The 288358-nt window shown below is 45.2% G+C and overlaps 6 protein-coding genes, 3 long non-coding RNA genes and 1 pseudogene across 23 annotated transcripts; 4 read left to right on the top strand and 6 right to left on the bottom strand.

Annotated features, from left to right (window-relative positions):
- Positions 1–22027: 22027 nt before the first annotated feature.
- On the bottom strand, positions 22028–36925 carry TDP2 (tyrosyl-DNA phosphodiesterase 2). Its single transcript, XM_030314722.1, is given in 8 exon segments — positions 22028–23150; positions 28474–28644; positions 30346–30377; positions 30380–30463; positions 32156–32247; positions 32916–33089; positions 36557–36642; positions 36722–36925. Coding segments are annotated over 8 exon segments (1086 nt in total). The 5' UTR covers positions 36887–36925; the 3' UTR covers positions 22028–22868.
- Positions 36926–37071: 146 nt separating this feature from the next.
- On the top strand, positions 37072–52780 carry ACOT13 (acyl-CoA thioesterase 13). The gene is made up of 3 exons (XM_030314726.1): positions 37072–37327; positions 49818–50002; positions 52482–52780. Exons 1-3 carry the CDS (start codon positions 37247–37249, stop codon positions 52642–52644), a joined length of 429 nt encoding a protein of 142 aa, XP_030170586.1. The 5' UTR covers positions 37072–37246; the 3' UTR covers positions 52645–52780.
- A 3347-nt stretch (positions 52781–56127) lies between these two features.
- CB2H6orf62 (chromosome B2 C6orf62 homolog) lies at positions 56128–72154 on the bottom strand. Of its 3 annotated transcripts, XM_030314724.1 has the most exons (6): positions 69735–71085; positions 67276–67452; positions 66340–66462; positions 62136–62270; positions 60191–60324; positions 57457–57545 (listed from the first exon to the last, which is right to left on the bottom strand). In XM_030314724.1, exons 1-5 carry the CDS (start codon positions 69861–69863, stop codon positions 60217–60219), a joined length of 672 nt encoding a protein of 223 aa, XP_030170584.1. In that variant the 5' UTR covers positions 69864–71085; the 3' UTR covers positions 57457–57545; positions 60191–60216. The 3 variants fall into 3 exon arrangements, with proteins under 3 accessions (XP_030170585.1, XP_030170583.1, XP_030170584.1); XM_030314725.1 differs by lacking the exons at positions 60191–60324; positions 69735–71085 and adding an exon at positions 71092–72154 and having other exon boundaries at positions 56128–57545; XM_030314723.2 differs by lacking the exon at positions 60191–60324 and having other exon boundaries at positions 56128–57545; positions 69735–72153.
- Positions 72155–74374: 2220 nt separating this feature from the next.
- LOC115513515 lies at positions 74375–76728 on the bottom strand (annotated as a pseudogene).
- A 1207-nt stretch (positions 76729–77935) lies between these two features.
- Positions 77936–79422, bottom strand: LOC115513519. The gene is made up of 2 exons (XR_003968724.1): positions 79182–79422; positions 77936–78393 (listed from the first exon to the last, which is right to left on the bottom strand). It is a non-coding gene; the product is annotated as an uncharacterized LOC115513519 (long non-coding RNA).
- A 45498-nt stretch (positions 79423–124920) lies between these two features.
- Positions 124921–134795, top strand: GMNN (geminin DNA replication inhibitor). The gene is made up of 7 exons (XM_030314721.1): positions 124921–125011; positions 126847–126904; positions 130887–130964; positions 131517–131664; positions 132186–132268; positions 132577–132687; positions 134384–134795. The coding sequence occupies exons 2-7, from the start codon at positions 126854–126856 to the stop codon at positions 134543–134545; spliced, it is 633 nt and encodes a 210-aa protein (XP_030170581.1). The 5' UTR covers positions 124921–125011; positions 126847–126853; the 3' UTR covers positions 134546–134795.
- Positions 134796–144422: 9627 nt separating this feature from the next.
- Positions 144423–150301, bottom strand: ARMH2 (armadillo like helical domain containing 2). 2 transcript variants are annotated; one of them, XM_030314719.1, is made up of 3 exons: positions 149531–150301; positions 147399–148098; positions 144423–145085 (listed from the first exon to the last, which is right to left on the bottom strand). In XM_030314719.1, the coding sequence occupies exons 2-3, from the start codon at positions 147661–147663 to the stop codon at positions 144658–144660; spliced, it is 693 nt and encodes a 230-aa protein (XP_030170579.1). In that variant the 5' UTR covers positions 147664–148098; positions 149531–150301; the 3' UTR covers positions 144423–144657. The 2 variants fall into 2 exon arrangements, with proteins under 2 accessions (XP_030170579.1, XP_030170578.1); XM_030314718.1 differs by lacking the exon at positions 149531–150301 and having other exon boundaries at positions 147399–147756; positions 147861–148351.
- A 2429-nt stretch (positions 150302–152730) lies between these two features.
- RIPOR2 (RHO family interacting cell polarization regulator 2) lies at positions 152731–269986 on the bottom strand. Of its 11 annotated transcripts, XM_030314706.1 has the most exons (21): positions 214801–214927; positions 212653–212808; positions 211758–211836; positions 208798–208821; positions 207651–207704; positions 204101–204250; positions 200333–200396; positions 192022–192065; positions 190138–190263; positions 189745–189893; positions 188101–188230; positions 182900–183577; positions 179464–179645; positions 176581–176752; positions 173773–173908; positions 171583–171744; positions 170410–170568; positions 167937–168139; positions 162628–162711; positions 158318–158408; positions 152731–153844 (listed from the first exon to the last, which is right to left on the bottom strand). In XM_030314706.1, exons 1-21 carry the CDS (start codon positions 214899–214901, stop codon positions 153744–153746), a joined length of 3045 nt encoding a protein of 1014 aa, XP_030170566.1. In that variant the 5' UTR covers positions 214902–214927; the 3' UTR covers positions 152731–153743. The 11 variants fall into 11 exon arrangements, with proteins under 11 accessions (XP_030170566.1, XP_030170567.1, XP_030170569.1 ...); XM_030314707.1 differs by lacking the exon at positions 158318–158408; XM_030314709.1 differs by lacking the exon at positions 162628–162711.
- On the top strand, positions 177193–203439 carry LOC115513509. 2 transcript variants are annotated; one of them, XR_003968721.1, is made up of 3 exons: positions 177193–177822; positions 195609–195613; positions 203428–203439. It is a non-coding gene; the product is annotated as an uncharacterized LOC115513509 (long non-coding RNA). The 2 variants fall into 2 exon arrangements; XR_003968720.1 differs by lacking the exon at positions 203428–203439 and adding an exon at positions 197072–197082.
- Positions 244505–248852, top strand: LOC115513511. The gene is made up of 3 exons (XR_003968722.1): positions 244505–244591; positions 248153–248157; positions 248842–248852. It is a non-coding gene; the product is annotated as an uncharacterized LOC115513511 (long non-coding RNA).
- Positions 269987–288358: the final 18372 nt, after the last annotated feature.

The following is a 288358-nucleotide window of genomic DNA, read 5'->3' as shown; positions in this document are numbered from 1 at the left end:
TTGAATCTTAGCTACTTAGATTCCAAATATGACGGCCTGTTGAGTTTGACCCTGAAGGAAAGGCTGACAATGCAGAATGGTGTTTTGCTTTTCCTATCCTCAACCTATCCCTGCGGAACTCCCAGCCTTACGCCTGTCCATGCAAAGGACTCACTTCCCACTGCCACCTCTCTCTGGTATTTTATCTCACAGCAAGAGACAGACACAATATGACACCAGCCAGATCTCACACATGATCTTGAGAAGAATAGAGTTATGCTTCTCTCTCCCACAGGGGCTCTCACTAGGGTCCTCCTCAGCCCCTCCAGCAATTCCTTTGGGTTTCTCTAAATCCAAGCTTCTAGGAAAGGTGTTGGCTATGATTACTGTTGTTGTTTTAATTGTTTTTTAATGTTTTTATTTATTTTTGAGACAAAGAGAGACAGAGCATGAGCAGGGGAGGGGCAGAGAGAGAGGGAGACACAGAATCCGAAACAGGCTCCAGGCTCCGAGCTGTCAGCATAGAACCTGACACGGGGCTCAAACTCATGGACTGTGAGATCATGACCTGAGCCGAAGTCAAACGCTTAACCGACAGAGCCACACAGGCGCCCCATGTGATTACTGTTTAAGCCTTATGGCCTTGTTTCTGGGGATGCTAGGTTCCTTTGAGGAAAATTGGCTTTCCAGAGAAATGATGAATCTCATACCATATGCAAAATAAATTTTAGATGAGTTAAAGACCTAACTGTGAAACACAAAGTTTTAAGATTATTAAAAGAAATTCTAACAGAAATATCTTTATAATTTCTAGTTGCGAATAGTTTTATTAACAAGACCCAAAAAGTAAAAAAGTGTAAAGAATATATAAATGACTATAGAAAAATGTATTCATCCTCAAATATTTATTGATTCCTCAACCTGATAAACAGAATCTGTGAGGACTCATCACTAACACCATATTCAATGGTGAAAGACTGAAGGTCAGAAACAAGATAAGGATGTCTGCTCTCCCTACTTCTATTCAACACTGTACTGGAGGTTCCAGGTGGGACATTAGTGAGAAAGTAAAATAAAAGCACCCAGATTGGAAAGAAAGAAGTAACACTGTCTCTACTTGCAGATAACACAATCTGGTATATAGAAAATCCTAAGGCATCTACTGGAGAACTACTATTAAAGTTCACCAAGGTTGCAAGATAGAAGATCAATATATGAAAGTCAATTATGTTTCTATAGCAATGAACAAGCAAAAATAAAATTAAGAAAACAATTCTATTTCCAATAGCATTATAATGAATACTTAGTAAGAAATTTAGCAAGGTATAAAATCTGTACAGTGAAAACTACAAAATATTTGAAAGAAATTAAAGAAGATCTGAGTGAATGGAAAGATATGCTCTTTTATAAATCAGAGTACTGAATATGATTAAGATAGCAATATTCCCCAAATAGGTCTACAGATTCAACACAATTCCTGTCAAAATCATGACTTTTCCCCCCCCCCAGAAATTGATTCTAACATTCATACAGAAATGCAAGGTACCCAGAAGACCAAAAAAATCTGGCAAAAAAAGGAACAAAGTTGAAGGATTCACATATCCCAAATTCAAAACTTACTACAAAGCTATAGTAATCAGGACAGTGTGGCCCTGTCATAAAGACAGACAGATAGATCAACGGGATAGAACTGAGAATCTAGAAATAAACCCTTAGATTTATGACCAACTAATGTTCAACAAAGGTGCCAGAACAATTCAATAGGGAAAGAACAGCTTTTTCAAGAAAGGGTTCTGGGAACTCTGGATATTCACACATAAAAGAATGAAGTTGGACCCCTACCTCACACCATATACAAAAATTAACATGAAATGAGTCAAAGACCAAAATAGAAAAACTAAACTTATAAAACTCTTGGAAGAAAACATATATGTGTGTGTGTGTGTGTGTGTGTGTGTGTGTGTGTGTGTGTGTGTGACCTTGAATTAAGCAACGGTTTCTCAGGTATGGGACCAAGAGCAAATGTAACAAAAGGAAAACCAGATAAAATAGACATCACCAAAATGTTAAATACTCATGTTTCAAACCATAGTATTGAGAACATGAAAACGCAAATGACAAATGGGAGGAAATATTTACAGACCATATATCTGATAAAGGACTTCTACCCAGAATTACAACTCAACAATAAAAAGACAAATAGCTAAGTTAAAAAAAATGGGCACAGGATTTGAAGAAACATTCCTCCAAAGATATACAACTGACCAATGAGCCTATGAAAAGATGCTCAGCGTTATTAGTCATTAGAAAAATGCAAACCCATCGCTTCTCGGCCTTTTGGCTAAGATCAGGTGAAAAATGTAAACCCAGCTACAATGAGATACCATTTCACACCCGCCCAGATGGCTATCATCAGACATCTAAAATAAAAAAGGCACTATAACAAGTGTGTAAGATGAGAAGAGATTGGAACCCTTGCACATTGCTAGTGAGGATGTAAAATGGTACAGGCACTTTGGAAGACAGTTTGGGCCATTTCTCAAATGGTCAAGCATAGTTACTAATTCCATTCCTAGATATATACAACTGGAAATATGTATCCACACACAAACCTGTTCACAAATGCTCATAGTAGCATTCCCAGTAGCCAGAAAGTAGAAATAACCCAAATGTACACAACATAAGAACAGATAAACATGTGGTATATCCATATAATGGAATGTTACTCGGCAATAGAGAAGAAATATGTTACCTGCTATGAGACATGGATGAATCTTAACAACACTGTGTCAAGTGAAAAAAAAGCCAATCACAAAAGGCCTCATACATATTGTATGATCCCATTTATACGAAGTGTCAGAATAGGCAAATCCATAAAAATAGACAGTAAATTAGTGGTGCCAGGAACCAACAGGAAGGACTGCTTTGTGGGTAGTGAGCATGAGGTTTTCTTTAATGAGGTGATGAAGATTTCTGAAATTAGGGTGATGTGTGTATATCTGTGAATATACCAAAAACCACTGAATTCGTGGTATATAAGTTATATTTCAATATGGCTGTTATTTAAAAGAAAGTATATTGAGCACCTCCATATGCTATAGCAAGGAACAAAAAGATCCCTTGAGGAGCTTATATTCCAGTGGAAGGTCCAGATAAAGTGTGTCCCAAGATACACAAAGAATTTACAGGTTTGACTGTGCAATCAATCTTGGTAAATTATGCAGAATTATATAGAAAAAGAGAGTTTCTAGGAGGAAAACAGGAGGTTCTTGGAGGCTTCTAACATAAAACTTCTGATTTTCAGGAAGGCAATGAAGGGAATTTCTGGAAATTGCAGATTGAGATCCAGATGCCAAACTCTAGCAACACTGTCCAGTGAGACACTGAACGAATAATTCATGACCACTTCAAAAAGGAGGCAATGACAAACTCGTAAGTGTGGTCTTTTTTTTTATGTTTATTTATTTATTTTGAGAGAGAGAACCCCAAGCAAGTTCTGCGCTGTCAGCACAGAGCCCCACGTGGAGATTGATCCCACAACTGTGAGAACATGACCTGAGCCGAAATCAAGAGTCAGGGGCTTAAAATGACTGAGCCACCCGGGCACCCCCTTTATCTTCTTTTTACTTGGCTATTGTTAAGATGCTGTTAGATCAAAAGAATGCTATAAGCACGATAGGATGACAGGCTATAACAAGATACCCCACGTACGCAATGGAGAAATGCACCATGGGTGAGGTAACAGTGAGAGACAGCTGTCAACTGGAGGTGGTGATTTCCTGTCCAAACTTTCTGCTGATGACTTAGAGCTCAGTCCTGGCCACGGAGGGAACCACAGTGAGAATAAACTGGGAGGGAGGGTGGTTAGGTCTGGGTGAAGCTACGTCTGTCCTTCCGTCTGTCTGTCCTTCTTCCTTCCTTCCTTCCATGAGACATGATCACTGTCTGAGAACAGATCAGGATGAAGGAATAAATGATGCAGTGAGGGAACCACAGCAAAGGGCCTACCTAAGTCATGAGGTGTGGCCCTGGCAGAATTAAGTAATCAACAGGATATATGGCCTAAAAACTGGGGTTTACATCCAGGACCATGGTAATTCTGGTGACTCAGTAACTGGAAAAAGAGGCCACGACTCCAGCAATCTATCTGCTAGTTCCAGTTCAGGGACAAACATCATGGTCTTAAAACTACATATAATTATCTGACAAACCACTGGTTAATTCCCATAGATGATCTGGAAGAGCAACGTTTAATTGTGTAGGTCATGTATATTGACTATTCAAAAATATTAAAGACCACAGATAACAGCATCAAAGTTCACCAGAAGTAATGAAAAAAAAAAAAAACACCCTTATCTAAGAGCGTTCCAAATACAGCTCATACTACATGAACTGAGTAATTGTCTTATCTAAAAGTGAGATGTTCACCACTGTTTCCAGGTTTTGTACCAATTCTAGCACAGGTAGCTGGAAGGCATTAATAACAACTGTAGAAATAAGCAATGAAAACATCACACGGTGGCATCCAGCTTCCTCCTAAAAAGCAATTATTTGTAAAAATCTAAACTTCCTATGTAAATAAATTAGTGAATTTTTGCTTTTACAAAGTCTAACTTGTTTTAGAGTAAGTACTGGTCGCAAATGTCTGCATTTTAATTTTCACTTTTTATTTTTTTGCTTTCAATGCAGTAATTTTTCTAAGTAACCCTGTTTTCCTGTTTCCTAGCCTCAAAGTTCTCTTCTTTAAATTGCTTTAATTTAAGGGGCGCCTGGGTGGCTCAGTTGGTTAGGCGTCTGACCAGCTCAGGTCATCATCTCACGGTTTGTGAGTTCGAGCCCCATATCGAGCTCTGTGCTGATGGCTCAGAGCCTGGAGCCTGCTTCCGATTCTGTGTCTCCCTCTCTCTCTGCCCCTCCCATGCTCATGCTCTGTCTCTTTCTGTCTCTCAATAATAAATAAACGTAAATAAATAAATAAATTGCTTTAATTTTTTTACTTTTTTTGTTTTTAATTTTAGTTTGGAGACAGAGCATGAGCAGGGGAGATGGGCAGAGGGGCAGGTGGGAGGGGAGAGAGAGAGGGAGAGAGAGAGAGAGAGGGAGAGAGAGAGAGAGAGAGAGGGAGGGAGAGAGGGAGAGAATCCCAAGCAGGCTCCGTGTCTGACGCAGGGCCTGACCCCATGACCTGGGGATCATGACCTGAACCAAAATCAAAGGTCAGACGCTCAACTGACTGAGCCACCCAGGCGTCCTTAATATGCTTTCATTTTAATACATCATATTTGATTCATATAAAAAATATGAAACAAAAGGGGCGCCTGGGTGGCGCAGTCGGTTAAGCGTCCGACTTCAGCTAGGTCACGATCTCGCGGTCCGTGAGTTCGAGCCCCACGACGGGCTCTGGGCTGATGGCTCAGAGCCTGGAGCCTGTTTCTGATTCTGTGTCTGTGTCTCCCTCTCTCTCTGCCCCTCGCCCGTTCACGCTCTGTCTCTCTCTGTCCCAAAAATAAATAAACGTTGAAAAAAAAAATTAAAAAAAAATATATGAAACAAAAGCATTCTGCAGGTTCTTGAAAGACTGGCCAGGTCCAGAATGTCTATTTCTACATCCCCATCAGGTACTCATCAAAGTACTTATTCACTTAATACAATCCTTGCATTTTACCACCTGTTTCCTGCGGCTGCTGTAACAAAGTATAACCAACTGGGGGTCTTAAGACAGGAGAAATCCATCCTGTCAGAGTTCTGGAGACCAGGAGTCCGAAATCAAGGTGACAGCAGGGCTGTGCTCCCTCGGAGATGGGGCAGAACCCTCCCCTGTCCCTTCCCAGCTCCCGGTGCTGGCTGGCAAAGTCCCTCCCACCCCTAGACTTACAGCTAGGACACTCCCATCTCTGCCTCTGATGTCACATGGCATTCTGCCTGGGGGCCTCGAGTCCAAATTTCCCTCGTTTATGAGGACATCGGTCACACTGGATTAAGGGCCCATCCTCCTGACCGCATCTTAACTTGATTCCATCTGCAAGGATCCTATTTCCAAATAAGGTCACATTCCACTGGTAGACAGGTAACCACCACATCTTTCTGGGAAGACACCGGTCCAACCTGTAACACCATGCTTTGTATTTTTCAAAAGATGGGCTTTCTAAAACTTGCCACCGTGTCCCGTTACTAACCCCTGGAGTCCCTACAGCAGAGAGCATTTTCTAAGTGTAAAGGTGAAAAAACCCAAATATCTAACGGGGGGAAGAAAGAATACTGGGGGTTTTCTTTCATCTCCTCAGGCCAAGTCAGACCAAGGTGGATCGACAACAAAGGACCTGAGCACGTGAGACATCCATTCCAGAACACGGTCCTTTGTCGCCAGAGGCCGTAGGTGTTGAACGGCGATGCTTTAGCATGGCTGCGACCAGTTCTGAAATACACAGCTGAGATAAGCTATGAAAGGCACGCTTGGCATTGAAACTTGGCTGTCTGTGGCTGCTGCATCATATCTGAGCTAACATTTTTGATCAAGGGAGTAAGTATGACTTTTAAAAATGATATTGCAAAACCCTGAGGAGGAATACGCTAGAAACACTGTCTTGTACGGGTTGTATGTGTGTCCCTGAGCTCCAGCATAATGCCTGGATGGAGGTTGAATGGGCGGAATAAATAATTCTTTAAACATCGTAACAAAAATGTACACCAAAAAAATTATAATCGAATCACAGTGACGCACGACCATTTTTTCTTTCAGGTTCTCCTTCAATGTATTCAATGTGTATACACCTACTTTAGCAGAGTGAAATTAATCTTAACATAGTTCTTATTTTCACTTAACATTCGATCTCCGCGTAATTATTCTCGTTATTTTGCAATATTCCATCAGGTGATTTATTATAATTTACTTCACCATTTCCTTATTGCTAAACAATTAAGACTGTTTCTGATTTTTGACTTCTATCAATAAGGCCGGAGTGAGACGCTTCTGCAGGCTCGGTTGCAGTGTTTCCGTCTGAGGGAAAAGAAAACTGCCCAAAGGGGTCAAATGCATTTCTGGGCAGCATTTTCCTACAGGTGGTACCCACAGGCCGGCCCTTCTGTGGTTTACGGGCTAACAAAATGGAGTCGGCAAACTCCTGCTTTCTGACCCCGTGAGCTCAAGCCAAGTCCCAGCAGTTTCTGTTTCGCCTGAGGCTGCCAGCGGAGGTGGTGGCTTCTTTGTTTCGGTCCTCTCCCTTACCCTCCAGTCAGTCACGGTGACAAAACCCGTCTCTGCCGAGGCGGCCTGCCTTCAACCCCAGGGAGGACTGCAGTTCCAGGGGTGTGCCTTGAGCCACCTGCATTCAAGGAACACGGTGATTTCCTGCTCACGCTGGGGGTGACTGGATGAAACAGATAAATGAACAATTCAAGGACATGTAGAAACATTCAGTGACAGGGGATAAGATGGGAGGAAGAAAAGGTAATATTTATTTATGCATATTTAAGGTATATTTACTTATGTACCTACTGGCCAAATGCTAGAGTAAATATTTTCCCATCTTTTCTAAACTGCTGCAAAATTAAGACACTGCCTCACAGCCTCTACACTGCAAATAACCTCCGTTTTCTCCTCCTGGAGACAGTCTTTCTACATTAAGAAGAAAAATTCCATCAGGTAAAGCCTTGAGTATGTATCATGGGGCTTTAAATCATCTCCCTAATTATGGGAATAGCTTAGTTCTCAACTGACTCAGCATTCTATTTCTCTCTGAATTCAATTTCTTCCTAACGGGGTCACCACTGCTACCTAAGTGCTTTGTCCTGTGCTGTAACGATTAAATTAGCACCTTTAGAACACCCGGCAAGGGCAGGCCAGTGACTGTACAGGGAAGCCTCATCAGTGCTAGGTGACAGCCAGGTCCAGCGGCTCAGTGCTTGGCGTGTCGATGAAAGCGAATCTGCGTCGTGCCAAATTCTGAACACAGCTGGTGATGACTGTCGTCCGAGGGCAAGCTGCCCCAAAATGTGCCACTTATTTTTTTATTTTTGAATTTTTAAAAAAATTCTATTCTGTTCTGCTCTATTCTATTCTAGAGATTGAGAGAGAGGGCACGAGCAGGGGCAAGGGGCAGAGGGAAAGAGAGAATCTCAAGCAGGCTCCACACTGGAGATCATGACCTGAGCCGGTACCAAGAGTCAGACGTTCAGCTGACTGAGCCACCCAGGTGACCTGGCCATTTATTTTCAGTGTAAGTTACTCAAGAGACAGCCTACACAACCAAGACCGTCAGACCTTTCTCCATCCACCCGAAAGCAGGAAATAAATGTCCCACGTGAAAGGTCCCCTCTCTGGACCAGGAGGGAGAGAGACAGCCTTATCACCAGAGACGGGGAATTTAGAACCCAGAAGCCTGTATAAACACTCCTTGTTACTTTCTACTCATTTATTACCCCAGCCCAAATTCTGTTTAGGATTCCTTATAATCAAAGCTCCCAGAGTTCAATTTTCTTTGTCCCATCAATTTCTCAAAGATTTACTGTCTCGTTGTCTAAAACGCATAAAACCCGTCTACTTTGGTCATTTCTTTAGGGCTCAATTTCATTATTGGGCCTCCATGTACACATGTAATAAAACTTGGATTTTTTTCACCTGTTAATCTGACTCTTGTCAGTTTAATTCTTAGTCCAGCTGGAAGACCTTGAAGGGTAGAGAATTTTTTCCTTCCCTTCGTTACCGAACTTCTGAATCTGGCAAACCATTCATCAATTCTGAGATTGCCCAATCTTTAAATTCTACTTGTCAGCACGCCTATGATCAGTTAGACAAAAAGTTTTCCTTTAGAACTTAACTTTCTGGGGGAGACTGGCTAGCTCAGTTGGTGGAGGATGAGACAGATCTCAAGGCTGTAAGTTTGAGCCCCATGTTGGGTGTAGAGATTACTTTTTTTTTAATGTTTATTTTTGAGAGAGAGTGAGAGAGAGAGAGAGGGAAGGAGGGGCAGAGAGAGAGGGGGACAAAGGATCTCTGCGCCGACAGCAGAGAGCCTGATGTGGGGCTCGAACTCATGAACCCTGAGATCATGACCTGAGCCAAAGTCTGACGCTTAGCCGACTGAGGCAACCGGGCACTCTGGATGTAGAGATTACTTAAAAAATAAAATACTAAAAAGAAAAAAAGAATTTAACTTTCTGGCATTAAGTAAATAATAGTTCACTTATTTCCCTATGGAAAAGGGAAGAAAGTAGAATATTGTCAGCTATTAATCTATCCTGCTAACAACAAGGAAATAAATGATTTGTAAAATTTATCATCACCATCATCAATATAATAGCCACTTATAATAGTCCTTTTATTCACAGGGCAATTGTATGTATTTCATATTATCTGAGCCTCCCAATAATAATCCAAGGGGCAAGACAGAGACGTATCCCCAACAAGTGCACAGAATATTCTGGCTGAAGTTCTGTAGCTCACCAGTCAGAGGTTAGTTTCCAGTTTCTCCAAAACAAGCCTCCACGTTTCAATGGGTAGAGAATATTGCCCTGATCTTTCTCAATTCCAGCACTCTCTCTTGACAAAGCAGGTGGTGACCTGTTCGGGACCCTCACCCCTCCACCATTGACCTGCCCAAGCCTGGAGAGAGGTGTCGAGAAAAAACAGCTCAGAGAGCACCTTCAGGAGAAGCCAGCCACTGCTCCTGCATCTACAAGGGGCTCTCGGGCACACAGATCCTCACCAGCAAACAAAGGAGACAGTGGGAAATGCAGACAATACATTCAACTAGGGGCCAAGTTTTAAAGAATTTTAAAGAATTTTAAAGAATTTTAAAGAATTTTATAGAATTTTAAAGAATTTTAAAGAATTTTAAAACTTAGCAGTTTTTCAGTACTGTATTCTGTGCTCTCACTTTCTCCACTGGAAGCTGATAAAGTAAAATAAGTTAGAGAAAACCTGTGCCAATAAACACAGAGGATTATCCAGGAATTTACTGCCAACAGACAGAATGCTTCATAATTACAGTATAAAATGACTCCCTATTAGGAGATCAAGAAGAATTAAGGGAAACACAATACTGCGTTGGTTTTTAAACACAGGGAGAGCATCAGTGTGGAATGGGGAGTAGCAGATTCTGTGGGGCTCCGAAGGGCAGATCAGGGAAGAAGTGGAAGAAAATACAGGCAGAGAAAAAGGGACAAACCCCTCCTTTATCAGCTTTCTAGGAATCATACTGGTGAAACAGTGGAAGAGGAGCACAAGAGTTTTCCTCGTCATTAAATCCACCACACCAAGAAGAGAGACACAGACATTAGGGTTAGTACAGCCAGGCTGGAGAAGATTAGCAAACTTCCTAGAAGCAGCAGCATCTCTGAACATGGCAGACAGATACACAGACTGAAAGGCACGAAGGAGAGAGGTCCTGTCCCCAGGGGTCGCCAGAAGCATTACAAAGATGTGACAGAGAATAAATCTTTTTTTTATTTTAAGAGTTTATGGATTTAGTTTGAAAGAGGGAGAGAGAGAGAGAGCATGCACATGAGCAGGAGAGGGGCAGAGAGAGAGGGAGAGAGAGAGAATCTCAAGCAGGCTCCGCGTTGTCAGCACAGAGCCTGACGCAGGGCTGGATCTCACCGACAGTGAGATCGTGACCTGAGCTGAAATCAAGAGTCAGATGCTTAAGTGACTGAGCCACCCAGGTGCCCCCCTCAATATCTTTTTAAACATGATTATGAAGACTGTACAGAGAGAGATGATGGAAGAAATGAGTAAATGGGGGGTGAACTGTGGTTTAACCTGGAAGGGTAACACGTCAAAGATGACAACGTGTTACGTTCACAAAGAAATGGAGTATGAATTAAAACTCAGCAGAATGCTTTAAAGTACTTAATAAGATTCATTTGTACTAAATAAACAAGCAAAAATATCTAAGGATGTTTGGGGAATGAAAAGAAAAAGCAAAGGTAGATTCTAATACTCATTATAAAAAAACATCTAAAATATAAAATTAAAATGACTTTTTCTTATGGCTTACTCAATAACAAAGTAGGAGTGAAAAGCCAAATGGGATGGGATTTACGACTTAATACATGCTACCATGACAACTGTATGTTACTAGTCAGGAGGAAGATTTACCTGAATGTCCCAAAGAACAACAAATTAATTAATATGAATAGTTAAAAAAAAAAAAGGAAAGAAAACAATTTGGTTTCCATGTTTATTTATAACAGACAGAGAGAGAGAGACAGATACAGAGTGTGAGCGGGGGAAGGGCAGAGAGAAAGGGAGACACAGAATCCGAAGCGGGCTCCAGGCTCCGAGCTGTCAGCCCAGAGCCCGATGCGGGGCTCGAACCCACAAATAATGAGATTGTGACCTGAGCTGGAGTTGGACGCTTAACCGGACCGAGCCACCCAGGCACCTCACCACGGTCTCTGGTGAAAGACAAGCATCCTCCTCTCCAGGACGTACCAGAAGTTCTGAGCAGGTAAAATGAACCTATTCCGATACTCACTGAAACAAAACTGCACGACACCAAAGACAAACAGTAAATCTTACAAAGAACCAGCAATAAGAGACAGAGTATTTCCCCAGGAACAAGAATTAGAAAGGCAGCATGTTCCATGGGCAACACCATAGATGCTGGAAGATAAGACAGTCAAAGTACTGAGGACAAAAACTGCTAGCCTAGAACTCAGAACTCACCCAACCAGCATTCAAGAGTAACATTCAAGAGTGTCGATTCCCCAGCACATAGGATACCAAGAAGAGTAGCCTGGCCCATGTGCACAAGGATGATATGCAAATTCACGAAGTATCCCATGTTTTTTGTACTATATTGCACGTTATCGCTTTGAAAAAATGTTAATGACCTCAAATAAAAATTGCAAAACAGACTAACAATGAAACAAAGATTTTTTAGCTAAACACGGAGTATACCACCCATATATCCCCACTAACACAGGTAGGAAAGGGATACTGAACAGAGGGGATGGAAAAAGAATCGGTATGCGAGAAACTGACTAACATGAGTCATAAAAAAAATATCCCAACAAAAATGTTCAATGATAATAAAGTGGGAGATGAGGGAGGGGGAAACAGAAATTTTAAATGTATTAAGGTCTTACAATTCTTTTGAAGAAGAATGGAAATATTTATTAACTTGAGATTTTTCTAAAAGCAAACATGCATGTTAAAAATAAAACGAGGTGCCTGGGTGGTTCAGTCGGTTGGGCATCCGACTTCGGCTCAGGTCATAATTTCACAGTTCATGGGTTTGAACCCCATGTTGGGCTCTGTGCTGACAGCTCGGAGCCTGGAGCCTGCTTCCGATTCTGTGTCTCCCTTTCTCTTTGTCCCTCCCCCGCTCACACTCTGTCTCTCTCTCTCTGTCTCAAAAATAAACATTAAAAAAAATTGTTTTTAAATAAAATAAAACTGGTCCCAGGGCACCTGGGAGACTCAGTAGGTTAAGTGTCTGACTTCAGCTCAGGTCATGATCTCGTGGTTCATGAGTTCAAGCCCCGCGCTGGGCTCTCTTCTGTCAGCTCGGAGCCTGCTTCCAGTCCTCTGCCCCCTTCTCTCTCTCTGCCCCTCCCCTGCTCGAGTTCTCTCTGCACTCTCTCTCTAAAAAAATGAACAATAAAGAAAATTTAAAAAAAATACAACTAGTCCCTGCTCTATAAAAACCCATACCATATGGGAACAGGATGAGGGACACATTGGAAGCACACCCACAGAGCTTGATGCCAGGGGCCGAGGGTAGTAGGAAAGCCTTCAGAAGTGTCACACTTAAGCTCCATCCTGAGATGACCCGCTGCGCGCTGAAGGAAGGAAAGCATTCCAGGACGTGGGGATGGCCCGAACACCGAAGCAGGAAACCTCGCAGGAGCTGGTGTGTCCGGCCTGGGTCCGTGTGTCTGGAATGTGGGATGCGTACGGGAAATGAGAGGGAGGGTGAAAACACAGACCAAGAAGACCCAGGGAAGGACCACAGGCTACACGGAGGTCCGTACTTGGTTGGGCAGGCAGTGGAGACACACTAATCTTCTCTTTATTGTGGTGAAATACGTATCACAGAACATTTTCCACCTTAAACGTTTTTGGAATATACGGTTTGACGGCATTAAATACGCTCACACTGTTGAGCACCCGTCATCACTGCCTTCAGAAGTTTTCCTTCACTCCAAACTGAAACTGTACCCACAAATGATGTCTCCCCTCCCCCCCCAGTTCTGGGAATCACTGTTCCACTGTCTCCATGAATTTGACTATTCCAGACATTTCAGGCAAACGGATCCACAAAGTTTGTCCTTTTGCCTCGGGCTCATTTCGCTCAGCATCACGTCCTCAAGACTCATCCGTGTCGCGGCACGAGGCAGATTCTCCCTCTTGCGGGAGGCTGAGCAGTATTCTACAGTGTGTGTCTCCTACATTTTGTGCATCCATTCATCCACCGATGGACTTGACACTTCCAAGCGGGGGAGCGACGTGCCCTAAGGTAACCCAGGAAGGAGACTGAAGGACGCTCTCATGAACCAGAAGAGGAACTTGTTTCAAGAAAGTGAGAGTGGTCACCCGAGCGGGAGAAGGCTAGTAAAACAAGGTCAGCAAAAGTCTCTCCAGATTTGGGGACAGTAGGTCCAACACCGCAGGGGCCAGAGAAGCCCAAGCCCGTGGAGTCAGCAGAGATTCCTAAACACGCACGCGCACGGGGAGAAGTCCTTCGCTTCAACAAAACGTGAAGCGTGTGGCACCTAGAATTTGGATGATTCGTAGCTTTTTAAAGTGTATTTATTTGAGAGAGAGACAGTGCAAGTGGGGGAGGGGAGAGAGAGAGAGGGAGAGAGGGAGGGAGGGAGGGAGGGAGGGAGGGAGGGAGGGAAGGAATCCCAAGCGGCTCTGCACTGCCAGCACTCAGCCCGAAGCCCTGAGGTCATGTGACCCGAGCCGACCCAAGAACCTAGAGTTCCACGCTTAACCGACTGAGCCACCCAGGCGCCGCAGGAGGTTTTGCTGAATTAACCAAATATTTCGACTTCCTGATAAGTACAAATATACGGAGAGAGATGGTAAAGATAATGGTTCTTTTAAAGGTAAGAGACCTTCAGAGGTTATTTTGAAGAAATCTGGAAGGCAGGCAACTGTGTTGCATTGACCAGAGGGCAGTGCAGCCAGACGTCCTGTACTTCATTGTAAAGACAAAAGCAAAAAAAAAAAAAAGAAAAAAGGTAAGCTACTCTGACAGTCACAACCCCAGAACAATAGGATCATCATCCCAGAAAGCAGCAATCCTTACTTCCTCATCACATGAAAAAACACATTGCGAAATGGAATACCTAAAACGTGTGGGTGGCAACACTGAGGTTAATGTCCCCCCCCATACTCATCATTCTGGTGCTTTCAATTATAGCATGGAATGACCCCACCTTCAAAAATTCACTTGGAGGTCTGAGTTATCCCCTTACTCTAGCAACACTGCTTAAACAGACGTGTATTAGAATCCCTTGACTTTTTGGAACTTTGGGAAAAGAATGGGCAGCAGGCTGGACGTACGAAAACTCTCCAACAGGTAACGTAATTCTACCAACGTCATTTGAAAGGGAACAGAGCTAAACCCCCGGCACTTTCTTTATCTACCCGCGTATTATTTTCAAGAAGCTTTACTCTGAAACTCAAACACCTGTGGTCAAAAGACTGAAAAACGATGCAAAAATAGATGTTATTTTGGCCCAACCCTTTTTACCACTTACTAGACATACAGATAAGATAATTTCTCACTATTGAATTCACATGAATAGTGTCTAAAAATAAAGATTAAAAAACAAAAAATGGAACAAGAACCTACTAATTACTCCAGGGCCGCGGAAGCAAAACTTCGTCCTTGCATCATTCAACATAGTGACCTGGAAGGACACGCCTTTAAGACTGTGTTATCTGATGAGGGCTTGTAAGACAGGCTGACAGGTGGCAAACACCGCCCCCAACCCAGTGGGACATGTGTGACATTCCTCGGGCTCCCCTGGCTGCCCGAGAACAAAGGAAAGGGGAGAAACAAATGGTAACTGACTGAGATCACAGTGCTGCAGGACCCAGTCTCCATCTAGTTACAAATATCTCCGTAAATCACAAGTAAGAGGCACTCTTATCAACAGCCTAATCTCTATCGACTCCTTTTCCTGGAGCCCCAACATCACCCCTCCATGGCGAAGTAAGAAACAAAGGCAGAAGGAAATGGCAGGCGGAACTAAATTTCCTTATAACCTGCAGCCCATTGGCAACTACTTGAGGCTGGCAGAGTAAAATGCTTCTCCAGGACTCCCCACGGTCTTAATGCTAATGCTTTGCTAGAGGGAAAAACCACCTTAGCTGGACAATAGCTAGGCCTCCACTATCCTGGGAGTCTTCTTTACCATATGAAAACCTCACTGGAAACTTCCCCCGGACTTTACCTCCCCAAGCCCCATAGTATATAACCAGTCTCTCCTCGTGGTCCCAGGGCCACGCTTCCTGCCCACGATCCTGTCCCCATGCTTCAATAAAATCACCTTTTTGCACCAAAGATGACTTCGAGAATTCTTTCTTGGTCGTCGGATCCAGACCCTGCGAACCCTACTGCCCCCCCTCCAAAAAAACCCTCATCAATATTTATTATCGCTGTTTTGTTGTTATAATGATGCTGCAAATAAAAATTATGAATTTTATGATGGTTTGACATTATACATCACAACAAGCTTCTGTCACATCAAAATAATTGTGTTTAGTGCCAAGTTGTTTTTCCTAAGATTTTATTTTTAAGTAATCTCTACACCCAACGTGGGGCTCGAACTCAAAACCCCTAGATCCAGAGTCGCATGCTTCACCGACTGAGCCAGCCAGGCACCCCAGTGCCAAGTTATTTTGAACACCCAGAAAATATTTCCTGAAAGGAAAACTTATTTTAACAGTACTAATAAGTTTTATTGAAGGGTTACTGCATGCCAGGCAGTGACCAAAGTACTCTTACATGTATTACTTTATTTAATTCTTATAGGAATTCCACCAAAGAGGTCCTATTATTACCCCTATTTTACAGACAAAAACCCGAGGGTTAGGGGGGTTAGGGAATTTGCCAAATGTGACACAGCCACTAAGTGGCAGAGCCATGACCAAAACCAGGCCACCTGACCTGGCAATCACATCAAATGCCCCCAGAAAGAGTGATGCCTAGTTCTACAGATTTATTTACAGAGAATGCTTCTTCTCTGCTCGCCTAGAAAAAAATTAAGTCGAGAAAATTTAACAGCAAATCCATTCTTTCACATTAATAAGTTACTGAAGCTCCCTCTGACTATTTGTTTTAATATTTATTTGGGGGGAGAGTGCAAGCGGGGGCGGAGCAGACCGAGGGGGACCGAGGACCCGAAGCAGGCTCTGGGCTGACAGGCAAAGCAGGGAACCCCACGTGGGGCTGGAACTCGCCAACTGTGAGATCATGACCTGAGCCAGCAGTGGAGCCTCAACCAACTGAGCCACCCAGGTGCCCCTTGACTATTTTTAATAAGATTCTGGCTGAATTATTGTTTATTTCTGAACGAAAATTAAGTCCCTGCACTGGCACTGTATACGGCAAGGTGTGATGAGACTACTGTGGTGCTAAAAAGTGTTGATATACGCTTACCCTTCCCTTTCGAATTACAGCGGAATTCAGCTTTCTCCATGATTCAGTCGGTGGCTGAATCGCTATTTCCAGCATTCCTCGTTTATGTGAAAAGTGATGTAAAATAGTAAATACAAAATAAAATACTATATTTGCCGTAATGTCAGTAGTGTCCATGGCCGTGGTCTTCTTATAATAAACATTTTGAGTGTTCGGACAGTGAGCATGCATTTCAGGAATAAAGCAATAAATACGAACGTTCACTTCAAAAATTCTTGTTTTCTTGAGAGAGGGCGTGGTCTACAATTTGGGCTTTTTTATTACCAAAAACATCATCTAACTTCTCTACTTAAGCACTGCTTACAACACTAACATTTAACCCACAAACAAAAATGATTAAACACACTAGCAATAAAAATGGACATGAGTATGCATATAATATCCTTTTCTCTCTCCATAAAAGTAAGAGAATGATGGAAAGAATGGTGACTCTCCTAAGCCTTATGCTCTTGATGAATAATAATATCTTGATTCCGTGGAGCGAGTTCAACGGGAAGGAGAGAAAAGCCATTCGGGGGTTTTCAGCCTCAGATTACGGTAAGGTCCAGAGACAAAATGAATTTAGCAAATGACAGCAAATCTCTCATAAATATCACCGAACGGAGTTTAAAGGACACGACTCTACAGGGCGAAGAGGTGCAACTGGCGAGGTTGGGAGGCGAGGTCAACGTCCTCGACCCCGCCCTGCCCAGAAACACCCCTGGCGCGCAGCAATCGGGTAACGCCTCTCCCCGCGGTCCGGGAGAGCCCGAAGGCACTCACCTCCCCAACTCGGGGCGCCCGTCCCCCCCCCCGCCTCCTCGCCGCCCCCCCTCCCGTCCCTCGGTCCGCGCGCGGTCCGGCACCGCGCAGGCGGTGCGACGGGCTAGCGGGGAGGTGCCCCTGCCGTCCCACCTGCTCCCCGCCGTCAAGTGCCGGCCTCGCCCACTCACTCACACGCGGTGCCCGACCCCCGACGGCAGCCCCGCTCCCGCCTTCTCTCCCCGGGACAGAGCGCCAGAGGAGCGACCCCGGTCAGGACCCGGGACGGGTGAGGCGGCCGCGACGCGCTTACCTCCAGCCGCGCACGCGAGCCCGGCCGCCGCTCCGGCGCCCCGCCCCGCGCAGCCGGGTCCGCGGGGTGGGCAGCAGCGGTCCGACGGGGACGCCCGCCCCGGGACCCCCGCCCGACGCCCGCAGCAGCTTCCGCAGCAGCAGCCGGGGCAGCGCGCGCCCGTGATTCCGCGCCTTTCCGCCGCGCGGTTACCACGGCGACACGCGCGCGCGCACGCGCCCCTAGGGAGGGGCGGGCCGCGGGCCCTGCGCAGCTGGCGGCGCCCGGCTCACCTTCTAAAAGGTGGGTTCCCGGGTGGCCCACTCCCAGCAGAAGGCTTTCGGGGTCGAGGGCGACCCGTGTGCCCACCTACTTTCGTTCGCCAACCTTCTCTGTCGCCATGGCCCTCAACGGTGTAGGGACGAGCCCCCCCTCCCTTCCAAATGCGGGGACCAGGCAGGTTCGAGGCATCCGTGAGCGCACTACCTGGGTTAAAGACCCTTTGCGAATGTGTCCCCCGAAGGAAGTCACCCCACATGCACGGGACCCACTCCTCCAGCGGAAGTTTCTTTGGGCCCAAGACGTCCTGAGCACCTGCTACTTTCTGAGGTTTGCCCAGTCTGGGAGGGGCCCCATCACCTCCAAGCTTTCGAAGTGAATGGGGTGCCATTCACCTCAGTATTTACACTCCATTTCGTCTAGGGGATGGTGATGATCTGAACCACAGAAAACTCACGAGGAAGACTCTTGAATTTACTCTGTTTTCTTACAAGATGCCCACGCATCTAGGTACGGTAACATAGAGCAGAAAAGGAAGCCAGGGCCTTCTGTGAGCATCCCTCGCACATTCCCAGGACTATGAAACACAGCGCGGTACCCGGGAAAGAGTCACCCAGACCCGACGAGCAAGCCCCTACGAGGCTTCTCACTGGCTATGGACAGGCCTTGTAGGAGTTGCATAATCCTGCCAAACCTCAGTTTCTTCATGTACAGGGTGGAGATAATAGCACTCTTAAAAGGATGACTGTGGGGATTAAATAAGATAATAAACACTGAAAGAAAATCCCATCCAGGACTGAAAGAGTATGTGGGGAAATAGTTTCCACTTACATAAATGGGTCAGAAAAATGCTTAGGGCCGAAAACTGCCACCACTGGGCATTTTTGCCTGAGGTGAGCTAGCGAGATATTGTAATGGGATCACCAGTAACTTGTTAGATCACCTGCAGGAAGTTACTTTCCATCTGGTGCCAAGGTACCTTGATCACAAACTCCACTTGCCCCCCCCCAAACCCTTTGCTTCTTACACACACAAGTTAACGATTATTGTCTGATTGTTTTCTCCACATTCACATGTGTTCACTTGTTTTCTTCACATTCATCACGTGGGTAATATCTTGTGAGCTCAATAAATACAGATGAAACCCCTGTTTGGGGCTCTTGTCTCCTCCCGAACATTAGCCTCTCTTGTATTCAATTCTGCATCCACTCTCTTGCTGGACAAGAGAGAACTTGACTCATAGTCTGTGACAAGAATGGAAATCAGGTTGGACCACAGAGAAAAAAAGTGACCTTGCCATTGATGAGGCTGGGAAGACACAGATAAAGCCAGAAGCAAAGTTCACGGGAAATAATGTTTCTCCCAAAGTCATGCAATTGGGATGACTTCCCCAGATGTCCAGAAGAACCTGCAGAAACGCACCTCCTAGGGGCACCCATGGGGCTCAGTCTGTTAAGCTTCCCACTCTTGACTTCCACTCAGGTCAGGATCTCAGTTAATTCCAGCCCCACATCCAGCTCTGTGCTGGCCGACAGCCTGAGCCTGCTTGGGATTCTCTTTCTCCCTCTCTCTGCCCCTCTCCCACTCACTCATGGTCTCTCTTTCCCTCAAAATAAATAAACTTAAAACAAAAAAAAAAAACCAAAAACCCTCCCCTCCCAAGCTCAGGCCATAAAACAACAGAACAATCCCCTTTGTGAACAACTATTACTTTCTCACCACAGAGGCCCCCTTTGCTTTGCTATTCCCACTCCTAACTGGTGGGGCCCAATTGCTAAACTCTCCTCTACTCATGATAGAATCCAATCTTGAGTCAGCCCCTTTCTTTTCCTAGTCTACCTCTGAAACCGTAAGGTACAGGAACCAATCTCCGAATCCAAGACCTCCCCAGAATCCTTCAGCGGGAACCTAAACCTCACAAAAGGCATTGCCCTTTGTCCTCTCACTTGGCCTTCCACAACACCCTGAGTGCCCTCTCACTGCACCAACAAATCCAATTTAGACCATAGGCTTGTTCCCAGAGATCTTTAATATACATGGGCTTAGCCCAGAAGGTTAGAGTTTAATCTTCTAACTCAAGTGCCACTACAATGAATGCCTATTTTGATATATATATATATTCATACACACATTATATATATATTATATATTTATTATTATAATATAATGAATTTAGTATCTATTTTGGCACTACATGAAAAAGTCTGCCTCCCTAGGACATTAATGTTAGGCCACTGTCTCTCACTTCTCTTCGGGATTTAATGGGCATTTATTGAGCTCCTGCATGTATACATGCCAGAGACTACAAGAACTATTAAGGGTAAAATTAGGTATCCTTAGTATAGCTTTTCTGGCTTCATTTGCTCTTGTTACATGCTGTTGGCTGAGACATTTGTCTTAGCACAAACTGTACAGGAAAGGCAGAATTATCCTGTTTTGAAGGTGGGAGAAACTGAGGTCTAGCAAGCTTCAAGTACATTCCACATCAGTGGCAAAGATGGTATTTAGTCTACTGAAATAAATACAAGATTCTGAGTTGGAATTTCCCCCAAGGAAAATAAGGTACTCAGATATACCATGCTGGGAAATTTGAAATCCAAAGTAAAAAAAAAAAAAAAAAAAAAAAATCCAAGATATCGCAGATTAGTAGTTCCTTTTTCTTTTTCTTAAAATTTTTTAACATTTTATTTATTTTTGAGAGAGACAGTGACAGAGTGTGAGCCACGGAGGGGCAGAGAGAGAGAGGGAGTCACAGAATCTGAAGCAGGCTCCAGGCTCCAAGCTGTCAGCACAGAGCCCGATGCGGGGCTTGAACTCATGAACCGTGAGATCATGACCTAAGCCGAAGTCGGATGCTTAACCAATGGAGCCACCCAGGTGCTCCATCTTTTCCTTTTTTTTCTTAATGAGCAGGCCATTCTTGGCAGTTTTATTTACTTTTATAGTTTTATTTTTTTAATTTACACCCAAGTTAGTTAGCATACAGTGCAATAATGATTTCAGTAAATTAGTAGGGTCCTAATTCTTGGGAAAGCTGACTAAAATTGGTCTAATTGTTCCTATTCCCATCACATAAAACTTCTTAGATTCTGTCACTATGAACAGCAAATGGGAAGGTATTTCACTTGAATGCTCAGTCATGTAAAGGGATTGGAGTTCCTTTCAAGGTTTTCAAACAATAACTCCTTATTTATTTTGAGAGAGAGGGTGTGTAGGTGATGGGCAGAGAGAGAAAGAATCCCAAGCAGGCTCTGCACTGTCATCACAGAACCCGACGTGGGGCTCGATTTCACAAACCACGAGATCATGACCTGAGCCGAAATCAAGAGTAGGATGCTTAACTGACTGAGCCACCTAGGAACCCCAGTGAATAAGCATTTTATGCCCCAAACATCCTTTTCCTATAAAAATGAACTACTGCCTCCATAATGTATGCTACAATATTAGCATTTTCATTCTAAATGACTAAATAAGTAACATATAAAACTCCTTTCCATCGTCACTACAAAGAGAATATCATGCATAAATTCAGTTTGTCTTTTATCAGGTGGTTTGGTTGCTAATTTTGATACCCCTGCTGAAAATGAGGCTCTGTGACTTCTCATTCTAATCATTCCCACTGGCTTTCCTTTTTTTATACTGAGGACATCAACGTGTGCTTGGTAGTTCTTGGTGGGAGAAGCTTCACAGAAGCTGTTTTCTTTCTCAGAGAGGTGAGTAGCAGCAGTCAGAAACAGGAAGAGTCAAAAATAGGAAGCAGGTAAAAACTTCAATCCCATCGTGGACACAAAAGCATACGAAAACTATAAACAAGTATAATTCTTTATTTAAAGTACACTTCTCTTGGGGCGCCTGGGTGGCGCAGTCGGTTGGGCGTCCGACTTCAGCCAGGTCACGATCTCGCGGTCCGTGAGTTCGAGCCCCGCGTCAGGCTCTGGGCTGATGGCTCGGAGCCTGGAGCCTGTTTCCGATTCTGTGTCTCCCTCTCTCTCTGCCCCTCCCCCGTTCATGCTCTGTCTCTCTCTGTCCCAAAAATAAATAAACGTTGAAAAAAAAAAATACTTAAAAAAAAAAATAAAGTACACTTCTCTTAAAAGTGTTTTTTAAAGCACAGTTAAAAGTGCTCCTTATCCCTCTCCTGTAAAATAATTCAATTTTATAAGTAAAACTAAAAACCGATTTCTCTTTACACATTCATTTTTCTCTTAGAAAAGATATCCGATGCAGCTATAAAATTGACTTTAATCATTATCAGGTCTAACCTTGCCTCTGTTGGCAACACAAATGGCGACGTTGACAAACATGAATTTTAAAAAGTTGAGAAATTTCAAGTCCTAAGGTTTCACTTAGAGCTTAGCAAATATGTACTGTTAGCTGACGAAAACAAAGTCTATGGTGGGATACCTATCATCTACTTAAACGTACATAATCATGGCTTTTTCATTTACAATTACCTGAATTTCTAAAACATAATGAAAAGATCTAATCCCCCAAACTCAATAACCTCTTATTTTTATTTTTAAAGATCTACTTAAAATATAAACTCTCTGGTGCCTGATCTTAAAAATCAACAAATTACAAAGGCTAGCCCAGATAGAGACGTGGCCCTGCTTGAGAACCAGCTGGTAACTCTGAGCACTATGAAAAGCTCCAACGGTCCTGGTGGCCTTTTATGAAGAAGTCTCATATTCTGAACACCAGGTAAGCTTTAATGTAAATAAACATCAATATTTACTTCTGAAATATGAGGACACAGTCCACAAAATAAAATCACAGTAGTGTTTTCTTCTGTTACAGTGATCTAGTACATTAATTCCTCCCTATTAAGCCTACCTTTCCAGACAGATAAAATTACATTTGGAAAAACCCAGAATGAAATTACTCATAAGATGCAAAACTCTTATTTGAAAGGCATTTCACAATATCACATCTAAGTTGCACAGAAGACCCCAGTGATCACTAGGAAATCTACCACAATCCAGTTTTTCCAACCCAAGGAGGTCCAAACTTTGGGGAACAATATGACCACTTTCTGCTGCTGTTCTGAAAAATATTCGATCAAAACGAAGCTTGCAAGTTGCAGATATTCCAAGATTAGAGTTCATCTGTGTGTCCCACGTATACTGGCAATGCTTAGGTTTGCCCAAAAACTCCCAGACATCCAAAATGTTGCCGGGTAAACCACCACATTTGGTAACCTGAAAAGAAAAAGACAATTCTTTAAGATTCAGTCCTTCTTCTCCTAAATTAAAAAGGTTTTTTTCTATGTCTAAGACCAACATTTCAAATCAGAGTGTCATAAATTAATGCAATGCAAGACTAGATATAAATATATTCTAAAGAATATTTGCTGTACAGTAATAAGTAGGTAATATAAAAATAATCAAGATAGCCTGAGAGATCTGAAATTTGCCCCTTCTCTTCTGTCATAGACTCCTAACTTCGGATATCAGACAAAACTTAGAAGGTTGCTAGCCCATAGCCTCGGTTATTGCTATTTATTTTTTAAAAAATGAACACAAGTAAAAAGTAGGCAAAACTGTTACTCTAGTGTATAAATTTAGTCATATCCCATTTATATGATCCAATAATGTGAGCTGCCTTCACAGTGTCATTTGAAATTTACTATCAATTCTTCCTTCTATTCACACTCCAGGACTTAAAGATTTTGCATTGTGGTAAATAAAATAAGTCATAATTCCTCTTATTGCACTCCACCTTACTGCACTTCACAGATACTGTTTTACAAACAGCAGGTGTGTGTGGCCACTTCGCAGGCAGCGAGTCTATCAGCGCCATGTTCCCCAACAGCATTTGCTTACAGTGCGTCTCCGTGTCAGGTTTGGTGATCTTTACATCTCAAACTTTGTTATTATACATCGGCTATGGTGATGTGTGATCGGGATCTTTGCTGTTACCGTTAATTGTTTGGGGACGCCATGAACCATGCCCATAGAAGACAGTGAACTTGGGGCGCCTGGGTGGCTCAGTCGGTTAAGCATCCGACTTCAGCTCAGGTCATGATCTCGCGGTCCGTGAGTTCGAGCCCCGCATCGGGCTCTGTGCTGACAGCTCAGAGCCTGGAGCCTGTTTCAGATTCTGTCTCCCTCTCTCTCTGACCCTCCCCCGTTCATGCTCTGTCTCAGAAATAAATAAACATTAAAAAAAAATTTTTTTAAAGAAGATGGTGAACTTAATATTTTTTGTGTGTGTTCTCCCTGCTCCACATAACCTCTTCTCTCCCCTCAGGTCTCCCTTTCCCCTGAGACACAATACTGAAATGAGGCTGTTTGATCAACCTACAATGGTCGCTAAGTGTCCAAGTGAAAAGAAGAGTCATTTGTCTCTCACTGTAAATCAGAAGCTAGAAATGATTAAGCTCAGTGAGGAAGGCATATGTAAAGCTGAGACAGACCAAATACTAGGCCCCTTAGCCAAATTGTGAATACAAGGGAAAAGTGCTCGGAAGAAGATAAAAGCCCTACTCCAGATAACACAGGAATAACAAGTAAAACAGCCTTATTGCTGACGTGGAGAAAGCTTGAGTGGTCTGGATAGATCAGTCACAATATTCCCTTAAGCCAAAGCCTCATCCAGAGCAAGGCCCTGACCCTCAATTCCATGAAGGCCGAGTGAGGTAAGGAAGCTGCAAAAGTTTAAAGCTAGCAGAGGTTGGCTCGTAAAGGTTAAGGAAAGACACGGTATCCATAAAAGTGCCAGGGGAGGCAGCAAGTGCCGAGGCAGAAGCCGCAGCGAGTTCTCCAGAAGATCCAGCTAGGAGAATTAATAAAGGTGGCTACGATAAACAACAGATCTTCAACATATACAAAACAGCCTTCTACTGGAAGATGCCATCTAAGACTTCTACAGCTAGAGAGAAGTCAGGGCCTGGCTTCAGAGCTTCAAAGGACAGGCTGACTTTCTTGTTGGGGGCCAATGCAGCGGCTGACTTGAAGTTGAAGTCAATGCTTATTTATCATTCCAAAAATCCTAGGGCCCTTAAGAATTAGGCCGAATCTGTATGAAATTGTTGAGACACTATAATGTACACCTGACACTATATAACACTGTATGTTAACTATACTGGAATTAAAAACTTAATAAAAAAAGGATGAGGCTAAATCTACTCTTCCTGTGTCCTACAAATGGAACAAAGCCTGGATGACAGCACATCTGTTTACAACATGGTTTACTCATTGCTGAAACCTACTGCTCAGGAAACAAATCCTTTCAAAATGTTACTGCTCATTGACAATGCACCTGGTCACCCAAGAGCTGGTGGAGATTGACAGGAAGATAAATGTTTTCACGCCTGCTGACACAACCTCCATTCTGCAACCCACAGGTTAAGGAGTCATTTCCACTTTTGTCTTATTATTTAAGAAGTACGTTTCATAAGACTATAGCAGCCATATACAGTGATTCCTCTGATGATCTGGGCAAAATCAATTGAAAACTTTCTGGAAGATTTTCCTATGATTCACGGGAAAAAGTCAAAATGTCAACATGAACAGGAAGGACTTTGGAACAGTTGATTCCAACCCTCACGGGTGACTCGGAATTGAGGTTTTCAAGACTTCTGTGGAGAAATTAAGGCAGATGCGGTGCAAACAGCAGAACTAGGGTTAGAGTGGAGCCTGAATAAGGGATGGTAGTGCCGCAGTCTCAGGACCAAACTTTAACGGATGAGGAGGTGCTTCTTACGGAGGAGCAAAGTGGTTTCTTGAGATGGAATCTACTCTCGGTGAAAACTGTTGAGATGACAACCAAGTACTCAGGATATTATGTAAATTTAGTTGATAAAGCAGTGGCCGGCTTTAAGAGGAATGACTCCAATTTTGAAAGGTCTATTGTGGGTAAAATGCTATCAAAAGGCACAGCAATGGTACAGAGAAACTGTGAAAGGAAGAGCCCGTCAAGGCAGCAAACTTCATTGTCTTATTTGAAGAAATAGCTACAGCCATCCCAACCTTAAGCAACCACCACCCCGATCAGCCAGCAGCCACCGACATCAGAGCAAGACCCTCCACCAGCACAAAGATTATGACTGGTTGAAAATTCAGGTGATGGTTAGCATCTTTTACCAATAAAATAATTTTAATTAAGGTATGTACATTGCTTTTGAATGTACATACCTTTTTAACAAGTACATTTCTTTTTAATAAATAGACTACAGCAGTATAAACATAATTTTTGTACACACAGTGGGAAACTAAAATTCATTTGACTTGCTTTGTTACGACATCCAGCTTAATGTGGGGGTCTGGATCTGAACCTGCACCTCCGAGGTAGGCCTGCATACGTGCAATTTCCCATTTTAATGTGTACAGTTCCATGGCACTAAGTACATCGCCAGAATTGTGCAACCATCACCACCATCCAGCTCCAGAACCTTTTCATTTTCCCAAACTGAAACTCCACACCCATTAAATCCTAACTACCCATTCCATCCTCCCCCAGTCCCTGGCAACCACCATCCTACTTTCTGTATGAATTTGACTACTTTAGGAAATTCATAGGAGAAAACATAAAACGTGTCCTCTTTGTAACTGGCTTACTTCACCTAGCATAATGTCCAGGACTCATCCATCCCACAGCATGCGTGTCTCCTTCCCTTTTACGGCTTAACGATGTTCTGCTGTAGGCACGTACATTTTGTTTACCCACTCATCTGTCAATGGTCACTTAGGTGCTAGCTACAGTGAATGATGCTGCAATAGGGGTGCCTGGGTGGCTCGGCTGGTTAGACAGCTGACTTGATTTCAGCTCACGTCATGATCTCATGCTTCGTGAGTTCCAGCCCCATGTCAGGCACTGCGCTGACAGCACGGAGCCTGCTTGGGATTTTCTCTCTCCCTCTCTCTGCCCCTTCCCAGCTCGTGCTTGCTCTCTCAAAATAAATAAATAAACTTAAAAAAAAAAAGTAATGCTACTATCAACACAGGTGTACAAATATCCCTTCGAGACCCTGCTTTTACTTGTTTGGGTATATACCCAGAAATGGGATTGTTGGACCACATGAAAAGGGTTTTAATTTTTGGAGGAATTAACACACCACTTTCCATGGCAGCTCTACCATTTTATCCCCATCGCAAGGGTTCCAATCCAAACCCTCGCCAATATGTTATTCTCTGGTTTTCTGATAATACTCGTATCAGCAGACATCAAGTAATACCTCGTGATGGCTTTGATTCACATTTCTCCAATGATCAGTGACGCTGAGCATCTTCTCTTGTGCTCACTGGCCATTTGTAGGTTTTCTTTGAAAAAATGTCTATTTAGGTCTTTTGCTCATTTTTAAACCAGGTTGTTTCTTTATTGCAGAAATTCTTTATATAATATCAATATTAATTACGTTGATATTACTCACTTGCCGGACACATGATTTGCAAAACATTTTTCCCATTCCATGGGCTGCCTTTTCAATCTGTGTGTCCTTTGATGCAGAAAAGTTTTTAATTTTGATGAAGGCCATCTTTTTTTTTGTTGTCTATGCTTTTGGTGTCACATCCAAGAGGTCGTTGCCAAATCTAGTATCACAAGGCTTTTCCCCTTTGTTTTCTTCTAAAGGTTTTATAGTTTTAGCTCTTGTAGGTCACTGATCCATTTTGAACACATTTTGTATAGGGTATAAAGTAAGGATCCAAGTGGTTTTTTTTGCATGTGGATTTCCAGTTTTCCCAACACTTGTTGAAAAGCAGGATTTTTCTTTTACCCCCGATCAACCAGGTATCACAAAACAGCTACCATGAAGTCACTGATTTGCAAATAGTCCAATAGACCATCTGATTTTCTTTAATAATCTGTGTACAAGGACACAAAATCACAAAGAGAAGTAGAGCACCACCTTCTTTATCTAGGGTATTGCCCTCACTTTGGAAGTAAGTCCTGACATGGTTTCATTGCTCGTTTCACTTCCTCCACTCCTGGAGCGTTCAGCAGTGAAATGAACACTTCTAATCTGATGTGCGTTTAGCCAGAGTTGGGGGAAAAGGCAAGGCCGGCTTACCATTTAATATGATCTAAGTCTACAGAGGCCCTGAAAAATCCCAATGTGTCTCAACTGAACTAAAGGAAAGGACAGCATTTCAGACCTAGGCATGGTCGCACCAGGAAAAGGGAGTAAAAAAAAAAAAAAGTTGAAAAAAGAAAACCGGAAGAGAAGTAGGGACAACTGTGATGGTCAAATCTTTCTGTGCTTCTCATCTTGCAGCTAGAGACACAGCAGATAAACTGGATCTTTTCTAAACTTTGATTTATTATTTTCTCTATACCCCTCTTTTTAATCAACATGTATTGCTTTGTGTTGTCTGTTTCAAGTGCAGTATTTGTGCTTTTCCCAATAATCTAAGGGCTCCTCCTGCTTCTGCAACGCTAGGCTCACAGCACAGGCTAAGTGAATATTTACTGAATTGCACCTAGAAGACCGCTTACACATTTTAACAGCTTTGGTCAGAAGAAACCCAAATTAGTCTCCACAGCAGCAGCGCCCAGAAGCACAGAACATACTTTGTCACTCACTTCGTGATCCCTTAAATTTGTATCTCCTGCAAATATAACTGTAGCTGACGCTGGAACTTCTTGCATTTTCTTTAAAACCATTTTTAACTGATTCATTCGTTCCTTAGCATGCCCTCTGGTGCTCTCCAAGTGAGAAGTCATAAGGCAAAGTTCGTTTCCTGACACACTTGCCTGCAACAGGATAAATATAGTTGTTAAAATTACTCACCAACCACTAATGCAGAAATTTGATAACAGAATCAGCCAAGTACTCGGCTCATTAGTATGTATTTGCTAAAGCAAAACTATATAATCAGCACTGCGCTCATCTTTCTAGGTCAAGGTATAAAGTGCTAATCCTGCTCCCGAAGAAGACTACTTAGCAAACAGCCACTAGTACTTCCAGACCTACCTCAAATGTCACCTCCCCTGTGATCCTTCCTCAGCATCCCCAGACAGTGGCTCCCTCCTCTATACTCCTATAGCATACTCGAAAGACTGTTTTTAAAGTTCCCTAGGCTGAATTACAGCACAGTGATTTCTCTCCTACAAAGTCATGAGTCATCTGAGAGCAAAGATGGTTCTTTTATTTTCTGCTATTATCAACAGCCTGGCACATAGGCACTCGAAAAAGATCAGTTAAATGAATGAATGAAATCATTTACTACTTAGATACCGACAATGCAGGATCTGTCATTATTCACACCAAGTGCCCGCAGAATCAAGTCCAAATTCTTTCATACTGGGTATTCATGACCTTCTGTAATCTGGATCCAACCCACTTTACCAATCTCTTGTCACACGACCCCTTTTCATGCTGTCTACACCCAACTGAATACAATGCTTATGTATACTCCTGTATGTTCTTTCTCATATAGATCTACGTCCAACTGAATACAAGGCTCATCTTCGCTCCTGTATGTTCTTTCTCACATAGACCTATGTACGCACACACATCCTGCAATGTGCAATTTGCAAAAGTTTGCTCACGGTGGTTCTGCCACCTGGACTGTTCTTAACGCCTACCTCTGACATATTTTTCAGGGCCCAATTCAAATACAACTTCCTTCATGAAAATTTCACTGAACAACCTAGCTGATCTCATCACACACACACAAAAATGTTGTCACTATATATGGGGACAGCTGTTAGCTGGATTTACTACGGTGACCATTTATACAAATATCGAATCGTTATGTCGTACACCTGGAAGTGTATACTGTTGCGTCAATTATATCTCAATGAAAAAACAAAAAACGATCTAGCTTAAGGTTATCTCTAAACTCCCATGGTCAGCATTATATTTACTCCAGTGGCATTTATGCTTTTCCTTTATTTTAGTTACTATACAACACAATCTCTCTCTTGCTAATCTGTAAGTGCTACAAGAGCAAGATCTTTGGATTCATTCTTGTAAGGCTTACAGAGTACGGTACACTATCATGTAGAATGCATTTAGGAAAAAAAGACCACTTTAGGAAGCAAATGTGGAATGTTAGTAAATTCTTTTTTTTAAATATTTATACTATGTTTATTCCATTTTTCTTTTCTTTTTTTTTTTTTAACATAGGCTCCCCGCCTAACACGGGGCTCAAACTTAAACCCCAAGATCAAGAGTTGCGTGCTCTACCTGGCTCTACCCAGACAAGCAGCCCTAAATTCTTAAATATTCTTTGGAAAACATCCAATGGATCAGGGTTTTATATTCACAAATTTGCATTTGTAATTTATGTAAAAACTTAGTTACATGGTTAAGGCTATTTAAAAGAATTTAGAAAAGAAAATTTTCTATAAAGGCAGATTTTTTTTTTTAAAAAAAGATACCACAGTGGAACTGTAAGAAACCACTCAGTTTAAAAAAAAAAAAAAAGTCAATTTTTAAAAATTACTTACATACACACACAAAAGGTTTCTCATCATTTTGTATTTGGAAAAGGGATAATCTCTTGGCTTTTAAATTTCACCTCTCGATTTCTTCACATTATAGCTGTGAAATATCCTTCTTCATGACCTTCAAATGTTTGTGGAAAGAATTTAGGCTGAGAAGTCAAGAATATCCCAAGTTTTATCCCAAGTTCTCCTGCTGAAGATTTTATAACAAGTAAGTACAGATATTTAAATGGGTATGAATCTTCAAAGTAAACTATTATTTCAACACAGCTGAAGATGGCCAATCGAGACCCTATGTTTACCGGCCCCTTCCCAAAGTAGCTTGATGTATGGAAGAAATATAAAAATAAAAATGAATTCACGTAAGTGCCCAAAATAGTCAACGATGCTGCGGGCACCTGGGTGGCTCAGTTGGTTAAGCCTCTGACTTCGGCTCAGGACATGATCTTGTGGTTCATGAGTTCAAGCCCCGCGTCGGGCTCTGTGCTGACAGCTCAGACCCTGGAGCCTGCTTCGGATTCTGGGTCTCCCTCTCTCTCGGCCCCTCCCCTCCTTGCACAAGTGCTCTCTCTCTCTCTCTCTCTCTCTCAAAATTAAATAAACATTAAAAAGAAATTTTAAAAATAGTTAATGATGCCAGTATCAAATAAAAAATTGAGCAATTTCTGAAAAAGTAGATGAAACTTACACTGAGGCAAACTGACATGCATTACTTCTTACTCTGGAAGCACCAGAAAAATGATAATGAATAAGAAATTTAGAAAGGTATAAGTTGTGAGAAGAGAAGTGAAGTAGAGGGGCAGTGAATAAAAGCTTCCAACTGTTTTTCAGAAAACAAAGTAGCTGAAGAAGCGAGAAGTGGTTTATATCTAAACAGGGAAAAACCAGGAAAAGTGGAAAGGGAGAGAGGGAGGAAGAAAAGGAGGAGAAGGTCAACAACAGCCACATGGACCAGAAACCTGCAAGCAGGGGGCAAAAGCTGGTAGGGGAAAGGGAGGGGGAGAGGGAAGAGAAAAAGGGTCAGAGTAGGAAGGAAGAAGAGGAAGAGGAAAAGAATTTACCAGAACTGAATGTCACAATCCTCCGGTTTGAAAGTTCCTACCACGTGTTCAGGCACAATAAATCAAAAACAGACTAATAAAACGAGGAAGAAAAACCAAGAAGGAGGAAAGCATGGGATTCAGAAACAAGAAATCCAAACAGAAGAAAGTCAAAAGAATCCCGAAGAGAATGCAGGAAAGTTGTCCCACGAAGACAGAGAGAAAGACAAACACAGAGACTGAGAGAGAACCCTCTGCTTAGCAACTGCGATTTAGTATAAATCAAAATTACAATTACCTACTATGTAAAAACGAAAGTCAAAGAAAACACACGATTTAGCCAAATATCATGGAATGTAGCCGGTTGGTATATTAATGTAACTCATTAGAACAAAATAGAAATGGAAAATCAAAAACTATTCAGGGCAAAAGCTAGGAAAAAACCCAAAATCAATTAAAAGGAATAGAGTTTTTGAAAAGCAATTATCACACTTCAATTTAATAAATTATTTTACCAAAAAACTACTCAAGGTCTCAAATTTTTGCAATTTATATTTTCCTGAAAAAAACCATCCATTGCAACCACCACTTTTCACATATATTAAGATGTATAACATATCCTCCTACAGTTTTCCTAGTACCCTGCATCTGGCTTACTTTTCCTCAAACTTACTTTTGCTTTTTCCTGTGTGTGCTCCTATGGCTAAACTTTTGATTTACCTCTTTCACTGACTGTTTTCCAGAGACAAAGACAGTAAGACATAAAGTGTTACCTGTAATAATCTCATAACTACTTGCTCTCTTCTTTAGGTAGCTACAATACGGGGGGATGACTTCCTGGAGAAATATCACATCCGGGCTATACCTAATTCAAAACAGCAATTTATGATAAATACCAGGTAAACTATTTCATGTGCTGCCGCTTAGATTAGCAAAATATTCTGCCCCCTAGGAGATCTAATATTCAATCTTTACACTGACCTTTGAGAACTATAAAATCAGAAAGATCTGTGCCATTTAACAAACACTGTAAACATCAAATTAAAAAAGAAAAACATACATAACACTTTAAATTGAAAAGAAGTGGAATCACAGATAATAGAAATCAGTGTACTGAGAGCCTAATAATGGCCCATGCGATGTTTAAAAGTTATTAATCCTCACCAGTTATTATCCACGATGAAGGAAACTGAACTGCAGAGAAGTTCAGCAGCTCACAAGTGATTATGTAAGGTCACAGAGCCAGTGTGTAGCAGATACAGTTCACCTTGGTAATTTTATTTTCACAGCAATAATTACATACAGGTTTAGAAAGGAAAACAGTACTAGAAGGCTGCTAACAAAAATCAGCATTCCCTCCCCTGCCCACCCACACCGAGAGGCAATCACTCTCCGCTCTTTCACATGTGTCTTCGGAGAGTTGGATTTTGAACTCAGATCTGATGCCAACGCCCACAACCTTGACCTTTACCCTTTTTGTAGACGGTAAAACACATGATCATGCTACCATTAAATCTAAGTAATAATACTTACAAAGTTAAATAGGAACACACTCCTCGAGCCCTCTCTTGCAGATTGTTTAGATCTAATCCATCAACATTCCAGGTAATGAAAGAGAACGTGCTGCCATCCTCTTGCTGAATACCTTCAGATGTGCTGGTTTTAGAACTAATGGAATCTGTTGTTTCTTCATTTGTTAGATCAACACTGGCAAGATCACAATGAAACACAACTTTGCAAATCATCTATATAAACTGATTAATTTGAAATTATTTTCTAACTATTTGTAGCCCTCATTTTACAGATAAATACAATTTAAGAGCCCTAAAAGTATCTGTCTATATAAGAGAAGAAGCCATACAACTGCGGAAAAAAGATTCTTATTGTTATCTAAAATATTGTTCACTTATATAATTATAGCCAACTCAATATCCCTCAATGTCACCAAAATGACTTAAAAAAAATTTTTTTTAATGTTTATTATTTTTGAGAGAGCAAGAGACAGAGCGTGAGCAGGGGAGGGGCAAAGACAGAGGGAGACCCAGAATCCAAAACAGGCTCCAGGCTCTGAGCTGTCAGCACAGAGCCCAACGCGGGGCTCTAACTCATGGATGGCGAGATCATGACCTGAGCTGAAGTCAGATGCTTAACTGACTGAGCCAGTCAGGCACTCCTAAAATGATTTTTTAAACTATGACCTGAAGTCAGACTGAGCAATATAAGATTTCCAAATGTGGGTTTATTTTACATTGTAAATGACACAGAGGAAACCTATGAAGTAAGATCTCTTTGTGAATAGCAGCTGCAAACGTGTTGTTACCCCCTCATTGAAAGGGGAGGTCCAACAGCTCTCTCCCTGAATCTTTGCCTTAGTGATTTGCTTGACCAACAGAATAGGATGGAAAGGATGTCCTGGGACTTCAGAGCCTTGGTCATAAGAAACTTTGCAGCTTTCACTCGAGCCTTTTGGAACGCTCTCTCGCAAGATACCACATGAGAAGTCTGAGACTGCATGCTGGAGAGGCCCAACATATAAGCTCCAGTCCGCAGTCCTGAGAAACCATTTCACACCACCTCCACCAAGGCCCAGATATTTGAGGCACAAACCATTATTAAAAGTTGATTGCTAAGCAGTTACATGCCATACATAAATTTCAGAAATAGGTTTTCATATTTATAACTTCAATAAATTTAATGCCAATATTTTAACTTTTTAATTAAAACTTTTTAGTGAGATATAATTGACATATAACATGATACTAATTGTTGCACAACATAATGATTCAGTATTTGTAACCACTGTAAAGTAACCACAATAAATCAAGTTAACATTACTTTAACGTATTTTTAAATAATTTCAGACTTTCAGTAAAACATTAGAAAGGGTAAAAATTCTTTTCACCATTCACCCACACAAACATTACCATTCACTTACTTAACATTTACTTGCTTTGCTTTTTATTGTGAAATGTTTGCATAAATACTTTTGTGTGTATTTCCCAGAAACAAGGACAGGCTTACATATATACCCAAGCATTACTAAAGGTCAGAAAATTATCATTGATACATTATTATGTAATTTTAAGACCTATTCAAATTTCGCCAATTGTGCTACCAAAATCCCAATTTATAATTCTGAGAGGGACTCCAAATGCCCTTCCGTTCCACCATTACTCAGCTGGATTTCACATTTTTGAGGGACTATTTTAGGGAATCCACTTCCTCTGTTCTGCTTTCAAGATTTATTTTTTTAATGTTTATTTATTTTATTTATTTTTAATATTTATTTTTGAGAGAGAGAGAAAGTGCACATGCAGGGGAGGGGCAGAGAAAGAGAATTCCAAGTAGAGCCCAACGTGGAGTTCAATCCCACTGGCCTCGAGATCATGACCTGAGCTGAAACTAGAGTCTGACACTTAACCAACTCAGCCACCCAGGAGCCCCTAAGATTTTATTTTTAAGTAATCTCTACACCCAACATGGGGGCTTGAACTTACAACCGCAAGATCAAGAATTGCGTGCTCTAGGGGTGCCGGGGTGGCAGAGTTAAGTGTCGAACTCTTGATTTTGACTCAGGTCATGAGCTCATGGTTTGTGAGTTCAAGCCCCACATGCGGCTCTGTGCTGACCACAGGGATCCTGCTAGGGGTTCTCTCTCTCCCTTTCTCTGCCCCCCCCTCCTTTCTCTCTCCCAGCATGGGGCTTGAACTCACCACCCTGAGATCAAGTGCCTCTGTTCCAATTTCTTTATTGGTTACAGTTTAGATTCTAAATGGCATAAATTAACTCAGGCTGGTTTGAGCAAACTAGAGGAATTTAGAAGGAAACAGAAACAAGCCACAGAGCCAGGTTCTGGAATGCAGCTGTCTCTAAGGAAGTTCAATCAAGGCTTTCTCTCCATCTGACTCAACTTCCCTCAGCCTCATTCTGCCTCTTGCAAACCAGCCTTCTCCTCTTTCCCGCACAAGTTCGAAGTTAGCACGTTATGGTTCCAGCTCCACAGGAAGATTTAGACTGAACTCTCTTTAGCCTAATCTTGAAATCCCAGGAGAGAAGATCTGGCTGGCCAGCTTGGGCTAGGTGAATACTACAACACGGGAGGCACAGCTCTGTCACTGTGGATGGGTGGACAATTCCCCCAGTAAGAAGCTAGGCAGATAGAGGAGCCTAATGAAATTATCACATCTGGAAACTGGTGCAGCCGAAAAGATTATCGGGAGAAATGTGTCTTCACTATGAAGTTAACTCTACCAGCTGCTCACATACCGGGGAGAACTTTATACATGTTTATGGAGAGCTTATTACATGCCAAATATTGTATTAGACTTGGGAGATTAAATACGTATAAAACAGATATGGGCTTCACTAAGCCCATGGGTAGCCTAGTGGGAGATATAAAATATTAAGTAGCAATTAGAATGTGAACTTAGTTACTATGACCAGGATCCTGCAGGATGCTGTAGATTACCGAAGAGGAAAAGTTTCTTGGAGGTAAGTCATGTCTAAGACGGGACTTACGGTAAATACTACTTAGCAAGAAAAGAGTCCAAGAAAAGGTTCAGGGCAGAGGTCATAAATGTCTTTACAAAGGTTGAAAACAGAAAACGGCCCACTGGAGAAAACGAAAGTCTGATATGCCTGTTAAGTTTTTGTGGGGTCAGAAAGAGAGGGTGAGAGGAGACAAAACTGGAAGGATAGGCAGCGGTCAACCTGGAGGGATGCGTAAGGCATCTGGACGTGAAGGGCAACAGGGCTGGAATTGGGGAGGCAAGCAGTGGAATTACAAGGCGGGTGTGCATTCAAAAAAACAACTACGTAGATAAACCGCACCGGAAGCCAGGAGACTTCCAAGTTACCGTTCTTCAACAGAGGATTTTGCCTCATTCATTTATTTCGAACCTCTCACACAGTTCCCAGATCTCGAATCAAAAAGGAAGCTTCGAAGTTTTCCTTCCCGGACTACATTACGTCGGGGTGACGCGTTCGCCCCGCGGCGGGGGCGCCATCTGCACCCCAACCACCTGCATGAGCCCCTCCGAGTGACCAGCCAGCCCCGCGCACACTCACCAGGACCCGGGCGCCGCCGGGGCGCATCTCCGCCCGCAGGCAGCTGCTCGAGCTCCCCCGGAGCGCCCGCCCACCGCCTCGGAGGGACCCGCCCGGCGCTCACTCACCAGGACCCGGGCCCTGCCGGGGTCTCAGGGCGGCTTTCCAAGGCGCTGTTCTCCACTGGCGGCTCGAAGTACGAGTTCAGCGCTCTCTGAAAAACAGATACAGCGGTGGGACCTGGGCGCTTCCCGGGCCGAGATACAGAGAGGGGAGAGAGGAGCGAAGCCTACTTCCATCTCCCAGTCGTTCTCGGCCAGGTAGCACTGAGCCACGGCGGAGTCGCACGTCGCGACCGAGGCAAACTCCACACAGAGAAGCCGCCGCTTCTTCGCCTCGGGCTCGCCCTCTTCCCGGTCCGCCTCCAGCGTGACCTCCGAGCCGCTCGGCCCCTCCATCCGTTCGCCGCGGGCCGACGCCCGGCACTGCGCAGGCGCCTGCCGCCCCGGCGCACTCGCGTCACCCGCCCGGCGGGAAACGTGCTCTGTCCTCCGAGGGCGACGGGCGTGGCCACGCGGGGGGAGGGCGGGCGGTGGCAGGGGCGGGAGCGGATATAACGGCGCTTGCGCGCGCGGTCACAAGCGGGGGTCGGAACCTCAGAGCGCGAGCCCCTGACGCCGGGCCCGGAGCGCACAGTGGGCGGGGAAGACGGAGATTTCTTCGCCCTGCTCGCCCTTGGTGTTTTGCGAACACATCGGGGCTCCCGGCTCTTGCAGGGTTCATTCTTGTGCGGTGCCCAGAAGCAGGAACGGTCCACGATGAACCGCTTGACACAGCACCTGCTGGAGCTGTTGAAGACGATGGGCAGTGGTCGCGATTTTGATAGAGTTTTGGAAAAGGTATTGGAGTCAAAGCCTTGGCTTCTAACGGAAGTACGATGCTTGGGGCGGGTTGCGCCGAAAATTAGTAGCTCTCGCTAGATTCTGTTGGACGCCCCGGTTAATTCAGCAATGATGATTACTACTGTTATGGAGAGCCATTATGTGCTAGGTCAAGTGCATAGTTTATTTCATCTAAATGTACATAAATACAGGTCTTCATTGATTTCCGATTGGGCTACGTCCAGATAAATCCATTGTAAATTGAAAATATGGCACGTCCAAAGTGCATTCAGTATACCTAGCCTACATGGCTTACTTAGCCTAGCCTATTTTAAATTTGCTCAGATCACTTCTTAGCCTGCAGTTGGGCAAAACCGTCTAACACACAGCCTGTTTTGTGAGAAGTGTTGAATATCTTATGTAGTTTATTGAGCGCTGTACTGAAAGTGAAAAACGGAATGGTTGTATAGGTACAGAGTAATTTTAAGTATAGTTGCTTACCGTCCTGATGGAGGGCCTGACTGGGAGCTTCCTGCCACTGCCTAGCGTCAGGAGAGCATGGTCCTGCATGCATGTAGCTAGCCTGGGAAAAGATCGAAACTCGAAATTCGAAGTCGTCTCTATTGAGTGTGTATCGCTTTCACGCCATCGTAAAATTGAAAAATCCTAAGTCAAACCATCGTAAGTCGGGGACTGTTTGAAGGATTATCACTTGTTCTGGAGACACAGTTGCTCGGTTTCAGAGCTAGAAAGGACTTTAAAGTTCAACCCTTGAACAAACAAATGCCTGTAGTGCTCTGGGGGGGAAAGTAATCTATATTTACCATGCACTTGCAGCCTAGAGCGTTTGAAAGTAAAAACTTGCAGTCAGGGAGGAAGGACAAGTTCTGGTGGAGTGGCCCTACAGAGTTAGGCTAGCCCCTGTCCCCTTTGCCACATGAACAGACTAGCCCAGATTCCTAGTTCTCGAGGTCTGTGTAGAAATCCTGTTCCACAGGAGTCATTTATAAATAAGCATGAATAACAGAAGCCCTTGGTTATGTCAGATTTGCAAGACATTTAACAACCTAAGAACTTTTAGGTTTTTTTCTGAATATTTTAAAGCACGCATGCCTGTTTTCCTTCTGATTAGCAAAGAGTTTGGGGACATTTGGAAATAGGTCACTTAAAAGTGGAGTTTAAACACAGACCAACTGCATTCATTGGAAGAATGTGGTGCATTAGACCAAGGTCTTCCTCCTGGAAACAACACCTGGGCTGTATGTTCAACATGTAAATAACTTTCCCTAATTATCTGTAAGGGCTTTTGTGAAAAACATAGGAAATAATACTTAGGCAAATGTATTTAATGTTTTCAAATAGCAAACACGATAAAATAACAAACACAATACACGACTTTACAATTAACCCTTTGAGAGATCTCTTATGCAAAGAAAAAAGTATTGGACTCGGGGGGAAGTTTGAATTCCTTAAAAATTCTGGAGCCATTTTCATTGTTAACCTTTTGGATGTGTGTCCTCTCATGATAATCTTGTCATGGGTTGGATTTGCCTTTGAGTGTCTGGTTAAAATTCTCTTAAACTTCGTGTGTGCCTGCCTGAGTCGGCACTGGTGGTAACTTGCCTTCCAAGAAGATATGCCTGTTCAACCAGATGTATAGAGTTTCTCAGATGTTGCAGTTTAAAGTTGGGTAGTGATACCAATTATTCTAGACCCAGCACTGTCCAACAGAGATACAGTGCAAGATACAAGTGCAAGCCACATGCATAATTTTATATGTATAAAATTATAAAACAAAAAGAAATAAGTAACATTAATTTTAGTAATATATTTTAAGCAACTCATTATATCCAAGATAGTGTTTTAGTATGTTATCAATACAAAAGAGTATTGTTTTGGGGGGACTTCATCTTTGAAGTCCGGTGTGAATTTTACACTCAGAGCACATCTCAATTCATACTGATGATGTCTCAAGTGCTCAATATGGAGTTGTGGATAGTGACTGTGATACTAACTGCACAGGTCAATACCATTGTAGGTGCTCTGTATTAATTTGATCTAAAATAGGATTTGTGGTTGTTTGTTTTGTGTGGGCAGAGTTGCTAGGGCTAAAATATATATTTATGCAGGGGGCGCCTGGGTGGCTCAGTAGGTTAAGCGTCAGGCTTCTCACGGTTTGTGAGTTGGAGCCCCGTGTTGGGCTCTGTGCTGACAGCTCAGAGCCTGGAGCCTGTTTTGGATTCTGGGTCTCCCTCTCTCTCTGCCCTTCCCCTGCTCATGCTCCGTCTCTCTCTCTCTCTCTCTCTCTCTCTCCCCCTCAAATAATTAACATTAAAAAAAAAATCCCCCAGTCCAAATGTCAATAGTGCTGATGTCGAAAAACCTTTTTAATCACTCACTTTGTGCTGGGTTAAAACTAGATAAATTGCTACTCTCTCGTTCCAAGTTTGCACTGAACTTTGAACCAGTTGTTCAGATCAGACTTCCACATGTCTTGGTATGAGACAGAATGTGGTCTGTCTCTAAGTCTCTACTAACAATTATTTATATTCTCTTTGTTAAAATAACCAGTGTGTTTTCTGTTGCGTCCCTGGACCTTGGCTGACAAAAGTATTTTATGTCAAATAGTTGTCCCTTTGGTTAAATATGACACCAGAGATTTTTCAAGGCAAGGATGCTCATTCTAAGCATTTAATGCAAACGCCTTGTTAAAACTAAATTGGAGTAAGGATGCATATGATCTTTCAGACACACCTGTGTGCTTACTTCACTGCTTTTGCAAAGATGAAGAGGGATGATGTTTCTTAATATTAACAAGCGTGAGAAGCAGTGGTGCAGTATCAGTGCTCTCCGTCTGCCCCTTGCCCCGTTCCCACAGTGGCCCCACAGGTGTTCCATAGGAATCATTTATAAATAAGCATGAAAAACAGAAGCCCTGGGTTCTACCAGATTAGCTAACCACCCCAAGAAAGAGAAACACCTCATCCAAAGAGAGTTGCGTTTTTTTTTTTCTTGATTATATGGTAAGAAAATTCTGTCCTAACCTTTGATTCTTTTAATGATTTTTTAAAAAGCCAATGAATTAAATAGAAGAACACTTGAAAATTTGGCTGATAATATGCCAAGGGGAGTTTTGGTTTTTGGACAGATATTGTACCCCAGCATATAGAATCTGCTAAAGGATGGTGACTTTCTGTTCTTCCCAAAATGACCTATTGAAGAAGGCACCTTCCTATCAGTCCTGGTACAGATGTCAACCTTGTGCACGAGATCTTACATTGGAGCTTCTTTATTTTAGCCTGTTCTAAAAACAAAAAAACCCACCTCTGGTTTATTGATGTTTATAGATACCCACAAAACCTATCTTTTGTAAAATACTGATAGAGAAGAACCAACACTGAAAGTCCTGCTCTTGCTATAAGATCACTTTAAAATCAGTCGACAAACCGAGTACTGTGAGATGATGAAGAAATACCAACCACAGTTCCTTGCCTTCTAGGAGTTTATCATCCAGGAGAGGAGAAAAGTGGGATCTAGGGAAGTACCAGTCCCATCAACCGTTCCCTGAGAAAAAAGAGTCCCGTGAATAAAAAAGTTCAGGAAACATTGATGGTGGATCCCCCCACTTTTTTCATTGTATTTATTTTAATGTTTATTTTTGACAAGAGAGCACAAGCAGGGGAGGGGCAGAGAGTGAGGAGGACCAAGGATCTGAAGTGGGCTCTATGCTTGACAGGGATGAGCCTGGTCGGGGCTTGAACTCACCAACCACGAGATCATGACCCCAGCTGAAGTCGATGCTCAACCGACTGAGCCACCCAGGTGCCCCATATCCTCCCCTTTTTAAAAAAAAATTGCAGCAAAATATACATGATGTAAAATTTGTCATCTTAGCCACTTTAAAGTGTACAATTCAGTATTGCATTCATATTGTTGTGCAACCATTAACCATCATCGACCTAAATGTCTAACCATAGGGGAACTGGTGAAAGAAATCCCTTATAGCTCTATGTAAAAAAGGCACATTTTAAAAAATGACTTCTTATCATAGGAGCATGTCATTAAATGATGCGTATGACTTTATAAAATTAGAAATTGTTATATTTATTTACAATAATAGCATTTACTATGTGTCTGGCACTGTGCATTTCACTAATTTAAACTCTTTATGGCAAGAGATACAATAAATGTCGAAATCCAGGGCACCTGAGTGGCTAGCTCAGTTGGTTAAGCATCTGACTCTTGATCTCGGTGTCATGGGTTCAAACCTGATGTTGGGTTCCTGGCTGGGTGTAGAACCTCCTTTAAAAAAAAAAGAGCATTAAGGAATCTACTCCTGAAGTCATTGTTGCACTATATGGTAACTCACTTGGATGTAAATTTAAAAAAAGAATAAATAAATAAGTCAAAATACAACTATCTGGAAAAGAATTAAGAAAAGTAGTCAGCGAGTAAGCATGAAGGATTGTTCAGCAGCACCCATAACCTAGCTAATGGCAAACTTAAACCATGAGACACTGTGTTATTTTGCCCATCATATTGTAAAAAGAGCAATTACGAGGAATAATATGCATTCCTGAGGATGAATTCGGGAATGAGGCACTCTTACTCAGTGGTTTTGAAAAGTGATCTGGCAGATTGGTTAAAAATTTACATAACCTTTTTACCCAGCTACCTAATTCTGGTAATCTATCTTCCGCAAATAAAAGCATCTTTGTTTGTAATGGTAAAAAATATTCAAAGAACATATATCAAGCAATACTTTAATAAATCTAATATAGTCAAATACTAGGGAATCCCACAAAGCAATTAAAGAAGATTTCTGTGATATGAGCTACAAGCATGACTATCCTACCAGGAAGAGAAAAATGAAAGTTGCAAAGTAATGCGTATCATGTGATCCCGCCTTTGTAATTTTATATAAAGAAAGGAAAAAAGCCTTCTATGTGCATATATGTTTGAAAAAGTCTAGAGAATGATATTGCAGGATACATGGCACTGAAGGGGTGGGAGGTAGGAAAATGCATCTCTACACTGTTTATTCGTATGAAATGATCGTTGCAGTTAAAAATCTAATAAAGAGGAGGAACGTGGCAATTTAGATGGCTCAGAGATAGAATTTAAGGAGTCAAGATACAATTAGTGAAATCATGGGCTCAAGTCAAGAGTTACTGATACCATAGGGAAAAGGGATTTGGCATCAGTTCAGAGCAACTCTACATATTTTGTGAAATTAAGAACTGTAGCAGTGGTGGGTGAATGGAGGACCAATTCAAGGGAAATGATTATACACGTCTGTGCGTGGAAGACAGTCAAGGTTTAGTGGCTCCACATACACCTGGAAATGAGATGCTGCTGAAATGTTCTACCACTTGTCCAAGTAGTCCTTTTATTCAAGTCCTCCAGTTCCTGAAGACCTCAGAAAGGTATCTGAGAGCTTTGATAAAAACTAAATATATGCATTTTTGAAATGCAGCACAGAACACTTAAAAAAAAAAAAGTAGCCTAATTTTTATTCAACCACCCTGAGAATTGCAGGAATTTCTGGAATACAGAATACAGAGGGAACAGAGATGACTTAAACTTCTTTATTGCTGTTTGATTTGTGGTGCTGTCCTAGGACAAGTCCACTGTTGGCTGGGCCTGGCTCACCATATTTCCATTCCTGCAGGGCTTCCTACCTGTCCTCAGGTACTAGATTCTAAAGTAGATCACCTGCAAAAATTCTACACAAGTCTGTGTTTTTCCCCTTGAGAGGAGATCTGAAGACATGTATAGACCCTGCCGCAGTCCTCAATGTGTCGAGGTCCTTCTCTATTACCCCCTCTTTTCCAGATTCAAGGCAGCAGAGAACCTGTATATGAGAGAAATCTTACCAATGTGATTAATATACCATAGAGGCTTCACAGAATCCACCTTTATAGGTATTCTAGAAGAATTCAATAAAGCCTGCCATTTACCAGCCATTGAGAAACAATAGTGATGGTTTATGTTTCTTCACAAGCATGTCTGTCACCATTGTCACCACTCCAATGAACAAGAGTAGAATGTCACTTCATCTGGTCAACTCTTACGCGAATATTTTGTTAAATTCCTCTTAGCTGTTCCCTTGGGCTTTGTTTGCCTCCCATGGCACTCACTTGCTAACTTTTGTATTTTTGGCCCTCTCTTACATCCTCTACTAGTTATCTCTCCAAGGACTAGGACAACATCTTATTTTTGGATCCTCTGCCCTTGAGCCAGTCGGCCCCCCATTTCTACTCTTCAAAGTCTTTTTCAAGTGGCAACCACCTCTGTCCTTGAAAAGCTTTCCTTGGCATCCCCAACTGTCTTTGTCTGACCCTGCTGAATACCTTGGCTAACTGTTATTATCAGACTTACTGTATATTAGTGAAAATACCTATTTTTCTGTCTTGCCTCCCCACGTCAAGAGCACTCTTTGGGAGCAAACCCCTAGTAGATGCTTAATAAGCATTTGTCAGTGCCTAGTGGAAGGTGACCGCCTGGCACACGGAAGATATTCCCGATAGTCTGTTCAGTCGGTTGCTGTGCCAGTAAATGTTGGGCATACTGTTAGAGAATGCTCCTGTAGTTGGCCTTCAGATTCTAATGTATTCACTCACTCAACAAACACTTGCATGCCTACTACGTGCCAGGCACCATTCAAGTCACCAGGAATATAGAGATGAAGAAAACTGATGAAAATATCCTCCCACGTATGGAACATACATTTTAGTGTGGTCAATTCAACACTAAACAGAATAAGTCAGTCAAATATATAGTATGTTAGATGGTGGTAAGTGCTATAAAAAAATATAAAGCAGGGACCAATGATAAAGAGTATTGGGACAGGAAGGCTTAAATATTTTTTCCCTACAACGTGTATTCCTGTGGGGTTCTGTTATGGAGAGTTCAGTTTTAACTCCTCTCATCTGGGAAGATGTCGCCGAAATAGCGGCACTTTAGTAAAGACCTGAGCAGGTTATGGACACTCAAAGGGGAAGAGTGTTCCCGGCAGAAAAGCAAACGTAAAAGCTCAGAGACTTAAAACACTGTGTTTGCGGTATTTCGGGAGGAATCCCAAGCGGACAAGGTGGAGAGGAGATATCGGATGGCTTAGTAGGTGGCTGTCACCTTGAAGGGCTTGAACGAAAGAGGGACAGAATTTTGAAAAGAGCGTTCTTGTTGGTAGTGAGAGAGCAGACATAAGGCAGGCAAGGGCAGAGGCAGGAAGGTGAGCCTGGGGACAGCTGTAAGAACTGGGCAGAGGTGGTGGCTTGGACCAGAGCAGAGGGTGAGGAGTGGTGAATTCTGGCCCCTCTGAAGGTCGAGCAGACAGGACTTGTGGGCTCAAGTCAAGAGTTACTGATACGGTAGGGGAAAAGGATTTGGCATCAATGGGTAGTTTGGATTTTGCTGATGGATAGTGAGACAGGAGAGAGAGAGGAGAGAGGACTCTGGGGCTGGGGGCAGCTGCACACAGTAGGCTGTTTGCCCTGCAAAGACTTTATCCAGCTGAGATTGCCCATGGCGGAGGGCGGGTACTTCTACAGATACGTACACAGGATCTGCTCAGGAAGGAGCCCAACTGCAGCATATAAGACACGGGATCTCACGGGATCATATTCACCTTCAGAAAGGCACCTGGTATTCAGTTTGTTCAAGCCCCTGAAATGAAGCAGAGTTTAAGTCCTAACTGCAGGAAGAAAAGCAGCAGGCCGGAGTCCTCTTCAGTAATATAACAGGCGTTTTGAGTACTCTGAGCCTGACTGGTTTACCTACAAATTTTATTTGATCCTCCTGGCAATGCTGTGACTGTCATCCCCATTTTATACATGAGAAAGTCGAAGCTTACCTTTTCTAAGCCCTTACGGCTAGTAATTGGGATCTTAACCCACGTATCTGCCCCAAAGCCCATGCCATTAACTCTATTAGTGCCTAACTTTAGAGAACCTGTCCTCTAACCTTCTGAGGGAACCTGAAAGCCAGTGTGGCCTTTGGTGGTCTCATGAGGCCGGATGATAAGATGACCCTAAGACTCGGGTGGGCGGTGCAGAGTAAGAGCCAGCAAAGGGACTGTGGCACTCCACAGAGGAGGAGGAGGAAACCCAGGAGAAGGTGGATGTGGGAGTTCAGGAAAGGCCAGGAAAAGGTTTGGATGTCTCGACATGCTGAGTGGTCAGGTAAACAAAGGCCTGAAAAATATCCACTGAATTTAGTCATGAGGTCATTCAGTGAATGAGTTTAGTAATTGGAAAATTCTAAGTTCCAATCGGGCGATTTTAAGAAAAATCCATGTGAAACTATACAAACCAACTTGGGGTTTCACAATTGTGTTCGGGTCCCAACTTTACCAAGGATGAGAACTGAAATGTCTCGATCCCCCATGACATGCAGGGCCGTGTTCCAATTGCTTAATTTGAATGTTACCCTGCTCTTGACCACAGTTAAGGATCTTGCCTCAGCCTGGCTCCAGAGCTGATGCTCTTGCCTATTGATCTAAAGCCACCCGTGCGATTAAACCGCTAAGACACACATTATAAAACCCAAGTGCTGGGCGGCTACAGCACGTGGTTGAGCCACAGTACTTCTGTAGCATATGCCCTCTTAGGGGCCCTTACCGGAACTGGCCTGTTTGCCGCTGTGCCTCCCGCCTTCTTGCTCTTCCCTCCTTTCCTGCTTTTATGAAGGTCCATTTATACGTTGTCCTCAGACACTTCCTTCTGGTATCTGCACTGCGTCACATACGAAATCAGCAATGTCTGTCATCAGGACAACTTGCTTGAAGACAACCTCTTTCACAAATACATAAACTTCTCATTCACTGACCTCCTCGGTTCTCGGTGCTTTTGTGTGTTAAGCGCGGTCTTTCGTATTCGGCGTCCTTCCGTGGCTGACTCGCGTGGTTACATACACGGCTTTTCTCAGGCCACGTGCCACGCTCCTTTAGGCCCGTGGCAGACACCCTCACTGAGCCAGAGAACACACACGTCTTCATTCATTAGCAGAGGCAGGGTGGTGAGCGGCACAGCGATCACCAGCAGTCACAGTGATGACTGTGGACCGGGACCAGGACCAGGATGACCGGAAACGTCAAGGCCTAAGGAGAACTCTGGGGTCCGCACGGAGCTTCCTGTTGGGGGCCATCTCCTTCGTGCTGATTATCAGGCATTCCTTCTCACTGTCTTTCCTGGAAAGGTAAGGGAGGAACGGGGAGACGGTTATCGGCGATGGACTCGGAGCCTGGGTGTGCGGGGTGAGGAAGGAGGGTGCCGTGGCGGCAGGAGCCATGGGAACTCGTGTGAACACGTGAGGAACCAAGGAGAGGCAGTCCGCTGCAGGCCGTGCAGAAAAGGGACAGGTGATCGTATGTGTGCACACATACGTAATTTTTCCTATAAACCGAGGAGCCCACGTGTTGGACTGGGCTGAGCCATAAAGGTTCTTGCCATCGTACCGCGGTGGCCCAGAGAATGGAATGTATCTGGGTGCTTCTCAGCATTGTTGGTTTCGGCCCCGCTGCATCGTAACAGGCGTGGCAGCTATCCTTCCGCGTGACACCCGACGCATCAGGACCCGGTTGCCCGCAGCAGTCCAGGTGAGCCGTGAAGGGAGGTGATTCTGCAGAGGAGTTAAACCTGAGATGTGGGAGGCCGATGAAAACAACAGGACCCACTTCAGAGATCTGGGTGCGGGTGGAAACAATGCGTGCAGCGTCGCGGAGTGTGGTCTCGAACCCAAAGTTAGCCGTAGTTAATAACCAAACAAACAAGCGTGTCCCCTATAGCCCGTATCTTGACTGAGACCAAGATCATTTATGCTCTCTTTTTTTAACAGGATTCTCCTCATACCCCCCTTCCTCATCAGAGAGAGGTTAGCTCTCCGTGGGCCTCGTCCCCAACAAGACTATTGATTAGCTTTGGGGGCTGGCTCCGACACCACATCGATGCCTTTGTTAGCTTCCAGTGGCTTAATTCCTTTATTTTACCCAGGGAGACGACAGAGGGCGACACATAAAAGCATTTCTTTTGCAGGATCAGGCTGACGGGAACAAAATTCTCTCTACTCCAATGTGTATTTTAAACCACTCGTGTGTACCACTGTGTCCTTTGGCCTTTCAAGTTGGGGGAAAGAAAAACAGTCAAAAACTGTATTCTGCAGTAGAAAGTCAAGCTGACATTTGCATGGCCTCCTGTCACCCCCGCCGAAGTCAGATAATCTCTAACTGATTTCTACTCAACACGGCACCCAACTGCCTTCAGTTCTCTTCCCTGAACTGTCTGGCTTGTTCCCCATCTTCACTTGGCTCACTCCTCCCTGTCCCTCAGGAGGCCTTTCCTAATGTCTGTTCTCTAAAAACATACTCCATTAAAGTTAGGTGCCCTTCAAGCAACCAGTACTCTCTTCTCCAGGAACCCTCCCACTGCAGTGGTCTGCGTACGGGTCTCTTCCTTTAGGTTGCGAACCCCTTACGAGGAGGGATTTGATTTCATTTGTCTTTACGTTGTCAGTGCTGAACATACTCGTGTAAATGCCCGAATGAGGGCAGTTTACACGTTGGTCCTGTTCCATGTGTAGTTTACGAGGACATCTTGTGGCTACATCATTTATCGTGTGGATAGACTTGATCCTGTCTAACATTATTTGCCATTGACTTACCTGTTATGCAAAACATGACATGATATTGTTTAGGATGGTTTATATTGTGTGGCTGTGTTTGTTTTACCTCAGGGCCTAGTTCTCCAGGGGAAAAACAACAGCAAAATCACTAAAGTTGTGGTTTGTGAAACTCCAAAGCGTCTTCCTGGCGGGAGCTGTTAAAGGCCACTGCAAATCCAGAGACATTATAGTGTCTAGGGAGACTTGAAGATAGACAGACCTAGATCTAAATTTCAGGTCTGTCCCATCACGGGTGACCCCAACAACAAACCACCATGAACTTCAGTTACCTACTTAAAGGAGCAGTGGAAACTACCCCTTCCTTATTACATAGTATTTAAGTGTTTGCCACAGAGCCTAGCATAGGAAAATGCTCAGTTAAGATAGCGGTTATCTAGAACCTAATCGTTTAATGCTCGAGACACCCCACACCCCCAAATACAACAGATACACCAAATACTCATCTGTATTCTGCCTGAACACCTCTAGCAACAGCAAAAATGACCATTGCTAAATGTAGCACATCCCATTCACAGCTCAGTTCCAATTTCTCAATCTTACGCTATGACGTTTTTCCTAGTAATTTAAGTAGGATATAAAAAACATATTTCTATTATTTTTCCGAAAGCCTTTTTTTTTTTTTTAATTTTTTGAGAGCATGCACGTGAGTGTGGGGGGGGAGCAGTGGGCAGAGAGTGGGCAGTGGGCAGAGTGGGAGGGGAGGGCAGGGGACAGAGGATCCAAAGCAGGCTCTGTGCTGACAGTAGAGAGCCCCATATGGGGCTTAACTCACAAACCATGAGATCATGACCTGGGCTGAAGCCAGATGCTCAACCAACTGAGCCACCCCAGGGTCCCCAAAACTTTCCTTTTTAAAGATTTTGATATAAAAATTGTAATTTATTATTTCCCTTTTTATCTTTTATGTACTTATTTTTCTTTATAATACCATAAATGGGGCAGGATCTTAAAAGCAGTTTAACTTCTGGATTCTGTGAAACTTTGTATATTAAAATGGGTTTATGGTATAAGTTTGTGAATTCTAGACACTCACTGAATTACTAAATTTCTTCCAGTCTATTCAAATTATTTTAAACTATTCATTACAAAGTCATTATAAAAATTACTCTCTGCAAAAACTAGGGAACGTCCAAATGAAACCTATCATGGGTTAACAGATCACAGGGACCAGCTAGCTTTCTTGGTCTAAAATTCTATGGAGACATTGAGATGTCAGGTTGTAATACATAAGGCTGGAAAGCTTAGAATATTTGATTTCTGCAGTGAAGATTAACAAAAACTGTCTTTTCCCTAAATATTCCTTTTTCTTTAAAAATAATTTATATATGACGGGCACCTGGGTGGCCCAGTCAGTTAAGCGTCTCTGATTTCAGCTCAGGTCATCTTATGTTTTGTGGATTCGAGCCCCACGTCGGGCTTTGTGCTGACAGCTCAGAGCCTGGAGCCTGCTTCAGGTTCTGTCTGTGTCTCCCTCTCTTTCTCTGCCTCTCCCCTGCTCATGCTCTGCCTCTCTCTCTCTCTCTCTCAAAAATAAGCAAACGTTAAAATTTATATTTGGGGTAATTTCTATCAGAGAGAGATTGGCAACTTATTTGAATTTCTGCCCAACTGTTTTGGGGTGACTTAGTTTAAGATTTTAAGTAATCTCTACACCCAGTGTGGGGCTCAAACTTACAACCCCGAGATCAAGAGTCGCACGTTCCACCGACTGAGCCAGTCACGAGGCCCTGGGGTGACTCAGTTTAATCGGACGATAATTCTTGATGGGCTGTTTGGGCTTTCCTAATACCAAAGCATGTTCAAACTTCTTTTTTTCTTTTACACTTAGATGACTCTGGTCTCTGCTACCCCTGGGAAACTGATTTGTGAAATGAGAGTAGAAGACGACCATACCAATAAGTACGGCACTCTGCATGGTGGCATGATAGCCACCTTAGTGGATAACGTATCAACATTGGCTCTGGTAGCCACAGAAAGGGGAGCACCAGGAGTCAGTGTCGATATGAACATAACGTATGTATCCAAACTGTACTACAAATACCTTTTTATAATGTGAAAACTCATTTCAAACAATGAGACTACGTACAATTGTAACATGAATAAAACTAGAGGTGCCCCGAGCTGATCATGCTTAAGGGCAAGTATAGATGTGCCCAGAATATCCCAGAGCCTTAGAATCTAGAATTGGAGCAACTGATTTCCAAATGCAGTATGTATGTATCCGGAGGAAAGGGGTAATGACCTAAACATTCAAAGAAGCAAACATTTGGCTTCTGTTATGTATACTGGTTGGGAAAAAAACTCCCGGCTTGTAACCATTGCACAAAGTCCTGAAAAGTGCCACCTGTACAAAGGTCTTAGGAGGGTTGTATTGAGTGCATATAGAGAAAAGCCTGAATAAAAGTCAGAGTTGGATAAACCTTCATAAAGCATCCATCGCCATTGCCTTATAACAGAGTGAACACAAAATGGCCAGTTTTGCAATCCTGTATCTCTCCCTGCAGCTGCCACCAGGCTCCATGGGTATAAACTCTGTGGTCAGGAAGCAGCACCCCAGATGTCAGGCTGTCACTCACTCTGGTGAAAATGCCTGCAGGGGTCAGATGTTTCCAAATGTAAAAGATCTAGTTCCAGTTTTAACCAGTACTGGTGCCAGTCCGGTCACTAGAATGCAGGGCGTGGTGGGGTTTGTTTCAGTATGACTGCTTTTTCCACCTACACAACGGAAGAATGATTTTTACTGGGGGCACCCGAAAGCCAATGTTATGCAACATGAGGGCAGTGGAAATAACGTTATCAGATTTGTAGACAATCTAAATCTTTTAATAGGCTCACTTCAGAAAATTCAGCCCGCATCTACTGTGGAAATAAATGGAGGGTGCCATTCACAGGTCACAGGACAAGGGCAAACGATCTTGAAATTAAGATCCACGGAAAGAACAGTTTCCGTTCATTGTACTGCCGAGCAGACTGGGCGGTCCTTACCTTACTCTGTGAGTGGGGGTGGGACCCGCTGATGATGCTACTTGGCCTTGGGTGCCTCTGCCCAGAGCACGGATGCCCAAACCTGGCACCTCGGGATCTTGTGAGATCCTACTGCTGCTATCGTCAGCCTAAAGAGTCTTTAGTAAGTCAGACAGCTTCCATCAAGAACTGCCGGAGCTTCAAAAACTGACCCACCTGAGCAGAAAGAGTCTCGAAGGTTTACTGTCGATTTTTCATAAACAACAACTTATGAATGTATACGGCTCATCACCAGCATTCTAAGGAGCTCGCATTAATTAATTCCTTATAGTTCTCACCTTAGATCGTTTCAAGTGCCGTAAAGTGCAGAATTTACTCAAGTGCAGTTGAGTGAATTCTGAATATTGATAGAAGATAGAGTAGACCCCTCTTACCCATGGGGATATGTTCCAAGACCCCCAGTGGGTGCCTGAATCCACAGGTGGTACCGAACCCTATACATACATACGTGTGATAAAATTTACTTATAAACTACGCACAGTAAGATTAACAAGGATAACAATAATATAGAACAAGCGTGATATATTATGTGAACGTGGTCTCTCAAACTACCTTCTTGTACTGTACTCACCATTCTAGTGAGGATGGGAGAGGATGAGACACCCAGAGCAGCAGACGCAGTGAGGGAAAGACGTAGGCAGGGACGCAGCGTTAGGCCACTGTTGACCTTCTGACAGATCAGGAGGATCATCGAATGCTTTATGGACCACAGGTCACCCAAGCTATGGAAAGTCAAACTGCAGGTAAGGGGGAACCTACTGTGTAGACAGACACCAGGAACACTTCACCCAGGATGTTCCCAAATAAAGATGAAAGAGGAAACTTGAAGAAAGGGGGGGGGGGCGCTTCTCATATTTATGGGAAAAGAAACTTGTGGGGATATGAAATGGGGAAGATGAACTTGGTCAAGACCAACCATTCAAATCTGATAGGACAGAAAGCTTACGGATACCATTCTTAAACTCTTGTAGAAAGAAAATAAGCAACATCTAAGGGACGCACACAACTTCCCGTTTTAAAAAATGTTCAGGTGCGCCTGAGTGGCTCAGTTGGTTGAGCTTCCAGCTTCAGCTCAGGTCACGATCTCAGTCTGTGAGTTCTGCTGTCAGAGCAGAGCCCACCTCGGATCCTCCGCGCCCCTCTCTGCCCCTCCCCTGCTCATGTGCCTGCGTTTGCTCTTTCAAAAATACAGAATTTTTTATTAAAAAAAATTTTGTTTTAACATTTATTTTTGAGACAGAGCATGAACAGGGGAGGGTCAGAGAAAGAGGGAGACACAGAATCTGAAACAGGCTCCAGGCTCAGCTGTCAGCACAGAGCCTGACGCGGGGCTCGAACCCACGGACCGCAAGATCACTACCTGAGCCGAAGTCAGATGCTTAACCCACTGAGCCACCCAGGCGCCCCAATAAATACAGAATTTTAATAAAAAATTATTTGCTGTTAACTATATTTGTTTCCCTTCAAGGTACATGGCACCGGCTAAAATAGGAGAAGATATAGTGATAACAGCCCATGTTCTGAAGGAAGGAAAAACACTTGCATTTACCTCCGTGGATGTGACGAAGAAGGCCACGGGAAAATTAATAGCACAAGGCAGACACACAAAACACCTGGGAAACCAGAACTAAAGAAATCCAACAGCGAACACCAAGTGTAAATTTGACTTGAACAGATGTAATTTTCAAAATAAATTAGCACAACCAGAAGTGGTGAAGAAATCTTTTCTTTGGAGAAAATGACACTGAGTGAGATGCTTTTTATCTTTTTTTAAATTTTTTTTTTTTTCAACGTTTTATTTTTATTTTTGGGACAGAGAGAGACAGAGCATGAACGGGGGAGGGGCAGAGAGAGAGGGAGACACAGAATCGGAAACAGGCTCCAGGCTCTGAGCCATCAGCCCAGAGCCTGACGCGGGGCTCGAACTCACGGACCGCGAGATCGTGACCTGGCTGAAGTCGGACGCTTAACCGACTGCGCCACCCAGGCGCCCCAAGATGCTTTTCATCTTAAACCTCTTCAGTCTGTAATCTATGTATGATAATTGGGTGAAAACATTCTTAGCTGAAAGGGTCTCTGAAAACTTAGGTAAAGCAAAGAAGCTAGCAAGGACATTTTGAAATGAGATTACTTTTTTTTTTTAATGTTTATTCATTTTTGAGAGAGACAGAGCATGAGTGGGGGAGGGGCAGAGAGAGAGGGAGACACAGAATCCAAAGCAGGCTCCAGGCTCTGAGCTGTTAGCACAAAGCCTGGCACGGGGCTTGAACTCACAGACTGCGACATCGTGACCTGAGCTGAAGTTGGACACTCAACTGACTGAGCCACCCAGGCATCCCGAAATGAGATTACTTTTAAACTAAAGTCCAATACTAAGCTATTTTAAGCACTTAGGGAAATATAAATGCTTAATCTGTGAATTTATGTCCTTCTCAGCTCTTAAAACAACTGCTACATTTTTTTAAAACCCAATTTCAAGATTATGGAACTTCAAAATTAATGAAACATAGCTCATATTGGAAAATAAAATAGATTGAGCCGTATAGCCTAAAATAGTCCTCAATGAAGTCTGAGGCAAAGCACATTAGTGACATAGGAAATAGTCCGATGGATGTGCTATTTTTCTCTGATGGAGAATTTATTGAGGTGCCTGGGTGACTCAGTCGAGCGTCCAACTCTTGATTTCGGCTCAGGTCAGGATCTCGTGGTTCTTGAGTTTGAGCCCTGCTTTGGGCTTTAAACTGATGGTGCAGAGCCTGCTTGGGATTCTCTGCCCCTGTCTCCCCCCACTCCCCCCCACCTCTACCCTTCCCCCGACTCTCTCAAAATAAACTTTAAAAAAAAAGGAAAAGGGGGGCGCCTGGGTGGCGCAGTCGGTTAAGCGTCCGACTTCAGCCAGGTCACGATCTCGCCGTCGGTGAGTTCGAGCCCCGCGTCGGGCTCTGGGCTGACGGCTCAGAGCCTGGAGCCTGTTTCCGATTCTGTGTCTCCCTCTCTCTCTGCCCCTCCCCTGTTCATGCTCTGTCTCTCTCTGTCCCAAAAATAAATAAAAAACGTTGAAAAAAAATTAAAAAAAAAAAAAAAAAGCTTCTCAACTTTAAAAAATAAAAAAATAAAAAAAAAGGAAAAGAATTTATCATAGGACTGGCATATTTTGTACTAAGGGCGGGGAGAAAAACATACTATTACCCCTTTTCTAGCACCTAGAATAAAACCATGCAGATCACAAAACGGGATCAGAAAGATTAAATCACAAATCACTTAGTCCATTTCTCAAGTTCTGTTGAACGTGGCATTCTTAGTATTTCATTTTTGCATCATGGGGTCTTCTGAACATTTCATTAACTAAACATCAAAAAGAAAGGAAGCAACTTTAAATAAATTTGGAAACACTATCAGCAGTTAAAGGCTGAGTATTCTTTGCTTGTTTAGGAATACGTGCTTGATCTGTGCTCAACAGAGCAGACTTCCCCGGAGCAGTAAGCACACAGGGCACCCAGTTCTCGATTTCCGAGATTTCCCTCTAAAAGGAACCTGGGCTCCTTGGAGAAAATAGTGGATTCCGGGGCTACGGGGCTGAGATAGGGAAATTGACATGAACATTTCTTGTGCTTGAAAGTAAGCAAGTGTTCAAGTTCAAATAGTAAGAGGCATGCAAACTATGCAGTTTTGGGAAAGAGGAATCCACACCATGTAGGTAGATAATCCATGGCAGAGCTGGGAGGGCTCTTCCTTACAATAAAATGCTGATATATGTGGAAGGAGGAGTAAATAATGGAAAATTACCAATTTGTAGCTATCCTAGTGAAAGACTGGTTACAGCAAAAATCAGAACTCCTCAGTAGAGCACCTGATGAAAAGCAGGGTACTTCCACGTTGCTCTCCAGATTGCTTCTTGGTTTCAAGGGGGGAAAACAGTAACTTTACAATGCAGAAACAGGCCTTGATCAATCAAAATTAACATTAACAAAGAGCAACTTGACAGTGCACTTCTGGATTGGGTGCTGGCCAGAATAATCCCAAATTTAACTGTGGAAAAAGAAACAGCATTCAAATGCAAAATGAGGAACACCTTATATTTTTTTAAAAAATTAGCCTACTCTTCAAAAATGTCAAGGTTATTAAACAAAGGCTAATGACCTGTTCCAGATTAGAGACTAGAGATGTGACAGCTACATTCAACGGTTTAAAAAAGACATGAGGATATTAGGACAATTAAAACTGGAATATGGACAGGTGAAGGTGTATCAACACTGCATTTCCTGGATCTGGTTACTTCCCTGTGGTTATACAAGAATATCCCTGTACTTGGGACCTAGGCTGAAGCACTAGAAGTAAGGAATAAAGATGTACCCATGACATATGTACCAAATGCTCAGATCGTTCAGAAAAGACATATATATATATGGGAATATATATATATATATATATATATATATATATATATGGGAAGAAATGTGGCTAAGACACGGGTAAAGGTTATACAGGAGTTTTGTGTTTTACACCTTTTCTAAATTGACTCTAAAATAAAATTAAAAACTGACTTACTGAATACATCCAGTATAATTCAACATAGTACAACAATGAAGAGTTTGGATCCTACAGAGACAGCTGGCCTGGTTTTAAATCTTCCCTGCTCCGCATGTGAGCTTGGGCAAGTTACTGAACCTCTGCAGCTCTTTCCACTCAGGCTTGTGAGACCAGAGCTTCAAACAGGACCTGGCCATGATAAACATTCAAAGCCATGATTTCAAGTAGATTCTAAATTTTCAATTGATGAGAAAACGTGGAAGCATTTTGAAATTAGTACTTCTTGGGGCGCCTGGCTGGGTCAGTTGGTGGAGCATGCAACTCGTGATCCCAGGGATGTTGAGTCCAAGCCCCCGGTCGGTGTGAAGCCTACTTTAAAAAATATTTTTCTTTTCCATGAAGCAAGGAACAAGGCCAACCTGATACCTGTTAAAGCTTACAAAATGTCTTTGATTCCTATTCTTGAAACTGCAAACGCAAACGGTTTTTGTCCTGAGTTTACTGTGTGCTATGGACTGTAACATAACCCCCAAGGTCATCAGTAACACCACCCAGCGACTTGGAAAAAAAAGTTACCACTTCAGTTTTGTGTATTCACCTGAATAGTCAGGGAACTTTCACCTATTTTATTTAGGTTTTCATTTTTTTCAAATTCCAACCAGAAGCTAAATACATTTGGAAACCAGTAAGCACTAAGTTTTACTCCAAAGGAGTAGGATCGTTCAGATTTACTCCATAAAAGTATGCAACCCTTAAGCAAAGCTTTTCTTCATTAAAAAGAAAAAACAAAAAACAAAAAACTATACAGTAGTCTTTCCTTATGTTCATTGCACAAAATGAGTTCTGCTTTTAGAGCTTTGACACTCAGTGTTTTGTTTTTTTTTTTTTTTAACAATTTAAGATGCCAACTTTAGTAACTTTTTTCTATTCCAAGAAACCCTCCTAAAGTTTTCTTTTAGGATGGTGTAGAAACCAGTATTTCTGCACAATTCACTGCATTTTCTTTGTAATAAAAACCTCTTCTCTTTAAAACCAAAAAACAAAAACCAAAAAAGGAAAGTCCTCTCCCTATCATGATTTCTGCAGCTATGCATGGATTTCTCAGTTTTACAGCTGCGTTAGCTACTTCAGACTCCAGATCTGCTTTAATGTGTAGAACTGTATCCACATTCAGCAGAATATTCTTTTATAACAACAACTTGGGGAAAGAGATCTGGAAATAAAATACATACATTTACTTATGAGTACCAGGAAACAAACATGGCCCAGTAAAACATGAGGCAAGAATGCCTACAATGAGATGCTTTTTTTTTCTTAAAAGATTTCTTCCCCGTGGTTGTATTTTTTTTTTTTTTTTTTTTTAAACAACCACTTGTGGTCATTAGAATGAATCTGACAGTGCTCTGGAACGACGGTGATTACGGCAAAGCTATTCCGTTTGTTTCAATGTTATGTATACCTTTTACATTCCCTTCTCACCCTCTAAATACTGATGACAGATGTCAGAGAGGCAAAAACCAGCATAAATGGAAAGACCATCAAAAAAGAGTATCACCTTGTGCTTTCAGATACATTTAAGCATTTCAGTGTACAACTGTCCTTTCACTTCACATTTTTAGCAGAATGCTGATGCAGTGCAGCAAATATGCAAAGCATCTTCTTTCACACAGTCCGTGCAGAAGACACCTAATTTTTTTTAAGTTCTGAGACACAAATAATTAAAAAAAAAAAAATCCAGGATGAACACGTTTCAAAATGCATAGTGTTCTGTGCATGAGTCCATTTTCTTTAAACTCTGAAAGAATAAAGTGTAAGAAAACAAGGAAACAAAATGCTGCTGCGCTCCCTGATCCTTTCCGCTCTGCTGGTCAGGCCCCTACTCCGGCATGTAAGGACGGAGGTGGTCCTCTATGGTGCCAACCGCCCAGTGCGTAAGCTGTTCCTGCGGCAGGTAGAGGCAGATGCTGCATAACTTGAAGATTGTAGCTTTGTTTTTCGGAGTCTGCAAGGGGAATCGTTTTAATCTTAATAAAGAAGACCTTTACGTAACCCATCAAGTGTCACATGAAGTCAATCTCCCATAATTCTATCAAGCACTTACACACAGCAATAAAGCACACAGATCAAGGGAACAGATTACAGTCTGTACCCACAGGGACCACAGTCTAGTTAGGAAGACACAACCTTGCCATATAAAATACAGAAAGAATAAGCATGATTATAAACTAAACAAACATTTAGAGAGTTTATTCAAACAAAAAACTGAAGTCAGAAAAGTCAACTTGGACAACTTGCTAAAGGAAAATAAGGTTAAAGGCCATAGAGACCCATCTTAACAGAAGTTTGAAGTCATGTCTGTATATGCAAGGACAACAAAAGTGTCATAGAAGTGAGGGCAAAGATATGAAATAGAAAAAAGAAAGACTGAAGCATAACCGGGGGTAAAGGACTGGAAGAAAGCAAAAGTATTACCAGAAAAATAAAACTGTAAGTATTATTTTTAAAAAGTAGTTACTTGGGGACACCTGGGTGGCTCAGTCAGTTTAGTGTCCAACTCTCGATTTCAGTTCAGGTCATGATCTCTCCGGTTTGTGAGTTCAAAACCTGCATCGGGCTCTGTGCTGACCATGCAGATCCTGCTTGGGATCCTCTCCCCCCCCCCACCCCCCCACCCCCCGCCAACATCTCTGACCCTCCCCAGCTCTCTCTCTCTCAAAAAACAAAACATTAAAAAAAAAAAAAAAAAGTCACCATTTAACATCTAGCTTATGGCAAGTGTGCTAGGTGCTTTCACAGATCACCACTGCCAGTAAACGGAAGACGGAATCTAAAACCCTTGAACCGCCCGCCTTCAAAGTTCTTTTCACTTCAGCACCTTTAAAAAAAAGCAGTCTCTATATATAAATAAACCACATAATGCACATATATTTTTTTACTTTAAAGAAATTTCTTAAGGTTATTTATTTTGAGAGAGAGAGAGCATGAGTTAGGAGGGGCAGAGAGAGAGAGGGAGAGAGAGAGAATCCCAAGCAGGCTTCACACTGCCAGCACAGTGCCGGACGTGGGGATCGAACTCAGGAAACCACGAGATCATGACCTGAGCCAAAACCAACAGACACTTAACCAACTGAGCCACCTAGGTGCTATTTTTTCACTTTAAATGCTACAACAACCTTATGAATATCGTTTATTCAATTTAACAAAAAAACACACTCACAGAAGTTACCTGTCCAAGATTTCATAGCCAGTCAGTGGCTGCATGTGGATTAGAACCCAGACTCCAGGCACGTGCCTCTCTACCACAGTCCCCTCCAAAATTATCATTTGCTCTAGCTCTTTCCATACATCTTGCATTATGAAGGACATACGATCTCTGCTAGACGACTGTGATCCAGTTCTTTCGTTTCCTGATTTCCTCGCCTCTAAAATGGGAGTAAGAAGACCTACGCCTCCCAGGACTGTGGGGAGGATGATGTGAGCTCATGCCCGTACGGCTCCTTGAGGCCGGTAAGTAACGCACCCTGCGTTGGCCACCCTGTTGGGTCCCTCGATCCTCTTGACAGGGCAGGTATGGCAACGCATCTCCGGGTTAGGAAGACCAGTAATGACCGGAGTGAAAGATGCACCTAAGAGCGCTGGAGACCAGATGCATCTACAGTCAGGGTTGACGCCAGCCATCGCACTGCCCACAATTAAGGTTCCTAGGACTTGGGACTTTCAATGCAAAAATCAGGGCATTCCAGACAGACAGACTGCTGGTCACCCTACCTACAACACGAACTTAGCTGACAAGCTTACAACTTTCTTTTCATTAAAAGGATTCAAGCTATTTGCTTCATAAAGCATAAACATCTGACTTTGATATAAAAGAGAAGACGATTTCCTACTTATTTAGCAATGTTAATCCTTCAAGCCACTAGCCATTTCTATATAGTATTATTGATCTGTACATTTGCGTGATAATCAGGGTGTCTGGGTGGCTCAGTCAGTTGAGTGACTGACTTTTGATTTCGGCTCAGGCCATGATCCCAGGGTTGTGACACTGAGCCCTGCATAGGGTTCTGAGCTGAATGTGAAACCTGCTTAAGATTCTCTCTCTCTCCCTCTGGCCCTCTCCCCAGCTTACACTCTCTCAATCTCTATTGTGGATTCCATAATAGAAGTCAACAGCCTGCTATCCAGTATTATCTAAGTAAGTTACTCAAATGAAAGTACACTACAAGTAATTAAAAAGGAAAACTAAGGCAACTTCAAAATATCCACCATAGGAGAGCTAAGGTAAAGATGAAGCAGAAAAGAAAACCCCCAAAACCCACCCACGTCATATGTTTTTTATTAGTTTTATGAAATGCCTCCACTGAAATTAACTTTCTTCCCATAGTTCTTACTTGTACCTATAATACCATATGTGTTTTAAAATGTTCTTACAACATACAAAGTCAACATATAATCTTCCTAAGGAGTCTTCAGTTCCTTGAAGGTAGCAGTATGATTCACCTGCATGTTTTTACTGTCATACTCTCTAGTAAAAATAAACAATGTTCTACAATGCATAACTAGTATCATAAATACTCTTCTAAATCACCTGCCCGGTGAGGCCTTCTCTGGTGACACCATTTAAGAATTCTGACCCAATGGCTTACATACCCCGCACCATCTTCTCTTAGCACTCATCATGTGAGTTGCATACTGTACTTCTCTGCTGCTGGGCCTCCCCTACCATGCAGTGGGAGTCCCTGATGACAGAATTTCTGTCTAATGGGTTCACTGTTGCACAGCACCTGGCACACAGTAGTAGGCATTCATTTGTTGAATGAATGGTAATTAAAGCGATGCTATTTTTAAAGGTTAATAACAAAACATGTTATAAATTCTAAGTGATGATACTCAGGTTTAGGTTGATGAGATAAAGAACGTTCTACAGAATAAAAAAGAATCTGGAATACCTGCATCACTTAAATTGAAAGTGCTTATTTAAAACACATTTGGATCTTTTAAATACAGATGTATTTTACCCTTCAGATTTTTAAAAAAATAATCTTTTTAATTAAGTTTATTTATTTTTGAGACAGAGCGTGAGCAAGGGAAAGGCAGAGAGAGAGGGAGACACAGAATCCCAAGCAGGCTCCATGCTCAGAGCTGTCAGTACAGAGCCCGATGTGGGGCTCCAACTCGCAAACTGTGAGATCATGACCTGAGCCGAAGTCGGACGTTTAACCGACTGAGCCACCAAGAAGCCTCCAGATTTTTATTTATAAGATCTAAGGCTACAGCGTCTCAAAACATAATCTGTGTTACTAACCACCTGAAGATTTTGTTCAAAACATAGATTCTGATTGAGTAGGATTGGGGTAGGGCCTGAGAGTCCACATATTTAAGAATCTGCTATGATCTGTTGACCGTACTTTACTTAGAAAAGCTCTACCACAGGGTTTCTTAAAACACTGTTTTGGGGTGCCCAGGTGGCTCAGTCGGTTGAGCTTCCGACTTCAGCTCAGGTCATGGTCTCGCAGTTTGTGAGTTCAAGCCCCGCGTTGGGCTCTGTGCTAACAAAACAGCTCAGAGCCTGGAGCTTGCTTCGGACTCTGTCTCTCTCTCTCTCTCTCTCTCTCTCTCTGTCTCCCCCTCCCCCACTCATGCTCTGTCTCTATCCCTCGAAAATAAATAAATGTTAAAATTTAAAAACAAACAAAAAAACCACGCTGTTTTAAGTTCACTGGAGTTTACTAGAATCATGACTTTTAAAAGCTCTCAGGCAGTTCTAATATGCAGCAAAGTTTGGGAACCACTATTCTAGGGTGAGGCCCAGGGTATCTTTTGATTTTTAAGTAACTTCAAAAATAATGCAGTTTTTAAGTGGCAAAACAGAATTAATTAACGCATATGGAAAAATAATTTGCTGGGTGCCTGGGTGGCTCAGTTGGATCTCCCCGTTTGTGAGTTCGAGCCCCACATCAGGCTCTCTGCTATCAGTGCAGAGACTTCTTTGGATCCTCTGTCCCCCTCTCCTTCTGTCCCTACCCCGCTTGCACTCATTCTCAAAAATAAACATTTTTAAAAAATCTTTTGCTAACCAGTTTTTTTTTTTTTTTTTTAGTTTATTTATTTTGAGAGAGAGAGCATGATTGGGGAAAGGGCAGAGAGAGAGGGAGACAGAGAATCCCAAGCAGGCTCCACATGGCTCAAACTCACAAAACTGTGAGATCATGACCTGAGCCAAAACCAAGAGTTGGACACTTAACCAAATGAGCCACCCAGGCACCCCTAACGAATAAGCTTTTTATTTTTTTTTTTAATTTTTTTTTCAACGTTTATTTATTTTTGGGACAGAGAAAGACAAAGCATGAACGGGGGAGGGGCAGAGAGAGAGGGAGACACAGAATCGGAAACAGGCTCCAGGCTCTGAGCCATCAGCCCAGAGCCTGACGCGGGGCTCGAACTCACGGACCGCGAGATCGTGACCTGGCTGAAGTCAGACGCTTAACCGACTGCGCCACCCAGGCGCCCCACGAATAAGCTTTCTAAATGAGGAGTTAAGTGGAAGGAAGGCAGGCAGGCAGGGAAAAAAAAATTAAAATTAAAAAATGCTTACCTGCAAGTGCTGTCTGTCAATGAAGAGAAACACTGACTGGTTAGGATTGTTGACAACAATTCCAGTCTTGTCCTTGCGGCTCAGTACATGCAGAAACTGTTTTTCATAGTCACCGTGATGAAACTCAAATTTGGCCTAATTAAGAAACACATTTACATGTAAGTACAAAGACGTTACCCTACTTGAAACATCTACCGCATCCACAGGCATCGAGTTGTGCCATCCAATGCGGTAGCCAACTGTGCCTACTCAAGTTTAACATATTAAATGCATTTTAAAATTCAGTCCTTCGCTAACACTAGCCACATCTCAAATACTCAATAATCACATGTGGCCAGTGGCCACCATTCTGAACAGTCTGTTGAGATACATAGCATTGCCTTTATCACAGAAAGTTCTAGTGAACAGCACTCCATTACAGAATTCGACCTTCAAGAAAAACACTGCATCAGGGTGACTAGATCCTCATTCTCAATGATTTTAGGCCAAATTCTAGAAAACTAGATTTTCAAACCTACATGGCTCAAGACTTCCAACATATTTGGTGTCCCCCAATGTAATGCTTAAATAAGCCGAATGACACCTCCCTCCTTTTTATTATAAAGAACACACTACAGACAGCTTTTACGAAGAGATGTATTCCAATCTCAGCAGTACATGTCACTACTTACGTGACCTTGTACATATCCCCTAACTTTTCTGAACTTCAGTTTCATCTCAGGTTCTAACCCATCAGGACAGTTAAGGGGATTAAATGATACATAAAGCCCACACCTGAAAGGTATCCAGTCCTAACATAGATGGACTTGAGGATGTTATGAACCTCTCAAAATTTTAAACATGTTTTCATGTGGGGTTTTTTCAGATTAAAAAAAACTTTAAGTTAGGAAGAAGTATTCTCAAATCAGAACATCCTTTTACTCTAACATGAGGAAAATTAACTCCATCCTCCCACAAAACGTCTGTGGAGACACTAAGTGCTGGGTGAAACAACCAGGCTAATGGAGAATTCAAAAAGCAGAGAAACCTTAACATCTCTTTATTTATATAGTGTTCAATTATTTTAAGAAAGACTTAGTCCATTTGACTCAACTTTTATCTTCTTATGTCAAGACAGCAAGAAACACTGACAAGGAAAAACCAGTTCCTGCGATCTAGAATTTGACTGCCTAGCTTCTCTTATAAGCCATAACATAAAATGATATGCTACCCCCACACTGTTGCATGGAAAAAGGATATTCGACTGTTATCTCTGCACAAATTCAAATATTTATGAATATGAAAATAAGGCTACTAAGGCTCTGACAACGGCTCAAAAGGACACGCACATGCAAATATAAAACCTAACTTGCTTCAAATCTTTCCTAGAATAAGCTGAGGTTATCTGTAAAACCCTAAACTGAGTTCCTATCTTCAGAGTGCTACGTGAAGAAGGGAGAAATAATTAACATAGCGGGCGCTGTAGGCAGTATTAGCAAATGATTGTGGATTGGGCCTTGAAAGAGGACAGTAATTTTCCCCAGGAAAGCGCTAAGAAAAGGTAATTTGGAAAATGCCATTCCAGGAAACAGGGCCAACATTAAGCACAAATGTGTCAAAATTAAAATACTATTCAAGCAAGTGGGGCACCCGGCTGGCTCAGTCAGTTGTGCATCCAACTTGGGCTCAGGTCATGATCTCACGGCTCGTGACTTTGAGCTCCGCATCGGGCTCTGTGCTGACAGCTCAGAGCCTGGAGGCTGCTTCGGATTCTGTGTCTCCCTCTCTCTTTCTGCCCTCCCTGCTTGCACTCTGCCTCTCTCTCTCAAAAATAAACAATTATTAAAAAACTTAAAAAAAACCAAAAAACTGTTCAAGTAAGAAAGCTTCAAGTATTCCAGTATGGCAAATACCAGGGAGAGACTAGAAGAGGCCAGTAGAACATCACACTGAAGAGATTTCAGTGAGACTGAAAAGGGCTTCTATGTTTCTGTGGCATTTCAATTCTATCCTATTGAATACATAAAGATTTGGGAAGGAAGGAATAGTCCCCACCAAAAAGAAAACCCTAATAAGCAGCATGAAAGCAATGCCGAGAAGTAACAAAATATTTGAACAGTGTGATGAAGAACTAACGCAGCAAGAGCATTTAGGGATAAAGAGGAAAGAACAGAGATTTTAACGTGTACCTCCTAGTACTTTGAATATAGTAGGAACTTGTTATTGAAAAACAACCTTTACTCTGGTTCCTACTAAATCTCATTACTATTCAAACTTTAAAGTGCTTCAAGGGGCGCCTGGGTGGCTCAGTCAGTTGGGTGTCTAACTTCGGCTCAGGTTAGGTCATGATCTCGCAGTCCGTGAGTTTGAGCCCTGCATCTGGCTCTGCTGACAGCTCGGAGCCTGGAGCCTGCTTCAGAATCTGTAACTCCCTCGCTCTCTGCCCCTCCCCCACTGACGCCTGGTCTCTCTCAAAAAAAAAAAAAAAAATGTTAAAAAAAAAAAGTTAAAGTGCTTCAAGAGTCAAAGAATCAAAAAAAACAAAAGAAAGTTTTCAAATTGAAGTTTACCTTTCCTTCTTTCATTTACCTCAAGAACGAAATTATTTATATTTATGACCTCTCATTCAGGATACTAATTATTTTAAATTACAAGGGAAGTAAGTTCATCTTTACACTATTAACTTGTTTCCTGAAGCTGAACTCTAAACTTACCTCTGTCCTATATAGTGCTTATACTCAGTCCACCTCTACCCTATATAGTGCTTACACTCAGTCCATAATATTAGGTTTTTATAATACAGGGCACTTCCCACAGTACAGAGTAGCAAATTCTGAGCATAAGCTTTACAGGAATTACGTCTTGATTGCCACTTAACTGCATGACCTCGGGCTGTTTAGCTAATCTGCAACTGCCTCAGCGTCTTCCTTGGCAAAAGGAGGCTCCTGTCTGCATCGTTATTGTAAGGATGAAGATTAAATGTATATATTCAGGAGACAGCCTAGCACAACTCTCAAACACCATTATTTGAAAAAGTAGTGCTTGACTTGAGACAAGACTATTTTAACACAACTATCCCAAATAAGGTCTCAGAGGGAAAGAGAAGAGAATTGGAAATTTTTAAAAATACAGGGAGAAGTGAACCAGTTTCCCAGTGAAAAATTCTGAATGAAAAAAAAAAAATCCTTCCAGTGCTTCTGGACAGCAGTTACAGCTGATGCATAAGACATGCTCTGATAACTACAAACACGCCCCATCATTCCTGGTCTTCCTGCTTGCCACATTAAACTTCTATTCTCCAGCACATTCATGTGAGTTAGTATCATCCATTAAAGGAAAACATGAATACGCAATACTTTTACCCACATTTAGGGCTATATGTTAACTTTAGAACTTATTTCTGTCAAATGAACCTTAGAAAAAGAACGATAATTTGAGCTGTTGTGAAAGCATTACCATGGGGACAGGGGGAGTATACCAATTTGTTCATACACAAAAGCACCATAAAAATACTTCATAGTAATGGATAGATGCAAAATTTTTTCAATCATAATTTTTGCTATTTTCATTATAGATATAAGTATGATTGATGTATTTATGACATTTACATATATGTAGAATAAAACTTGGCCATACCTGACCTAGAAGTAACCATGTTGGTATTTCAGGGGAGATTACTTTACTTTCTCCTATGCATATAAAGCAACCATACATAAAATTAGGATCACTGCCTCAAGGGCAAATGCTCTTCAACACTAGAAACTAGTACATCAAATGACAAGTCAGAAGTTGGCAGAGATGTCCGGGAAGATTACTTCACCACCACTACCAGATTTACTCCTCTCTTGTATAGTTTTATACACAAATCTACTTTTAGAAAAGGATTTCTTATATCAGACTCCTTTGAGAACCAGATAGTTAGGTATACTATTTTGGGAGTACAATTTCAGAGGAGAGATCACCTGAGTTCATTCATGGGCCCCTCTGTAAATCTATCCTCAAAGATTTTCTCTAGCCGTTATTTCAAAGACACACTGGAGTAGTTAGGACCACCTCTCATTCTCAAGAGATTCTGTCACCCAAATGCTTTCTCCTCTTGCATCACAATATCCAAACAGACGAGAGCAACTCATGAGTTAAAACTGATTAGAACGCATATTCTCAAAAAATTTAAGTTAGGCCCTATTTACTCACTTAAGTGCACACCACACTTAGAATAAAATACCTGAACAGGCCTAAAAGGCTCATCAGATTCCTTCCACCTAGAAAACAGGAGACAGACAATTTTTTCAATATCATTCCGAGGCCAAAGAATGAAATCCATCTCCTGAGTACAGCCAATTACATCCTATAAAATGACCAAAAAAAAAAAAATTACTTTCAAAGAAACAAAGTTATAACAAGCAATGAATGTCACCAATTACAGGTTTGATTACAGAAACATTTCACAAGTACAGAAGGTGCGTGAAGCATTTTATGTATTAAGAGGTAAGAGAAATAGAACAGTACCCAATCTGACTAGCCCATGGCCTACTTCTAATCTTTATCTTGTAGAGTCCAAATACTCAGTCCAATGTTGCTCATATCAAGACCTAGATTAATCAGCACATGGTGAAAACTCCAACTCAGGCTGATTTTTCTGGTTAAGTCCCAGTATTTTTTATTTCCATTCTTCAAAAGCAGACCCTAGTTAATATATAAGCAAAGCTGTCTTGGTATTTTTATTATATACTTACACAAAACTATTTTCTCCATTCTTGTTCCTTATTATCATAGTCCATAATTTTCAAAGGCCAGTAAACCTTTCAGACCAGTACATGGTTCTTTCTAACCTTCCCCCACGCCACTAATTGTGGGGATCTCCTGTTCAAATATGTTCATACTAACTTCCAAAGAGTTGCAGAAATTTAGAAGATTGACAGCAGTAATTCCTTCTACTTTAACTTATAAGGAGCACGTCAGTTCTCTCCCCAAAAAAGAAAATCCAATAAACAGTAACATAAAACATTATTCACAGCAATAATACACACCGCTATCAGCATAACACCACACGCAAAATGTCATCCATGTTTTATTTGAAGTCAACTTCATTCTTAGGGGGAAAAAATGTAAGTTTAACTTGTAAAAACTTACCAAATCAGGACTGACAAACAGAACTTACCCTTCTCATAGACTGGTATCGAGGAGCATGGAGCTGTACCACATCCTTCTGTAAAAGCTCTATGGAACTTTCCAAGGAATAGCTAGAATCTCGCACACCTTTCAGGATATTTTCTTCGTAATTATTTGTCATAACTGGTATAACCTCAGACACTTCAAAAAGTGCTGATTTTTTCTTCTAAAAGGAAAAAAACAAAGTGTATTAACCCACCAATAGTAGCACATTGTCTTTTAACACCCAGTTCATGTTACAATGTCATGTATCCTTATTCTAGTATTAACTGAAGTGATTTTTTATAATGAAATGCCAGATTTTCAAATAGGTGGATCCTTCTGTTCTTCCTCCAACCCCCATCACTCCCGTTACCCCTACCACACACAAACAGGCTATAGTAAGAATGTTTTACTGCACGCTCTTACAGTATCCAGAACAGGTAACTTATTTTAAACAGTAATATTTCTTAAACATGGTGAGAGATAAACACTAGACACACCTAATGCTAAAAAAAAAAAAAAAAAAAGTGATTTACTCTTGATGTACTTTCATTTAACTGATTCTACACAGTTAAATTAAAATCTCAACAGTTTAAAAACAAAGCTGTACAAACTACCGTTTTTTAACTCCTTGAAAGAGTCAAGTATCATTACCACTTTTACGTATTACATAAAAGTGTCAATATACGAAACAAGAAAAAAAATTAAAAGATGACCAAACTGAGTTTCAAATTTACTTGTAACCAAGCACTCATCAATTTAGGTTATAAAATTCATGAACTACTCAGGACAATTGCCTGGGCACTGTCCATTCAGAGTAAAAACGGGTTTTCATGGTGTTAAAGAACTAGATGGTACAACTCAGGGCATCTTCTATATTAAAAGAACTAACCTCACCAAGTATGTCTTGGATTTAGTTCTACTGAACTTATAATACCTTCAATTAAAATCTGATCTTCTCAACTCTGCAGTCAACACATCAACAAAAAGACAAAATGGAAAAGTCAATCCCTGGTACTACCCAATCTTGGGATAATCACTTCAAAACCACCACTCTGAAATCACTTTGCAATGCTATATACTCCAGCAGCCAAAAGCATCCTTAAATACAGGCATACCTTGGAGATATCGTGGGTTCAGTTCCTGACCACAGCTATAAAACTAATACCACAATAAAGCACGTCAAATTAATTTTTTGGTTTCCCAGGGCGTATAAAAATTATGTTTACACTACACTGTAGTCTATTAAGTGTGCAAGAAGCATTATGTCTTAAAAAAAATAATGTACATACCTCAATTGAAAAATATTGCTAAAAAATGTTAACGATCCTCCGAGCTTTCAGCAAGTAGTAATAACTGATTGTAGATCACCATAACAAATACATTGATTAAAAGAAAGCCTAAAATATTTCTAGAATTACCCAAATGTGACACAGAGGCATGAAGTGCACAGACGCTGTTGGAAAATGGCGCTGACAGACTTACTCAATCCAGGGTTGCCGCAAACCATCAATTTATAAAAACCAAAATACCCACGAAGCACAGTAAAGTGAAGAGCAATAAAACCACGGTATGCCTGTACAAATACTCTTCAAGAGTTAAGAGTGGGGTAAATACCCAGGAAACTTCCAAACATTAAATAGATGCCACACTAAGAATCTATTTCTGGTCTGAAGTTAGCTCACAACTTCGGTGCAACAATTAAAGCAGTAGTTCCTTATACTCATAACCTAATCTCACGTCAAACAGATCATTGAAGAAACTGGCCATTTTAAGTTGCAAAAAAATAAATACTGCTTTTATAATGTTCTCTTTGACTACTCACAACTCAGCTGTTTGCTATTTAACCGTGTAGTTAATTCTGATTCCGTTCACCACCCCCCCCCTCGAAATTTCAATGTCTTTAGGTCCTTTTGAATTTTAATAAATTGCACTTCTAAACACAAATTAACCATTAACAGTATTTAGTTGTTCCTAAAAATTAAAGTGTATTGTAATCCATTAAATGTACCAAGAGAAAAGGTATCTTTAGCAAGAAGTTGAACAGACTAGTTTCAGCACATAAACATCTTGATTCTAATTTACCACTTTCAAACGTCCTGCTTTATAGACAATCCTTCAATTAATAATGTTCTCCATGTAACTCTACATAAATGTAATTTATTGTAAAACAGAAATGCGAGTTTTACAACGTTGCCCCCCCCCCCCCAGGTTAACTAAAAATAGACCCTACTAAGCTTTAGAGTATTTCCAAACCAACAAGTCCTCCAGCCTTCCACGGGGAGTTACCCGGCACGGCACCAGCTCGCGAAGAGAATTCCCCATAAGGGTCGAAGTGAAAGCACATACGTAGACTTCCGTCAACCACTCTTTAACCTAACACGCAGGTATTTAAGGGTAACAAATAACTTAATATACACTTACAAAAATCACTTGTGCTAATTCACATTAAGAATTTTAAATTACCTTCTCCTTGAATACAAAGGCAATATACATCTTGAAGTCAAACTGGTCAGCTAGAGATTCTTTTTTCTTTCTAAGCTGAGCACGTAGTCTGTTCAGAGCTTGTTTCTTCCGGGAGTTTGGGTCCCCCATTTTGAAATACAGGTGGTACTAAAGCCTTTGGAAATTGTCACTAAACTATGGGCACTTTTTCTTAAGACTCAAGTACAACAGAAACAAGTCATTTTTTTTCCTGCTAATATGATTGAATAGCTAAAATCACGACTGTAACCCAAAAACTGCACCTTCTGGCAATATTAGCAGACTGTCATATTACAGGGTCAAGAAACAAAAGCTGCTGTCCAGTCATGTTTGGACAATAACGTTTGGGGTTATGGGGAAAGAGGAAGGGGAGGAAGGAAAGACAGAGAGGAGAAAATACTTGGAACTAACTTTTTGGAAAACGCATTTGGCTTAAATGCCAAAATAAAGGCTTTGGGGGGAAATGAAAAGCCTATTATCAGGATTTAGGTGTGCAATAAAACACAGCTGACACCAGTCCAATCCTTCAAATCCATCCGGATTTTTCCCCCTCTTTAGAGAAGGGATTATGATAAGGAACGGGGGGGGGGAGTGTAATGATCCCTGCTTTCCAAATACCAAAACAAAAAAATTATAAAGGGGGGGGAAGAAAAACCCAACCCCCCCCCAAACACCAAAACAGGGTAGGTGAAGGAAACCGAAATATCCAATTGGGTTTTACCCAGCCAGATCCATGGCTGCAGTACCTAATCAATTCTTAAGTTATTCCAGATTTCACTATTGCTATGTATTGCCAGTGCTTGTTATTGATTACACTTGGTGGTGAGCAAAGAGAAAAGTGCAAAATCGGTAGAGAAGGAAGGGGAGAGGTACAGGATTTCCCTGCAATCAACTACAGTGTATACCGGGGGCGGACAGGTGTTGCCCAAAGGAGCCATGAGAAGAAACAGCGGAGTCATTACCAACTTCCCCATCACCCACATTTTCACCCTCAGGCGACTGCTAATGCTGCTGCCATGGAAAATCATGATGGCAGAGAGAAAGGGGGTATATAACACGATAGAACAGTTATTCCGGCTCTGTGGCTGGACCTGATTAATGCCCGGGATCCCAACACCCCCAGCCCTGCGATGAGTCCTACATTCCCCAAGGGAGCCTTCCCTAGGAATCTGGCCCCGTTCAAGATCGTGGGGAGTGCGACTTATCTTCTTGCGAGCATTGCTGAGGCAAAGGCGGTGGGCTCTTCTCCCAGACAGATCCCAGGCAGCGCCCAGGGACCACCTGCCTTCCACCCCCCAGGTCCCACCCCCACCCTTTGCCTTCAGCGGCAGCGACTCACTCGCACCACGGGAGACACAGGATCACTCGGGTTTTCACTCATTTCATCGTGGAAACAATTCCCGCCCGGGTAGAGGAGGCGGGAGAGGGAAAATGGGATGGATCAGTGGGAAAAAAAGAAAATAGTTGTGTTAATATGAATTACTTTTTAAAGTACGCCCAGCCCCCCCCCCCCCCGGAAGAAAAAAAAAAAAAAAAGGCCCTGAAGTTCCCGGATTCCGGATTAAGCTCGCTCGCTCTCTCTCACGTTGAACAGACCATGTTTCCCGAGTTTGGCTAGTTTAGGGTGGGGTCATTAGTTGGTTTCCCGAGGGGGCAGAGGGGTGGAACCGAGGCAGCTGGGACGGGGGCGGGTGACGGGGAAATGCCCTCCCTGTCCCCGCGCAGACCGGGACTCACTGACCGACGCTCGGGCGGGGTTCGGGCCCTCTAGCCGCAGCCTGCGGGCGGAGCGGTGGCGGCGGCAGAAGAGGAGGCGGCGGCGGGGGCGCTGCTCGCAGCACGGGCAGGAGCCATGTCAAGAGAAAACCACCAGCCAACTGAGCCCCTCCATCCCCGCTGCAGTGCGCACTGTGACCGGGCCGCCCGCGCTGCTGCCGCCGCTCAGCCCCCACCTGGGACCCATAGTCTGGCTCGGCGCCCCGGGCGGCGGCGGACGGAAGGACGCGGAGGCGGCGGCGGCGAGAGAGAGAAAGAGAGAGAGAGGAGAGAGAGAGAGACCGAGAGAAAGGAGGAGAAGTAACGAGGAGAAAGAGGGGTGGGATTGGTACTGGCGGCGGAGGGGGAGGGGAGGAAGGGGAGGGGAGCCCTGCGCTACGGGGTCTGTCAGCGAAGCAAACCCCCCAAAATAAAGTTATTTCAGTTCAAGCATCTGCTCTCGAGTCTTTCTTCCCCCACGGTCGGGTTCCGGCTCTCAGGAAGGAAGGTCGAGGAGACCCGGAGGGGGCAAAGCCGAAGCGGAGGGTGAGAGTCCGCGGTGGCACAGCCTCGTTTCCCCCCCAACCGCAGGCTGCGGAAACGGCGGCGGCCTCGGGCGCCTCCCGGGTCCGGGGCAGAATCGCGTTTGAGGAGGGGAGCGAGAACAAACAACTTAAAATGGCAGCGACGGCCGCTGCGTCACACGCCCCTCGCCGGCACCGCCCAGAACTCTCTGCGGCTGCGCACCGCGCGGGCCGCCACCATCTGCACAGAGCGAGGGGGGGGAGGGAAGGCTGGAGGCGGAGAGTGTCCCGTGGTTATCAAGCAGAGAGGAAAGAAGGGCAGCAGGAGAGAGTATGAAGAAGCTTTCCAAAGGATGAGTCTTTGAAATTAAACTTCTTAGTTGACATTCCCGCCTCCAAGGAGAGTTTGAGAATAGAGACTCCCCTCCCGAGCAGCATGGAGCTTCCATGGGGCGTGGCAAGTTGCAACCCATACTCCCGCCGCCCCCTCCGTCTGGCTGTCCCAGCTCCTGAGTTGGCTCCTCGCCCCACCCGCTCACGGTCGTCATAAAGCCACGCCCTTCCCTCGCCCGCACAAAGCACCCGGATGGAGTCCCTCTTCCGGGGTCTCGGTCGGCCCCCGCGTTAGGTCTGGCGGCGAGTCTGAGCTGAGCCAGCGGGCTGAGAGTTGGCGGAGGCGGGGGCGGAATGAGGGAGGGAAAGGGAAGTGTGATGGGAGGTCGGGGACGATCCCCGTTTCACCTCACTGTGCTTCACTTCTAACTACAGGGTCTGCGCGCAGGGTCTTGCAGCGAGAAGCTGACAACTCCTTTCCAGCGCCTGGAATGTCAGCCGCGCGCTGCGGAGAGTGTCTTTCACGGGTCCCACGTGGCTCCGTCCCCACCTCGCCACGTGCGCGGGCAGGGAGGGCGGTCCTCAGGCTCTGAGGAAGGTCACCGTTGGACGCCTTTGGAACGTGGCTGCTGTGACTTGGGAGAACGACAGTTGCACCTGTGGATCGTCCCCCGTTTCAGAATACAGTTTCTACTGGGATCCCCCAGGACCTGAGAGACCTAGTGCCCTATGTAGTTCACGGTCTTAGGAAAATTGGAAGAGGGTACTGTGGGACGTTTGCCGATGAATCAAGGGCGTTGAGGCCCATTTTTCAGAGCTCTGATGTGCTGATAACGCAGTTATAAGTCGGTAATCAGCAAAAGTTAATGCTCGACAGAAGTAAAGCTACACTCCTTTATGAACTCTACTCAGTATGATGAAATTTAGAAGTCCCTCGGATTACTGCCCTTCACTTGGGAAAATCAAAATAGAGTACCTGCCATACCCTTTTTTTCCACCCATGACCCAAAAGAATTATTTGTGAGCTACCATTCCATATAAATTCTTGTCCAGAACTGAAAGATGAAATTCCTGCTACTGCTTCCCTGATTGATTTTCACAATCACATACTGATAATTGTAAATCATCACTATTGAAGATTTAGGGTAGTTTATGACATTTAGTTACCAAAAAAAGATATTAAAAAAATTAACACTGGTTCATGTCTTTTTTTTCCCTACGAAGAACATTTTTTGTTAAAGCAGATTGTAAGTTAAGCTTTTTAAAATAATTTTTTTTAGTTTATTTATTTTGAGAGAGCGAGCAGAGACAGAATCCCAAGCAGGCTCCGTGCTGTCAATGTGGAGCCCAGCTTGCCGCTCAAACTCACAAACTGGGAGATCAGGACCTGAGTTGAAATCGAGAGTCAGAGGCTTAACCAACTGAGCCACCCAGCCGCCCCAGCAGATTATAAATCCTTATCAGTACAAATACATACAGCTCACGTTTGATTGTAAAGCCAACATTCAAAAGTAAAAATGAGATGGGATCTCATGTTGTTACCAAAGGTCAAGTGGCTGCAACTGGCAACAGGATGCTCTGCTCTCCTCAAGTGAGCGGACAGACTCCCACACAGCTAATAAAACCAGATTCTCCACCCCCACAAATCTAAGAGACAAAACAAAACCCACCAAGACCCGCGTGACAAACCAACACGGTAACCTGTGCTCCCATGGATGGATATGATGATGTCACTGTCACCCTCGTGTTCAAACATAGAGGATTGACATAAAGAAACTGCAGCAGTCCATCTGCGCCAATACATATTCAAAGTGTATTTAGATTGATTCCATTAAAATAATGACATTAGGGGCACCTGGGTGGCTCAGTCAGTGGAGCGTCTGACATGGGCTCAGGTGATTATCTCCCGGTTTGTGGGTTCAAGCCCCGTGTCGGGCTCCCCACTAACAGTACGGAGCCTGCTTGGAATTCTCTCTCTGCCCCTCCCCTGCCCACTTTCTCTTTCTCTCTTTCTCAAAAATAAATAAACTTTGTAAAAATAATAAAAAACAAAACAAAATAACGACATTAGAATTTCACCCCAGGTTGAAACCCAGGACAACACTGCTCTTTCTTTTCTTTACAACCAGCACCTAGTGACTGTATTTGTCACTCGCATGCGTTGCTGCAATGTGCTACTTACCACGAATGATACCAAATAAGCCAGAGATCTCATCTGCGACTCCCAACCTTCCCTCTCCCCACTTTGACAGGCATCACTGATAAATCAGTCAGATGTACAGCTTCTTACAGGTAACCCTTTTACCTTTGGCAAGATCACTTACATTCATACAACTTTTTAATATTGACAACTATTTAAAATATGTAAATGCATGAAAATAAGGATTTGGGCTTTTTTGATACAGATTTATGTTTATTCTTACTCAAAGTGGAAGCTCAACTTTACACCTACAATATACCTAAAGATACACCTAAAATCTGCTGGACAACTGCTGATGTGACCTCCTGGGAATCCTGGCAGCATAGCCCGCCTATCTCTTGTCCCCAGCCCAAGCGCAGGCCACCACGTTCTTGGGCTCTAAGACAGGCCAGCACTGAAGGGCGGCAGGCAAATGGCATGAAAAACAAAGGGAGATGGTTTTGCTTCCCCTACTGTTTTATACTCCAGTAAATGTGCTTTGAATACAGACTCCTGTCCGTATACTTCTGCCTCTCTGCTGTCCGAGATCTGTGAGGGACTGCAGGAGTAGGAGGTGGACAGAGGGCAACATTTCCTTGACTTCTTTAGCCTAACTGCAAGACAACTTTTCTCTAGAAATGTTCCTGCCCCTTTCTTTTCAAAAGCACCTTTCATAGAACCCTGTGCCTGGACATGCTCCTTGGGACCCTTGGGATCAGTGGAAAGTAAACTGACAGGGAAGGCAAAGTTCCCTTTGCTCCTTTGACCTCTGCCCCTGCCCTTGCCTAGGTACACACAACATACATAAGCCATACAGACTGCTTAAAGTTCAATTTCAAACATCTTCTGTAAGTCACTGGAGGAAGGGTTGGTGGGTGAGGGGTTAGTACGCTGCCCGGACTTGCTTCCTAATGCAGCCCACCGGGTTTCGGAAGGATGCACTGGACAGGTGCCTGCAGGAACCTCCGTGTGCTCATCTCCTGAGGCCAACCTGCCATCATCTACACCGCTGAAAGCTACAGAACCGTTGGGGTGCCGAGCAGGAGGCTTAATGAAAGACTGGCAGTCTTGTAGGGAAGTAGGCTTGCCCCCTACTAAGGGAATGTCTGGGGCTTGACCGGGCTGGGAGGCTGATGGGGGTGGGCAGCCTGAGGGTGGCCCACAGTGTCATGCACATTGGCTGCCATCGGAAGGGAGTGATGCCCATCACAGACACATGAGGTGCCAGATAGGGCATCCCATTGGCCACAGGATAGGACTGGGCAGGGACAAAGGCTGGCTGCAGGGGTGGGACCAGACCACTGGCACAGGCTGGGAGGTGAGGAATGAGTTCCCTTGGAAAGGCGGTGTGGCTGGGTGATGTCAGTGGGTGCGGGAGGCTGGAGAACTGACCGCGGAAGGGCAGCTGAGCCCGGACACTCTTGAACCCCTCTTCTAACCAGCAGTCCGCCGCAGGGGGAGTGTGTCTGTGAGCAGCCTGGACGAGACCTGGAGAGGCAGCACCGGAAGACTGACCGCCTCCGGCCCCGAGTGCGTGGCTGCAATTCCCCCGTGAACAGCATCAGGGCCCAGGGCTCCAAGGCTGGCTTCATTGCTGTGGCCGCGAGGGCGGTGCGGGCTGGCTGAGCCGCAAGCCCACGGGAGGCCGAGTCAGGGCCACTTGCTTGAAAGGCAGGAGATGGTGATGCTACCGCCGTCACCGGCGTGGTCACTGGGGCAGATGAGAAGGGACCCTCGCAGGGCATGCTCCATGAGCACAGGGAGCTGATGCTGTCTGCTTCCCACCACTCCGGCCCTTTCTGGACACCTTGGGTCTGTTTCATGATTGCTCTCATTCTGCGTGCTCGGTGGCTGTCGTGACACGGAATGACCCTTCTGTTGTACAAGTGGTCCGACTAGCATCAAAAGTAGCAGTCACCCCCCATTCCTTCTCCAGCTTCTGCTTCCTCTCCTTCATGCTCAATCTTGCACCCATGACCTTGACAGCCATGGAGCAATGACAGATCAGCGCCAAGCAGTGCCATCACGACATATGTCAGAGAAGCCTCTATCAAGTTCCTACCTGGGACACAGGAAGTAACTTTTTCTATTGTCTGGTCAACTATGAGGTCCTTAGTATTTTCTTTTCTTTTTTTTTTTAATTTTTAAAGTTTATTTATTTTGAGAGAGACAGAGACAGTGTGTGGGGGGGCGAGAGAGAGAGAGAGAGAGAGAGAGAGAGAGAGAGACAGAGAATCTCAAGCAGACTCTGCAGTGTCAGCACAGAGCCTGATGCGGGGCTCGATCTCACAAACCATGAGATCACGACTGGAGTCGAAATCAAGAGTGGGTCGCTTAACCGACTGAGCCACCCAGGCACCCCTTAGTATTTTCATCCACAACTGGGGGTCCACCTGGTGAAACCCACAGGACCGCCTTCCAAAGAAGCCTTTGAAGAACTTCCTTTCAGCTTTCAATCTTTTAACAGCATCTTCACAGCTGTGCCTTCCTCTGGTCTCCTTAACTTCTATATGGCCAAGGTACTCAACCGGGAAGCTGCATTTTCCAGTACAAACCCCTTCTTCATCTGCCTGCCCCTGATGTGGACGACTGGCTTGTGGATCACAAACATCTTTCTTTCCCCTAAAACTTTGCTGTAGACTGTTTGTTTTAATTTTGACAACCCACTCTAGTCTTGGCTGTGTCCTTTACAAACTGTGTGACTTTGAACAAGTTTTGTAACTTTCCCAGGCCTCAGTTTCCTCATCTGTCTTCCAGAGGCGTCTGAAGATGGCCGGTACACCAATACTCCAATCGAGGGACGAGAAGGAAGATCTTGGGTCTCAACAGCAGCTGTGCTGGACGTCCGCCCTGGAAGAAGCTGCGGAAGCCCCAAATCTGCCGCTGCCCCCAACCAAGTCCAGTGTCACTGCCTCTTCCTTGGCCACCGGTAGCCACCAAGTGCCACCACCTCCCCCATGACAACAGGCCCCTGTCTTCTTGATCTGCCCCTGATTTGTACCCTTGATCACTTCCATAAATGAGTTTTTTAAATAACAGCTACAAGTATGATTGACGTAGCATAAATTCACCTATTTAGAGTGTGCAATTCGATGGTTTTTAGTATTTTCACAGAGTTATCTAATCACAATTTTAGGACGTTTTCGTCACCCAAATAAGAAACCCTGTGTCCATTAGCAGGTACTCCCCCTTATCATCTTCCTCAGTCTCAGGCAACCACTAATCTATCTTCTGTCTCTCCAGAGTTGCCTTCTCTTATGGTTCATATCAATGGAATCACACAATATGTGTCCTTTTGTGACTGGCTTCTAAGTGTAATGGTTCATTCATGTTCTGTTGTATTATATCTCAGTACTTAGTTCCTTTTTAGTGCTGAATAATAGTTCACTGCGTATTTCATATTTTTTATTGATGTAAAATTGGTATACGGCATTATGTAAGGTTCAGGTGTACAACATTATAACTCGATATTTGTATACGCTACAAAGAGTCTAGTTACTGCCCTTCACCATACAGCTGAGCTCTTTACCCATTTCGTCCAACCCCCCAACCCCTTTCCCTTCTGGCAACCACCACTCCATCCTCTATATCTGTGAATTTGTTTTCGTTTTGTTGGTTCGTTCGTTTGGTTTTTTAGATTCCACCTATAAGTGAAACCACACAGAATTTGTCCTCTTCCATCTGACTTACTTCACTTACCATAATACCCTCAAGGTCCATTCATGTCGTTGCCAATGGCTAGATTTCATCCTTTCTTATGGCTGAGTAACATTCCATCGTACGTATCTCCACATCTTCTGTATCCACTCGTCTACGGACGGACACTTGGGCTACTTCCACATCTTGGCTCCTGTAAACAATGCTGCAGTGAACATAGGAATACAGAGATCTTTTCAAATTAGTGTTTCATATTCTTCAGATAAATCATCTTTTGTTTATCCACTCACCAGTTGATGGATATTTAAGGTTTTTTCCTGCTCTTTGGCTATGAATACTATTGCTATGAATATGAATATTTTGGCTATGAATAATATTGCTATGAGCATTTGTATACAAGCTTTTGTGCAGACATGTGTTTCCAATTCTCTTTGGTGAGAAATGAATTCACCTGGCAGTGACATTACTGGGGGGCAGATGTTAACTCTATCTTTAACCATCTGAGAAATTGCCAGACTATTTTCCAAAGTGCTGGCACCACTTGACATTCCCACCAGCAGTGTCTGGGGACTCCTTCTCCACATCCTTGTTGTTATCTCTCCTTCTGATTATAGTTACCCTGGTGCATGTGAAGGGGTATTTCATGAGGGTTTTGATTTACCATTCCCTGATGATTAAGGGTGCTAAGCGTCCTTTCATGTGCTTTTGGTCATCTTTCTATTTTCTTTGTTGAAATTTCTACTCAGAGATTTTGCCCATTTTTCAGTTGGGTTGCATTTTTATTACTGAGGTGTATTAGATACATGATTTGCAAATATTTTCTCCCATCCTGTGAGCTGTCTTTTCTCTTTCTTGGTGCTGTTCCTTGAAACACAAACGTTTTAAAGTTTGATGCAGTTCACTTTATGTATTTTTTCTTTTGTTGTTGCTTGTGCTTTTGGTATCTTATCTAAGAAACCACTGAAAAGTTTTTACGCTTACCCCAATCATCAATCCTGAAAAACTAGGATGGAGGAGATGTCAAGGTAAAAAATGCAGTTTTCCATTTCAGCTACTATGCCATAGAACTGGAGATTCTTGGTCACAGCTGAACAAATCCTATGACCCTGTGTGCAGGGGGTCCATGTCTGGTCTCAGTGAGATGAGCCAAGAAATATCAGCAGTGTGCTCTGGGGGAAGAAAACACTTCTAGCTCAATCTTCTCTGCAATTTGGAAGGGCTGTAAAATGGGAAGGATAATCAAAGGAAAGAAATCTTTAAAATGCCATGACCATAATGTTCTGATGAAATTCAGATAAAAGTCAGATAGGACTCAGTTAAAATTTAGCTTTAACTATGGGAAAACCACTCAATCACGTTAGAATTGGCTTCTTTGAGTTAGGCTGCTTCAAACAATGGGATTTGTGGAATGATGATGGTGGGCACCTTGATTAAAAATATCTGCTTCAGTGGGGCGCCTGGGTGGCTCAATGGGTTGAGGGTCCGACTCTTGGCATCAGTTCAGGTCGTGATCTCAGCAGGGTCGTGAGATAGAGCCCTGCGCTGGTCTCTGCACTAAGCCTGAGATTCTCTCTCTCTCCTCTGCCCCTCTCTCCTGCTCACTCTCTAAAAATAAATTTAAGAAGAAATTTTTTAATCTGCCTAATTTCCCCTTGGAGGGTTTAAATTGCATTAGAGGGTTAAATTTACATTAGATACATTGTATAACATTTTCTTAGTTGAAAAGTAGGTGCCATCCCAGTTTACATTTTTTTTTTAATTTTTTTTTTCAACGTTTATTTATTTTTGGGACAGAGAGAGACAGAGCATGAACGGGGGAGGGGCAGAGAGAGAGGGAGACACAGAATCGGAAACAGGCTCCAGGCTCTGAGCCATCAGCCCAGAGCCCGACGCGGGGCTCGAACTCACGGACCGCGAGATCGTGACCTGGCTGAAGTCGGACGCTTAACCGACTGCGCCACCCAGGCGCCCCCCAGTTTACATTTTTAATAAAATGACACTTTTTGAAGATTCTGTGCCAGCCTCCTCCCCGAAGAAACAGAATCCAGGGGGCTCCAAGGCTAACCTCCTCCAAGCCAACTCCTGCACGTTCAGTCCAAGTTAGGAAATGATTACTCAAGTGAATGCTTACATTGCCTAAATATATGACAACAAGAAAGCCAATAAAGTATTTAACAATTGTTTACTATTCTAAAAAGAACCAAAGAATGTCCCTTTAAGATATACATTGTCTACACACACATTCTTTTCTCTTAGAAAAATCTGGTTTTCTCAACAGCTCTCCTCATATTTATGGTCAGCAAGCATGCTAGATTTTTCAGGAATTCTCAAATATTTTATTCCTTCATAGTGCTATTTAGTTTATCAGATATGGTCTTGACTGTTGGTCATATTTATTATATAAAAATTAATCAGCACAATAAACATCTACACAGGACAAGTTTATGCTTAGACAATCCAGGCCTGGAGAATTAGCTCTATAGTTTGATCGTATATGCAACAGCACCGGGAACCTGGTCTCCTAAATTCAACCATACAGGCTTATCATTTAAGGTATGTATGATAACATGGGATTTAATAATAAAATCTCACAGTCCAACAGGGATTATTCAAGGCACATACAGCCCTTCCATCCACAATAGAGTCATACGGTCACTAAACAAACATGATATAAATTTTTTTTTTAACTTTTTAATTTATTTTTGCGACACAGAGAGAGAGCATGAATGGGGTAAGAGCAGAGAGAGAGGGAGACACAGAATCTGAAGGAGGCTCCAGGCTCTGACCTGTCAGCACAGAGCCGGACGTGGGGCTTGAACCCACAACTGTGAGGTCATGACCTGGGCCGAAGTCAGATGCTTAACCGACTGAGCCACCCAGGCGCCCCTAAACAAACATGATTGTAAAAAGGAGAAAGAAACTATGTTTTGAGGTCTTCGCTGGGGTAGCAGTAAGTTGATGAATTTCTCCTCTAGTCCTGGCCTCATTTCATGGGGGCCCAAGCTGTGGAAGCCAGTACTCATTTGCTGACTGATAGTGACTATTTATTTCCTGAAGGCCCAAGGGAAGCCATAGGCTTAGAAAATGAGATTTGGCCAGATAACTGCATTGTCCCCAATTTGGAACATGGTTAAGAATCCAAGGAATATGCATGTGAATACTCACATGGCTCATGTTTTCTTCATTTTTAGCCTTTTTTCATTCCCACTCTCTTTCTTTCTAACTTTCCTTTTTATTTTCTATTTCTCAGGCTTTATGCCTACCATTACTATCCAAAAATCCGTTTGTTTATATTTGGGTTAATTTATTTGTTTATATTTTGGGTTAAATACATACAAATGCTATGCAAACTAATCTGCTGATACCATTTGAGAAGGAATTTTTTACCACTTTTTCTTTGCCTGTTGGTCTCAATATGCAAAAGAAAAAGCAAATGCCATCAGGAAACACTTTTATTCAGTTTTCCTTGAAGCCTGCTTCCTATGGACTTTTGCCTCTTGACTATTCCTTAATTTCATTTCAAAGGTCTTTCTTGATTCCGTATGTCACTCTTACAATTCCAAATGTTATTACTAACTGTTCCATTTAATGTATGTATAAAGGTTATAGTAGTTAATTGGAAAAACCTGGCTTCTGACACTTTGCATCATCACTTAGAAATAAAATAGTTAAGTACTATGAGGAGTTTGCTCCATTCATTCTACCCTAATCCTGCATACAAAGAACTTAGGGTAAACATGAGCAGTTACCCTATCAAGAAATACTGAAATATTAGGAGTTTCTTTTCCTTCCTTCTCAGAACACATTTCACCGTATTCCACAAAGATTCAGTGTTAAAAAGGAAATGGGAGAGATCTATACATGTATAATAATTTCTTCCACAGGTAAGATAACCTTATCTATATTCACACAAGTATACTATAATTATGGAAGTCCACAAATTCTTTGTCCAGTAATAAAATAGTAAAATAATGTGCACGTGTCTGTAAAATCCCACAAGCAAATACATAGATGTGTAAGTGTACAGAGTACGAGGATATTTTTTCATTTGAATATTGCATTAATTATCTACTTCTGAATAGCAAATTACTCCCAAATTTAGTGTTAAAACAACAAATGTGGGGCGACTGGTGACTCAGTCAGTTAAGCATCAGACTCTTGATCTCGGCTCAGGTCATGATCTCACGGTTCGAGTTGGAGCCCCACATTGGGCTCTGAGCTGACAGCGTGGAGCCTGCTTGGGACTCACTCACACTCTCTCTCTCTCTCTCTCTCTCTCTCTCTCTTTCTCTCTGCCCCTCCCTCTCTCTCTCAAAATAAATAAACATTTAAAAAACTAAATAAAAAAACAAATGTTTATTATCTTATAATTTCTTCTAAGTCAGGTCTTCAGGAGTAGCTTACCTGGGGTGATTTGGGCTCAGAGCACTCATGTAGTCAACACCTTGGCTGAGGCTGCAATCATCTGAGGGCTTGACCCACATAACTGTTGTCAGGAGGCCTCGTTTTCTCACCATGTGGCTTCTCCCTAAGGCTTCAAGTGCCCTTGGAACATGGTAGTGGCTTCTCCCAGAGTGAGTGGTCTCAGAGAGAGGCAGATGGGAGTCACACGATCTTAATGACCCAAACGTGGAAGTCACACCCCATTACTTCCACATTGGTTACACAAGTCAGCCCTGCTCAGTGTGGGAAGGAAGTGCACAGAGATGTGAATAGCCTGTGTTCAGGGTTGGGGATCACCGCTGCCATCTTGGAAGCTAGCTAGCTAGCTACTATATCTTTTGTGTTGTGTACAAAACAGGAAGTAGCCATAAAAAGGACACTTATCAAAGACTTTCAGTTCTATCATAGTTAGGATAGCCTAGGTCAGAGATCAACAAGCTTTTCTTGAAGAGTGATAGTAAATATTTTCAGCTGGCAGGCCACATGGTCTCTGTTGTAATTAGTCAATTCAGTTGTAGCATGAACGCAGACACAGACAACACAGAAACAAATGTCTTCCCTATGTTCCAGTAAAATTTTATCAAAACAGGCAACTGGCCCACAGGTGGTGGTTTGATGAGCCTGAACAGCAATCATTTATACTCAGTGGCTTAAACAACAAAGGTCTGTCTCTCACTCACACTCTTTCCATCACAGATCTGCACACAGACTGTTCACTACGTACTTTCAGGAATTCAGAATTATGGAGTATCACATGTTTCCATGATCACTCAGGCAGAAATCAGGAATATGGCAAATCCCTCACTGGCTTTTAAAGTTTCCACCTGAAAGTGACACCACATTCACTCTCATTTCTTTGGCCAAAGCAAGTCACATGGCTACCCCTAACTTCACTGGATCAAGGCAGGACAAAACTACCATGTGCCCAGAAGGGTAGGGAAGCAGATATACTTAGTGAACAGTGGTAATTACTACCAGAAGCACATTATTTCTTATTATTTGTTCTTTTTCTACCACTAGACAACTTTCCTTTTTAATTGAAGATGACATTGTTAGCAGTGTTACAGGAATTTAAATCTATAAATAATCTATTTTAATTTATTTTTAACTTGTTTATTATTTTTATTTTAGACAGAGAGAGCAAGCAGGGGAAAGAGGCAAAAGGAGGAGGGGGGAGAGAGAGAGAGAGAGAGAGAGCAAGAGAACGAGAATCCCAAACAGCCTTCACGCTCAGCATGGAGCCCAATGAAGGGTTTGATCCCACAAGGCTGGGACCATGACCTGAGCTAAAATGAAGTCAGATGCTTAGCCCACTAAGCCACCCAGGTGCCCCTAAAGTCTATTTTTAAATCACCTTTTGCTATTTTGCTTTTCCCAAACCCCTCCGACCTCAATTGCTTCAATTTTGGTGGATCTGTCTATTGCCATGACTTTGAGCAGACATTTATGCTATGTAACTTAATATAGTTATATATTAACTTAGTGCAGAAAAATCAGCATTTCTTCTGCCTGAAACAGAACATCCCCAATTCAGCTTTCAATTAAAAGACTCATGTCTTACTGTTTCCAGAAGAAAGAAATATAAGCTATTATCTATCTTCTTTCTTGCAAATAGTAGGGAAGCTGATCAATTACAATACTTATTAAAATGGCATACTGTGCTGCGTGTTTTGAAGGACAGAGAAAACTAAATGCTCGTCCCGAAGACTTTTTAATAGTTACCAACATAATAATAAACATTTGAAATGAGAGTGACCGATACTACACTGTATAATTAAGAGCTGAATTGTGAACAAGAGGCATTGAGTTGAGTAACAGTAAGATAAAAGGAAGGCCAATCAAAGGTACTTTAAATAGATGGGATTCATGGAGGAAGGACATTCAAATTAGCTTCAAGAGTTGGGAAGAATTTCACTAGGTTAAGGTGGGAGAAAAGAGGGATGAGAAGAAGAAAGTTTCTGGAAAAAGGAACACAATAACTGAGGGCATGAAAGTGGATGCTAGTCTGGCATAGCCACGAGAAAGTAAGATGTGGACCCAAATCCAATGAAAGATGCCATTCAGAAAGAGCAGGAGGGGCACCTGGGTGGCTCAGTCGGTTAAGCGTCTGACTTCGGCTCAGGTCATGATCTTGCGGTTTGTGAGTTCAAGCCCCGCGTCAGGCTCTGTGCCTGGAGCCTGCTTCAGATTCTGTGTCTGCCCTTCCCCTACTCATGTTCTGTCTCTCTCTGTCTCTCAATAATAAATAAACATTAAAAAATAATTTAAAAAAAAGAAAGAGCAGGAAATAAATAATTTGAAAGATAGAATGAAGCTTTAGTTTTATTATTTTTTTTTAAATTTTTTAATGTTTATTTATTTTAAGGAAAGAGAGACAGAGCGTGAACAGGGGAGGGGCAGAGAGAGAGGGAGACACAGAATCCAACAGGCCCCAGGTTCCGAGCTGTCAGCGCAGATCCCAACATGGGGCTCAAACTCAGAAACCATGAGATCATGACCTGAGCTGTAGTCGGTCGCTTAACTGACTGAGCCACCTAGGCGCCCCGAAGCTTTAGTTTTAAACGTTTATTTATTTTGGGACAGAGAGAGACAGAGCATGAATGGGGGAGGGACAGAGAGAGAGGGAGACACAGAATCGGAAACAGGCTCCAGGCTCTGAGCCACCAGCCCAGAGCCTGACGCGGGGCTCGAACTCACGGAATGCGAGATCGTGACCTGGCTGAAGTCGGACGCTTAACCGACTGCGCCACCCAGGCGCCCCCGGAAGCTTTAGTTTTAAATGGCAGCCTGAGCACAACCATTTGTCTCCCCTCCCTTACAACACACGATTAAAAATAACCATATATATATATATTTTTTTTTTCTTTTTTTTTAATGAAGAAATCCAGGGGCACCTGGGTGGCTCAGTTGGTTAAGGTTATGGCCCTTGGTTTCAGCTCAGGCCATTATTTCAGGGTTCATGAGACAGAGCCCACATCAGGCTCTACACTGACAGTGCAGAGCCTGCTTGGGATTCTCTCTCTCTCTCTCTCTTTCTCTGCCCCTCCCTCCTTGCCTCTTTCTCTCTCTCTCTCAAAATAAGTAAATAAACTTTAAAAAACATAAATAAATAGATAGATAAATTTCTCATCTCATGAGAAATGAGAAAAGGACAATCAGCAGACAATAGCTTTTATACAATACTGATGAACCAATACTAGGGGGGTGAGTGGTAGCCGCCCAGCAAAGCCCTCCTCTCTCTGGCTCTCCATTTTTTCATTGTAACAGGAAGTCTTCCTGTGTAGCAAGCTCTGCTCATGAACACAGAACTTCCTGTCAGCCTCTTCTGGTTTCTGAGTAATTAGCTAGCAGGAAAACCACCCTATATGCAATAGTAGAGGAAACACATCTACAAAAAAATCAGCTTATTTTGTTTTTTTTTAAAACTATAAAAAAGCACCCCCCACATCACTGGGCACAGGGAGGGAAATCAGCTACTAAGAAAGAAAGAAAAAAAAAAACCAGAAGAAGCAAAAATAAATCTGACCTCACAAGAACCAATTTAAGTAACAGAAAAATAAATTTTCAAGCCTCTAATTAATATTTTTGGAGATATTCTAGATATAATAAATACCTAAAGTAAAAACAAGATGTTATAAAGAAGGAACAATTAGAGAACAAGAAAAAGTACTTGGAAATTAAAAATATGCTTGCCACACTTCAATTGTTTCTAGAAAGGTAGAAATATGACATGAGAAAAATGAGAAAGACAAAAAATAAAGAGAAAATATAAAAGACCTGGAGGTCTAATCCAGGTCCACAATACAACCAAAATGTGTTCTAGAAAGAGAGCCCAGAGAAAATGCAAGGGTAGAAGTTATGATAGAAATCACTGAAGAAAATCTACCAAAGCTAAGATCGCTATGAATCTTCAGATTGAAAGAAGATACTGAGAGGTTGGCAGGATAATATTAGATGTACTAAGGAAAAAAGAAGATCCAAAAAGCACTTAGAGAGGGAGGAAATCAGTCACCTTCAAGGGAATAAAAATCAGACTTGCAGCAGGCAATCTGCAATTATTAGATATCAGAAAACATTAGAATTTTTGTTAATGTCTTAAAACAACTGGATATCCATAGGGGAAAAAGAAGAATCCTGATCCCTACCTCAAACCATACACATAACCGAGATGAATTCTTGACTAAACATAATAACTAAAACAAAAAGATGGAAGAGGGGTGCCTGGGTGGCTCAGTTGTTGAGCGTTTTGACTTTGGCTCAGGTCATGATCTCATGGTTCATGAGTTTGAGCCCCGCATCAGGCTCTGTTCTGACAGCTCAGAGCCTGGAGCCTGCTTTGGATTCTGTGTCTCCCCCTCTCTCTGTCTCTCCCCTGCGCATACCCTCTCTGTCTTTCAAAAATAAATAAAAACATTTAAAAAAAATATGGAAGAAAACACAGAAGAATATCTTCATGACTTGGGGTAGGAAGGACGCTGAAAGCAAAAAACATAAAAGGAAGAAATGATAAATTCACAAGTTTTAAATAGTTCTGTTTCTTATAAATACATTTATAAGACAATGTATTGTTTGGAAAAAATACTTAAAAAACATACTCGAGAAAGCTCAAAATCCAGAATATATAAAGAACCCTGCCAACAACAAAAAAAGAGCTGTACAGTTCAAAAAAGATAATCTGATGCAGCTCTCTCTAGAGCTCGGCTGGTCTCCTATTTTGAGAGTGCACTTTTTGCTTTAATAAACTTTCCCACTTGTGTTTAAAAAAAAAGATAATTCATGTTTTTAAATGACTGAAAGATTTAGTCAAATACTACCTAAAGGAAAATACACAAATTGCACATGAAAAACTGCTCAAAATCATTAGAAATCAGGAATTAAAAACTAAAATCAAAATGAAATACTACTATATGACCAATATGACTGAAATTGGAAGACTGACAACAAATGTTGGCAAGGGCTGTGGAGCAACCAGAACTCTCATGCTTTATTGGAAGGCTGTAAAATAAGATGATCATTCTGGCAGAAGATAGGACAAGGTCCTCAAAAAATGAAACCTACAGCTACTCTATGACTTCACATCTCCACTCCTAGCACTTTGTCCAAGAAAAATGGAAACTGTGCCTACAAAAAGATGTGTGCAGGGGCGTCTGGGGGGCTCAGTCGGTTGAGTATCTGACTCTTGGTTTCAGCTCAGGTCAAGATCCCAGGGTCACAGGACTGAGCCCTGCGGTGGGCTCTGTGCCAAGCATGGAGCCTGCTTGAGATTCTCTCTCTTCCTCTGCCCCTCTCTCCTCCACTTGCACGTGCTCTCTCTCTAAAACAAAAAACCAAAACAAACAAAACAAAACACAAAAGATGTGTGCAAGAATGTGTGTAGCAGCTGTATTCACAATAGCTGAAAACTAGAAACAGTCCCCATGTATTTATCAGTAGAAAAATGGATAAATAAACGGTGGTATAGCTATACAATGAAAGGGATGCAGACAACAACATGGATAAGTGTGAAAACATTATGCTGAGTGAAAGAATCCTTACACAAAAGAGCGACTGCTGTATGAGTCCATCTACAGGAAGTCCTAAACAGGCATGAGAAAAACAAAACTCAGAACAGCGGTTACCTCTGCAAGGGGGCAGGTGCAGGGATTTCCTGGGAAGGGACACGAGGGAAGACGCAATGTTCTATATCTTGATATGGGTTTGGGTTTCAGTGTCAAAACTCACTGAATGGTACACTTCAAATTTCTGCATTTTGTTGTATAAAAATTTTAGCTCAAGGGGCGCCTGGGTGGCGCAGTCGGTTAAGCGTCCGACTTCAGCCAGGTCACGATCTCGCGGTCCGTGAGTTCGAGCCCCGCGTCGGGCTCTGGGCTGATGGCTCGGAGCCTGGAGCCTGTTTCCGATTCTGTGTCTCCCTCTCTCTCTGCCCCTCCCCCGTTCATGCTCTGTCTCTCTCTGTCCCAAAAATAAATAAACGTTGAAAAAAAATTAAAAAAAAAATTTTAGCTCAAATGAAAAAAAATTGTAAACAAATATCAAACCGAATTGAGTATCGGTAATGATCTGCACGCTGAAGTGTCTGAGAGTAAAGGGCAGCGATGTTTGTGACTTACTTTGAAATGCCTAGAAAATAAGATGGATGGATAGATGAGCAGAGGGATGGATACGTGGAAAGGTATTTAATAAAGGAAATATAATGTTAATTGTAGAATCTTAAGTGACAGATCTATGAGCGTTCAGTATAAAACTCTTCCAATTTTTCTGTACTTTCAATTTCTTTTCATAATGTTGGGATAAAAGAAAATAATGAGATATTACTGTCAATATTTTGGAAGAAAATTATAAACCTAGAATTTTACGTACAGCTGCCAATCAAGCTATTGATAAAGCTATTTTCAGTTTTGCAAGGGATAATGTGATTTTTTGCCTACTTAGAATCTCTTAGGACACCATCCCTTCCTCATCCCTGGGGTAGGGTCATCCGACCTCCCAACATTCAGGGCGGGCATGCGACTCAAATTTGGCCAAATAAGCGTACTTCATGCCCTGGGCCACAGTGATTGTTCAGAGATGAGCCAAGCAAAGTCCTTCAGAGGTATTTGACTGGAACCATCAGTAAAGTAGTTTTCATTTTTGCTAGGATCACAATCTGTGAAGAAGACTTGAGCCTGGAGAGATGTTGGAAACTACTTTGTCAGCACATGAGGTAAGCTTGCAGGAGAATGAAGCTGACACAGAAGGAAACAAAGGCAGAGCACGGAGAGAAAGAAACAAGGCAGTGATGACAATGTTTGAGTTCCTGGATTCATTTTGGACCATAACTTCCTCTCACCATAGATCGTGGTGGAGAAAATATATATATATATATTTTGATAGGCTCCATGCCCAGCATGGAGCCCAACATGGAGCTTGAACTCATGACCCCTGAGATCAAGATCTGACCTGAGATCAAGAGTCCAACATTTAACTGACTGAGTCACCAGGTGCCCCACAGTAGAGAAAATATTAATAATATAGTGAGAAAATCATGTTTTCCCCTTGTACTGTGTTGAATAGTAGCCCCCTAAAATTCATGCCCACGTGGAATCTCAAAATGTGACATTATTTGGGCATGGGGTCTTTGCAGACATAATTAGTGAAGGTTCTGGAGATGAAAGCAGCCTGCATTTAGCGGGGCCCTTATAGGAAGAGGAGAGGACACACACAGAGTCACAGGGAAGGAGAGAGAGGCAGCGATTGGAGTATTGAGGCTGCAAGGCAAGAAATGCCAGGATTACTGGAGCCACCAGAAGCCAGAAAGAAGGAAGGCTCTTCCCTAGGGCCCAGAGAGAGCATGATCCGGCCGACGTGGACTTCCAGCCTCCAGAATGGTAGGACAGGAGCCCTAGGAAACTAACATACTTCTCAATAAGGAAAAAATAAATTACAAACTCTAAGAGCAAAATGTCCAAATGTGAAGGAAACTAAAATGTGGCAAGATTTTTGAGCAACAGGTAGAATGAAAGAAAAGAGGATGTATTTGTACAATTGTTCAGAGCATATTATTTTGAACAGTCCAGGGATGGTTAACAATGGATGTTACAGGCAAAATTTCCTCTGGCACAATATTTACATAGTCATAATAACGTAAGCCCTGTGTATTGACATCACACTTTTAGAATAAACCTATACGCATATAGCTCTTGGATACTGTCATGCACAGATTATAAATGCAATCACCCTTAACAATGTGAGATTAAAGATCTACCTGACAGAAGCCGTTGGTAGAGTGTGCGACTCTTGATCTCGGGGTTGTGAGTTCGAGCCCCACAATGGGTTTAGAGTTTACATAAAAATAACAAAAAGTAATAATAGAATTATCCTCAATAAAAAATTCTTAAAAAAGAAGTTGAAAAGTGAAAAGAGAGGGAGAAATGGAAGAGCAAGGGCACTAGTAACCTCATTTTACTTTGTGAGGAATTAAGAAATACTCTCAAATGTTGATGGCAAGAAAAAAGTTCAGGACCAAAAATAATTTATAACTATCAAAAATTGGGCGGTGGGATGAGGCAAGGTGGTATGGGGTAGTGCCTCTGAGCCTAATTCTTATCCTTCATAAACAGTAGCATGTCTAGGGGCACCTGGACAGTTCAGTCAGTTGAGCATCTGACTTTGGCTCAGGTCATGATCTCACAGTTGATGGGTTGGAGCCCCGCATCAGGCTCTGTGCTGACAGCTCGGAGCCCGGGGCCTGCTTTGGATTGTGTGTCTCCTCTCTCTACCCCTCCTCCACTCACACTCTGTTTTTCTCAAAAATTAATAAAAACGTAGAAAACATTGTTTAAAAAAGGTAGAATGTCTAAACTGGTAGATACAATTCAATATTGCACAATATTATTATTGCATAATATTAAATAATATTGTATAATATTATTATTTAGGATTATGGAATACCAGCATGGCAAGAAAAAAGAGATATGGTGGAAAGTAATTTTCTCAAGCATATTCTAGATCAAAGAAACTACATGAAGCCTACATCTGGGCATTGGGCCTGTGTTTAGGGCTGAGGGCTGTTTGTTTTTTTTTTTTAATATTATCATTTCTATTTTTTTATGTACGATTGGCTTTGGTAAAAATGCCAACAGATGAGGTGGATCAGATTATAGAGGGCCTTATAAAGATGAGGCAGGAAAATTTTTTACTAGATTAAGGCCTGACAACGGCACTTGGGAATGGTGGTAAAGAGATCGATTTAGTATTTAATAGGAAAAGTCCAGAAGACTAAATGTCTGGGTAGAAGATAGAAGTCAGTCAAGAAGACAGTAAAGTTTTTGGCCTGGGTGACAGTAATGGATTGAATTACCTCCTCCCCATTTTTATGTGAAAGCCCTAACTCCAGTACTTCAGAAGGTGTCTGCGTTTGGAGATCAGGCCCTCAGAGGCACAACTGAGGTTAAATGAGGTCATTGGGGTGGGCTCTAATCCAGTATGACTGGTGTCCCTCTAAGAGGAGAGAGAGGACATCAGGGATGCATGTGGACAGAAAAGGCCATGTGAGGGAGGACACAGCAAGAAGGTGGCCATCTGCAAGCCAACTGGAGGCCTCAGGAGAAACCGGACCTGCCAGCACCTTAATCTTGGACTTCTAGTTTCTTCCAGAACTGTAAGAAAGTAAATTTCTGTTGTTTAAGACACCTTAAATGTCGTTTCTGTGGGTTCTTTTTTTTTTATTGTTGCTGTTTTTGTTGTGGTTATGACAGTCCTACTAATGAGGTTTAGGGGTCATGGTGGGGTTCATGGGGTTCAGAGCTGATGGCCAAGAAAGAATTGTTGAAGACGTCTTTGGTACAAAAAGGTGATTTTATTGAAGCATGGGGACAGGACCCATGGGCAGGAAGAGCTGCACTGTAAATGTGGGGGTGACCAGTTTATGGAATTGGAGGAGACAAAGTCAAGAAAGAGTTTCCAAAGACATGTTGACATTCTAAAGACTTACTGGAGGCCCAGCTATGGTCAAGCTAAGGTTGTTTTTTCCTCTAGCAAAGCATTAACATAAGACAGTAGGGAATTCAGGCTGTTGATGGGATCACCTTTTTCTAGTAAACTGGTGGAGACACTTATCAGTTTAACCGTTTGTTTTTTTGTGCTTTCCTGTTTTGGGGTAGCTGGGAGTGTCCAAGGAGTAACATACATGTCCCACCTTGGTGGGGGGGGGTGCCGTGAGCCTGCACTTTGCCCTCAGCTAGCCCCACGCTCCTTCATCGCTATCAAACTAACACAGGGACAAAATGACCATGCCATGACCAAAGGCAGGGCAATGGGGAGGAGGAGCCAGTTTGGGAAAGGAGATAGGTCCAAATTACAGTAGCAGTGAAATACCAAGAGTAGATGAACAGTGAACACTGAGGGGCTAACGTGTAAGTGAGAAAGCAGCACAGGCCTTTCTGGCACCGATGGAATAGCTGTAGGAAAGATGCTGTGTGTTAGAGTGAAAGAGGAAAGACCGCCTAGAGTGCCAAGGGTTGAAAAAGGGAGTACCCAGTAAAGGGGTGGCAAGAGGGATAGAAGTAATAAAGACAGGAGGAATTGCTAGCAAACAGAACGAAAGCCAAGGAAGAGAGAGAGCATTTGAGGTAGGAGAAATCATTCGTGTGTGTGTATGTGTGCGTGTACGTGTGTGTGTGTGTTTAACGTACCAGAGAGGTCAAGAAATTGAGAAACCAGAAAAGAATAATGGATTAGCTAAAAAGAGGTCATTGTTGACCTTATAAGAGAACAGCGTCAGTGTAGCTGTGGGGAAGGAAACCGACTGCCAAATATGCAGCAGGAGAGACTATGGACAGAGGGAGGCTCAGGAGATGCGGGAAGAAACAGCACTGTGGGGGGTGGGTGTGTGGGGTGACTACCCAGAGCCCCGCTGCAGTAAACAGGGAAGAAAGTGGTGAGGTGGCTCCCAGAAAAGCTGGGAGCACGAAGAATGAATCTGTTTTAGAAAGGAGGGACAGAGAGCCAGTCGGGAAGAGGCCCTGGAGATCTTTGGAACTAGGAGTTAAGACAGTCGTAGAAGCTTGAGCCTGATTAGAAGTCAATGAATGCGAGGGAAAGCGAGGGAGGAGGGGCCTCGGGGGAAGGGAAGAAAGTCTACTGGAGAGATTGTGGGTTTGACAGAAGTCACTAAAAAAATCAAGAGGTGGGGGCGCCTGGGTGGCTCAGTCAGTTAAGCGGCCGACTTCGGCTCAGGTCATGATCTCAGGGTTCATGGGTTCAAGCCCCGCATCGGGCTCTGTGCTGACAGCGTGGAGCCTGGAGGCCTGTTCGGATTCTGTGTCTCCCTCTCTCTCTCTGCCCCTCCCCCATTCGCGCTCGCTCTCAAAAATAAATAAATATTAAAAAAAAAAAAAGAAATCATTGAGAGATACCAAGCGGGAGGAACACTCAATGTGTTCCTATAGGAGCTTAAAGCATTCATACAAGCAAGGAATTAAGGGCTGTCTGGAGCAGTTTACACCCTCAGTGTGACCTCAAGAAGCTCCTCCCTGAATCACCTTCTGTTATTGCACGGCTATTTCCAGTGTTCCGGGATTCCATCCCACAAGCCCAAGGCCATTTATATATACTCCAGGGCCAGGAAGATTCTCTGCTGGGAAGATTTTTTAGTACAAAATCAACTATTCTCTGCTCCAAGTGAAATACCTAAGCGGTCTACGAAGACAACTGGCCAAAAGCTTCTAAGGAATGTTTTGCTAAGCAAGATGAACTGAGACCTCTTTCCATGCTAGGCCTGAAGAAATGAACGATGGAGGTAAAGATAGGAATCACTCTGCAACTTTGGTGGTTGGCGTTCGTTCAACAGCTCAATAGTGCCCTCAGTTCACAGGCTCCCTCCTTCTGCTGGGACACTCCTTATTCTTGTTGACTCAGGAACTCAAACTGGCTCCTGGGTTCCCAACCTCTCAGGTGCATTCAAAGGCAGAAGAGAGGGTAAAAGCCTTTGTCTTCCTGGGGCTACTCTTAACAGGGGAAAAGATTTATTTTCCAGTAGCCCTACAGATGTCCCCTCAAATCTCATTGGCCATGCAAACGGATCATATGCCTGGCTACTCTTAGGTGTCAGGGAGGCTGACAGGAGGCCTGACCGATAGTGAGTCATGCCAAGGGGCTGGGTATATCTCCCAAACAACAGCAAGGGGAGAGCTGTAGCGTAGGCAACAGTGCCTGTCACAGCGAATCCAACCCACATATGTAAACATTTGGTCTTAAATATGCATCACATTGTGTATAATGTTTTCTGGGTTTTTGTTTTGTTTTTCTAACATTTTAAATCTTTCACTACATGGACTATTTTCTTGTATGGATGTGACTATAGTGTCTCTGGGTGTTTTTCCTAATAAGTTATAAGAAAATATCTATTTGTATTTTAACTTTATAAATATAAGTTTCTATATTACACCTTAATCCTGTTTCTTTAGGTAAGACTGACTGCTTACTCTGAGTACTTGTGAAACTAGTATATTCACACTTCCTCCCTCTTTCTGCTCTATTTAGTATTTATTTTTATATCTTAAAATATACTTCTTCTATACTTGATTTATTAGTTGTGGTTTTTTTGAACTTTTTTTAAATGCTTATTTATCTGTGAAAGAGACAGAGTATGAGTGGGGGAGGAGCAGAGAGAGAGGAAGACACAGAATCCAAAGCAGGCTCCAGGCTCTGAGCTGTCAGCACAGAGCCTGACGTGGGATTCAAATTCATGAACCATGAGATCATGACCTGAGCTGAAGTCTGACGTTTAACTAACTGAGTGACCCAAGTGCCTCTATCAGTTGTGGTTTCTTTTTTATTAAAAAAAAAAAAATTATTTTTAGAGAGCAAGAGTGAGCAGGGTAGAAAGAGACAGAGAGACAGAGACAGAGAGAGAGACAGAGGGGGCTGGTGGGAGAATCTCAAGCAGGTGCCATGTTCAGCACAGAGCCCAACATGGGGCTCGATCCCACAACCCTGGGATCATGACCTGAGCTGATGTCGAGTTGGACACTCAGACAACCGAGCCACCCAGGTGCCCGGATTTACCAGTTTTAAGGAATCTATTTTATCACTGACTATTAAGAATGAGCACAACTTAAATGACTTCCCTCTTTCTGTCACTTTTCTTCTGCCAACTGTTGTTCACTATGGACTTTGTCCAAATGGGAATTGAGATATAGGCACTTGAGACTTCCAGTGATGTACAAGGAGATTTTCTTGCTGGGGAGATTGGTAAGAAGATGGCTTTTCACTGTGATATGGAACCAGATATAGGGCCCAGTCACGAAGGAGGGACCAGCTTCCGGGCCAAGGTTATCCTGCTGAGATATACAAGTAATAATGGCATCTTGTAATCAAGATGTGTGTAGAACTAGACATTAAGGAAAGTCTAGTAGCAGAGTCATTAGCTTTTCTTCGGCAACCTTCAGAGGCGTTAATCTGTGAGAATGTGCAGTTCCCCTCAGGTCTGCATTTTTATTTAAAACAAATTTTTTTTTTTTTTTAACATTTATTTAGTTTTTAGAGGCAGAGACAAAGCACAAGTGGAGGAGGGGCAGAGAGAGAGGGAGACAGAATCTGAAGTAGGCTTCAGACTCTGGGCTGTCAGCACAGAGCCTGACGCAGGGCTCTAACTCATGAACCGTGAGATCATGACCTGAGCCGAAGTCGGATGCTTAACTGAGCCACCCAGGCGCCTCAGGTCTGTGTTTTTAAACTTGGACTTTCTTCCGGACGGCGCTGGTAGTTTTGGACCTAAGGCTATCCAACCGAGAGAGCAGTGTTAAAATGGGGCAATCCCCTTCGCCCCAAGATTAGATCTTGGGTTGGGTATCACCTTGTTTTTCATGCAGCCCCTGCTGCAAACTTTGACCTTCTAGACTCTGCCTAGACCACTCGTACCTCAAGTCTCCCGTTCCTCAGCTGACTTCTTAAGATGCGACCTCCTTTCTGTTAGATCACCAGGACCTGCCTGGCCTCTTCAGCCATATATTAGCTCCTCTGGTACTTGACATCTTACCTTCCTGAGTGTTAGTGTCTGCCAGATCTCTCCTAGTTAGCTACGCTTTTAGTCCTTTCCTCATGACACCAGCCCTGCCCACGGCTGCTTAAATCCCACAGCGGCACTTGGTTGGAAAGCCAAGAAACGAGAACACTGTTCTGAAAACAAACAGGGAGTGTGTGTATGGGGGAAGTTGTCTACAATAGATCGACAAACTTTTTCTCGAAAGGCTCAGATAGTAAACATTTTTAGACTTTGCAAGCCATACAGTCTCTGTCACAACTACTCAGCTCTGCCTTTGTAGGAGGAAAGCAACCACAATTTTATGGTGTATTCCAGTAAGACTTTAATTACAGATGCTGAAGTCTGAATTTAATTTCACGTGCCACAAAAGATTCTCCTTTTGGTATTTTTTACTTCAATTATTTAAAAATGTATGGGGCGCCTGGGTGGTGCAGTCGGTTAAGCGTCCGACTTCAGCCAGGTCACGATCTCGCGGTCCGTGAGTTCGAGCCCCGCGTCAGGCTCTGGGCAGATGGCTCAGGGCCTGGAGCCTGTTTCCGATTCTGTGTCTCCCTCTCTCTCTGCCCCTCCCCCGTTCATGCTCTGTCTCTCTCTGTCCCAAAAATAAATAAAAACGTGGGAAAAAAAAATTTAAAAATGTAAAAACCAGGGCGCGTGGGTGGCGCAGTTGGTTAAGCGTCCAACTCTTGATTTCGGCTCAGGTCACGATCTCACGGTTCGTGAGTTGGAGCCCTGCGTTGGGCTCTGCGCTGATAGCTATGAGCCTGCTTGGTATTCTCTCTCTCTCCTCACTCTGCTCCTCCTATGCTCTCTCTCAAAATAAATAAATAAACTTAAAATAAAATTGAAAAACCATTCTTAATTCATGGGCTATTAAAAAAACAAAAAAGACAACAGGCCAAATGTGGCCCATGAACTATTGTTTGCACTTGTCTGGTCTATAAGACTGAATGTCAAACACTGAGGTGGGACCGACGAGAAGCCTAACGGACACAGGGTCTTTCTTTCTGTTTATTTAATGAGAAGGCATGTGATATCCTTAATGAAGTCTGCACAATTATTTATTGAAAGAACGCTATACCTCAGTGGGATCTTACCATTGCTGTAACTTCAGGAATATACAAATACCAGAAAACGGAGAAAGAAGGAACACACAGACATCTGATCCCCGCAGTTCTTTGTTTTTCTTTCCAAATGAACCAGAAATGCAGGAGAAACTGGCAGATAACAGCTTTCTTTTGTTCAAATGGCCTCATCTAATTTATTTTAGCCTCAAGAAAGATTATTTCTAGGTGTCCTAAGTACCCAACACATTAAAGAACTGTTCTTAGTCTGATTGTGCTTTATTGATTGTTAATTTAGAATTGGTAACCTGAGCTGAATATTTTCACATGGAACTTTCTTGAAAAATGTCACATTTTTAATTTACAAGATTTATTCATGTGTAATTTTCATGATATAGTCGTCATTGGGGTAATACTGAGCAGATCGTTATCCATACTATACTCCATCCATTGCTATACTCAACATCGTATGTTAGGCTTTGTTTTTTCTTCATAAACTTATTTTAGAATACTTTTATATTTACAAAATGTAACAAAGATAATACAGAGAGTTCCCACATAATTGTCATCCAGGTTCCCCAGCGTTAACATCGCACATTACTGTGGTATGGCTGCCAAACTAAGGAACCGACGTTGGTACGATACATCAGCTAAACTCTAGGCTTCTTTCAGACTGCGCCCGTGCTAGACTTTTGATAATGAAATCAGAGTAAATTATTACAACTCCGCTACCATTTTATAATAAGAGATTAATAATTCTTTCGTTAAAATAAAAGTATGTTATATAATCACAGGATATATATCTTTTTAACTATTCTTTCCTCTTAATCATTTTAATTCATAAGAAGCCCCGTCAATACTATTTTCTTATTAAAGAGTTCCACATGGGATCCTTTAGCTAGATATTTGACACTGTTCCATATGTAACATGGAATAGAAAATAAAAAGGGCAACCGTTTTGTTTTAAAAAGCCAACCAAGACCAAAACCAATCTGTGACTTCTATTAACATCAGCTGTTTTACTTCTATTAAATCAGTAGCCGCCACAGGGCAACCATATTTGGGAAATAACAAAATTAAAAAGGAAACTATCTTGCTTTAAGCTAGTTCCTTTTCTTTAAACTTATCTTTTCCAATAATAAACACATACTGCTTATTTTTTTTAAAAAAATTTTTTTTTTCAACGTTTATTTATTTTTGGGACAGAGAGAGACAGAGCATGAACGGGGGAGGGGCAGAGAGAGAGGCAGACACAGAATCGGAAACAGGCTCCAGGCTCCGAGCCATCAGCCCAGAGCCTGACGCGGGGCTCGAACTCCCGGACCGCGAGATCGTGACCTGGCTGAAGTCGGACGCTTAACCGACTGCGCCACCCAGGCGCCCCTACACATACTGCTTATTAAGGATCCTCTTATATGCTAGTTAATTTTCTGCATTGTGTTGATTTAAGCAATAAAAAAGCCCCACCACGCACTCAAGGACTCCGGGAGCTTCCTTCCCTGTTCCTTATCCGACCCGTCAGCACCAGATACTGCTCTTTTTCTCTCCCAGTCTCAAGGTCCACTTCACCTCAGCTCCGGCTTCCTTCTCAGCATAACTGAGACTGTACCTCAACAGCAAGGAACTTCTGAAGGCAACACTCACCTCTCATTCAAGCAATACAGGCAGTTAGAGTTAGTTGAACAAACTTTTCCCTTTGCCCTTTCGACACGAAAAGGGTTAGATGCAGTCTTTTCCAGGCTCTGTGAAGACTTGAGACCAGAAATCAATGTGTACTGTGTGTATTTAACCTGTTAATGGGGTGTGTAATCGTCAACTTTTAAATTATCTGTGGGGATGGGGGAGGGGGGGATAGTGACATCCCACAATTTTATAACTGAGAAAGATGACATATTTTTTAAATGTTTATTTATGTTTGAGAGATAAGAGCGCAAGCAGGGGAGGGGCAGAGAGAGGGGAACAGAGGATCCGAACCTGGCTCAGCGCTGTCAGCGCAAAGCCCAATGAGGGGCTTGAACTCACTATCTGAGCCAAAGCCGGATGGTCAGCCGACTGAGCCACCCAGGCGCCCCAGAAAGACGATATTTAGTCTGCGTTAATCTCCACCAAATCTGTCCCCTGCATGCCTTCCTGGGAATAGCTTCAGGGTATAGTTTACAGTAAACATGCAAAGGCCAGAAGATCTGCAACTGGGAAGATCAAAAGGAAGGAGCAGGAAGTAGTTCAGGAAGCAGACATTCTCATGGGCTCTCCTACACCAAGCAATTTCTCTCCATCTTCTGATGACTGACAGGCCTTTAACGAGGGACACAACGTTCTAGTTCTTAATTCAAGATAAAGGACAGAGCTGGAGCCGTTTTAGAACAACCACATTCAAGGGCCAAGCAGAAAGGGGAGCTGTTGGGGGGTTCTGAGCAGGGACACTGAAAAACTCAGGAGGAGGAGGCAGCAACAGAAGGAGCAAAAGGGTCATGAATACTTTCAACTTGTTGAATCTAGATAGTGGGCACACAGACTTTCATAGTATTGTTCTGTCGATCTGCACAGATATACGAAATTTTTCAAAATAAAAAGGATGTGAGAAATCTGCATGTATGTTTGAAGTTTTTCTTTTAAAAATATTGGGGGTGGGGCGCCTGGGTGGCTCAGTGGATTAAGCTTCCGACTTCGGCTCAGGTCATGATCTTGCGGTTTGTGAGTTCGAGCCCCACATTGGGCTCTGTGCTGACAACTTGGAGCCTGGATCCTGCTTCAGATTCTGTGTCTCCCTCTCTCTCTGTGTCCCTCCCCTGCTTGTGCTCTGTCTCTCAAAAAATGAATAAATGTAAAAAAATATATATATATCGGGGGATATCCAAATATGATGTGAACATAAAATCACAATGGAAAAGTTATGGTTAAGAGCACCTGCCTGGCTCAGTGAGTGTGTGACTCTTGATCTTGGGGTCGTGAGTTCAAGCCCTACACTGGGTGCAGAGCCTACTTAAATAAATAAATGAAATTGAAAAGTTATGCTTAAATGTTCGTTGTCATACCTAAGGGAATATAGATCATAGAGAGGTACGGCCCAACTGAAACTGTTCCACTTGAATTTTTTTCCCCCCAGTTACTTTGGTGCTTATTTAAGCCAAGAGAAAAAGGTCATACTGTTTTCATGAAACATATACTTGGTTCTTTAAATAACAACCATGACAAATAGTAGAAGGAATTAGAGAATGCTGTGCTTGTAATCCATTCAAAACACCAACATTTGGGTTGTACGTAATTAAAGAATATGTAAGATGCTTTTTGAATACCGTAGCAGCCGGTATGTAGAGACAGGCCTTCAGCGGACGCAGGAATGCAGATTAGGAAAGACAAAAAAAATCACGCAGGAACTTGTCAATGTTTACAACTTCTAGACAGTACTTTGACTTAAATCCAAGACTCTCCCCTATTTGTGGTGAGCAACTGCATGTAACATTAAATGCCGTTTCCCCCTGGATTTTACCCGGGAAGAGCCCAATTTTTTTTTTTAGCCTTGCGAATCATTTACCGAAAAGAAGGCAGCTTTGCCACTTTTACATGTATGCTATCAATGTCAGTATTTCTTGGGATTGCAGGAAGATTCACGTTCTTTACAGCTGATACAGCACAGGTTGGAGCTCCAGTGAAGCCCGCCTCGTCAGGGTTGTCTTCGCGTGTTTTTGTGCATCAACGAAGGGAACAATCTCATTCATGTTGGTCTCCAATACCGTTCCCCGCATCCCTGTTTCTGCAAGCATACCATCGACCTTGTCTACAGGGAGAATGAAATCCGGTTCAGACGCTTTCAAAAATACTTGTTTAATGTCTCCAAGAATACCAAATTACATTTCAAATGCCAACTTCACTCTCTGAAGAATCCACATGGAAGACAAAACAGAAGGCTGTGTGTCACGTCCATACATCAGTTTGTAATGATCCTCCTTCTAGGAAACTGCAAACATTTTCATCTTCCTTGCGTGGCAACCAGAAAATCTCCCTGATGGTTTGCTGTTGTGGGTCTTCACCGCAGGGCAGGCAGAGCGTGCACAGCCACTGCTTCCTGTGCTTGAGGACGAGGAGCGCCTGCTCGTGGCTGGGCTGGGCAGGAGTGACCTGGCGGGTGCTGGGGGCCAGGCTGGGGCTGGCGAGAGGGCCTCGCCGGTGCATCTTGCTAGTCACCCTCTCCCTACTTGTATTTTTTAGTTGTCTTTTTGTTCGTTGTTGCCATTGTTTTTTTTTTTTTTTTTATCTTGAACTTTTCAAGTAAACACAACAGTGGAGGTAATGAACGGGCATAGAAAAGAATACGTGTGTGGTGAAATACCACCTACTCATCATCCACTTTCAATAATTACCAACATCTCCCAGGCTTGTTCCATGTATACCCCTCACTCTGTTTTTTCTTCTTCTGAAGTATTTCATTTTATTTTATGTTTATTTTTTATTTTTGAGAGAGAGAGCCCGCATGCACACACAAGTGGGTAAGGGCAGACAGAGAAGGAGACAGAGGATCCGAAGCGGGCTCTGTGCTGATAGGAGAGAACATTCTTCCGGAACATTTTAAAGTAAATCTAGAGAGACATTTTTGTAACGTGCCAACAGTCATCATCACACCTAACAAAATTTATGGTGGTTCCTTAATAGCCTGTATTTTGGAGTATGAAGTTTCCAATAATTCTTAATATAATTTTGGTTGAATTTTCTTATTTTATTTATTTTTGAGGGAAAATGCACATGCTCGTGGGGGAGGGGCAGTGAGAGAGAGTCCCAAGCAGGCTTATGTGGGGCTTGATCCCATAAACCGTGAGATCATGACCTGAGCCAAAATTAAGAGTTGGATGCTTGGGGCGCCTGGGTGGCTCAGTCAGTTAAGCTTCTGACTTTGGCTCAGGTCATGATCTCACAGCTCATGGGCTAGAGCCCCATGTCGGGCTCTGTGCTGACAGCTCAGAGCCTGGAGCCTGCTTTGGATTCTGTCTCCCTCTCTCTCTGCCACTCCACTGCTTGCTCACTCTCTCTCTCTCTAAAATATAAATAAACGTTAAAAAAAATTTTTTTTTAACGTTTAATTTTTGAGACAGAGAGAGACAGAGCATGAACGGGGGAGGGTCAGAGAGAGAGGGAGACACAGAATCTGAAACAGGCTCCAGGCTCTGAGCTGTCAGCACAGAGCCTGACGTGGGGCTCAAACTCACGGACCGCGAGATCATGACCTAAGCCGAAGTTGGACGCTTAACCGACTGAGCCACCCAGGCGCCCCAACATTAAAAAAAATTTTATTAAAAAAAAAAAGAGTCGGATGCTGCACCGACTGAGCCATCCAGGTGCCCCTAAATTTTTTTTTAATTTTTTAACATTTATTCATTTTTGAGAGTGAGAGAGACAGAGCATGAGCAAGGGAGGGGCAGAGAGAGAGGGAGACACAGAATTGGAAACAGGCTCCAGGCTCTGAGCTGTCTGCACAGAGCCGGACTCGGGGCTCGAACTCCTGGAGTGTGAGATCATGACCTGAGCCGAAGTCGGACGCTCAATCGACTGAGCCACCTAGGCGCCCCTCCCCTAAATTTTTTTATACTCTTAATTGGCCTTGTAAAGATTGAACTAATACAATACTGAAGAAATAAATATCTACATTTGCTATGGGCTGAATGTTTGCATCCCACCCCCCCCCCATTCATATGTTGACACATACTCCCAAAGTGATGTTATGTGGAGGTGAGACCTTTGGGAGGTGACTAGGTTATGAGGTAGAGCCCTTATGAATGGCATTAGCGCCCTTATAAAAAAAAGGACCCCAGACAGCCTGGCTGGCTCAGCTGGTAGAGCATGTGACTCTCAGGGTCATGAGTTGGAGCCCTGCATTGGGCGTAGAACTTACTTTTGAAAAATATATGTGTACTTTTTTTGGTAAAGTTTATTTAAGTAATCTCTACACCCAACATGGGACCTGAACTCATGACCCTGAGATCAAGAGTCACATGATCTTCTGACTGAGCCAACCAGGCACCCCAGCTTATTGAAAAACAAAACAAAACAAAAAACCACAGGTGGTTCAGTCCGTTAAGCATCAGACTCTTGATCTCGGCTCAGGTCATCTTGAGGTTTGTGAGTTCAAGCCACACTGGGCTCTGTGTGCATGACAGTGTGGAGCCTGCTTGGGATTCTCTCTCCCTTCTCTCTCTCTCTCTCTCTGCCTCTATCCCACTCGTGCTGTCAAAATAAGTGAATAAACTTGAAAAAAAAAAAAAAAGCCACAAAGGGCCCCAGAGAGCTCCCTTGCCCCTTCCAATCATGAGAGGACGCGCATGAATTAAGAAGCAGATTCTCACCAGAGGCCGACTCTGCCTGCCCCTCGATCTTGGGCTTCCCACACAGCAGTCTCTGAGAAATCCATTTCTACTCTTTATAAGCTGCCCACCCTATTTTTGCTACAGCAGTCTGAAGTATAGTAAGACAACACTTATGCAAAGGCCTTTAAGAAATGAAATTCAGGGGTGCCTGGCTGCTCGGTGGTGGAGCGTGTGACTCCTGATCTCAGGTCCTGAGTTCAAGCCCCACGTTGGGTGTAGACATTACTTAAAAAAACAAAATCTTAAAAAAAAAAAGAAAGAAAGAAAGAAAAGAAAAGAAAGAAGGGCACTTGCGTGGCTCCGTCAGTTAAGCATCTGACTTCGGCTCAGGTCATGATCTCAGGGTTCATGAGTTCAAGCCCTGTGTCGGGCTCTGTGCTGACAGCTCAGAGCCTGGAGCCTGCTTCGGATTCTGTGTCTCCCTCTCTCTCTCTGCCCCTCCCCTGCTCATGCTCTGTCTCTGTCTCTCAAAAATGAATAAATGTTAAAAAAAATTTAAAAAAAAAGAAAGAAATTGAAGTTCAACAGTAAACATTGTCTGTAATAAAAGATGAATGACAGCACTGGTGCTCAGAAAAAATAAACAAGTTAGGGGACAATTTTAGGGATAATCCCAAAAAATATTTGACACGAGAGTATTGCCAAAACAAGTATTGTCAAACAAGTATTCTCCTAGCTTATCGGCAGGCATGTAAATTGGTTGGTGTGCCAGCCAGATGGCATGCTAACAGGGTTTACTGAAGGAAGTCTGATAAGAGGATTATTTATAGACGTGCCCAGGGCTGAGGAGGCCTACAAGGGTTGGTGAAGCGCCCAGGGACAAGCCGCCACAGGAAGTGGCAACCACCAGGCACAGCCAGCAGGGGGAGGGGGCTCTCACTGAACCGTGGAGGGAGTGGATACGGAGGAGGGTGGAGCCACCCAAGTGGCTTCTGGAAAAGGGGTGTAGCCACAGCCACCCAGAGGCCCAGGGCTCCTACCTCCCACCCCGTCTTGCTGCCTGTATTTCTCACAGGGAAGCTGACTGGGAGTTGGTGGGTAGAGATGTGATCTGATACGGTTTTACAGAGGCCAGCCCCCAAGGGCACAAGGGTGCAGGAAGGTAGCGTCTGGTCACCCAGGGGGCAAACATGACTACCCGATGCGGAGACAAGTTAACACTGGCTACCCGCTTTAGATGTACACCTTAGGATCTCGCAATCTGACCCCTAAGAATTCACCCTACAGAAAAACTCAAATGTAAATAAAGTTGGAAAATAAAAAATACGAGTATTTTGTATTTGTTGAGAGCTTACTTGTTAGGTATGAGGGACCAAGCAAGGCATTTTACATTTAATCCTCACAAGAACCCCTCTGAGTTCTGCACGATTAGTACTGACATTTTACACTTAAGGAAATTAAAGTGGAGTAATGCTAAGCCGGGACCACAGAGTTAGCAAGTGACAATACTGGGGCCCAAACGCAGTCACTTTGACTCCAGTGTTGGAGTTCTAAGGAAATCCATGGCAGCATCGTCCGTAAAAACAAAAGACCAAATACAACCTAAATGACAGACAAGGCAAATACATTATGGTACGTCTAGACAATGAAATACTACACAGCTTAAAAAAGAAATGGAGTAGGGCGCCTGGGTGGCTCAGTGGGTAAGCGTCCGACTTCAGCGCAGGTCATGATCTTATGGTTTGTGAGTTCGAGCCCCCACATCGGGCTCTGCACTGACAGTGCAGAGCCTGCCTTGGGATTCTCTAATTGCCTCTCTCTCTCTGTCCCTCCCCCAACCAGTCAAAAATAAATAATATTTTTTAAAAATGTGTTTCTTACTAAAAAAAATTTTTTTTAATGTTTTTATTATTTATTTTTGAGACAGAGAGAGACAGAGCATGAGCAGGGAAGGGGCAGAGTGAGAGGGAGACACAGAATCTGAAGCAGGCTCCAGGCTCTGAGCTGTCAGCACAGAGCCCGACGCGGGGCTTGAACTCACGGACTGTGAGATCATGACCTGACTGAAGTTGCACGCTTAACCAACTGAGCCACCCAGGTGCCCCAAAAATGTGTTTCTTTAAAAAAACAAAACAAAACAAAACAAAAAACGAAGAATGGAGTAGATCTACATGTGCTTATATGGAAAGATCTCCAAGATACACAGTCTGTGGCGGGGAAAAAACCAAAGTACAGAACATTGTGCCCATTTGTACAGAAAAATGAAAGGTCCTGTTTTAATATTTTAATACATGTATACTTTTCAATAAACATATGTGATAAAAAGTCATACATATACATATGCCAACATACACAAAATGCCCAGAACTGAACAAGAACAGGTAACATTTATAGAGCACTGATCTAAATGTTTTATAAGTACGATCTCTGAATGTTCAAAAGAACTCTATTAAGTGAGTAGTACTAACACTCTCATTTTTTAATATAATTCTTTTTTAAGATCTTATTTTTAAGTAATCTTTGGATCCAATGTGGAACTTGAAATCACAATCCTGAGCTCAAGAGTCGCGTGCACCACTGAGTCAGCCAGCCAAGCGCCCCAACAAAAATCCTTTTTTTTTTTAACTTATTGAGAGCATGTGAGCATGGGGGGGGGGGGGGGGGGGCGGTGCAGAGGGAGAGAGAGGGACAGAATCCCAAGCAGGCTCCATGCTCAGTACCGAACCCGACGGGGGGCTTGATCTTGTGACCCGGGATCACGACCTAAGCCAAAATCAAGGCTAATGCTTAACCAACTGAGCCACCCAGGCCCCCCCAAAAATCTTGGTTTTTTTTTTTTGTTTTTTTTTTAAAGCTAAAAATTCTCTTCACGTGTATTCTAGTTAAAAATGTCAACCTGCCGGTTTGGAATTGAGATTCCAGCCTACATAGACATGAACCTGTAGCGAAGGCACTATGTCTCCCTTCTAGTTTTCGGATAATCTTTAAACCTGGTAAGTACACCTTCTTTGCCAACCTGTAGGTTACTGACAAAGCTCCTCAACGGGGCAGCGACGGACAGACCCTATGAGGACACCCCCTGGACAAGCGGACTCTGACACATTAATTCATCCGCACGGCATGTACGGTTTAGGCTGTGGATTCACCTGTCACCATTTCTTCCTCTTGTCCCCAAGGACAACACGCTAGGTCTTGTTCATCATCTTGCTGGAATTACTGCTTTTATTCCATTGATTTACTATTATAACTGTACTCCCATCCCCACCCCCTTTTGTTAAGAGAGTCTGGATTGAAAGGACTTGTTTATTAAAAAAAAAAAAAAATTTTTTTTTAACATTTATTTATTTTTGAGACAGAGAGAGACAGAGCATGAACGGGGGAGGGCCAGAGAGAGAGGGAAACACCGAATCCGAAGCAGGCTCCAGGCTCCGAGCTGTCAGCACAGAGCCCGATGCGGGGCTCGAACTCACCGACCACAAGATCACGACCTGAGCCGAAGTTGGATGCTTAACCGACTGAGCCACCCAGGCGCCCCTGAAAGGACTTGTTTAGACAACACATGTGGGCTTCTATTGCTATCTCATTCTTACACTCGACTCTCTAGTGCTGTTTGCTCACAATTTTACCAACAATTTAAATTTCAAATTTACTAGTCCCGATTTTGAGGATTAAACTTTCTTTTTATTTTTTCCCCCCAAAATTTGATTTTTTTTTCTTTGCCCAGTTGTTTGGTTTCTCCTGTGTCCTATGATTACTCAAAGACTAATTACAAAGACTCAGAGCACATGTGCAATTTCCTACATTATCCTATTTTGTACAGTTCTAGACACTTGGATTCATTTTAAACACCTGCATTATTACCTGACTCTCTTAGACACTCTTCTTCCCTTTGTTAAAACTTCTCGGATGACCATAACCATCGCTTTACGAAGGAGGTGAAGAAAAATAATCGGCTGTTTTCCTTGCTTTTTGGGATCTCTTGGCATTTATGCCATCAAATTCCATCAAAGCAGCAGAGAATACTGCTCTCCTGTTTCTTTTTAAATCCAAATATACTTTTAAAAGCCCCTTTCCTCTCATCGGTGAGGGGTGCCGGGGGAGCTGGAGAAAGTCTGCCTTTAGTCCCCTCCATCCAGTTGCCTTCTTAGAAGAACATCTGGGACAGGGACTGGGGTGTCTGCTTGTGGGAGAGGTCACTACAGGGCACTCTTCTACTTCTCCTGGCTTATCTGCTGCCCTCTAGGCAGGCCAGACATTTGCTGTTTTTCTCTTCTCCATTCACACTTTAAACCCTCCGGCATTCTCAGTTCCTGCTTGGCAGAAAGATCTGGGTGCTGGGCCTCAGTTGTGTCCTACAGCCCAGTGCACCAGAGAGCCACAAAGGAACCCACCGCAAAACGAAGGGGAACCTGCTAGCGCGTCCCATACACTGTATTTGACGTCTCCCTTTGAGAACCTTAAAGGAAGCAGGTTAGACAGGGAGGGTTCAACAGTCCTGCGTCCTCCGGCAAGAACTGTCTCATGAGTGTGCACCTACCTGAATGGTTTGCTCAGAGCAGCCCTGAGCTTGGTTTTTATCCTGCTCTTAGCATCTTGAAATTATTAGCAACTTTTGTCGTTATTGTTGTTTTTAGCACCGAGACTCTCACATTTCATCCTGCACTGGAGCCCCCAAGTTACGCAGCCAGTGCTGACCCAGCCCTGATAGTTGAGTGCACCCAATCCCAGCGCCTCTTCTCACCAAGCCTTCGGCTTCTACGGGGGAGGATGTAACTCTGCTTGTTCTAGGTTTCCGAACACCGTGTGTCGGTTTTGGCTGATATTGCGTTCGTTCCGAGGGAGGTACTCCCCCTTTTATCTTTTGTATCTACCTTTTAAAGTCCTGAGCTCCTGAGAATGTCCCCTTCCCTTTCCCACTATCACAGATATGGACAGTTTTGTCTGGAGCTGGGTTTTCCCGTTTTCTTACACACTTTGGAGACTTACATCCAAAATAAACATAGCTGGGGATAGACTGTGCTTCTTTTCATTGAAGTCCTTTTTCAGTCCATTTCCCACGAATCTATTTCATATCTACCCCATAAATCCCCCACATGGAAAAAAGTTGCATTAGCAAATCTGTAACTCGGGGGAGACCCTGTAACTTCCCCTACTTCTGCTTTCTGCTGAGGGCAGTGGCCACCCATCAGTCGTACCCTAGCTCTCTCACCACAACACTCTTCTCTTTTCACTCCAGTAGGAACAAAGTGACTCTTACATGCACCCAGTTCCAAATTATTTATCAAGTCTTTTGCAAGAAAGTCTCCTTTCTTGGGATGGTAGAGTCACTTCGCTCTATCTCTGATAGACTGGCTCCCTGTGATTTCTCTTCAGTTTAAGAATGGGTCAACTATCTAGAGTAAAGTCAGCAAAACATGGTCTTCAGGCCAAATCCGGCCCATGGCCAGTTTTTCTCCTGCTTGAGAACTGAGAATGGTTTGCATTGTTTGTTTATTTATTTTTTAATGTTTTTATTTTTGAGACCATGTGAGAGACACAGTGCAAGCAGCGGAGGGGCAGACAGAGGGAGAAACAGAGTCTGAAGCGGGTTCCAGGCTCTGAGCTGTCAGCCCAGAGCCTGACGTGGGGCTTGAACTCACAAACCTTGAGATCATGACCTGAGCCGAAGTTGGATGCTTAACCAGCTGAGCCACTCAGGCGCCCCATGGTTTGCATTGTTTTAAGAGGGGGGGGTAAAAACAGTATGCAGTAAAGAAAGACTAAAATACTTATTACCTGGCCCCTTCCAGAAGAAAGTTTCCCAGCCCTGGATATAGACAACAGTTAACAATCTGCCTTCCTGCCCCCACTGAAGTCAACAGAAGTTACTCTAAGCTTCGGTCAAAGTGGTCTCCAGCCACCAGTGGGTCCTGAGTCCTCTGTTTCCTTTCTGTTCTTTCCGCACAGCAGCTGTTTCTTCTGTTTCTACTGAGCCGAAGAGCATTCCACTGGGCGATTAGATCTTGGCCCACAGGACCTTCTGAGGAGAGTAATCCCCAATAGAAGCTTTCTATGTAAAACATTTGGGGTTTGTGCTATCTGCCAGACACCAACCCTGCTACCTGGGGAATGGCTGCAAGGCGGCCAGGGCAGGGGAGAGCCTCCCCTCAAAGAGGAGGGTACGGTGGCTCTCTTCCCAGTGGGGATGCCTGTTCTGGGGAAGACAGGCAGACCCACCCATCAGGCACTGTCTTCCAGTGCCTGCAAATGCTTGGGTGTGCTCAGAAGAACCTCAAAAACTCAGGTTGTTGGGGACGCCTGGCTGTTTCAGTCAGGGGGACATGTGACTCTTGATCTCAGGGTTGTGAGTTCGAGCCCCACGTTGGCGGGTAGAGAGAACTTAAAATAAAAACTCACGTTCTGCACTCAGTTCTCAGAGGCCTGTTGCCTATTAATACATTACTTGCCTCCTTTTTTGCACCAGAGTGACTGGTCAGCCGCGGGGGGGGGCTCCTACACCATTCCCGGGCCCGCACCTCCCTGCAATGTAATTCCATGTGTGTCTTTCTTGCAACGTATGGGAGCCTTAATAAATGCACCGCCCACCACAGCTGCGGCCCTGCCTCGGTTTGCCTACCTCTAAGGGGGTCTTGCCCCTACCACCCCTGCCTCAGCAGCAAACCTGCCCTTGCTAAGCTTCATTTTGGCCTTTCCTTCTGCCACCGGGAAGCACATCTTTGCGGCTGACCTAGGGGGACACGGTGGGGCGGTCAACCCAGGCACAGGCACCAGGGCTGTGTGCGTAGTGATTTAAAAACAAACTGTGTAGGCGCACCTGGGTGGATCAGTTGGGTGAGCCTCTGACTCTAGATTTCAACTCAGGTCGTGACTGCAGGGTGGTGACATTGAGATCTGGCTCTGTGCTGGGCGTGGAGACTACTCGGGATGCTTTCTCTCTCTCTCTCTCACCCCTCTTCCCTGCTCTCTCTCTCTCTAAAATAAAAAACAGTAATAACAAACAAAAAATAAATGAAAACAAACTGCATTGCTGCTCTTCTAACCATCACCATGGGCTGAAAATGCCAAACAATGTCAGATAAAATACACCTTCCTGAAAACAATCTTTTGCTGGCCAGTTCTAAACAACTTAGCAGTTATCGTTGGGCTCTCTTAACATATGTGTAAACTTGAAATGCGCACTTTGTATTGTTCCTTTAATAAACATTGTGCTCTACATGCAGGTGGTTCAGAGACCTCCCAGGTGTAGGGCTGGCATCCAGCAAACACAGCCTCAGCCACACACAGTGGCTTGGAGAGTACGGATCCCATGGAATCACTATAGTTCATTTTGGATACGACTCCTGTCTCCAGTTCCTGGGGGTACTATATCTTTGCTTTTAAACACTAGATTGAGGGGTGCCTGCGTGGCTTAGTTGGTTGGCTGAACATCCAACTTCAGCTCAGGTCACGATCTCCCGCTTCTTGAGTTACAGCCCCGCGTTCGGCTCTGTGCTGACAACTCAGAGCCTGGAGCCTGCTTCAGATCCTGTGTGTGTGTGTCTCTCTCTCTCTGCCCCTCCCCTACTCGTTCTCTCTCTCTCTCTCAAAATAAACAAACATTAAAACTAGATTGAAAAAAAAATGACAGCACAGTGATTATAGATGGAGAAATAGAACTCGAGTTACTTCCATTCTGTCATTGTATTTTGTGACCCACCCCTCATCCCTGGAATGTTTATGTGTTTAAAGTTCAAAACTGTCAAACACAGCAAATGGAGAAGTGGGATATGTTTGTGGAACAAACCTCAGTCAGTTAAGCATCAGCTCTTGATTTCGGCTCAGGTCATGATCTCACCCCTCTGGGTGTTTAATGAGCTCAGAACACCCCTGGGTACCCCTCCTCCAGATCACTGCGTTAGTCCCCAGGCTCTCCAGCCTTCCCAGCAGCCACACTGGCTTCGAAGGCTGTTTTTCCCGAGCCCCCTCCTGGCTCCTTCTAGCAGCATTTGAATGTGCTCAAGCACTTTCCCACCTTGTCTTCCATCCCCTGCCAGATCCCTTTAGTTTCCTGTACTTGCTGGTGTGACGGGTTCACCTGCTAGACTCTATCATCAACCCACAGCGGTGTGACCACTGCACCCACCTGGTCACAGAACCTTCTCTTACCCAGTCTACAAGCAACTTATCAATCAATTAATGCTCACTTTTGAGTATTTATTATTTAAAAAAAATTTTGTTTGAATTATTTTTGAGAGACAGACAGAGCATGAGTGGGGGAGGGGCAGACAGAGGGAGATAGAGAATCTGAAGCAGACTCCAGGCCCTGAGCTGTCAGCACAGAGCCCGACGTGGGGCTCGAACTCATGAACCGTGAGATCGTGACCTCAGCCGAAGTCGGACACTTATCCGACTGAGCCACCAGGCGCCCCTCTTATTATTTTTTAAATATTTTATTTCACTTATTTTTTTTAAGTAGTATCTACACCCAAAGTGGGCCTCGAACCCACAACCCTGAGATCAAGAGTTGCACACTCCACAGACTGAGCCAGCCAGGTGCCCCAGCTGTTTCTTAAATCACTTGACTTTTGACAATTAATCAATGCTTAGCTCTTAAACTGCTCGCCTCCAAGATGCCACGCTCGCCTGGTCCCTTCTGCTGCTTGGGCTGCTGCTTCCCAGCCTTCCTTGCTAACTCTCTTTTCTCTGCCTGTCTCTTTCCTATCAGAGGTCCTCAGCCTTAGATCCTGAGCCCTCTTATCTCCAGCTCCACAGTGTCCCCGAGTGATCTCACTCACCGTCAGAGTGAGGACACCTAGATCAAAGAAGTGGAGAAGTCTAAGGTCACACTGTTTGACAGCATTTAGAGTGAGGGTGGTGTTTAATCTAAGTCGACTATGAGCTAGACACTGTGTTGGGGATACAGGTGAGAATAAGATGCTATTTCTCCCCCTCCAACTTTTGAACCTACATAGTCTTTCCCTTCTCCCTGCCCTGCCTGTCTAGCTTCAACTCATCTTTAGGTCTTAGTTTAAAATGCCACTTCACCTGGGACGTCTTCCCTGACTACTCTTTTTTTTTTTTTTTAATTTTTTTTTATGTTTATTTATTTTTGAGACAGAGAGAGACAGAGCATGAACGGGGGAGGGGCAGAGAGAGAGGGAGACACAGAATCGGAAGCAGGCTCCAGGCTCCGAGCCATCAGCCCAGAGCCCGACGCGGGGCTCGAACTCACGGACCGCGAGATCGTGACCTGGGCTGAAGTCGGACGCTCAACCGACTGAGCCACCCAGGCGCCCCATTCCCTGACTACTCTTAAGACTGGCTGGGCTCGTGCTGTCCTGTGTGCCTCACAGCACCCTCCACCTACTCCTAACGATTACTTGTCTATTCTTCGTCACTGGTGCCTCCCTTTCTTTCGGTTGTAAGATCTTTCCTCTGCTTGAGCTGCGAAGACCAGAACCAGGAGCCTGCCAACTCTCCCATCTTGCCAGGGAAATAGACACTAAGCTCATCGAGAGCAGCGGGGCTGTGCCTGCATGCACCGTCACATCCACAACACCCAGTGCAATGCCTGGTGGATGGTAATTGCCCAGAAACTGTTTGCTCTTCGAAGAATGAATGGAAAAATGAATGAATGAACCACTTGACTTTATGCTAATCGTTGGAACAGAACTTTGAGAAATGTCCTATTTCTTGGGCAGAGGAAAGATGATAGAGTAGGAGGGCTATTCTGGAGGTCCCTACCAATCCAGTGATTCTGAATTTGGAAATAGGATCTATTTTTCCTTGTCACTAAAATTCTGAAGAACACTACTTCGCAGAGATATTACTGAAAGTACAGTTTGCTCAAAAGGTGACAAAACCAATATAGTATACAGCTTGTCAGATGCAGGAGTCTTTCAAATTCAAGTTCTGCTTTTAGTTAGAATAGTATTGCCACCTAGTGGATAATAAAACATTCTTCCTGGAACTGTATGCCATGAATACTTGCTAAATTATTGTGAATAATTATTATTAACATTCTGAAACTGAATCTAAACAGGAGTTTAGATTATTAACATTCTGAAACTGAATCTAAACAGGCTATTTGAGGAAGAATTCTGTTGGCCTGGTATTTATTGTAACCTAGGGGATTTGACTGACTGCTTATCATGAAGTTAATGGAAATTTCTAATAAGGAAAGGTTTTCAAGATTTCTTTGAAGCTTTTTGTCCTTAAAATACCTTCCACTAAGAGTGTACAAGATACTCTGTTCAAAATGTATTTGACTTAGTTCTTTTCTCTGTGTGGTTACATTACCAACTTAATACACAGGATTGCTTTAGGGTTTGCTTTTGTTCATGTATTTTCATTTAATTTTTTCCAACGTTATCATAAAATTTTCAAACAGTTAAGGCTGAAAAAGTTTTACAGTGAACATCTATACACCCACTACCTGGATTCTACCATTAGCCTTTTATTATATTTGCTTTACCACATCCATCTAAATATCCCCATATCCATGCATGTATTTTGTTTTTGAAGCATTTCAGAATAAACTCTAAATACTTCAAAATCTGTATCATCAATACAGTTTTTCTTTACTGCATTTGTGAAACATTCACATAGTTCAAAAGTAAAAAAGTATTCACTCAAAAGCCTCACTCCTATCCCATTCCCCACTCCCATGAAGTAACCATTTTCCATTTTCAGTACTTTCTGTTTCAGCCTGTTTCTTTTTTATGAAAATATAGGTACAGACATAGATTCTCATTGCTTTCTTCACTAAAGACAGAATGCTATATATACTCTCTCATTCTACTCTTTGAATTTAATGATATATCCTGGGAATTCTCTATTTCAAATCTTCTTTTTTTTAAAGTTTTTAAATTTGTTTTGAGAGAGAGAGAGAGAGAGAGAGAACACAAGCAGGGGAGGGCAGTGAGAGGGACGGGAGAGACAAGAATCCTAAGTAGGCTCTACGCTGTCAGCACAGAGCCTGATGTGGGGCTCGAACTCATTAACCGTGACATCATGACCTGAGCCGAAACCAAGAGTTGGATGCTTAACTGATTGAGCCATCCAGGCACCCAGGCACCCTGGAATTCTCCATTTCAGAGATCTCCCTAATTCTTTCTGGGCTTCATAGTACTACACTGTATATAGATAAACCATAATTTATTCTACCTACCTCCTATGGATATGCAATTTAGCTTGTTTCTGACACCTTGGCATTATAAATAATGATGTAGTAAAAAAGGGCTAAACACAAGCTATTTTAAATTTATAGTGGCATACCTTCAGAGTAAATCCCCAAAAGTAGAATTACTAGGTCCAAAGTCAGCATGCATATAGACACTGTAGAAATAAATGCACCGGCACGTAGAGCAAACTTCCACAGGGCTTTGACCTTCTGCACTCGCATTAGCCATGTATGAGAGAGCTTGTTTCTTCCAGTCTCACCTAGAATGTTCTATTAGTATTGTGTCGTCATGCTCGTAATAGCTTAAGATCAAACACATTCATCGTCTCATAGTTTCTGTGTGTCAGCAGTCTGCGAGCTGGGCCCTGTGCCCAGGGTCTGTTTACAAGGCTGTAAATGAGGTGTTGGTCAGGCTGTGCTCTCATCTGGAGGCTCCACTGGGGAAGACTCTTACTATGAGCCCATTCAGGTTGTTGGCAGAATTCACTTCTCTGGGGCTGTAAAACTCATGGTGGCTCACTTCTTCAAGGCCAGGAGGAGAAGGTCTCTGCTGTCAGGAAGGTCTAAGTCCTCTGTTGAAGGGCACCCTACTGGTAAGTCAGGGCCACCAGGATAATATCCCCTTTGATTAATTTAAAACCAACTCACTGGGACCTTAATTACATTCATAAAATCCAACTGCCTTTTTTTCATTTACTATAACTTATTCCAGGGAATAACTCCAGAGATCAGATATTAGTGGGGGGAGTGTTTTAGAATTCTGCTTACCAGAAGTACACTTGTCAAGCTTTTGGATATTTGCTAATCTGCAAGGTAAGAACAGTTTCTCAGTGCTCTAATTTGCCTATCTCTGATTATAAGTGAAGTTGAGTGTTGTTTCATACATAGAAGAACCATTTGTATATCTTCTTCCTTGAGCTCTCTGTTCCTGTCTTTTGCCCATTTTCCCATTGAGCTGGTGGCTTTTTCCCCTTCAATGTTTTTACAGCTCTTTATAAAATAGGGAAATGAGGCCTTTATCTGTGAAATACACTGCATACATTTTCTCTTAGCTTGTCATTTGTCCTCTGTCTCTGCTTATGGAAATCATCTGATTTTTAAGATGTTGACAATAAATTCAGTTTTTTAAGACAATGTGTAGACCACTACTATGTAGGCTAAACAAAACATGCCTAAAGGCCCCCATACAGCCCACAGGCCACCATCCATATCATCCTCTGTCTTTTGATTCTGCACCAAGAGTGGACCTAGGCAGCTAACTATATAGAAGCATATATATTATACTTATAATTTTTAACATCACCGGAGTAATAAATTGTGGACCTCCATTGGTAATATATTTCACTAGCTCACATCTCTTAGCTGTGCTTACACTTTTACTACATAGAATGGTTTGTCAAAAAATGGTGTAAAAGTTCGTGGTTGCCAAGGTTTTTATGGCCAAATATTTTCCAATATTTCCACCTCCTCACTCCTCATTTAATCACTTTTAAGTTACTATTTTTAAAAAATTTATTATTTAAAGTTTCAAACACATATAAAAACGGAGGGGACTAGGGCTCCTAGGCGGTTCAGTCAGTTAAGCATCTGACTTCAGCTCAGGTCATGATCTTGCAGCTCATGAGTTCAAGCTCCACACTGGGCTCTGTGCTAACAAGCTCAGAGCCTGGAGCCTGCTTCGGATTCTGTGTCTCCCTCTCTCCGCCTCTTCCCCACTCACACTGTCTCTGTCTCTCAAAATATGAATAAATTAAAAAAAAAAAAAACCAGAGGTGACAGAAGAATAAATTCTCATGTATTCATATATGCTAACCTTGGCAGTTACCAACACAAGGCCAATATTGTTTTATTTATACCAATGGCTCTCAACTATGGGTGATTTTCCCCAGAGGGATATTTGTCAATGTCTGCATTTTTTTTGTAAGATTTTTTAAGTAATCTCTGCACCCATTGTGGGGCTTGAACTCACAACCGCAAGACTAAGAGTCACATGCTCCACCCACCGAGCCAGCGAGGTGCCCCTCAATGTCTGCACTTTTGTTCCTCACAACTGAGGAGAGCTCCTGGCGGCTAGAGGGTAGAGACCAGAGATGCTACACAGGACAGCCCCCACGACAAAGAGTTATCTGGCCCCAAATGTCAGTAGCATCCATGTGAAGAAAGCCTGATTTAAGGGGCACCTGGGTTGCTCAGCAGGTTAAGCGTGTGACTTCGGCTCAGCTCATGGTCTTGCAGTTCTTGCATTTGAGCCCCGCATGGGGCTCTGTGCTGACAGCTCAGAGCCTGGAGCCTGCTTAAGGTTCTCTGTCTCCTTTGCTCCACCCTTCCCCTGCTCGTGCTCTGTCTCTCTCTCTCAGAAATAAATGTAAAAAAAAAAAAAAAAAAAAAAAGCCTGATTTATATCTTTACCTCTCCTTCCTACATTGATTATGTCAAAGCAAATATCAGACATACCATTAATCTATAAATACCATTTACAAATAAAAACCATTATGATAAAAACCACAATACTATTATACCTAATATCTTAACATTAGGTATATCTTATATATATTAAGGTATACCTTAATATCTTAACATCGTAAAATATATAGTGTTCAGATTTCTTAGTTCTTAAAAAGTTTTTTTAAGTTTATTTATTTATATGAGGGAGAGAGAGAGTGAGCACACACACACACAAGCTGGGGAGGAACAGACAGAAGGAGAGACAGAATCCCAAGCAGGCTCCGCACCATCAGCGCAGGGCTAGAACTCATGAACTGTGAGACCATGACCTGAGCTGAGATCAAGAGTTGGACACTTAACCGACAGCCCCCCAGGAGCCCCAGGATAAGGACCTCTAACTTCCTGGCAGCCTCTGAGCAACTGGTCTCTTGGGTATGAAAATACTGTGATAAACTCCACTCTAGGGACACTGGAAGCACAATCTGATTTAAAACAAGTTATTCGGGGGCACCTGGGCAGCTCAGTTGGTTGAGCATCCCGCTTCAGCTCAGGTCATGATCTCGAAGTTCTCGCGTCTGAGCCCCACATCGGGCTGAAGTGAAGACACAACGTTTTATAAAATATTTTATAGACACAAATATTAAGATAGGATTAAAATTATATGCCTTTAAAAATAACATAAGAAAATAAAATAAAATAAAATAAAATAAAATGGCTTTAAGGATGCCTTTCATTCGCTTCAAGAGCTCTGATGCTATCTTTGTTGACTTTTCTCAGGCTCTGGGCCACCTGAGGTTTTCCTTAGCTAAGCTCTGTTTCCTCTGGTTTGTCGCTTGCTGTAGCACAGACATAGGGTGGCTAACAAGGGGCTCTAACCTTCTAGGAAGGAGGGGGTTCTATCTGTAATCTCAGCACCCCGGCGGTCTCTCCTGGGGTCCTGCCTGTATTACCTTAGTTTTTTTTTTCTAGCTTTATTGCAATATAATTTACATTCAGAATTCACCTATTTTAAGTGTACAGTTTATGAGTTTTGGTTAATTATATACAGTCTTGTAACCACCATCACAGTCAAGAACATTTTCTTGACCCTTGAAAAGCCTCCTTGGCCTCAACTACTCTTTAGAGCTTGCGTTTTCCAATACTCTGGAATCACTCAATACTCTGTCTCATTTTCTGTGCTGGTCACCTAGTCTCATTTTCCTGAGAAGCATCTCTGTTTTCATCCTACTTCGCAGACAAGAAGTAACGGACAGGCTTAGTGCTCAGTGACTAAAGAACATTTCCCTGGCTCAATTAGAAGGTCCATTCTAAGCACTTTTGTGGCCATTTCACCTCCAACCTTTAAGTGTGGTGATCTTTAGTGATCTTGTTATATTTGTGAATACCGGAAGGAGCCCTCACAGGGACACAGAGACAGTCACTGAAGCTGCATCACATGAATAGCAGGATCCTGGAGAGACAGTCTCCCCAGAGTTGTCCCCATGGTTTCTTCCCTTCCCATCCCAGGGACATCCCCCTTTTTCCTAAGCTAACCACTTTTATGAGATATATAACCTGAGATATTCTGCTAAACTGAAACTTATAATAAGAGATATAATTTCTCCCAAGAGGTGGATTAGAATTGTTCTCTTACTGGCTGCTGGAAACCTATTCCCAAGACTACTGAGACCGGAAAATGTAACATGGTTAATTGACCAAGCTTCCTCCTGGACTGGGAAGCCATGTACACAGAAGGCCTCCTTCCCTTTCCTGAACCCAAGTCTGACCACTTTCCTTTCAGCTAATCTTTTTTATTTTTTAATTAATTAATTAATTTTTAGAGAGAGGAGAAAGCACACGCATGTAGCTGAGAGAGTGGGAGAAAGAGAACCCAGGATCCACGCCCAGCACAGAGCCAACGCGGGGGGTGATCCCACAATCCTGGGATCATGACCTGAGCAGAATCAGAAGTCAGACACTCAACCAACTGAGCCACCCAGGCACCCCCCTTTCAGCTAGTCTTAAACTTTTCCTCTATCTCAAGATTTTTATTGTTTTTTTTTATATATGCTAATATTTTCATTCATCTTTCATGATCCTCCCGCTGTTTCCTAATGTCCACGAATACAATCCTGTATCTCCTGTATTATTTCTACATTTACCAAAAATTTTCTAACGAATTTGTTACTGGAACACATGTTGTGTGTTCATAAACATATTACCATAGAGGACAGAACTTCCTGAGATTGGTGATGTATAATATCAAAATCTTAAATTCTGGGCTTCATATATCAGAAATCACTCAAAAATTGTTCTTTTTGGGGCCCCTGACTGGCTCAGTTGGAAGGGCATGGGACTTGTGATCTCAGGATCATGAGTTTGAGCTCCACATTGGGTACAGAGATCGTTAAAAAATAAACTTAAAAATGTATTATTTTCATTAGGAACAAGATGAACAGATTTTCTTTTTTTTTTCTTTTTTTTAAGATGAACAGATTTCCAAAGAAAAGGTTTTTTCCTGGGAATGCAAGCTTGTGCAGCCACTCTGGAAAGCAGCATGGAGGTTCCTCAAAAAACTAAAAACAGAACTACTCTACAACCCAGCAATTGCACTACTAGGCATTTATTCAAGGGATACAGGTGTGCTGTTTGGAAGGGACACATGCACCCCCATGTTTATAGCAGCACTAGCAACAATAGCCAAAGTATGGAAAGAGCCCAAATGTCCATCGATGGATGAATGGATAAAGATGTGGTATATATACATACACGTGTATGTATATACACAATGGAGTCTTACTCGGCAATCAAAAAGAATGAAATCTTGCCATTTGCAACTAGGTGGATGGAACTGGAGGGTATTATGCTAAGTGAAATTAGAGAAAGACAAAAAATCATATGACTTCACTCATATGAGGACTTTAAGAAACAAAACAGATGAACATAAGGGAAGGGAAACAAAAATAATATAAAAACTGGGAGGGGGACAAAACAGAAGAGACTCATAAATATGGAGAATAAACTGAGGGTTACTGGAGGGGTTTTGGGAGGGGGGATGGGCTAAATGGGTCAGGGGCACTAAGGAATCTACTCCTGAAATCATTGTTGCACTATAAACTAACGAATTTGGATGTAAATTAAAAAAAAATTAAAAATAAAACAAGTTAAAAAAGAAAAAAATAAAGTAGGAAAAAAAAAAGGTTTTTCTCCTTGAGTGCCCTTTTAAACTTTTTTTTTTTTTTTTTTTTTAAGTAATTCTATTCCCAACATGGGGCTCAAACTCAGGATCCTGAGATCAAGAGTCACACGGGGGCCCTTTTAAAATGCAGGAACTGCCTAGCTCTGCTCTTAATACAAAAAAGTTGAAATGAAAGGTCACACAAATGGCAGGATGGCTTAGGTACCTGTCTGATCAGCCCAGGAGGGTGTGCCGGCTGCTCCCACTCTGAGGTGAGGTGCAAGCAGCTGAGGGGGACAGAACGGGAAAGCTGAAAAGCTTTGAGTTATGCTTTGAATTGTGTCCCCTTCCTTCCTCCCCAAATCCACAGGCTGAAGTCCTAACTCCCCGTACCTCACAATGTGACCTTATTTAAAGACAGGGTCTTTACAGAGGTAATCAAGTTAAAATGAGAGGGTGGGGGCACCCGGGTGGCTCAGTGGGTTGGGTGTCCAACTTCGGCTCAGGTCATGATCTCGTGGTCTGTGGGTTCAAGACGCACGTCAGGCTCTGTGCTGACAGCTCGGAGCCTGGAGCCTGCTTTGGATTCTGTGTCTCCCTCTCTCTCTGCCCCTCCCCTGCTCACACTCTGTCTGTCTCTCTCAAATAAATAAACATTAAAAAAAAATTGTAAACATTTCTTTAAAATACAAATACACTGGGGCGCCTGGCTGGCTCAGTAGGAACAGATTCAACCCTTGATCTCAGGGTCTGTGTTTGAGCCTCGCACTGGGTGCAGCGATTACTGAAATAAAATGAACTTTATAAAATACACTTTAAGAAAAATAAATAAAAAAGTAAAAATAAATAAAATACAAATACAATGAAAACAAAAAATTACATATAATGGCTTAACTACAAGGTTTATGGATTGTATTCACTATGTGTTTTATTTTTCATTTACTTGGTACCTTCTAACCACCTGTTTACTGCCTTTTACCTTAAAGCTGATGTATCATCATTAACATTAGTATATGTCTCATATCATCGATTATTAAAATGTTACCTTAAAAATAAAAACCCCAGGGCGCATGGCTGGCTCAGTTGGTAGAACGTGCTACTCTTGATCTCAAGGTCAGGAATTCAAGCCCCACACTGGGCGTAGAGCCTATTTAGAAAAATAAAAAATAATAAAACCCCTAATTCTGATACATTGTTTGAATCTGGACTTTTTTCCTGCTTTGTTTTTCACCTTTGTGCATGTCTCAGGTAACCTAAAATGTAAATTCAACTACTATTTGAATATGATTCAGCGCTTTTTGAAGAGAATGCAATGAATTGCTATTTGTTACCCCAGGGCAGTTTTCAGAAAAATAAAAATTATCATATAGTAGACAACGTCTGAACTCTGGCTAAAAACCTTGGGTGCCCGGGTGGCTTAGTCCGTAAAGCATGTGACTCTTGGTTTCCGCTAGAGTTGTGATCTCACTAGTCGTGAGTTCCAGCCCGGCATCAGGCTCTGCGGGCTCTACAGGTTCTGGGCTGGCAGCATGGAGCCTGCTTGGGATGCTGTGTCTCTCCTCTCTCTCTCTCCCCCTCCACCACTTGTGCTATCTCTGTCCCTCTCAAAACAAAAGTAAACGTTAAAAAAAACAACTTGGGAATTTAGCTTAGCCTTAATAAATGATAAATTGTAAAAAGGTACATGCCATCTCAGTTGGTCCTCTTGATTTTCATTAGCATTTTAGTATATGTGCTGCCGAAGCGAGCACTTCATTAGCATTTTAATCTGTCATTATTCCATGTTAAATGACTTGGTTTTGTTTTTCTATTACAGTACATTACTGTGTTTCTTTCTTTCTTCTCTTTTCACAATCTGATTATAAATGTTCTTGGGCAAGATAGAAACAAACAGCTCTATAATGCACAGCAATGGAGTTTGTGCTTAGCTAGAAGTGGCTAAGGAAAGACCACAGAAAAATATCCATGATTTTGTTTAAAGTTGTATAATGTAACACTGCAATAAACTGAAGGATTTTACAGGAGCCATTATTACTGCATAAAATTAATCCTATCAATACCCAAGGTTTCCTTACTGCAGATAAAACTACAGTATATTTGGATGCCTATACAAAAATTCTGATTAAACTGCAACCACTTGTAACTTTTTTCCAGATCTCTACAAATTCGTCTTCTCTGAGTGCGTCCTCAGAAACAGTACGAAAGCATACATTTTGCAGACATTCTCAGTAGCTTAGGGGCTGGAGGATCTTCTGTCTCTGGAGAGAGGAGTATTTTCAGAACCTCTCTTTCTACATGTGGACTTTCAGTCAGAAGGTCTGAAGTCTCAGTCTGTCACTGCCTACAGGTCTGAGAGGTTGGCATGTAACTTAGCCTCTCCGTCTTGTGAAGAAGGGAGTGGAAAGCATCTATGTGACAGGGCTACTAAGAGGATTCAGCGGGATGGCATATGTTATTTTAGAGCAGCCACATCTCACTGAAATATAACGTGAGCCACATCCGTAATTACATTGTTTTCAGGTAGCCATATTCTAATACGTGAAAAAGGGGGGTGCCAGGAGGCTCAGTCGATTCAGTGTCCGACTTCGGCTCAGGTCATGATCTCACGGTTCATGAGTTCGAGCCCCACACTGGGCTCTCTGCTGTCAGTGCAGAGCCCGCTCTGGATCCTCTGTTCCCACCTCACCCCCACCCCCCCTCTGCATATGGGCATGCTCTTTTTTTTCTCTTCCTCTCTCAAGAAGAAACATTTTTTTTAATTTAAAAAGTAAAAAAGAAACCAGTGAAATGAATTTTAACAATATATGCATTTAACTTAATATGTCCAAAGTATCATTTCCACAGGTAATCAATACAAAAAAATATGGAAATGGCTTACATTCTTTAGTACTAAATCTTTGGCATCCAGCATATATTTTACATTATAACATTTCGATGAAGACTAGATAAATTTCAAGTGTATGACTAGTGGCCACCCAACTGGATAGCACAGGTACAGATGTGAGTTAGTCACATAAACTAGTTTTCATTTAGCAGGCAAAGCAGAAAGGATCTAATCTAAGCTGGTAAAATGGTTGCTTCAGATTCTGGGAACTTCACGATTTTTTCCTAAAATAGGCATCATCTCCTTTGGTATGTTGAATTAAAAAAAAGCAATACTGAACGTATACAGTAAAAGTCTCCCTACACCATTTCAAAACTAAACAATACTATTAGCAACTACAGATTACATTTGGGGAAGTGAGCTTCATGATACTATTGGAAAATCACCAATTCTCTTACTGCTCCCTAGGTTTTTAACTTTGGTGACCTCTAGATTCTGCCTCTCTGGTTTGCTTACCATTTTCATGTGGAAGAGATTTCTTTTCCAGCGTTTTAAGTCTGTTAAGGAACAGCACGAACTTTGCTTTACACCCTACGTAATACAGGCTACCTGAACATTACTTTTTATATACTTTTGAATATATACTTACCCATTTTGGGTCTTTCCAGTGATCCCTTTTCATCACGTGGCTGAGTCAAGAAACTGGTAGCCAGAACTACTATTTTGACTGGCTGGTGTTTCAGTCAAATGATGCCATGCTGGCTCGCCTGGGTGGCTCAGTCGGTTGAGCATCTATCTGCCTCTTGATTTCAGCTCAGGTCATAGTTTCATGGTTTGTGGGTTCGAGTCCTGCATCAGGCTCTGGAAGCCTGGTTGGGATTCTCTTTCTCTCTACATAAGTAAACAAAAAAATGACACCATGCTCGTACTTGGCACTGGTCATCAGAATTCTCACTTTGGAAACCCAGTCTGTTTTCCAATCAATGGACCGTTTCCTTTATGAATTTAGCCTTATTTCTAACCAACAAAGCCAGGACCACATAACTGCTTTGTACCTTGTGAGCTCGGTCAAAAAGACATTGGTGAGATAGGCAGGGGGGCACGTGGGCACGCAGGTGAGAAAGCGCTTCCCGAAGGCGGCGCTGTGCGTGGCTGGTGATATTCCCTGAGGATGCTAATCCCCTGGAAAATTAAATGGGAAAACAGACTCGCAGTACCCTAGACGTAAACAAAAGACAGAACTTGGCGAACCCAAATGTGTCCACAAGCAGGCTGAGAGTTTTGCAGAGTAATGAGAAAACAAAGCTAGAGGTGTTGCTAAGGTGTCCCTGCCCCTTAAAACTGCAGTGACGTGTTCCCCCGCCTGGACCGACCCCGGGAGGGTGAGGGGCTGCAGGTCCGCGGCCCCCACCGCACCACAACACGGGAGCCCTCCACACCATTAGGAGTGCAGGAACCAGGGCTGTGCCGACAGGTGAGTCGTGCACTACCTATAGGAGAGCTTGTTCTCCCGGTGTTTTCCGTCTACCGGAGAGAGCTTCTTCCTCCCGCGCACAGGGCACAAAGAAGACCGCATTCCACGCCCAAGGGCCTTCCGAGCGGAGGTCGGAAGGCAGCGACCTCGCGGGAGCAAAGACCTCCGAGTGTCCCCACCCCACGCCGCGCTACTCCCACCGCGCAGGCGCGGGAAGGGGTGGGGCCGCCCGGGCGGAGGCGGGAGGCGATTCGCTGGATTCGTCTCGCGTCAACGGGTCACGTGACCATCGCGCCAGCCGAGCGGAGGTCGCAAGCTTTGCCGGGGGCGGGCGCCAGCCACTCCAGCGGCTGGGAGCTCTGTGCGAGGTGTTCCTGCCACGGCCTCCCGCGTCCGCCACGGGGATTGGGCGCTCCCATCCGGTAAGTGTGAGGGAAGTGGGTACGCGGGGGCCGCTCCCCGACGGCTGCCGGGCGGCGGCTGGGGGTCAGGGTGGCTGCGACCGGGGCGTTGCGGGGGCCTTGGCGGGGGAGGCAGGGCCGGCGGGCGAAGGGCTGCCCCATTGGCTGGGTCGGTTTTGGCGCGCTCCGCCGTCCGCGCTCCCTATTGGTTGGCGGGCGCGTCCCGGACGCGTGCGCCGCGGCGGGAGCTCCGGGTCAGGCCGCCGAGTTGCGGGTCCCCGGCTTCCAGTAGGGCTCCTGGTTGCGGCGCCGTTGGGCAGCCGGTGCCTTAAGAGATCCGACTTGCGCGTGCCCGGCTGTCGGGACAGGCGGAACCCCCACCCTCTGCGGCTTCCTGGCCGGGATCCGAGGGGTCCGCAGCCTGGGCTCCCGGGGGGAGGCCTCTGGACCCTGCGATCCCGGTTTGGTAACCCTGGTGTCGGGTCGGTCAGCGTTTCCCACGCCGAAGAGGTAAGGGTGCAGGGTGCTGACCACAGTTTGATAAACACGCGAAAGATTGCACTTGGTCAATGACCCTCACCTGTTTTAACCCTGACTGTTACTGAAGCACATTTTACATCGCAGTTTAGGAGCCAAACAAGGACATTAGACGTTTCACGAGGCAGTACTTAGGACCTTACACGCTGTGCACTCTGATACCTTCTCGTCTCTTCTGTCCTGTTCTAAACAATGTTCATGACCTAGTGAATGATTCAGGGATCCCAGGCTGCGACCCGCACTTTGAAAATAAACGTTGCTCAGGGTAGTGGGTCCCCGCCCGCATTGGCTCAACCTGAAATAGGATAGAAAATAGCATCATACAGTTGGGGACTGTGTGTGTGCTGGGGCACAGGTGGTGTGTCATAGTCAAAGTTTGAAAGCCACTGCACTGAGTAAAGGCATACAGCACAGAAGTCAGGGAGATCTATTTGGCTGGTATAGACATGTATCGGGGAGATTTGGCAGGTATAGACCTATCCAGGACCTTCGAAGGTTGGATTTGGAGTGAGTTCTGGCCCTGTGGTCTGGTTAACCACATTGCGTAATCCCTTTATCTTCTCCGTCTTTCTTCCCTCAATGTCTCACTCAGTTCACGGTGGTGGTTAAACATTCCCTACAGATGTAATTATATAATCTCATTTGATTGGATATTAAATCACTACTAACTGCTGGTTACCAGAGCCAATTTTATTACAGCTTAAAGCTGCCTTTGAAACAGCAAAGTTAGAATGCTATTCTTTTTTTTTTTTTTTAAAGTTTATTTCTTTTGAGAGAGACCCGAGACAGAGCGAGTTACGGGAGGGGGAGAGAGAGAATCCCAAACAGGCTCTGCGGTGGTGGCACAAAACCATAAGATCCTGACCTGAGCCAAAACCAAGAGTTTGGATGCTTAACCCACTGAGCCCCCCGGGGGCCCCTAGAATGCTCTTCTTAAGGATGGACCTGAGCATACCCAAGTACCTGGTGACCGTATTTGCTTCTCTTGGTGACCATTTCTCAGATCTTTTCTGTATTTAATCCAGGACAGAATAGTGTTTTGTAAAACTGTTTAGAATACATAATTTTCCTTTTGTAACAAGATGTTTCCAACCAGAATTATTTGTGTGTATAATACAGATACTAAGAGTCACTAACTTTAGACACTTTTGTCATCGATAGGGCTGAGTTTGGGTACCGTGAGATGAGATCGTTCCACCATACAGTGGTAGGATTTCTATGGTCGTTAAGTATTTTCAACAACAACAAAAATCTGCACTCCACCTTCAGGTGCAAACCATTTTCTGCTTATGAATTACTAATCTTTTTTGCTTCACCAGGTGTATCATGAATCCCAATATGAAGCAGAAACATGAAGAAATCAAAGAGAACATAAAGGTATGTGATAGGATCACTTTTGTTTTAGAAAGCATGTGGTTAGAAGTAGTTTGACATAAGTTTAAAAAAATTTTTTTAAGTTTGTTTATCTTGAGAGAGAGAGCACCAGCAGGGGAGGGGCAGAGACAGAGAGAGAGAATCCCAAGCACAGTCAGTGCAGAGCCTGACATGTGACTCGGACTCAAAAACCATGAGATCATGACCGAGCCAAAATCAAAAGTTGGGGACGCTTAACAGGCACCACCCAGGCACTCCTAGTTTGACATAATTTAACAAAATTTAACCTGGCTCTAATTTCTATAAACTTTGAAGTATCGAACTTTTAGCCAGAGGGCAGGTAACAACAGAGAACCTTGAAAAAATTAATTATGGTGAAAAGTAAGTTTTATGATCCATGAATGTGCTATGTTTTTTCCATTTATTGAGGTTATCTTTAAATTTCTTTCAATACTGTTTTGTAATTTTCAGAGTATTGAGTTTTATGCTCCTTTTGTTTAATTTTTTGCCTAAGTATTTTATTAATGCTATTGTAGATAGAATTGTTTCTTGCATTAAATTTTCTGTGTGCTCATTGTTAGTGTATAGAAAACAGGTGATTTTTATATTTTGAATTTGATGTGTCCTGCAGCCTTGCTGAAATTGTTTATTAGATTTAATAGTTTTTTAGTAGCTTCTTTAGGATTTTCCGTAAGATTGTGTTGCTTTCTTTCCACTCCTACGTTTTCTGAAATGATTTTTATTAAAATCCTTTGTATCTTTGGAATTCGTGTCTTTGAGCACAGAGACACATCTTGCATTATATCGTACGTGTTTTCAGAGTACATTATACTCCTTACCATCTAACCTGCTTGTTTTGCTACACTTTTTGAATCCCCATATAATAGTGTCACTGGAAATCTTATCCCAAATATTTATTCTTACAACAATAAGAACAGAGTTTAATTTTGAATTTGTAATTTTGACTGACTTTGCTTTTAAGGTTCAAAATGAATTTACAACTTCACTAGGTTCTGCTGCACAACTTAGCTGCTGAGGATTCCTGAGAATGAGACATCTTCGGGAAATCTATCAGTTTGCAGATTCAAATTAAATAGAGTAAATAAAAGCGTTTCATAAGGGATAGCAGATGCTTGCTAATAGGTGGTTGATTTTGCCTTAGTGTCCTTACATTATTTTTCTTAATACCGTGCATTGATAATTTGTATAAAAATTTTTAAATACTCAGAGTCAATAGTATAATACTCTCAATTAACAGTTACCAGGATATTGCCAGTCTTGTTTCATCTACATCCTCATTCACTCCTTGAGTCACCTAATTATTTTGAGGCAAATCCCAGATTTCAGCAGATCCTTTTATTTAAAGAGGAATCTAATGTTTACTAGCTAGAGTAAAACTATCTCGGATATAAAAGGATTAGAGTTCTGGTTGGTTCTGATTCAGCCTCCAAAACTGTGACCTTGGATGAATTATTATTTTTATTTATTTAGTTAGTTTTTTAATGTTTATTTTTGAGACAGTGCGAGAGACAGAGTGCAAGCGGCGGAGGGGCAGACAGAGGGAGACGCAATCTGAAACGGGCTCCAGGCTCTGAGCTGTCAGCACAGAGCTCGACTTGGGGCTCGAACTCATGAACCATGAGATCATGACCTGAGCGGAAGTCGTTTGCTTAACCGACTGAGCCACTCAGGCACCCCTTGGGTAAATTATTTAGCATTGCAGCCTCTGTTTACATCTATGTAAAACAAGAAAATTGGACTAAAACTAGATCTGTAAGGGGCACCAGGGTGGCTCAGTGGTTGAGCGTCCGACTTTGGCTTAGGTCATGACCTCATGAGTTTGGGGTTTGAGCCCCTCATGACCTCATGAGTTTGGGGTTCATGGGTTTGAGCCCCACATCTGGCTCTGTGCTGAAAGCTCAGAGCCTGGAGCCTGCTTTGGATTCTGTGTCTCCCTCTCTCTCTGTTCCTCCTCTGCTCACGCCCTGTCCCTGTCTCTTAAAAAAAATAAAATGTTAAAAAAGAATTTTTTTAAATAAAAATAGATCTGTAAGGGTGAATTATGGTTGCTCATGGCTTTCTTATCAATTGTATGCAAAATTCCCTGTGAGTAGTGCTTTTGTGTGTGTTTTTTTTTCTTTTTGAGGGAGAGAGAGAGAAGGGTTCACAGAGTCTTAAATTGTTTTATAAAAACATTATGGCCCATTAATGTAGAAGAACATTTTGGCTCTAAAGAATCTGTTATTCCAGTGTATAATCTGTATAAAGAAAATGACAATAGCAATATTACATCTTTGGGGCTGGATGCTTAAAGCTTACATGTATAAAAGTTAATCTTGAAAACTCGTTTTTTTTCTGATTTATCTGGCTTCTTTGGCCATTATAAGTAGCAAGCATTTAAATAAATTAACACCTCCCATTCTTAAGGATCCCAAGTTAGGTTTTCTTCTGTTTGTCTGGGGGCTGGTGACTAATCTATAAAATGACATCTGCAATGTTGGTGTAATATTTGTTCTCAGAGTGGTTGGCATTTGTTCTTCGGTTAAACAGTGAGATAATGATCAGCGGTAGAAAGTTTACCGTGGGAAAGGCAAGCTCTTGCCATGTGAACTGCAGTATGGAATCGGTAACTTTCTCACGCTGCTTTGGTGTCATGTTCTTGCAGCCCTTGTTCGAGTGTGCACCTTTGTTTGCTAACCCATGGTGGCAGTATAACTAATGATTTTTTGCAAAAACAGGGCTTTCAGGTCAGGAAATCTATGGGAATCTGTTTCCATATTTTAAGGAAGGGTATATTTTTTTCAAAACTGGAGCATGGGCGTTTTACAGTACCCTGGCGCCTCCAGCACTGCCATTTTGGCCGTCTCTGGATGAACAGGCTTGAAGCAAAACTGCTTCTGCAGTCAGGTCCTCTTACGGGTGTATTTGGTTTTGTGTAAAGTACGTTCTTGAAAATTATATTCCTGGGGTGCGTGGGTGGCTCAGTCGGTTGAGCCTCTGACTTTGGCTCAGGTCGTGATCTCATGGTGCGGGAGTTTCAGTTTCAGCCCGCTCCCCATCCTGTGTCTCCCTGGCTCTCTGCCCCTCCCCCCCCCCACTCTTTCAAAAAAATGAACATTTAAAAAAAAATTAAATTCCTTTGGTAAATACATACAAGTGTGTTAGGAAATGTTCACTATTTAACGGAAGTCTGAGATGAATCCTTTTGTTTAGGGAAAGAAGTATTTTGCGGTGTAAATAATTAATCTTTTTCCTCAATTTCCCTCTTCTGTGGGTTTCTACCATAAATGCTAAGACGTCTGTGTGGCAGATCTTTTTAAGAGGGAATACAAGTACTCCTGTTCTGGAATTCATCACATATGGTTTGAAGCATTAGAGCTTAGAAATTTTGTTACATTTTTGTTCTAACTAGATGTGATTAGTTGACAAAATGACTGTAATAACAGCATATATTGAAATGGAAGGAGGAAGGCTACGCATGTAGCAATAGCAAACTCCTCGTGTAGCAAACTCGTGTTTGGGTAATATGAGCCATTCTTAGGATTTTTTCAAACTTTATTATAATTTTCGGGAGATAACACGTTTGCTAGTTGAATAAACCAATGTGTTGCTCATATGCAACATTATAAAATTATATAGAAGAACAGGGGTGCCTGGGTGACTCAGTCGGTTAAGCATCTGACTTCACTTCAGCTCAGGTCATGATCTCACTGTTGGTGAGTTCGAGCCCCGCGTCGGGCTCTGTGCTGACAGCTCAGAGCCTGGAGCCTGCTTTGGGTTCTGTGTCTCTGCCCCTCCCCCTGCTCACACTCTGTCTTTCTCTCAAAAATAAATAAGCATTAGAAAGAAAAAACAGTAAAATTATATAGCAGAACAAATACTAGTGTTCTTAGTGTTTCTTTTTTCCTGAATCATAGCAGGAATAAAAGAGCAACAACCCATATAGCAACTCAGTAACCAGATAATAAATTATGTTGACTTCTAGAATAGTCCTGTCCCAAGAAGGACTCTGAAGATGATTCAGCCTTCTGCAGCTGGAGCTCTCGTTGGAAGAGAAAATGAGGTATGTGTTACTGGGCTGGAATGGGGTTCTGATGAGCCTGCCTTTACAGAGATGTCTAAATCATTGAAACCAGAGTAACAATTGCATGTTTCTCACAGCAGTGGTTTGTGTAGTGATGGTTGAGTTTAGGAAGTTCAGAATTGGTATGAATAATTAGTAGGACTGGGATGGTGTAGTAAGTTCTGAGTAGCCAACAGGAGTAATGTTTGATGTTTTGGGAATAAAATGTTAGATTTTATCTATCAGGATAGAATCACTGATGAGGGCTTCTAGACTTTTGCAAGGTTGAAAATAACCTTTCTGTGGCACTCCGTTATTTAAACAATAAACATGATTTCAGCTAAGCCTTAGACCCAAGCCTAATCTAGTTGCTGCAAATAAGGTTTCTAAAATAACTATACATTTTCGTAGAATTTTAAAATGTGATTTTTTAAAAGATCCAAAGATATAAAAAAGACGAGCACTCTATTTTTAATACATACTGACAAAACCGCCCAACTTTCATTCATTAAATCAAAATAAATGAGATTGATGTATGTATTTTCATTATAGTTGGTTAAAGACTTGTCCAAAAGGAAACATTGGAACGACCAGTTAACATCTAAGAATTCCAGCGCTGGAGTTGTCATTGTCCCAGAACATAGTGAAAATAAAGATTTTAGTGGAGTTACTCAGGAAGCATTTGATCTTATGATTGCAGGTATGAAAATATGTATAACTTTTATCTTAAATTTCTTAATAAAGGTAAATATTTGTTGTACAGTTATGAATTCTGCACACAACCTCTTAACCTGGAGACACAATTAGATATTTTACTCAAATGTTTTGGTAATTTAAAATTTCTTATGGTTGTAAATACACATACACTGTAAGTTTGGGCCGGCCTTACTGTTTGGTAAGATCCAGATGGGAATGGTAGTGATTAATTAAGGGTTATAAAACTTGGAAATCGTCTTTTCAGAAGAAAAGTGTGTAGAGAATGGATTTGAAGAAAGGGATTTGAGTATGTCAGAAAATGAGGGTAGCCAGCAGAAACACGGCGAAGAGAAGGAGCCGGTTGGATCTACTAATTGTTGAATGGCAGTGGAGATCAAAAGGAACCGAGCGATGCTTTATAAATCTTGTGGAAGGATTTGTTTAGTAGAAAAAAGTAGTGTTTTTTTTATAGCAGCATGTAACCTTGTCTTCAAGGTCTATATGTAAAACATTCATTTATTTTAGAAAACCCATCCTCTCAATATTGGAAAGAAGTGGCAGAGAAACGGAGGAAGGCTCTCTATGAAGCACTTAAGGAAAATGAGAAAGTATGTACCAAATAGAATTTGTGGCAGTTTTTAACATTCCAGGAGGATTTTCCTTCTATTGCTTCACATGTTTGGTTAGAGCGATATAAATTAGCTTTGATGTTGGCCTAAGAAAGGTTTAATTAGAAAGGATTTATGCGTCAGAATTGTGATACAAAAGCAGCTTCCTGTACCGAGAGCTGAAGGCGGTGGTGGTGTTAGCAGCCTTCATGCTGCGTGTGTCTATCGGCTATATACTTGGAGGCGTATGGTCTGGGTTTGTAGGATGGCAGGTGTATGCAATACTGAACTCTACTTATATCGTATAGCTTCATAAAGAGATTGAAGAGAAGGACAATGAAATTGCCCGCCTGAAAAAGGAAAATAAAGAATTGGCGGAAGTAGCAGAACACGTACAGTATATGGCAGAGGTAATAGAGGTAGGTATTTCAATGTTCTCCTGATGAAGAATCATCTGTTACAGTGGGAGGCAGTAGTGTAATCAGTAAGGGTTTGGGCTCTGGAACCCGATTTCCTGGATGTGAGTCTTAGCTCCCTGCCTCGCACAATAAAGTTTGTTAAATCAGGTAAGTTATTTATCTTGTCAGGCCTTCATTTTCCTCATTTGTAAAATGGGACAATAGTGGGTGCTATATGCTTGGTATGAAAATAATGAGTTAACAATGATGAAAGTTCAGAGAAGTCCTTGCCCGTAATAAGAGCCCAGTGATTGCAGATAATTCTCATGAAGCAACAGAATGGCTATTTTCTTGTAGAAATAAAAAGATTTATTTACATGTGAAAAATTTATGGAAAATTTTTCTATTTTACAGTTCAAAGTTTTAAACTGGTTTTAATTTAACTTTAATGCCAGTGTGACATTACAGTCACATATAAAACTGTTAGTTGGTGCGCTAAATGAGTTTGGTGGTCGTATCTGACTTTTCAGTTTGGAAGAAACTAATGTGTTTATAAGAATTAGCCTGCAGGGCACCTGACTGGCTGTCGGTAGAGCATACATGACTCTTGATCTTGGGGTCATAAGTTCAAGCCCTACATTGGGTGTAGAGGTTACTTAAAAAAAAAAAAAAAGACTTAGGTTGATAATTGTTATTTTACAGTCTTGAGCTAAAAAAAGGTCTTGGGGAGCCTGGGTGGCTCAGTCGGTTAAGCATTCGACTTTGGCTCAGGTCACGATCTCACGGCTTGTGGGCTGACGCCCTGCATCAGGCTCTGTGCTGACAGCTCAGAGCCGGGAGCCTGTTTCTGATTCTGTGTCTCCCTCTCTCTGCCCCTCCCCTGCTCATGCTCGCTCGTGCTCCCTCGCTTGCTCTAGCGCTCTCTCTCCCTCGCTCTCTCTCTCTCTCTCTCAAAAATAAACGTTAAAAAAAAAAAATAGGTCTCAAACTTGTGTTTGCAAAAAATCATCTTGCTGGTAGGAAGAAAGTTTTTGAAATAAAAGCTTTTCTTGTACCGAATTGCTTACATTTTAAAGCCATGACAGAATTAATGTTTTAAGTTTTCATTTGGAAGTACTGAAATAGCTCACTCTTTTTTTGTAATAGCTTTCTTAACTGCCATTGGTTCACAGCAGACTGGAAATTTAAAAACCTGGTCCTTCACCATAAGTAGCTTGAGAAGTGATTGGAGTTACACTGTGAAAGCATGCCAGTGCTTTAAAAAAAAAAAAAACAAATGGGCCAATTCGGGGCACCTGGGGTGGCTCAGTCAAACATCTGACTTGATTTTGGCTCAGGTCATGATCTTCTGGTTTGTGAATTTGAACCCCTTGTTGGGCTCTGTGCTGACAGTGTGGAGCCTGCTTGGGCTTCTCTCTCCCTGTCTCTCTGCCTCTACTTGCTCGCTCACTCACGCGCTCTCTCTCTCTCTCTCTCTCTCAAAAAAAATAAACTTGAAAAAAAATGAGCAAATGTTAAGTGCTGCGACTTTACTGAAATATGGTTTAGCATAGTAGAGGTTTTGATACAACATTCGATTGATTGTAGGTGACTTTAATGGGGAAGCATTATGAAAAGGACCTCATTAGAACATTGAGGGTAAATTATATCAGCATACTGCTAGTGGACTTGGGCTTTTAAGTATTTACAATAAGTTGTTCGTTTATCCTTTTAAAAGAGACTGCATGATGGACCTCTGGATAACTTCGAATCACCAAATAGTCAGGAATTTGATTCTGAAGAGGAAACTGGTGAGGACTCTGAAGTGGAAGATTCAGAAATCGGTACATGTGCTGAAGAAGTTGTATCTTCCTCTACAGATGCAAAACCACATGTGTGAAATTCTCTAATATTTGACTCTCGAGAAATATACTGCCAAAGTTTGCCTCCACTATAGTTCTTTGTAGCAGAACCGACAAATGTATAATGCAAAGTTGGAATCAAAGTTCCTTGTTTGAATCCTGGGACCCTGTTGTATTAAAATACAAATACTATGTATTTTTAATCTACGATGTTTTATGTAAATAGCATTTTCTCAGATGTCAGACACCACTTGTGTATATGATAAATAAACTTCAGTCTCGTGTTGAGTGTCGTGTGTACCTTGGAAGAATGAAGTATAAGCCGTCTGTATAGAAAATGTGTCCATTTCTGTGGTGTTTTTCTGTTCCTCTGCTATCTTGGAGGAAACAAGGAGAAAATGAATTTGTCCCTCTTAATACTGAGATAGTTGAAGTTTTTACTCCCAAATTTGGTTGTACCTCAAGCTCATTGTAGGGACTATTGGTTTCCAGATATTCTTACTGGGTACTTTAGATCATTGAGTAGGAGACTTTAGTATCAAAAGCTCCCCACATAGATCAGATCAGCCAGGTAAAGGCTCAACTGCCTGGTATAATCAGACTCTTCTCAGAAGCTTAAAATGGTGATGATCGTGACCATCTTTTGGGGGTTGGAAGGCAGGTGAAATTGCACTTAAGAGATGCAGGGGGACAAAAGGTAAAAGTTCTGAAACTTTCTCTTCACACATTTCACATACGGGATAGTGTGGAGTATATATTGAGGAATAAGAGAGTAAGAGATTAAGTTAGAAATTTCCCATAGGTGTTTTGAATGAAGAAAAGGACAAAGGAAATTGTTTATAAAGTATATAGCACTGGGATAGAATGTGTTCTGTGAGAAGCATACACATACCTTCGTGTAGACTGGCAATAAAGAGCACGGTCAAGCCTTAAAGGACTATTTGCGGTAAGTTATTTATCCATATAAAACGGTTTTTTTTTAATTTTTAATGTTTATTTTTGAGAGAGAAACAGCATGAGCAGGGGAGGGGCAGAGAGAGAGGGAGACACAGAATCTGAAGCAGGTTCCAGGCTCTGAGCCGTCAGCACAGGGCCTGATGCGGGGCTCGATCTCACAAACTGACATCACCACCTGAGCCAAAGTTGGACGCTCAACTGACAGCCACCCAGGCTCACCTAATGTTCTTATCTCTATGTTGAGATAAGTCTGCCTCAGTGTTATTTGAGGATTAAAACCTTTACTACAGTGTCTGAACTAAATGCTTTAAGAATGGAAGTGATTATTGGGGCTCCTGGGTGGCTCAGTTGGTTCAGCATCCGACTTTGGCTCAGGTTATGATCTCCCGGTTTGTGAGTTTGAGCCCCGCATCTGGCTCTGTGCTGTCAACTCAGAGCCTGGAGCCCGCTTCAGATTCTATGCCTCTCTCTCTCTCTGCCCCTTCCCTGTTTGCACCCTATTTTTGAGAGTGATAAACTTAAAAAAAAAAAAAAAAAAAAAAGTGATTATTAATCTACAGCAACACTGTCCAGGAAACTTTCTGAGATGCTAGAAATATCTTTGCTGTCCAGTGTGATGACCAGTTAGCCATCTGTGGCTGTTGGGGACTTGAGATGGGGCTAGTGGGAGTGAGGAACTGCATTTGTTTTTAAATGGCTGCATGAGGCCGATGGCTACTGTGTTAGTGCAGCTCTGTTTTAGGGATGGGCCACTAGCCCAAAGATGGAATTAAAGGCTAGAGGGGTGCCTGGGTGGTTCACTCAGTTAAGCATCCGACTCTTGATTTTCAGCGCAGGTCATGATCTCAGTTTGTGGGTTTGAGCCCCACATAGGGCTTCACGCTGACAGTGTGGAGCCTGCTTGGGATTCTCCTCTCTGCCCCTCCCCAACTCATGCAATCATGCTTTGTCTCAAAACAAAAAGTCACAGTAGGCATAAACAACATGGACAGATCTCCATGACGTCGAGTGAAAGGAACAAGGTAAGAGTACCTGCTGTATGCTTCCATTTAAATACAACCAGAATCTTGATAGAAAGCAAATCAGTTGCCTAAGGACCTTGAGGTGGTTTTGAGGATGGATTTCAAGAGGAAACTTGGGGTGATAGATTTTTAAGCCTAGCAGTTGGGAACTAGTTGACAGAGAATTTGGAAGAATTACCTTTAGATGATGAGTCTGATTTTCCTTTTCTTTTTTTCTTAATGTTTATTTTTGAGAGCGAGAGAGAGTGTGAGTGGGGGAGGGACAGAGAGAGAGAGAGAGAGGGAGACACAGGATCTGAAGCAGGCTCCAGGCTGTCAGCACAGCACGGGGCTTGAACTCACAAACTGAGATCATGATCTGAGCTGAAGTTGGACACTTAACTGAGCCACTCAGGCGCCCCAGGTCTGATTTTCAATTAGGTATCTAAAGTCAGAACACCTCAGTGAAATGGCTTGAAGATAGAGTCAGAGGTCCATCACATCTGGCAAGTTAGAGTAACTTCTTTGACGTTGGCTAAAAAAAATTCAGGAGAGCTTCTGTAAGGATATCAATAGGTTAAGAATCTGTTGGAAAACCGTTAACGTGGGAAGCCTGGATTAGACTGAACTAATTTGTCAATATATTCTATACAGTTAGTATTACATACGAAAACTAACCAGGATGGCCCATAAAGGGTTGGAGGGGGAATACAGATGGAAAAATCCTAAATAAAATGGTAAAGCTAATCCAGTTGTATCCTGGAAGATAAAACATGACCAACTTGGGGTTTATCCCAGGAATGCAAGACTGTTCTAGTTTTAGTGCACGCTTGAAATTCTGAACTTGAAGGGGGGGGGGAAGCCCATAATCCTAATAAATAACAGCATGGATACGATTAAGCTTGGGAAAGAAGAAATTGCAACTTGATAAAACTATCTTCCTATGCCTAGCATCACATGGTGAATGGTTAAAGGCAAAGCTTTAGAAACTTATAAGGTCATGAACCAGAGAAGAATGGACCACAATTATTACAAATTCTTTTCGCGGTCTCAGTCTGGTGCAATCAAACCAAATAAAGCTAATTATGGGAAGGAAAAAGAACTCATTTACATAAGAAAATCCCAAGAGCAACCAGAAACAAATTAAGTGGCCAGGGATATTTTAAAATATCCCTACATTAATTGCTTTTCTATACACTGCTACAAGTTTAAAAACTGGGTATGGTCGCGGGGGTGGCGTGGTGAGAAGGTCTGTGAAGAAAGTGAAATGTTACTAAGATGTATGTAGAAAAACTATTCTAAAAAAGTTCTTGAACGCGTCTCTTCTTGCCTTTCTTAGAGTTCTTTGTAAAACAGAGAAACTAATCGTGTCTGCCATGAACAAAAATGGGATTCATCAGAAGACTACAATGGTCCTGAGGAAGCAGAAGTGAGAGTGGCACTGGGGACCCCGCAGCAGGTGCTAATCGACGTTGTCTGAGTGCTGTTTGATTTTCTCCCCTTTCCTGAGATGGCAAGATTGGCATAGCCCGGCTTATGTCACTGCTCCTCGGAAGGGCAAGATGGCTGGGTTGGCAGTCTCTTAAGACTACACCGTGGACGAGATATCCCCTCAAAAGAAATTGAAATGTCATCAGAAGAAAAATTGATTCTAATGAGCCAGAGCACCACACATGTCACTACGCAGCCTTAGGGCCCTTGAGACTTTGTTTAGAAAAACCACCCTGTGCCCACCCTGCCTCTTCCAAGATACCTCAGTCGAATTTTAGGTTTTAGCTAATGAGGTCATTATCTTTCGCCCAAGAAGGATAGGAGATGGTGTGTCTGAGCTCCTGGGGCCTCTGGGCAGGATAACTGAGGTGTGTGCTGTGTATTTACTAGAGCAGTCCCTCAGTAGGATCACAAGTTCCCTTTTACCCAGATAGTAACTTCTTGATAACACACCTTCTATCGGCTTTCTCCCCCACCCTGTTCTTAGTTCCTTAGGTCAATCTTGCAAATACGGTCCCTGCATTCAAATTCTTAACTGGAGTTCGCTTCTAGGAGAACTCAAATGTTGGGGAGAGATGCAGTTGTAAGGAGCAACCAAGGAAAGTAAAGTAACTGAGTGTTAACACTTTGGTAAACCAGTTTTAAATTCCAAGCTTAGCATACGAATGTCTCAAGGCCCACTTCAGCCTTTTATTTTACCACCTTCAACTTCCACTTGTGCTAGAGTCCAAAGAGGAATCTGAATACAACAACGGAGCTAGGCTGCCTCATAAGCTACATTTCCATAGATAAAATGTTAACCAAAAGTTCTCTAAGCATTGTCAGAAGAGGGGCCTTAGCAGTTTCCGGTTAAGCATGTGAGTCAAACCCAGCCATTTAGCTACTCTGTCTCCCTAGACCCCATTAAAAATGACAGTAATCTAGGGGCGCCTGGGTGGCGCAGTCGGTTAAGCGTCCGACTTCAGCCAGGTCACGATCTCGCGGCCTGTGAGTTCAAGCCCTGCGTCGGGCTCTGGGCTGATGGCTTGGAACCTGGAGCCTGTTTCCGATTCTGTGTCTCCTTCTCTCTCTGCCCCTCCCCCGTTCATGCTCTGTCTCTCTCTGTCCCAAAAATAAATAAAAACGTTGAAAAAAAATTTTTTTTAAATGACAGTAATCTATAAAAGACATAATCTCACACTGATGAGTCAGTTAATAGCCAGGGAGGATGAAGGAAAAGTGACAAAACAGGGCACAGAAGGAAACTTAAACAAAAATATGAGTATTGCTAAGCAATCCCATTTCTAGAAATCTATTCCACAGATATGTTCCCACACGTGTGAAATGATCTATATTTAAGATCATTTAATGATCTCTTTATTCTATTTATTCTATTCTATCTTATCTATTTAATAGATCTACTGAATGATCTATTCTTTAAGGTATAGAACCTAGACCAAGATAAAGTATTGGTAGATACAACACCATCTTTCACAGAACTAGAACTAATAATCCTAAAATTTGTATGGAAGCACAAAAGACCACGTATCGCCAAAACTATCTTGAGAAAGAAGAACAAAACTGGAAGTATCACCATCCCAGATTACAAGATACACAACAAAGGTGTAGTAATCAAGACAGTATGCTACTGGCACAAAGATGGACATGTAGGCGAGTAGAACAGGATAGAGAGCTCAGAAATAAACCCACGCTTTTATGGTCAATTTATGATGAAGCAAGAACGTACAAGGGGAAAATACCATCTCTTCTATAAATGGTGCTGGGAACAGTGGACAGCAGCATGGAAAAGAATGAAACGGAACCACTTTCTTCCACCATACACAAAAATAAACTCAAAATGGATTATAGACTTAAATGTGAGACCTGAAGCCATAAAACTTGTCAAAGAAATTGCTGGCTATGTGTTCTTCTACATCAGCCATAAAAACACTTCTCTAGATAGGTCTCCTGAGGTAAAGGAAACAAAAACAAAATTACTTTGTTGGGACTAAACCAAACTAAAAAGCTTCTGCACAGTGAGGGAAACCAGCAAAACAAAAAGGCAACCTACTGAATGGGAGAAGATGTTTGCAAACGACATATCCAATAAAGGGTTAATATTTAAAATATATAAAGAACTTCTATAACTCAACACACACACACATAATCCAACTAAAAAATGGGCAGGGGACCTGAATAGACATTTATCCAAAGAAGACCTACAAATGACCAACAGACACATGAAAAGATGCTCAACATCACTCATCACCAGAGAAATGCAAATTAAAACCACAATGAGACATCACTTTACACTTGTCAGAATGACTTAAATAAAAAAACACAAGAAATAACAAGTGTTGGCAAGGATGTGGAGAAAAAGGAACATTTGTGCACTGTCGGTAGAAATGTAAATTGGTACAGATACCATGGGAAACCAGTATGGAGGCTCCTCAAAAAGTTAAAAATTGAAATTAACCCTATGATGCAGTAATTCCATGGCTAGATAATTACCCAAAGGAAATGAAAACACTAAGTTGAAAAGATAAATACACCCTCTCTTTATTGCAGCATTATTTACAATAGCCAAGATACGGAAGCAGCCCAAGTGTCCATAGATAGATGAATGGATAAAGAAAGTGTGGGATAGATGTATATAGATTATAGATATACAGAACAGATGAGTGGATAAAGACGTGAGATACAGATGATATAGGTATATAGACAATGGAATATTACTCAGCCATACAAAAGCAGGAACTCTTGACATGGGCAACAAATAGCATGGATGGACCTAGAGGGTATTACGCTAAGTGAAATAAGTCAGAGAAGGACAAATACCAGATGATTTCACTCATGTGGAATTCAAGAAACAAAAAAAAGAGACAAACTCAAAACAGACTCTGAAATACAGAGAACAAGCTGGTGGTTGCCAGAGGAAAGATGGCGTGTGGGGGGTGATAAGTGAAATAGATAAAGGGGATTAAGAGTACACTTATCATGGGACACTGGGGTGGCTCAGTTGGTTAAGTGTCTGACTCCTGATTTCAGCTCAGGTCATGATCTCATGGTTAGTGATTTGAGCCCCGCATCAGGCTCTGTGCTGACAGTGTGGAGCCTGCTTGGGATTCTTTCTTTCCCTCTCTCTCTGCCCCTCCCCCGCTCATGCTCATTCACACTCTGTCTCAAAATAAACAAAAAAGAATACACTTGTCGCAATGAGCACTGAGTAATGTATAGAATTGTTGAATCATTACATTGTACACCTGAAGTTAATATAATATTGTATGTTAATTACACTTCAATTTTTAAAAAGGTGAATACCAGAAAAAAATTGCTGCAAATAAAATGCTACTATATGTTAAAACAAGACTAAGAAAAGGGATGTATGTACATTTCCTTGTATACAGATAGAATACCTCTGGAAAGTATTCTTTCCAGCAGGGAACCTGCTACTTTTCTAAATCTGGTGTTTTCGGGGCGCCCGCGTGGCTCAGTCAGTTAAACGTCCAACTTGAGCTCAGGGCCTGATTTTGTGGTTTGTGAGTTCGAGCCCCGCGTCGGGCTCTGGGCTGATGGCTCAGAGCCTGGAGCCTGCTTCAGATTCTGTGTCTCCCTCTCTCTCTGCCCCTCCCCTGCTTGTACTCAGTCTCTCAAAAAGTGAATAAACATTAAAAAGAAAATCTAAATCTGAGGTTTTCTTCCAGGAGTGGGAAACTCCAGTCCTGTAACACTCCTGGTTTCAGCAGAGGTGAGTGACCTCACTGACTGTAGGCTTTGGGAAAAACAGAGCCTGGCTCTTCTCTTCTGAGGAGTGAGGACTTTGACGTCCTCTGCTGCTCCTCCAGGGTCAGAGGCTGGCTGAAGTCAGATGATCCCTCCAGAAAAATAAATGTATCGCCGGAAATGGCAGATCTCCAAAAACTAACCTCCTCTTCATTCTTTCTGAGGAAACTAGTGGAAAACTCGCTCCAAATTCAGATGTGGGAGTGAACCAGAAAAAGGAAAGCAAAAGTATGTGGGATCCCTCAATAGTATGTGGGATCCCCCAACATGGGAGGGATAGAGGGGATCCCTGGTGGTGAAGGGAAATCCTAAAATCTTTGCTAGCCAGGTGGGAGGCCCAAATGGGAACAATAGCACGGTGGCATCCAGGATGGGGGTGGGGGTCTGTCTTCAAGAGGAAACAATTACTCAGCGTGTAAGTATTGGGTGACTGAACAGTTATGGAGAATGGAAATCCGTGAATGAAACTCAGCAACACAACAAAGGAACCAGACTCCAGGCAAAACAGAGTTGTATGAGGAAGGAAATGATACTACACATACTACTTAGCCATGAAAAACGCTGAAGTACTCCTCTTGTTTTAATGGACAATTGTGGCACAATTATATTGAGAGACGAAGGGGAAACCCCAGCAAGGAACAGGGTTAGAACCTTAAGACCTTGTCGGTCATAGTAAGAAGTAAAAAGAAAATTACCTAAAATTGGGGGGAAAAAAAGAATTAGCAATGTATGTGAACTACTTATTTTTTAATGTTTATTTATTTTTGAGACAGAGAGAGACAGAGCATGAACAGGGGAGGGTCAGAGAGAGAGGGAGACACAGAATCTGAAACAGGCTCCAGGCTCTGAGCTGTCAGCACAGAGCCCGATGCGGGGCTTGAACCCACGGACCGCGAGATCATGACCTGGGCCGAAGTTGGACGCTCAACCGACTAAGCCACCCAGGTGCCCTTAAGTGAACTATTTAGAACTAGGATACTCATAATAATAAAACAATAATAATAAAAAAAACCCAGAAGAAACAGCCAAAAAGCCTCAAATGGTCGTCTCTGGGAGTGCGAATCAGGAAGGGGTTAAGGGAATGCTATTTCTCAGTCTGAGTCATTGTATTATTTGACTTAAATTTTTTTTTTAAATGTTTATATTTGAGAGAGAGCGCACAAGCTGAGGAGGGGCAGAGAGAGAGGGAGACACAGAATCCTAAGCAAACTCCAGGCTCTTAGCTGTCAGCACAGAGCCGGATGCAGGGCTCGAACTCATGAACCGTGAGATCATGACCTGAGCCAAAGTCAGGCACTCAACTGAGTGAGCCACCCAGGCACCCCGCATTATTTGACTTTTTAAATTATGTTTGTGTATTACTTGGACATTACTATTAAAATTTAATTTAAAGAGCATTAGGGGCACCTGGGTAGCTCAGTCAGTTAAGCGTCCGACTTCAGCTCAGGTCACGATCTCACAGTTTGGGAGTTTGAGCCCCGTGCTGTCAGCACAGAGCCCACTTCGGATCCTCTGTCTCCCTTTTTGCCCCTTCCCTGCTGGTTCTCTTTCTCGCTCTCTTAAAATAAACTTCAAAAAAATAATAAAATAAAATAAAAAGCATTAACAAAAAGTAATTTCTGACCATGACCCAGTCTCTAAATGGGACTTCCAATTTTCAACCCTTAATCTACCACCATAAACGGGATTCTGGTTTGAGAAAGTCTGCATTCACAAAATTCACAGAGGATGAGAATACACAGTTGCTCAGCAGAACACAGCTTTCTCTGGTTTAACCCCTGAGAACACTTGTGCCAAGATCCCTATGAATCCGCGTGTGACCAGCCCTCCTATGAGAAATACAAGCAGGGATCACAGAACTGCATTACCATTTTACCGTCACATTGAAGCACAGCTCAGTCAAAGCCAGTTTGTGAAAAAGGTGAAAAATTCAACATCCACTGGCTGCAACTTAAGGCAACTGTCAGTGTGCCTTTAGGCACTTGCGATAAATACTACTTTTTGCACTAAAGCTTTTAATGAGACTGGGTAGCACAGAAGTCAGGTGCAGGCTTTCTGCTACTTATTCCCTAACCGATAATACAGGGATTGTGCACATCGTTGTAGGAAAACCCAAGAGCCTACCTTCAGGCTGCCTCTAGACGTCTGAACACGCGGCACCCCGTCTCCATCCAGAGTTCTGCCGGTGGAGTTGAGTTGAGGTTTTATTGAGTGTTAATTGCCCTGAACTTTCAGCTGGCCTCACGCGCGAAGGGATCATGCTTTGGTGGCCAGAAAACCCTCTCAGATAAAGTCGTGGCAGCTGGATGATGAGAAGATCAGCACTGAGATAGGGCTAAAAGGGCGCAGGTGGGGTGGTGTCCATTACAAGAGGTGGCTGTGGGCGAGGTTAGGGTTTGGCATTTCTAGGTGCCTTGGCTTAATGTCATCTGATGACCCCCCCCCCCCAACACACCATTGCTCTTAACAGTTGTATAAGTGATGCATCGTTCACTGAATCCCCACTTTATGAACCTACATTTTACAAGGTCATTTTATTTTTATTTTATTTAATTTTTTTAAGTTTATTTATTTTGAGAGAGACAGAGATAGCACAAGTGGGGGAGGGACAGAGAGACAGGGAGAGAGAGAGAATCCCAAGCAGGCTCTGTGCTGTCAGCTTAGAGCTCGATGTGCGGCTCAAACTCACGAAATGTGAGATGGTGACCTGAGCTGAAACCAAGAGTGGGACACTCAACTGACTGAGCCAACCAGGTGTCCCTTTATGAGGTCATTTTAAACAGCGGTGCTTTTCATACGTTTGATTATTTCGGTCACCGTGATGGTTGATAGAGAATTTTTCAACTGCCTAAAAGAAAACACTTTAGAGTACTATCTCGACTTGTTATTGTTTATTTCAGTTTTCCGGGTTAATGCAACAGTAGCTGCCCTTAGAGAAATTAATTCCTGTGGAAACCGATGAGGAAATATAGCACCTCTGCAAAATTCTCAGGCCACCCAGACCAATTCTCAGCCGCCAGTATTTGCAAATGATATTTCAGATTACCTAAGTCTCTAAGCTCCTTTATGCAGGACACATTATTGCAGGTCATGACAGAGAGAACGTAGCAAGCCCAAAATTTAACAAGGAGGTGTTTGTTGATTTCAGTTTTGATGACAGAATCGACTCTGTAGTCAAAAATCCTCACGAGGATAGGGATAAACTTGAAATTCTTGGCTTTCCTCTGGCTGGTAGGATTTAAGTAACACCAGCAGGCTATACTTTGGAGCAGCAGAATCTTTACTTTTGGCGCCAGCTGGTGATTTTGTAACAAACTGGCCACTTCTTTTATGTGCTCAGTGGCGTATTTCCCAGCGGTGGGTCCTCCTGGAAAATAAGTATTTGCATTTCAGAAGTATTTGGTGTATCTAGGAGCTGGTGACATTTGAGTGCTGATGTGTCCATATTCCTTTTGCTGTATACTGACACTTTGGATGCTCTGAATTTTCCTTTTCCTTCCCCCCCACCCCCTCCTGGTGTGCTGCTGTGAACAGGAAAAAGTATGTTGATAAGCACAAAACACGAAAGGGACTGGAAGTTCCCTGCCTGTCAAAGTCTCCTCCCTGGCTCCTTTATTCAAGCACCTACTTGAGTAGGTGTCAGGAGTCAGTACTTCAAGATGAACAGAGCAAACAAAATGGAAAACCAAAACACTGCCCTGCAAAGCCAGGGTGTAACTCGTAAGAGAGGTTTTTCATGAGCCGTCCCTTGCTGTCCTGTTCTCTCTGATGTCTCATTTCTCAGCCCGACTCTTGCAGATCTGGAACCAACGTGACCTTATAAGATTGCTCTTGCTTGGGAACCCAACCTGGCTCCCAGACTGACCCCACCTGAACCCAGGCTCTACTTTCCTCGTATACTGGAACCCTAGATTGCCCGAGTTCAAATCTCAAACCCTAAGAAGGTACTGGCCAAGAAAACACTGGACGAAGACTACTCAGGCGGTGAGGAGTAGCTGGCATACTTGGCCAGATTCTAGCCACTGGGGTTTTGACCTGGCTTGGATTTCTCTTAGTGGCACTACCACAGTCCCGTGGACCCAAGGATGTTCTAGCCAATGTTAAAGCTTTAGCTGAAGCCTGGGCACAGGCTCTTTCCCTGCCTTCTAGAAGTATAACTAAGACTGAGGTTACATACCATCAAGTTAAAGAATTCTGACTCTTTTATAACCAGCCAGCTCTTCCCCCAAATGGTGAACAGAGCTCTACAGGGAACTTTCTCAAGTGGTGGGCGCCATTTACCCTTCCTTCACATGGGAATCCTCCAGCTTCTTTCTAGCTCTGTGCCACTGGTTCTCACCCATCCTGGCACCTAGGACCCCTTGGTTCTTGAAAACAGTAAATGTTTTCTCTCACAGACGCCATTCTTTGAAAAATTTGGTCTATCAAATTACATCTAGGCAACCCATTAAAAAAGAGATCAGTCATCTATGATACTTATAGCTACCAGGGCTTCTAATCAAGAGACGTGTTGTTGAAGATTATGTATAAAATTTCACTGCATATCCTGAAATTTATTGGAACAAAAAAAGTGGAGTGAGTTTAAACCTGATAATCATTAGAGTGGTGTATGTTTGAGCAGTTTACCATGTAATTTTCTGGCCAAATATACATTCACGGTTGCTTTTCACTGATGCCCCAAGTGCCTTCCTGATAGGTGTTTTAACAACCCTATTAGGCTTTTAATGATTTTTCTAAGGTAGTTTCTGTGTAATGCATTTTTGCAAGATAAAAAATAGGGGCGCCTGGGTGGCTCAGTCGGTTAAGCGTCCGACTTCGGCTCAGGTCGTGATCTCACAGTTTGTGGGTTCGAGCCCTATGTCAGCTCTGTGCTGACAGCTCAGAGCCTGGAGCCTGCTTCGGATTCTGTGTCTCCGCCCCCCCCACCCCCCAACCTCTCTCCTGCTTTCTCTCTCTAATACAAATAAACACTAATAAAATAAAAATAAAATATCAACTGGTATTACTCTGTGTTGGAATTATATCACTAAGTTGGAATTATACCAAGTCGGTTTAGATATTTTATTTTTTAAATCATAATGAGAACTTTGGTAGGCAATTTCAGTACAGTTGTTTTTAGTAAAAGCGGGAAAGTTCTTACTGAGTAATTTATTTGATGGACATTCTTTTTTAAGTTAAAATTAAAATTAATTACTTTTTAAATTTATATCTAAGTTAGCATATAGTGCAATAATGATTTCAGGAGTAGAATCTAGTGGATGGACACATTATTTTAAAACATGAGATCCTTGAGGAGAAAATGATTAGTAAGTATCTTTGGTGGTACAAAGACAAAAAACTAAAAATTTAGGCAAAGGGAATGTTATTGGAATTTTAAGATCAGAGCTATGAAAATCCCTAACTTATAGCATTATAACAAGCAGAAGATTTTGAAAGACCTACATTAGCACAGCTGGTTAAATCAGTACCAGCATGGGGCTCCTGGGTGGCTCAGTGCCTCAGGTCATGATCTCGAGGCTCGTGAGTTCGAGCCCCTTGTGCTGACGGCTCAGAGCCTGGAGCCTGCTTCAGATTCTGTGTCTCCCTCTCTCTCTGCCCCTCCCCTGCTCACGCTCTGTCTCTCTCTCAAAAATGAATACACATTAAAAATAAGTAAAATAAATAAAAATTAAGTCCGTACCTGTGAAGGCCAACAGTCCGATTCTATATGCAGCCTGAGCCCTCTTCTCAATGGCTAGAGATTGATTCTTCAATACACGGCCAAGCACCACGAATTTTTCTTTGTGAAAAATACTCTCAACCGAAGGGATATCTTCTTCCTTCTTCTTAACGAAAAAGCGCCTAACAGTGACATTCCAGAACTTCTGGAGGCGCTGATACAGCCCCACAAAATACTGGTAGATCTGAGCTGAAAATTGCACATAGTAAGTATGTGCCTTAGACATCGTATGAAAAGGGCCAGTGGTGCTTCAGTTACCCGTGTGCTGTGGCAGCTGAAGTCAACAGTCTAGAACTCTGGAATGCATCTCTTAGCGACACTGGAGAATGGAATACACACATCAGGGGCAAGCAATGGAGGCCTAAATTCTTCAGGCCGCCATCGAAGGCCTTCTACGATTTCAGTCAAATCAAGTTCACTTACACGCCTCTGGTGCACGGAATCTCAGCGTCGACCACACTGGCTTCTCCTCACATACGCCAGGAGTGTTCCCGCCCTTGTCCCTTTGCTGGCACAGGATCTACAGGAACTTGCCTGTTCTACTTGGCTTATTCCAACACATCCTGAATTTCCTTTCATAGCATTGTGGCTATTCTGTTTATTTGTCACGGAATCAGAGTTTTCCTCCACATCATGGATTTCCGATGTTGGTCCTATTTTGCTGAGAAAATAGAAGCAGTCAGTGGAAGGCATGGTTGCCTTCATTGCGTCCACCTATCTCCATCCGTGCACATATACTCCAACTGTCCTGTCGTTATGGACCCCTCTCCATTCCTGCAGTACATTTCGTGACTTGTCCCACTCAAGGAGATTGCCCTACAGTTCTTCTCTTGCCTTAACTAAGTTTTCCATGTTGACTGGATCCTTTTCACATCAACAAGCAGGCTGTACTTGTTCTCATTAAAAAAATAAAACACTCTAGGGGCGCCTGGGTGGCGCAGTCGGTTAAGCGTCCGACTTCAGCCAGGTCACGATCTCGAGGTGCGTGAGTTCGAGCCCCGCGTCGGGCTCTGGGCTGATGGCTCAGAGCCTGGAACCTGTTTCCGATTCTGTGTCTCCCTCTCTCTCTGCCCCTCCCCCATTCATGCTCTGTCTCTCTCTGTCCCAAAAATAAATAAACGTTGAAAAAAAAATTAAAAAAAAAAAAATAAAACACTCTCTTGACCTCATAGAACCCCTCCGCCAAGTTATTGCTCTGTTCCTGTTTATACAAAAACTTTTCTTTTTTAAATGTTTATTTTTGAGAGAGAGACAGAGCGTGACCAGGGGAGGGACAGAGAGAGAGAGGGAGACACAGAATCTGAAGCAGGCTCCAGGCTCTGAGCCATCAGCACAGGGCCTGACACAGGGCTCGAACCCATGAACTGTGAGATCATGACCTGAGCTGAAGTCAGATGCTCAACCGACTGAGCCACCCAGGCGCCAAAAACTTTTCAAAGAGTTGCCATTCTTAGTGTTTCAAATATTCTTCCACTGTCTCTTGGATGTACTCCAAAGGTGGATTTCAAACCCATGAATCTTCAGGCTCACTGATGACCTTCATTCTGCTGAGTCCAATTCTCAGTCCTCAGCATTGGATACTCCTTTTTCCTTGAAACACTCAATTCACCTAGCGAATAGCTTCTAACATGTCACACTTGATTTTTCTCTTGCTTGCCACCCTCCATTTTCCTTTGCTGGTTCCTCTTCTCTCTATGACCTCCAAATACTGGGGTGTTCCAAGACTGTTCCGTCACACACACACAAATATATTTTAATATTTTATTTAAAAAATTTTTATTTATTTATTTTGAGAGAGAGAGAGAGAGAGAGAGAATGAATAGGGTAGGGGCAGTGAGAGAGGGAGAGTGAATTCCAAGCAGGCTCAAATTCATGAACATTAGATCATGACCTAAGCCGAGATTGAGAGTCAGATGCTCAACCGACTGAGTCACCCAGGCGTCTCATATTTAACATTTTATTTTTTGAGTAATCTCTACACCCAACATGGGGCTTGAACTCACAGCCCTGAGATTAAGAGTCACACGCTCCCACCAACTGAGGCAGCCAGGTGCCCCCCTCCCCAGTTTTGTATTCTTAACTAGATTTCTCACCTGGACTCCAAACACATTCAGTCACCAACTTGACAGCCATCCATTTGGATGTCTACGTGGCTTCTCAAATATAACATGTCCAAATCAGAATTCGTGCATTTCCTCTCTAAGCCAGCTGCTGCTCAGGTTCTCTGTCTCGGAAGAGGGCACCCCGATCCTTCCAGCAGTTCAGGTTGAAATTTTTGGATTTATCCTTGGCTTTTATTGGTCTCGCATCTCATTTCCAACTTATCGACAACGCTCTACTGTCAACGTAGAAATTTGGACGGCGGGTCCCTCTCCATTCCTACAGTACATTTCATGACTTGTCCCACTCAAGGAGACTGCCCTACAGTTCTTCTCTTGCCTTCTACAAAGTGTACCTGCCTGTACTCTTCAAATATGTCAAGATACGGAAGCTCAAGGAAAGGGGGAGTGGCTACTGTTGTAAGTGAGAAGAGCCTTAAAGAGACATGACAACTAAACATGTAATCCATGGTTGGAACCCTGTATCCATACGCGTGTGCATGCATGTGAGCACCTGTGCATGTGGGTATGCGAGCACGTGCATATGCATGTGAAGGCTATAAAGGATTATTAGCAGGACAACTGGGAATCACGGACATGTGTTGGCCAGCACGGCAGCCACATGTAGCTTTGGAGCACGTGAATGTGACTAATCTGAATTGAGCTGTGCCGTAAGTATAAACTACATACTGGATTTCGAAGATTTAGTATGAGAAAAAAAAAAAAAAAAGAATGAAGGTGCCTGGGTGGCTCAGTCAGTTAAGTGTCCAACTCTTGATTTTGGCTCAGGTCATGATGTCATAGGGGAAGGGGCAGAGAGAAAGGGAGAGAGAGAGAGAATCTCAAGCAGACTGCATCATCGGTGTGGAGCCCAGTGCAGGGGCTCAAACTCACCAACCGTAAGATCCTGACCTGAGCCGAAATCAAGAGTTGGTTGCTTAACCAACGGAGTCACCTAGACGCCCCCCAAAATGTATTATTAAAGTTAACTTCCCCTATTATTTTTACTTTTTAAAATCTATTAGAAAAAAAATTAAAAATAAACTGTGCCTGCTAGTAAAATCTAAAACCCCAAGCATGGCTCCTCTTCAAGGCCATTGTACTTATTGTTACCTCTTCTTCCCGGGGATATTCACGTGGTTCACCCCTCAGTTCCTCAGGTCGTTGCTCAAATGTAATTTTCTATTAGGCCTTCTTCGAACACCCTCTTCAAACTTGTGACCTTTGCCATTCACTTCTCCCTTCCCCAACCTTGTGCAATTATGATCGCCTTCCCTGTCTTTCCCTCACCAGAATATGAGCCCTGTGAGGGCAGAGATTTTTGTTGTTGTTTTCTCTTCACTGCTGTATCTGCAGTGTCAAGAACAGTCCCCAGGGGGCGCCTGGGTGGCTCAGTCGGTTAAATGGCTGAGTTCGGCTCAGGTCATGGTCTCACCATTCACGGGTTCAAGCCCCGCGTTGGGCTCTGTGCTGACAGGTCAGAGCCTGGACCCTGATTCAAATTCTGTGTCTCCCTCTCTCTCTACCCCTCCCCGACTCGTGCTCTGTCTCTCTCTCTCTCTTGCTCAAAAATAAATAAACATTAAAACAATTAAAAAAAAAAAAAGAACAGTCCCCAGTATATACCTTATTCATAGTAAGTATGCAAATAAACAAACAAAACTTGTTGAATAAATGAGAAGTTAGAGATCAGGTTTGTAGCAAACAATTTTTTTCTCACACAAAGCATACTTAGAATTTCTCAAAATCAAGAGAATATTAAGAGATATTATCTCCAGGAAAATTTCAGGGATAAAAATATTTCTCTATTTGACTAATTTGCTTTTCGAATACAGTAAGGAGGGCTGGTGTTTTCTGCCGAGTTGGGGTTTACGGTTTTCCTTTACCATCTTGTAAAGTTAAGGAAGACAATTCAGTTAAACAGTATAGCAATAAACCTTCCTTGTAGGAGAAAATTTTTCCTGCTGACTCAGTTAAAGGAATCACTGGTATTTAATAGCGTCAGTGGGTGAATACTCTCCCAGCTGAATGCCGGGGGCTCCTCTGTGATGACACGGGTGGGGTGTGGGCTGGGAACACACAAATGAAGGCTCTTAGCATCCTCAAGGGGCTCGTGGTCTCTGCTCACGGATACCACAATTCTGAAACACAGCTCTTTTCCTCCAATTAGCTTTACAACAAATTGAGAGGTAAACATTATCTTCATTTACAAGTGAAGGAATTTCAAGATGAGAAATTCAAGTTGCGAAATGAGGCACCCTGTGCTGTAGAAACGCTGGCTTAAGAAGGGCATGTGAAAAACAGAGCAGACTCTGTGCATAAGAGTAATAATTCAAAAATAATTTTTATTTTAACTTACATGATTGAAAGAGTGATGGATACAAATGCCACGAGACTAAAGGCACCCCCTCTGAGTGAAAATAAAATGCAGAAATGAATACAAAAGTACATAGTTAATTACTCATGCAATATTCAAAAAATTAGAAAATGAAAACAAAACTAACAAAAAACTCGGTAACATTTGTGATTTGACTTTCTACAAAAAGAATCAACCATCTAACAGAGACCATAGGCTACAGACTATACATGCTAACCTACAGACTGTACAATGTACCTTTAAAATGAAGGATATATGCATATATATAATATTTATAAATATACAAATATATATACACATTATAACTTCACAGTTGAAAGAACTATTCACCAGGAAGTCTGGCAAACAATTCTTACTTTAAAATGGATTAAGAGTTGTTCTTAAAGGTCTTGCTAAAATGTAAATATTTAAAACGACACCTAAATATTTGATATGAACACATCCAGAATACAGTTGATATTCCACGGTTGAAATCACACTCACACATTTTATTTTGATATCTTGGAATATCCCACCGTGTATACTCTTTTTTTTTTTTTTTTTCAACGTTTATTTATTTTTGGGACAGAGAGAGACAGAGCATGAACGGGGGAGGGGCAGAGAGAGAGGGAGACACAGAATCGGAAACAGGCTCCAGGCTCTGAGCCATCAGCCCAGAGCCCGACGCGGGGCTCGAACTCCCGGACCGCGAGATCGTGACCTGGCTGAAGTCGGACGCTTAACCGACTGCGCCACCCAGGCGCCCCCCGTGTATACTCTTAAGAGGAAGGAAAGTTAGTACGAGCTATCTAGTGGTCTTGTACTTTATTTAGTGGAATTGCTCCCCTGATACAGAAACAGTGAGGGGAGCTGTTGTTTTAACTATTTGGCCAAGAGATCCCACCCAGTGACGAGTGATTTCTCTGGGGCAGTAACTGTCCCTCGTCCCTTGTCCCTCGGGACATTCTTCCTCCTAATCTCATGGTAATTCCTGTAGAAGCAAGGACCACTTGTGAATCTCCTTCTGCTCCCGCCCCATTAAGATTCCTCCAAGTGCCCAGTTCTACGACCCCAAAGAGCATCACAGCTTTCTGATTCCATGAGTTTTTGTTTTGATTTGTCTTAGCAGCAAAATACCTCTGTTGTAAAAGTATCATAAAAAAAAAAAAATGGCTCGTGTTCAAAAAAGCTTCAACTTCGAATGTCTTTTTTTAAGGAGTATGGGTATCATCTTAGACATCAACCTGTCTTTTATCCATCACGGAAACATGCTTTGGGAATGGTCAGGATGGAGAAAAGAAATAAAAGAAGTAATGGAGGCTTGAAAAAAATGAAGTTAAAAAAAATTTTAAACTCTTACAATATGTCATTTTACCGAGTTCCGCGGGCAGACTGTTATTCGAAGAAATTCTTTTTTGTGCTTTGCATTTAAGGTAAAATTAGGTAGCTGGTGGGGCCCCTCAACCCTCAGGACACGACGGGGAGACACCGCAAGGCGTGTGATAGTCATCAAAGTATCATGTGACGATTTTAGGCTTAGAGAAGAACTTCCAAAAAAGTACAAAGATGGCTGTTTTAAAATTCCATACATACGAGATAAGATGGACGCTTCTACCAGGAATCGTCAGACGCAATCGACACCGTCATCTACGGAGTCATATTGGCCCTATTCTATCGGCCAAAGGAAAAGTAGATAGGTACTATGATGCTCGACTTTGACTTCTATCTATGACGTGTTAAATTTCCAGACAACCTCAGCAGAACTCTTCCAGGTTTAAACACGCCCGCTAAATCCCAGCACCATCTTGATGAACAGGGCCATTTATTAAGATGGCTGTTGGGCAGAGCTCATTAAAAGGCCGTGGCAACTTCAGCCCCATGACGCCCTCCGGCGTTAACACGGTCTCGAGGAAATTTGTCCAGCTGTTCGTACGCCAGCCGCCCATCTTCTCCTGCGCGCAGAACATCAAAAATAAACACCAGTTTAACCTTCTTATTCATCACTCAGGATAACGAATTGAAACCAGTTGTTTGGGAATGGATTGCTATATCTGCTAATGTTAACTTTAGTAAGGAAAGTCATCTTCTGTAATTCTTAACTATGTTGTTTCCTGGTACTGTTTAGAAGAGCCAAGAACTTTTTTTTTATACTCAAAAAAAAAAAAAAAAAAAAAATTCCAGGGGCGCCTGGGTGGCTCAGTGGGTCGGGCGTCCCACTTCGGCTCAGGTCATGTTCGTAGGTTCGAGCCCCGCGTCGGGCTCTGTGCTGACAGCTCGGAGCCTGGAGCCTGCTTCGGATTCTGTGTCTCCCTCTCTCTGCCCCTTCCCCGCTCGTGCTCTGTCACTCTCTCAAAAATAAATAAAGATTAAAGAAAAGAATTCCAGTGTAGTGAACATACAGTGTTATATGTTTCGGTTTCGGGTGTACAATACAATGATCCAACAATTCTATACATTACCCAGTGCTCATCAAGATAAGTGTGCTCTTAATCTCCCTCACCTATTTCACCCATCCCCCATCCACCTCCCCTCTGGTAACCATCAGTGTGTTCTCTGTAGTTAAGAGTTGGCTTTTTGGTTTGTCTCTTTTTTCCTTTGTAGAACAACCAAGTACTTTTGAGTTAATGCCAGAGACTAAAATAACGTCAGGGTGTGGAACAGTTGAACTCCTAGGGGCATTTAATGGCAATAATTTCACACATAGATTTCTTCCTGAGAAACCATATGGATTATAAGCGTGTTAGAGATTTCAGAATGACTTCAAGGCATTGAACTTTGATATAGCTTTTACTTTTTTACATTATATATTGACATATCTAAAGGGTCTTTTATAAAAGTCAAATTTAGCTACACTTTAGCTAATACAAGAGAGACAAAGCTGGGAATAATGAGTTGTGCTCAATCAGAAGTTCATTAAGAGGGACACCTGGGTGGCTCAGTCGGTTAAGCTTCCCACTTGGGCTCAGGTCATGATCTCACAGTTCATGGGTTCGAGCCCCGTGTCGGGCTCTGTGTTGACAGCTCAGAGCCTGGAGCCTGCTTTAGATTCTGTGTCTCCCTCTCTCTGCCCCTCCCCAGCTCACATTCTGTCTCTCTCTCAAAAATAATAAACATTAAAAATAAAAAAGAAGCTCATTAACAAAACAAGTAAAAAAAAGATTCATGAAACGCTAGAAATACATTGATGTCAGTGAGTTTTTGAAAAGCAGTGTAATGGTGGATTTTATAATATATCGTAGTCTCTGGAAACAGAAGCCTCTCAATCAACTAAAGTTTGTCTTTTAGAGGGGTATATTTAATTTTTTCGGTAATACATCACATATCAAAGGAGGGAGTCACCTGCACTTATAAGAACTTAGCGAACTCCTCTAGACAAAGGCCCCCAAATTTTAGAGATTTCTGCAGATTGTTTTGTCATGCCTTGTTGACTTTTCTGAGGCAAATGCTATTTTTTTCCCCTAATTCAGTAATTTTTGCTTTTTTATTGGAGTGGAATCCTTTTTTGAGACAAAATATTTGCACAAAACCCTGACATATAAAACATTAAACACAGCACCTTTCCAGGTGATGACAGCGGGGGGGGGTGGGGGGGGCGGTTAGAGAGAGACAGAGTTAGGCACATTCATACCATGGCACACCTAAATGGCTTGGGTAACTAACGCTATTTAGAACCCAGTGAATACCCAGCCCGTTCCTAGCGTGTGCATGGCTATATCCCAATTTAGAGGTGTGCATTCCTTCCCCAGAGTCCCGCAGAGTGTAGGTGGGTCAGGATTCCATCGCGGTGCCCTACCGGGTCTGGGTGCCCATAAGTGAGTTATGCCTCAATGGGCCCTTCTGCAAAATGGGACTAACTGCCCTTCTCCCTCGTGCAGTCCTTCGGAAGATTAAATGCGCTAACTCATGCAGGTCCCTCAAAACAGTGCCCGGCACAGAGCGAATCCTCTACAGGTGTAACCCCGCATCACTGCAGAGACACAACCAGAGCTGGGATGCCAGGGCCTCTTACTCTAACGTTGTTTTCCGTGGGCGTTGATCTGCGTTGGCCCCTCCTCTGGTCTGTCAACAGCCCCGGGGAAGCAGGCAGGTGTTGGAGGAGAAAGGGCCTGAGCTTTGGCACATGGGGCAGTGTGCTTTCAACTGGTCTGAGGCCCAGCCGGACGGATAGGTGGCCACAGCTACGCAGACGGCAGTGGGGCAGCGGCCTCAGGTAGCGATTTACATGTGAACGGTAACGACTCAAAATTAAATACAGTTAACCTTCAGTTCCTCACTTACAGAAGCCACTAATTCCACAGCAGCTGTCTAGGACAAAGAGACCGGCCCCCAAATCACAGGGGGACCTACCAGACACAATTACCAACTCGGTCATCTGGGTGAGTTAAAAACACACCAGTGTTTGTGTATTAAGGTCAAAGGAGATTCATAACATCGGGTTCAAGCATCGGTTACATCTTAGAATCACCTGGGGACTTTGAACCGTCCCAGCACCCAGGCACACCCCAGCCCACTGAAATCAGAACCTTCGGGAGTAGAACCCCGGGCATGAGTGTATTTGAGAGCCTCCTTAGTGATTCCAATGTGCAACTAGTGTTGGGAACATGAGCTGGTGGTGTGAGGGGGCCATGGGGACCGGGGGGAGCCCCGCAGGTGAAGCAGGTGTGACCATCGCTCCTGGAGATGCTGTTTGTGCTGCTGAAGTGACTCCTGGGGCACATCTGGCGGGGACAGGCTTCTCTGGGTCACACTGGATAAGGAAGCGTTGCTGAGCTGTGCAAACACTTGGCTTGCCTCAGTGTTAGCCCAGAACACGATGGGATAAAAGAGGCTCAAACTAATAATACCCTGGGCATGTGTTTAGGGAATTAAAGTTGTATGCCTAAAGCAGCCGTAAGGAATCACTGTTTTTTTAATTTTTTTTTTATGTTTTTAATTTTATTTTTGAGAGAGAGAAAAGAGGAGGGGAGGGGCAGAGAGAGAGAGGGAGACACAGAATCCGAAGCAGGCTCCAGGCTCTGAGCTGTCAGCACTGAGCCTGATGTGGGGCTCAAACCCACGAACCACGAGATCATGACCTGAGCCAAAGTCGGACGCTCAGCCAGCTGAGGCGCCCTCAGCACCCAGGCGCCCCTCACCCAAATTTGTTTAAAAATTTTTTTAACGTTTATTATTGAGAGACAGAGAGAGATAGAGCATGAGCAGGGGAGGGGCAGAGAGAGGAGGAGACACAGACTCCGAAGCAGGCTCCGGGCTCTGAGCTGTCAGCACAGAGCCCCACGTGGGGCTCGAACTCAAGAACCTGAGATCATGACCTGAGCTGAAGTGGGATGCTTAACTGACTGAGCCACCCAGGTGACTCAAGGAATAACTGTTTTATCCTTTAAACAAACATGTGCTGGCTTGGATTTCTGTGGATCAAATGATGTATTCATTAGCAGAAGGAAATGTCATTAAACCAGTAACTGTAAGAAAGAACACCTACAACGAATGTGATTTGCACGGTGATTATAAATGCCACGAGGTTCTGCCTTACGTTATTAAGCGACTATAGCCAAACCAGGGTGGCCTCTTTCCAACTAGTATTATTAGCCGGATTATATTTGAGGACTTTTAGAAGCATAGTTTTTGCACATTAAGAGCGGTGGCAGTAGTAAAATACCAACTGTCTCTATCTTTTATGCAGGTCAGAACAGCCTCTCTCTGCCCCCTGCACTCCCCCGAAAGAACAAAGGCGTGAAACCTGGTAGGCAGGTGCCTTTACAAGGTGAAGTGGGGAGGAGGGTTTATCTGGCTCTTCCAGCATTCAAGAACCACACTTCTTTTCTCCGGTGTCAGGACTCAGCTGGGCACAGGTCAGCGGGGCAACCAGAGGCTAACCTGCGCGGCAGGGTGAGGAGGGGACTAGTGTGCCCGCCGTGCCTGCCGCCTCAGCCAACCGCGGCCCCCGGAGTCCCAGCCCAAGCTCGCCAGCCCCCCGGATCCCTGACTACTGCCTCTGCTTTAGGTTCGAGTCTACGTCCTGGCCTCCAAACAGCGCAGGCTGATCGGCCTGGCGGGGCTCCCGAGAGCGGCCCTCCCCCAGCTCCAGGCGGTGAGACCCGGGCCTTGGAGGGAGGTGGGAAGCCACCAGTTCCTCATAGTGTGTGTGTGTGATTGTGACCTACCTTGTGTGTGTGTAACGTGCCCTGTGCAAGTGTGCGATGTACCTTGTGTGAGTGTGACCTCCCCTGTGTAAGTGTGAGTGACGTATGCCATGTGAGCACGCGTGTGACGTCCCCTGTGCGAGTGTGATGTCCCATGTGTGTGACATCCCATGTGTGAGCAGCGCCCCCGGGGGGAAGGTGCTCCCGCGGCGCCCACGAACCGTCTGGGCCGAGCTCCCTTGGAGAGCACCAGAAGGAAACAACCGTGTAAGCGAAACTCACCGAGAGACAAGAGGGTCTCCGAGGCCACGTTTCTGATTTCCTCGGTGTCGCACTGACACAAAGTCACCAGCATCTTAATGCTTTCGGTGGCCTGCGAGGAGAGAGCCGTTAGTGCCGCGACACCCACGGCGGGGCCACAGGGGCGGTACTGTCTTGCGCAGGGTTCCCCGGGCCCGCTGAGCGTCCGGCTCCTGAGGGGCTCTTTTAAAGGAACACATTCCGCGCGGTCCCTCCAAGATGCACCCGATTCGTCTCCCCGGATGGCGCCTGGGCCGCGCACCTGCAGGAGCTCCAACAACGCGCGTTTGAAAGCGGAGTGGCCAGCCTGTCCTTCCAGAACAGGATCCCCTTCTCCGAGCTCTTTCCCACGCGCCTCACTGGTTCCAACCCAGTGCTCAGCTAAGGACTCTGTGTTTGGCTTGTGTGCCCAACGGGAGGACAGCCAGAGCAGGTGGTCGGAACCCTCGTGTCTGTCCATCCCACACGTATCAGCGCCCCAGGGACCGGGCAGTCGGCCAGGCAGCTAGCGGGGCTCGGTCCTGACCCCCCAGGGTTTCCGGTCCAGTGGAAAGACAGACGCTGGGACAATGACAGGCGAGGACACGGTGCTCGGGCAGAACAGAGCTGGGAAACGTCATCTGGTCTGACCTGGAGAGTCTTCACAGAGGAAGCGGTGTCTTAGGGCAATCAGCCACATTCGGGCAAGTGGTAGGTGTGTGTGTGTGTGTGTGTGTGTGTGTGCGCGCACGTGTGCACGTGTTGGGCGGTGTGGGGCAGGAAATACATTCCAGGCGAGGGGAGCACCTCCTACCAGGACCCCAATCAAGGAGGGGCCTTACCAGCCACATTAAGTGCTTTGAACTTCATCCTTAGCATCGTGGAGAGCCACATAAGAGCTTTAGAAGCGGGATTTGTGGGGTGTTTTGTTTTGCTTTTATTTATTGATTTTGAGAGAGCTAGAGAGCGAGCAGGGGAGGGGCAGAGAGAGAGGGAGAGAGCGAGAATCCCAAGCGGGCTCCGCGCCGTCAGCGCGGAGCCCCATGTGGGGCTTGAACTCACGAACCGTGAGATCACGACCGGAGCTGAGATCACGAGTCTCACCCTTGACCCACGGAGCTACCCGGGGCCCGGGACTCGTGCCGTAGTGAGAGCAGCCTCACCGCAGCAGAAAGCGCGCACGGAAGGCGTGGACTCCGCGGGGGCAGAGGCGGGCGGGAAGGCGGCTCCAATCGGGGTGGGCAGAGCGGGCTGCCGGGCGGTGGGGTCCGCGGGGCGGGGCCGTCGGGGGTGAGGATGAGGTGGGGGAGGGGCACGGACGAGCTGCACCCCCCACTGAGGTGGGCGAGCTGGGTGCCGGTCGGTCGGAGGTGACTTCCCGGCAGGGACGCCCCGCACCCAGCGGGGCACGCGCCAGCGAGGGAGGACCCGGCCTGGAAACCGCGGCCGGGGGCGTCATTGGCCTGGGGAGGATGACAGACACCCCCGGGAGAGGACGCGTGCAGGCAGAGGAGGGCCTAGCACCGCGTTTCCACGGACACCACCGCGTGGGGCACGCCTGCGGCCAGACCCAAATGCTTCCGCTGAGGTTCTGACGAGCTGAGGGACCAGATTGCGAGATGGCGATTCTCCTTCTGGAAGGAAGCCGGGCGCAGGGAGCCCTGGTGCCGGTGACAGAGGTGTCAATGGCAGTGAGCAGCACGGGCAGACCACAGGCTCTTAGCCCAGAGAAACAGATGAGGGGCCCGAACTTCGAGGGCCTCTTGGTTTGAGGATCTCGATCTCTCATTTGGGTCCAGTTTGGTAACAGAAAAATGTGGCTGTCTGCTTGCTAGCATTAACTAAGTACTACTAATAATAGTAACGATAAAAATAAAATAATGATAATAATGATGATGATGATGATGATGATGATGATGATGATGATGTTTTCCCTGACAGGTTAGCTAGAGTTGATTGGTTTGGGTGGATGAAACCCCCGTGTCTACACTGTTTTTCACACCATGCTGCCCAGAGCCCCTTTCAGGAGCTGGGAGGCTGGGGATGGTTTAAAAAGAGGTGTTTTGTCCAGCACCAAGGATCGTATTTTCTGGAAGAAAAGAGAACAGTGGAGGCATCGGGGCTCTCAGACTTGAGATCTGCTAGAGTTAAAACTGTTGCTTTTACTGTCACGTTCACACTGTGCAAATCCACAGACGCGGACACAGTTCACTGTACCCTGGTGACTTTGTTTCCATTAGCTCCGTGTCACAGCCATCGTCTCTGAGATGTCATGGGCACCAGGAGGCCACTCAAATAAACAGCATTCACTGTGGGCTCTCTTGGCCACACAAGGTATTTTTCAGCACGTGACAAGGAAGGCTATATTTCCCAGAGCTGTTTTTCTGCACAGGTCATGAGATCTCTTTTGAGAGTATTAACCCCTCTCTTCATGCCCATCCGGCTATAGGTCCCGCCCCTTGTCCCATGCGTCCATCCAAGATTTTAGCAAGTTTGAAGGTGTGACTTTATCTTTTTCTCAAAAGTGGTCTTATTTTTGATGATTTAAGGTAGGTTGAACATTAAATCTTTCCTACTGAAAGGCAAACTTTCTTTCCTTTCTTTCTTTCTTTCTTTCTTCCTCTCTTCCCCTTCTTCTCTTCTCTTCCTCCTTCCTTCCTTCCTTCCTTCCTTCCTTCCTTCCTTCCTTCCTTCCTTCCTTCTTCCTTCCTTCCTTCCTTCCCTTCCTTCCTTCCTTCCTTCCTTCCTTCCTTCCTTCCTTCCTTCCTTCTAATTTCCTTAAGTAATCTCTACGGTCAACCTGGGGCTCAAACTCACGACTCCAAGTTGCACACCCTGCTGACTGAGCCAGCTGGGCACCCTGAAAGGCAAAGTCTCTAATGTTGGGAATTCTCAGCCTTTGTTTCATTTACATTTTAGCCCTGTCACTGCTCGGTGACATGTCCCCCTGACACACTTAAGATGGGTGAGCTGGGGCACCTGGGTGGCTCAGTCAGTTGGGCGGCCGACTTCGGCTCAGGTCACGATCTCACACTCCGTGAGTTCGAGCCCCGCGTCGGGCTCTGTGCTGACCGCTCAGAGCCTGGAGCCTGTTTCCGATTCTGTGTCTCCCTCTCTCTCTGACCCTCCCCCGTTCATGCTCTGTCTCTCTCTGTCTCAAAAATAAATAAACGTTAAAAAAAAAAAATTTAAATAAAAAAAAAAAGATGGGTGAGCTGCTGGGGTGCCTGGGTGGCTCAGTCAGTTGGATGTCCAACTTCAGCTTGGGTTGTGGTCTTGGGGTTTGTGGGTTCGAGATCCCCATTGGGCTCTCCACTCTTAACGAGGAGCCTGCTTCAGATCCTCTGTGTCTCTCTCTGCCCCTCCCCCATTTGCTCTCTGTCTCTCAAAAATGAATAAACATTAAAAAAATTAAAAAAAAAAGGAAGGGTGAGCTGCTTGTTAAAGCAGATCATGGGGAAGCATCTGGGAATTTATCGGCACATTGAATTTCAGTATTTCCTTACAAATTTTATTTGTCCCTGTTCTTTCTTGTACACAAGAAAAATTGGTGAAATCATCCTATCAACTCTTTTTTTGGGATAAGCTATCCATTTCTGGGCTGCGGGCTGCTGAAACACATAATTATTTCATTTGGAAAATTATCAACTCTAACAAAACAAAGTCACATTTAGCTACTATTTAAAGAAAAGACCCCAGAGCGCTTGGGTGGCTCAGTCGATTAAGCATCTGACCTTGGCTCAGGTCATGATCTCGTGGTTGGTTCAGTTCGTAGGTTCGAGCCCCGCATCAGGCTCTGTGGTGACAGCTCAGAGCCTGGAGCCTGCTTCGGATTCTGTCTCTCCCTCTCTCTCTCTCTCTCTCTGCCCCTCCCCCACTTACTGTTTCTTTCTCAGAAATAAATAAACATTAAAATAAAGTTTTAGGGGCGCTTGGGTGGCTCAGTCGGTTAAGCGGCCGACTTCGGCTCAGGTCATGATCTCGCGGTCCGTGAGTTCAAGCCCCGCGTCGGGCTCTGTGCTGACCGCTCAGAGCCTGGAGCCTGTTTCAGATTCTGTGTCTCCCTCTCTCTGACCCTCCCCCATTCATGCTCTCTCTCTGTCTCAAAAATAAATAAACGTTAAAAAAAATATAAAAATGAAATAAAATAAAATAAAATAAAGTTTTAAGAAAAGACCCCCAAATGAATACACAGTTCCCACCGTGAAAGAGGTAAGACAGGTGTCCCCAAGTAGGGGAAGAAAGCTGTTGGGTGCACTTGGCCTAGACTTGCTCAGAGCTGAATTGCTGGGGCCTCGGAGACTGGATCTTACCTGCAAGCTTTTCAGGGCCAGGCAGGCTGCCCTCTGGAGCTGGGGGTTTGCCTTTGTCAGTGCCTCACAGTAATACAGCAAGGCCTGGAAGAGAGGGAGGGACCCCGTGAGGACATTTTGATGTGTTTGCAGTTTTAGAGGCATCACTTTTACTCCCGGACCTAAACTATAGATAAAACGAGACATTTCATATGACCTTCAGAGCACAAAAAAAAAGAAAAAAAATCCATAACAATTCATGTTTACTAAAAGAACTGTCTCTGAATTCAATCCATTACTCTATCAGGTCACAGACTCTGTGGACTATGAAGCTGGAAGGTCCAAAGTTACGTTTCCAGCATTCAAGAGCCCCTGAGGTCTAGCGCAAGTGCTAAGATTGCAGAAGGGTCTGTAGGGAAGGAATGTGTCTCCACAGAAGCTGCGAGACGCTAAGTGAATTGCGTGGAAGAAAGCCACCTTCCAAAGTGCCAGGACACGGTGCACGAAAATGATACTCGACCTGCACCGGGAAGGACGGGTTAGATTTCAGCCAAAATTAGGAGTTGGACGCTTATCAGACTGAGCCACCCAGGCGCTGCCCCCCCGCCCAATTATCTTTTAAGCTGGTTTAAGACCCAGGCCCTGTGTCACCAACCACTATGTGACCGGCTCTCTGCTGTCTTTCTGATTTCCTATGACTTACGTTGACCTAATTATCATTACGTATGTACACATATGTACACCTGTGTTTATATCTATTTCTACTCTCTCAACTTGCTCACGCGTGCTTCTGGCATTTTACTTAACTTCCTGTGCCTTAGTCTGTCAATGTGCAAAGTGAGTAGAATCAAAAGGCACTCACAGGCCTTTCTGATTCTTCCACATGGTGACACATGTCAAGGACTGAAATCCGGTCTTAGCACGAAGTAAGGCCTCGATAAATAGAGCTGTAGTGTTACTGTTATTCTCATATACATCTGCGTATTCATGTATTTGTTTATAGGAGATACAACAGTGACTCCATGTCTGTTGAAGCTCCCTAAAAGATGAAGATCTTAGATTTTTTGTTTTTTAATCTTATTTGGTTCCTTACAGCACCTAGAATGATACCCTGCGCTTAGTGAGCACCCATCAACTCTGGTGCCACCATCGTGCCTGGATGAAAGAGCTTGAAAGTGTAACCAAACACCTGCTGGTGTGTTTGCTCATGGGATGGCACCTAGCACTGTGGTGGTCCCTCCCAGTTGTGATGAGACACAGCCTAGTTTCTCAGTGCTGGACAACAGCCCCACCCTTAAATTCTTTTTAACGTTTATTTATTTTTGAGACAGAGAGAGACAGAGCATGAACAGGGGAGGGTCAGAGAGAGAGAGGGAGACACAGAATCTGAAACAGGCTCCAGGCTCTGAGCCGTCAGCACAGAGCCCGATGCGGGGCTTGAACTCATGGACCGCGAGATCACGACCTGAGCCGAAGTTGGACGCTTAACCGACTGAGTCACCCAGGCACCCCAAGAACAGCCCCACCCTTAAAAAAATATGGAGATATAATTCACATACCATAATATTCACCCTTGAAAGTGTATGGCCCAGTGGTTTTTCATACACTCACAAAACATCACCACTACCTAATTCCAGATCATTTTCTTTTTCCTTTTTTTTTTTTTTAGTAATAAAGTTTATTTTTAGTTGGTACTAAGAGAAAGGGACCAGATCATTTCCATGACTCTAAAAAGAAATCCTGTACCCTTGGGCAGTCATTCCCCTGGTCTCCTCCCTCTAGTTCCTGGCAACCACTGATCCCTCTCTCTCTCTGCATTTCCCTAGTCTGGACATTTTGCGGGAACGGAATCACATAACATGTGGCCTTTTACGTCTTGCACTTTCACTAGCCAGATGTGTTCAAGGTTCCTCCAGCACGAGTCAGAATTCCTTGTGTGTTGCATCATATTCCTCTGTAGGGACAGATCACATTTGGTGCACTCGTCAGCCGATGGACATTTGGACTGTTTCCACTTTTTGGCTGTTGTGAGTAATAATCATATTAAATGTCCCATTTCACTTAGGCTTTTGCATAGTTATCATCAATTGGTTTTTGACCTCCAGGGCCAGCCCTTGTGAAAATTGTAAGGTGGATGAACTTTAGCACATGATGCTCCTCCATTTTCCCCGTCCATTTCCCTCCTGTACCCCTCCTAAGAGCTTCCAAGCTTTAACCACCTAACCAAAGTTTAACCCGTTGTGCAAAGCATACATTCCAAGGCTTAACTGGCCAAAAACAACTTAAATGGTTCTTCCTCTCAGGCATGTTTGCATGACACTGATTCAAGAGGGATGAAGTGCTGCATATGGGCCCGGTCAGTCCACCGCTGGTAATGGGATCTTTATTTTGTTTTGTTTTAAATTTTTTTTCAATGTTTACTTGTTTTTGAGAGAGTGAGAGAGTGAGAGAGAGAGAGAGAGAGAGAGAGCACAAGCCACGAGCAGAGGAAGGGCAGAGAGGGAGACACAGAATCTGAAGCAGGCTCCAGGCTCTGAGCTGTCAGCACAGAGCCTGACGCGGGGCTTGAACCCACAAACCGTGAGATCATGACCTGAGCGCAAGCCAAGAGTCGAATGCTTAACCAGCTGAGCCACCCGGGTGCCCCAGGAACAGGATCTGTAGATGGGACTTCTGGACCACACTGTCCCTGTGAGCACGAAGCCCATAACTCTGCTGGCTTGAGTGGGAACTGGGCGCTGTTCCCTGGCCTGAGAAAGCATGTGGCACTTCTCTGTGCCTTGCAGAGATATACCATCTCACAGGACACGTAAGCAGCATCTTGCTCACTTGGGTTTGAGCAGTGGCCCAAGAAGAGGTGGCTGCCGTGACATTTGGATCGATAAGAGTTACTTTTTTAATGTTTATTTATTCTTGAGAGAGAGAGAGAGAAAGAGAGAGAAAGAGCACAAGCAGGGGAGGGGCAGAGAGAAAGGGAGACACAGAATCCAAAGCAGGCTCGAGGCTCCGAGCCGTCAGCGCAGAGCCCGATGCGGGGCTCGAACCCACGAACCGTGAGATCGTGACCAGAACTGAAGTCGGACGTTTAACCGACTGAGCCACCCAGGTGCCCCACAATTGGTAGGGGTTCTAAGAAGCCAAGAGAAGGTGTGCTGTTAAGCAGGAAGTCCCTGACACTGAACAGGACAGCGAGCATCTCCTCTGGCAAGTCCCAGATGATTGGAGAAACAACATCCCAACACAACGGTACAACTGGAAAGGATGGACATCTTCTACTTGTTTGGGGTGGGGGAGCAAAAGTGAACCAACCTACAACTTTTAGTTTCAGTAGCTACGGGTTTTCAAAGGTTCAAGATTTATAGAAACACCAGCTCTCACCTAGGTATTTTTATATTTGCTTTAGCCCTTCACATGTGAGTACAGAATTAATGTGCCAACGTTTGCTATTTCATACAAGAAAAAATGGAAAGAACTCAAGGTTTGGGCACGGTGGGTCCAACGTTTCTAGGTGGTACCTAAGTTTCTAGCTTCTTAACTAGTGTGTCGTCTAAGCCATCTACAAGGGGACACTCTTCCGTGGAAAACGAATCCAAGGGCATGACAATGAGAGCTGAATTGGAATAAAGAGAGAGCATGTGGCCAGTGGCATGTGCCCTAAAAGTAGAAGGCGCATACAGAAGAGCCAAAGAAGGGCTGTGTTGTAACTGCTGTGGTTGCTACTGTTTTCTGTGTTGTTTTTTAATTTTTGATGTTTATCTATTTATTGTAAAACTGAGAGAGCGAGTGGGGGAGGGGCAGAGAGAGGAGGAGAGAATCCCACACAGGGTCCACGCCGTTAGCACAGAGTCTGATGGGGGGCTCCATCCTATGGACCGTGAGATCATGACCTGAGCCGAAATCAAGAGTTGGATGCCCAACCGACTGAGACGCCCAGGTGCCCCAGGCTGCCTTTATCTAAGAAGACGCTAGACCATGGGTCCTTGTCATGACCAAAGGGCACTTGTCATCACCAAAGGGCACCATGATCCCACTCACAGAAGACTGTGTCTGTATAGGCTGCTACCAGCAGCGGTCACACGCCTTTAATTTTCCTCCTCTCTCTTCAGTAGAGTGAGGATGATTGGCCCATAGAACAGCCTGTTGAGCAAATCCCAGTAAAAGACTGGAGCTTTGTAGGAAAGAAGAACATGAAGTCCCTGCTCTTGGGCCCAGATGACCTTAGAATGGAAGGTCTTGTGGAGACACAAACATCCCACCATTCCCCAGCTTAGCTGACACCTCAGAGAAGTTAAGCTCTTCTCAGCTGTCAACATTTGACCTTTCCAAGGACAAGAAGGGGCCAACTTTGATTTTACTGAGCTGATCTGAGGGTGGGCATGAGCTGATTTTTAGAACAACTGTTCAGATTATAAAGGGGACCGAGCCGCTGTCTGTACGGGGCCCCTGCGTGCTTGAATTGCCAATGCCTGTTACACCCGGCTGGTACTGAATTAAAGCCACGGAGGGGTCAACCTCCTCTCCCCTGGCAAAAAGGAGTGATGGCTTTCGAAATTAAAAATATTCTTGTTCTTTGACTCAATGGTTTGATGACCGATGCCAAGTCACAAACGGTGTGTGCCTGTATGCTCATCACGATATTTTTCAGAGTTGGGATCTCCACAAAGGCCCATCAGTATGGAACAAGAAAATAAATTATAGAGTATCCATACCCTGAGATGCACATTAACCCCTCAAATAGAATGAAGTAGATCAACATGTTCTAACAAGGAAAATAACCATGATCTATTACATTTAAAAACTCAGTTATGCAACAGAACAGTGTGATCTCATTTAAGAAAAAAAAATAATTATAGGGGCGCCTGGGTGGCTCAGTCGGTTAAGCGTCCCACTTCGGCTGAGGTCATGATCTTGCACTCCGTGAGTTCGAGCCCCGTGTTGGGCTCTGTGCTGACAGCTCGGAGCCTGGAGCCTGCTTCGGATTCTGTGTCTCCCTCTCTCTCTGCCCCTCCCCTGCTCGCACTCTGTCTCTCTCTCAAAAATAAATAAATATCAACAAAAAAGAAAAAAATAATTATAGACGTTAGCATATGCATAGAAGAACATTAGAAGGAATGTACACCAAATCCCTAACAGTTTTCTCTGGGGGCTGGACTTATGGGCACTAAAATATTCACAGTATATTTTGTAGTTTAAATTGTGTTACAGGGTATGTATTATTAATAGGCAGAAGAAAATTATTTTTTTATAAGAAACATTTGGCAAAATATTAATAGTAAATGATAGAAAATTAAAGAAGCTTCTGGCTTGATGTCCGTGGTTTGGGGCTTTACCTTTTCCCTGAAGTGCTCGTTTCTGGAGGCTGCGGTCAAGTACAGCATCACAGCCTCACGGGCTTCCTGGTCATCGCCAGTCAGCAGCACAGCCAGGGTCCCGAGTACTTCCTGCTGGGCCGAGAGGCTGCCCGGTGCAAGGTCACTCATGGTCTGGAGCAGTTTCTCGTCTCTCAGCGACTGCAGGGTCTGAATCAAGGAAACTAGCGAGTGAAAAGAAAGCAGAGTTCACTTTCTGATCGTAAGGTAACACACTCACTAAAAATATACGACTCAAGTATACATGTAATAACAGACGCAAGTACGCAAAGTCAGCATACGACGAAGGTGATGTTTTCAGTTAGTGAGAAAAGGGCATGATTCTAGTAACTCTATTATGGCAAATGGCAAACCTTAATAGGGAGTAGCAAAGGCAGATCTCCATCTTGTACGGCCGCTAAAATAACTTCTAGACGAATTAAATAGTCAAATGTAAAAATATACAGCGAAGGAACTACAAGTAAACTTGTAGTTTACTACAAGTAAAATCTTCCCGATGAGAGCCAACTCTGTTGCCGATCTTTTAGCCATACCCGTCTGGCAATCCCCTCGCCCTGAGTGACCCCAGCTTGATGTTCTCTCTGTCTGCACTCGGGCACCTGGGCCCGGATGGAGAAATCCAGCTGGTTGGCTGGAATATGGAGATGATATGATAAAAAATAAAATTCTGAGTCCCATTGGGACAAACTGACGATGTTCCATGACCAAGGACTATATTCTGATCCCTCATAAAGTACCCGGTGCAGGCATCTATTAGTCACCGAAACATTAGGATAAGAGTGTATCTGGTCAGTACAGATGGGAAACGATAACCTAAAATTCACGATCCATCAGTAGACAGCATCCACTATTCAATGGACACGTTAGTGAATTTTTGAGATTTTTTTTTTTTGGCTTTAATTTCCTATTTCTGCTGCTGGGGATGTTGTGGTCATTTCACTGCTTTTTAAATAAATGCCACAGCATAAGGTCTCGAGACAGTATTATGTATAAAAATGGAACAAACAAATCATGGAAAACAACCTAACTGTTCAACAATAATCAACTATATTCGCATGCACCCAAATGTAGGGATACTACAAAACTAAAAAAACTTTCAAAGGATAACATGGGATATAGTATCAAATAAAAGTAGGACTGAATGCTTTATAATAGGTCATCACAGCTTTGAAATGTCAAATCCATGCATATCCAACTAAAAATACATTAAATTTTAAAAGTAAGATAGTAGGTGATTTGAATATTTTTAGGTGTACTTTTTTTGTTTTCTAGTCTTTTTTTTTTTTTTAATAATGAGGGCCTTTTTCTTATTTAAAGGAAGAAGAAAACAAAAAAGACATGTACAGGGTTAGGGTTTCTCCACGGTCCTCCTCCACTCCTACTGGTAAGTAGGTACGCCTTCCCCGGGACCGTCGGGGGGAGGCTCAGGGATGTCAGCTGCTACTGATGTCATTTGAACAGTAGAGAAATTTACTCAGAAAACTGCTTTAGAGACAGTGACAAACTTAGAGAAGATAGGAAGACTATCCTCAAGTGAGATCCTGTGGTCTCCCGCCTCAGTTCTCCTTCTAGAACTCTGGACCAGCATTTACTCATCATGAGGGCTACACAGACTCTCCTGTGTTCGGGCTGGCTTAGGCACCGGGTCGGGGGGAGAAGGCGCGTCTTCTCACTGGGATGTGAGCTCTGTGACGGACCTGTCAGTGCAGGGTTCGGCGCTCTGGAGGGAAGGGCTAAGTCTGGTGCTGAGCCAACCCGTCTACTCCTAAAGAACACACTGCAATCCCACCCCCTTTCACCGGCAGTGGTGAAGTCTGGGTGGATTTACAGAGCACAGACTGGGGAGCCAGAACCCAGCCCCTCGCTGCCTGGCTCTGCCCCCAAAGAGGTTTCCTCTCATCGCAGCTGCTTATTTTATTTTCAGCACGTGACACCGCGCGAGAAGCAAGGCAATCATGAACTTCAGGCCCCCCCGCGGTGCTGGTGCCCGTTCTGCAACCTCCCCGGAGACACAGCCCGAGACGTGGTTTTCCATCTCCTTTCCTGACCGACATGTCGCCCCATCTGCCTTCTCGTGAATCCCATTGCGGACTGTTATGAAAGTGCCTCCAAAAAGGGCAACGTAACACGGTACTGCCTGTAGGCTCGATCCCACAAGCGGCAAATACATTCGTGCAGAAATATCATCATTAAATCAGCTTCCGGTCAATGTCGTATCCTTGCTGGGTGATCAGTATGCTCTCGGTACACCCCTGGTTCATTGACAAGAGGCTCACTACTGTTAGGGGTCCAGAAGTCGTTGAAAAGGCTGATCTCATCCCAGCTGTTGACTTGGGGGAAGAAATGGTTACCAGCCCTAAAAACTATGACTGAAAAGACCAGAGCTCACTCCAAATGGAGCCACCACACGGTGCAACGAAAGAACACGTCCCACCTTGCTTGGCCAGCTGGCTCAAGTAGCTCTCTAGGTCGCTCACACCGTGGCTGGTGAAGTAACCGTAATATTGGAAAACGGTGATGACCTCCGAAGAGAGGCTGGAGGGGAGCAGAGGCTCAGCCTGGTCCAGGATTTGGGACACCAGGGTTCGAAACACTGTTTGGAAGGAGAAACACAAAGAGGCTTTGAAGTGCCACGAGCACTCATTCGTTCACCTGTCTGTCTTTGTACCGTGGGGTACGGCAGAGCACAGTACGTGAGACGAGCTAGTCCTCAGTGAATAGCCGGATGATTTCTGGACGTACGTATACATACCTGTGTAACTGCGTTGGGTCAAGAACAGAACACTGCTGGCACCCCACCTGGTTGACTCATGCCCCCATCTCAGTCCCCCCCTCAGATCCCCCCCACCCCCACCACAGGTAACTAATAATCTGACTTCTGTCACTAGGACTCAGCTTTACCTGTCGTTGAACATCATATAAATGGGATTATACGGTATATACTGTTTGTATCTGGTTCCTTTTACTCAATAAAATATTTGTGGGATTCACCTACATTGTTGCTTACAGTTTATTCTTCTTAAAAATTGCTGTGTAATAGCCTATTGTAGGACTGATGCTATAAATACACAATATATACATATATACAATATTATATACATACGCATTATACACACACGCATACACAACACGTTTATTTTCTTGTTGGTGGGCATTTGAGTTGTTTCTGATTTTCAGTTCTTGTGAAGAAAGTGCTATGAACCTTTTTTGAGAGTCTAAGCATCTATCTCCCTTGACATATTTAGGAGCGGAATGGCTGGATCATAGGGTAGGTGTATTTAGCTTTAGTAGAAATCGCCCAACTGTTTCCCAAGTGGTTCCACCATGGGACACGCTCCTGTGGGTAACATTTTAAGGAAAAACATATACCGCCACCTAAACAGCAACACGGACGCACAGTGCCTTTAAAAGTCACCGCTGAGATTCTGAGTTGGAACGCGTTCGTGCTCTTTCTTTTCTTAGAGTAGATGATGGACAGACGACGTCTTCTCCGGAGAGTCAGCCTTTTCTCCAGGGCTAGCTGCTGGGGAAGTGGTGAGGGGCAGCCCGCCAGTGCTCGCTCTCAAGCCAAACGGCGGACCCCTTCCTCCCTGCCCCTGCCCTGTACCTGGGTCTGCGAGTCCTGGATATTCTCTGTTGACGGTTCTGGCAAAGCTGGCTTCCAGCTGCTTCATCACTCTGTCGGCCGAGCTGTGGTAGACGCCCACCGGGCTGCAGCACCTCGTCCAGAAGGACAGCAAAGACAGCTTTTTGTGAAATTCTGGGATGGCTGGAAAAGAAGAGCAGGCCCCACCCCCAACACACGGTTGGAACGAAGCAGATGAAGAGAATGCGCCTGTGTGGGGGTGGGGCAGGCATCACTGCCCCCCCCTTTTAAAGACGGTGGTTTTTAAAAGTTTTTTTAATTTTTTTTTTTTTTTTAAATTTGAGAGAAAGAGAGAGAGAGCGGCGGAGGGGCAGAGAGAGAGGTGGGGACAGAGGATCCAAAGCAGACTGTGTGTTGACAACAGAGAGCCTGACGCGGGGCTCGAACCCATGAACTGTGAGATCATGACCTGAGCCGAAGTCAGATGCTTAACCAACTGAGCCACCCAGGCGCCCCAAGACTATGGTTTTTACATAAAAAAATGTTTACTGATTTTGAGAGACAGTGGGGGGGAAGGGGCAGAGAGAGAGAGGATCCCAAGCGGGCTCTGCACTGTCAGCACAGAGCCTGACATGGGGCTCAGTCCCATGAACTGTGAGATCAAGAGTTGGATGGTTAACGGACTGAGCCACCCAGGCGCCTCTAAATTTTTTTTAAGTAGGTTCCACACCCAACGTGGGGCTTGAACTCATGACCCGGAGAACCACAGTCTCCTTGTTCTACCGAACGAGCCAGCCAGGCATCCCCTAAAGACTGTGGTTTAAAATTATTTTTTTAATGTTTATTTATTTTTGAGAAAGAGAGAGAGACAGAGCATGAGTGGGGGAGGGTCAGAGAGAGGGAGGGAGACACAGAATCCGAAGCAGGCTCCAGGCTCCGAGCTGTCAGCCCGGAGCCCGACGCGGGGCTCGAACCCACGAACTGTGAGATCGTGACTTGAGCTGAAGTCGGCTGCTCGAGCAACTGCGCCACCCAGGCGCCCCTAAAGACTGTTTTTTAACTGGAACTACGAGATTCCTCTGTAGTTGGCAGATTTTCTAAAGGGCAAGGAACTTATGACCGGGAGCTCATCTAGCCCGGGCGGCAAAGAAAACACAGCAAAGGCAAAGCTGTTTGCTTTCGGTGAGAGAAAACCCAGGAGCCCTCCTCTCGGAAGATGCTCTCACCATCTCCCCCCCGCTGTAACTTTCCTGCAAACCCGGCTACAGGATCAGAGAATCACCCCTCAGGAGATGTTTCTGAAGGGGCCGTAACACATCAGGAGGTGGGCTGGGGGAGTGTGACACCTGCCTGGGGGGGCCTCTCTGGCTGAAATGGCGAAGAGCACCGTGTAGGCAGCACACGGTCAGTGACCGTGAGGTCGTGACCTCATGCGGTTGGGACCATGAGGAGGTGCCTGGGAGCCGGGAGGACGCGAGTCACTGGCGTCCTCGGCTTCCTGTCCCCTTTTACGCCTCTCAGACACCTGCCGAGGTCACCGGTTCCCAGGAGGACTGGATGCCGGAGGCACAAATCTAAAACGGGAACCCACAGGGAGGTCTCTTCTAGGCTGGATCTGAGCGACCCAGAGAAGAGTCTGGCGCCCCACTACCTCCACGGGATGTGTGCTGTGAACAAAGACGAAAACTCCCGTCTTTATAAAGAGCTCCGTGGCCAGACCACTCGAGTTCAAAGGCAGCTTCCCCACGTCAAGTTCTCCACCTAACCCGCTTGGAACCGGGGACTTTCCTGAGAGCCTGCCAGCGTATTTCTACCTTTTCCAAGGCCAGCTGGGGAGTGTCCTGCCTTTGCCAGTCAGCTGCTGTGGGAGCTGTGTCTTCACCAGCAACACGGCACAAGCACAGTCCCGGTCGCCTGCCCCCCCAGTGGAACCGCGCTGGCAGAAAAAGTCCGTGAGACCGCCTGCGAGGCGCACGCTGGTTCTGCTTAGACACGGGTGTCTGACTTCTGGAGGTGGGGGGCTGGCCCCAGGGACAAAACCGTGTTCTGCTGGTTTGACTCCGAAGGCTGAGGCGCAGTGTCAACGAGATGGCACCAGTCCACGCTGCTGGGCACTGGCCACTGGCCACTGGCCGTTCCTCCACTGTCATGCCTTCCTGCCGGCCCCACGGAGCAAGGGAGAGGCTGGGGGTGTGGCACACACGTGCTTACCTTCAATGACAGAACTGATGTTCCCTATGTTCTCATCGCTGACGGCTGACAGCTTCTCCATCACCTGGACTTGCCGAGAAAGCTTCTCCAAGAGGTTGCTCGCCACAAATGGGGTTTTGCTTGAGAAAACAATTTGCTGACAAAACAAACGAAGCCGCCGTGTCAATCACGCCCACTGTCGTCAGCGGAGGTTTCCCGACCCAACCCCGTCCTTCCTCCCACGGCCGTCACGCTAAATACGCCTGCACGGTGTTCTGTTCCGGCGGGAGAACGTTCCTCGTTCTGTGCCAGTTACAACACCCGACGAAATCACACGTGTTTTTGTTGCCTCTCAACTTTTTCCGTGCCTGTATGGATTCTGGGATTTTTTCACTAATAGAGCCACAAGGTTATTATCAAGTTGAGGCTCTGTAAATCCTCTTTGAAACTTCGAAGGCATATTCAGGCTGCTTATCTGTGTGCTAACACAGATTAAAAAAAGATTGCCTTCCCAAGTAGTCATTTTTCCCAGCACGGATTTCTTCCTTGTTTTCAAGCTGGAAATGAAGAATGTGTGGTATAATAATCATGATTATAATCAAGGCTTTCTCATTCTAATTAACGAGTGCTGATTATGTACCAGGCACTGGTCTGAGCCCATGTATTAGCTCATGCCATTGCTCACCACCACCCTAGGAGGTGGGTACTGTTGATGTTCCATTTTACTGCTGGGGAAACTGAGGCACAGAGCGGCCCAGTAGCATGCCCAAGGCCACATAAATAGTAACTGATTTCATTTGAGTGCAGGTCACAAGAGTAAAGGGCATGAGAGAGGACAGAAGTCACTTGTTGCCTGAAGGTTCTAGACCTTTCTGTGTGCCTCAGAGACCTGTCCAGTAACCTGGTGGGTATGGATACAGGGAGCTGACCTGTACTGCCATCCTCCCCTGTCTAAACCATGTAGATTCTATGCACATATGATTTCCAATCTCCGAGCCTAGTGTAGCAATTATGTGCTGATGCCTTTCACATATGTAGATACAGCAGAAGTGAACTGACTTCAGGCATAACATATGGTCCACATGGAATGCCTGTTTTTTTCTCTTTGCAATTACATTCCTAATGAAGGTATAAACTCACCGATGCAGCACTGGGTATGAGTTAGAAATTACGTTTCTAATCCTTAATCCTTTACATCTCTGTACGTGTGCCTCTTCTGTTTTTTTGATGCTGATTTTCCCCACAGTGGGGCTGACTTGTTATGACCATGGTCTGGTCTGAGTATCGGGAAGAACACTGCACTGAATATTTAAAATTTTTTTTTAGTTTATTTATTTTTTGAGAGACAGTGCACAGGGGAGGGGCAGAGAGAGAGAGAGAGAGAGAGAGAGAGAGAGAGAATCCCAAACAGGATCCGTGCACTGTCAGCACAGAGCCTGATGTAGGGCTCGAACTCATGAACTGCACTGCACTGAATATTGCTTGTCAATTAGTCTTTGAGAGAAAACATTCATTCCTTCATGGAGGAGAATTCTCTTATGTCTCACAAGATAATGACTTTACCTCTACAGTGCCAACAGGTAGTGTGCTCAGCACAGAATCAGGCTCAGCAAGGACGAAGAGTTGTGAAAATCATCTTATTCAAGTGGTTGGATAGAGAATAGTTATAAGCAAACAACAACCCTTTCCCATTTTGGTCAGAAAAAAACCACTGCGCCTTCTGCCAGATTGGTTGTCAGTAAATGGCTGGCAAATTCAACAGTCAACAGAAGAGATCAACTGGGATGTTGGCCAACCTAGCGGTAAGAGTCGTAATTGCCAACCAGTTTCCCACAGTGTCTGAGGTGACTCTGGGGTTGTTTGTTCACGGAGGAAAAGTATATTCTCCATCTCATCACAAGTGCATTATGGAAAAAGCACACTAACCCACTTCTGGCCTCTCTGGGACCCCCCTCCTCCTTACCCTGCCTCTTGTCTGCCACTTGGTCCCATGCTCTTAGAAGCATGATTGATTGATTGACTGACTATTTATTTATTTATTTATTTAAGTTTTGCACCCTTCCTGTCTGGCCAATCCCCCTGAAGACCATTACCCATTTGCTTTCACATTCTCATCCTGTTCCCCACACATGCAAACAGGCTGGAGAAGACAAGCAACCAGGCGAGGAGTAAGTATTTAAGGAGATGCTTGGGGCAGGAGGTGGGGAGCACTTTGTTCAAGGGAGCTAACGCACTTCCTGCAACCAAAGAATTTCAAAATATCCGCTTCACTGTTGCAAAATCTTAACAGGTAAGTAGCCTGAAATGAGAAGACAAACAAGTCCCATGGCGTCCCAGAATGAGCGCCTACCTGGCCAGATAATGGCCTCTGGAACTATTCTTTCTCGCTGCTAATATGTACTTATTCAAGATCTGGGAAACCGTGCTTATATCCTGCACCATTTCGCCTTTAGCCGTCCAGGTGGAGTGACAATATTCACACTACCGTGTGCCCTGTAACACTGGCTTTCGAAGTCCACCCGTTTGTAGATGGCACAATGCAATTTTTTTTCCCTTAGTCACGTTACTCTTCTCTTTTGGCAAATGATTTGAAATCAAGAGCTAACCTACTGCATGTTTGAGTGCGGAGAGCTAGGTTTAAAGATAGAAAACCCAGGGTTCAGGGAGGATGGCCAGGGCCATCAGAACTTTTGAGTCGGCCCAAAGCGAAGCAGGCTTGTTCTCATATTCCTGAATGTTCATTTCTCTGGCAAAACTGAAAAAAGGCAGCACACATTCTTGGTGCATAAAGAGCCTGGGGTCTAAAACAAACACAGTCGCCGAGCCCACCTGAACGAGTTGGGTGCAATACTGAAGGTGCCTGACAATGGTGATGTCCAGGCTCTCATTTCCTGTGGTCAGGGGGAGGGGGCTTCCGGCCACACTGGTCCCGACTCCTGTGTCTTCTGTCAGCGCCTCGCTCAGGTGCCCCCTGGCCTCTGGGTGTACCGACCTGTAAGGGCTGAAGCAGGAAGGTGAGCGCAACGTTAGCGGTTTCTTTCAGCGGGGAAACCCCAGGTCAACCCTACGAACCTCCCAGAAGGCCCCAAGTAGCACCTACCGCAAAGAGGCTGTCTCTAGCCTACCTTGGAAAACCGAGAGACCTTTCAAAAGCTACTTCTTGATTCAGCCCAGTCACCAATGTGCCGTATTAAAAGATCACACAAACAAACTGCTTCCAGAATTTGCTTCTCAAGCACGGTGAATCAGTGTTTAAAAAATTTTAATGTGTATTTATTTTTGAGAGAGAGAGAGCGAGAGTGAGAGTGAGAGAGAGCACAAGTGGGGAAGGGCCAGAGAGAGAAGGAGACACAGAATCCGAAGCAGGCTCCGGGCTCCGAGCTGTCAGCACAGAGCCTGACGTGGGTCTTGAACCCACGAACTGTGAGATCATGACCTGTGCTGAAGTCGGACGCTTAACAGACTGAGCCACCCAGCTGCCCCCAGCAGTGAACCATTTGTAAAGCAGGCTCACCAAGGAATCTGCTCTCATGGTGCACCTGTTACACTTTCTTGCTCTGGGGATGGGGCGCTTTGCCAAATATCCTGGGATTAAATTGTCCTCTATAGTTGTGATTTCCCAAGAGCAATTCATTAAGAAATAATGTCAAGGTTTTTTTTTTTTTTTTGGCCTCAGATCAATTGCTACTAGAAGAGAAGGAAAAAGGAAAACTGCCAACAGGAGGCATGATGTTCTACCTCAGACAAAGGCTAAAAGGCTTTTATTGGACTCTTCCAAGGCAAAGCTTGGTTCTGCCTCTCACACCTTGTTTACTCCCCGCTGGTGAACTGTCTAAACCTGGGATCGTGACGGGCACTTACGTTTACAAATAAATATGTTGCCTCTATGATCCAATTTTGTTCTTAAAATTAATCTGTGTGGGAAAGAGGGAAGAGCTGTCTCATTTCACACTGGGAGGACTGATGGGCAGAGGGGTTCCCCGTGGGGTCCTGTTCACACGGCTAGACAGCGACAGGGCAGCTGCTGGCTTCTGGGCTCCTGGCCTCCAGCCTCCATGATTTAAAGAGATCGTGAACCTGAGCTAAGAGGCACTGGACGCTTTACTCCACTGCACACCTGCCTCCAGGGGAAAGCACTGTGCCTGCATCCTGGCCATCAACACATATTTAATACTCACACATGGGGGTGCCTGGGGGGCTCAGTTGGTTAAGCGTCCGACTCTTGGTTTTGGCTCAGGTCATGATCTCAGTTTCTTGAGTTCAAGCCCCGCATGGGGCTCTGTGCTGGCAACACGGAACCTGCTTGGGATTCTCTCTCTCTCTCTCTCTCTCTCTCTGCCCTTCCCCAACTTGTGCTATCTCTGTCTCTCTCAAAATAAATAAACTCAAAAAAATAACATAAAAAAACCCCACAATTTTCACAATTTTCCCTAATACCACTGAGGACATATACTAAAGTTGATCGATTCAGTCAATTTAATATCAATGTTCTATAAAACGTACAAAATCTACGAGGTTTTTGTTGTTAAAATGCTTCTGAGAGCCAGAAGAACGAAGCTTAGACTGATGTCTGACTCTGACATATTATGTAATGAGGAGACAGATTTTTGGTTTTGCAGCATTTCACAAATTCGATCAAGTTGGAGAAATCTCAGCATAGAATGCAGGGGCATCGCTTAAACATTGCGTTCGTTTAGTAACTTTTGTTTGCCGTGTCCTCAGTTTGCTCAAAGCATAAATTCTAGTTCTCACTTTTCCTCTTCCTGGTTTTGGAAGAAGAAAGCCTCCAGGAACAAGAAAACCCCAAAACACTGACACAACATCACCCACAGAGAGGTTCGTGACGGCGTAACTTGAAAACCTGTTTACATAACACGGCAAAAGTAAAGAAGGTGGAAATCTGCCCTTTCCTTTGGGAAAGTGTGTGAGTGTGTGTGTGTAGTGAAGGTGAGCAAATTCCACCATGCTTGGTTTGCTTCGTTCAAGTTACAAAACGGACCCCAGACGCTAGTGCCAAAGACAAGGTGTGGCCGCACACGGGAGGCTGATGGAGAAGGTGACGGCAATCCCCCTTCCCCTTCCCTTCTCTTCCCTCCCCAGAGAAGGCCTCGTTCTCCACCTGCTGGGCTGCAGAAGCAGAAGAAATTGTTACCAGTCGTTGGTCATCCCTGTTACATTCTGGGGCAATTACGTGCCCTGGACTTAAACCTGGCATTGACGCGTGCACGGATGAGGTTAACGTATAGCAACTTTGCCAAAGGGAGCAAGAGATACAGGGGTGGAAAAGGCAGAGCGCAACAAAATGAAGAGACGAGAAATAAGACACGCAAAGAGAGGAGAACCAGGTGCAGGTGGATCATACGGTAAGAGGTCTCCAGACACACAGCACGCTTCGTTAACTTGGAATTCATCGCACCGGGGGCAAGTTGTCGACCCCCGGAGCCTCCAAGATATCGGTGTGCACAAAACACAGGCCCATGCAAAAGTTTCCCCTTTATTTACAGCGAAGAAAGGTGATTCATTTTCCCTCCGACAACACAAGAGAGGTGAACAACATTTAAAAATGGCCCTTGCCAATAAGAGGGAATCGAAAGCCGTTGGTCATTCGTGCAGGGAGTTTTCTCTTCCTGGAGATGTGCACGGGTCCCGTCTGAGAGTAACAAAGAACCACTGTTCAGAAGAGAGGTAAGCGGACGCTGACTTCACACTTACCTATTTTTCTCCGTCTCAGTGTCTGAAAATACCGAGTCCGTGCCTCCTCCAACAGTACAAACCTCATCACCATCCTCCTCCTCGTCAAAATCAGAGGTGTTCAGGAAATCAAAGCTTTCTAAAGCACTTTCGACTGTAAGACTTAAACTGGAAGACCGGCTGCGGTTTCCGGCTGGCTTACACTGCAAAGGCAGAAGGCATCGGGGAGAAGGTCAACACATCCAGAAGCAGAAACAGAACAGGCAACACTCGATCTGAGATGCGACACTTTCTTTTTTTCCAAGCTTTTATTTTTTGTTGTTGTTGGCATTTAAAAAAAAATGCATTTAAAATCTTCGCATTAAAAAAAAAAAAACAAACTACAACGATGGATTAAATGACACAGGATCTGGGATTCGTTCCAAAATGATCTGGAGGGAAATAAGCGGGGAGGAGAACAGACGGAACAAGACTGGCCGTGAGCTGACATCGTGGAAGCTGGGGGATGGGCGCACTGGGAGCCGTTACAGGATTCTCTCTACTTCTGCTTGAAAGTTTTTTAAAAAGTTTTTTATTTAAAAATTTTTTTTAATGTTTTTATTTATTTTTGAGACAGAGAGAGACAGAGCATGAGCAGGGAAGGGGCAGAGAGAGAGGGAGACCCAGAATCTGAAGCAGGCTCCAGGCTCTGAGCCGTCAGGACAGAGCCCAACGCGGGGCTCGAACTCACAGACCGCGAGATCATGACCTGAGCTGAAGTCGGACGCTCAACCGACTGAGCCACCCAGGCACCCCTACTTCTGCTTGAAAGTTTAGAATAAAAAGTTGAGAGAACATTACAGCCCGGAAAGCCTTGGGAAACGGAACTGCCATACCCCTCTGCCTAGAGCTCAACTCCAAAGAAAATACAACCAGCAGACAAATCTAGAGAGTCACGGAGTCCGTGCCAAATAGTAACCAATCTGTAACGTGTGCAGTGTCCCGAGACAGGAGCTGACTGCCCAAGGAACCTGTTCTAAAGGATTAAAAAAAAAAAAACCAACCCCAGGAAGAGAAAACTACTCAAACTCAGACTTAACTCATACTCCCTAGGCAAGTGGACTTCAATATTAATTTTACATTCACGGCATATCATTTTCTTTGAGCGCTGAGGAGAAAAGGAAGGGTACAGGCCCAGCAAGAAGGGTCCCTGCTTCCTCTCCGGAACAAATCCCGTCACTTCCGTGACTGGGCCCTGGGATACTGTGGGCAAACCCATCCTAGGGCCTGGGGAATTCTGTATTGCTAGACACAGACAGAAGCAAGACAAACAGCGTAACGCCAGTTGCTACGGGCACAGAGATGGAAAGAAGTCCTTCCAAATATTCAAGAGGACGGACGCTGGGGCGGACTGAACGGGACAAGTCTTGTGAGTCAGAAGAACTACATGTCCACCCTCTCAGGCTCTCCTCGCTGACTTCGCAACACAAGGCAGGCAGCGCCTCGCAGAGAGCTGTCTCTGATACTCAAGATGGCACAAAAGCACGGGGGGAACCGTCTTTCGGTCTTTTAAATCAGAGTTGTTTCCTTCACCCTCAGTGATCTCCGTCCCAGGGGCAGCATCATTTAGTTTCTGATCCTCAAGAGGCTTTAGCATCCTAGGAATGTGAAGGGGGGGAGAAAAGAGAAAGCTTTGTCCAGCTGATGCTTTAATTCTGGCTGGATCTAAAGCCATTTGCCCCAGCCCTCAACTCGAATGCTGTTTTCAGTCTCAGACAGATAGAAGCAGCCGGTCCAGACTCAACCCACCTCTAGGGTCTTCGTTCTTAAGTAGCTATCTGCTGAACTTGACCTGGCACGGTATGGATGCGTTTACATATCGATCATAACGAAGGGAGGGACAGTAAAGGATTTTAGAGGCAGGACCGTTCTGGAACAACAGCAGGTTGAAATAACACTCTGGAAAGAAATCTGTGACCCCCAGGTTTTTATAAGACTAACAGATGGGGTGCTTAGTGTTTCCTGGTGGGCCGAGATACTTCTCAGCAATCCAGATGTCCGGAAATGGGAACTGGTATCTCCACTTGCTTTCTCGAAGGCATCTGCGAGAGGTAGGGTCAGTTGTCTTTAAATTGAACACCTTTCGCCCACTAAGCAAAGCTGGTCACCTGTGCAGATGAGAGCTTGTTGGGGGCTTAGAAGATGTTTTCACTGGAGTACTAGGGCAAGCAGCATGAACACACGGGTCCTGAACTGGCACTTTTATGTTTTACAGAAGGCAGATTCAGAGCGTCCTCTCAGAGGCTATACCAACAACTGAATTAGTCCGTCATGGGCACTAGAGGATCTGCGGAGTTGGGATTGAAGTCTCATCTGCCCTGGGGACAAATCCCCCTCCAAGCTAGGGGAGCATGACCGAGAAGGCTAAGAGAGTCAGAGAAGCCTTGGAAATGTGTGGAAATGTATTTCCCACGGGCCACTGAGAAGACCACGTCTGAAAAACAGTCATTCCAAGGGACACAACAGCCTTCTGTGGGGGGATCTCGGCTTGCCACTGGCACCTCATTTTCAAGCCTATTTTATAGCACAGGTCACCAAAGAATTGCTGTTTCCTGGAAAAGGACCAGATTTCTTTCCTGTGTGGCAACCTTAGAGTAGCAAAGGACACAGAAGTGGCGTGGGATTCGGGACAAAATCAGGTCCTGTCTTCTTGTGCCGTGTTTTCAAAAGTTTAATCTGTATGCCTGGTAGAAACATACATTCCGGTGTAGCAACAATGATCCCATCGTTGGGAACCCCCGCCTGTGCGGAGATCATCCCTCTTGCTCTCTGCTCCCACCACGTCCACACTGAGCTGTCTGATCAGGAACAGGGTGGAGAAGGACATCTCTGGTGGACTTGGGGGTCCCTGGCTTCTAGAACACAGCAGATGACGATTGGTGCTGGATCTATCTCAGATTCCGACTCACTGGTTGGGACAAGTCTGGAGAAGGGACTCTTTGGAGGCAGTGCCCGGGGCTGGCGGGGAGGCCTGTGGGGGGGGGAGTGCGGAGGGGAGAGACCCATGGCTCCACCCATGCCTAAGTCTTGATCAGTCAGGAAGGGATCCTATCCAATAGCATCTCAGTGACATTATGATCATCAAAATGCCTCCGTTTCACTTCACATCACATCACATCACATCACATCACATCACATCACATCACATCACATCACATCACATGGGTTTACAGTGACTAACTCTGGGACCGAAGGGGCTCAGCCACTCCTCAGAGCTGTTTAGTTTAACTCCTGATCGTCTTAGGTACGTCGATCTGTTGTGAGGAAAAACGAAACTTAACACGTGCTACCGGGGTGGAAAAGTCAGCGCCAGAGGATGGTTATCGGTCAGGGAAAGATAGATACGCAACTTTGCACAGAAGCTGGCCTCAGACGCCTCTCTCCAAACCTAGTCTGGTTTCCCTGAAACGGTACTTACTTTTAGAATATCATCCAAATGCTTGACTTCTTGGTTCAGATCCTGAAACTCCTTATACTGCTCCTTGTGGGGCTCCAGCGCAAGGAAAAGCCCGCTGAAGGCGTCCTCCAAGCTTCCGTCCAGGAAGGATCGACAGCCTTCGGATTCTCCGCTGACCGAGCCCTCGGAGAGCAGCCTGTCCGCGGCCGCGGGCGCCTCGGCCGAGGTCAGCCTCTTCACCAGCTGCTTCGTGAGGTTTCCTTCAAAAGTGTCCAGTTCGACCGGCTTGAGCTCGGACGCCTCGTCGGACTCCCGCAGGAGCGCCTCGGCCACCTCCTTCTCCAGGAACAGGCGCTCCGGCCCGGCACCTGCCGCCGCTCGGCGCTCCGGGGGGCTCCTGGGCCCGGCTGGGGGCTCCTCCGGGGGCGGCTTGGCCTCCTGGCCCTCTCGCGAGGAGTTTCTGGAAGATGCCGAGCCGGAGCCTTCCGTGTCCTTGTTGTGGGAGGACGGGCTGCTGGGGCTCAGCTCTGCGGGGGTGATGGTGATTTCGGGGTTTGCCGCACCTGCGCTGGAGAGAGAGCCCGCTGGGTCTGGGGTGAGGGCGCAGTCCTCGTTGGGCAGGTCACCGAAGCTGAGAGACAGTGGTGTTTTCTCCTCAGCGGCCTTGCCATTTTCAAAGACGTCATCGGGTAGATTAGACTGTGGATAAAAGGCGTCTCGTTATTATTTTAAAAATTTTTAATGTTTATTTATTTTTGAGAGAAAGAGTCAGGGAGTGAGCAGGGGAGGGGCAGAGAGAGAGGGAGACAGAATCCGAAGCAGGCTCCAGGCTCTGAGCTGTCGGCACAGAGCCCCACGCGGGGCTTGAACTCGTGAACCGTGTGTGAGATCATGACCTGAGCCGAAGTCAGACGCTGAACCGACTGAGCCACCCGGGAGCCCTGACACCATTATTTTTAAATACAAATTATACGCTTGGTGTGGTTTGTGTGCAGACAAGATACGAGATCATTAAAATAAACAACCGGCACTTTCATGATATTAACGTTTCATTTGTTGATTGTGTGTATGTGTGTGTGTGTGTGTGTGTGTGGTTATATGTGTGGTTGTGTGTGGTTGTGCGTGTGTGTGTGTTGTGTGTGTGGTAGTATGTGTGTATGTTTGTGGTTTGTGTTGTGTGTGGTTATGTGTGGTTGTATGTGTATGTGAATGTGTGTATGGTTGTGTGTATGTGTGTGGTTGTGTATTTGTGTGTGGTTGTGTGTGTGTGTGCGGCTGTGTGTGTGCGGCTGTGTATTTGTGTATGGTTGTATGTGTGTGGTTGTAGCGTGTGTGGTTGTAGCGTGTGTGGTTGTGTGTATGTGTGACTTGTGTGTGGTTGTATGTGTGTGTGGTTGTGCGTGTGGTTGTGCGTGTGTGTGGTTGTGTGTGTGGTTGTGCGTGTGTGTGTTGTGTGTGTGGTAGTATGTGTGTATGTTTGTGGTTTGTGTGTGTGTGGTTATGTGTGGTTGTATGTGTATGTGTGTGTGTGTGGTAGTGTGTGTATGTGTGTGTGGTTGTGTGTATGTGTGTGGTTGTGTGTGCATGTGATTGTATATGTGTAGTTGTGTGTGTGTGGTTGTGTATGTGTGTGTAGTTGTATGTGTGTGTGGTTGTGTGGTTTGTGTGTGTGTGGTTGTGTATTTGTATGTGTGTGTGGTTGTATGTGTGATTTGTGTGTAGTTGTGTGTGTGTGTGGTTGTGTGTATGTGTGACTTGCGTGTGGTTGTATGTGTGTGTGGTTGTGTGTGTGTGTGACTTGTGTGTGGTCGTATGTGTGTGTGTTTGTGTATGTGTGGTTGTGTGTGTGTGTGTGGTTGTGTTGTGTGGCAAGAGAAAACAAAGCTCTTAGAAAGTACTTCCGGTGTTGAATCTAGGTGAAAGTTCATTAGACTATTCTTGGGTTTAACATTTTCAAAAGAAAAGGGTGGGGGAGGGGAGGCAAGTGAGCCTGTTTCCTAAAACGCAGGATCTCACAATATTTGGCAGCTGTATTTATGAATAATGCTACCAATTTTGGGGGGGAGGCATTTATCTTAAAAGACTTTACAACATTCATGCTATTTCACTCAAAAGACGGATGCTTTGTTCTGCTTCAATTCTCATAGATTACTTTAAAAGAATCTCTACCCACAAATCCAAGCCCTTGAAAATGTTCTATTAATTTGGTAACCATGCCACAAATAACTGAGGCCAGAAATACACTGGCATAACTTCTGTAAAAACGGGAGACTAATAAACTTGAACATCTCCCGCGATTGCACAGCCAGAGCTGTGTCTAGAAACAGCGAGTCCTCTTGTCGAGCCCACCCGGGCTGGGTCAAGTACACTCTGTGATCCATGAAGCAGAGCTCAGAAGGGGGAGAGGTTCCAAATATCCAGGTAACCAAGATAATTACTTTATGCGGGCATTAAAATGATTTCTAAGTCAGTTTTCCCTACGTTGCGGTCCGTGCAGGGTCTCGGTACCAAATGCTGCTCCGTGGAAAAAGTTTTCTGGGTATTTGAGACCAGCTCTTTCAAAATGGATAATTTCTCCTGGGTTCTGGATTTGATATTCTAGGTAAATGGTAAGTACCACGCTCATGCCTAATTACATATAAAGCAAGGAATTACCATCATAGTTCTGGGAAACAAAACGTTCCAGCCAGTGAAATGGGAGCGGACGGAAAGGGATCCCCTGTCCTCCCCAGCCGTGTCTCTGGTCCCCTTGCTGCTGGGCTGGGGCCACCAGATCCCAGCACGTGCAGTCAGTTCAACCCAAACTTTCTATTCTCATCTGGTTAACCACAGGGTGAGCTGTGTCACTGGGGCACTCCAGGAACCTCTGCAACTCAGTTTTGCCTCTAAAGAACGTTTTCTTCCGTGAATGGTCCCCGAGCGTGCTGCTCAGGGTCCTGGGGGTGCAGGGGCGGGAGTGGGTGGAGTTCTGGGAACCCCCCCAGGAGCCGCGAAGCAGCAGGTGGGCCCCGTGGGCTCTGGGGCTTGTCTCCTTCGGTGTCCTCTGCCCTCTGTCTGCCCCCCTGCACCTTACCCCTCTAGGAGAGACAAAGGGGGAGCTTCTGGTAGGATTGGAAAAGGGCTACCCCCCGGACTTCCTCCGAGGGGATCCCTCAGGCATCTCACAGAACCCCCGGGGCCCTGGCCGCACTGGGGGACGAGGGAGGCACTGGCTGAGGCAGGGGGTTGCTCCATCAAGATTCTTGCGGAAATTCCGAAGTCCTCACCAGCCGTTTCTCTCGGGCCTCATGTTCCCAAACCCAACGCGCACCTACACGAGTGGCCAAGGTTGAGTTAGACGAAGCCGAGGTGCTCTGCTCAAGGGGACTCCCGGTGTGCCAAGGGGAGCCTATAAACGGGCACACGACAGTACGAGCGCGTGTGCGATAACTGAGGCGTGACACAACAAGGCAGGACCCCCGCACGGGGATGGCTGCCGCCTGGGGAACAGGGGGTCCCAGAGCTCAGCCCTGCAGGATGGGGAGGCGGAGGCGAGGAGGAGGGAGTGCATTCGAGAAGGAACGTTGTGTGAGCAAAGATGGCAGCTCGCGGAGGGTGTGGTGGGGTTGGAGAGCGGTGGGGAGGTCAAGGGGCTCAGGCAGAGGACGAAGAGTGGTCAATGGCAGGCGTGGAAAGCCGGGCCGAGGAAGAGCCGCTCTGAGGCGTCTGCCTTTATCCAAAAGGCTATAAGAAGCCGTCAAACTCTTGTTTAAATTATGCTATTAAGATCTCTACCAACTCCCTCCACAACTTAAAGCAGGCGAACATGGATATACACGCGATATCCGTGGTTACGTATACAATTGTATCTGCTATATCGTTTTTGGGTCCATGTGTTCAGGCACATTTTCCTCACACGATCTTTCCGTTTCCCTCGGAAACTCCACTACTTTAGTCTGGTCTTTGTCACCTGGGATTTGTAATTCAACGAATTAGATGCAATTATTATGATCATTAACCAGAAAACTTTTTAGTCCTTTCCTTTCTGGACATTCAAAGATGACTCCCCCTGGCTCCCAAAGATGACTTCTATATGTTCGTAAAGAACAGAATATTCCACGTACACACGTACGTGTGTGTGTACGTGTGTCCTCTCTTGTGACCTAACGTCATACAATGTAGGTCACCTGTTGCATTCCTGGCTACAAATGAAAGAGTTTCTTTTGCTAAGGCAGCAAAAATTAACAAACACTACGATAAACTAAGGCTAAGAACCTCTTTAAATAAAAAAGGCTCTCGTAAAATTGGTGTGCATCCTTTTGACCTCCTCGAATGACCCTTTTTGAGGTTACTCAAATGCTAAGTGCATCTGAATGCCGAAAGGCCTAAAGACTGTTACCGGTGATAAACTAGTTGGACTCGGGAAGGAACATCTTTGACCGCAAGTGTAATTGTATTTTTAAAAGATGAAGATCTTGTTACCATGGATATCTTTGCCCCAGCGGAGAAAAACCACAGCACAAAAGCGGGGCTCGCCCAAGACAGGGACAACCACCTGGCGGACAGAGGCGCATGCGTGACCCAATTTCCCGCCCCAGGGACAGGACGGCTGTAACCGTCGCCCCGTGAGCACGACAGAGAAGCGGGAAAAACGGACAGACCACAGCACACGTGCCACCAGCCCCCACGGCAAGCACTTCCCAGCGGGCAGGCCACCCGCACTCACATAAAACTCTAGCCCGGCCTTGGGTCTCAGCCGGAGGGAGGGCAGGTCACTGAGGGAGCGGCTGCAGTGCAGCTTGGCCAAGAAAGTGTCCTGCAAGGCACTCAAGACAGACAGCCGCCGCGGCTTGTCTGCCGGAGGGCGCAGCCACCGCTTGGGAAGTCAAAGCAAGACGCGCAGTTAGCGGAAAGCATTGGTTACCGTGTCTCGTTAGCTTTCGAGCCCGCGTTTCTGATTAGAACTAGGAGGCCGCTGTGGACCCCCTCACTCTAAAGGGCTGAGCTCAGAGAGTCTTCAGAAAAGTCTGCGTGCTATCAGTGCGATCAGTAAAGGGGGGTGAGGGGAGAGGAAAGACGGCAGGGGGCGGTCTACCACCGCCCTGTGCAGACGGCCAAGGGCATCTTGGAGCATTATCAGGAGTTACCTAGAACCCCTAATGCCGTGTCAAGCGTTTCAAATACTGGGTGCAAGCCCCACCTCGGGTTCAACGCGCCTCCTCCCCAGATCACCGTGAACTTACGAAAAAGGAGTGGTCCTTCAGGGTGGGCGTCTCCGGGGTCCCCTGGCTGTACATGGACATTCTCCTCTGCAGGGCTGCGGCCTTGCTCCCGGCGCCCGAGGACGGGGCCATGTCCTCCACATCAAAGGGGCTGCAACACAACAGGTCCCCGTGAACGCACGTTTGTTAGGTCGCCTCTAACCCCTGGACCGCAGGCCGAGAAGACACCTCATTATACTAAACTCAAAAAAGTGGGAACTGGGCTGGCCGGGTGGGCGATAAACCAAGATAAAACAAAGTGTAGCAGAAGACTGAGTCCAGACCCCTCCAGGGGCCAAGGTTATCATCATGGCATTAAGTGCAATTCACCTATATACCCAGCCATTAGATAAATCTGTTTCTTGGTTAATGTTAGACATGGAAACATATTAATGCTTGTCCAGTACAAGATGTCAGTCTGTAAAGATTCTTTGAGCTTTATGTTGGCAGTACAGGAGAGTAACGTGATTGTTCTAAAGAACATGAACGTAGACTCCTGTTCGTTTCTGTCAACACAGAGCCTGTTGCGTGCGGGACAGTCTGTCCACCATCACCCTGTTTATCATCATGCCATCTGGTTCGTCCGGCAAGACAAACGGTCTTGCCTTTGCCACACCGATGACTACAGCTGACGTGGAGGGAGGCCGGGCAAAAGGTGTCCACAGGGGTTCATGGACAAGACAACGGGGTCCTTGCTGCTTCCATATCTCACCCTCTATGTCGGAAAGAGGACCCTGAATATCGGTGCCCCGCACGTCACGCGTGCATGGAAATATACCAGGGGCACAGTGTCAAACGTCGTGGGCAACCAGTGTTTAATGGCTTACGACCTTTCTCATGAGGTGACTTCAGAAAACCACCTTTAAGTTCACTGCTCTGACGAAAGGTATCTCTTCCTCTCTGGCAATTTTCTATTTCAGTAGAGTGTGAAAGATACCGAGAAGTTTTCCAGAGCAGCATAGGGCACACGAGATAAAGAGGGACAGGCAATGAAGACATTATAGAGAGAATCGGGATTTTTTCCAAGGGTGAAATATCTCCTTTGGACAGTTATTTTTCTTCCAAATTAGCTTAAGAGCTGTATTTCTGGGTTTTTAAAAATTTTTTTAATGTTTACTTATTTTTGAGAGACAGAGAGAGGCAGAGCACGAGTGGGAGAGGGGCAGAGAGACAGAGAGAGAGGGAGACACAGAATCCCGAAGCAGGTTCCAGGCTCTGAGCTGTCAGCACAGAGCCCGACGCTGGGCTCGAACGCGTGAACCGTGAAATCATGAGCTGAGCCACCCAGGCACCCCAGAGCTATGTTTCTTTATATACATTGAAAGGTTGAGAAGGAGGGAAGGCAGCACAATAAACAATTTTCAAGCAGGAAGTAGGAGAGGGGCAGACTGGTAAGACAGAGGCTTCTCCAGCTTATGGAGCTGACAATGTGCAAACGTCACCCGCTGAGCCGGCCGAGCAGAGCCTCGGGCCCTCCAGGTTCTGACACAGGTCTCGGTGGGACCCGAGAGTCTCCTTCTGTGACAAGCCCCCCTGGGGATGCCGATGGTCCCCGTGCCACCCTCTGAACAGCACTGGTCTGCAGCACGTATTTGTAACGTGGCAAAACTGAAAAGGGCCACTTACTACCAGGTGATCTCCAGGCTCAGTTTGATGGTGCCAAGGTCATTGATGTCAACCGCCACCACCTGAGGTCGGGCGGCAAACAGCTCTTTGGTCTCGCAGGTCACACTGCCGACCAGGAGGTGAGTGGCGAGCCCTTTGAGTTCCGTGACCTGGTGAGAGAGGGACAGGGATGGCCTTACGTCGGGGGGGGGGGGTTGCCGGACAAAGCCTAGGGACACTTTCCCCTGTTCTGCTTGGCCCGCTCTGGGCGAGAGCCGTGGTCTTCACAGCGGATTCGGGGTGCAGAGGGGAGTCTGCAAGGTGGAGGGGCCGCGGGCGGAAGTCACGAACAAAGGTCCCCACCGACGGGGTCACCCATCCGTGCACCAGGATATGACAATGACGATACTGAACCTTGATGGAAATGAATCCGACGATCAGGGGCAGGAACACGACCTCCTCTCCGTCCCAGCTCTGCTTGCCGTTGGCTTCTATTCTGCCTTTCAGTTTCCACCTCTGTCGGCCGTACTTCATGAAAATCTGGGGAGAAGACACCAAACCTCGGGTTCCAGGGGCCTCGCCTGACTTGCCACCCACACTCCGAGATACACGGCATGGGCATAAATCAGCTGCTTCTCCCCCCTCTTCCGTCCTCCTCGCCCACCCCCTTCTTGTGGGTCTTTCCAATTCCCTGGGGTCTGGGCGGAGGGGCAGATGGTGAGTGGGGAAGAGGCTTTTAAGAGGGAGCAAGGTCCGCTCCGCCAGGCAGAGGGGGTGGGGGGCCCTCTTTGTAAAAGGTCAACCCGTGTCTCCTTGTTACCACGGTCACGGTGACCAGATCCTTCTCCTGGGAGAATACAATGCTTCAGTACATTAGCCGTTGGACCCCCCAGCTCCAGGAGCGGGAGGAGAAACCATCAGCTAAGATCTACTCAGCAGCCAGAAGCACGAGAAAAGACCTCCTCCTCCTCCTGGATGAGGGAGGCAGAACTGGACAAAGATTTTGAAATCCGACAGACCCCAGGGAGAGGGTCTCCCCTCTCTTTGCTCAGACAGCTTTACCGTTTAGGGGAAGATACCCTTCCCCCACACCCGCCCCAAGGATGATCACAGAGGGTTTTGGAGAAGACAGATGATTCAATTAGGGAAGTTCTCTTTTAAAGAGGGGAAAAGAGAAAAGCCTTTTTTACTTTCTGGAGTGTATCTTTATAAAGAAAGGTCTAGATACTAGTGTTCTTTAGTCCGTGATATTTACGAGCACTCATGATCCTGGACTGGCTCTTGCATCAGGAGAAAAGGCTGCTTTCAAGTACAACATTGGGACTGGGGAAAATACGAATATGGACCGTATGGCAAATGCCCATGTTAAGTTAGCTGCGTTGAGAGTTGCACGATCCTGATAGGAAAGCATGTTCTTCCATTTTGGGGAAAATAATTATGGGGCAAAAGGTCACTATGCCTGTGCTTTGGTCTAAAATGGTTCAGCAAAATAACGATCATAGTAGTAATAATAAGGCAAATGTGACATTATGTTAAAAATTGGTGTCTGCAAAAATAGACCTACCCTATGACCCAGCAATAGCACTGCTAGGAATTTACCCAAGGGATACAGGAGTGCTGATGCATGGGGGCACTTGTACCCCCAATGTTTATAGCAGCACTCTCAACAATAGCCAAATTGTGGAAAGAGCCTAAATGTCCACCAACTGAAGAATGGATAAAGAAGTTGTGGTTTATATACACAATACAATACTACTTGGCAATGAGAAAGAATGAAATACGGCCTTTTGTAGCAACGTGGATGGAACTGGAGAGTGTGATGCTAAGTGAAATAAGCCATACAGAGAAAGACAGATACCATATGGTTTCACTCTTATGTGGATCCTGAGAAACTTAACGGAAACCCATGGGGGAGGGGAAGGGAAAACAAAAGTCAGAGAGGGAGGGAGCCAAACCGTAAGAGACTCTTAAAAACTGAGAACAAACTGAGGGTTGATGGGGGTGGGAGGGAGGGGAGGGTGGGTGAGGGGTATGGAGGAGGGCACCTGTTGGGATGAGCACTGGGTGTTGTATGGAAACCAATTTGACAATAAATTTCATATTAAAAAAAATTGGTGTCTGGATGAAGAGTATGTGGGGGTCTTCACCTCCAAACGTTCTCACTGGGGCTTCATTTTTCCCCGAAATAAACAAATGTAAAAGGAAAAAAAAAAGGGCAATGTAAGAAACCAAATAATGGCAGCTGACTCCTGTCCCTCAAATCCCCAATTCCAGCAGGCAGATGGACACGATACTTACTTCATACTGATCTCCAGGACAGAGGCGAGCAAAACCAGCCAGACCTGTAAGCATGCAACAGAGACATGAGGTGCGGCATAGATTCCCCTTCACAAACCCACACTGGAATGTTAATAAACCAGAGGCGTCAGACCTTTGTGAAAGCTCATGGAATAGTTTTGAGGGACCACCGAGGGGATGAGGGGACAGCTGAGAATCCCATCTATCAACGCTGCAGAGAACATTCCTGGCCGGGTTAACCAAAGATGGTGCTTTCTGGGGCAAAGAAGGCTGCTCGACAGGGACTAGAACCCTATGAACCTTTGGCCAATTAGAAGTCCACCCAGCTTCCAGGACCGGAGAATTAGGGCCAGAAAGATACATTCATTTATTTACCCAAAATATTCCCATGAAAATAAACTGCTGTCTTGTTTTTCCTTCTGTCCCAAAGATTGGTGATTTCTGATAAGTGCCTCTCACTTGGGTGAAGATTCCATGGGCTTAGTCTGTCCCCCTTGCCTCTCCCCAGTTCACTCATTCCTGTGTTTTCCTATTCCTATCTACCCAGCATAATGATAATAGAGAGATAATTACGATAAGGACAACTAGACGGCATAATGCACCTTCTAGTGTGTTATGAGATCACTTAAAACGGATTATCATCTATACAAAGGCAGTAATTAAGAAAACAAAAACGACCAACCAGATGACAACAACCCACACTCCCCATGTGGAGAGGGGGCTTCCCTTGGATCATGCCATCAGCACGTCCTCCCCCGGCTGGATCTGGTCAACCTGAGATCCAGCCCCATCTCTGATGTAGCAGCAAGAGCAAATCATGTCAGGCCACTGTCGTGGGACATCTCAGGGACCCCGAATTTAATCAGTCTCTTTCTTTCTGTAGATATTCATTGAGACTCTGTGTGGGGGGATCTGTGCATTGGGGTAATGATCTGGAAATTAAGAGAGAGGTCACCGATACCCAGAAAATAGAATAAAATGTGATTAAAGTCCACAGGGATGAAACAGACAAGGACCCGAGGCAGTAAGAGGGGTTAAAGCAGAAGGTGACTTCTGTTTTATTTACCAGGGAGCCTACTCTAGGTATCAACTCCAATTTCATCACCTCTAAAAGGGCGGGGAGGTCACAATCTCCACCTCAGAGAGCTATTTGTAAAGACAATCGATAGCCTCTGGTCCATAGTACGTGCCTAATGCATAGTAATGATTATATATTCAGGAATGGGGTCATACTATTCATTCATTCATTCATTCACTTATTTATTTATAGTTTATTTATTTATTTTGAGAGAGAGAGAGAGAGAGAGAGCGAGCATGAGTGCACAAGCAGGGGAGGGGCAGGCAGAGAGGAGAGACAGAATCCCAAGTAGGCTTTGTGCCATCAGTGCAGAGCCTGATGTGGGGCTTGAACTCCTACAAATTGTGAGATCATGACCTGAGCCAAAACCAGGAGTTGGAAGGTCACCCGACTGAGCCACCCGGGCGCCCCAGGTCATACTATCTATCGAGCATGTGCCATACATGGTTCATTTAAAAGATGTTATCTATATGAAAAGGTAGCAAATCGATGCACATCAGACAGGGGGACAGCAATGGAGAGACAGTAAAAGGAGATGTTTTTCTGTATTTTGAATTTTTTTAAGAATGTGTTACTTAGGTGTAATTCAACAAGAAACTCTATCTCATTTAATGCAGGCTAGTTTCTTGGAGGAAGGTAGTATTTGAACAACAGAATTTCCCCACAGGCAAATGAGGCCATGGGTAAGCGGGCGCTTCTGGGCAAAGGGAGTGGCCTGTATTCACGCATCAATATTTCCGGAACGCCTACCGCGTGTCAAGCACAAATATAGTCATGGGGAGGGAGAGATGCACATCACACGTGCACAATAAATGTAGGGACTAAGCTCATCAATAGGGGCTTATCAGTAATCCTGGCTCTGCTTCCATGCCAACCACAAAGCAAAGTCTCTTACCCTAATAGGGACCCGAAGACACAGTTTTAAGGAAGGAATGAAACAAATTTAATAAGAACGGGCAATTTCATTTTCTCACCTGCTAATGAAAAGCACCAATATAATTTTATGGAAAAACCCCTCCAGTTCAGAATTCCCTACAAATGCTTACACACGATGGAATACTAGAGAGCCATAAAAAAGGACGAGATCTTGCCATTTGTGACAACATGGATGGACCTGGAGGGCACGAGGCTAAGTGAAATCGGTCAGGCTGAGGAAGACAAATACCGTATGATTCCATTTATATGTGGAATCTAAAAACAAAACCAACAAAATAAACGAGAAGCAGAAGCAGACCCATAACTACAGAGAACAAACTGATGGGTTCCAGAGGGGAGGCAGGTGGGGGGATGGGCCAAGTGGGTGAAGGGGAGAGTGGGAGGTACAGGCTTCCAGTTATGGAATAAGTCATGGGGATAGAAAGCACAGCGTAGGGAATATAGTCAATGGTATTGTAACAGTGTTGAGTAGGGAAGAACGGTACCTACGGTCACGGTGGACACAGCAGAACATATAAACCTGTGGAATCACTACGTTGTGCACCTGAAACTAATATAATATTGAGTGTCAACTATACTTCGATTAAAAAAAATTCAGTATAGGGGCGCCCGGGTGGCTCAGTCGGTTAAGCGTCGACTTCGGCTCAGGTCACGATCTCACGGTCTGTGAGTTCGAGCCCCGCGTCGGGCTCTGGGCTGACAGCTCGGAGCCTGGAGCCTGTTTCCGATTCTGTGTCTCCCTCTCTCTGCCCTTCCCCTGTTCATGCTCTGTCTCTCTGTGTCTCAAAAATAAATAAACGTTAAAAAAAAATAAAAAAAATAAATAAAATAAAAAAAATTCAGTACAAATGTTTAGCTATCTTTAACAAGCTATTATTAATTATTATGTATGAATTATGTTACGATAATTAACATAAATATTAAAAATAATGGTCTCTGGTAAGGTGGGATTAAGAGGAAAATTAAACGTTTGGCATTCAATAGTGATTTTTATTGGATTTTTTTTCAAATATCATGTGTTTATAAGAAAAAAGACATAAAAAAGATCACGTATGTTGGTTGGCGGGCAGCATATATACGGAGAACAGGCTGTTTGGATATTCATGACAATTTTTACAAAGTTTAGCACTGGATAGAGCGATGACATTATGACTTAAAAATTTTGGGTATATTTGCCAATGTTAAAAAAAAATTAGAAGCTACCATTAAAAAAATTTAAAACTGATTCGAGAAGAACAATCCTGCCCTTCTCGTAGAGGCAGCCGGAGAGGAGATAATTTTGAACGGCTGGTATGAGAGCGGCCCTGGGACTCTCAGCTGCCTTCGCACACAGGGCGTCCATACGGCCAACGGACCCCTTGGTGGCCCAGTCTCCTCCGGCTGCTGTTTACGACCTTTGAGTTCCTAATTGTTTTTATGTGAGGGTATGTATGGTTTTACCCGTGTAAATTTGACCGCGATGGTATCACACAGTGGATCTTGCCTTCTTTGAACAGCCCCGTTAAGCTGTGAGACTGGAATGAATGACCGCCTCTCCCCGGTCCAAGAGGCACGGCCACGGTTAAGAGGATAGGGAAGGTCCATTTAGGCTTAAAAAAGGCACCCGCTGTTACCACTGTCTGTCAGTAGATGGCAGCAACTCACCACCTCCCTCTGCCTCCTTCCCCACCGAGCCAGGCCACTTAGGACTTTGCCAATAACTAGAACATAACAAGCCACTTTAAAAGATTTACTGAAATAAGAGCAGAATTTAAAAAGTCAATTTTCCCTAGTCATTTTCTGGAGGATTAGTCTTTTTTTTTTTTTTAATACTTCGGGGGAAAAAAGCACAATTGACTGGTTTTTACAAATCAGGATAGGGCAGATGTGCTGATTCTAAGAAAATCCAAAGTGCCCTTTAACACCTGTGCAAATTAGCGCAGGTTTCATCCGCTGCAGGCTTACCTGTGCAAATACAACAGAAGCCTGGTTAAAAAACAAAAAACCCAAAACTGACAAGGTATGTAAAGGGAAAAATCCTTGGAAGGTTTTTTTTCCCCCCTTTCAAAATTACCGGGAATTTCTTATCTGAGGAACTTATCTAATGGGAGAAAGGTACTTGGTAGGGATGTTTTTGCGCTTATGAGCCCATGTTATTAAAGCAAAATTTCTTGAAATCGCTTGTAGTGCTATCACACTGAGACCCTGATTACAACCATAATGTAGCCAATTGGCAACAGGCAGGCAAAAAACAGGTCCCGCCCTCTGCTCCTGTAAGCCAATCACCGTACTGGCTGCAGAATTAAAACCAACAGCAGGCCAATTGTAGTTACAGCCTGAGGTCTCTGAGGCCCTGCTGGAGCCTTGCTGGGATTTTCACAGTTGGGGACATCTTTATGCTTTCTCAGTGGTTTTGTGATTACCGTTGCACAGTCTAGAAAGCTTTCACTTCGGCCCCTCTGAGGACCACTGGGGGCTAGCATCCAGGAATGGGGGGGGGGGTAGGGGACTTTTATTTCTATGGCTACCTTTGGCTGTTTTACTGTAAAACCTACTACTGACTGAACGGTCTTCTGCACCCCATTTGGAAGGCCCAGACACTAGACTAGGCAGCCGCTCGCCTTTCCTTCCTTTGCTCAGAGACTTATCTGCCGGAACAATGCTCCCCACGTTTTCTAGTTCCATGATGATCTTCCGCTCCAGAGATAAAAAAGATCACACACGTTGACCGCATATACACAGGGAAAAGGGTGGCCGGGTATTCATGACACTGTGAACAAAGTTTAGCACCTGGTGGAGTAGTTACGAAGCTAAGGAAGTCACACTTTCTACTCCAAGGCGAAGAGCCAAGCAGCTGGCCAGCCAGGAGCTCTGCTACAGGCCTTCCTGATTTATTGACCAGGTATAAATAATGCAGATTTACTAGCTCACAGGGAGTTCTCCCCTCTGCTGAGGCCTGACCCGCCCTGCAAGCTAGACGGGCAGGTGTAGGCGTGGGGACACACACCGCCTGGAGGGTCACTGGAACAATCGCTGTGGGAGCTACTGTTGCCCGAGAGCCCACGTCTTTTCGTCACCGTCCTGGTTAACAAGACGCTCCCTCTTTAACCTGACATTCAAGGTGCTTCAAGATCCAGTGCCAACGCACGTCCGTAACTCTTCTTCCAGGAAGCGGCTCAGCCCTGCCAGCCCGCCTGCCATTTTCCACATGCTTTTCCCTCTTTGGTGAACGCCATTGCCTTGCTGTTCATGTGCCCAGAACAGTCCCTCTCATTCGTGTTCAGAGATGACACTGGGGAGCCTTCCTCCTTCCTCCCTGCTTCCGTCCCCCAAGACAGGTGAGTGGCACCCTTCTCCCCCCGCCCCCCCAGGCTTCTGAGATAATCCAGCCTCCCCACTGGTCCAGCAGGTGATTCGTTCCACTGAATGAGAACACGCTGGCTCATACCTCCATCTTCTCCAGTGGATGGGTGGAACTCAGACCTGGGGCCACGCATCGGGAGGCAGTGTAGGGCGTGGCCAAGAGCAGGGGTTCCCTAAGTGTTTGATCAGTTGTTTTCATCATCAATCCAGCCACACCCCCACTGCCCCCCCCCCACACCCAAAATGGTTGTTTTCTTCACGTTGGGTGGGGCAAAAAGGGAAGTGTGGAAGGGTGTGGCAGGAGGAAGTCGGGTTACCAGGTCTGAAAATATTATGAAATATCCTCAGTTTATGTCAATATGTTTGTTGGGGTAGTTATGTTTTACCAGAAGGAATAACAGATAAGAAAGTAGCTGATGGTAAAGACATAAGACTTCTCGGCAGCGTGAGGACGCTTCCCTTTATCAAAAGAAAGGAAGATTTCCGTGCCGGTGTTACCCTTGAAAGGCTTCCTAGTTGTAGTTTCTGAGTTTTCATGTCAGATTAGGGAAGTGAAAGGCCATGCTCTGAGCCACAGTTTATAGCGTCTGCTTTGCTCTCTTAAACTTCAGTCCTCCTCATATGGGACTGAGCGTGGGACTGGGAGAGGCCTGGAATTCAGTGTCAAGTTTGACTCCAACTTAGTGAGTACTAGGACAAGTCACTGAACGCCCACTTCCTGCCAATAAAATGGGGGGAGTTATCACCTCACCAATGATGGGTGCCCTGGAGAGCCGTGAGCACCAGAAATAGGGGAAATCTGGGACCCCCAGTAGGAACAGCGGGAAGATGTGCTGCCCGAGTTTCTCTCAGCGAGAGACAGACTAGTCTGCACGGATGGTGACCGAGCATCGGGGGAAAGGAGAGGGAAGTGCTTGCTGCTAAACACTGATTCAGGGCAACTGTCTTCCAGAATCAGGCTGCTGCTGAAACCATCCTGAGAGTCTTAAACAATCTTGCCAACTCCCCCCCCCCCCCACCCCCGACTTGCTGGGTCTGGGGCAGGGCCTGAGCAGTTTTGGAACCTCTGACTCTCGTGAGGGCCCAACATGAAGACAAGAGATGGAAAACTGAAAGGGCACGGATGCCCCACCTCGGTGGTACCGCCGGTGTTGAGATTTAACACCGAATCACAAACCAGTTCACTCTCAGGCCTGCCCAAGAGAAGAATGCAGCCATTGCAGACACTGAAGGTCAAGGTCACTGTTACTCCAGCAATAAACATGCAGAGTGGCTCTCGTGCTGTCACGGAGGGCCTGGTGTTGGACACAAACAGTGCCCCGCAGACTTAAATGACAGATTCCAAAACGAAAGTCTCCTGTTGAACACTTGAAAAAGTACCCCTTCTCTACTCCCTTAACTGCAAAAAGTAGGCAAGAGGGTGATTACGTTCCCATTAGCGACAAGCCAGGGATCACGCTGCCGACGAAACCCGAGGACCGGAACCGTCTGCGCCCAGCCCTCGCCGCTGCAGTCAATGGGTGCAAAGTCAAAACTCAACGGATTTGCCGTTGCTGATCTGAGAGCCCTGCCCGCGAGGCCCGGCAGATGCTCCGTCCGCTACGGCGAGCACGCCTTGTTTGTTCTGAAGATGCCGCGCTACAAATACAACCCCATCATGCTTCTAGGTTGGGACTTGCCAGAGCACACACCACAGACGCACCGGGAAAAAGAGGAAAACGCAGAGACCTTTGTGGGTTTAACACTAGAGGTGAATAAAAGGAAGTAACTGGTGGGTAGTTTACAGAAAACACGAGTGCAAAGGAGTAACCGAAGTGACACCACAGAGAAGCCAGAAGACAAATCTAGGTGTGGGATACTCTATACAACGGTTTCTATGCCAAGTCGACGGTAGGAAGAAAATGGGAAGGGTCTGTGTTAGGTGATAGCAAGCCTAAGAGAGACACCGAATGACCACTTATGATGCCTGGACCTCATGTGGATCCCGATGTCAACATACCAACCATACAAAGCATTTTTGAGACAACTGGGAAACTTGGATCAGGGAACAGATTAATAACAAAGGCATGTTCGTTTCATTAGACATGATAATACTGGGCATTGTGGTTATGGGAGAAGATGTCCCTATTCTTTTTTTTTAATTTTTTTTTACATTTTTATTTATTTTTGAGAGACAGAGAGAGACAGAGCATGAATGGGGGAGGAGCAGAGAGAGGGAGACACAGAATCGGACGCAGGCTCCGGGCTCTGAGCTGTCAGCACAGAGCCCAACATGGGGCTTGAACTCACGGACCATGAGATCATGACTTGAGCTCAAGTCGGACGCTTAACCAACCGAGCCACCAAGGCACCCCAAGATGTCCCTATTCTTTAAGGGATGCATATTGAAATATATACAGGCAGACTCATATCTGGGCTATACATCATCAAAGGAAAAAACCAAATGAAGCAAATGTGGCAAAATCTTGCTAATTATTAAATCTAGGTGATATGGGGCTCGCTGTAAATTCTCTTCACTTCTGTGTATGTCTGAGATTCTGCCATAATAAAGATTCAAGGATGCAGGCAAGTCTTAGGACCAGAAGGTTCTGGAACATCAATACATTAACATAAATGGGGAGGGGTAAAGGTGGCGGCACAGTGCCTTTGCAAGAAAAATAAAAATAGTGTGAGCTCTGTCTGTGGAGATGGCTCCTGACTCTCTGTGGGGGAAAAATACCTTTCATCTTTTTTTTTTTTAGTTTATTTATTTATTTTGAGAGAGAGACAGACAGACAGACAGAGCGTGACCAGGGGAGGGGCAGAGAGAGAGGGAGATGCGGAATCCCAAGCAATCTCTGCTATCAGCACTGAGCCTGACACGGGACTCGAACCCATGAACCGTGAGATCATGACCTGAGTTGAGATCAAGAGTCAGACGCGTAACTGACTGAGCCCCCCAGGCGCCCCGAGTACCTTTCATCTTGATGGAGAACTCCCCCAGCAGATTCTCCAGCTCTGCTTCAATGGCACACATGTTCTGTGGAGAGTACAAAAGAGTGGCATCAGACCTAGGCTCTTCTCCCACAACAGCTCAAGGCGCACGACGTTCTCTCGGCTGCAAACAAGTAACTAGTGCTTGAATTCCAGGAGACTCCTGGAGTCTCCAGCACTGCCGGAGAAGCCTTCTTGACAAAATGCTGCACAGGAAATTCAGAGCCTAGAACAAGTTCAATTATTTCCATGCGCAACAACGAGGACTGGGATGCTAGAGAAGCGGGAAAGCGGTCTTCTCCTAAATGGAGAAGATCAAGGCTGTTGCGTTGCTGACTCCGGGACCTACTGCAACAGAAGCCTTGCTGGGTTGCCTTCAGATGGTGCATCAGTTATGTCATCAAATTGTGCCATGGACAGACGAATCCAGAACCCGACATGCTGGAAGAACTGACCCGGATTCTACGGAAGGTCAATGTTGGGGGGCGGGGTGGGGGGAAGAAGTTCTCGACAAAAGAGGCTAAAGAGACATAACAACCAGATGCGACCTGTTGACTTTCACTGCATCCTGATTTGAAGGACAACAAACTAAGACAGAAAAGACATTACTAGACCAAAGAGGGGACGTCTGGAAATGCACAGGCTCTTTGATAACTCTGTTGAGTGGATTAATTTTCTTACTTGTGACAATGCTGTGTGTTTGTGCAAGGGATACACAGATTACACGGGTTGCCATTATGGGATCGGCGCTGAAATACTTACTGTAAAGTGTCATAATGTCTACTAGTGACTGTCAAATGACTCAACAAGAAAAAAAAAGAAAAGAAAAAGAAAAAATTGGGCCTATGTGAGAGAAGGAAAGCAAATGGGGCAAACTGTTACCAACTGGTCAACCTCCGTAAAGGTAGATGGTGTTTATTACGCTAGTCTTGACTGTTCTGTCAATTGGAAATTTTTCTTAATAAAAACGGGGGGGGGGGGGGCGGCAAAAATAGCACTGTGCTCTATGAGTGACGCGGGGCTCCTGAGGTGCCCGGAAGTGATTCCTGGGTGTGACGAGAGTCCTCTGCTGACTCTGGAGTTGAGGGGACACTGAAGGCAGAAGAAGGGACACTATCTCAGTGTGTGGTTAGACTCATCATTGCCCTCACCCTGCCTCCTCAGTATCTGATGACCCAAACAGAGCCACTGGAGATCAGAAAAGGAAAAGCACCCTGGCGGGGGGGGGGGTCTCCCCACGGGGCCCCTCTGCAGGTCGACCAGCTTAAGCCCCGGAGACCACCTCGGCTGCAGGAAGCATCGGTGCCCATGCCCGCCCCCTCCCCCAGGCGGGGCACCTGCAGGCTTCCCCCTCAGCAGTCAGCCTCCATGATGGGAGTGAGGGTGGGGTGGGGTGGGGCCAGCCCAGGGTGCTGACAGGGATGGCTCCCTTTACATTTTGTTTGCTGAGAACTTCAGGACTGATCTGTAAGGCTACTGCTTCTCCTACTTGTTCCTTTGTTCTGCCCCAAAAGATCACTCTTCTGAACTGGTGCCTGAATGGGACGCAAAGAGAATGGCATTGTCTTTCCCCTTGTAAGCTCTCAGTGCCTGAAACAGCTTCGCAAACCTGGGGGAAACTTCCCGAAGTCTGAGCTCTGTGCTGCTCGAAAGCTTTGAAAGCAAACCCTCGGTATTATAAACCTCTTTTCTTAGAGCATCGTGTGTTTCTGTGAAAGAACACGTTACACTCTCCGAAAAGGCCAGTGATATTATCATGCAAGCCAGGATTGGCACCAGTGTCTTCAAAAAAACCTTGGGGCCAGCTAGTTTAGTGGCTGAGGACCTCTGTGGACAGGATTTGCTTCCATCTCGCCCGTGCAGCGACCGATGAACATGGCTGCACCTGCGGAAGCATCCAGAGCCTTCTTGCCCTAAACATTCTTTGCTAGCAAATCCTGGCTTTGCAGTTCTGGGAAGACACAAACCCACCTGATGTCAAGTGAGGTAGGGCCCTGCAGAAATCCGACACTTTCTTCTCTAAGGCAGAAGTCCCCCTTGCTGAAATTGTAATCTATATCTTTGAATTTGCGAGCAGACTGTGATGCCATGTTTTGGCACTTGACCAAGGGCAGGTGTTTCCAAAACGGCTAGCAAATGTTCCAGGACAGGAAGCTCCTGCCGGTCCGTTATCTGCTCGTGGACTCTGAACGACCTCTATAACTGCTCTTTTTATTTCATGAATATGGAGAAAGGTGGTCTCATGAACCAGGGCTGGGCTACTTCTAAGCCAGAGATCCTCAACCCCTGGGTTCACCAACTTGGGCGAGGAAAAGAAAACGTCTGCTGTTTCCCAACCTCTAATTGAAACTTATCCCATGTTGAAGTGTCACAAATGTAGAAAGGAAGCCCCAGCAGTATGACCAGTACCTGTGACTCTGACACGGACAGAAATCACAGGCATGTTCCTGGTCACATCATTTGTTCTAGGTACCTTGAAAAATCACTTATACTTTTTGCTGCTTTAAAATCTTATAACTTCAAACAAGTAGAGGCACTGCTAGATCTTATAACTTAACGTTGATGTGCTAATAAAGCGGCAGAACTAAAGCATAGCATGATAATCAAAATATTTTGCTTTTTAAGGTATTTTGACAACTGGACGGCTAATATTGAAATATCTGTTTCAGGATAATTGGTTTCTTTTGAATTCCTGGATTCTTTGTATTTTATTTCATGCATTTAAAAAGCGTTGTTCTGAAAGGGGAACATAGGTAAAGAAGCCCATTTCAGACCACGGAAAGGGACTAACGGTTCCGACCAGAGGCGCAGCTTGAATGACCACACAAAGTGACCCGTGAGGTCCCTCCCGCCGCAGGGCTGTGACAGACGCTCCGCTCTGGGAACTGTCCAGCAGACCCTCATGGGGCTGATGACTTCATTCATGGAATTCGATCGGTGAGCAGACTCACGGGCTAGTGAGACAAGCTGCTTTAATAATTCAGCTTTCATCAAAGACACTTGGTATCAGGTGACCCCAGGAGGACTGAAGATCTCCCTGTGTCATATGTTTGGGCCTCAGAGACAGAAGCCAGGAGAGCACACTTCTGCTCAGGGTTCTTTATCTTGCCTCCTTTAAGATAGAAGGGAACTTCCTTACAATAAAATAATCCTGGGCAGGAGGCTTAGCGATACCCGACATCCAGGGAAGCCATCTTACCCCCCGGGTCTGTTCGACTTCCAGGAATAAAGCCAGATTCGACCACACGCTAGAAAATTTGGAAGCGCACTTAAACGTCAAAAACCAGGGCATCGCGGCTGACTCGCGCATTCACGGAAATTTCCGACAAGCGTTTGCAGCCTACGTGTGCAAAGAGTACAAGGCAGCACGAGCACACAAGAGCGAATGGCTTCGTAGAATCTAGTCTTAGGGTTTTACAAGCTTGTGAGCGAGCATGTTCCAAGGCACTAGGAAACAGGTTTCTGACAGGCGATGTTGGGGGACTGAGAAAAGCCAATAAAGGCTGCGGGGTCTAACGAAGACTCTGAACAAAAATACAACCGACCAAACTACCCAGCAGTCGTCTTAAATAATTCCACGGACAGCCTCAAACCAACAGGAGAGAGGCCAACAGTAAAACACCTCCCTGAAGACTAGCATGGGGCCGGAGGCTGCCGCTCCCCTTGTTGCTGGCGGTGACCAGCGATTCCGACAATCCCGGGGTGGGGGGCCTGGGGGGGACTTAAGCTGCTGAGCAGACCTGCGCGTACCTCCGTGTACTCCCTGTAGCTGCGACTGATCTCGGACAGACTCTCCCGGGCAGCTCTGCTGGCCGGGGAGGCTGCGAAGGCTTGCTTCATTTTGCTGGCACCGTCTTGGAGGCGTCTTTGGATACAGTAAGCTTCGTAGAGTTCGTCCACCTGTCAGAATCACAAGAGGGCACACAAGGGATGTAAACATTTCATCTCACTTGGAAGAAGTTACATAGGCCATGGCTACGTGCTTAAGGTATTTACGTTTCCGACCTCAACAAGGGACTCTTGGCAGAAGCGTCATCCTTTCAGACAGAGACCAATCGTTTTTGTTTTAGCCACTGGGATCCATTTTCCATTTTGAAGCAGATTTTAATCTGAGCTGTCTTTTCAAGTGGCACAAAATGGAAATGAGCTGAACACTGGTGGCTGCGTGAGATGCGTACTAGATAACGAAGGCAGGGGTCTTCTTCATAAGCAAAAAAACGCTGGAAGTGTTGATACGAGGCTATTATCACTTTATTTTAAGAGGACTGTCACAAGGTGATATCCACACATGTAAATTTATCAATTAAAAAAAAAGAAATTGAGGGGTGCCTGGGTGGCTCAGTCGCTTAAGCGTCCGACTTCGGCTCAGGTCATGATCTCGCGGTCCGTGGGTTCGAGCCCCGCGTCGCGCTCTGTGCTGACAGCTCAGAGCCTGGAGCCTGCTTCCGATTCTGCGTCTCCCTCTCTCTCTGACCCTCCCCCACTCATGCTCTATCTCTCTCTGTCTCTCAAAAATAAATGAACATTAAAAAACATTTTAAAAAATTGAGCCAAGATTTTACAAAAATCATTTTCAATAAAGAGCCTCACAATAGACGTGAACATTTTCCTCCTACACCTCTACACCTATGCCTCTAGATGATAATAAACCTTCCGCAAATGACTATCAACCATACTCATTCTACAAGCCTGATAATCACTTAATGCCTCTAAGGCAGTGATGTTCAATCAACCCAAGGCTGTTTTGACACCCAGGGGACTTTTGGCAAAAGCTGGGGCCGTTTTGTTTCCCGTGGCACAGGGAGAGGTGCCGCTGCTATCTGGTAGGTATAGAGGCCACGGATACTCAACATCCTGAGCAGGAGAGGGCAGCCCCCACAGCACAGGCCATCTCCAAATGTGCCTACACCGAGAGAACCTCGTTATTCCCGGTCACGTGTAGGTGCACAGGCTTGGACCGTCCTCCATTATCCACACGCTACCCAGTTAACTACAGCAGCTTGCAGGCAGATTAAAAGGACACTAGCACCAGGCGTGAGCAGAAGCAAAGGAAATCCATGAGACCAGGAAGCCTGCCTCGGGCTACTTGTTTTCCTTTCCGTACGCACTTCATTGCCTCCAAAAGCTACAGAGCCAGAAGACGGTCGAGGTAAATGTCATGGGTTTTGGAGCTGAAGATTCCTCTTTGGTTCTGAAGGCGAGTTTTGGGGCGCTCGCTAAAAAGCATCAGTAGGACCCGCCAGTGGTGTGGTTTTCCCCAGTTGCGGTCTCTACATTAGACGTCATCACACTCAGCTTAGAAGATGAACGTTAAGAGATTGCAAATTATTCTCTGGTTACAGGATTCTCTGTCGCTCTTCAACAGTTCACTGCGCTCTGCTGAGAGCAATTGCCAGACTCCGGGAAGCAGCCTTTCATCTTTGGGGCCGATGGATTCGTGCCTGATTAAGGGGGAGACCTAAGACTCAGGGGTGGTGATGTGCCGATAAAATCGTTGGGCTGATGACCGGCACAGAAGGTGGTTCCCATACTTAAACGTTAAACTCAGCCTTACTTGGTGAGCTCATTACCATGCTGATGGCCAGGCCCCACTCTGAGATGCTGATTCAGGAGGTTAGGGCTGGGCTGGGCATCTGAAGTTTTAAATAAACGCTGCAGATCGTTCTGACGCGGGAGGTCCCCACGAAACTCTCAGAAGCGCAAGAGCTGATACCTCTTCCAGCGCAGGTCAGGCGGTTGTACCCAGGTAATCCCCTGGAAGCCTGTGCCTTCAACCTTTCCCCCCTGTGGCCGGGTTTGCCAAGAACTCCGAGTCTGTAATCCCGTCTACAAGGAAGCTGCTGGCGGGGTGCTGGTTTAGCCCTGATGATGTAGTCTACTACTTTGCATTTAAAGATAGGTTAATTCTTCGTTTTCATTTCAATATCAACCTATCCTAGCCAAATGAAGTTCACCTTTAGGATAAAGGGTTACCAAGTACTCACCTGAGCGGAAACGGGCCCGTCTGTAGGCAAGCATCTGTCTCGACTCTACGTCAGCAGTGGCTCTCAGCAAATAAACGGACTGACTCACTCGGTTGACTATAATTTGTGAGGCATGCTGTATATAGGTGTTGCAAACAGACCGCTACCAACCTTTAACAGCCGCCGGGATTGTTGTGTTTAACAACAATGGATACAAGATGGATAAATTCACTCCTACCTAATGCAGGGTTGTGCCTTCTTGCTGGGTTTCAATCTGCCAACACTTGCCGGCCACACGGATACCTTCTGATGGATGTCATTGTTTTATTTATTAACAGAAATTGGAGCGGTTTCAGATTTGCGGAGGGAAAAGGGATTTGTCAGAGTGGGAACACACAAAGGCAGTTATAGATACATGTGCTTACGTGCGCATAAATCATCACAGAATTTTAAAATGAAGGAACTCTTGGGGTCATTTAGACTGAACACGTGCACCTCCCAGCCCCGTTTCACAGAGTGGAACACTCAGGTCCACGTAGGTGATAGAGGCCAGAGAGTACACGCCTGGAATCCAGGGCTTCTGACTCCTAGCACAGAGATCGGCTGAAGTGTCCAGTCTCCGTACTTGGAAGAGAGGCTGCCGCACGGGGATGCAGACAGGAATAGCCACTGGTGTGACTTAGCGGCTCCCAAAGGGAAATATTTCCAGGCTGTCCCGGTAACTCTCTTAAGTGTTCAGAACAAGGGGTGACAAAGTCCCACCCCACACAAGGCTGGCTGGACCATCAGTGAACTATCTGTAGGGTTCAGGGCTGGGTGTCAGGGAGCCTGGCAAAATGGCCCCCATCTATGCGGGCGACAAAGATGAGGAGGTCATGCGAGGAAGGGCAGAAGGAACTGAGCGCTCGACAGGGTTAGAGAGGTACATGGAAGCGTCCGTAAGTACCTATATGGCCTTCACGAAGAAGTTTCCGGGGTACCGAGTTGTATGCGTGCCCAGAGGTCAAGTTACGCAAGCGTGAAGTTTCTCCTAGGTCCGTTTGGTTCAGTCTTTACCAAGACTACGTGGAGACTAAAAGCCCAGCAGGAGGCATTGTGGGTGCCTCACGGGAAGCACTTAATGTCTGTTGAACTGAGTAGGGTCAGTACAATGCCGGACTGTCAGGCTCCTAAGTCTTGTTTGTCTCCATTTTTACTGCCTGTTGGAAGACTTAACTGCTAGGAGTCAATTAGGTAAGAAATTGTCCACGGACTAGATGCCACGCTTAGGCCCAAGGCGTAGTGATTAGTGACTGAGAACGGAAACACAGAAGCAAGACAACAGGAACTTCCATTACCTTACTGATGTGAAACTCCAGGCGTCTCATGTATCTTTCGATCGTTTTAATTTGCTGGAAATAAAAAAAGAAGTTTGAAAAAAAATGCAGCCATTTACAGTTTAACCCATCTAGACTGGCAGGAATATCTTCTCCCCGCTCTCCTACTCAGAAGTACCAGAAAATGCGAACCATCCCCCCTTTCTTCCAATCTTGGCTATTTCAGAGACTCTCTATGAACGATTCAGGAAGTATTTTCTGAAACATGGAATAAATATTCCGACAGATGAACTCGAGCTGGTTATTGGAATCGTTGTGTGGAACATCGAGGGAAGCCAATCAAATGGAACTCACTGGGTCTCTGGCAGGACGGTATCATGCTGGACTAGACCTCAATCCCTCCATTCTATCACCTCTAAGATGAACTCACCCCCCTGCCTTTTAGTGTCTCTGAAACAGGGGTGCATTTTACAATCCCTACTGCGGGTGCACACTCACAGATAATCACAGTGGTTCTATGTGTCATCCCTTCGTTTGAGTTATAAATACTGTTATTACACGCATTCAATTTAATTACCCTTTAAAATGTCTTCAAAAAAAACCATCATACCATGATTCAGCATTAAAACTTTCTCTGCATCTACAGAAAGGCATGGGAAGGGGACAGCAGCATATTGAAAGACAAAAACAAAATCTACAATGAAAAGAAAGCTCGAAGGGCTTTGTCCTGAGGCATACCATACAAATTTTAAGTGAAAATAAAAAAAATGGTGCCGGGATTCAACTGGAATCACTTTTTTCCCTCTTAGGTGCATATAAAATACCAGTGTATTTTCCAATCAAGGACGTCTTTGGCTTGATGAAACAGTATAGTCCATATTTAGAAGGGGCACAGGTAAGGTGCTTAAATACCTGGGAAGTCCTGAAACTCATCAGCACACCGAGAACCCTCCAACCAGGTGGCACTTTTATGGAAGTGACCTTAAAGACGGCATTGGAGCTACATGATGGTAGCTCCCCCTCATTAGAGAAAAGCATGACTTTTCCTAGGCTTAGAAAAATCCTCAGTTCTCTGAGGTCTTGTTATGCCTAAGAGGACATCACTGACCTCTATTCAAAGATTCAGTGCTTATTTTCCAGCAACTCTCGGCACAGAATGATAACTTACCTTGTCTAGGTCATACAGGACACCCTAAAATTAAAAAAAAAAAGAGTGTTGGGATTAAAACTTATTCTCCTCAAAATTGTTACTGATATGAACAGAGGGGTTTAGTCTGCATTTCTGCATTGCCAGTGAAATGATGATCAAACCTGCCAAGTTCTACTGGGTTATTTCAAATAGCGGTAAGAGTACTTTTAAGAGCCAGTATTTATTTATACTCCGTGTCTCCAGAATTCCACCCCAATCTCTCTACATGCTGGGAGCTTTAAGGGTTTCACTTGCTTTTAGCTCTCCTCTCTTACATATTGAGGAACACATAAATTCATGTTAACTTTTAATTTTTTTAATGTTTATTTTTTTGATAGAGACAGAGCATGAGCAGGGGAGGGGCAGAGAGAGCAAGAGAGAGCGAGAGAGAGTGAGAGAGAGGGAGACACAGAATTTGAAACAGGCTCCAGGCTCTGAGCTGTCAGCACAGAGCCTGACCGGGGCTCAAACCCATGAACTGTGAGACCATGACCTGAGCCGAAGTCGGATGCTTAACCGACTGAGCCACCCAAGTGCCCCCATGTTAACTTTTAAAAAAAGAAGGGGTGCCTGGGTGGCTCAGTCGGTTGGGCGTCCGACTTCAGCTCAGGTCACGATCTCGCGGTCCGTGAGTTTGAGCCCTGCGTCGGGCTCTGGGCTGATGGCTCAAAGCCTGGAGCCTGCTTCTGATTCTGTGTCTCCCTCTCTCTCTGCCCCTCCCCCGTTCATGGTCTGTCTCTCTCTGTCTCAAAAATAAATAAAATACGTTAAAAATAAAAAAAATTAAAAAAATAAAAAAAAATTTAAAAAAAATTAAAAAAAATTAAAAAAAATAAAGAAAAAAAGTTAACATAAAATGCGGCAGTGATATATGTGTTAAAAGAATACTTGCCTTCCTGTTTAAACAGATAAAACTGGTGTTTAAGAAGTGTTCTGGAGGGCGGTGATATGCTTTTCACAAAATGTTTTTTTAAGCAAGTTCATTTCCTGTGTGCTCATAATATCACAGCATAATCAGTACACCATTCCCACAGCCCCTTCGGGAGGGGTTTTATGGGACACTAGGTCCTGGCAGAAGCCCCTCCATCCATTCACTATTGTTCTCCAAGGAGACACATTTGTTGCCATTGGGGATGGCCAAGGGCATAGAAGCCCATTCCATGAGGAGCCACTCCCCACAGAGATGGGGCAGTTCATACTCTAACATCACCAGGGTATAAAATCCTTAGCTTCGACAAAGCTTTTAACCTCTAAGCCTTCAAGAAAGGACACCACTACACTTTTTCGCAAATCTCCTAAAACAGAAGAAGAGAGCGGCTGTTAACGCACAGCTGGACCCTCTAGTATATGGAGACTTTTCCTGGGCTTTCCGAAGCCTCGAAACATTCTGGTGTAAGACCATTTAGAACGGAACTAAATTGTTTTTTAAAGTTTATTTCATTTATTTTGAGAGAGAGAGACAGAGAGAGACAGCGCGAGCAGGGGAGGGGCAGAGAGAGAGGGAGAGAGAGAGAATCCCAAGCAGGCTCCGCACTGTCAGAGTGGAGCCTGATGCGGGGCTCGAACTCACGAACCCAAGATCGTGACCTGAGCCAAAACCAAAAGTCAGATCTTAACCCACTGAGCCACCCAGGTGCCTCTGAACAAAATCATTTAAAATAGTGTATATAGGAGTGCCTGGGTGGCTCAGTTGGTTAAAGCATCCAACTTTGGCTCAGGTCACGATCTCACGGTTTGTGAGTTTGAGGTCAGCTTCGGGCCGTGTGCTGACAGCTCGGAGCCTGGAGCCCGCTTCGGATTCTGTGTCTCCCTCTCTCTCTGACCCTCCCCCGCTCACGCTCTGTCTCTTTCTTTCTCTCTCAAAAATAAATAAACATTAAAAATAAAATAAAATAGTGTATAGATTAGAGGCCTCTCTGCAAGCAGACAAGTCTTTACAGATTCATTGGACTAGAGGACATCTACAAACATCTTGAGCAGGAGGACGTGTAACTCAAGTGGATCGGGGCCCCTCCAGCTTCTCATAACAGGCACCGCTGGAGCCTCCTCCTTTCCCTCGTTGACGTCACTGAACTGTACTATTTTCTTAGTGGTTCTGGGTTCCAAACTCTGCACTAACAATATGCTAGGACAACCCCAATTTTGCATTTTCCTTATATTACTGGGAGGAGGGGCAGGGGGGTTGTGGCTGTTGTTTAGTATCTTTTCTCTTTTTTTAAAATATCTTTTAAATGTTTATTTATTTTGGAGAGAGAGTATGAGCAGGCGAGGGCAGAGAGAGAGGGAGAGAGAATCCCAAGCAGGTGCTGAGCTGTTAGCACCGAGTCCCCCGTGGGGCTCGAACTCACGACAGTGAGATCATGACCTGAGCTGAAGTCGGATGCTTAACCGGCTGAGCCACCCACGTGCCCCAGTATTTTTTCTTGATTATAAAGTCTACCTGCATAAACATGTTTGGAAAATACTGAAAAGTATCAAGAATAAAGCATTAAGAAGAAATATAACCTCCTTCACAATATGTATCAGGAAGTGGATAGTAAGTACTTTGCCCCTTGGATCTGATTTTCTTTTTTTTAAAGATATTTCTATTTTTATTTTTTATAATGTTTTATTTATATATTTTGAGGGAGAGAAAGAGCAAGGGAGGGGCAGAGAAGGAGGGAGAGAGAGGAATTCCAAGCAGGCTCTGCACTGTCAGCACAGAGCTCAATGTGGGGCTCAAACCCACAAACTGAGATCGTGATCTGAGCCGAGACCAAGAGTCGGACACTCAAGCAACTGAGCCACCCAGGCGCCCCATGACCTGCTTTTCTTAAAGGTTCTTCCTTGTCCTCGTACCCTTCTCCATCTCCCCATTTCCATCCAGGACAAAGAGAAAAGGACACTTAGCCATAAAAAGGAATACTGTGTTAACATCCTACTGCTTGAACGACACCTACCAGGCGAGAGTTCCTTCTCATATCTTTTAACTGAGCTGTCAACTTGTCCAACTCCGTCTGGTGAACCTCCAGATACTCGCTGCAAAAAACAACAGGAAACACCACTGTGAACTCTGTGCCTGGCAAGTGACATCTGGTGCCGGTGCTGACCCTGTCCTCCTGAAGGGGATTAAGAATCTGGTTCCTGCTCTGCAGAGGGCAAAGTCGGTGGGAGAGAGGCTGTGTGTTTCCCAATCTCTCAACTTTTGGAAAGCTCCAGCAGTTGCTTCTGGTACTCTCCAGATGGTTAAAGAGGAGAACCCTGTGAGGCTGAAAGTCCAAAAAGAAAAACCAATGGGGAGAGAAGGGGCAAAACACCTATGGAGTCTGTCCTGGGTCCAGGTTCCCAGAATTCTATCTAGTTAAATACAACACTGACTCTATACGGCACCCTGCACTCTAGGGAAATTTTATTCTGGGAAAATAATAATAATAATAATAATAATTATTATTATTATTATTATTATTATTATATATATATAATATATACAACACAATATGACATAATACAACAACTTGGGAAGGTTTCAGAACTCTTCCTCAGCAATCACTAAAATGGAGAAGTCTGTCCACCATTGTTTAATTAAGTGGACTCCAATTCGAGGCCGAGTTAAACACATCACTAGTTCAGATCTCCTTCAATGTCATGGATATGATGTGGAAACCCCAAATATTTCACATGTTTGGGACTCATTTAAGGCTTCTTCGGTTGCGGTGCAAGAATGAAATATCACTACAGAAATAGACATTTTAAAATGATCTCCTAAGACTTTGCTGTGTGCCCCCACCTCCCCACCTCCCCCGGGACTTTAGAAAGGAGAAACGTTCTAGGGTATTGTTGGTTCAATGTTCTTACTCAAGTCCATTTTTCAAGGCTCTGACGACCTCTTCTACCCTCTTAGGCTGAGGCTCTTTGGGAGGGTTATTGTTTTTGTGTCCTAAATTGTGCATTTTCTTCAGTTTGGCCTGAGGCTTCTTGAGAGCGGAGGGATTTTCGATAAAGGAGTTACATCTACGCAGAGAAAAAAGAAATTGTGAGTCTCGGTGTCCAAAAGGACTTGAGCAAAGACATGCCTTTTTCATCATCTTGTGTTTGTATTAGTGTCTTTCGGGGAAGGTATCGCTCCCTTATATATGCACAACCTGAGCCATCCTGTGTTTAGTTTATCAGCAGATGTACTATCAGATTTATTGCCCTGAACTGGACAGGCTACCTGGCTAGCCCGTCAGGTACCGTGCTCTGCGTGGAAACATGCCACACCACTGACACCTAATGGAAAGCCAAGGACAAACACTTCCGAGGAAGTGAGGAAGCAGAAGGATATAATCCAATGGAAAAACACGTGCGCTACGTAACCTTGGGCATGAGAGTCTACTAAATTTGTCTAGGATGTGAATGAACAGTTTTGGTTTTTAAATGTTTGTTGAGAGAGAGAGAGAGAGAGAGTAAGTGTGCAAGAGGGGCAGAGAGAGAGAGAGACAGAGAATCCCAAGCAGGTTCCATGCTGTCAGTGCAGAGCCCAGATCAAAGCTCGATCCCATGAACCATGAGATCATGACCTGAGCCAAGATCAAGAGTCGGATGCTCAACAGCCTGAGCCCCCCGGGTGCTCCTGAACAGTTTTTAGATAAAGGTAAAAGCACGACATGTGGCTAACTCCAGACAGCAGTAAAGAAAAGTCCAGGGGCGCGTGGGCATCTGACTTCAGCTCAGGTCATGATCTCACAGTTCATGGGTTTGAGCCCTGCAGCGGGCTCTGTGCTGACAGCTCGGAGCCTGGAGCCTGCTTCGGATTCTGTGTCTCCCTCTCTCTCTCTCTGTCCTTTCCCGGCTTGCACTCTGTCTCTCTCTCTCTCTCTCAAAAATAAATAAACATTGGGGCGCCTGGGTGGCGCAGTCGGTTAAGCGTCCGACTTCAGCCAGGTCACGATCTCGTGGTCCGTGAGTTCGAGCCCCGCGTCGGGCTCTGGGCTGATGGCTCGGAGCCTGGAGCCTGTTTCCGATTCTGTGTCTCCCTCTCTCTCTGCCCCTCCCCCGTTCATGCTCTGTCTCTCTCTGTCCCAAAAAATAAATAAACGTTGAAAAAAAAATTAAAAAAAAATAAATAAATAAACATTAAAAAAATTAAAAAAAAAAAAAAAAAGTCCATGTAGCTGGGCCAATAGCTTGTTTTCAGCTTGATTTTGAGGGAGCAAATTATCTTTAGGTAGAACATAAAACTTAACGTCACATTAGTGGCAGGGAGTGCGGTGGGAAGGTGGACACCTGATAGCTTAGACCCAAACTACTGATCCGATTAGGAGACCAAGAGGCCAGAACCTCACTGACCCCACCGTCAACGGGAAAGCTGTGACCTCCGAGTGTGGCAGGTGCCTGCCCTGTGCCCCTCCCAGGTTACTTGTCCTTTTCCTCTGCCGCAACCGTGCGCACCAAAGGGGATGTGACAGGTCAGAGCACAAGGGCCCGAGGGCCTGTAAGACCTCTGCTGTGTCAGAAAAACCGACGACAGACCTACTCCATGTTACCTATTTCGTTACCCGTGTGTTCCCCCAAGTCCTGGCGTAGATGAAGGGAGATTCCAGAGAAAGCGGAAGACTAACTTCCCGAGCCCGTATCCGAATGACATCTGCTTCCCAGAGTTGATGTGCAGATGCTGTCTTTACCGGCTGCGTAACTTTGTACCCAACGCAGCCTCCCAAATCTGGATGCCGTGGGGAATGTGCTGCATGGGGCGTGGGGTGGGAGGGTGGGGAAAGCTATGCACAGATACCGCTGGCTTGTCCAAGATTCTCAGCCATCTGCTTTGCAGCAGGAATTTGAAATGACAGAAAAGAAAACCACGGTGCTTAATTTTTGGTGCATTACGTCTGTTTCATGAAAGAGATTCAAAGGGCACGTGTGTGTGTGTGTTTTGACAAGGCTGCGTGCTCACAGAGCCTCTCCGGGGCGTGAGCTCACGTCCTTCTCGCGCCGCGTCCCGGAAGAGACCCACACACCACTTGCCTGGATCGCCTCTCCTGAAGGCCGCTGAACCCCGCAAAGGACTGGCTTCTGATGATCCCATTGGGTCCCCCAGGTGAGAAGGACTGGGACCCTACCAACATGATTTCTGGGAGTCTGGCTGGTAGTCCTGTAAGACAGTGGAAAGATTATGGCAAATTACAGGCAGGTCCAGGCAGAAGAAACACTAAGCTTGTCAACAATGACAAAGGTGAGGTGAGGTGAGTCACGAGACCATTAGATGCTTGTAAGTCTTGTTTCCTAGGGCTCGTTCCTTTCCAGCCAAAGGATTCAGCTCGCGGGTGAAGAAGAAAAAGATACCCACCTACTGAGACAGAAATAAATGAAAATTGCACGCAATTATCAGTCATTTTAGGTTTCTTTTCTGGGATTTTTTTTTTTTTTTTTTTTAGACAGGCTCAGATACACGAAAACTTCAGAACGTTTACCTCCATTCAACAGCAGAAACACACAAACAGGCCAAGTCAACGTTTCGGCCAGGCCCCGCATCCCATTCAAAACACAGTCAGGTCTCAGGGTAGGAGTCTCCATTTAGAAGTCAGATGGCTGAAAACACGAGGTTTCTTTAGAGATGAATTTACTTAAGCTCTCCTTTCTACCCTTAAGCATATTTTGAAAGATACGATCTCGCCACTGTTGCGGCCTTGCGAAATAAGACGGGTAAAGAGAGCATTCACAAAAGTGGGGATAATGTAGGTTATTAAATGAGAATGCAGGAGGAGTGGGAGGAAAGGGAGGGGGAAATACAGCAGAAAGCACGCCCCCTATTTCAGTCTCTTGCTTGGCTTTTGTCGAGACTCACCACGCCAATGACTAAGAGGCATTGTCAAAACACAACTCTGGCGGACACAAGCCTGAGGTTAGTTCCCCCAAAGGACTGGCCTGAGCTGTTAGGTAATTCTACCCACCTAGGTCAGGCAGAGTGGAAGCAGATACCATTGTCTTAGCAGGGAACCTCACTCTGGAGAGGAACAGGCTCCAGGAGAATGGGGAGGCAGCCTCTGGGAGGACTGAGGGCTTCCAGAGTGAGCCGACACCGGCCTGGCCTGTTTGAACAGCACCAGTAACTGTCCTTTAAAGACCCAGCAAGCAGGCAAGAAAAGCTAAAAGGCACAGCAGCGGAACTTTCCAGATGGGATGGAAGAGTCACTTCGCCAGGGTGTACTCGGACCGGCCCCTCCCCATGCCTTGGCTGGTTTCTAAATCCCCTCATTCGGTCCCTACCCCCTCCCTCCCTCTCTAGAAGAAAGCAGCTCTGGGGTGTACAGGGATTCGTGCAGAGCCCGGGTGTTGACTCACCCGGCAACAGGCCTTGCAACAGGCACCAGGCTTGCTGGATGGGACCACAGCCCCACCAGTTCCATGCCGGCTATGGGGGGGGGGGGGGGGGGTTAAGTTTTGCTGGCGTTCTTTAGCATTTTAAAAGTGACGATGGAGAGGCGCCTGGGTGGCGTAGTTGCTTGAGCATCCGACTTCGGCTCAGGTCATGATCTCACGGTTCATGGGTTCGAGCCCCGCGTCGGGCTCGGTGCCGGCAGCTCGGGGCCTGGAGCCCGCTTCGGACTCTGTGTCTCCCTCTCTCTCTGCCCCTCCCCTTCCGGTGCTCTCTCTTTCTCTCTCTCTCAAAAATAAACATTAAAAAAATAAAAGAAGTGATGATGTGTGTGTGCGCGCGTGTGTGTGCAGTGAAGGTAATACCTCATGCATCGATGGCAGGGAGAAATGCAAGACTCAACGAGGTCCTTCTAGGGGCTCTCTGCTGCTTACTAAGGGGTCGTCCGCGTCTCAGGCTCATACGGCACGCCTGTGTCATCTTTGTGTCTACATCAAACCTGTCCTGAGTATCAAGAAGACACTATCGTCGCGGCGCCTGGGTGGCTCGGTCGGTTAAGTGTCCGACTCCGGCTCAGGTCCGGATCTCAAGGTTCGCGAGATGGAACCCCGGTCAGGCTCACTGCTGTCGGTGCAGAGCCCGCTTCGGGGGCTCTACCCCTCTCTCTCCGCCCCTCCCCTGCTCGCTCTCTCAAAAAATAAATGAATACTTAAAAGAAAAGGAAGAAGACACTTTAGTTTGCGTTATTTCTATACTCGACAGTTTTATAATCACCTTAAGGTCTAAATTTGGGGAATTTTATTAGCACTGTATCTCACTTTATAAATTATTGCTCAGTAGATCTGTTGTTGCAATTACGGGATTCTTCGATCACGGGGGAAGAAGTAAAGCATTTGAAATATTTTAATGGCATGATCATTTTTTTAAGCCACAAAGATTTGTTTTCTCTTATCCATTCGATCGGTAGTTTCCACTAAGGGCATCTGGATCCTATGGCCAGGCGTTCAATTTAATTAATGCGGAAGGCCACGTGGGTACTGGGGTTTTGCAAAGGTCCTCAACTGATTCTTAGCTCAGCAAAGACAAGAAAAAAAAATGATGCCAAGTTGGCTGAAATTTTAAAACTTCAGTTAGAATCATCTTCTCAACTCCAACTTTTAACGTATACTGTTCGGTCTTAAATAGGCTTCTCTTTGCAAAGTTTAAATGTCTGGTTAAATGAATTAAACCCATGAACCGGACGGTAGAATAATTCACCTTTTCCCTCCGTTCAGCAACAGGTAAGGGTCTTGAGAATAAGACACACGCCTGTCCAGGATTCTAGGACTGTAAAGTGCTTTGGGATGGGTAAAACCCTCGGAAGCTACATGTTGAATGGACGATCAGTAGGAACGTGCTTGCTGGTCTGAGGAATGATCATTATCAGGCAAGAATTTGGCCGAGAGCTGGTTTAGGCCGAGATCTCTATCCTGCGGGTCAGCTGTCCCGAAGGCTGACAAGCCGCCCAAGGGGAGTCGTAGAGCACAAGTGCACAGCCCCCCACACAAAGTCCGGCTGTTGGAGAAAGGGGTAGGTTGGGACCGGGGAGACAGAGGAGGAGGCATTTGGGCCACGTGACCACCCCGTCCCGCAACTCAGAAGGAGGCAAGTTCTTTGCCACCAGCCTTCCGGCTGCCTCAGCTTCTCCGCACTGGCACATTTACCTGAAAGGCTCTGTTGCCTCCTTTTTGATGACCCCACTCCCGCCTCTGTGCTCTCAAAGTCTGCAGGCTCCTCCCTGGCTCCCTAAGAAGTCCCAAGGATGCAGTCTTCCCAGCTTCCAGCAAAACCACCCCCTAAACTGCACCGGTCCCTTTCAGGGCTCTAAGGACTTAAAACCGGTCATCCCCACCTGAGTCATTTACATTTTCCTTTTACATGCTCTTTTGGCCTGAACGCTTGAACTTAAAAAAAGAAAAAAAGGCCACAGTAGAACTGGAGTATCGATGCTGGGATGCTGGTAGGGATAGGGGGTTAAAGCTGGGTTCATCCTCCAAAGTTCGGAGGACAATTTGGAAGATCTGTTTAAAAAGTCAAACATTTGGGGCGCCTGGGTGGCCCAGTCAGTTGAGCGTCTGGCTCTTGATTTCGGGTCGGTCATGGTCTCAGGGTCGTGGGATCGAGCCCCACATTGGGCTCCGTGCTGAGCACGAATCCTGCTTAAGATTCTCTCCCACCCTCTGCCCCTCCCCTCTGCTCACCCTCACATGCGTGCACTCTCTCTCTCTCCCTCAAATAAATAAATACATAAATAAAATAAAAGGTTAAACATTGGTATCCTTTAACATGTCCTGTCTACTCTTCAGTATGTCCTGTAGAGAAAGACTCAAGTTCACAAAGGGGCATTTACAGGGATGTTGATGACAGGCAGTGGAACAGGGGAAAAACGGAAACAAATGCCAGTTTTTACAGCAACAGTCGATAACACATCACGGCAAAACCCTGGGATAGAATACTACGTGGCAGTTAGAAAACAATAGGCCCGGGGGGCATCCGGGTGGCTCAGTCGGTTGAGCATCTGACCTCAGCTCAGGTCATGATCTCACGGTTCATGGGTTTGAGCCCCACGTCTGGTTCTCTGCCGTCAGCTCGGAGCCTGCTTCACATCCTCTGTCTGTCCCTCCCCTGCTCGTGCTCTGTCTCTCTCTCTCTCCCTCAAAAACAAATACACATAAAAAAAAGGACAAAAAAGGAACATATATGATACGTGCTGGGCAACATATATACTTATACTGTTGTGTAGAAGTCTTGCAAAGGAGAAATCTGACTTCTGAGAAGTGATGTGTCAGGTTTCACAAATTCTCATTACACCAGAACAGTTCAGGTTCCCCCGGTGACATCCTTACGAGTCCTGAGCTTTGTGCCAACGTCTTTATTTCATCTGCAAAACTTGTGTGCGGTGGGGGGGGGGGGGGGTACCCAGCACGTGAGGCCAACGCTCTTCAGATACCATGTCTAGTAAGCAAGAAACTCCTCGGAAAACAACCAACTCTTCTTTGGGTGCTGCTACTTAGAACTGCTGGGGCTCCGAAAAACGTTTGGACTCGTCGCCCAGTCTTCTGAAAGATGCCAACACCAGAGCTCCTCTGTACCCGACCAATCCCAGGCCAGTTTCCACTCCGAGGCAAACGGTCGAGTGCGGGTCTGGTCCTCACTCTGCTTTGTCCCAGGACACCGGCTGCTGTCCCTGCCCTTCCACCCCTCACTCCACGGGAAGCATGGGATGCCTCTGGAAAGAATCCCAAGCACCTTGCCTCGGGCGGGCCCTGCCGTTCTGAGCTGAGCCTCTTCTCTTCTCGACTCTTTGAAAAATGCAGCTTCCTTCTCTGTGGCACAGTGACGGGATCCAACCAAACACAGACCGGGGGCTTTTGCAATTAAAGCGAGTATCGGATTTTACACGTCATAACACGGGGATACAGGTACACTGGGCCTCGGTGGGCGCTGTGAGCCACCGCCCCCGGTGGAAAGTCCTGGGCTTGGTTTAGATTAGAAGGCAGCTGATCAAATCGGCAGGCAGGTCTTGGAGAAGAGCACAGAGCCTGGAGGCGGCAGGGTCTGGGGTGGGGGCGGAGGCAGATCAAAAGAAACCAGGGGATGAAGAGGTCCCCCCTCACGCCGCCGGGTCTCCTGCCCTGTTTCGACCACAATATGAGTGTAATTCAGAGGGGGAAATAGCCGGCTAGCTGGAGAACGAAGCGATAAGCTGACTCTTAAGAATACGTGAATGAGTGATATAAAAATCAACCCTGGACAGTTGCTTGCGGGGTGGGCAACACGAGCTTTTATCACACAGCAGGCCCGCGCGCAGCAGGGTCTACACTGCGGCGTGTGGTAGCTGCACCAGCAGAAGTGGTAAAAGGGGAAGAAAAACTTTGGAAAAGTTCGGTCCTGGCGATGGGTCTGTCTCCCATTGTATCTTTATTACCCCGTATTCTGCCTTATACTTTCTTGTGACTTTGATGAGCCCGAGTTGCAAGCCTCTCCTCCCAAATCTGAACCGTTCCTCTAGGGGACCCGTGAGGTCGAGTGCGCTAAGGTAAGGATCCGGAGAGCCCAGCTGCAGGCTGACCTCCTTGCAACACCTGCCCGGCCAGAGTCTCCACACCGACCGGGTCAGGGAGGGGGGCCCGAGGCATGGAGCAACCTGTAAAGTAACCGGACAAACTGTCCGGTCAGCTAGAAGGAATGTGAATCAGATTGTTAGAGCTAAATCTACCGAGATTCGTTCAAGGAAATGGGAATTATTGGGGTGCCCGGGGGGTTCAGTGGGTTGAGCTTCTGACTCTCCACTTCAGCTTGGGTCATGATCTCATGGTTTGTGAGTTCGAGCCCCGCTGACAGTGTGGAGCCTGCTTGGGATTCTCTCTCTCTTCTCTCTGCCCCCTCCCCCCCCCCCAAAGAAATAAACTTAAGAAAAAACACAATGATTCTGAACATAATGCATGCTAATTTTTGCAACCTGCTTATTTTTATCAGGTTCTTTTTACAGGGCTCTGTCGAAAGGGTTATAAATCAGCTTTCTTCATAAACTATCTTCAAAAAGGGTACTTAAGGGGCATCTGGGTGGCTCAGACAGTTAAGCGTCTGACATTGGCTTAGTCATGATCTTGTGGTTCGTGAGTTCGAGCCCCACGTCGGGCTCTGTGCTGACAGCTCAGAGCCTGGATCCTGCTTTGGATTCTGTGTCTCCCTCTCTCTCTGCCCTTCCCCTGCTCACACTTTGTCTCTCTCTGTCTCAAAAATAAATAAACATTAAAAAAATAAATAACAATAAAAAGGGTACTTAAGTCTGCCCCGTATTCCATATGTTCCTTTGGATAATCAGTGGAAATAGAACCAGTCTGTGTGATATATGCTTTTTATTTCTGATTTTAAGATGTGGCCAAAGGCAAAGCAAACCCCTCTGATGGTGACCCCAGGGTTCTCTTGGGGAAATGGGGGACTAATTAGCATTAGTCCACGCTTGGCTTGTAGGACCCAAACATCATGAAATTAAAACATGACAAAATGGCTGGACATCATCGCCCTAACCCTTGAAGAGAAAGCTAGTTTTTTTTTTAAATGTGTATTTATTCTTGAGAGGCAGAGAGTACACAAGTGTGCAAGGGGCAGAGAGAGAGAGAGAGAGAGAGAGAGAGAGAGAGAGAGAGAGAGACAGAGGATCCAAAGTGAGCTCTGTGCTGACAGCAGGGAGCCCAATGTGGGGGCTCGAACTCAACAATGAGATCGTGACCTGAACCGAAGTGGGACGCTTAAACCAACCGACTGAGCCACCCAGGCGCCCCTGAAGAGAAGGGTTTTTATGGCATTTTCCTCTTTTTATGTAACCAAATCTAATTAAGAACACATACAGGTAAATCCGGAAGACTCCCACTGCTGATAGAAAATATAAGACATCTGTGATTTCTGAGTGACCATGGTAAGGATATTTCGGCTCTCACTGAAGCATTTCTCACGAGGGGAGAGTGTCTACTTAAAAGCCAACTGTGGCCACAGTTTCAAAGCTATGTCCTCTCCGAAGTTAGGCGAGACCAATCCTCTGGGACAGGATGATGACCATAGCAGGTCTGGAGGCAGGTTGCCGGGTGATGTGCCGGCAAAAGTAACAAATGCTAGAATCAATTCAAGTGTTTGCCTGGTGCCAGGACGGCAGCAGCCACAGGGGCAGGAGAGACCTCTGGGGGGCCTTGGGAGCGCGCCAACACTGTGCTGTGGTCACGGTCGGACAACCGCACACATCTCCTAAGGCCCACGCTGTACACTCGGGTGAGCAAATGCTACGGTATGTGAGTTCTACGTCAATAAAGCTCTTAAAAAAATCACTGTCAAGTTTTAGAAAAAGTCCCCACTCCTTCTGCAAGAGGAAGTGCCAGGGAATCAGGACTTGAAAGGGAAAAGCGGAATCGACGAACAACCGGCTGAGAGTTGACGATTTTGTGATCCGATCCCGAGGCCATGTAAGATGCCGCACGCAGCTCCCCCGCCCCTGCACTTTCTGAGTCACTTCTGCAAGGCTGATTGGTGTTCCTTTCCTCTGCTTCTTAACATTGCCATCCTGTTTATGCTCCCCCCACCATCTTGGTCAAGAGCAGAAGTATAATTCAGTTGTCTGAAAGAGGCATGTGGGCCAGATGTAAATAGCCTGCTATGCTAAATGATGATTTAAGATGAATCCTAAAAATAGGCGTCTGCTTATTATATGGTTGCAAGGTGCCTATTACAGAAGTTGACTAATCTTTAAAAAAAAAGTAGATATATTTAAGTCATTGGCTATTTTTTTTTATGCAGTGCTTTAAAATAAATCAAGTCAATGCTAATATTTACTTCTTAGTTGTCAACATTAACCGAATAATAAATGCACGCATGACACAGGACACTAAGACAAGTGACCCGGATGGATTAAAAATAATCTAGCGAACAACGCGCCATGGACTCACTCGTCAGCAAGAGATGGCAGAACCAACATGGCGACTTGGGCAAGTGCCGAACCTGCTGGGTCTCCATTCTGGTGTCTGTGGAACGAGAGTGGTATTTCCTTCCCATAGTAACAGTTGAGCATTATAAGGTTCAACTGAGATCAATGCATCATTCAATCTTACCATTACAAGGCTACTTGGACATTTTTTTCTAAGTTCTACTTTTTCAAAGTTTTTATTTAAGTAATCTCTACACCCAACAGGGCTCAAAACTCATGACCCCAAGATCAAGAGTCACATGCTCTTCCAACAGCCAGCCAGGTGCCCTCTGGGAGATCTTCTAACCTGACTTCTCATCATCCCCGCAGATGGCAGGACATCAGCCTAAAAACATACATAAGATAAAGGAGGGCTTTCTACAAGACCAGTACGCTAACCCCTGAGGTATGGGGTCTTGGTAGCAGAGTGCTTCTAAAAGGTGAAATGCTACAGAAACACAGAGATTGCGATAATAAAGACTTAGGTTAAATTAACTTGGGAGAAAAAGAAAGAAATTCATCTTCAGAATCGCTGTGAACCAATATTGATGGTTTTCTTTCCATGGTTCCTAAGACTCCATCCATCGGCGCATAATTAAGTATATGTGATACGCTCAACACTGGCAGGATTCTGCATGTGGTCCAATATCCAAAGAGAACCGGACCAGGTCTCTGATTTAAACAGCTTCAGTAATTTAATTGGAGAAGAGAATATGACTGTACATAAGCAGATGGGAGACAATCTGTGATGTAAGAAACACCAAGGGCAGCACCTGCTTCTCAGGGCTCCAGAAAAGTGCCGAGCAGAGATGCCAGGGGTCTGGGCTCGGTTTGCGTGGTTCAGCTTACAGCCATTTGAACCGCTGCAAGTTACTTCTCTGAATCCCTGTCTCCTCATTTATATAAAGGATAAACACTTGGAGGATCTTTGTGAGGGGCAAATGAGAGAGCATATATAATGCCTGGGATGTAGCAGGTGCTAAACAAGACTAGCTTTTGATAATAACGTCAAACATAGAGCATCATGGGTGGGAACTCACGGATGCAGGAACCCACTTGTATTATAACTGTTCTCCTGAATATCTCGTCTCTTCAACCAAGCTACAAACTTCTCCCAATAGAGAAGATCAATGAGACAGGGGCCACCAGGAAGTTTCATAAAGAAGATAAAACCGGCTACTTCGAGAATGGGAGTGAGCCAGATAGGCAAAAGTGAGCAAAGCTGGAAAATCACATTTTTCTGAAGATAGCAAGTTTTAGATCATTAAAAGCCACACTACTTTAAATACTGATAAGGACTAAACACATGAGTGCTTTCGAAGCCTAGTTCAAAAGTCAACTAAAAACAACACACATGTGATTCTGAAATAATTTAAAGCTGGGGCGCCTGGTGGCTCAGTCGGCTAAGCGTCCGACTTCAGCTCAGGTCATGATCTCACAGTTTGTGAGTTTGAGCCCCGCATTGGGCTCTGTGCTGACAGCTCAGAGCCTGGAGCCTGCTTCAAATTCTATGTCTCCCTCTCTCTCTGCTCCTCCCCTGCTCACACTCGGTCTCTCTCTCCTTCAAAAATAAATAAAAACATTTAAAAAAAATTTAAAAAATGAAATAATTTAAAGCTTACAGAAGAGTTGTAAGAAAAGCACAGAAAGCTCTCCTATATCCTTTACCCAGATTCACTGTTTAAAAAAAAATTTGTTAATGTTTTTTATTTATTTTTGAGACAGAGAGAGACAGAGCACGAGCAGGGGAGGGGCAGAGAGAGAGGGAGACACAGAATCCGAAGCAGCCTCCAGGCTCTGAACTGTCAGCACAGAGCCTGATGTGGGGCTTGAACCCACAAACCGTGAGATCACGACCTGAGCTGAAGTCGGACGCTTAACCAACTGAGCCATCCAGGCGCGCCCAGATTCACTATTTTTTGACGTCTGCCACATTTTATGTCCTCCTCCCCCTATGCACACACACACACACATTATTTCCTAAATCATTTTGGGGAAATTTGCATATACATATTTATGCATATATTTGCTCCACCCCATTGAGCAATCGGCCAGTATGATGCAAATTGTCTTTGAAATAGGTCAATGTGTATTTCCTGAGAACACGGACATTCACTGACAGAACAACAGTGTAGTGATCAATATCAGGAAATTAAACATGTACACAATACTATTATCTAATGTGCAGATCTCATTCAAATTCCACCAACTGTCCCCATAATGTACTGCCTAGCACCCCTACCCTCATGCCAGGAGCCGGTCCAGGACCATGCCCTGTCTCTCTTGTCATGTGTCTTTAGCCTCCTTTAATCTGGGAGGGTTCCTTGCTTGACCTTTGTCTTTCATGACATTGGCATTTTCAGAGAGTACAGACCAGCTGTGTCCCAGAATGTTCCTTCGTTTGGGTTTGTCCGACATTTTCTCATAATTAGGTTCAGGCTCTGCATTTCGGGCAGTGACATCACATAAGTGGTACTGTTGTCCTTCCTAAGGCATTGCATCAGACAGCACAAGGACTCTCTTGGTCCCGTTACTGGTGATGTTAACATTGATCACTCGGTTGAGGTGTTGTTGGGCAGTTTCTCCCCTGGAAAGTTACTATTTTTGCCTTTGCAATTGATAAGTGGTTGGTAAGGAGGTACTTGGAGGCTATGCCAATATCTTGTTACTCTGACCCAGGAGTTTTAGCATCCATTGATGGCTCTTGCCCAAATCAATTATTACTATGATGGTGGCAAAATGGTCCTCTTTGAACTTAATAACTTTTTTTTCCTACTGTAAGAAAGAGCTTTCCTTAATCTTTTTATTTGTTTCTTTGCTTCTTCCATGATTGTCAGGATAGTCAGGAGGGACTCATGGATTCTTATTTAAGGGACTTAATCCATTAATTCCTTAAAATTTTTTTTAATGTTTATTTTTGACAGAGAGAGAGAGAGAGAGAGAGAGAGAGAGAGAGAGAGAGCGCCAGTATCAGTGGGGGAGGGGCAGGGACAGAGGGAGACACAGAATCCAAAGCAGGCTCCAGGCTCCGAGCTGTCAGCACAGAGCCCGACGCGGGGCTTGAACTCAAGAACCTCGAGATCAGGACCTGAGCCGAAGTCGGCCGCTTAACCGGCTGAGCCCCCCCGGGCGCCCACATTGAACCCATTCCTTTCATTGACACCAAAGCCAACTGTCCTTCACAGCATTTTCTGAGCAGTTCACCGAGAGGCTCTTGCCTCTGCACCAAAACTCTGCATCACTGGCGGGAACTCTCAGACTCGACCCAACTTGTATGATGACTATTTTCTCGAACATCTCATCTCTTCAACCGAGCTACAAACTTCCGAGGGGAGGCTCCGTCTATCTGCACCAGCTTTGTTGACTCTTGGCACAGGGTAGGCGAGGAAAGCAGCCAGGTTTCACCCAAGTCCACTGGTCCTCTCTACGCTCTAATTTTTCTCAATACAATGAAGACAGTAATAGCTAAGTCACTTAGGCTGTTGCAGGGAGGAAGTGAGATAATGTATGTAAAAGGCTGGTGTGGACTAATGGTCTACCTGTCAACCAGAGCCTGCGCTTTGAAGATGCCTCTGACTTTTACCAATCAAGTGGAATGTATTATTTATAAAGCCATACGCGTTTTACAAGGGAAGAGACCTATAGGAATGAAGTAATTTGACACGACTGCTTCCTTCTTTTTCTCTCTTTTATCACCCCTCAAAGCAATCACAGCAGAGCATGGGAAAGCTATTTTAAGGGTCTGGCTGACTCATCTGAAGAGTAGAGAAAAAATGTTAATCGCATGTCTATTCACCGGGACAGTTGCAGTAGCTCTCAGGTGACTGACACCGGTTCCGCCCGAGGAAAACGAAAACTCTGTTTCTTCCTCTATTCTGGCAGATGAAATAAAATGCAGGGGGTGGCAGCTGGCCTTATGATAATTGGAGGAGAAATGACTCAGGACGTAAGACTAGCTTAAATCTCAAGAGGGGTTGGGTGGATTTTAACTAATGTCCTCATAACTCATCGTAAAATGCGAAGTCTAGAATAGTCCTAGACCTTCCTTTGGTGCACACGACATGGCAGAACAGGACCAACGGTGTCCTGATTGGAAGGAAGGAGCATTTTGTATTTCAGTGAAGGTTGAAGCTATTAGCAATCACAGTACAGTTATACATATATTTAAAACCCATGCACATCAAAAGGGAACAATCTCTTGGGAAAGCCGTCCCCAGAGACAGCTCGGCTGATCCTGCTGAGAGAAACATACACCCACCGCAAACCCTCACTTTCTGATCGCCAGATTCAAAAACAACGCTCGCACATAGAAGGAAACGGTCCCGTGCCTAGCAGCACAATCACCTCCTCCAGGCTTTCTCCCGTGTGGCCTGTGTATCCCAAGAGCTTGGCAACTCATTTCCAGCTAATGGTGAGTGTTGTTTCTTTACTTCGAAAACGCATCAAAGTGATACTGACATCTTCTGATGCTATTTGACTCTCCTAAAATTACCATTTTTGTAAGCTCATATTTTTTATTGGTTCACTAGAACCGAGCTACGTCTTTGGAAATCCTAAACAGAGAAAACAACAACGACATTAAGTTCTAGGAGAGGGTCCCAGTAGTGTGCTGGGAAGCATAGTTTTGCACAATGTGCTTGTTCTCTTGCCCAGCGCGTGTGGAGAACACTGGTCTTTACGAACGAGCATGAGACGCAGAAGAAGGAATAGTGCCTTATAATCAAGCTACGTGATACGTTGCATCCCAGAAAAAGGATAAATTATCTTTTTTTTCTTTTTGAGCAATCTCAACACCCAACGTGGGGCTCGAACTTACAACCCTGAGTTCAAGAGTCGCACGCTCCGCCAACTGAGCCAGCCAGGGGCCCCGAAGGGCCGCATTACCTTAAAGCTTTTCAGAGACATAATCAAACTAATAAGACAATGTTTCATCTGGTCAAGTCATCTTTTTTTTTTTTTTTTTTTTTTTTTTTGGCCATCCACACAAGTAAACTGAATTGACTGACGGTTAAGTGACGGCAAATACAGCTAAAACCACGGACTCCATTATGGTCCTATCACATGATCACGGCCTTCATCCGAGCCAGGAGGTTACAGCGAAGCCCTCGCAATGCTAAGGGAACACAATGGACTTAAAGTAAGGCAGTTCTTTCAAACTCAGTCACATTCGTCATTTTATTCCTGTTGTTATGACAACACTTTTAAAAGCAGCACTTCAAATGCTTCGCATTCAGGCATCTCATTATAGACGTGAAAAACACCTGAGGGTACGCAGCGCTGCTCCTGGGGGCTTTAAGAGGCATGGAGAGATGCGGTTAGAACACCTGGACTCCTTCTCAGCGTTGGCCCCCGGGGTCCCTAACTTGGCTTTTTTCTACCATAACAAGTAATGCGGGCTCATCCAGAGACGGGAAGCATAAAGAATTTATGTGGGCAGATACGCATTATTATTTACAGTCTCTGTTCGTCGTTGCAGCCACAAACAAGACATTCTTTCGCGACCTTGCATATTTCAGGCTCTTGGCGTCACGCAGCTGTTCCAAGTCTAAATGATGATGAGTTCTGATCAACCTACAGTTGCTTGCTGTTAGCTCTTGGAGCGGTTCGTTTATGCAACTGTAAGTTTCCAGAAGGACTTCTCATAGTATGGATTTGCTATGAAAATTAACAATTGATCAAGGGACACTGGTATTGGAGTGAACCTGTTACACGCATCAGTGACCTGCTGGGTTCACACTACAGTCTGGGGAAAGCATAGACGCGTTTGTTAGACTTTGTAATTTTTTTTTTTTTTTTTTAAGCAGCCTACAAATAGAAAAATGTTTTGGCTAAGGAAATGAGCTAGCTGGATACTGACATTTTCCAGTCATTATGTTTTAATAGGGAGAAACTGATCTGTCATGTTGAATTCTCCCTGCCCTGACGTACAGTTCTCTGATCATTTCACCTTGGTCTCCCTGAATCAGTGGTGTTTTTCATGAAGGCACGTGAATTATTACTAAGCAAAGTACAGAGGAAGTAAACGACACCAATGGATCCGTTTTGGAAGAACTCAGTGTCAAAAAGTTACTCTGGGATTCTAGCAGAAAAAGGCTGGTATGAACGAGCTATCTTCTGCCAGCAGCTTCAAAGTGGAGGGGCTTTTCAGAGGCCCGGACACATGTTCTCTGCATGGTAATTTTGGCAAATTAAACAGCTATAATAAGGATAGTCGTTTCATTACTGGTCCTCACTGCTGCATACCAAGAAGGTGGCCATGTGGATAACATCTGCTGAGTTATTTTTGGTTGCCAAAAAAAAAAAAAAATGATTTGTAATCAGAATGCAAAGCAGTTAGGTATAGCTAGATTATCAACAAAGCAGAAGAATTACATTCCTTTTTATGATACACCAAGAGTGGTCTACACTTTCTTACTATCCCTTGCTTTGTCCAAAGGATCTGAAGCTGTAAAAACGGCAATAAAGCAGAAAGCCCATCTAATCCTTAGCTTAAAGTACAATTTCGTGCAAAGAAAGAACAAATGTTTATGGCTTCTTTCTCCCAAGGGACGACCCACACCGAAGAACTGGATCTTTCAACACATGGTAAGTTTCTAACACCAAGGACAAAAGAATACATGAAGGTTTATTTGTACACGTGTGAAGTGCCATATGACTTGGATTCTGAGCCCAAAAGGCACCACCAGGATGCTTCCCCTCTCGGGTAGCCCACATAACGCGTGCAACCACACTGGGCTCTCTTAGTAAGGTAACTTCCACTCTTGGCTGTCAATGATCCCTTTTGCCCATTCATTGTCCTGAGTCAGTTTACCTAGAGGGGGTCAGATCCATTTTTTTTTTAAGTTTATTTATTTATTTTGAGAGAGAGAGAGTGTGTGTGCAAGTAGGGGAGGGGCAGAGAGAAAGAGAGAGATAATCCCAAGCAGGCTCCACACTGTTAGCACAGAGCCCGACACGGGGCTTGATCTCATGAACCATGAGATCACGACCTGAGCCAAAATCAAGAGTCAGATGCCTGACCGACTGAGCCACCCAGGTGCCCCCAGATCCACTTTTACAGCAGGAAAAGGAGGGGTAGGAAGACTTTTCCCAACATCACCCGTCTCCCCTAATGCATCTCTCCACCGTCTCACTCTCACCAGCCTAAAACCCTGTTCTCTGCTAGACCTTCCCTATGATGGCTCACACATTTCCCTCCATTCTCTGGGTCACACCAGAACTGCGTGAAGAACTACTTTTATTTTTCTGGACTCAGGTCTCACTCTGAAATGCTTGGCCTTCCTTTGGCCCTTTAAATTTTTTTCTATGGTTCACTGGTGAGAAAGTGGTTGTCATTCATTTTCTTGGGTCCTTACCCACTGTCTCCCTCCGCCCCACCCGTCAGCTTGGGCAAGGTTATAAACAGAGTGAGAGCTGATGATTCTTCGGACAGACTGGGAGAGATTAAACAGGGAACAGATTTCCCTGGGACCACTTCACAGGACCTCAGACTCCTTACCGATCAAATCATTTCTTCAAGGGAAAAAAGAGAGGGGGAAGGACAGCAAGAGACTCAAGAGACATACCAACCAGATGCAATGTGTGGATCCTATTTTGACCATGATGACAAACCAACTGGGAAAAGGTCATTTTTGAGACACTCGGCACATTTTAATAGGAAGTAGATGTTAATAAGAAATATTGCTAATTATTTTGGTGTGAAATGGAATTAGGATTATGTGAGGAAATGTCCATACTTTTGAGATGCACACCAAAGGGTGGAGGAGTGAAATGACCTCAGGTCTAGATTTGCTTTAAAATGCTTCAACCACAATAACAAAAGGGAGAGAGGAAGTAGGTGTGGAAAATTCCTTTTTTAAATTTAATTTTATTTTAGAGAGGCAGAAAGAGAGATGGCGCACGAGCAGAGGAGAGGGACAGAGGGAGAGAGAGAGAATCTTAGGCAGGCTCCACACTGAGCCATGGGGCTGGATCCCATGGGGCTGGACCTTGGGATTACGACCTGATCTGAAATCAAGAATGGGACGCTCAGCAGACTGAGCCACCCAGGTGCCCCAGTAGCAGATGTGGAAAATTCTTAATAATTGTTGCAACTGGTGATGGGTATTCAGGAATTTGTTATACCATTTGCTCTATTAAGTCTATTTATTGAATATTTTAATAATTTGTTGGGTGTCTACTAGCCCAGTGCTGAAAAAAATGAGTCAATCCCAAGTAGCATGTGGGTATCAGGGCTCTCATCTCGCATAAAGCAGGCAAAGATGACTTCAGAGACAGTGATTCTTAACCTTTGCCCCCTTCCTGGAGCACTCTAGGACACAGTGCGTGAAAGAACGATGAGCGCAAGGTGGCTGCAGCGTGGGATAACCCCTGTGTTCTTCAGATCCGGGTGCAGATCAAGGTGAGGTCATTGAGAAGGGAGATGTGTCTGTTTTCTCTAGAAAGAAAAGGAGATTTTGTTTGGCCTGTTAATTTCATGGGTCTACTGTATTCTACTTCAAAGCAAACCAGAAGTCTATAATTTGACCACAATGAAGGTGAAATCAACTGGCTTCAGGTTCCAAACCCACCTAATTTTCCACTCCACTCAGGCCAACCTCTGGGTAGACACGAGAACTCCAAACTGGGACCACGTCTCTCAGGCAAGGAACAGGCTTGCAGAAAGGGGAGTTGTGTGGTCAGGGAGCCCCAGATTTTGCCTCTGTCCTCTGGCTCACGGGGAGAAGCTTGTGGGAGCACTCCGGGGCTTTTCCCTTAGAGCAGGCGGCAGAATGGGCAGAAACGAATGCGTGCTTCAAGCAAACCGGAGCATGGGACTGGGTAAGAAGAGCCACGCCAAAACAAAAACATGAAATAATCTCCGTGCGGGGAAGGCAGGCCGTCAAGCCAATCGACAGGGAGTTTCTCCAGCATGTGGAGCCTCTTTCCAAAGAACTGAGTGGCAGGTGCTAAACTGAGAAGACCTTAGAAAAAGTGACCCTTTGGAAATAAAAACAGAACGGTCCCTCTTCTGGTGGCTCCGCAGCTGTGTGTGTCTCCAGTATCGCCAAAGGGCCTCGGAGGGGAGATGGACGATTACATTTTACGTTTGCAGATTCCTCTTTTCCAAATGCTCTGACACCTCCTCCGTATCCTGATAGCGACCCTATCAGGCATGACAGTTATCATGATCCCAGTCGTCCAGGTAAGGAAACCAACCTGTACGCAACTGTTCCATTCTGGAACTAGAATCTGACTTTCTCCCTCCCAGATGTGTCTTGTGTCTACCCATCTCCATTTTCCTTCAGCGGAGAAGGCAGAATTCCTCCTCTAGTTTTCTTTGGCTGTTTCTCTTTTTTTAAATGTTTATTTATTTTGAGGGAGAGGGAGAGGGAGAGAGAGAACAAGTGTGCTTGTGCAGGGGAGGGGCAGAAAGAGAGCGAGAGAGAATATATCAAGCAGGATCCACACTGTCAACACAGAGCCTGATGCAGGGCTCGATCCCACAAACCGCGAGATTAGGACCCGAGCTGAAATCAAGAGTCAGATGCTTAATCAACTGAGCCACCCAGGCGCCCTCTTTGCGTGCTTCTTAATGTGACTTTCCATCGCCCTGGAGCGGAGGGTCATCAGTGTTCAGAAGGTCCCACAGTACTAATCAAGTACTCAGATGGCTGAGGAAGAATGGCTAATACTTGTCTATGACCCCCTTGCCTTGTATTTTCTTATTCTATAGCCAACCATTCCTACAATGAGGTGCTCATTATGGGTTGACAACACAGTACAATGATACTGACAGCATGTTAGACTCAACAAAAATAAATGAGCAATCTTTGCTACTCAAGGGAGATGCCCTCCCTGGATCTTATACTCTTGTGGTTAAGTCCAGGAAATCACGACCACTCTTAGGAACTCAGTCATTGTGTTTATTTGAAAACATCTGCTACGCTGAAATAAATATTTAACCTCCCTCCCAGCTCCTGTAACTTCCTATCAACATAACTATCAATAACCTCTAGAAAAAGCCTAATATACTGTAACATCTAATCTAGAAGTTCCCAAACTTGGCTGCAATTAGAGTCACCTGGAGAACTTTTATTTTCTTCTTCTTCTTTTTTTTTTTTTTTTTACCTGGAAAGCTTTTTAAAACTGTTATTCTCTCCAGAGATTTCGATTTAGTTTATCTGGGGTGGGGCCTGGGAATAGTTATCTTAAAAAAAAAAAAAATCTTCCCAGGGTTTAAATTTTCTCTGCACACAGTATGCAGCAATCACTGATCACATCTCCTTTCCATTCTTTTTTTAAAAAGATTTTTTTAATGTTTATTTTATTTTTGAGAGAGAGAGACAGAGGGGGGGGGAGGGAGGGAGGGAGGGAGAGAGAGAGAGAGAGAGAGAGATGGCATGAGCCGGGGAGGGGCAAAGAGAGAGGGAGACACAGAATCTGAAGCAGGCTCCGAGCTATCAGCACAGAGCCCGACGCGAGGCTCGAACTCATGAACTATGAGATTGTGACCTGAGCCGAAGTCAGATGCTTAACCGACTGAGCCACCCAGGCGTCCCTTTCCATTCTTTTAATATCCAAAAAAGTAAGTCATGCATGGGTCTCCAGTCATCTAATTCCAATTCTACTACACAAAATATTTGAAAAAGGCACTGTAAGTCTTCACTGGAAAAACAGCACAATTGTATCTTTATTTAATGGCAAAAAAAAAAAAAAAAAGAAAGAAAGAAAAAAGAAGAAAGAAAGGGAGAATGGTTCTGTGAATCGTAGGACTTAGAAAAACTTTGCCATTGTCGTGAAGACTTAAAAGTAAAGCCTTCTACCTCTGGGCTGTTGGGACTAAAGGACTCAGCCGGCCTGGGTTTGTGACCAGCAGCACCGCTTTGTGAGTACAGCTTTGACAGGTTGCTTGACCTCAGTGACCTCATCTGTAAAAAGGGGATGAAGAAAGGACAGAGCTCATAGGTTGCTGTGAATATTAAAGAGGTTTATGAATGTCAAATGCTTAGAACAGTGAATAAGCATTTGCTATTTTTATCGTTACAGTGATGAGAATGTATTATCAAGTCATTTTTAGTTTAATAAGGTCTAGGTTGAGACTCCCTCGTGCACCTCCCAGAGGAGAAGAGCTTCTCAGGAGTTGATTTCATGAGTTTCCTAATTTACCTAGGCACTCGTTTGTAAGTCCTGTGCATTCTCTAGTCTCTTGAAAGTTGAATTAGTAAACTGAGCTAGTGAGAGACTATGGAATATATGCAGAGGGGGACAAAAAATTGATTTTCCTATTTAAAACATGTAGTTGGTGAGGGTGGGGGGTGATGAGCGCCTGGCTGGCTCAGTTGACAAAGCATGGGACTCCTGATCTCGGGGTTGTAAGTTTGCGCCCTACGTTGGGGAGGGAGACTACTTAAAAATAAAATCTTTTAAAAAATACATTTGGTATTAAATATGGTGCAGGACCCTCGGATATTTTACCCCTGAGCAGGCAGTTTTAAAAGTTAAATTTCCGTGGTATGATTTGCTGGCGTTTTAGTCAACACCGTCCAGACAATCAGCCACTCTGAACATTTTCTTTTTTGAAGGATGTCATCCGCACTGTATGTTTCTCAAACCTCTTCGCAGACTTTGGAATCGAAAGTACAGAGAACACTGAGTGTGGGTGTTGAGTACAATTGAAGGGGATGAGCACAATTCAGAATGTGAACTAAGTGACGTCTTGCAAAAATGACACAAATTCACATACGAATGCATTTTGATCCCATGGAGGGATAGAATTTTCCTGTGCACCAAAAACACATCATTCGGCAGGATGGCTCTATTGTTTTTGTTAGCAATGCGGGCGTTCCAGCCCACGAGCAGACACCCTCCAACTGTTCAGCCTGGGGTATTTGGGGTGAAGAGGAGAGAGGACAACAGTGTGGTCAGGTGGCTAGACCCAGCCAGTCACCATATCCCAGCCCGCTGCCACCGTCCAGAGCTGGATTCCGGATTACGCTGTGTGCCATAATTAATATTCGCAGCAAGAGAGCACGGTATTAAATTTACAGTTATGTTTCCGTTAGTACTTCTGGAGTCAAGGAAAACAGTTTACACGAGAGCATTTGTCCCAGCAAAGCAGCAGACACGTAAATGCTGTGGTTGCAAGTATTCTGCATTTCCAGAGAGTGGACTCAAGCAATTTCATGCCATCGAAGTTCAAGCTTGACAGAGGGTCTCAAGTCTTACAGGATCTTAGGGAAGGCCATAGCCGTTGTCTTTGTGAGGGGTAGAGAGAAGCGGCAAGTAAGAACAAGGAAGTGGCAGGATCCAGAAGCTTGAACACACACACGGGCACACAAAGACACATCAAGTTGTGTGGTATGTGGTTCCAGAACCAGTCTATAGTCACACAACTGGTGTGCATCTCCTCCTTGGGACAATGACCTCTGTTTGGTTTCCTCTTCTGTAAAATGGGGATCATTACACCTATCTCTTAAAGTCCTTGTGAGCATTAAGGGACGTCAGACCTGTAAAGCAAAATGCCAGGCACGATGTGTGTACTCAGGTGAAACTGACGGCCATCACGATCATCACCATCATTGCCATCCTCATCAAAGTCAAGAATAAAGACACCAGCTGCCTTACCTAAACAATGAAAGTTTTATGTTCTCATGCTCTGATTTATTTTGAGAATCAGGTTGGTCTTGCTAGAGCCCCAAATCTCAAGTGGGAAATTCCGATACAGTAACAAGATTATTACGGACTTGCGACTCGGTTGTCCCCCGTGAGGGGTGCAGGGCCAAGCGGTGAGTCGTGCTCAACCGCCCCTGAAGACAAGATCTGATTAGGGCACGTGACTTTGCCCTAGAAAAGCAGGGTCACTGTTTTCCAAACAATACCAACTGAAGGCCAAGTATACATGTTCTTTTTCTCTTCATGAAGCGTCCTTAGGTTGCTCCTTGGCATCTTTAGTGGAACGCAGTGGAGGAATGAGAAAACAGTAGAGAAAACACACGAGGTGTCGCCTTTTGAATTTCACCGCAAGGCGTTGGTTCGTTGGTTTACCTAGCTCAGTTTAACCTCCTCTACCTATATCGGTTCCCACAAGGGAGTCCGCCCTCTGGGGAACCGCTGTGTTTTGTATGTCCGTTGTTCTGATAGCAGTAACTTCAGTGATCATCTACCACGGACCGCCTTTTGCCTGGAGTCAAGGAATTCGGAGCAAAGCCTGCGGCTCAGTTGGACGTGAACATTCACTTACAATACTGACGTTTGGCTCCGCCTTTTGGTACTTCTTCAGTTTTTAAGCTGCACGTTATTGTAGCCTGTCTCAAATTTTTGCAAAAGTCATAGAGTATAATTTTTCAAGCAGACGTTTACCAAGTCCTGTTCTTCTCTGAACGATTCTATACGAGTTTAAGCCGTCTATTGCTCGACAAAAGTCATGAGGATATTTCCATCCATGTCTACTCAATGCCTCACAATTTGTCCAGATGCTTTGTTTTAGTTTTTGGAAGCCACCGGATCCCAGGGGTTCAGAGGCAGTGTGGAAGCTAGTGATCCTGGCTATAAATCCCCCATCAGTGCTGACAAAGGAAATCATCATCATTCCCCCTGAATTATTCCCATAAAAGAAATTATACTCAGGGCCCGTCAAGATAACTTCCGTTGCACTGATTTGAAAAATGGGCGCTTCTGGAAAAGATGAACTGGGAGTTAAGTCAGTAAATTAAAGCTATTGTCCTGGGAATCATTCAAATCCAGTCAGTCCAAATCTGAGGACTCCATTTGGGATGCAAATCGAAGGGAAAAAAAAATATCCCCCGTTTAACAAAGCAACGCAAGTTGGCATATCACACACTGTGGTTACTGCTTTAAATCTTTTCTCCTAGAGAGAGAGAGAGAGAGAGAGAGAGAGAGAGAGAGAGAGAGAGAGAGGGGCAAATCGTGTAAGGATTAAGCAGACCTGACACGATTCATTTCTCTTTGACTGCAGGTAATTACCCCATATAATTCTCGTCCGCATAAATTAAAACTGCATGAATTAACAATAATGCTGTTTTCCTACATTCAGTAACTAAGACAAAAGTGATCGGGGACGCTTTACCCGTGGGTATGGATTAGACAATAGTCTTTATGAAAGGGGACGGATGATTCCTTTTTTCTCTGCTTTTTCTCTTTCCCTCCCCCTCAGAGCGGTTCAGATCTCTGAGGCATCGCGAGGGTCGGTCTCGCGCCCTGAGAAAGGAGGCTCGTCACTGACAACGGTGTAATCTACCAAGATGTACTGATCACTCAGAATGGTGTCTGTTTCATTTCTCCAGCAGAGCATCTATGCAGACTCACCGCTTACCTCGCTGGAATCGTGAACGCCACGGCTGCCTAATGTGAAACAGCTTCTCGGCGAATACAGCCGAATGGCGAGGAGTCTCATCAGTGCCTGGATGTCAGCTGAGAACCTTGGCCTGCAAACCGCCTGGACAGACTCTGAGTTACTGAGTTGCTGCTCTAAGCGATCGGGTAACCGGAGTGCAGTTCAGCCGGCTTCCCGAGGGTGCTGCTAACCGGCGGTTAATTTCTGTGGGAACTCTGAACTTGGGGGTCTTTGTGTATTTACATCCACAGCCACAGCCCAGACTCGGAAGCCAGACGCCCAGGTTGAAAACAGTGCTCTGCTCATACTAGTCTTGCTGGGCCTTATTTCTCTCATCTATACACCGGAGATGATAAGGGGAATGACCTCAGTTTATTATGAGGACTCAGGGAATTAATCCATGTGCCGGGCACACTGAAAATGCTACTAGGTGGTAGCTATTCTTATTAAGATGACTCTTATATAAAATGTTTTTCTTTAGATTGTTTCACAACCTAAGGGGGGCTTTCTGTCAACACGCAATATCACATACATGTACACGCATCTGTAAGTCAAGATTTGCATTTATTTAAAAAAATCGTGGGGCACCTGGGTGGCTCAATTGGTTGAGCGGCCAACTTCAGCTTAGGTCATGATCTCACGGTTCTCATGTTTGAGCCCCGCGTCGGGCTCTCTGCTGTCTTCTGATCCTCTGTCCTCCTCTCTCTCTGCCTCTCCCCTGCTTGTGTGTGCTCTTTCTCTCTCTCTCTCTCTCAAAAATAACAAACATTAAAAAAAAATTGCCATGACTTCAGACACTCCTGTGCCCAGGAAGGCCTGGCCTCTGTACCACATTCAGGATCACGTGATTTACCTACAGGGAGATGATGGAGGGAAGGTCCTTTTTGCCACGTGTAGAATCTATGTGCACAAGGTCTACCTGGGTCTATTTCCCCCCCCATTGGATTGTAAAGGATGAAACTAGTTCCTTAAGTGAAAAACTACACATTTTCAGTACCTCTAGGTCAATAACCATATATTCGCACATATGGAAGCATCTTGAGTTGATGCAGACCCTTCATCTCTTGCTTTGGCTATTTTCTTCCATCAAGGGAAAGAGCCATTTTGCAGTGATCAGAGCCAAAAAAAAAAAAAAAAAAAAAATTGCATCTGGAAAATATCTTATTGTGAAGAAACACACACTGAGGATCTTTTGAAAAAAGAAAACAAACAAAATAACAAACCCTTGAAAAAGGAACAGCACATGTCATTTCTATCCTATTTTAGGCCAAAGACCATTATGACAAAATTCAAAGGTCAAACTTTTTTCGAAATGTCATGGGAGCCTGAAACGAGAGCAGTTCCTGACCTTTCTGATGTCATTACAGGGGGCAGGTTTCCACTTGCAAAATAAAGTATCAAACTGAGAGCACTGGCCAGGTAACGAGAGACAATAATCAGACTTCGGGCTCCCAGTGAATTTGGTTTCAAATAGGCCACCTTTCGGTGACTGAAGGCGGCGGGCAGGCAGAACAAATCACCTCTCCCTCTCTCCAGCTTAACACCGATTTTGCTACAGAGGCTAGTTGAGCGGACATCCTGGGGCGGACAGACCCCCATGAGGGCGTGGGAACACTCAGTGCTGACCCAGCCCCGTCTGCACACGCACACTGTCATCTTGGACAAGCTGTTTCATCCTGAAGTTTTGTGTCCCAGTGTGGGGGGCCAGGAGCATTACTGGGAGTCCCGCTACATCACAGGGGGCTGGGGTTTAAGAGGGACACGATGATGAAAGCTGCTGAAAATTGCAAACATCCACAGAACATATGACGGTACCACTCAGATGAACGTATTACCATATTCTAGCATCAAGGGGGTCTTGAACTTGGACTTCAGGAACGGTAAACTTTAGGTATCAGGGAAGGAGGCGTGTGCAGAAAAGAAGTGGTAGGAAGCAAGAAAAAGAGAAAAAGAGAAGGCAGCCTGTGAGGAGCAGGGCCTCCAGCGTGGCGGACCGTACCTTGGGGACCAGGTCCCCAGGGCCCGCCGGCTACTGTTCCAGGTCTTGTCCACCTCCTCAGAGGTCGTTCCCCAATTTGAGGACGCTCCCCCCAGCACCTCTACTGGCCACATCGAGGCAGCTCTGCTTTAAAAAGAACTTATTTGGGGGCGCCTAGGTGGCTCAGTCGACTGAGCGTCTGACTTCGGCTCAGGTCATGATCTCGTGGTTCGTGGGTTCGAGCCCCGCGTCGGGCTCTGTGCTGACAGCTCGGAACCTGGCACCTGCTTCAGATTCTGTGCCTCCCTCTCTCCCTGCCCCTCCCCCACTCGCGCTCTGTCTCCCTCTGTCTCCCTCTGTCTCAAACATAAACAAACATCAGAAAAAAAATTTAAAAAGAACTTATTTGGATTCTTGCTCATTTACCTGCTGGCTTCGGCAGTTTGAAAACCCTCAGGGCTACCAGTCCCGTGCAAACAAACCAAAACGTTTGGCTAAAATGTGTATTCATTTTAAGAATGAGTTTCTTAGGCTGATCTCCTACAGGAGAAGGCGGCTTTAGATTTAGATATGCTTCTACCGACAACTCTCGTGTTATCTCCTCCGATTGAAGAAATGTGACAGGAATAACACGAGACGGTGTTCATTTTCTGCATCTGACTGTTTGGACCAACGTAGGAAGGGCGTGTTGGGTGGAGATACTGTTGAAGACCCTTTGGAACGTATAATGTGCCCTACAGAATGACCGTATACGGTTAAGAGTTAAGCTACAGAACATCGATATTTACCCCTAACACTGAGACACTTACGCACAATCTCTCCTTAATGCCACCCTGCCAACGATACATGACAAATCAGATAGTAACTTCTAGTATGGCGAACGGGCAACTATTCTGGTGCCTTTTCCTCCCCTCCCCCTCATGCTTTAATGGCTTAATAACATTTGTCAAGCTTCCTAAAAATCTCAGGCATCCACTTCTGTTCTGCCTCATGCCACAGTCCCTCAGAGCAGGACGGTAAGGAGTGCTGTGCCCCCGCCCCCCCCCCCCGGGCTTCCCGTGACTTCCCACAGCAGCTGCACTGAATATACATGACTGGCACTCGACATCACTCCAGCCTTTGAGTCAGATGCCTCCCGACTGAAGCTGGGAAGCACAAAGGCGCATTTCCCAGAACCCCCTGCAACTCGGCTCCCACACGTGATGCAAGGGGGCTTCCCCCGGGTGCACTTGCACGAGATTTGTAGGCAGTAGTGATGGGGACGCTGCAGGTATGTTTCCTGTGGCTGATGTAACAAATCACTACACATTTAGTGGCTTAAGACGACACACATTTATTCTTTTATAGTTTCAGAGGTCAGAAGTCTGACATGGGTCCTGCTGGCTAAGATCAAGGTTTCAGCACACGGTGTGCCCTTCGGGAGGCGCCAGGGGATTATCCATTTCCTTGCGTCTTCTGGCTTCTAGAGACCACCTACACTCCTTCTCCGTGGCCCCCGGCTTCATCTCTCTTATCGCCATGTTGAATCTCATCGCCACGTTGAATCTCATCGCCATGTTGAATCTCATCGCCACGTTGAATCTCATCGCCATGTTGAATCTCATCGCCATGTTGAATCTCTCTCATCCTGCCTCCACAGTCATGTGGCCACAGCTCCTCTTTTAGAGACCCATGTAATGGGACTGGGCCCACCTGGAGAATCCAGGGTAATCTCAAGGTGCTGGACTCAATTTACAGCTGCAAAGTGCCTTTTGCCACGTGAAGTAACACATTCACAGGTTCTGGGGAGCAGGATGTGGATATCTTCGGGGCGGGGAGCTTATTTGGCCGACTGTGCTGTACTTCTTCTCCTCTATGGTAACTACTGGTGACCACCCTCCTGGACCGTCTGGCTTTGCCGTGCTGCCTTCCCAACTGGCTGTTTCCTGGGCCGTGGCTGTGGCAGCCTCATTCGGGAGCTGGTGGCTTCTCAAGTGGGCGGGCAGCTTCTTGATGACGGATCAGGCAGGGGCTCCATTAGCGACCCAACGTTACCAGGTGGCTCGGCGTGTGACCCGGCAGCTCCGTAAGCCATGTTATTTTATATCCTTTCTGCCGAGTGGATCCTGTTGTCTGCAACTGAACCCAGACGCGTGGTCTCAGTGCTAGAACCTTGTGTGCGTCGCCCTCTCTCTTTCCTGAGCTCTGCTTATTTCTGAGGATGAAGCATCACCAAGACAACACGAAATCGGCTTAGCACCTGGGAAGGTAGGAATCATCCCAAAGTGGCTTCAAATGCTACCAGTAACCTTCTAAACAAAAGGTAAGGCATTGCCGCTCAAGGGTTAGCAGCTGGCAGTTGGCCTGGAGCCTTCGTGTACAGGAGTTAACCTTGAACCTCCGCATACAGCAGGGCACCTACTGTGTGTCACGTTAATCAGAAGGTAACCGGCGCAGTTAAGGCCAAGGCCACGTCACTCCAGGCCTTCGTATGTAGCAAAAAGTGGGGAACTCACAAGCTCCACTGGGAATAACCTCTTAGGAGTTGCACTAGCTCCACGAAACTGTCACTTCGAATTTATCCCTCCAGTTCGGAGAAGGGAAAAAGCATGTGCCCCTGGTGTTCGTCTGTGCTGTTGTGTTTATAAGGTGCCCTCCCCACCCCGCAGCAGGCTCCTGCCCTTGCCTCCCTTCCGAAACTCCTCCTAGAGGACAAGGACAGAAGGAAAGAAGCTCGAGGAGAATGGGGTCATTGTTCCTTCAGTTCCTTCCTGGACAATTTGCTTGAGAAGGAAGAGATCACCTCCAGGCTAGAGGTGAAGGCCAATGGCATTCAATTCAAAAGAGAAACGGCAGAAAGGAGAAGGAGTGACACCACACTGGCTTTCTGCGCGCAGGCTGCTTTTTGGAATGCTCAGCGCCGGCTTTGTTTCAGCATTTCTCGGCCTTATTAATAGCCCTGTTTCATAATTATTCCCATCTGACCTTCTCTGCCAGGCATGCCTCCGCACCGTCCCGAGCTTTCTTACTACCTTCAGTGTGGATCTTCAATCTGGGTCACGGGCAGTTGGTTAGTATTTGATGCCTGCCATTTGCTCCCCACGCATGCAAAGCCCCGAGGGCACAGGAACAAGGGAAACAGAGCCCCTGGGTCCTCAGGGAGCTCACAGTCTTTCCTTTTCCATCCCATTTGTCTGTATGCCTACACCAGGCTCGGGAACGAAATCTCCACCCGCTGCTCCCATCACAGCCTTCTTCTCCTCCCCTGACCTCATAGCCCTTATTTCTAGGATGACCGTGTAACTTATTGTCCAAACTGGAACACTTCTGAGCGAAAGAGGGTGCTATTAATAATTATGCTGCTGCGTCACAAGATGCGGACAGGGCAAACCAAGACGTGTGGACGGCACACTGCTCAACACGACTGGGTTCTTCCTACTTCTCTTCCAGACTGTGCACCCCCTGGAACCCACCTACAATCAATATCTTACACTTTTATACTGAATGCAAACTCTAGCTTCGGCCAGAGCCCAGAACAGTTGCTCAGTAAACAGGTGCTTAAATCGAAAAAAATTTAGCACTCCCCTACATTACGACGTAACACTGCGGACTTGGACTTCAAATCCACTCAGGAAATGAACATGACTGTTAATCACTCTATTATATTTTAGAATGCTGAACAGTGTGAAAAATATTCCTTTGTCTAAGACTCCCCCCTCCTTGCTCTAGCAGAGAGCGTGTTTTGATCTCGCGGAACACAACACAGACACGTTGCCCCTCATCTGCTTTCACTGTTAAAAAAAAAGCTAATTTCCTTTTTGATTAGTGTAACGAACGTGTGAAAATATTCAGTGTCACATAAACAATGCACAATAAAATAAATTGCCGTGGCTTCTTTTCCTGATGGTGTCCAGCGTTTCCAATGAGGGAGGGCAACCCAGCGTCGGGCCATGCGTCAAATGACCTTTTCTAGGGAGCCTGCGAAACTCTGGGGAAAACATCTATGATTTTTAGGGAACATTTCCAACAGAAGTGATGAGTGTACCGTGACCAAAGAAAACAGCAACAACAACAACTCCTGGCCATTCACGCCATTAACCCAGAGAGGAACCTGGTGGCCTCGGAGAGGAGATCCAGAGAGGGAAGCGGGCGTGCGGGTGTTTCCATATGAATTCACCGAAGATAAACGTGTCGAGCGATTCCGCTTAGCGGGAACTCGAAGGCTTCCGTGTACACAGTGGTGAGGTTTTCATTTTCAGGGGGAGAAAGCTGTCTCAAGAAACGATCAGGATATGATTTCACAAGCGGGGAGAAATGAATAAGCCAGAGGCGGGTTCCCTCCAGGGGACAGGGAAAGGCACACCATCGTTTTCCTTTCTGAACAGATCTTTCCAATAATCACACTGTGGGGTGTTTACGTGACAACTGCTTTAGGACACCATTCTGCACCCAGATTTGCCTTTGGGGAGCCAATTATGTGTGGCTGGTCTCTCCGTACCTCCTCTCCCCACCCCCACCCCCGATTCCCTTGTTTCATTGTCTGTTTTCAGCTGGTATTCTTTTCTGGTTGAATGGCCACAAACACAAGCTGTCCATCTCCTCCAGCTCCTGGAGTTCGGCTTGGCAGATGAAAATAACCTTGGTAAAGAAGCCGTTCAGAAGCACGAGGCCCTGCACAGGCCACCAGTGCAGAGGAAGCCCAAATGGAAAGTCAAATCTGTTGCCCCAAGGAGCACCCATCGTGTTAAATCACACGGACTTTCACTTCTACACCGCTTCCTCCCAAGAAAAGAAACTGGTTTTAGACTTCTTACTTCTTTCCAGAATGAAAACAAAACAGCTTTTTTATTCCCCCCGCCCCCCCTCCAACCCGCTGAATGCAGTGAACAGTAAAAGACAACACTGGTTTGCAAACCCTTCGGCCCAAGGGACCATTGTTTGCTTCCTGCAACCACTTACTATAAATCGTGCGGGCGGTTCCGCTCACTGTGCAGAACTGCCTTTGTCTGTGTTCTAGTCTCTTGACACTGAGGGATGAGCCAATAATCCGTGAATTAAACCAAAATATAACAGAGAGGTGACTTGGGTGCATTTGGAAGTCGGCGAGTGGTTGGTATCACAGCTGGGCAGGGGTTTTGCCATAGTAGGGATGTTTCCACTTAGTGACCTCAGATTCAGGGCAAGACGCCGGCAGTCACGGGCGGGACCCCAAGCCAACGGACTTCAATGCTAAAGAGTGGGATTTTTATGTGAGTTTAGCTACCCCCATGTATAGATATAAATACATAGCTCCCTCCAGGCCCCCTTGGCTTCTCTAGGTCACTTGTGAAAGGGGATAGGTCCCTTTTCTGCTGGAAATAATTTTACTTCGCGGCCCACAAAAGGAAGGAGAGCCATTTCTGGAATCTGTGTCTGGGTACTCAGAGTGCCATGCGAGTCCTCAGTGCATGCTTTCGGTTTTTCCCTGCCCGAGCTCAGTATTTCTTTATATTTATCCTAACGGTAAAATATTCAGAGCAAAATGTCATGTTGGAGTGTCAGAGACAGAAGCAATACTGATTGGGGGTCTTTTTGGAAAAGCCACGTACACAGCTTGTGTTTACTAAACACATTCTCCAACGTTCAGGTTTTCAGATGTTCGGACAGACACGTGTTTTACCTCCTGGGGGAAGAGCCCTAGCTTGGCAGGATCTGAAGTGAAGGGCAGGCCAGGCACCGGAGGCTTGACCCTGAGGGCTGGGCTGGGAGGTAGTGGTGAAGAGGGGGGAGGCCCTTTTCCCTAGCTGCTGTTACCCTGGCTGGACCCACCCCTGCAATTTGCTCCTACAGAAGGGGAATGGTTACTGGCTGCTTCCTAAGTAACCACTGGAGAATCGCCTGGCCATGCTGGTTCGTAGAGTTCACAGTGACGCCACCTGCTTGTGACAGCCGCTGAAACAGATAGATGGAAACAATGGGGGAAGCCGGTGGTTGGTAGCCGGGGAGCTCAAGAGTCTGGTCCAACAAGACTAGAGGAGCAAGAGGAAGCAGGCAGATAAGCCAATACTGGGGTGGGGGTGGAAAGGAGAGGAGGAACATTCTCAGAGCCAGAGAAACCTGACAGAAAACAAAAAGGAAGAAATGACCGTGTGTCAATCAGGTGACACGGGGGCAAATGCTGGCAGAAGCAGCCCGGCCCCAGCCCCGCAGAGAGGGCCAAGTGCAGTGTCTTTGGGAATGGGGGCAAGGGTCAGTCGCAGTCCTAGAACTTGAACCAAGGACAGGGATCTGAGCGTGTAAGAGGTGGCGGCAGGAGGAAAGGCAGCCCGACGTGATTTCTCACACTGTCCTGACGGTCCCCCGCCCCCAATCAAAAGCTTCAACGTTTCCGCTCGGTCATTCGAGCAACACGTGGGTACCTCTGGGACAAGAGCCTTCGAGGCCGCCAGTGCCTTCTCTGAGACCCTCCCCCCCGCCTCCCTCGCCCGGCTCTCTGGGTTTTCCACCTGCTCTCCGCCCCCCGGGGAGCTGCCCCTTCGCACTGGGGACTCGCAGCGCGCGCTTCTGGCCTCGTAACATCTGGGTGGCTTCCGCCTGCGCAATTTCAGGCAGCGCCCGCTCCCTTACACGTGAGCTCTTCTCTCTCTGCTCCCTACCCCCCTGGGGAGGGGACAGGAGGCTACAGTGTCGCCGGTAACAGAGTCGCACTTGCTCTTCTCCTGACCCCTCCCAGGCCACGGGCACTTGCAGGGCGCTCCCGGTCCTCAGGTGCACCGCCCTTCCCCCCATCTTTGCAGACACAGGTCGGCCGCCGCGCTCGCCTCTTCTCCCGTTTGTCACCTCGCCCACCCGCGCCCTCCCCACCCGGGCAAGGGGATTTCAGACACGCGGGGAGGAGGCTGGGTCATAGCCGGGCTCAACCCCGGCAGCCTCGGGACAAGTTCAGGCGCTGGACACCGAGATCCCAGCCCCGAGCGGGACTCAGAGCGCCGGAAGTCGCTGGGTGACAGCGGGCCGCGGGACCCGCCCGAGGGCGTCCGCGCCCGCACCCCCGGAAGCCTCTCCCCCGCCCCCCCGCTCGTCCGGCCGTGCGCCCCCCCCCCCACCCCGCTCCAGGAACGCCCCGGGACCCGGGGCACTGCCGCGGGCTCCTCACCGTCCCCGCGGCCAGTCCTCCGCTCCCCCCGGGCGCCCCTCGGCTCCGCCCGCAGGGGTGCGCGTGCCCCTGTTCGCTCGGCAACTTCGCGCCCCTCCCCTGCGGGCAGCCGACACGCGGACCCTCCCGGGCGCACGGACCTCAGCCGGGCTGCAGGCAGACCCAGCAGCCGGAAAGAACCCGCGAGAGGTGCACATACCTAAAGACGGAGGCTCCTTGTCATGACCGGGGGACCCGGGGCTCTCGGGCGTGTGTAAGGGCCTCCGGCCGACGCGACGCCCCGAGCCGCGCTCGCCCCGCGGGGGTGCGGGGACAAAGGGCCGCGGGGAGCAGCGGGGACCCTGCGCGCAGACCCCAGCCGCCCTCCCGCGTCCGCTCCCGGCAGCTGCGGCGAGGGGTGCGCGACGCTGGCGGAGCCGAGCGCGCGGGCGGAGGGGAGGGGGGGGCGGGGAGCCGGCGCAGGGGAGGCGCGGCCGCGGGCCCGGCGGCGTCGGCGGAGCGGGGAGGGGGCCGGGGGAGACAGCTGCTCGACAGTCGCTCGGGCCGGCTCCGCCAGGCTGCGCTTTGCTACCCGCCTGCGGCCGATGGCGGGCGCTCGGGGGAGCCAGCCGGCTGCAGAGTGCACGGGGGCGAGAGGGCAGGGGAGGCCGAGGCGAGCGAAGACCCCTCCAGCTCACCTTTGGGGATTTGGGAGAGAGGCTGTGCCTGGAAAACGCGCGGGGGGGGGGGGGCGGCAGCGGCGGTGGGTGTGTGTGTGTGTGTGTGTGTGCGCGCGCGCGTGTGTGTGGTGGGGGGTGGGGGTGGGGTGAAGTTGGTTGCTCAAGGTGAGAGTTGTGTTGGAAAGCCCCCCAGGGGAGGTCGGCCTTGGGTGGGCACTGCCCTAGGCTTGTTTTCGTAGACAGATCCTGTAATGGTGGGGAGAAACGGTTTTTATTTTGTTTTGCTGGATTTGACCTTTGGGAAACACACTCCCATTTTGGAGTGGGAACTCTAGGAGACTGGGAGTCTCTAAGGCCCCAGAGATGAGGTCTCTGCCACCTGCTTAAACAGGGAACGTCTGCTGTGCTTCAGTTTCCTCTTCCGTAAAGCCACCACCGTCCTGTACAAACTGTGGCTTTAGGATACGTGAAATAGAACAGCACCGCCAGCCCCAGCTTGGGATTTGGTAACTTTGTGAGGGAGCTAGTGAGACTGGATGAGCTTTGTGGCGCCTGGGTGGCTCAGTTGGTCAAGCTTCCCACTTCGGCTCAGGTCATGATCTCTGGGTCTGTGGGTTCGAGCCCCGCCTGGGGCTCTGGGCTGACCGCTCAGAGCCTGGAGCCTGCTTCGGATTCTGTGTCTCTCTCTCTCCCCCTGCATGTTCTTGCTCAGTCTGTCGCTCAAAAACAAAGAAACATTAAAAAATTAAAAAAAAAAAAAAGGAATCCATGCGCTTAGACAATGAGCAAGAGGGAACATTCCAGAAGACTGTGTCAACACCAGAACACCTATATCCAGTTGTGGTAAGGAGACTGCATATTCGCAGGCCCGGAATAGGAACAGCCAAAAACACAGCCCGATCAGCTAATCACAACCCACCGAAGGATACGATAGAAGCAGAGGGTGCCGGATGCCTAGAAAGGCCACCAGGGGCAAGCACTGGTCGCCGCGTCTCTGCTTTAGACCGGGAAGGGCAGTGAGTGCCGTGACGTCTGAGCCTTTGGTTTTTCAAGACACCACCTCTCTTTGCCCTTCTTTTGACTTAACAAAATACTTTCTGACAGCACTCAGTCTTCCCACACGGGCGCCCCTTCAGAGGAGAAAACGTGTGCACCACATGACGGGAACGTTCCAGTCTGCATGGCCAGCTAGTCTTTGTATGTTTTCAATAGTGGTATTCTTTTCTTTTTAAATTTTTTATTAAAAATCTTTTAAAAAAATGTTTATTTAATTTTGAGACAATGCGAGAGACAGAGCGCGAGCAGGGGAGGGGCACACAGAGGGAGACACGGACTCCGAAGCAGGCTCCAGGCTCCGAGCTGTCAGCACAGAGCCCGATGCGGGGCTCGAACTCACGAACCGTGAGATCATGACCTGAGCTGAAGTCAGACACTCAACTGACTGAGCCACTCGGGCGCCCCCCCCCCCTTTTTTTTTAAGTTTATTTATTTATCTTCAGAGAAGGAGAGGCAGGGCGGGGCACAGAGAGAAGGAGAGAGAATCCCAAGGAGATTGTATGCTGTCAGCACAGAGCCCGACACAGGGCTTGAACTCATGAACCGTTAGATCGCGACCTGAGCTGAAACCCAAAGTTGGATACTTATCTGGCTGAGCCCCCCGGGCGCCCCTTAATATTGGTCTTCTGGTCAATAGGAAAGTCCTTCGTGAAGTTGGTTGACTTGAGCCAGTCCTTACTATGCTGAACACTCCAGTTCATTGACGGGCTTCTTCTATCCTTGGCTTCGGAATGGGTACTTCACAGTATCATTTATTCCTGACTATAATTCTGCAGTAGGCATTATTACTCTCACTTCATGGATGGGAAAACCAAGATTCAAGAGCATTAATGTGACTTGTCCAGGGTGGTGTTTTAAACAGCGATGTTTGTGACAATTTGTTATACGGCAGCAGATGACCAACACAGAAAGAGCAGTCTATTAAAATATGAATATGTTGTGGTCACTCTCCTGCTTAAAACCCTGTATTCCCCATTTCGTAGGGTAAATCCCAACTGCATACAAATGCTCCCAAGTCCTTGCAGCCTGGGGTCCCCCCCCCCCTTACTAAGCTCCAGCCACAAGGACTTTCTTTCAGTTCGGTAAACAAGCCCGAGCCACTGCTCAGAGAGGTCTTCCTTGCCCGCCCACGTCTCTAAGTATATCCTTCCCTCCACTTATTCTTTTTTCAAAATCCTCTTTTTTTTTTAGCACTAATTATAAATTGTAATGGTCTGATTTGCCTTTTTGCTCGTTTCTTGTCTCTCTTTCCCCGGCCTGTGAGATCATATGGACGGAGAGCATTTCTGTCTTAGGTGCCGTATCCCCAGCACAGGGCAAGAGCTCGGTACCTTCCTCCCATTCTGGAGCACTCCTTCTTCTTGGTGGGTCCTTCTATTTCCCTTGTGAACCCCGCCCTCCCCGGCAGCCTCTATCCATCTTTGTAATCTTTGCCCCTGTCCCCATATGGGAAACTCATCAAGATTCAGTTTAAACAGTCCACTCTGTTTCTGCTTTTCCCGGGTCCCTTGTCCCCCTTTCCTGCTGTCCTCACCACAGAACTGTCACAACACCTTAGATCTTAGCATCCCTGGACATGCAGTGCCCCTTGTACCTTCGGTTGTAGCTATTTGTGTAGTGTCTGATGCTTCCAGACATTTCTGCATTTACCTCACTCTGGACAAGAACACCTGGAGAGGAGCACAGAGGTGCAGTAGGAATTTGGGGAGAAAGGGGTAAAGAGCTATTGCACGTTAGCCTCGGTGCTGATAGGGCTATGCGGTGGGGGGCGAATACCCACCCTTGGGGATGGTAGACTTCTCATCTCCCCCCCATACTCGTCCGCTCCTGCTGCCGTAACAAAATCCCACGGACCGGGGGGCTTAAAGGACAGACATTTATTTCCCCACAGCGCTGGGGGCTGGAAGTCCAAGATCAAGGTTCTGGCTGATGTGGTTTCTGGGGAGGACTCCCTTCCCCACTTGCCGAAGGCCATCTTCTCCCTCCGTCTCTCCTCAGTGCGTGTGCAGAGACAGCAGTGAGCTGTCTGGTGTCTCCTGCACGAGGACACTCGTCCTCGTGCATCGGGCTCCACCCTCACGACCTTATTTCCCTTCAACTACTTCCTTACTCCAAATACAGCCAGACTGGGAGCGAGGGCTTCAACATGGGAATCTGGGGGAACACAAATGTCCAGTCCACGACACCCCCTTCCCAACTCCCTGCCTTCCTGATGAGGCACGGGGCGGTTGTAGACGTCATACAAATTTTATGGGGGTGGGGGGGAGCGGGCGGAGGATGAAAAGAAGGATCGGCATTGTCTCACTCGAGCCGACAACAATTCCTTTTTCTATTACTGTCCCCATTTGAAAGATAAGAACGCTGATGCTCTGACAGGTTGAGAAAGTAACATGGTGGCGGTCACAAAGGTGGGGCTGCTACTCACAGTCAGAGGTGATACACACTTGGCGCTCTGCGTGCTCTAGGACATTCTACTCCCCACCCCGGTTTCCCCCTTTGGGTTTGGGTATGTTGCTGGGGCTTGGGTGTGCGGGTGGGGGCAGGGCTGGGCACATTCAGAGCTAGAGGCCAGGGGACTGGGAGAGGCACGGAGGGACTGGGCAGCACAGGTCTACACAAGCAGGACACAATCCTTAGCGGAGTATCTAGTGCGAATCCCAGAGCCCAAGGGCACATAACCAGATCGAGTCCGCACCAGGACCAAGGTCTCCCGGTGCGTAGTCCAGCCACCTTCACACTCCCTCTCCAATCACTGCCCCTGCTGTGGTCACTCCAGGGTTCATTCCTGGGTGGTTATTTCCCCTGTCTCCCCACTCTCTCTGTTAGAACACCACCTCCTTCTTCCTGGGATCCCTATGATAGCCTAACCAGGATGCTTCTATCTCAAGACGTCACTGATGCAAGCGTTCAGAGACTCCTTGGTTGAGCCCTTGTAAGTTCGTCCAGGGACACAGCGACTCCCAGAGCTGGTCCGGCACTGGGGTGGGGATATTAGAGAAAACTCTGCTAGTTGTGGGACTTTACATCACTCTTTCCTGCCAGTGGAGAGACATGGTTCTCCTAGGGGAGAAAGAGTTTGACACAGACACCCCCCTCCCCTCCACTGATGTCAGTCCTAACTGAAAACACCCCAAGGTACCAGAGAGAGCTGTTGTTTCAACTAAGGGCAGGAGACACGGAGGGGGACACGAAGGTAACCCCATCTCGTGGAGCGGGGCATGAGGACACTGTAAATAACTGGGGTGGGTGTTATGAGAGAGGAAGGAGTACGGATGCTATGGGAACAGCGATTATTTCTGGTTCCATAAAACAGGGCGTTTGAACTTCAGCAGTACTGACAGGGGTCTCTTTCAATCACTGAATTTTATCCCGCTTTTCCCTCATGGGCATTGGTCCAAGCCAGGCTTGGGTTGGGGAATGGCATTGGCCCGGCCAGCCTGGGGGTTCTTTCTGCCATCAGTCCATCCTCGTAAACACACAGTTCCTTAGGGAAAGCAGAGGAGCATCTAAAAGGCAACCAACTTATTTTCCGGACTTAACGATTCAGATATTTAATACAGAACTTGGAGCACACCCAGAGACCCGCTGGGGCCACGAAGCGACACTGATGGAAGGCGTCGGAGATTCCGTGACGTCTAGTGACCCCTCTCCATTTACACTCCTCTATATTCCTTCTGCCCATGATGCTAGTGCATTCTGGCTTCTCCTCTTGGTCCAGGGGGTAGCCAGATACACGTGAGATCTAAACTCTCTTCATAAATGTGGTGCTTAGTATCCATGTGGACAGCAGATCTAACATCCTGATTTCGGAATTCCTTCTCTACTCTTCTGACCTTCCTCCATAGGCATCCGACCACCCAAGTGCATGGCCAGATCATGGCTTGGAAGGCTGCCAGCCCTAAGATTCTTGAACCCCTTCCTTATACTGTAACTCTCTTACCCCCTGCCTTGCTCACATCTGCTGAATTCTTCATTTGCTGCTCTGATCAATCTTTCTGTATTCCTTTTTGTTTTTCATTTGCTAACTTAGGAAGTGCATGAGAAGCACTGTGGGGAGGAGTTTAAAGTGCAGATTTTCGAGTTACCCTCTCTCCCGTGCCAATTTAGTCATTAAAAAAATTTTTTTTAACGTTTATTTATTTTTGAGAGACTGAGAGAAAGAGCAGGCGTGGGGGAGGGGCAGAGAGAGAGAGAGAGAGAGAGAGAGAGAGAGACAGACAGAATTTGAAGCAGGCTCTAAGCTCTGTGGGGCTCAAACTCATGAGCCGTGAGATCACGCACGACCTGAGCCAAAGTCAGATATTTAACCGACTGAACCACCCAGGAGCCCCTCCAATTTAGTCATTTTAACAGGCGCACGGACAACTCTGGTGCCGTTGTCTCAGAAGGCACTGTTCTGGATAAGACCCAAGCAGGTGCCCGGTGCACTTGGCACTATAGTGTGGTTCTGGAAGCTTCTTCAATACGCCCCACCACCCTTAGGGCACTGCTGGCCCTGAGTTTGGCTCTTCCAGCTATGCTCTGTGTCCAAGGAACAGCCCTGTAGAGAGTCTCGGACTTGGTGACACTTAGGTTCTATTTTGGTTCTGCCAACAGAAAGCTCAGGGCAGATCTTGACCTTTGAAATCTCAGTGTCCTCACCTGTCGAATGAAGGGTTTGCCAAGTGTCCTTTCGGCTCTGACATTTGACATTTTCTGCTGCCACAGTTTTTGCTCGAATTTCCCACTGCCTGGAAATTCTCTGCTGAGAATCACCCATCGCTTTTTCTCTGACCTTTGATGTTTGTCTCTAGAAATCCTGCCTCCCCTACGAAGCTCCGTTCACACACCGCCTCCTTCGTGGAGCCTTCCCTGGCCCGCCATGCTGTCCCTGCATTCTCCTGGAAGTACGGTGGCCCGTGAGCACAGACCCAGTCACATAATTTCTTTCCGTTACAGATCTTTGGTCCGCTTCTCCTCATTAGTGCCTATGTCCCTTGATGTCGGGAACCGTGCTGCTTTCAGTAGTGGAAGCTTTGTATTAACGGGTGTAGAGGACAGTCAGTAAACACCGACTGCGGAATGACAGCATAGCATGGGCCCTGCTGGCTTTCGTCACCGTTTCCCCCGGAAAAGAGCATAATATGCCCGCATCGATTGATGCCAGAACTATACCTACAGAAGCACGCTTCAGCTCGACAGATGACAGCCGGGTCCTGCTGACTGCTTTCTGAACTGCGGAGAGCAAGACCCCATTTTCCTTTGCCCGTGTCTGGTACTGATGATAAGGTTCTCAAGGGAGCAGACGTCTCAGGCTGTGGTTTCCTCACCATTGTCACACGTATCTGCTTGCACAATGGGAAACGTGTTTGGCCAACGTCCTTAGCGTTTGAGTGCGTCCCAGGAATGAATGTCTCAGGGGTGCTGAAATCAGGCCTATGCACTTGGGCATCTGATCGCGACCCTCCACCCACCTCCACCCCTGCCTCTAGCTTCCACACCAGGTGACCTGGAAGGCGATGTGGGTAGGAGGTAGTGAGCAGAATGTTTCCCGGCAAGAAACAAAATGTGCCCTAAATGTAGCCAACAATCCCCTTCTATCCAGAAATTTGAGATTAGATGCTCAGACATTATGTTACAGCGGGACGTAATTCTCTGCTGTAATATCATTTGGATTAAAAATTTTTTAAAAATATCTATTTCATTTTTGAGAGGGACACAGAGACAGAGCATGAGTGGGAGAGGGGTGGAGAGAGAGACAGAGATCCAGGCTGTCAGCACACAGCAGGATGTGGGGCTCGAACCCATGAACGGAGTTCATGAACGGAGCCAAAGTCAGACGCTTAACTGACTGAGCCACCCAGACGCCCCCGTTATAATACCATTTGGACCAGCAGTTACCAATTTTTTGGTCTCAGGACCTATTACACAATAACATAATCTAGACTAGTCATTTTATACTTTACATAATATGTATGTATATGTGAGCTATATACATATATGTATATGTATGTATACACACACACACACACACGTGTGTGTGTGTGTGCACATAACATAATCTAGGCCAAATCCCTTTACGTTTAACAAAATTATTGAGAGTGGTGCCTGGCTGGCTCAGTAGGTAAAGCATCTGACTCTTGATCTCTCAGGGACATGAGTTCAAGCCCCACGTTGGGTGTGGAGCCTACTTAAAAAAAAATTACGGAGGACCTTAGGGAGCTTATGAAAGAGTGTTGGGAAACATTAGGGGTCCTCAGACCGCATATTGAGAAGCTCTGATCTACCCTGACCAACATTTTGGCAGAATGTTAACTTTGCAAATTCCTAGAGCCACAAATACTTTAACACTGAAGGTAAACAGTATACATTTAATTCACTAAATGTTATTGCACAAAGATGTTAAACTATAAAATAATTTTAAAATGGCTGCAGAAGTGATTGGAAACCATCAGCACTTATGTGTAGACATAATGCTAGGCGTTTGATATGGGAGCTTTCTTGAGGGTTCTAAATGGACTCACTTTATAGTAAATCTGCCCCCTTTTCCTCATTAGCAGGGGAGCAATAAAAGAAGAGGTTTGTCCTTAAGGTTCTCCAAGGTGATTTATTTATTTACCTATTGTAAATAGGTAAATACCTATCCCAAGCAGGCTCTGCATTGACAGAGACGGGGCTGGAACCCACAAACCATGAGATGATGACCTAAGCCCAAAACAGGAGTCAGCCACTTAACCAACCACCCAGGCACCCCTCAAATTCTTCCTTCTGCAGATCACTCGTTTAGTTGTTTTCATGTCCCTTTCCATTTTAGGCCACTGTTGCACAAGACCCTGTTCAATCCCTTTCCTTCTTACCGCCCCAGTTATGCAAAACACCTTCCCAGACGTCAGTCCCTCCCTGATTTGAAGAGCGAGACTGTTGACGTCAGGAGGGGACTTCAGGAGGCAGCACAGGCCGGGAAGCCACGTTATTGAACGCTCTGTAAAGCCTCACCATTATCACGGACATTACCTGGGAGTCCAGTTCGGTCTGAACCAGGTCCCTGTGAGCTGAAGCGAGCGGTCACCACTCCTGGAGCGCTGGTAGAGCGAGCTGCAGCGTGTGGGACAGCGGGGGACGCAGGAGAAAACCCCGAGGACCAGGCAGGTGCTCTAGACCCCGCTCGTGGGTTCCCAGCTGCCGGGCGGGAAGGCCTGTGTTCCTTCCTCCAGGCCTGGAAACCATTCGCCACCCTTGCTAGCTTCCGGGTCCACGCCTCTGTCCTTCCTACGTCACCGTTTCACAGACTACACCCCCCACCCCAACGCACATTTTACCCAAAATCAGGATCATCCCCCACCCCCCACCCGGTTTCATCTTGCAGAGGTGAGAGTGGAAATCCGACTCCCCAGGCACAGCTGGCTCAACCCATAGAACCTTCTTTGGCAGCAGGAACCCGGCCTGGCCCCGTGTCCCCGCTTCCCTTCTTTGCTCACACTCAATCCACGGCTCCAGCGGCTGTGGATGGGGGCTGTGACGCCAGGACAGAGCGCTGTCCCCCTCCATAATTAGCCAGGCAGCAAGGCTGCTGCAATGTCCCTCCGTTGACAGTGCTCTTGAACCGAATAAATTATTCACGCCACCAAAGTGTAATTGGCTGCCACGTTCAAAATAGGTCATTCACACTCAGGCTGCTGGAGGCGAAGATTTCGCGGCGATGGCAGCAAATCCGAGCGCTTAGGTTTAAGCAAATCTCCAGAGAAAGTGGCTTCTCCAAGCAACCCCCCCCCCCCCGTTACATATCTTTCATCAAATCCTGGTGACGTTCATTAGCGGCAGCGCGAAGAGGCTGAAACAGCTATCTGCAGGCAGGCTGGGGTGCCCGGGGTGCGGGGTGGGGGTGGAAGGCTTTGTTCAGCCTCTTCCTGCGCCGACACTTTCTCCGTGAGCCTCAAGGGGCTCCTTGGGGAAAAGCAATGTGAACACGGGCTCGTGTTTGTTCTTTGCGCCCAAGACGGTGGCCAAGTGAGAAGGAGGACGTAACCGCTGGGCACCAGCAGGTTTTAGAAGCGTGAATGTACGTGCACAGGCCTGTCTGAGGAGTGCCTCTCAGCCCCGGGTGGGAATTCAAGGTCAACAGCTGTGGCTGCGTGCCCCTGCGTTTCAGGTCCGAATTCACAGACATTTGGGCCTCTTCGCTGCTCAGAATACACTTGCCCTCTTGTTGGCATAGATGTGTCATTCTGCTCAAGTGCCTGCTGGAGTCCAAATATTTGACCGGGTATTTGAGTGTTTGGAGAGTTGCTCATGTGTTGATGTGTTCCTTTCATGGTTTTTGAGGATACCACAGAATATCTTACAGGAGGAAGAACATTTCCCCCCAGGATTAGAACAAAGAGAAGCGGCTGAACATGTAGCTTGGGGGATTTGACTTCAAATAAAAGCGATTGCGCTGGTTGCTAGCTCTTGACTGAGAAATGGATGTGTCACTGAGAAAAGCTGATAAATCTCCTTGGGGAAGGGAAAGAAGAGAGGAGTTTAGCAGTGGGATTGACCCCTCGTCTGCCTTCTGTTAGGAAGATAGACTGGAAATCTCTTCAGGTCTCCTCCGGCAGAGATTCTATGCATGTGTAGCCTCGGAGCAAGACGGAGAGAAATGCAAGCATTTCACTTGGTAAGCGTAGCACCCAATGTCAGGGGCCACGTTTGGACGCGCCTCCACGACTGTCAGCTTCGCAAGGGCATCAAGCTCTCGCCTTCAAAGACGCACCTGCAAGAAGTCTGCCCTGATCACCCAGCCCTTCCCCTCTGATCTGCCTTTTAATCTCCCTTTCGTGTTTGTAAACACCTCGTATTGCGTTCTTGAACTCCTGGTTTTATGGAACAGCCTGTATAGGGTCCTCTTAAGCTAGAGATGTGTCTGTGAGTAACTGTCAGTTATGCATATGCCGCTCTATCGTCAACGGTGCCACAGATGTTTCCTGAGTGCCCACTATCCTGGGGCCTTGGAGTGGGACTTCGTCAAGTCAGCCACTATCTATATACCATGAACGTCACTGTCCCGAACTGGGCTCCCGAACCCCGGCCATGGCCTGCTCTTCCGCACCTCCAAGCCCCCTCCTCCGGCAGCCTTCCTCCTCTGAGTAAAGACCCCGGTGATCCTTCCAGATGCTTGGGCCAAAGCCTTGGAGTTATCCTCGGCAACTCCCCCCGCCCCGCCCCTCACCTCCAGAATTAGTGTCAGGCCTGGGAAGGGCCCTGTCAGCTCTCTTCTGGAATATCTCAAGTCTCCCAAGTGGCCTCCCTGCCTTTGCCCTCCAAGCCCTCACCTTTATTTTCAAGACAAGAGTCAGAATGATCCTTTTGAAACGCAAATCAGATTATGGCACTTTGCTCAACACCCTCTAAAGCCTTCCATCCCCACCCTTACAAGGGCCTGGAGGACTTTACAAGGGCCGGAACCCCCCCCCTCCACCCCCCACCGGCCACCCCTGGATCTCATCTTCCGCTGCTCTCTGCTCCTGCACATTGTGCTGCAGCCACGCCGCCCCCCGGCTCCTCCTAGAACACTCTGCCCCAGAAGTGCGAGACAGACCTACAGTTCATGAAGCCTCTGGGTCTTTGTCAGCAAAGGCCTCCCTGACCACCATGTTCTATCCTTCTCAGCCGGCACTCAATTTTTCTTCATAACGCTTCTCTCCTCTGACACATCCTATCTTTACTTGCTTGTCTAGCGTCTGGCCGCCTTTCACTACAATACAACTTCATGAGGGCTGGGCTTTGTTATATTTCACTGCTGGCCCGGGAGCCGACGAGAACTGAACCTAGCACATGGGAGACATTCAATACATTTTCTCTAAACAGCCAAAAAAGTAAATCTTATATGCCTCTATGGTTCATAACATCCTGAGGGGGGCTGCCTCTTCTGATGATTGCGACTCCTTTCAAGAGCTTCCTCAGGAAGTGCTCATCTCAAAATATATTTACGCAGAGATTCTAAAAACTGATTCCCAACCAGGCAGAAATTGGTGGAAAGAATTCCCATACCTGACTCTTACACATTTGTTTCGAAGAACACAGTCTTTCTAGGATTGTATCAGGTACGCCCAGCCGTGGTCAGAATCCGCTCCCCAGAACCACTTCTGTCTCTCATGGCACTTCCGTCCCTACGTTAAATTTATGTGATTCAAGAAAAGGCAACCATTCTGCAGACTTTCAGGAACCACCTGGTACTTCGCTGTCTTGTTTGTTTGTTTTAGTGTAGCTATTCCTAACTCTTTTTTAAAACAACGTGGAGATACATACATGTGGTAAAATACACAGAAGACTAACCATCTTAATAATGAAGGGTACAGCTCAGTAATATGGAATACGTTCGCACTTTCTGCCACCCTTCTCCAGAGCTCTCTTCATCCTGCAAAACTGAAACTCTACCCTTAAACAACCCCCGATCCCCCCTTCCCTGCCCTTGGCTACCACCCTTGCATTTTCTGTTTCCAGAAATTTGACTATTTTAGATCATATAAGTGGACTCATACAGTGTTTGGTGGGGTGTTATTTTATTTTTGTAACTGGCTTCTTTCACCTAGCTAATGACCTCAGGGTCATCTATGTTACAGCCTATTTCAGAATCTCCTCCTTTTTTATGACTGAATAATATTCCAGTGCATATAGACCACATTTTGTTTGCCCATTCAGCCGTCAATGGACATTTGGGTGGCTTGCACCTTTTGACTATCGTGAATAATGCTGCTATGAACTTGAGTGTGCAAATATCTCTTCACGACCCTGCTTTTCAACTCTTTTGGAGGTGTACCCAGAAGTGGAATTTCTGGATCATCTGATAATTGTCATTTTTTGAGGAGCCGCCATACTGTGTTCCATAGCGGCTGCACCATTTTACGTTCTCACCAACAGCGGACAATGGCTCCTTGACTGCTTTTAACAACAAGATGTTTTCCCTTCCAGCAAGTTAGAACTACTCAACGCTGCCCAGTAGAGCTAAATATTCCTGCTGCTTCTCATGCTTAGCAACCAGGAGCCGAGTGGTCCCACTAAATGTGCATAAGTGTGTGGGGTGGTGCTTTTCCCTCACTCCTTCATGCCCGTTTTGAAAAGGCTTCCTTGTCCTCCAATTAACATGCAGCCTAAGTGGACACACACTGGTCTGCATTACAGACAAAAGGCCGTGGACAAGAGCCAGCACTGTTTTGGGATGATCAAAGCTCTGCTAATCCCATGTAATCTTCTCATGCCAAGGTAATGTATTTCCACTCGTGATTTCTTTGAGTGATTCCGCCCATGATGAACTGGGAGACTTGGGGTGATGTGGGGGGAAGAGCTGAGAATAGGACTGGAGTCATGCTCACACATCAGTCGTTCCTTACCAGGAGTTCCCAAGGGTTCCAGACCTTGGACACATGTGAACCCAAAGAGTCAAATGGGGAGAAAAGTCCCTTGAAGTGATGCAGAGGTATATAGGTGGAAAGGACCCGGGGTGCCTGGGTGGCTCAGTCCGTGAAGCATCTATCTGACTTTTGCTCAGGTCATGATCTCATGGTTGGTGAGTTTGAGCCCCGTGTAGGGCTCTGTGCTGACGGTTCAGAGCCCAGAGCCTGCTTCAGATTTTGTGTCTCCCTCTCTCTGCCCCTCCCCCACTCGCACTCTGTCCCTCTCTCAAAAGTAAATAAACATTAAAAAAAATAAGTGGAAAGGACCCTGGACACCCCCTGTGTGCTACTTTCTTTCACCTCATTCAACAATGGGCTGGGAGAACATGTCCCTAGTCCCACTGTGTCTCCTGCTTGAGTGGTATTGCCTTCTCTGGCCTCCCCAACCAGGGCACCCTGTCTGTGACTTTGCCTTGGACCACAGATTTTTCATCATCCTTCCAGTTGGTGTTACAGAGCAGTGTCATATGCTGACATATATTCTCTTAAAAGGAATATTTAAAGCAATAAAAGGGGAATAGAGCTCCTCTTAAATGGGGGTTTAAAAATGCTAAGACCTTCCCAGTACATGTGAAAAGGGGAAGAGCTGGTGGGAGACACAGTTAAGAAATCAATGACCTCAAGAGGCAACATGATTTGGAATTTTGGTAACATTGGCTTTTTCTATGAAGAGCCATACAGCAAATATTTTAGGCTTTGTGAGTCAAGAGGTAAAAACAAGGAAATTATGTAGATACCTCCACCACATAATGAGAGAAAACAAAATTATCACATATTTTTATCGACAAAATTTAAAATGTAATAATTGAGTACTTTTTTTTGTTTTGCAATACTGGTCTGCTTAGGAGAAGAATGGAATTCTTCTTTGGGTTAACATTTCACCTAATTGGAGTTCAGTGTTTAGTGTTCCCCATCATCAACTCAATTGCAAATGTTCTTCTGTAAAAACCATTCTTTTCTTGGAGGCTGTGCGCAGAAACAGGCAGCGGGCTGGGAGTAGCCTGCAGGCTGTAGTTTGGTTGACTTGACTTCTGAGTAGGTCAAGATGGGGTGGAGAGCCACTGACTCACTGAGTGCGGTTCTCAGCGTTGCCTAGTAGGTTGTAAAGGCATAAGCACCTGTCTTTCTGAAGTATCATGAGTGTTAGGAAGATGCATGGGGCTTTGTCCTCTCCTCTTTGCTGTAGCCTGTGTTGTAAATAACAGAATGTGTTTCCTTTCTCATGCAGATGACGATGCTCTTGACCCACCATCATCTGTCTCTCCAGGAGTGGGGAGGATTTGAGTTGACCCATCACTAGTCTACCCTGCCACAGCAGGTACAGTTTCTGCCCTCAAGGATCAGTTATGTGCACTGGTCATAACTTTCAGTGAGTGGTGCTCAATCAATATTTGTTGATGAGTTCACAGCAGGTTGATCGTATTAATTGTTCTCTAACCCATGTAGAATGATTATTGAGCAACCGAGCTAACATTTGTTCTCCTGTGCATGTGTGTGCACATTCACATATTTATAAAAAAAACATACACAAAGAGATCACCACAGTTTCTTCCAGGAGGTTTTATCATTGAAAATATTTTAGGGGCGCCTAGGTGGCTCAGTCAGTTAAGTGTCTGACGCTTGGTTTCGGCTCTGGTCACGATCTCTTGGTTTTGTAGTTTCGAGCCCCACATCGGGCTCTGTGCTGACAACATAGAGCCTGCTTAGGATTCTCTATCTCTGTCCCTCCCCTTCTTGGGTGTATACACACACACACATACACACACACACTCTCTCTCTCTCAAAAAAAAAAAAAAAAGAAAGAAACTATTTTAAAAAGCAATGGAAATAAGAACCAAACAAAACGCCACTAGAAGGGATGTTGTAGAAGCTTCATTTAATTGCTATCCTGAAATATTGTAACATGTATGTAATTCAAATTCCAATGGATGTTATCCTTAAATTAGAAATGTTTTAACAAATAAAGAGAGCCTAGCCTTTCTAAGATTACTGAGATGGGGGAGACAGTGTGCTATGTTTACTGCAAGTAAATATTTATCCGGGAAATAGAGACTGTATATTATAATAAATACTGGTAGAGACATGATTTCTGATGTCCAGAATTCCTGGCCAAGGCAAGGGGACTCTCTCCACAAGAAAACTGCCGTAGCGTATATTACTCTTTAATACTTAAAGAATTTTCAGAGGGAGACCAGACTGGCTAACAATAAACAAAATGGGTAGGAAGTCACATACTTATTCTGTGCCAAATGATGGGGTTATTCTGAGTTCTGCCTTGGTTACACGGTGGAGATCAGAAAGCAGCCAGGCTTGTTAATTCATGAGCCAGACGCACCTTTGTATTCCCAGGAAAGCATTTGAAATGCACTGTCTAAATAACTCTGCTCTCATCAGCTTGTGTCTTTGTTGATCACAGGCAGTAGGAGAAGAAGGGAATTGCATAGACCTGGGAGGCTGGGGCATCAGTTCGATAATAACTAACATTTACATAGTAAGCCCTTAATGGTTTCCGTTACCTCATACATTATCTCCTTTAACTTCACAGCAATTTTCCCTGGAGGTGACCATTACCATCATCATCATCACCAAGACCACCACCGTGGCTGCCACGGTCATCACCACCACCATCATCATCACCATCATGATGACCATCATCATCACCACCACCATCATCACCATCATGATGACCATCATCATCACCATGACCATCACTATCACCATCACCATCATCACCCCAACATCATTCTTATCACCATTATTATCATCATCCCTGTGTGGAAGAAGGTAAATGAAGCTTCCGAACCGATAGGTAACTTTCCTAAAGTCAAACTACTAGTAAATTGAAATAGATCTCTTGAGTCCAAAAATTTTGCTCTTTCTACTATGTTACCTGCCCTCAGTTTTGAAGTCTGAATAGTAACAACCAAAGATTTAAAAATAATGGTGGCTTCAAATTCTAAGCAAAGTACTTAATATAGCAATATGGCCAGAAAAGGGGTTTGGCCCCCTGCTAGAAGCTGTTTGCAGGGCAAGCATACAGTTTTACACACGGAGTTTAGATCCTTCAAAATAGCCATGTTTTCTGAAAAAGATTTTTCATCGTGCTTTTTAAGACTTAGAATTTGAACTTAAGTTTCAGTTTTTAGGGATACCAATGGAGATTAAAAGGGAGCTGAACATGTCACACTCCAAAGACATCCTTGGTACCCCTCACTATATCCACCAGAAGCTGAAGGAGAAGGTGTGTTTTTCCTAATATTTCAGTCATATAATTTATCTGAAAGTGGTTAAAAGTGCCTTCCACAAATCACGTCTGCATATTTGATTCTCGGACATACTTTTCTTCAAATACCATCTATCAGTTCATTGTGCTGTTACAGATAGGAAGAAAAATCCCACCACGGAAAATATTTTCATATTTTCTCTTTCTCAAAGTTTCCTGAATGCCAATTTATAGAGAAAAAAACTGAATTCAACTGCTCAGCCAGCTGACTCAAACTGTGATCTAAAAGTCAAGTTACTTTCTTCCTGTTTCTTAGCTCATTACATCTTAATACTGAATGGATGGTTTAGAATGAAGTCAAGAGGGAGAAGGGCCTGGCTGGTTTTCCCCTGTTTCTGTTTGAGTTGTAAAGTATACATATTTAAACTTTTAACCCCAATGATACAAAGACTAAGAAGGAAAACACTGCAATGAGAAGATGGCACCATAATCTCATCACTTTCGAGAAGATGGATCTTGTTCGTTCTTCTATTTAGAAATGTTCATTTCCTAGGGTTACAATTCCTAATACAGCAGAAGATAAAACACCCTCAAGATGTCTTCTCTGTCTGCTAGGTTATCTATTACTGAAAATCTTTACAAAGTTGACAGGGTTCTTTTTTTTTTCCCCCTCCCTCAATTGGGAAAACAGGCATCTCGTGCCTCCGAAAGTTTACATTTTTCTCACTTTTATATTTCAAGGCCCGCAATTCTTACTTTGAATCCATCACTGACCTTTAAGTGTCTTCTGCCTGAAGCGTTTGCTCAGCGAGGTAAAGCATGAAAAAGTGTAAGATGTGGAAAGTCCACGTGTGAGAGATACTGACAGAAGTTATTAATTTGCCCTCCATAGTAAAACTGGCCTTTATTCCCGCCCTTTGCTGTCCCGGCATGGGTCAAAACCTTTCTCTTAAAAATATCTAAACTTGATCAAGTAAATTGTTCTTTTTCCTGGAAGGGAAGTTCTAGACGCTGGATGAGATATGTTCTGTCTACACAGCACAAACGGGTTTTTTCAGCTTAAATAACCTGGTGTATCTGCCAACAAGGATCGAACACTTCAGATTCTCATCAGATGCCTCCTTCACTCCAGGTTGGACACATGCTGTCGAATCATCACCCTCACACTCAGTCAGGTACACCCACGTTTCAGCCTCCCCAGAAACCAGCCCCCAGTACAGCCTGGAACGTACTGAATAGGCCAACATCCCACCGGCACCTGCGCGTTTGGTTTCATTTTCTTTTCTCCATTTTCCTTGCTTGCTGAGACCGGTCACTATTTTTTTTCCCCCTTCCTCTCTAACTCTTCTCTGTCCTGGTAGCTGAGATAGTCATTGCAATTTGACTCAGCGAATACCTCTTCCTTCTGTAAAACCTCTTCTGAAATCCACTGAATCATAAACATCTTTGTTCAACATCACAGCTGCCTGCAAACAATCAATAGGCAAAATGTAGCCGTCCAAAAATAAATGAGAAGTTGAATGAGCGGACACTCGCTGAGCACAATAAAACACGTGAGGAATACTTAACTGGAGAAACCACATCTCTGGTGAACATGTTGACTTGAGTAAGTCAAGTGACTTCTATCAAGGAGGGAGGGCAACACTACCAGTTTATTTCACTGTTTTGGCCATAATAACTACACATTCCTTTGCTTCAAAGTATTTTTTTTTTTTTGGCTACACAGACAATGGGTATGCTCATAACGTTTCGCTCTCATGTCCTATAAAAGATATACGTGAGCATATCTTATACCATTCCTAAAAAGACTTGGCTGGCTGCCTCATAAAGATATTAGATAAGCATTTAAAATGCTTTATTTGTGCCATTGGGCCCCTTTGGCTTTGGCCTGATCTAAATAGGTCACTCTGAGGTCACTCGAGACCATAAATCAAGGGTGGGGGGGGGGTGGACATGTGGTTAAAACAGCCTGCATAGCTTTCGTGCGAGGTGCTATTTTCGTTTGTCCCTGAAATGACACCATCCATTTGGCACCAAAGAAAGCTTCCTAGACATCTATGGGAAGGGAATGTTTTGCAATAATCCAAGACATAGGTCACAGAGGCATGAGTTACCATGGGGAGGTCTGTGTCGGCTCCGGAGCTGGTGGTGACAACGTAGGAAAAACGACTTCCCAAGCGAAGCATTTATCCAGGACCGTGAGGAGGGGGACCTGACCCAAGCCGACTTGGCAAATCACGACAGCCAAGAGTGACCGGCTGTTTTCGACTCTGGAGACTAGGGCAACCTCTTCCTGGTCGCTTTCTAATCCCACATGAGAACCCCAGGTACGGACTCTCGGAGGAAGGTCCAACATAGCTGATTAGCGATTATATTTATACAACATAAAATGTGGCATAACCAGACAAAAAGCTCTGCCTCCTCCTGGCCGAGACGCATATCTTTACGTTCTAGCTTTATGTTCGCATTTTTATGTTTCATCTCTTAAGACTTTTTCCACAGAGGGCATGACTTCACCAGACTGAACTTTTAGGGTTTATTGCTTTTGTACGTATTGGGAATTGAATCTCTTCTTCCTTTCTTCTTTCTCTTAATCTTAGAAAGGGCACATGTGATTCAGTAAACAACATCCAAATATGCCAGATTAGAATAGACTGCGTTGTTGTCGACCTATTAAAAAGTATCTACCTTGGCTTCGTAAGCAGTAAAGACAGAGAGTCAGCATCCGCTCTGCTTACGGTTCTTGTTTTCTTTTTCTTCGATAAATCTTTTGTTTTCTTGCTCTCTCTAAAGCTGCAATGCCTTTTGAAAGGGAAAATGTGCTAATTGACTTGGCTTGGGGAAATGAGAGAGGTTTGGTTCAAAGTGAGTGGTATTGCTTCTTAAATATCTGCTGGTCTGCTTAAGAGCAACAGACAGCTAGGGGTGCCTGGGTGACTCAGTCAGTCGAGTGACTGACTTTGGCTCAGGTCGTGATCTCCGGGTTCATGAGTTTGAGCCCCGCATCGGGCTCTGTGCTGACTATGCACAGCCTGCTTCGGATCCTCTGTCCTCCTCTCTCTCTGCCCCTCCCTGCCCCTCCCCTGCTCATGCTCTCTAGAAGAAATTTTAAAAAAATGAGTGCTCTCTCTTCTGTCAGCTCATCTGCATCTGGGAGGGGTCCCCTACTTTGGGAAGGTTGAGAGGTTTCTTAGACACAGTGATCCAGGATGGGAAATTTTCTCATGCTATGCTGCCTTGTTCCAGCTCCGAAGAACATTTGGAGGTCTGGCAAAAGCTTTGCCGTTCCCTGCGGTCTTTCTAGAAGCAAGATCTTATGAGGCATGTGAGTGTCCTGGGAAAAAGGAGCCTGAGAAATATTTTGCACGCGTAACTGAGACCCCGTGGTGTGTTATTATTCTACCCATTGCACTCGACGGCAGATTATTGAGCAGGGCTGAAAACAGGGCAGTGACTTGTGGTTCTGAGGAAAATGGCAGCTACAGCTTTAACTTGGGCCAAGGAATAATTTCGGCTGCTGAACCAGCCACTGACCACCACCTGGGGAACTGTTTCCTCCCACACGCGAATTCCGTTCTGTTCCTGAAAGCTGGCCAAGGGCCTCCATTGTGCACGAGGCTTTTTCCTTTTTTCTGTTATTACTATTATCACCACCATAATTGCTAGAGTTATCATGACTATTATCCATCCAGCTAGGTTCTACTAACATACACCAGCCTAACTGTCAAGAAGGCACAGTGACAAAACAGATGAAGCCCTTTAATTTGATAAGTTTGAAATAATGACGGGAAAAGAGCATGTGATTCCACTGACTGATTTTTTCAATACCTTGGTAATCAAATCAATCATTTCCCCCCAAGAAAGAACAAAGTCTACCTGGTAGTAACCATTTTCTAAAAGGCAGGATGGTGTTGGGGTTATTCGGAAAACCAACCTGAGGCATTGTGTGTGTGTGTGTGTGTGTGTGTGTGTGTGTGTGTGTGTGTGTGAGAGAGAGAGAGAGAGAGAGAGAGAGGAGTAAATATAGAAATATTGGGGTTTCTGGAGGGTAGGTAGATTACTGCTTCTCTCTCTCGCTAACCATTTGCAACTCTCCCCTAGAACAGAACAGAATTATACACCAATGCTTCTCACTTCTGTGAACCTTAACATCTTCTTTAACCACAGAAAACAATAGCTGAAGCAAACAGGATTTCAGAAAGGCAGTTAAAAAAATATTGTGAGCATGACTCATTTTTTTTTTTTGCCCAGGTCCATAAATCTAAATGGATTTATATATACTTTTAAGCAAGTGGACCTAAATTCTAAATTTGTGTCCCTTTAGGGGGAAAGGGTTCTTTAAACATGTGTCCATTGCAAGGAAATATGGTTGCCTTAGTAACGAGCTCCTGGGCATTTTCCTTCCGTTATGTTAGAGAAAACTCATTGTACCGAAAGCTTTCTGCTTTCGTAGGCAGGCTAAATGAGCCAAAAGCTTGGGTGAAACAGAGCAAACATGAATTCTTCTAGGTAGATGTATGCCGCTGTGCAGAGAAAATTGAGCGATAGAATGCTGGAATTTTTAAAACCGAAATCTTACAGGATGTGTCATCGGCCCTCTTGTTTTAGATGAAAGGTAAGACTCAAAGAGATGAAATGATGTCCAGGACCCCACACGCCTGTGACGGCAGGGGCAGAGCTCCAGGCGAGCTCCTAGCAACCTGCCTGATGTGTTTTCACCATATCATAACCTCTGAAAAGTTGCTTATAGGCTGAAGTTCTTTTTTTAAATTTAAATCCAAGTTAGTTAACACGTACTGTAATACTGATTTCAGGAGGAGAATTTAGTGAGCCATCACTTCCATACAGCACCCAGTGCTCATCCCAACAAGTGCCCTACTCAATACCCGTCACCCTTCTAGCCCATCCCCCCACCTCCCACCAGAAACCCTCAGTTTGTTCTCTGTATGTAAGAGTCTCTTATGGTTTGTCTCCCTGTTTTTATCTTACTTTTCCTTCCCTTTCCCTATGTTCATCTGTTTTGTTTCTTAAATTCCACATGTGAGTGAAATCATATGATATTTGCCTTTCTCTGACTGATGTATTTTGCTTAGCGTAATACATTCTAGTTCCACCCACATTGTTGCAAATGGCAGGATTTCGTCCTTTTTGATGGCCAAGTAGTATTCCACTATAGATGGCTACCACATCTTCTTTATCTGTCCATCAGTTGATGGACATCTGGGCTCTCTCCCTACTTTGTATAAACTGAGTTCTATAAATAAGTCTTAGGCTGACCCAACGTGTACAAAAACTGTTCTACATCACCTTGTAGCCTCTCTATAAACCCATTTTTGTGACTACATAGTAGGAACGAGTATTTACTGAGTACTTACTATGTTGTGGGCGCTATTCCAAGCACTTCCCTGTAACTGGCTGTGAGGTTTGTACTCCACTAAAAAATTTTTTTATGTTTATTTTTTGAGAGAGAGAGACAGAGACAGACAGACAGAGTATGAGCGGGGGAGAGGCAGAGAGAGAGGGAAACACAGAATTCGAAGCAGGCTCCAGGCTCCGAGCTGTCAGCACAGAGCCTGACGTGGAGCTCAAACCCACGAACCGTTGAGATCATGACCTGAGCTGAAGTCGGACGCTTAACTGACTGAGCCACCCAGGTGCCCCTGTATTCCATTTTATCAGTGAGTAAACTGAGGCACAGAGCGATGAAGTAACCTGCTCAAAGTCACAGAGTGATTCAAGTGGCAGAAGCCAGGCGGTTTAACTAAACAGCTGGGCCCCCTGTTGACTGTCACTCCCAACAGAACTTGCTTAAATGAGTCACCCGCCAGACAAACGCTCGCATAAACTGGCCAACATGAGCCATAGCTTGGAGTACTGAATAAAAATAACACCGGACGTTGGAGTTAGAAGCATTCTTTCTCTCATCTTTGGAGATGAAGTTAGGTGAGAAATTGAGCCCAGAAAGTATAAAGCATATCACAGGTGAAGTGCAATGCAAACATTATGAACCTATTTTGAAGATGGTCTACAACCCAGTAGCTAGTACTGTGCCATTTTACCACTGAGGAAACTGAGGTTCGGTGTAGCAAGTTAAAGGACTTGTGTAAACCACAAAAGTAGTTCATGGCAAATGAGAATTTCAATCTGAATCCTGACTCCCAACCTGACTCTTCACCATGCTTGTTGAGGCTGAAGAACTCACCTTAATAACCCTGCATATTCGTGGGAGAGCTCCTACAGGTCACCAAGCCCTGCTGTACTGACATCTCAGCCCTCCCTGGGGGGGGGGGGGGGGGGGGGACACACATAAACTGTAGTGCAGCGCATTGGACTATAGATGGCGCTCATTAGCACCACAGTTACCCGCAAAAGCCTCCCTTTCCGGGAAGGAAATGTGGCCTGGGCGTTTTGGGGGCTGGGTGAAAAATGACCAGATTGTCCAGTCTAGGTTTATTTTCCTAGTTGTGAGCCTTTTTATAAGTCCTGATGGGAGTAAATATCTGAGGCCAAAGTTCAAGTGGCTCTAAATAGCTGTCATCAAAGTAAAGCAACGGACTGAGTTTGGCAAGCACCAACGAAGCTTGAGCTGGTATTCTTAAACCCGATTTCAGTTATGATGCAATTCCCATCAGGATTTTAAATATTTCTGAGGCCAGAGAAAAATAACAGAAAGATACACTGAAGCACTCAGAGTGTCCCCGAGTCCACATTACCATTTATTTCGACTATTTCAAATTCTAGAAAAGCTCTCACCTGTGGCCCATATCATTGGTAGCATTTGAACAAGACACCTGTAGGTTACTAGATTGGCTAACGAAAATCACAACCCTTACAGCCAAACCCCCACCCTACAGGTCTGCTCGTGGAAGAGCCATGAAGTAAGAGGGGAGACCCATATGGTACCAGTGGGTATTAGAAGCTAGCATCCCAGCCTGGAAGAAGAGGAAGAGGGCATCGACACCTGGGGTGCCAAATGTGTCTGAGGAAGAGAAAATGATCCAAGGGGAAAGGGAGAAGGGGGAGAGGCAGCGAGTGCAGATCAAAGCAATATGGTAGCATGGACAACCATCCCTGGTCCACTTGTCCAGCTGCTACCTTAGCAGCTCTGCTGGGTGCAAAGCACCATGACAGCTGTCCCTTAAGGTGTTAGCACAGAAGAGGGACAAGAGACATAATCTAATACTACCTTCTTCCCTAAACTAAACCTTTATTTAGTCATGACTTCCAAAAACAAGACATCTGGAGGAACCATTCAACTCCCTCATCTCCTGCTTTGCCTGGTATTCACTGGTGCCCAGATGATATCCACAACCACCAGGATGCTTTCAAAGTACCCAAGCTGGGCAAAAGTTCCAAAGCGAAGCAAAGTAGACCGGAATGGTTCCTGCCAGAAAGACGTTTACCTTCACCAAAAATGTCATCCTCTTCCTCGCCCGGGAGCTCCTCGGGGTCCAGATACTGCATCTTGGAGAGGGCGGCAGTCAGCGGGTGACGGCAGGTGTGCAGCCAGGACCGTTCCCACCACCACAGTGCGCAGGGGCAAGTTCCTCTCTGAGGGTTGCAGAAGCCCTCAGGGAAGGCAGCTTCCGCATCTGCCCTCCGAAAGCAGCTTCATTCATATGAATAGGCTCCCTGAGCCTTTCCAAGCCTGCATGCCAGGTGGGGTAATTCTCACCCCCCCCAGCCCCCCTAGAAGAAAGAACTTCTTTTGGAAGGGGGCTGCAGATCCGGTTGGGTCTGAACACAGATAGAACTTAAAGGCTGAGTGCAATGGATTCCTTCAGAGCGACAACTTTCATATTTTCTTAAGGAGGAAGGTGAGCTTTCAACTTTCGTACTTATGAATTTGAACACAATGGGTCGTGTTGAAAGAGACGGGGTTCACGTTTCTCATATCTTGGTTTTGCTTCAGTGACAATTTATCTGAAAGCAAAAGCCGCTGCGCCGCACCAAAGAGGCACCTGCAGGGACGCAGCCTCGGTTTCACTCCGAAGAAGTTGCCTTTTTCCTTTTTGCAAACCTCTTGCCTTTGGGGCTGAGAAACTCTGTTCCAGCCCAGCTCAGCACACATCTGGGCTCTTAGCGGCTCAATTCAATCTACGGTCAAGCAACAGAGAACTAGTTTGGTTCGAATGACTTTCATTTCACCCTATTTACCCAGCCTGGGTCTTCAGACTTTATCGCTAAAGAAGAAAGAAGAAAATGTGACTCAAAAGGGCAGCTCCTCCCAGAGGCAGGAGTAACCAGTGTGCTTTCACAAGAGTGTGGGGGCGGGGGCTGGCATCGCCATATGGAACCCCCCAAAGTGTGCTACGTTCTCCACGGCTATTCAAACACCAACCTGAGTGATGCTGCGATTTCATGGTGGGGGGGGGGGTTCCCAGAGCTCTCCATCGTGTTGCAAGACCTCACAGATGGTCAGAAGCCCAGAAAATGCAAACAGAGATAATGGTGAGGAGTTGGTAGCCCCCAGTGTTTACTTCCGGCAACTTTATTTCCCGAGTAGGGTTTTAAAACAAATAAATAAATAAATAAAATTTTAAAGTTTATTTATTTTGAGAGGGAGGCAGAGAGCGCGAGTGGGGGAGGGGCAGAGAGCGAGCGAGGGAGAGGATCCCAAGCAGGCCCAGCACTGTCAGTGCACAGCCCAACCCGGGGCTCGATCCCATGAACCGTGAGATCGTGACCTGAGCCGAAACCAAGAGTCAGTCGCCCAACTGACCGAACCACCCAGGCACCCCAAGAATGTATTTTTGATAGACTTTATTTTTTTAGAGCAGCTTTAGTTTCACAGCAAAATCGAGAGGCAGTAACGGTTTTCCCATATGCACCCTGCCCCCCCCACATCCACACCCTCCCCCACTGCCACCCCCCACCTCATCCCCAGCATCCACCGTCAGAGAGGCACATTTGTTACGACTGGTGCATCTACACGGACACGTCATGATCACTCAGAGTCCGGAGTTTACCTTCGGGTTCACTCCTGGTATTGTACACTCTGTGGATTTTGACAAATGTTTAACGACGTGTATCCACCATTACAGTATCATCCAAAGTAGTTTCGCTGCCCCCCAAATCCTCTGTGCTCTGCCTGTTCAGGCTTCCCTCCCACCTACCTCGTGGCAACCACTAATCTTAAAATACTGTCTCCCAAGCTCTGCCTTTTCCAGAATGTCATATAGTTGGACTTACACAGAATAGAGACTTTTCAGACTGCTGTCTTTCGCTTAGTGATATGCATTTAAATTCCTTCTATGTCTTTTCATGGCTTGGTAGGTCATTTCTTTTTCTTTTAAATTGTATTTTTTATTTTTAAAAATTTACATCCAAATTAGTTAGCATCTCGTGCAACAATGATTTCAGGAGTAGATTCCTTAATGATCCATTACCCATTTAGCCCAGCCCCCCTCCCACAACCCCTCCAGCAACCCTCGGTTTGTTCTCCATATTTATGAGTCTCGTCTGTTTTGTCCTCCTCCCTGTTTTTATATTATTTTTGTTTCCCTTCCCTTGTGTTCATCTGTTTTGTCTCTTAAAGTCCTCATATGAGTGAAGTCCTATGACTTTTGTCTTTCTTTGCCTAATTTCACTTAGCATAATACCCTCCAGTTCCATCCACGTAGTTGCAAATGGCAAGATTTCATTCTTTTTGATTGCTGAGTAATACTCCATTGTGTGTGTGTGTGTGTGTGTGTGTGTATATATATATATATATATACACATACACACACCACATCTTCTTTTTTTTTTTTTTTTTTTCAACATTTTTTTATTTATTTTTGGGACAGAGAGAGACAGAGCATGAATGGGGGAGGGGCAGAGAGAGAGGGAGACACAGAATCGGAAACAGGCTCCAGGCTCCGAGCCATCAGCCCAGAGCCTGACGCGGGGCTCGAACTCACGGACCGCGAGATCGTGACCTGGCTGAAGTCGGACGCTTAACCGACTGCGCCACCCAGGCGCCCCACACCACATCTTCTTTATCCATTCATCCATCAATGGACATTTGGGCTCTTTCCATACTTTGGCTATTGTCAGTAGTGCTGCTATAAACATGAGGGTGCATGTGTCCCTTTGAAACAGCACACCTGTATCCGTGGATAAATGCCTAGTAGTGCAATTGCTGGGTCGTAGGGTAGTTCTGTTTTTAGTTTTTTGAGGAACCTCCAGACTGTTTTCCAGAGCGGCTGCACCAGTTTGCATTCCCACCAACAATGCAGAAGAGATCCTCTTTCTCCGCATCCTCATCAACATCTGTTGTTGCCTGAGTTGTTAATGTTAGCCATTCTGAGAGGTGCGAGGTGGTCTCTTATGGTGGTTTTGATTTGTATTTCCCTGATGATGAGTGACGTTGAGCATTTTTTCATGTGTCGGTTGGCCATCTGGATGTCTTGCTAATAGGTCATTTCTTTTTAACACCGAATAACATTCCACGGTCTGTACGTACCACAGTTTCTCCACCCATTCACCCACTGAAGGACACTTCTGTTGCTTCCAGTTTGGGCAATTACAAATAAAACTGCTATGAACACCCCCGTGCAGGCATTTGCCTGGACACAAGTTTTCAACTCCACTGAGTAAAGACCCAGAAACGCAGTTGCTGGGCTGGGGGGTAAGAATATGTTAAGTTTTGCAGGGAGCCTCCAGACTGTCTTCCCAAGGGGCTCTGCCATTTTATCCTCCCACCAGCGATAAAGGAATGTCCTGTGGTTTCACATCCTCATCAGCATTTGGTATTGACAGTGGTCTAGGTTTTGGCCACGCTCGTAGATGCGTGCTGGTTTTTCACTGAGTTACTGAGTGCTTTTGAAGAGACTGCTGGTGCCCACTGCAAGCTAAGAACCTGTCTCCTCCTCTATTCACTGCCCCTTTGAAAGGACACCAGCTTCTCCCAGCAGAGAGCGTGTGAATTGGGGCTGGAAGAGTCCAGCCACGAGGAAGTGTAACCAAACTCAAGGGGTTTGCCAATTGGGGTGCATTAAATCGAACACAACCCGAGGAAACGTTGAAAGCAAAGAACTTTCTATTCCTTGTTACAAGTGAGGAGAGAGAGGGGTAGCTCTCAAAACCCTGACTCCCCCTGGGGTGAGTGGGGGGACGCTTCCTCAGTGGGGGCTGGGGCGGGAGCCGGCACGTGTGTTAAGGAACTTAGGCATATTCGATTACCTAGGTGCTAGGGCTCAGTTGTACAAGCCTAATGTGTCAACATGCTGGTGCACACTTGGCATGCTGAAAAAGTGGCAGAAAACCCCGCCCACAGAAGGAGATCTTCACGTTACAATGAGCTAAAGGTAAGTTCAGGACAACGCAGGGGGGCTTGGGCACAAGTCCTCAGCTCCAAAGGCGCTCACACTGGCTCACATGAGGGACTATCAGGTGTCTCACTGGAGGGAAATGCAGGTTCGGCCAAACACAGCGCATTCCTTCCCAGCTTTTGTCCCTGCCCCCTCCCTCCCTCCGCTGGTGGCTTCCAGCTCCCCATCCGAGTACCTCTGCGTTGCATCCCAGCTCACGGAGGGTCAGTGAGGAAGGGCTACTGACGCCCCTGCGGCCGTCTGGTTGCTGAGGGGTTCCCAGAGAGAGCACACAGCTCGGGGGCTGCTGGAACCTTCCATCACCCTCAACCAGGGCTGGGGCCGTCCCGAGGGGGAGGTTCTGGAACTATGTGAATGTTTGGGGGTGCACGATGACTGCGGGTCTTACTGGTATTTAGTGCCTTGGTACTCTTCCTGCAACGTGTGGGACGGTGGCTCCAGAGGAGGAACTTCCAGCCCCAGTGCCAAGAGTGCCCCTTCCCCACATGAGAGACACGGAGGGGAGGGGCGCCTTGTGGGGGGTGGGGCTCAGTCAATCCTCTGCCTGCCTTCCGCTCAGGTCATGATCTCATGGTTTGTGGGTTCAAGCCCCGGGTCGGGCTCTGTGCTGACAGCTCAGAGCCTGGAGCCTGCTTCGGATTCTGTGTCTCCCTCTCTCTCTGCCCCTCCCCTGCCCATGCTCTGTCTCTCAAAAATAAACATACATTAAAAAATAAAAAAAAAATAGGGGCGCCTGGGTGGCTCAGTCGGTTAAGCCTCCGACTTCAGCACGGGTCACGATCTCACGGTCCGTGAGTTCAAGCCCCGCGTCGGGCTCTGGGCTGATGGCTCAGAGCCTGGAGCCTGCTTCCGATTCTGTGTCTCCCTCTCTCTCTGCCCCTCCCCCGTTCATGCTCTGTCTCTCTCTGTCTCAAAAATAAATAAACATTAAAAAAAATTAAAAAAAGGAAAAAAAGAAAAAAAGAAAAAAAAGAAAGAAATCCCGAAGGGCAGACAGCCGGAGCTGATGCCTTCTCTGTCTCTCCTTCATTTCCCTCCTTTCTGGCCCTTCTGCCATCATCCCCCCACCCAGATTCCCACTCAAATGACTTTTCTGGTCAAGGGTGGTACTGAATTAACCTAAATTAAATGAATAAAAACCGGACCTGAATTGTAAGATGCTGCAGCCACTATGGGACACAGTATGGAGATTCTTCAAACGATTAAAAACGGAACTACCATATGACCCATCAATCCCAATTCTGGGTATATGCCCAGAAGAATCGAAAACAGGATCTTGAACGGATCCTTGCTCTGCCATGTCGGCCACAGCATTATTGACGATCGTCAAGATGTGGAAGCGAGCGAAACGCTCACTGACAGACGAATGAATAGAGGAAGTGACATATGTATATATATTCATATATATGTATCACATATCTTCGTGTATCTCACATATATGAATATTACTCAGCCTAACAAAAAAAAGAAGTCCTGTCACATGCGACCACATAGTATGAACCTCGAGGACATGATGCTACGTGAAAAAAGCCAATCACAAAAAGACAGATACTGCGTGATTCCCCAAGTAGTCAAATTCATAGAAATGGAAAGAAGGGTGGCTGCCAAGGCCCGGGGCAGGAGGAAACGGGAGGTTTGATGGGTATAGAGTTCAGTCCCGCAAAATGGAGAAGTTCCAGATCTGCTGCACAACAACGCGTTTACAGTCAACGGTGCTGTAACACACACTTCGGCTTATTCGGAGGGTGAATTTAGGGTACTTGTTTTTTTCCCACACACAGGCAAAATGGGCCCAATTGCAGGAGATCTGGGTTCAGACTAGCTGGGAGGAAGGGCGGGCTATCAGTTTTGAACGTTACTACGTTTCTTACCCATCGTCTCCACGCCCTTTACCCTTCACAGCCCTGTGAGGGGGATGCCGTTAGTTCATTTTACAGATGAAGCCGTGGGACTCTGAGAGCTTAAGTAACTTTCTGAAGAGCACGTAGCGGGTGAGGGGCAGATGTGACCAGCTCCAGAGCTCGCTCCGTTACCTCTGGTCTAAACAGCTTTGAGGATGATCTGGGTCACCACAGCCTCCCATTAGCTCTTGGGGTTACCACACTAGGGACCCCCAGTCATTCCACATCAGCATGATCTCTCTAGGCCTATTTGCTCATGTATAAATGGGGAAAATAACATCTTCTGGTGATGGGCTTAATTGTGTCCCCCGGACCCTCTGGAAATTCATATGTTGAAGCCCTAACCCCAGGACCTCAGAATGTGACCTTGTTTGGAACTAGGGTCATTGCAGATGTAATTGGTTAAGGGGAGGTCATACTTCAATAGGGTGGGGCCTTAATTCCAATATGAATCGTCCTTATAAAAAAGGGGGATTTGCACAGAAACAGGCACACAGAGAGGACACGTGAAGACGAAGGCAGGGATTTAAAAGCCAAGGAATACCAAAGATGGCCAGCAAACCACCAGAAGCTATGGAAGAGCATGGGACAGATTCCCCTCGCCCCCCTCAGAAGGAACCGGCCCTGCGGACACCTTGACCTTAGACTTCTAGCCTCTAGAACCGTGAGACAACAAATTCTGGTTATTTAAGGCACCCAGTTTGGGGTCCTTTGTAATGGCAGCCTTAACAACCTAATACACTTCCTCATTTGGCTTGTTCTGAGGATTAAATAGGATAATTCATGTAAAGGAGCTGACACAGTACGTGGCCCACCATCCACACCCAATCATAATTATCCAGCTTAGATCTCTCACGGGGCAGTTTGGAGCCATTTCTCTGGCCGAAGCCTCAGTGGGGGTAGAGAATGAATGGTCACCGTGCTCGGTATGAAATCTCAACAGCCCTTGGTAAGTTCCCCTCAGTTTTGTCTTCTCCAATTTAGATACTCTAAAAACAGCTACTAGTCTCAAAGAACAAACCACAGATGCCACCAAGAACACCTTGAAACCAAGGAGTATAGAAAACATGGTCCTTGCTCTTAGAGAGATAATGCACACACGTGTGATGTATTAGCTCAGCTGGAAAACTAATGAACTACAGGGGCAAACATCAATACGGATACATTTCAAAAACACAATGTTGACGGGTAAACCCCATAAGAACATAAATAGTATGATTCTATTTACGTAAATGCCAAAAAATGGGCAAAAGGAAAAACCACGTAACAGCTAACACTGCTCTGGTGACAGTCACAGTTCTAAGTCCATTGATTCACTGAATTCTCGCACCAACTCTGTGAAATTGGTATTATCTTCATTTTACCGTAAGACCCCAGAAGTAAAGCAACCCACCCAAGGTCATGCATCCTGTGGTGGAGCTGAGTTCTAACCCAAGACCTCGTCTCACCCTCACTCGCCATGTAACATAGTCTCTCATCTGTGTAAAACATAAGGGACGGCTGTGCCACCCACAGCTCCCCAACGGTAGACGCTCCAGACCTTCCCTTATGTGGCTCCCCTCCTCCTGTTTGCCCTCCCAACTTGGGACACATCCATTCACCTTTCAGAGCTTGATCTAAGGGCTACCACTTCCATGAAGCCTTCCCTGATATCTCCAGGTGGAAATGCTTGTCCTGATCCCTTGGTCCACCCATTTACTTATGTGCCTATGTCACCCCTGCCCTTCCCTCCTCAAGACAAAGCCTATGTCTTCATAAACTTTGTATCTCCAGTCTCCTAGGGTATTACCAGGAAGAAAGTCATTGATCGATAAGCATTTTTAAAATGAGTAATAATGATGAAGTGAAAGGCAGAAAGCTCTAATGTGAACTGAATACGAGGGCAAAAATTCTTACTTGGGAAGTCACCCTAGAATCTACAGGGGAGGAAAAAAAAAAACCCTTTCCCCTATCCTTTTAGGTCTTTAACTGGGACCTGTGAATTAAACTGACGAAAGACAGATTAGCAGGAGAAAGAGCGTACAAATTTTATTAACATTTCTATGTGCACAGGGGCTTCATGGAAAAGAAGTGAAAATCCCAGAGAAGTGGTAACACTTGGTCTATATATCATTTTAACAAGGAGCAGTAAGTTGTGGGTCAGTGACGAGACAAAGGAAAAAGGGAAGGTTTGGGCTCCTAGGGGTGGTAAGTTGGGGGAGGGTGACCAGGAAATGTGTGATCGATAAGGGTTGTTTAATAACATTTGTCATGCACACTCTTCATTGTTTCCGGCGATAAAAGTGGTCTTCAGTGATGAAGAGTCCTTCTCTCTCTTATGGAAGAGACCAGACCTTTGCAAAGAGGGATGTGTGCCCTGTATTTAGGCAGGAAGGGAGAGGGCAGAGAGTTCTCCTGTGTCTGCTGTTTCTCAACTGCCATCAGCTAAAAATAATCCTAATGCCAACGTGGCATATTTTTGGGTGGCCTATTCTGAGCCTCTTCAAATCTGTACTAGAATAGAAAGACTAAGGCTAGAGAATCTCAGTGCTCACAGCTAGGCAGTCAGGGAGGGAGAGTTTACAGGGTGTAGGTTGCGGGGAGTCATTTGACTAAATAGTAAGAGGTGAGTCTGGAACAATAACCAAAGGACCTTGCTTTCAGTGTCAGAGGCAAACAGCTCTGATCAATGCATTTGGGGTAGAGAACAAAAGTAAGCATGAGCCGGTACCAAGCAACTATTTCGTGCAAAGACTGTTTGTGACAATCTGGGTTATGTGTAACAATGGAACCTCGTCAAGGTCAAAAGTGCAGGAACTTGGCAAAGCTTTTTTTTTTTTTACGACTCTAATCAGTCGGTGCCCCCTTTGTGCTATACGAGGTGTTCGAAGTTCAAAGACATGCAAGTCCTTGTCCTTGCTTTGAGGAACTTTACTCACCTGTGGTCATCCATCCATCCTTCCCTTCACTGAGTCATTCATCCACCCATCCATTTGAAAAATAGTCACGAATGCCTACTCTCTGTCTGGCACGGTGGGAAACATTTAAGTAAATGTATAAGTGACTGTGCATGTGTTATGCTGAACATGTGGAAACCAACACAATACAGTAAAACCTTGGATTGCGAGTAACTTATTCTGCGAGTGTTCCACAAGATAAGCAAACATTTCTGATAAATTTTTAACTTGATTAACGAGCAATGTCTTGCAATACGAGTTGTACATAATGCAAGGCATCATATGATCACAACTGACCCAATGGTTCTTGAAATTTGCTTGGATATACAAGTGCTTTAGATCACAAGTGTGTTTCTGGAATGAATTACACTTGCAAACCAAGGTTGTACTGTATTATTCTTTTGTGGCATGAGAATTTGGTTTATATAATGATCAGCTATTTACTTATTAAACAATTTTTTTTAATGTTTATTTGAGACAGAGAGAGAGCACATGTGCATGCACATGAGCAGGGGAGGAAAAGGGAGAGAGGGAGAGAGGGAGAGAGAAATTCCAAGCAAGCTCCAGGCTCTGAACCGTCAGCACAGAGCTTGATGATGGGGCTCAAATTCACAAACCGCGAGATCATGACCTGAGCTGAAGTCGGACACTTAACCAACTGAGCCACCCAGGCGCCTCTATTTATTAATTTTAAACATTTTTTCAGGGCTTGCTCTTGTGAAAAAGACACTTCTACCTGTGAAGAAGCGCTTTAAGGCAGAAGCCATACTGGTGGGAAAATGTCACCATCCAACGCGAGCTTTCCTTCCAATAGAGAATCACAGTCTTTTCTCTGTACCTACTTCTGGAGAGTTTCCCAGTCTCTCTAGAACATGTTTTTGATGTTCAGATACAAAAACTGCAGAGCAGGGAAAAGAATCTGAAATAATTAGGGGTAAAATGTTCTCCTTTCAGAAACAGAAAGGAGAACAAAGTAGGAGAGAGGAATTGAAACTGTGGAAGGGCTGGAATCAAGAAAGAAAAAGGTGAAGAAAACCACAGAGCCAGAAATCATCTTATCTTTGGGTACCCCTGCCTGTAAAAATGCACATGAAATGTGTCTAACCGCACAGGGCCGTGACCAAGGAGCTGAGACTAAAGGAACACAGTTTCTAACGATACTCATGTTTTCACGTTGCCAAGAGGAGGTGCCCACCTCGTGCGATGACAGCCCAGACGCTCTGGAGCCTTCCGGCACGCACTCCCCGGTTTTGGGTGTATCTCTCGGCCGAAGGAGCACACTCGGGGTCACTTGTGGGGGGTGCTGGGGAAGCCTCCAGAACAGGCTGACCAAAGCCTGGATGGTCCTCTTTCGTAGGACTGAAGACAGTGAGGATAACTGCCCGGTGAAGGCATCTGCTCACTCCGCTCTGGAAGGAGGGAGGAGAGCCCAGCAAAAGCACTCTCTGTGGCCAGACTCACACAGACTACGGCTTGTGCGTGTATAGCCTTGGGCTTTGGGTATGATTCCCGGGAGTGGTTAGTCTGCGGCTAGTGACTTTTAAATTTTTTTTTTTTTAACGTTTATTCACTTTTGAGACAGAGAGAGACAGAGCATGAACGGGGGAGGGGCAGAGAGAGAGGGAGACACAGAATCGGAAACAGGCTCCAGGCTCTGAGCCATCAGCCCAGAGTCTGACACGGGGCTCAAACTCCCGGACCGCGAGATCGTGACCTGAGCTGAAGTCGGACGCTTAACCGACTGCGCCACACAGGCGCCCCTGCTAGTGACTTTTAAAAATGGCATGAAGGGCACTGGGTCTGGGATCTGACAGAACTGAGTTTCAATCCTGGCTTTGCTACTACTACCAGCCCTCTGACTGAAGTATTGAATCCGACTCTGTGAAATGGAACAGTAATCTGGAGTTCAGCCCTCTCTCCTCAAGCTGCCCCCAGTGAAAACACAATCCTCATCAATACTTTGTGCTAACTATACAAACACGACTGTAAGACTCGGTCCTTGGCCTGTACCCTCTGGTTCAACCAGAATATAATCCCGAGGGCTCTCCAGCATAGAAAACTTTTGACTCCACTGGATAATAACATTTACCTCCCAGGGTTGTGGTGACACGAATTGAGATGGGAATCCCTCTCTGGGGCTCTGCCACCCGCTTTAGAAGAGTAACCAGAGATCACTGTGCAGTGTGCCCTCCTCCCCCTTTCTAACCTCAGGACCACTTTCTTGGTATGGGAGCCGTGGAAAGCTGTACAAGTGGTCAGGAAAAGAAACTCTGAGAGGGCGGAGAGAACCAGTCCTTTGCGTCTGTGGGAAATTTAGGGGAGCTTTTAAGGGAGGTTGTAATACTCCCTCCCAGACTGTGACTCCAGACCCAGAAGGGCATTTCTGTCCACAGAAGGGAGGCCAGATGAGGAAGCATGACTTTCCGAACTTTGAAAGCAAGGTACACCTCTCACCATCCTAAATTTTATGACGAGAGGTTGCCCTGTGGTGCATAAATCAGCGGGTACCAAATCCAGGGAGAATATGAAATATTGGTGTTGAAAACACGAATGACACTAAATGATGGGTACTCAGCCCTTTGGCAGGTCACAGTTTTTCCAGCAATTTCCAGAAAATTGAAAGAGGATCTCGTTGAGTTGTTATGGGTAGATTAATAAGCACGACTTTTGATGGTAAGTCACTATGAGATTTTTGGTACATGATTAAGAAAGGTCTGAGAGAAAAATGTGGTGGGGTAAGGACCTTCAGAATTCAAAAAAAACCCTCTCTTCACTGAAAGCAAAAAGGAACACCAGAAAAATTGCTGATTGTCAGCTATTTCGGGACTCTGGAACATTTATTCAAGAAAAACAATGAAATTTTCATAAGAACAATGAGTTTCGTGGCATTTTAACGTGTGCTATTCCCACCTCGTCCCCAGCTCTGTGGTAGCCTTGAAAACCAAGAGTCTGCAATCACAGTGAAAACAGACTGGCAGTCATTGGAGTGGTTGGAGAATGGGGCTGGAGTTTCTTCAAGGCCCCAATCCCAGAAATGTCATGATTTGACCCGTCTTGACCCCATCGACAAAGCTGTCTTTATTTAACCTGACTCAGAGTTGCCCAGTGTGAACACCTTTCCACTAGCTAGACCTGCTTGTTGAAAACAATCAGAGGCCACTGCTAAGCAACGAAGCTGCCTGATGTGGTGGTAAGAAGAGCAGGGGGTAATCGGTAAACCAAAATCTTAAATAGGAAAAGCTGGGGGGCACCTGGGTGGCTCAGTCGGAAAAGCGTCTGACTCTTGATCTCAGCTCAGGTCATGATCTCACAGTTCGTGAGATCGAGCCCCACATCGGGCTCTGTGCTGACATCGTGGAGCCTGCTTGGGATTCTCTCTCACCCTCTCTCTCTGCTCCTCCTTTGCTCATGGTCTCTCTCTCTCAAAATAAATAAATAAACTTAAAAAAAAAAAAAGGGGAAAGCCAGGGGAAAAATGGTCTTAGGGGGCTTTGGAAAGTTCTGACATATTTCTGAGAAGCTAGAAGGCCAAACATGTTTATGGCTGTGTGCATGCCCCGGGCTGTGCACATGGTTACAGAAGACGCCTGGTTGGGCTATGAATTCTCACCACTGCCTAATCTTGAGGCTCTGTGGAAGCAGGAAGTAAAGGATAAGGCAGAGTTGTAAAGTACCTAGCTAAATGTGGAAGGTATGTCCCAGCTTATACATGGAGCCCCTTGGCAAAAACTAAGACTTAGTTCCAAGCATTTAAGATATCTCTGTCCAACATCAGCTGACCACTGTGCAACTAAGCAGAGATCTCAGGGGCTGCACGTGACAGAGATTGTAGGCTTTACAGAGCAAGTCCAGAAAAATCACTAAACAGCAACAACAAAAGCCCTAGGGAGGTGGGAGAATCTGATTTCCACACTTCCCACATGTATTATTTCAACTGTCCAGTTTTCAGCAAACAGTTTTGAGATGTGTGAAGAAGAAATTATGGCCCACACACAGAAAACAAGATAAAAAACAACCAGTCAATAAAAACTGCCCCTGAAGAAGCCTAGATGTTGGTCTTACTGGGACAAAGACTTTATCTAGTTAGAATATGTTCAAAGAATGAAAGGAAACTAAATGTAAGAACAATGTCTCAACAATGTAGAACATCAACAAGAAGGTAAAAACTACCAGAAGAAATCAAAAATACTAACTTGAAAAGATATATAAACCTCCACGTTCATTGTAGCATTATTCACAATAGCCGAGATATGGAAACAAAGTGTTCATCAGTGGATTAATAGATAAAGAAATTGTAGGAAATCTTTGTGTCTGTCTACCTATCTACCTACCTATCATGTAATATTAGTCATGAAAAAGAATGAAATATTGCCATTTGTGACAACATAGATGGACCTTGAGGGCATCATGCTAAGTGAAATAAGTCAGACTGAGAAAGATGAAAATCACATGATCTCTCTTATATGTGGAATCTAAACAAACAAACAAACAAAGATCATAGATACAGAGAACATACTGGTTACCAGAGTGGAGGGTGAGGGCTATTAGAAATGGGTTTAAGGGGCACCTGGGTGGCTCAGTCGGTTAAGCATCTGATTTCAACTAAGGTCTTGATCCCAAGTTCGTGGGCTTGAGCCCCGCATGGGGCTCTCTGCTATCAATAGAGAGCCCGCTTTGGGTCTTCTGTCCCCCCCTCTCTCTGCCCCTTCCCTGCTCACATGCACACACACACTCTCTCTCTGTAAAATAAATACTTAAAAAATAAATGGGTTTAAAAAGAAAGTCAGAAATTACAAAATAAAGAACCAAATAGAAATCCTGGAGATGAAACGTATAGTGTGACTGAAATGAAAAATTCACTGGAGATGCTCAACATCAGATTTGACCAGGTAGAAAAAATAATCAGCAAACTTGAAGGAGATCAACAGAATAACAGAAAGGAAAAAAAGTGTAAGGAAAAACGATCAGAGCCTCATAGAACTTGGGATACCACCAAGCATACCAATGTATATATAACAGGGCCCTCCAAAGAAGAGAGAAAAAGAAGCAGAAAGAATATTTGAAAAAGTACTGGCCAAAAAGTTCCCAGATGTGATGCGAAGTATTAATCTATACCTTGAAAAAACTCCGCAAACTCCACATACATAAGGTTAAAGATATCACACTTAAACACATCATCAAACTGTCAAAAGCCAAAATCAAGGGACAGTCTGAAAGCAGAAAGACACGACTCACCACATACAAGGGAGCCTCTATAAGGCCAACAGGTGAGTTTCTCATTAGAAACCACAGAGGGCAGAAAACAGATAAAATATTTAAAGTTCTGAAACAACAACAAAATATCAACCAAGAATTCTATATCTGGAAAAACTATCCTTCAAGGATGAAGGAGAAATGGATATGTTTCCAGATATACAAAAGCTAAGGAATTTCACTTATACAAGAAATATAGTATAGACCTGCCTCATAAGACCTGCTAAAGGGAATCTTTCAGGTTGAAATGAATGGACATGAGGCAGCCACTTGAAGCGTTACCATCAAGAATGTATGTATGTGTGTATATATACATGTATACGTGTATATATACACATATATACATATATATACACACATATGTATACAGACACACATATGTGTGTGTATATGTATATGTGTATACACACACACACACACATATATATAGTTATGATCAATTTGTACTAATGAATGCAATAATTCTACCCAGACAAAAATTTTAATGCTGAAAACCACTTAGTCTCGGGAAAATGATACATACATATGCATATTTTCTTCTAACAGAGAATTGTGATAGAATAACAGAACAAGACTTCCGAGTATAAAAATACATGACAAGAAAGGCAATCGTCCCTCACTTGGGCTGAAGTAAAACCTTGTGGTGTGGTGGGATTCAGCATCACCTTCTGGGATGCGTCTAGCATTTCTAATAAAATACGTCATCAATTTTCTGATAGATTTTAGAGAAATAAGAGTCCATCTGAAATACTGATTGATCCTATTTGTCTAACTTACAGTCTTAGAGTGAACCTAATGACCTTACACTAGAAATTGTTAAAAAGCAGAGTCTAATATATTAATGACCAGCTGAATATCTTTTGTTTCTTCTTTTATTTGTTTATTTTTCAACGTTTTTTATTTATTTTTGGGACAGAGAGAGACAGAGCATGAACGGGGGAGGGGCAGAGAGAGAGGGAGACACAGAATCGGAAACAGGCTCCAGGCCCTGAGCCATCTGCCCAGAGCCCGACGCGGGGCTCGAACTCACGGACCGCGAGATCGTGACCTGGCTGAAGTCGGACGCTTAACCGACTGCGCCACCCAGGCGCCCCGGATCATTTAGTTTTTTTATGTGGATGATGGAGATATACATATTTGTATTATATATTACACTCTTTGTAACTTGTAAAACTTATGATAATAATTTTAGATATGCAAGGGTACATAATTTTCCAAAATTTATGTTGGTTTTCAAAACCCTAGACTGTTAAAGACCACTGGTACGGACTCCGCATTAAATGGCGCAGGACCCCAGCAAGCCCTGTAGGCCAGGCATCAGGATCAGTGACCCTGGAAAAGCATATGGCGGCCGAGGCCCATGGTGGCTGGGCATTACAGAGGGAAGGCCCGCTAGATCCGTCCCTTTCCATGGACTAACTCTGGGTTGTGATCCCCTTTACCTCCTGACCTGCTTCTTCTTAGCCTCGAAATGTCTTCTTTGTAGAGACCGCAACAGAAACAAGGGTCTGAAATCGGGATTTGTTATGTTCCGATTTTGACCAAATGTTTTTGAAAACTCTTCCCACCGTGGCTTCTCTTTGATATATACATCTCAGTGACTTCTGATTTCAGAGAGGACAGAAAAATAATTTGGGTAAAGAGATCTTTCAATGACTACATTCCAGAAAAAAAAAAAAAAAAAAGAGGAAGGACGGAAGGAAAAAAAGAAGGGGGACATGTTACCAATCCATCTATCGTAGCCACTAATTCAGGTAACGAGCAGGTGAGCCTTGGTGCCCTGCCCTGGCCAACAGCTCCCTCCCCGGGAATCCCCACGAGTCCTGGACCAATCAAAAGAACAGCTCCTGGCTGGGTTTGCTAACACTGTTGCAGAACAAACTCAGATAAACTTGTTGGCAAGAGAAGCCAATCATTCAAGAGACGAGGACCAGGAAAGGAGAATGGGAGAGATTTCAGGTGGCAGCAGCCAAGGGAGATGACAGGCTCAAGCCTTCATAACCAACCTCTCTGCTTACAAGATGGACACCTAGAGTTTTATAGGGCGAGGTTGTGTGCGTATGTGTGTGGGGCCAGGGGTACGTGCCCGAGAGCAGGCACAGAGCACGGAGTCATGGGTGGGGGTCCGTATGTGTTCAGCGTACGATCATGGGCAGGGAAGGGGACACGTGGGGTGTGGTCTTCTAGGCATTCTGTTGCTATCAGGGCTTTTCTGGTCTGGCCCGGGCGGTTGTCCTGGTCATTGCGAAATATCTTCAGCAATGCCTCAAGAAGGTGTGATAAGAAATAAACACGATGGGTTTTAGTTGGAGTATGAGTTAAGAGTCTTGTCTCTGGTTTTAACCGGTGGGGTCTATAGTTGAGCACAAGGGCTCGCTAACAGAAGGAGACAAGAAAAGAAAGCATGGGGGGTGGGCAGAATATTTCTTTTTTGGAAGGAAAATACGTCCAGATTGCATCTGGGTTTTTTGAGGGGGGGAGGGTTGCTGTTTGTTTTGTTTTTGTTTTAAAGTTCCATGGGAGAATATGCAGAGATACTCTTGGATTTGAAATTTCAGCCTTCGCGGGGCACCTGGACGGCTGAGTCGGTTAAGCATCCAAACTTCTGCTCAGGTCACGATCTCACGGTTCATGAGTTCGAACTCCACGTCCGGCTTTGTGCTGACAGCTCGGAGCCCGGAGCCTGGTTCGGATTCTGTGTCTCCTTCTCTCTCTGCCCCTCCCCCACTCACACTCTGTCTCTGTTTCTCTCTCTCAAAAATAAATAAACATTAAAAAACACTTAAATGCAACGCCCGCGGGTGCATGTAGCCTGGAGGAGGGCTCAGCCTCCTCCTCTCTCCGGCAATTGTGCCTGGGAGCTTGTAGTTATTAGTCAGTGTGCAACTTCCAAAAACAATTTCCGCCCTCAGGTGTGAGCTCAGGTTGCCCGCGGAGAAGCTTTGTTATCACCCCTGGGTCTTGACCTGCAGGCCGGGGTTCCCCTTCGCTGTCACGCTCCGTCTGGTCCCTGTCATCTGATTTCTGTCAGCTGAGAGTGTGAAAAAACAATCTACGGTTTGTTTCACCTCCACACCCGTGTCAGGCCATCCTGCAAACATCCTCCTCAAAGCAAGACCTTTCTTTCCCTTTCCTAGAACTCAATCTGCTGTGCGAGCAGGCTGCTGGGTTCCACCCATCCTCTCAGAGACCGCAAACAGAGCTGAACCAGAGAACTGAGACTTACAAACAAGGGTGTAGGCCGGAGAGTGTGGAGGGGTCAGGGGAGGAGGGAAACAAGCCAGGAAAACAAAGCCCTGCAGCTTGAGGTGGAGGTGAGCAGAAAGCGGCCAGGCCTCCAAAAAAATAAGTGTCAAAAAACAAAACTCAGGGGCACCTAGGGCGGCTCAGTTGGTTAAAGCCTCTGACTTCGGCTCAGGTCATGATCTCGTGGCTCATGGGTTCGAGCCTCACCTCGGGCTCTGTGCTGAGAGCTGGGAGCCAGGGGCCTGCTTGGGATTCTGTGTCTCCTCTCCCTCCCCCTCCTCCCCCCCCCCCGCACTCTGTGTCTGTCTCTCAAAAACAAACAAACATTAAAAAAATTAAAAAAAAAAAACACAACAAAACTCAAACCTCATGTAACCGTCATGAGGTTGAAGGCTTTAAAAGTTGTTTCTCCTGATTTTGGAGGCTTGTTCTCTTAGCCAGAGGCACCCGAGTGTTGTAAACCCGAATCCTTACAAGTGCAGTGTTAAGGTGTAGGGGGCAAGGGAGGCGCAAGCCTGTTTCTCTGCCTTGAAGGGTCTGGGTGCTTCCGAGGACACCTCGAGGGTCACGTCTTGTGAGATGGGTGGCTCAGGCCAGCTGTCTGGGGGGCTCTCATCTCTGCCAGTGAATAAACAAGCCAATGTGGAGAACACGGGCCAGGGGTAAATGAAGGCAGAAGGCAGGTGCAACCTAAAAGGTCAACTTCCTGTCTTCTCCTATCATGGAAACCTGAGGTGGGGACGGGGCGGGGGTTTTGCTAACCACCCCGAGGGGAAAGAGAGGCCCCCAGACACCAGACGCTGGGTAGCAAGAATTCAGGGGGGCAGGATTTTTGCCTCTTCCCTCAGGGAAAGCCCTGGGGTACCCCGGCCCACCCCGCAGGAGGGGTAGCTGTGGGAGAGGTGTTGGAATGACAGGTGAATTATTTTCTTGCAAAATTTCATGAAGAGTTGTATTAGCAAAGCACACAAAAGGGGAGGCGGCCAAATGCAGTGTGTGGATCAGATGGAGGGAGGCGGGAGGGGCAGGGGCGGGTAGGCTCTGTCCTCACTCCTTAGCCTAAGTGTGGCTTCATGTAAAACCCACTCAGTCAGCTGCCGGCCACACCCGGTGGTTTGGCTGTTATTTGTAGAAGAGGAGAAATGTCCCCGGTGCTGGTGGGGAACGGGGTGCCGAGCAGAGCGCCAGGCACGCCTGGAACAGCACTTCTCTCACTGGACACTTCCTAAACAAAAAGCTTTTGCAAACGTAGTAACTGTTATGATTCTAGATATTACCCGATCA

The sequence above is a fragment of the Lynx canadensis genome, chromosome B2 (assembly GCF_007474595.2).
Source record: "Lynx canadensis isolate LIC74 chromosome B2, mLynCan4.pri.v2, whole genome shotgun sequence".
In the NCBI taxonomy this organism is placed as follows: domain Eukaryota; kingdom Metazoa; phylum Chordata; class Mammalia; order Carnivora; family Felidae; genus Lynx; species Lynx canadensis.
This window is presented reverse-complemented; position numbering and strand designations above follow the sequence as displayed.

Bases quoted from the DNA above. Each gene is read 5' to 3' on its own strand.
- ARMH2 (XM_030314719.1), bottom strand. From the start codon at position 147,663: ATGTCTAAGGCACATACTTACTATGTGCAATTTTCAGCTCAGATCTAC. The intron at 145,086-147,398 runs GTACGGACTTAA...CTTATTTTCCAG, and splicing joins CGGACTGTTGGCCTTCACAG to GAGGACCCACCGCTGGGAAA.
- GMNN (XM_030314721.1), top strand. From the start codon at position 126,854: ATGAATCCCAATATGAAGCAGAAACATGAAGAAATCAAAGAGAACATA. The intron at 132,269-132,576 runs GTATGTACCAAA...TATATCGTATAG, and splicing joins CACTTAAGGAAAATGAGAAA to CTTCATAAAGAGATTGAAGA. The intron at 132,688-134,383 runs GTAGGTATTTCA...TCCTTTTAAAAG, and splicing joins ATATGGCAGAGGTAATAGAG to AGACTGCATGATGGACCTCT.
- CB2H6orf62 (XM_030314723.2), bottom strand. From the start codon at position 69,863: ATGGGGGACCCAAACTCCCGGAAGAAACAAGCTCTGAACAGACTACGT. The intron at 67,453-69,734 runs GTAATTTAAAAT...TTTTCCTTTTAG, and splicing joins CCTTTGTATTCAAGGAGAAG to AAGAAAAAATCAGCACTTTT. The intron at 57,546-62,135 runs GTAAGCATTTTT...TTCCCCTTGCAG, and splicing joins TTGACAGACAGCACTTGCAG to ACTCCGAAAAACAAAGCTAC.
- ACOT13 (XM_030314726.1), top strand. From the start codon at position 37,247: ATGAACCGCTTGACACAGCACCTGCTGGAGCTGTTGAAGACGATGGGC. The intron at 37,328-49,817 runs GTATTGGAGTCA...TTTTACACTTAG, and splicing joins TTGATAGAGTTTTGGAAAAG to ATGACTCTGGTCTCTGCTAC. The intron at 50,003-52,481 runs GTATGTATCCAA...TTTCCCTTCAAG, and splicing joins AGTGTCGATATGAACATAAC to GTACATGGCACCGGCTAAAA.
- RIPOR2 (XM_030314713.1), bottom strand. From the start codon at position 269,887: ATGCAGTATCTGGACCCCGAGGAGCTCCCGGGCGAGGAAGAGGATGAC. The intron at 212,809-214,800 runs GCAAGTGGTGTG...TTCTCTGCGTAG, and splicing joins CTTCAGGAGAGGCGATCCAG to ATGTAACTCCTTTATCGAAA. The intron at 162,712-167,936 runs GTAAAGCCCCAA...CCTCTCTTCCAG, and splicing joins ACGAGCACTTCAGGGAAAAG to GCCTTGCTGTATTACTGTGA.